General features: G+C 38.7%; 1 protein-coding gene across 1 annotated transcript; it reads left to right on the forward strand.

Moving 5' to 3' along the window:
• Positions 1–174,678: 174,678 nt before the first annotated feature.
• LOC145076128 (uncharacterized) lies at positions 174,679–175,089 on the forward strand. Its single transcript, XM_079022115.1, has one exon. It carries the CDS (start codon positions 174,679–174,681, stop codon positions 175,087–175,089), a length of 411 nt encoding a protein of 136 aa, XP_078878241.1.
• The last annotated feature ends 113,269 nt before the right edge of the window (positions 175,090–288,358 follow it).

Below are 288,358 nucleotides of genomic sequence, written 5' to 3' on the forward strand. Positions count from 1 at the left end.
GCAGCAGACAACAAAATCGATCGTCTGAAGCAAATTGTCGAAGATGTAGTCAAACAAATGGGTGAAGGAGAGCAACTTCCAAACGAAGCTCCTCAGCACGACACTTTAGTTGAGGGGGAGAATCTATTTTCTTCAAGTCAAATGAACACACACTTTTAGAGGGAGAATTCTATCCCGGTAGCACCCGAAAGTCCTGTTACACCCGAAAGTCCAGCCACACCCGAAAGTCTAGTAGCACCAGAAAGTCCAGCTACTCCTGAGAGTTCTGTTGCACCCGACGGTTCGAACCAACCTGAAAATCCAAATGATTCATCATCAGTCGAGGGGGAGAATTCCGGTATGTTCTATGATGACTATAGTCAATCTGAATTGGAAGAGATGGTCAACCCCGAATTGGATCCATCCTATGATCCAAACTATCCTCCCCTCATTCAATGGACTAGAGATCATCCTGTATCTCAGATAGTGGGTAATGTATCTGAAAAGGTCCCGACCCGATCCCAAGTGAAGGCAAAGCAATCCTCTCTATTCTCCAAAGTAGAGTTCTGCATGTATAATTCTTTCGTATCCAAAGTTGAGCCGAAGACAGTCAATACGGCTCTTGATCATTCTGATTGGGTTCAAGCTATGCAAGTTGAACTCAATGAGTTTGAAAGAAACAAGGGATGGCGCCTTATTCCAACACCTAAAGATGCCTCAGTCGTTGGTCTCAAATGGGTATTCAGAAACAAAATGGACAAGGAAGGTAATGTGATTCGAAATAAAGCTCGTCTCGTGGTGAAAGGATACTGCCAGGAAGAAGGAATTGATTACGAAGAAACCTTTGCTCCGGTAGCAAGGCTGGAATCTGTTCGAATATTTCTTGCCTACGCTGCACACAAGAACTTCGAGGTCTACCAAATGGATGTAAAATGCGCCTTTCTGAATGGAGAACTTGAAGAAACGGTTTACGTGGAGTAACCTCCTGGTTTTGTGAATGAAAAGCATCCAAATCACTGTTATATTCTGGACAAGGCAGTTTACGGTCTGAAACAAGCGCCTAGGGCATGGTATGAAACACTAACTAAGTTCTTAAAGATGTCTAAATTCAAACAAGGTTCGGTTGACTCAACCTTCTTTCGAAAGAAGGAAGGTAACCACCTTATGATAGTCCAAATCTATGTCGATGATATCATCTTTGGCTCAACGAATCGTAGCTTAACAGCTGAATTCAGAAAGCTGATGGAGACTAAATTTGAAATGAGCTCAATGGGTCCGATTACTTTTTCCTTTGTTTAAACATTAGACAGGGACCCGAAGGCATCTTTATCAACCAGGAAGCATATACCAAGACTCTTCTTGCTAAATTCGGCATGATGGGAGATTCAAAAGTCAAAGTTCCAATGGCGTTTGGCACCAAGCTCACACCATCCTTGGAAAAACCGGAAGTCGATATAACATTATACCGCCAGATGATTGGTTCCTTGATGTACCTCACAGCTAGCAGGCCCGATATAATGTTTTTTGTGTGTTATTATGCTAGGTTTCAAGTGAATCCTCGTGAACCACACATGCTAGCAGTGAAAAACATACTCCGGTATCTGAAACAAACCACCTCCCTTGGTCTCTAGTATCCATCAAACTCAGGTTTCTTTGTTCAAGCCTACTCAGATGCAGACCTTGGAGGATGTGGTTTAGACAGGAAAAGAACTATAGGAGGATGTCAATCCCTCGACGGAAAGTTGGTGAGCTGGCAATCTTAGAAACAAACAGGTGTTTCACTGTCTACAGCCGAAGCAGAATACATTGCAGCTGCTTCGTGCACATCTCAAGTGATTTGGATCCAAAGCCAACTCCGGGATTATGGACTCAATATGAATAAGATCCCACTATATTGTGACTCAGAAAGTGCAATTAGGATCTGTCATAACCTAGTGCAACATTCCAAAACCAAACACATTGCACTGAGGTGTCACTTCATTAAAGATCACGTTGAAGACGGAAACGTAGAGATTCATTTTGTTAGAACTACTGATCAACTGCCTGACATCTTCAGCAAAGCTCTTCCTAAAGCAAGTTTCAATAAAATTCTACAAGGGCTAGGTATGATGGAATTGGAGTCAGTACCAAAAACTACTTCTCAAAAGTAAAAGTTGGAAGCGAAATGAACCGAACGTTCGGGTTCGGTTCACGTGGGTGCCGAAATGAACCGAGCGCTCGGGTTCGGTCCTATTCTCTTGTCTTCGCTTATCACTTAAAGGTAGTTTCTTTGGTTGTAAACTTTTTGTACCCTTTCTTCTCAATTACATCTCTCTCATTTTCCAAGTCTTTTTCTTTTTCAAATTTATTTTTTTTCAACCGAAATGAACCGAGCGTTCGGTCTATTTCGGGTTCGGTTCCAATTTTTTTTTTTTTATTTTTCTCTTTAAATCAAAAACTCCAAAATATTTTATTTTTCTTTCTTTAACTCAAAAAACTCCAAAAATATTTCTTTTGTTTGTGTTCGTTAATTTTTATGTGTGGATATTTGTCGGGAAATTCTGGTTCTCACATTTTTATTAGTTAAGTGTCCTTAGAAGCATGCTGCTGTATGTGTCCAAAGCCTCACCTGATTCTGAATAATAGCCTTACTGACTTGGTATATACAAACCCTGTCTTCCCAATTAGGCTTTTATATTTATTCTAATCATGAGCTACCTTACTCTCTTCTCACATGAGATAAGAGTTATCTGCTTGGTCCTTATCTTAACAACAGAGGTACATTGGTTTCTTTACACCATCTCCAATACTTTTCTCCATCCTATTCGCCTCATACTCGTAACCCTTGAGACTCTCAGAAATTACCACTAAGGTTTATGGTTACACAATTTATGTGTTCACGATCTTAGCTTCGGGCCACTACGTGCTAAGTGAAACCCATAATTCAATACCTACTATGCATTGACGGTGAACAATTAAATTTGCTCTAGTTTTCACTAAAGAATTGACGAATTTACCCATGGGGCTGTACCGTGAAATCTCTGAATTTTGTTTTTTTGTGTGATTCCTATGAAATTGTTAAATCCCATCACATTTCTTCCCTTGGAATCCAGGTTTTTTTTTTTTTTTTTTTTTTTTTTTTTTTTTTTTGTTGTTGAGATTTCGCATAAAAGTATTTTCAAACTGCCACTTAAATTCCCTTCACACCTACTTGTTCAACAGACTACATTGGTCTCACAAGTACTTCAGTCGATTTCTGTCTTATGTCAAGATCAGGAATTATGCACTGAAACGAAAGCCACCCAAATTAGCCTACTTAAAAGATGCCTTTCAACACTTCTCAATAAGTGTCTGATCGTAATTCAATGGGAAACCAAACAAACACTTTAAGGTCTCTCTTGACTTTGAAGGAAGAGATTCGTGCCCGGGATCTATTGTTTCGTGTCTTTACTGACATCACAATTTCCCACATATGTGTTGCTTTATTTCCTTTTCTTTAACACACTATGCACGAGAATCTTTTTATTTTCCATAATTCTGGTTTCATTACTTACAATCTATTTTTCGCAATGGAATTTGAGGTTATAAAAGAGATGTGGCTCACAATGTTACACGTGGTTATTCTGCTTTATGATAACGCTCACTCTAAAGGGATAAGTTGTTGACTCAGCTAGAAGTCTAATCGCTTTGATATTTCAAACGGCGCTTGATGGAAAGGCGTGTGAAGTGGAACCGTTTTTGACATTTCAAACGGCGTCTGATGGGAAGGCGTGTGAAATGGGACAGTTTTTCTCTCTCCTGCGTAATCATTGGGGCTCCAAACTGTCACGCGCCAATCACCTAAGGAAACTCTTCGTATTTTCCTTGAAGATTTGGGATCAGATTTTTCTCTCTCTTCTCACCACGGTATAAAAGGTAACTTCTACCATTATTTACCTCTTTACTGCACCTAATATTCAGAGAGCTAGAAAAGCTTTTTTTCTTCTACTGTTCATCATCTCTCCCAAATTCTTCTCTTCAATGGTGGACTTCAGTTCATGCTACTTCTCACATTCTGCCAATCCGTCCTCAACAAAGCCTGATCATCGATCTCACTTCCACAACTGAGCCTCAACCCTCACCTCCAACCTCACCCTCTCCCTCATCTCCTGCTCACTCAGTAGATAATGCAGAACCTTTTCTTGGCGGAGAGGACATGACATTTGACTCGGTTTATTACAGTCTGTATCAAATGCAAAGTGATGATGACGATGATGCTCCTATCACCAAGAAGCATCTCAAGGAGCTTCATGAGGAACTTGATTCTCTCATTGCTTCCTCCTATTCTTCCTCACAGTCTACCATCTCAGAGGCTGCTATTCAGGGGATTGTTGATACGTTTACTAAGGCCCATGAAGCCTCTATCAACTCTGCCACTGCCGCTATTGACGCCTCTACCAAGGCGTGTGCTGCTGCGACCGAAAGAGTCGAAAAACTATTTTTTGACACCTCTTCTCTCTTGCAGTCTTTATAGGGCACTGCTAACTCCAATGCAGAGAGGCTTGACTCTCTTGTCAACCAGCTGGCTACCTCAGTTGCCTCAGAACTACAGTCATTTGCCAGTCTTCGTCAAGCTGCATGAAGACCTAGCTGCCGAGAACACATCTTTTAAAACGACTATTGAGGAGTGCCTATCTAAGCTGCATAAAGACCTAGCTGCCGAGAACTCAGTCATGGACGCTCTCGCTCATAAGACCACTGCTCTTAAGGTCAAGAGTCTTTAGCTTTTCCATTCTCAAAAGGAAATTGAATCTCTTCGATCTGAGCGAGAGGTTGTTTCTTCACGTGTTTCGGATGTCCACGCCGCCCTTTCCAACATCATTGAAGCACATGATCCGATCCTGAATTACTCAGTGAGGCGCACTCTCGCAGAGAAGCTTGCTCCTGCCCTTGCTCTCCTAAGCAAAATTGAAGGGCTCCTTGAGTTGGTATCCATTCCGAAACAAGGGGAGAAGATATATCTCAACCGCCTCCCACTTCTACAACAACTAAAGCAACCGAACCTCATTCAGCAGGTCAAGCCTCAGGTTCGGGTGTCAAAGACAAAGGGAATAAATTTGTTGAAGATAGTGATGACGATAAAGAGACGATTGCAGATCTCTTAAAGAAGCAAGGCCGTGATAAAGATGATGACATGAGCGCTCGTGTTGCCAGAGAGGCTGAGGCGACTGAAAGAAAAATGAAGGAGGCTCATGACCTTCTTGAGAGTAGGAAAACCCTTTTTCCTCCGTGACTCTTGAGAAGCTTTTGAAAGAAACGATTGAAACTCCCCGCATTCTGTGGCTTGAACCAGTGATTTCACTGGATTGTATCAACTCTGTCGATTCACGGTTCGACATGCCACTAACCCGAAAAGCCTTTATTTTCCATGCCTTTGATAACGTTGCTGATGTCCCTCATCCTCATCCAAAGGTTTATAGGGATCTCGTCGAATTCTATCTGAAGTCTGCTCAACCACAGTATCAAACTTGGAGCGCTCAGAAGATTGTCAACGTTCGGGTCCACAAGCCGTTTCGTGAGGGGAACTTCACGAACGTTCGGTTCAAGGTTCTGAGGGGTTCTGCTAAAACCGAACATGCCATATCGCTTGCTGATCTTCCCAATCTGAATCCACATGACTGGATTATTTTGCACAACATCCTCCTCAGAAATGAAGCTAAGTATGGTCCGATTATTGATCACCTCAAGAGGATGCTTGTATGCTACATTATGGAAGTTGCCAAGATGGATTAGGAGATCACTATCATATTCAAGAAAAAGCCCACTATTTCTCCTGTTGGCTCTGCTAGTGATTTGAACATGATGCAGATGGGAAAGATCGACCCGAAACGGAATTTTGTCATGTTTACAAGGAACGAACGCATAAAATGCCTGTTTGCTTTGGCTGACAAACACCTTTACACCACTGCATGCCTGGAACATGTTCTGGGAATCATTCATCGATGCAAGCAGAATTCAGCAGATAATAAGAAGTACTTCGATGACATGATCCAGTGATACATTCGCTTCAGACAGACAATCCTTGCTCTCATCCCACGTCTGTTTGAAACCACTAAGAAAGTTTTGTTGGGTTATGTGCATTCTAACACTTCCTAAGTGTACATGCAACCCTAAATACCTTGGATCTACGTTTTCTCTATTATACATGCAAATAAGAACATCCAAGGTATTATCCTAATCTAGCATACAAAAACTATGAATGTAACAAGATAGAATACATACCTCTTGATGTAGCTTGATGTCTTCAAGCTTTAAGAGCTTAGCCCCAATAGTGTGGAAGCCTCAAGTGGAATCACAAATCACCAAGACACCTTGGAATACTTTAGAGAATATGATTACTTGGTTCTCTCTAGTGAAATTGGCTAGCCCTTCTTTAGTGTATCCACACTAGTGCCAATTTCACCAACCAAAGACATCTTTATATAGTATGGAGGATTAGGGTTAAACCCTAATACCCATGACCTTTCATTTCCTAGGATCCATGGGTTAAACACTCCATGGACTATCCATGAAAGCTTAGCCCAACCTAAATGAACTTGGCCCATTCCATATATATAAGAGTCCATATTTAATTAGTTCCTTTTGATCACTTAATTAATTATAAATTAATTCTTGATCAATACTAATTAAATAATATGATTCCATATTAATATATTAGAACTTATAATATATTAATATTAATCATAAACATACTATTCTCAAAAGATTATCCATATAAATTGTGTCGGTGAAGTGCAACCCAAATGGACCATGCCGGGTCGGGTCAAGTACATACCAAATATAGTTATGGACTTAGACATTAATCCAACAGTCTCCCACTTGGATAAGTCTAAAACTATTATTGCGTATGACTTCAAACCTAACTGGCAATCGTAGCTCTTAAAGCTGCTGTCGAACTCTGATCTTGTCAACGAACTTGTCCATTAGATAAGGGATCATATATTCCTCCATTCTAGATATCATATGGACTGAGACATGGATTATAATCATTCTCTCTGTCCATTTGTTGTTTCCCGATTTCCGATTTATGACGACTGACTAATTGAACAAATCAAATCAGTCCTGGCCCGGCCGAGCACTTCCATTTGTCATCATCAAATCATCGAGGGGCCCACAGATATCGCTTTTATCCCGAAGGTAAAAGGAATGGATAAAGTTCGACTCATATGGCTTGTTCTACTACTTGTTGAATCATACACAAAGGCACGTTTTATAGCACCGAGTTACCAAATGCGTTTTCGTGCAATCAATGTACAACCAACTCATAGTAACAACTCATATCTCTAGGTTTGAAGAATATAAGATATTATTGTCTCATGATCACTCGTGATAAAATCCATGAAGTGATTCCAATGAGCGCGGGTTAAATCCAATACTCAGAACTTATGAGCACTCATGAGTGTTGTAGCCCTTTGTCCAACACCTTAGACCTCTACAAGCCAACCCATGACAGTCTTAATTCATATCTACTTCCAACATATGACCGACTGTGGATGTTTGAATAACTTAGTCATTCAGGAAGAATAACCCAGTTTATTCGGGAAGTCAAAACATGCAAAATAAAACACAATAATAATTGAATCCAATATGGTATCAACCCTTTGAACATAAATAAAACACCTTTTATTTATCACCATATGATTACACATTATTCATTGTATACTGTTTCAGCTATCAACTTTATTCTTGAATTTAAAACAATAGTTGTCCCTTGCTCCAAGCATGTACACTATGTTTTCTTAAACACTAGTCATGCCACACACCAACTATGCATACTATGTTTGTCTATGATCTTTATTTTGTGAACTAGATCAATTGAACATAACTTCAATGATTCTCTTTTCACACTCCCAAATCCTTACTGCAAATGCAAGAATTCCAAATTCATGCCATTTACAGAAATCTGTTAGATTCTAAACTTATATGCATTGATCCTCCTGTAACGATTATGCACAAAGTCACAAAGACTTGGCAACAATCATTACAGAGTATTCCAAAGGAGATCAACTCCTTGAAATATCCTTCTTGCATTAAGTTTCCTTAATCTTACACAGATTGAAAATTCTAACTTTGAAACATTTCCAGATTCCATTTTGACTATCACTTATGAACAAGAGTTGCCTCCTTACAGATTATGTCAATATGGTCCTTCCAGAATTATCACTATACTTCCAATTGTCCTTGAGTAACCAATCTTTGGTAAACCTTAGATTGTCCTCGACAATTGTTTAATCCTTTTAGTCATATCCAGTTCTAAACCTTTTCCCTTCTTAATGCCCCAGGCATTTTGGAAAATTTTAGAACGGATGAATATAGCACATGTAATCGATCCTATATCCGAAGCATATGGGACACGATTCATGATGTCTTACATAAAGACTAAACCAGTCTTTTGCTATAATATTTCCATTTCAATTTGCCAAGTTCTCATAATTCAGATTATGAAAAGGGATGCCGTAATCATAATCGAATTTTAGAACGCAAATAATGGACCCATATACAGAATTTCCTTATGTTGAGCCATTCCAACATGAAATTCATATATATCCTTGACTAAATGATTAAAACCTCACGATCTAAGCTTATAGATTTGAGATGAAGCATAATTTCCTCTCCCTTAATTATAGCAAAACAACTTTTTCCCAATTGAAACTTTTGTTTTCTATAATTAACATTGCTAACTTGCAATACTTATCATAATTATCATGCTCCCACTAACATGATGATTATTAGCATAACACTTATGCTCCCACTAGCTTTGACATGTACTCAGAAATCAGCTGGACAGTCTGAAATTTAGATTCACACACCCTTTCCGTAGATAGCTCACCTGTGTGTCTAAGCAATTTCAAGAACCATGAAAAGGGATACCGTAATCATGGTCTCAATTGCTTAGGCATTTTCCATTTCTCACAAGTCCATGTTAGTGTGCCGGTTAACCACACGCGCTCCACTAACGACTTTTGAAAATGCAAATAACACAATTGATATCTTCGTAAAATCTACTTAGTGAAAGCGTTTCCTCACCATCATTTTCATGAATCGGAGAGAAACCTTATGACACTTAGATTTATATGGTGTATGAGTTCCTACCCATATGAATTTGTCAAACCATAATCACAAGACAAAGATAATGACAAATCCAAAACCATATGGATTGAACTCAATCTTAACTTCTTGCCACCTGGCAGCTCAAGGGCCTGCCATTGCTTCCAAGTTGTTATGCAACAAACTGAGAACTCTAAGAACTCATATGCAAAGCCAACTTTAACTGGAATGGGCATAGATATGTCAACACGATAGGTTATAAACCTCAAGTCGTGTGCTAGTGAAGAACTTCAGGTTTTATTCTTGATTATTTCTTGAGACTTTCAAGACCTTTAAGACTCCCACTGTCCTCTTGACATATAAGACTCCCTTGTCAAACATCCAAGAGATAGTGCGGATTCTAATCAAGAAAAACACTTTACCCAATTGGCCTAAGTTGGTCTTTGTTTTATCCAAAACATCACAACTTACCAATTTCAAATGTACAAGAGTAGAAAATTTTTACTCTTACATTTGACAAGTGTTTTAAACCTTCTTTAAGACATGTCACTCAAATGACAATCTTGGAGTATGACTCTAAGACTTGTATTGGAACGAAGTATGACTCATCTTCTTGATTTAACCATTTCAACAATTCAAGTTCCTCTTCTTAGTCATAAGAATGCACTAAGATTTCCTTAGAGAACTAATTTTGATATGGTTTCTTAATCATTAAGATGATCACAAAAACTGATACTAAAGTACTCTCCCATCTTTTCAGATTTGAGAAACTTTTATCCTTCTGCCTAATTTGATTCTTCTTATTCGCTCTGCCTTACATTGGAACCTTTTCCAATGTCTCAGAGTTACACTTAAGCATGTAGTATAATCATATTTACTGAGCTTTAGTAAACTATGACGAATAATCTTATCGATCTTTTGTGGTGGACTTAATCAGTGCACAAGACTGTGTACTCGATCCTTTAGTCCTTCACTTGACTCACACATCCATGTGAACCAGTAATTAGTCTTAATTTTTCCAAAACTTGAAAGTTCTCATTCATCATGCTATATAACTTGCATGATTCCAAGTCCCGGTCCAAATGAAACTTGGGTGATGAGAATCTTTCCTTATTTGGTAAATATAGACATTACCACAAATGAAAGAATCAACTTCATATTTCCACTCTTTCTCTTAATGGAATCATATAAGCAACAATTTTTCCTCAAAAGCCATTGTAAGGATATTTTAAAATAAATAAAATCAAAAAAATTTTCTTTTATTTTAAAACTTTGCGGAAAAACTTATCCTTACAATCCATATGAAAACTTGTTGTTATCTATTCCTAAGCAATATCTCATAACTCCTAAGAAGTTGCTCAAGAATCCGATCTTCAAACTATGCGATAGAAATCCATCTACGCCATCAGATTCAGCATATTCTTTCTTTAAGTTTCTTCACTTTTCTTTGATTCTTAAAACATCACCATGTGACCCAGTCACATCATGTATCAGGAATCTCAGAATAGAAACTTAACAGAGTTAGATAGTGGTCTTTACCTGAAGTAGAGTCAAACTTATTGACTTTAACATCCTTAGGTAAATTTGGCAGCTTCGCAACCAATGCCCCTTCCCTTGGCAATATAAACGTATGGACCCTTTGATAATGGTACACGAGACTATCACAGACTTAGCTTTTCTCTTTACCATTTGGTCAACCGAGTTGACTATGGCCGATCCCTTTCCATTGGGAATAGAATGCTTTACTGGATATCCAATGTCATCATTGTCAATGTCCATAAAGTTTTAGGAAGTTGATCTTAGCAAATAGATAAGATCATTAAGGGTCTTGTCATAGTCTGTTTCATAGGTGTCCCAAAGGAACTCACTATGTGACTTAGAAAGTGATTGAACCACCAACTTTCTCAAGACTTTGACACCCAACTCTCCCGGCTTGTCAATATGTGACTACATCTCCAAGATGTGTTCACACCTAGACCTTGCCTTGCCAATAGGGCTTGAGTGACCTTAAACTTTTCAAGAACTTGTGGGTTGGGGAGAATAATTGGAGGAGGTGAAAGAAGTATGATTTCCAAAGGACATCATCTTCATTTAGGAAACCTTGTTTCACTAGATTTGGGAAGATCATAGGTCTCTATTACAGACATCTTTTGGGAGATATTCAAGATAGTTGATTTAAAGTCCTTAATTTGACACCCAATATGAAATATTAAGGCTAGGACCCAACAAACTATTTTATAACTTAGAAGAGGTATGCCGTAATCCAAGCTATAAAATATTTGAAGGTAGGTGAATGACGATTCACCAATTTCCACCAAGATAAACGAAATGAATTATTAGGTTTTAATTGGTTTTAAAACTCCTAGATCTTTGAGATTCATTGAACTTTTCAAAGGCATGTTTCAATCTCGAGTGTGCCCTTCAGGTTTTGTGACTGGGATGCCGAGGATCACAAAACAAGGTGTGAAGTAACCATGCAAATCACTTGGTACCCTTAATAAATTACCCCTCAATCGATGTGCCGGTTAACCACACACGCTCCATCGATACTATGATAAATATTAAGTCACCCTTTACCTACCTTGTTAAGTCCAAGTTAGTGTGCCGGTTAACCACACACGCTCCAGTAACGACTTAGACAAAGTGTAAAGTGTAATTTCATGGGTTAGCACCTTATTCACATTTTTCCTAAGTAACTAAGATTGGGTATTATTAAGAGTTTAGTTACTTAGTATTATCATTAATACTTTTAATGAAGGGAGAATTCTAGTCCTGTCAAACCCGTTCGGCTAATGACCCTCCACCAGTCAAGCAAGCGGTGGGTGAGAGTGGACACCCATTAAGTTGCCATTTTATAGGCAACAACCTTATACCCACCTTATAGACCGACTTCGTGAATGAGGCGTACTAGCGGTAAGACTGACTTTACTCTTATACATATATATATATATATATATATATATATATATATATATATATATATTATTAACTTATAATATTATAAAGTATAAGGGTTGAATTTTAACTTTTAAAATTCTAAGGGCTAACTTGGAATTAAAGTATTCATAAGAGAAAACTTTACAAATTCCAAAACTTGAGGGCAAGTTTTGAAACTATTCAAAACTAATTAATTCCATAACTTATGTGTTTAAAGTAGTTTTAATCCAAAAACTCTTCAAGTTCCATAACTTGAGGACAAGTTATGGAAGACTTTAAACTAATAAAAGAATTAACTTTTCTTTATTTTATAACTTATGGAATTAATTAAGGTTACACCTTTTTTTTTATTTTATTTTATTTTATTAAATGAAGAGACTCTTGGTCCTCCATAACTTGAGGACAAGTTATGGAGTCATAAAACCATTTAATTAGAACTAGACTCTTCATTTTTGTAACCTTTGCCAATTTTTATGAGTTTTATGATTCTTAAATGTGACTTTTCATATAACTTGAGGACAAGTTACAAAAACACATTTTAGAATCAATTCTTAGATTAATTTGGATTAAAACCAACTATCACATAATTTTATTCATTAATCTGAATTCACTCATAAAACAAGGTAACACAAAAAACTTTTGGTGATCCATAACTTATTCTTAAGTTATGGAATCCTTTAAAACATTAACACCAAATTTTGTAACTCCAAAAAAAAAAACTTTGAATCAATTTTTTTTTTTTAAACCTTTTCATATCCATAACTTATGGAGGTTTCAAAAAATAAAACTCTTTAGATCAAACTTTTAAAACTAATAAAATAATCATATTATTTTATCTTTTATTAAATTTGACCTAATTCAACTCATAAAGCAAATTATTCAAATTTTACAAATAATTAGTTTTTCACAAGAACAAGTAATTATCTTAAAATTTGACAAACTTCATGTTTTTTTTTTCAACTTTGAAAATAAAATATTTGCATCAATATAACAGAAAACAACCCGTGGCTCTGATACCACTGTTGGGTTATGTGCATTCTAACACTTCCTAAGTGTACATGCAACCCTAAATACCTTGGATCTATGTTTTCTCTATTATACATGCAAATAAGAACATCCAAGGTATTATCCTAATCTAGCATACAAAAACTATGAATGTAACAAGATAGAATACATACCTCTTGATGTAGCTTGATGTCTTCAAGCTTTAAGAGCTTAGCCCCAATAGTGTGGAAGCCTCAAGTGGAATCACAAATCACCAAGACACCTTGGAATACTTTAGAGAATATGATTACTTGGTTCTCTCTAGTGAAATTGGCTAGCCCTTCTTTAGTGTATCCACACTAGTGCCTATTTCACCAACCAAAGACATCTTTATATAGTATGGAGGATTAGGGTTAAACCCTAATACCCATGACCTTTCATTTCCTAGGATCCATGGGTTAAACACTCCATGGACTATCCATGAAAGCTTAGCCCAACCTAAATGAACTTGGCCCATTCCATATATATAAGAGTCCATATTTAATTAGTTCCTTTTGATCACTTAATTAATTATAAATTAATTCTTGATCAATACTAATTAAATAATATGATTCCATATTAATATATTAGAACTTATAATATATTAATATTAATCATAAACATACTATTCTCAAAAGATTATCCATATAAATTGTGTCGGTGAAGTGCAACCCAAATGGACCATGCCGGGTCGGGTCAAGTACATACCAAATATAGTTATGGACTTAGACATTAATCCAACAAGTTTCTACAGTTGGACCCAGCAAGCCGAAATAATAGTCTCGCTCCAATTGACGCAAAGGGGGAGATTGTTAGGTCCAAAAGGGTTGCCTCTTGGGCTCGATATTTAGTCCATTTAGTCTCCGGTATGGGCCTGTCCATCCGAGAGTTATTTTATAGGGTTTTGTATTTATAGGTGCTTGCATGCATCCTAGTACGTACGTCTTTAGAAGTTATTCTGTCAATCTTTGAGTTTTATCTTTTGTAACCCTAATATCCTCTACAGCGGAAGTTCTTTATCGAGCTCTGCTGAGGATTGAATCAATTGAATCATTCAACATATTCAGATTCATTCTTGTGTTTTATATTGTTGTTTTCGCTTTCATGATTTACCTGTTATAAGATCTAAACGATCAAAGAGTTTCATAAATGTGACAACCAGATATTTCAACTCTTTGTAATGTCCTAAAAAGTCAAGTATTGTAACCACTTTTGAGTTAATGAAATTAACTTTGATAATAAAATGTCCAAAAAGTTTCTATTTAATTACCTACTATGTTTAATGTCATTAAACCGTGATCGTACGTAAAAAGAATGCCCAAATCCAACTTCGTATATTGAAGTTTTGATTTTTCCAAGTTCGGCGTAGCAACAGACAGCTAAAAACTCGAATCGGAGATCGAGCGACTTTTGGCCGGAATGACCTAAACAAGAATTGAAGGTCTCTACAATGGTATTTCAGCGGTAAAATGTCTGGCAAAAACTGACGTCAGATAAAGAAGTTATGAATTTCTAACAAAATTTTCTTAAACGCGACATTTTAATAATAAATAATAAAAATAATTTCGAAATTAGTTGACGGAATCTAAACGAAAGTTGTAGAGCGTAGTCTCACCTACGCGTGGATATAAAGAACATCAAAAACGAAGTTCGTATGAAGAAGATATGAATTTTAGAAGTTTATTAAATAAATAAAATATAAATTTTATTATTAAAGCTTAGTATTATCCGAAGGAGGAGTCAGCAAACCTATCTGAATTACGCGCCGCGTACAGGCGTACACCCCGCGTACTCGAGGCCTAGGCTCTGGTTCGTCCACGTCGCCCCTATGCGAGGCTATGCCTGACCCGTCCCGTCCGAAGCCGAGGCAGTCGAGGACTCGGTCACACATGACGCATGAGTACGCCCCGCGTACCGAGGCCTCTCAGCCCCTATAAAAGGGATGTGAGGGTTCCCGGGAAACTTGCTCATTTTCTCTCATTTTTCTTGCGTTTTGCCTCATTTTCCGTGCCCGTGCTAACCCGAAGCACCGGTCATTTTGCTTATGTCCTGAAGGTCGTTTTTACTCCCGAGATTCCCGAGAATCCCGCGAAAAATCTGTTTCCCGAGAAGAAATTCTGCCCGGTTTCCATCTCGATTTCCGCAAACTTTCAAGTGAGTTCATACCCTTATAATCCACACTTTTAAATGTTTTATAAATACTTTTATATTCTTTTAAGGGGGGAATACAAGTAAAACACACGATTATTATCGTGTGTTATTTATACAAAGTTCCACTATACATTTTATCAACAGAATCACATGTGATTTATAACTATTATAGGGAAACTTTCATATCCAAAATATTTCGCGATAACATCATATTCTTGGAAATGAAAAATGTGGTTATATATGTGTATATGTTTATATTGGTACTATATAACTTATAACTTTTTCATAGCAAGTGAGCATTCTTACTAGAGATTACTATACAAACGAGACACACTTTTAGAAAACTATAATAGGTATAGTTTTATGATAACATTTCAAACTTTTACATACTAGAAACACTATTTCAAGAAGTTTACTATCACATACAAGAACAAATGAACATTTTCATACGTAAAGCAGTTTTATACTAAATTTTGTGAGACATTAACTTCACGTACGTTCGAGTACGCATTTCAAGTCCTGTATTATATACCAGAATCCCTTGGAGGGGGAGCATGGTGTTTGTGTATAGATCTATACGGGACTGACAACCCGCGCCCTGACTGTTAGCTACAGTCCACCATTTGGGCTGACAAACGTCAAAACATTCCAACGCCTGAAGAACATTGTGTATAGGCATTTCTAGTCAATAGCATGGTTATAAAACTCACATGGAGTATTGAAAACACATTGATTTATGGGGTTTTTTTTTTCAGAAGTATTGGAAATTTTATACTTACATACATTTTTAGAATCAAACATTGGTCTTGAGAGAAGGCTACTTTTATACTAGTTGAAAATATAGGAATTCTAGAAACAAACAAACAAGGACAAAACATTTCATTTCATACAAACATTGTCATTTAATACTTATGAAACTCACCATCTTAAATGCTGATCTACTTTTTCAAAATTACTTGTATGTGCTAGGGATTCAGTAATTACAGGTAATAATATGCTTTTGAAGAAGGGACGCTGTGACGCCAGTTTAATTTCATATTTTGGCATCATATTGTAATTGGTTTTGAACATGTAACTTTTGACGAATGTAAACTTTCAATTATATATATGATGGTTGTATTGCTTTCTTTACTATGTATTCATTTGTTACGTTACCACATGAAGTCATCCGCCCCCGAACGTTTCCGCCGTTCCGGTTTTGCGGTGTGACAGATTGGTATCAGAGCAATGTTTATAGTGAACTAAGTATATCGAACCACATAAGATATACAAACTATAAATGCTTAAGGGACTAATACTCTCTGACAAAACAATTTTCTTTTGTTTTACGCTTAAGCAGCATTATGTTTAACTTAAATTGTAGTTAATTTAAGTACAAATACATGCATACAACAAATTATTTTCATGATATCTAACTATACAACAAGTATTTAGACAAGTTGACACTACGATTAAGACTCGATATATGTGATCAGATTTGGGACAAATATAGCGTGATCAACTATATTTGCCCGAGATCGGACCAATGTATATCGAGGAATGCTCGTAGTAAGCAACAAGTCAAAACTTACCAAAAACATCACGAGGATCAAACACAAGAATTTAAATACTATAGGAGTATTTGCTACATAAACTAGTTTAACTTACATGTTTAACCCTGCATGTTTCAACTTTATTCAATTCTTATGACCCTATTTCTCATACAGTCAAATGGCTGGATTTCACCACCCCGGCAACCCCTACTTTCCCAACCAAGGCAACGGAGGATGGGTCGAAGATGATCCTAAGGAGGACGAGGAACCCATAGAAGTGGATGATGACTCCGGTACCGACTCAGAGCCGGAAGTGATCAACCCACCACCCGTACAACCTCCCGTCTGCGTAAGGAACTTTCAAGGACGGACTCCCGTCCGGGGAAGTCACCTCCACCATTGGAGCCAACAACAAAACCTACGGCATGTGCCGAGACTTCTACGATGTCCGCGGTGGAGGTTCGGCTGATCGGGCACTCTCAGTAATGGTGGGGAAACTAGCCAATCAGTCCTATCAATCTGGAGTTCAAGCTAGCCGGATTCGCGATGTCAACGTGGAAGTACAGGGTCACACTTCCGACATCCATAGATTGGACAAAATGCAAGACAATGCTCAACTCCAAACCGACGCATTCCAAGCGTAAATGATTGCAGCCCTCGCCGAATTGAGGGAACAACAAGCCGCCTTGGATAGGCGTCTAATGGAGTCAAAGCAATCGGATGCGGAGTCAAGCTCCAAGCATAACCTACATCGCAAGTAGTGCTTGTCAAAAACTCAAATTTTGTTATAAGTTAGGACCTCGGCTAAAAGTCTTTAAATTTCTTGAACATTGTAACCGGAGACCCTTATAGGGGTCAAATTTTCATGATCGTTGTATCAACTATTATCTTAATATAAATGGCACTATTATTACTACGTTGAGTATTTCGTTCAAACCTTGAAAAGTCATCGAGAAACCAAATGCGTGTTTCATATTTTCAGTCTTACAAATAACTTTCATTCTTCTATTTTAAGACTCATACTATCATCTGTTGTTGAACTATAGCAATTTAGTTCATGAGACACATACATTTTCTATTCTATGGAATTCTTATCTGTATCTTTTCAACCTATAGTTGAAGGATGCCTCCGCGTAGGAACCCGAGACGAAACAACGGTGAGGAAACTCCTATACCACCACCACCTCCACCTCCTCAATTTGATGCTGCCATGTTCCAAGCAGCAGTCACAACAGCCGTGGCGGCTGCCATGTCGCAAATCAATACCCCTATTTCTATAGGTTCGGGGATTGGCACGCCTCCTTCAAACCATGGAGAAAGTCATGGACAACCCCGGGTGTGCACCTATAAAGACTTTACGAATGCCAAACCCCGGATGTTTAATGGAACCAGTGGTGTGATGATATTGAGGTAGTGGATAGAAAGGATAGAGTCCGTCTTCGAAATCTTCTCCTGTCCTGAACACAACAAAGTTAAGTTTGCAACATTCACACTTACTGAAAGAGCTCTTACATGGTGGAATGGCCATGTTAAGGTACTTACTCTGATAGTGGCAAATTCCATAAGCTGGGAAAGCTTAAAAATCATGTTGATGAGAGAATACTGTCCACGAGGAGAGATTCAAAAACTTGAAAACGAACTCTGGACTCTTGGAATGGTTGGTACTGACATAGCAACTTACATCAACCGATTCTGCGATCTGGCAATCCTTTGCCCATATATGATTGCTCCCGAGAGTAAGAAAATAGAGAGGTACATCTGGGGACTGACGCCCCAAATACGGTCAAGCGTGTTAGCTTCCAAACCTGACACCTTTGAAAGTGCTAAGTAACTGGCACAATCTCTTGTTGACTACGGAGGTCATCAGAACTCAACAGTTTCTGCACCAGAACCACAGAAGGGAAACAACAATAACAACAACAACAACAACAACAAGAACAACAACAACAGGAAGAGAGTATGGAATAAAGGGAAGGGTGGGTCTTCCCAAGAATCCGTAAAGAAACAACTGGTTTCAGTAAATGCTGCCACTGTACCTACTACCGTTCCTACAAATACCTACCCAACAAAGACTTATGGGGGTAACCTCCCAAAGTGCACAAAATGTGCTTACCCTCACCATGGACCTTGTTGGGAAATGCAGTGTGCCAACTGCAACAGAAAGGGACACACTGTCAGTTTCTGCAAGGATCCCGCAAAGCCGATCACTCAAGTTCCCAATGCTGGTGTAGGCCAGACTTGCTACGGTTGTGGCGAGGCGGGCCACTACAAGAGGAACTGCCCAAAGGTAGCAGGCACCGGTGGTGTGGGACGAGTTTTGGCTATAGGCCACGATGAAGCTGTAGCTGATCCAATTGTAGTTGCTGGTACATTCCTTCTCGATAATTCATATGCATGCATACTATTCGATAGTGGATTGGAGAGAAGCTTCGTGAGTCAAAACTTTATTCACTTACTTAAACGTACACCTAGCAAGTTAGAAAAATCATTCACTATAGAAATGGAAAACGATTTAACGGAAAACACTAACTACATACACATGTGCTGTACATTAACTTTAGACGGTCATTCTTTCCCAATCAACCTCATGCCAGTCCAAATTAAAAGTTTCGACGTCATAGTCGGAATGGATTGGTTAAGTCTTCTTCGCGCGGACATCATGTGCTTTGAGAAAGCAGTTCGTCTTAATCTCCCTAATGATGAGACATTAGTGATTTACGGAGACAAATCAAGTACAAACCTTCGCATCATTTCGTGCATCCAAGCTCGAAAGTGTTTACGGAAGGAGTGTCAAGCATTCCTTGCTCACATCGTCGATACAAGTCAGGAACAGAAGGACATCAAGAACATTCCAGAAGTACGCGACTTTCCCGATATCTTTCCTAAAGAATTACCAGGATTACCACCACAATGCCAAGTCGAGTTCAGAATCGATTTAGTTCCAGGGGCTACCCCAGTAGCGAAATCGCCTTATCGTCTGGAACCGGAAGAGATGCAAGAACTTTCCAGTTATCTTAACTAACTCCATCAAAAAGGATTTATTAGACCAAGTTTCTCACCTTGGGGAGCATCGGTCTTGTTTGTAAAGAAGAAAGATGGATCGTTCTGTATGTGTATTGACTACAGAGAACTGAACAAACTTACTGTAAAAAATTGTTACCCTCTACCCCGCATTGACGACCTATTTGATCAACTTCAAGGAGCAAACTACTTCTCAAAGATAGACCTACGATCCGGATATCACCAATTACGAGTACTAGAGGAGGATATTCCCAAGACAGCTTTCCAAACCCATTACGGATACTATGAGTTTGTAGTAATGCCGTTCGGATTAACCAACGTTGCAGCAGTATTCATGGACCTAATGAATATAGTGTGCCGTCCTTACTTGGATCAGTTCGTCATCGTCTTCATCGATGATATACTTATCTACTCCCGAAGAAAGGAAGAGCATAGTCAGCACCTACGAAAAGTCTTAGAAACCTTACGATCGGAGAAGCTCTATGTGATGTTCTCTAAATGCGAATTTTGGATTCGAAGAGTCGAATTTTTGGGCCACGTTGTTAGCGAGAAGGGGATACACGTGGACCCCTCCAAAATTAAGGCCATCGAGAACTGGTCAGCACCAAAGACACCTACAAAGATTCATCAATTTCTAGGTCTCGCTGGCTACTATCGCAGATTCATAAAGAACTTCTCTAGCATTGCGAAACCTATTACTACATTAACCCAGAAAGGTGTGGCCTTTGACTGGGAAGCGAAACAAGAGAAGGCGTTCCAAACACTGAAATAGGCCTTGTGCACCGCACCGATACTATCCCTCCCCGAAGGGATAGAAGATTTCGTAGTGTATTGCGATGCATCAAACCAAGGACTTGGTTGTGTTCTTATGCAGAGAGGGAAAGTTATTGCTTATGCCTCCCGACAGCTTAAGACACACGAAGTGAACTATACGACAGACGATCTTGAGTTAGGGGCAGTGGTATTTGCTCAACTTGGAGGATTATGACCTTACTTCTGAAGACTATGCCATGATGGTGTCAAACCCCAAGAGGTTTACCAAGAAAAGATTTCCCACCAATAAGAACCAAAATTGGCAGGGAACTTAAAGTTCTGAAAAGGTCAAAGATGAACCGAAGGCAGAAGAGTTAAAGAAGGAACCGAAAGCGGAAGGAGATTCGGGAGTGAGCTGCTATTACTGTGGAGGAAAGAATCACTATGCAAAAGATTGTGTCCTCAAGAAAATGGCTGAAAAGGATGAAGAGAAAGATGAAGAAGCTTTATTGCAGAAAAAGCTGGATGAAATCAGGAAGAAGAAATCTACTGCTAACCCTTCTATGAATGCTTTAATTGTGCAGGGTTCGGTAGCTGATGATGAGTTCGGTGGCGTGGAGGTCTGGTCAACCGACTCTGAAGATGATGAAGTAAGGAAGCCTTCTCATGGAAAGGCTTATGTGGCAAAAGAAGAGAGCAGTGGGGGAAAATGCTTGATGGTGTCTGACGTATCTCAGATGAGGGGATACAACACAGATGGTGGGAATGAAGGCACGAAGGAGCAACAGAATTTGTGCTTTACAGCTAAACCGCTCAGCGTGCAGTTCAACGAGCTTGATGAACTGATCAAGAAGGTACAATCCGTTTTTGTTTCATTCAAAGTCCCACAATGCTCATACGAAAAAGAATTAAAAAATGTTAATTCAAGAATCTCTCATCTAGACAGTAGTTTAACTCGAACTCGAGTCACCAATTCTAACCTAACTGACCAATTAAGCAGGGTGTCTTCGAAGAGTGAGGAACGGCGGATGTGGATCGAACTGAAGGTGTCGGAGTTAATCAAAACAAAAGATGAAAACATTTATTTGCAAAGAGACAATTTAAAGCTTTTAAAACAGCGAAATGTTTTTTGTTTGATTGCTAAACGTCTTTACACTAATATTACTCAGCTTCATTTGGATTGTGAAATAGGACAAAAGATTCATCGCATGATTTTACCCTTCCTTGAGTTTAAGGAAGATGAAATTGATGCTGAAGCGTATAATTGTGAAAATGCTATTTCATCTGAGGATGTTAATCCGACGTATATGTATGGACTAGACAAAATCGAATCTTTCATAAAGTCCAAGGACCATAAGGACATGCTTAAAAACCTTCTGGATGAAAATGATAAACTAAAACTGAGGACTGAAACCATACAAAAATTCGACTCATTAAATGCCAACTTGAGCTCAGAAAATAAAATTGATGTTGAAAATGCATCTGAGCTTAATGAGGACGACAATATGAGTGAAATTTTTGTAGAGGACATAGTTGACTGTTCAGAATTTGTCAAGAGCGATCCCGAAAACCACAAGAATCTCATTTCAGAAAATTCAGTGGAGTTCGCTCGTTTGTCCCAACAAAAGTCCCTGATTCTTGCAGAGAAGGCAGTAGTATACCAAAAAGTAAGAACCACTCCAAATCAGGTGTATAAGGTCACAGGCGTAACCGAACATCAGACTGCTGAACTTACAGCAATTGTAAACGAAGACAATGCTGATGGCTGCGACGAGTTCTTCTGGTCCGCTCCCATCGACAACGCTGATGAAACGGTAGGCTTGTCTGAAAGGACTTCATGGAAAAGCAAAGGAAGATATGTGCCAGAACCTTTGAATAAACCTGATAGCTTTGATGTGCCAAGTACTAGTGGTACAAAAGATGTTCCTCAAGAAAAAGGAATTCCTGCAAAAGAAGTCACTCCTTCAAGTGAAACATCATCAATTCAGAGTGAACCAGCTAAAGAAAAACAGAAACCGAAAGCCAATATCCATCATCAACCAAAGCAGATGAGAAATCAAAAACAACAAAGGAATCAGAGATACAAGAAGAATCTCTCTGAAAGAAAATAGTTTTGGCAATCTCAAAATGCCTATTTCTCATATCGTGACAGGTACTTAAAGTCAGAGAAAAGTCCTGTGGAATCACAAGAGAGCAATAACAACCGAAAGCATAGGTTCGGTTCAGAGAAAAACATCAAACGAAAGCAAAGGTTCGGTTCAGAGCATGACTCCAACCGAAAGGAGAAGTTCGGTTCAGAGAACAATATCAACCGAAAGCAAAGGTTCGGTTCTGAGAACAAAAGAAATCAAAATTCTAGGGTCGGTCCCACTAATGATCAAAAGCAAAAGGGTCACCTAGAATCTCCAGCCAAGAAATCATCTCAGTCTAAGCTTTCTCATTCTAACTCTTCTAATTCTTCAAATTCTTCTAAACCCCATTCTAAATTCCATTCTGTTCATTCTCAAAAATCTGAATCATCAACTGAACAAAAAGGAAAACAGAAGGTTTCATCAATTAAACCAGAGTCCAGTCCAAAAGCAACGAATCCTAATAAAATTAAGGTTTTCACCATAAAAAAGAAAGATGAAACAACACTAATAAAAAGGACATACCTTTTTGACATCTCTCTTACTATTCCTGTTCCTGTGAAAGGCTCACGAGGACCCAAGAAACTTTGGGTTCCTAAATCTGCTTAACTTTTGCAGGTTATCAGTGACGAGCAGTTTGACGAAGAATGGTACATTGACAGTGGCTGCTCGCATCACATGACAGGAAGGAAGGAAGAGCTAAGGGAATACATGTCTCTTTCAAACGGTGGAAATGTCAAGTTCGGGAACAACTCCTTCGGCACCATAAAAGGATATGGAATGATTACAAACGGTGATTTCACGATAAGGAACGTTGCATACGTGGAAGGACTACAACACAACCTCATCAGTGTATCTCAGCTTGTTGGAGGTACCGGTCTCAAAGTCTCATTCGACGATGAGGGTTCTGAAATAATTGAGAAGAAGACGAAAAGAGTGATTCTCAAATCGGAGCGTAAAGGTGAAATGTTTCCCCTGAACCTCAAACCCATCAAAGGAAACCCAGCTATCTGCCTGTTATCCAAAGCACAATCTGACGAAAGCTGGTTGTGGCACAGAAGGCTCTCTCATCTTAACTTTAAGGATATCAACAAACTTGTCACTGGAGGTCATGTTCGAGGTCTTCCATTGCTTAAGTACGATAGAGATCATTTGTGTGCTGCATGTGAAATGGGGAAGCAGAGTCGTCAAAGTCATCCATCTATAATAAACACTAAAGTTGTTGAACCACTAGAATTACTTCATATTGATTTGTGTGGTCCATCATCTATCGAAAGTATCAGCGGTAGCAAGTATATTCTTGTTATTGTTGATGACTTTTCGCGTTTTACATGGGTGTTCTTTCTGAAGCTTAAATCTGAAGCGACTCACAAGCTAAAGGTGTTCATCAAGCAGATTGAAGTACAGCTGAAGAAAGTCGTTCGCAACATCAGGAGCGACAATGGACTGGAGTTCAAAAATAAAGAATTCGAAGAATTCCTGGCAGAAAAGGGAATTAGTCACAACTTCTCAGCTCCCTACACACCTCAACAGAACGGAATTGTCGAAAGACGAAACCGATCTTTGTGTGAAGTAGCCCGAACCATGCTAAGTTTCGCCTCCTTACCCTTATATTTTTGGGCTGATGCTATTTCTGCTGCTTGTTTTACACAGAACAGGTCATATCTCAACAAGCGCTTCACTCTCACTCCTTATGAGATCCTCAACAACAGGAAGCCAAATGTCAAGTTTTTACGTGTGTTCGGTTCACGGTGTTTCATCTTCAATTCTAAAGAACACCGTAACAAGTTCGATGTCAAAGCCGACGAAGGGATATTTCTGGGCTATTCTCTCACTTCAAAAGCATACAGAGTATTAAACAAGCGTTCGAGGAAAATAGAAGAAACTTATTACGTGACCTTTGACGATAGCTATGTCAAAAAGCTAAAGATCAAGGAAGACACAGCTCGAGAAATCTTTCCTCAAACTGGCCAAGTCACAGCCTCGATCGCTAATCTATTTGAGAAGTTCGTTGAGCTATTTGATGAACCAGAGAAGGCCATTCTCTCAGAAGGCAACGCAGCAGACAACAAGGTAGATCATATGAAGCAAATTGTCGAAGATGCTGCAAGGAAAATGAATGAAGGAGGATCAAGTTCTGATGAACCTCCACCACACAATGCTTCAGTCGAGGGGGAGGATCCGCCATCATCATCACAGCCAACCTCACATGTTGAGGGGGAGCTAAGGTCTCAAAATGCTCCTGAACGCACCTCACCAACCGAAAGTACCACACCAACCGAATATGCCTCTCCACCCGAAGGTGCATCAACGCCTGAAAGCTCAGCTCCACAAGAAACATCTGTAGCTCAAGATACTCAAGACATTCCTGAAAGCTTATCTGTCAAGGGGGAGCATGTCGATATGTCTTACGACCATGAAAGTCAATCCGAACCAGAAGAGATGATTAACGCTGAATTGGATCCAACCTTTGATCCAAACTACCCTCCTCTCGTTAAATGGACCAGAGATCATCCTGTCTCCCAAGTTGTTGGTGATGTATCTGAAAAGGTTCTGACTCGATCACAACTCAAGGCAAAATAGACTTCCTTGTTTTCAAAAGTAGAATTCTGCATGTTGAACTCCTTCATATCAAAAGTTGAACCAAAGACAGTTAACACTGCTCTTGATCACTCCGATTGGGTTCAAGCTATGCAAGACGAACTGAATGAATTCGAAAGGAACAAAGTTTGGCGACTCATTCCAACTCCTCCAGATGCCTCGGTTGTTGGTCTCAAATGGGTCTTCAGGAACAAAATAGACAAGAAGGGGACGTGATACGAAACAAAGCACGTCTGGTAGTGAAAGAATACTGTCAGGAGGAAGGAATTGACTATGATGAGACTTTTGCTCCTGTGGCTAGGCTGGAATCAGTTAGAATATTTCTCGCCTATGTTGCACACAAAAACTTTGAGGTCTACCAAATGGACGTCAAGTGTGCATTTCTTAATGGAGAACTCGAAGAAACTGTGTACGTGGATCAACCTCCTGGATTCGTGAATGAAAGGTATCCTAATCATTGTTACATTTTGGACAAAGCCGTGTATGGACTGAAACAAGCTCCGAGAGCCTGGTATGAAACGTTGACAAAGTTTTGAAAGATGTCTAAATTCAAACAAGGTTCGGTTGACCCAACCTTCTTTCGTAAGAAGGAAGGTAACCACCTTATGATTGTTCAAATTTACGTCGATGATATCTTCTTTGGCTCAACGAATCCTAGCTTAACAGCTGAATTCAAAAAGCTGATGGAGACTAAATTTGAAATGAGCTCAATGGCTCCTATTAACTTTTTCCTTGGTTTAAATATTAGACAGGGACCCGAAGGCATCTTTATTAATCAGGAAGCTTACACGAAGACTCTCCTTGCAAAATTTGGCATGATGGGAGATTCAAAAGTCAAACTCCCAATGGCGTTCGGCACCAAGCTCACTCCATCCTTGGATAAACCGGCAGTTGATATCACGCTTTATCGCCAGATGATCGGCTCTCTGATGTATCTTACTGCTAGCAGGCCTGACATAATGTTCTCTGTTTGTTACTGTGCTAGATTTCAGGCCAACCCACGCAAACCTTACATGCTTGCAGTGAAGAGCATTCTACGTTATCTCAAGCGAACTACCTCTTTAGGTCTATGGTATCCTTCCAACTCAGGCTTCTTCGTTCAAGCCTACTCAGATGCAGACCTTGGAGGTTGTGGACTAGACAGGAAAAGCACCACTGGAGGCTGCCAATTCCTTGACGGGAAGTTGGTTAGCTGGCAATCAAAGAAGCAAATGTGTGTGTCCTTGTCTACAGTTGAAGCAGAATACATTGCCGCTGCATCCTGTACCTCTCAAGTGATTTGGATCTAGAGTCAACTCCGAGATTATGGACACAATATGAAAAAGATCCCACTATATTGTGACTCTGAAAGTGCAATTAGGATCTGACATAACCCAGTGCAACACTCTAAGACAAAGCACATAGCACTGAGGTATCACTTCATCAAAGATCATGTGGAAGATGGAAACGTTGAAATTCACTTTGTTAGAACCACCGATCAACTGGCTGATGTCTTTACCAAAGCTCTTCCTGAAGCGTCGTTCAACAAAATTTTACAAGGGCTAGGTATGATGTAATCAGAGTCAGTACCTCAAACTACCTCTCAAACTCACAAGTAAGAAGCGAAATAGACCGAACGTTCGGGTTCGGTTTTTGTACTCATGTATCGAAATAAACCGAACGCTCGGGTTCGGCTGAATAATCTGCACTTCGCTTATCAATTAAAGGTGGTTTTCTTGGTTGTAAATTTCATGTATAATTGTTTCTATTTCATTTCTTTTATTGTCAAAAGTATTTCCTTTCTGAAAATCTAATTTCTTCGGTAACCGATATAGACCGAACGCTCGGGTTCGGTTTTTCAAAATTTTTCAAAACCGAAACCAACCGAAGGTTCGGGTTCGGTTTTCCAAAATTTTTCAAAACCGAAACCAACCGAACGCTCGGGTTCAGTTTTCCAAAATTTTTCAAAACCGAAACCAACCGAACGCTCGGGTTCGGTTTTCCAAAATTTTTCAAAACCGAAACCAACCGAACGCTCGGGTTCGGTTTTTCAAAATTTTTTAAAACCGCAACCAACCGAACGCTCAGGTTCGGTTTTTCAAAATTTTTCACAACCGAAATCAACCGAACGCTCGGGTTCGGTTCCAAAGTTTTTTTTCTTCCAACGTTTTTTTTCCCTTTTATTTTCTTTCTCAGTCTTATTCTTTTTATTTTTTTTTTAATATATCAAAAACTCCAAAAATATTTTGTTCTTTATTTGCTTTTTCTCTTTAATTTTATTTTATTCTATATGTGTGGTTGTTAATGGGGAAATTGTTGAATTAGTTAAGTGTCCCTAGAAGCATGCTGTTGTATGTGCCCAAAGCCTCATCAGATTCTGAATATTAGCCTTAATGACTTGGTATACACAAACCTTGTCTACCCAATTAGGCTATCACATTTATTATAATCGCGAGCTACCTAACTCTCTTCTCACATGAGATAAGAGTTTTCTGCTTGGTCCTATTTTTCACAGCAGAGGTACTTTGATTTCTTACACCATCTCTATTGCATTTCTCCATTAAATTCGTTTCAGAAACGTAACCCTTAAGACTCTCAGAAATTACCACTGAGGTTTATGGTTACTCAAAAACTGTGTTCATGATCTTAGTTTCGTGCCACTACAAGCTGAGTGAAACCCAAAATTCAATACCAAATCTGAATTGACGGTGAACAATTAATTTGCTCTAGTTTTCACTAATGAATTGACGGACGTATCTTCATGAAATCTCAAATTTTTATTTTGTCTGATTCCTATGAAATTGTTAAACACCATAACATTTCTTCCCTTGGGATCCAGTTTTTAATTTTTTTTGTTGAGATTTTATATTTTCCAAGCCACTTTAAACTTAATTCCTACCTACTTGTTCAACAGACTACACCGGTCTCACAAGTACTTTGTTCACTTTCTATCTTATTTCAAGATTAGGACTGTTGAATCAAGGCAATAGCCACCCTAAGAAGCCTAATTAAAAGAAGCCTTTCAACACTTCTTAATAAGTGTTTGATCGTTATTCAACGGGAAACCACACTCACACTTTAAGGTCTCTCTTGACTTTGAAGGAAGAGATTCGTGCCCGGGATCCTTTGTTTCGTGTCTTTGTTGACATCACAATTTTTCCTAAAAAGAATTGCTTTATTTCTTTTCTTTTACACCCTAAGCACGAAAATCTTTGATTTTCCAAAATTCTGGTTCTAATAATTATAGGCTTTTTCATTGGATTGGTGATTAATTATAAGCTGTGGTCAATTTTTATCCACGTGGGCGTATTATGCAAAAGATGCCGTTACACTTTAAAGGGATAAGATGAAGAGTTGATGACACAGGCGGGAGTTTCATTGATTTGATTTCAAACGGCGGAACAGGGAACGCGTGCGAATTTGAAATGTCTAATCTCTAACTGACGTCGCAGACGCGTGTGCAAATTTGAAATGGTTCTTCTCTGGCACAAAAAGGGCGCGTGTGAATTTGAAACGGTTTATCAGAAACGGCGCTTGATGGGAGGCGTGTTCTTCGGAATCTGACACTCTCTCTCGTGATCATCGGTTACCCTAACTGTCACGCATCAGTCACACTCTGGAAAACTCTTGGTATTTCGATAGAAGATTTGGGAAGATCTTTCTCTCTCCTTAAACCCCAGTATAAAAGGCGACATCATCTACCATTTACCTCTTTACTGCAATCAAATTTCCCAGAGCGCAAGAATTCCCTGAACCCAAACTGTTCATCATCTTCTTCCTTCTCTTCAACAATGGCAGATTCATCCTCTGTTCACGCCACTTCTCACATCCTGCCCATTCGCCCTCAACAATGCCTCATTATCGATTTAACCCCTCACGCCTATGATTCCTACATGTTCCCAATCATCGAGTGTTTGAAGTTTTTGCCAATTGCTCCTGCACTTTCAAGGGCGGAATCAGTACCAATGGAGTTCCTGTCGCAAATCTACGCGACTGCTCACTACAATAAAGTGGTTGACAGGATCTTCTTCGAGATTTCTCATCACAAAGCATCCATCTCCAAGCAACGATTTTGCTCACTGCTAGGGTTTGAAGCTGATCCAACGAGGGTTAATCCAGAGACAATTCCGATGGGGCACCTCTTCAACATGTTCTAAAATATGGGGTATACGGAGACGCTTACTTCCATCGCCAAGTTCAAGAAGTCGTGCTTGCCGCCACAGTGGAACGGGATGTTCACTGTGCTATTCAAAGGTCTCTCTGAAAGAAGCTCTGGTTCAGATGGCTCCAGTCGACTGTTCCTGTCCATCTTGTACGGTGTCTACAACAGCATCAACGTCGATTATGGGTTTGTTCTCTGGCAACAACTCATCCAGAGTTTATCTTCTTCTTCACGGCATTCAGAGGTGTCGTATGCTAGGTTTTGGACCCTAATTACGAAGTGGGTGATGGATAAGTACAATGTCCCCACTGTCGCCGGCGCACCGATGTCTTCGATTGGTACTTTTCATACCACGAAGATCATCGTCTCAGATGCTTCTAAATTTCCCTTCAATGGTTCCATTCCGGAATCTATGTATGCTGACGTTCCAGCTGAGAGCAGGATCATCCGAACCTACAAAGAGTTCAAGCATTCTGGTCCGAGGGAACTCACACCAGAGATGTTAAAGTCAATTCATGAAGCCGACAAGCCTGCTTCAAGAGGCAAGAAGGTTGACAAAGGGAAACAGGTGGCGAAAGGGGCTAAAGGCCCTTCTCCTAAGAAGAGGAAACCCACTAAAGCTGCTCCATCTCCGCAGCCTAAGAGGCGAAAAACACAACCCAGGAGAAACCTGATTATCGCTTCCTCCTCCAGTGAGTCAGAGGGTGAGAGTTCGGATTTTGACGACTCTCCAAGAGGCAACACTCCACCAAGATCTCCTACCCCTGAGATTTTCCAAACCCTCCTTCTCCAATTCCCTCTCCTCCCATAATTATTCCTACTTCCATTCCCACCATAAACCCTTTTACCCAAACTTCAATGCCTATGCCACCACCAATTTTCACAGAAGCAACCACAACATCCACTGTAGATGTTCGAGCCAACGTATCTGATACGGGGGTTCATACTAATGCAATCGAACCTCCACCCGCAACCGAAACTACTCAAGCACCCGAACCTACCCCTTCACCTACACACGAAACAACCCAACCCGAACCTACCCAAACAACTGAGCCACCAGCTTCACCACTACCACCATCTCCCGGTCACGCCTCTGAGGGAGAAGACACATTCCTTGGTGGGGAAGACATGACCTTTGATTCGGTCTATTTTAGTCTGTTTCAAGTGCAGAGCGACGATGATGATGACACTCCGGTCACAAAGAAGCATCTTAAGGAGCTACATGACAAGGTTGACTTGCTCATTGCTTCTTCTTCCACCTCTCAATCATCCCTCTTTGAAGCTGCTCTTCAGAAGATTGTTGATGCCTTCTCAAGGGCTCAGCAGGCTTCCGTCGCTTCCGCCACCGCCGCCATCGATGCCTCCACTAAAGCCTGTGAGGCTACGACCGAAAAAGTCGATAAACTATTCTCTGATGCCTCTACCCTGTTACAGTCTTTACAGGAGAGTGCAACTGCCACCAAGACTACGTTGGAACCAATTGTTCAACAGTTGGCCACGTTTGTCTACACGGAGTTGAAGTCCTTTGCCACACTTCGTCAATCGCTCACTGACGACAACTCAGCCCTCCGTGCTTCCATTGACGAGCGCCTCTCTAAACTTCAAGAGGATTTGGCTGTTGAGAACTCGTTAATGGATGTCTTGGAAAAGAAAACCACTGCCCTAAAGGTCAAGAGTGCTCAACTTTCTGACTCTCAACAACAGATTGACACTCTTCGGTCCGAATGGGAGGTTATTAAATCGTGTGTTTCGGATGTACACTCAGCCATCTCCAACATCCTCGAAGCGCACGATCCGATCCTTAACCACTCTGTGAGGCGTACCCTTGCAGAAAAGCTCGCTCGTGCCCTGGATCTCTTAAGTAAAATTGAAGGGCTACCCGATTTCGTGTCCAATCCGAAACAAGGGGGAGAAAAGGAGTCTGGATCTCAACCACCTCATTCCTCAAAGGCAACTCACACAACCGAACCTCCTCATGTAGGCCAAGCCTCTGGTTCGGGTGTGAAGGATAAAGGCAAGAAACTTGCTGATGAAGAAGAGGAAGAAGACCAAGAAACCATTGCCGACTTGTTGCAACGTAAAAGTCGACGCAATGTGTCTGATGATAGTGCTCGTGTTGCTAAAGAAGCTGAAGAAGCTGAGCGAAAGCAGAAAGAAGCACATGACCTTCTCGAGAGTAGGAAAACTCTTTTTCCTGCTTGGACTCTTGAGAGGATGATAAAGGAGGCGATCGACACTCCTAGCATCTTGTGGCTGGAACCAGTTATCTCGTTTGACTGTTCCAACACTGTCGACTCTCAGTTCGACATGCCACTGACCCGAAAGGCGTTCATCTTTCACGTCTTCTCCAATGTTTCCGAGTTCCCTCATCCTCATCCGGAGGTTGATCGGGACTTGATTGATTTTTATCTGAAGGCTGCTCATCCTCAATACCAAACCTGGAGCGCTCAGAAGATCATCAACGTTCGAGTCTTGAAGCCACATACAGAAGGAAAGTTTATCAACGTTCGGTTCAAGGTGCTCAGGGGATCTGCAAAAACCGAACATGCCATTTCATTAGCAGATCTACCGAACCTCAATCCCCATGACTGGATCATCTTGCACAACATCCTATTGACCAACGAAGCTGAATATGGTCCGATCATTGACCATCTCAAGAGGATGCTGGTGTGCTACATCATGGAGGTTGGTCTAATGGATCAGGAGATTGCAAGTGTCTTCAAGAAGAAACCAACAATCTCTCCTGTTGGCTCGGCCAGTGATCTGAACCAGATGCAGATGGGCAAAATCGACTCGAGGCGAAACTCAGTCATGTTCACAAGGAATGAAGGACAAAAATGTCTCTTTGCCTTAGCCGACAAACATCTGTATACCACTGCTTGCCTAGAGCATGTGCTGGGGATCATCCATAGATGCAAAGATAATACAGCGGATGATATCAAGTATTTTGACGATATGATACAATGGTACATTCGGTTCAGACAGACAATCCTAGGGCTTATCTCACGTCTGTTTGATACTGTAAAGAAGAAGGTTCCCGCTGCTGGCCCAAGCAAGAAGAAGAAGTGACCTCGCTCCAATTTGACGCAAAGGGGGAGATTGTTGGGTAGCGGATTTATTTTGTATTGCGTCCATTGGGCTCGACTATTAGTCCAAGTTTTGTTACTCCGGTTTGGGCCTGTCCAATCGAGAGCTGATAGGGTTTAATATACATTAATGTGTTTGCATGCATATCAGGTTAACGATTGATAGGAACGATAGACAGCGATTACGATAGATCACAGATTATTTCTTCATCGTTCTTGTAAACCCTAAATCCTCTACAGTAGAAGTTCTTTATCGAGCTCTGCTGAGGATTGTTGATTAATCATTCGACATCTTTGATCCACTCTTGTGTTCTTACTGTTTACTCGTTTATTATTTTACCTGCTTTAAAGATCTAAACGATCTTCAAGTTAGTTTTTAACTTATCAAGAATCACATGTGATTTATAACGATTATACGGAAACTTTAGTATGCAAAATATTTCGCGATAACATCATATTCTTGGAAATGAAAAATGTGGTTATATATGTGTATATGTTTATATTGGTACTATATAACTTATAACTTTTTCATAGCAAGTGAGCATTCTTACTAGAGATTACTATACAAACGAGACACACTTTTAGAAAACTATAATAGGTATACTTTTACGATAACATTTCAAACTTTTACATACTAGAAATACTATTTCAAGAAGTTTACTATCACATACAAGAAAAAATGAACATTTTTCATACGTAAATCAGTTTTATACTAAATTTTGTGAGACATTAACTTCACGTACGTTCGAGTATGCATTTCAAGTCCTGTATTATATACCAGAATCCTTTGGAGGGGGAGCATGGTGTTTGTGTAAAGATCTATACAGGCTTGACAACCCGCGCCCTGACTGTTAGCTACAGTCCACCATTTGGGCTGACAAACGTCAGAACATTCCAACGCCCGAAGAACGTTGTGTATAGGCATTTCTAGTCAATAGCATGGTTATAAAAATCACATGGAGTATTGAAAACACATTGATTTACGGGGTTTTTTTTTTCAGAAGTATTGGAAATTTTATAATTACATACATTTTTAGAATCAAACATTGGTCTTGAGAGAAGGCTACTTTTATACTAGTAGAAAATATAGGATTTTCTAGAAACAAACAAATAAGGACAAAACATTTTATTTCATACAAACATTGTCATTTAATACTTATGAAACTCACTAGCTTAAATGTTGATATACTCTTTCAAAATTACTTGTATGTCCCAAGGATTCAGTAATTACAGGTAACAATATGCTTTTGAAGAAGGGACGCTGCGGCACCAGTTTAATTTCATATTTTGGCATCATATTGTAATTGGTTTTGAACATGTAACTTTTGACGAATGTAAACTTTCAACTATATATATGATGGTTGTATTGCTTTCTGTCACACCCCCAAACCAGAACGGCGGAAACGTACGGCGGCGGAGGACGTCATATTCAGTATCATAACAGTTCATAGAAAGGAAAGTACACACCACCATACATATATAATGGTTTTAAATATGTTTACATCATTGTATTCATTACATGCTCAAAAGATAAATGCATAAACATCTTTCCAAAGAAGTAATTAACGCCAGCGCGTAAATCCCCAAAAGTAGATTTCCCAACCTGCTTAGCGGTTCCCTGAGAATACAAGTTATTTCAAAGAGAAAGTGTCAACAATTAAGTTGGTGAGTTCATAAGTGGTTTAGAAAAGTCGAATGCCATTCCTAATGAGTGTATGTTTTCCAAGAAAACCCCTTATTTTCTTATAAAAGTGTGGAATAAGTTGTAAATAGTTGCACCAGGAAAATCCCTTATTTTCCTATTAGTCGTTTGTTTTGTGTACAAGGAAAATCCCATACTTTCCTAAAGTAATAGTTAGCCTAATGTCCCAGACTAAAAACCGAAAGCAAAAGACATGCTTTAGAAGGTTGAAACATAGATTTATATAATAAAACCTATTTGAAGATTTCAGTTTGCTAGATGAAGAATAGTTTTAATAGCCACTCGTTCATAAAAGCATAATACTATACTAATTGTATATCCGGTGAGTTTTATAACCATACTAAACATAATATGCCTGTAGCGACGTTCTTTAGGCGTCGTAGCGTTATGACAATTTGTCACCCCAAAAGACGGACTGTAGCTAACAGTCAGGGCACGGGAATCATGACTTCCCGTATAGATCTATACACATTTGACATGTTATCCGAACGGGAGACTCTGGTTATAGACAGGAGTTGTAGCGATACTTTCTAACTAAAAGGCAGTATTTGAAGATGTACATGTCTCACGGATTCTCAACTAAGTCTGTATCAAAGTAATAGTTTTTAAAATGTATTAAAACGGTTTAGCAACGAAGGATACTTTGGAATTACTAAATACTTTGTATAAATCTAGTGCATGCAAAGTATGACAAGAGTTTTCATAGTAGTAAGGAATCTAAGTGAGTTATTCGATAAAAGCAAGTGAAGTGAAACTTTATAAAATACACGATAATAACCGTATGTTTACTTGTATTCCCCCCCCCCCTAAACGAGTATAAAAGCATTTAAAATGTATTTAAAGTGTGTTTGAAAGGGTATGAACTCACCTGAAAGTTTGAAGATAGCGAGATGGAAAACCGGGCAGAGTTTCGTCTAGGGAAACGGATTTTTCTCGGGATTCTCGGGTATCTCGGGAGTAGAATTGACCATCAGGACTTGAGCAAAAATGACCAGGGCTTCGGGGTAGTGTGGGCACGGAAAACGAGGCAAAACGCAAGAAACTAGAGAGAGAATGAGCAAAATTCCCGGGAACCCTCGCATCTCTATTTATAGGGATGCTGAACCGCCTCAGTACGCGGGGCGTACGCTCGTACGCAGCGCGTACGCGTACGTCACGCATGATCGAGTCCTCGACTGCCTCGGCTTCGGATGGGACAGGGAGGGGGTAGCTTCGCATAGGGGCGACGTGGACGGACCGAGACCAAGGCCCTCGCGTACGCGGGGCGTACGGGGTTACGCAGCACGTAACTCGGATGAGGATGCTGACTCCTCCTTTGGATATTACCGGGTTTTGAATTAAATTTATATATAATTTATTTAATAAACTTCAAAACTCAAATCTTCTTCATACGATCTCCATTTTCGATGGTCTTTATATCCACGCGTAGGTGAGACTACGGTCTACAACTTTCGTTTAGACTCCGTCGGCAAATTCTGAAATTATTTTTATTATTTATTTATTAAAATGACGTGATTAAGGAAATTCTTCTAAAATTCATAACTTCTTTATCTGATGTCGGATTTGGGCGTTTTTTTCGTGTAGGTTTGCTGTTTAATGATATCTATGACTTTCATTTAGACACCTCAGGTCAAAAAGTATTTTATCGAAACTTCGCGTTTTTACGTATATCCGTATTGCCGGTTTTGTCGGAAAACTTAAAATGGTCATAACTTCTTCGTTATAACTCGGATTTTAGTGTTCTTTATATATTTGGAAAACTTAAGACGATATCTACTACATAGTGTACTCCAAACAAAGCTTTTGAATAATTCATTTATTGATGATATTCCTATTACATTCCAAAGAGGTTACAAGACTCGACTTATAATGACCTGAAATAACGGGTTGTTACATCATCCCCCCGTTAGAGGGAATTTCGTCCCGAAATTCAATACAAGAGAAAAGTTTTAGGGGCTGAGGAAAAGATGCGGATACTTATGTTGCATCTGATCTTCTCGTTCCCACGTGAACTCAGGTCCCCTCTTAGCCTTCCAGCGGAACTTTACTATTGGTATACGACTCTGTTTAGTTCGTTTAACTTCCCTATCCATGATCTCAACGGGTTCTTCCACAAAGTTAAGATTTTCGTTAAGCTCGATTTCGTCGAGTGGAATCAGAAGTGTTTCATCGGACAAACACTTTTTCAGGTTCGATACGTGGAATACTGGATATACTTTGTTAAGCTCGATCGGAAGTTGGAGTTTGTAATCCACTGGACCAATTCTTGAAATGATTTCGAAGGGTCCAATGTACCGAGGATTTAGTTTCCCACGCTTTCCAAAGCGTATCATGCCCTTCCAGGGTGAGACCTTTAGCAGTACACGGTCACCAATTTGAAATTCCAAGGGTTTTCGTCTTTTGTCGGCATAGCTCTTTTGCCTATCCCTTGAGGCTTTCAGTCGTTCTCGTATTTGCACGATCTTTTCAGTCATTTCTCTGATGATCTCCAGACCAGTGACGGTGCTATCAGCGACTAGACCTTTTGCTAACTGCGTGTCGCCTATTTCCGTCCAGCATAGAGGTGATCTGCACTTACGACCGTAAAGGGCTTCAAATGGAGCAGTCTTGATGCTAGTATGATAACTATTGTTATAAGAGAACTCGACTAAAGGTAAGTGAACATCCCACGCTTTACCAAAGTCGATCACACATGCTTGCAACATGTCTTCCAAGGTTTGGATCGTTCTCTCACTCTGTCCGTCAGTCTGTGGGTGATAAGCTGTACTTATATCCAACCTTGTTCCCATGGATTTTTGCAATGATTGCCAGAATCTGGAAGTGAATCTGCTGTCTCTGTCCGAGATGATAGACATTGGCACTCCATGAAGTCGTACGATCTCTCGGATGTATATTCTCGATAGTTTTTCCATCTTATCAGTTTCCTTGATCGGTAAGAAATGAGCGGACTTGGTTAGCCTGTCGACGATCACCCAAATAGTATCTTGGCCACCCTGAGTTTTGGGCAGTTTCGTTATGAAGTCCATGGAAATATGTTCCCATTTCCACTAAGGTATTTCAGGTTGATGGAGTAGACCTGAGGGTTTTTGGTGTTCTATCTTTATCTTGGCGCAAGTCAAGCACTTGCTCACATAGGTAGCAATCTCTTCTTTCATGTTTGGCCACCAGTAGAGTTGCTTGAGATCTAGATACATCCTATCTGACCCTAGGTGCACGGAGTATGGAGTCTTGTGTGCTTCATTCATAACTACATCTCTGAACCCACCAAACTTGGGTGTCCAGATTCGGTTCATGAGGTAGCGTACTCCGTCACTCTTGATTTCTAGGTTCTTGTCCATCCCCCTAAGGGTCTCACCTGTCACGTTTTCGGGTTTCAAGGCCTCTATCTGAGCTTCCTTGACTTGTGATGACAGGCGCGAATGGATCGACATGGTTAATGACTTCACTCTTCGACCAGAGTACTCCTTCCGACTAAGGGCATCGGCAACGACGTTTGCCTTCCCTGGATGATAGCGAATCTCACATTCGTAGTCGTTGAGCAATTCGACCCAACGTCGTTGTCTCATGTTTAACTCCTTCTGGTCAAAGATGTGTTGAAGGCTCTTGTGGTCTGTAAAGATGGTGCACTTGATCCCGTATAGGTAGTGCCTCCAAATTTTCAGAGCGAAGACCACCGCTCCAAGTTCTAGGTCATGAGTGGTGTAGTTGACTTCATGCATTTTCAGTTGTCGTGAGGCATATGCAATAACCTTTCCTCTCTGCATTAGTACATAGCCTAGCCCTTGCTTCGAAGCGTCTCAATACACCATAAAATCTTCGGTCCCCTCCGGAAGAGAAAGGATAGGTGCACTGCAAAGGGCTTGTTTCAAAGTCTGAAATGCAGCATCATGCTTTTCTCCCCAGTTGTAGGTCACACCTTTCTGGGTTAAAGCGGTAAGAGGCTTTGCGATGCTGGAGAAATTCTGGATGAACCTTCGATAATAACCAGCAAGACCTAGAAATTGGCGAATTTCAGTTGGTGTAGTTGGTGCAGACCAGTTTTCGATAGCCTTGATTTTTGAGGGGTCCACGTGGATTCCTTCCTTGCTGACCACGTGACCGAGGAAGTCCACCTTTCTAATCCAAAACTCACATTTTGAGAATTTTGCATAAAGTCTCTCAGTCTGTAACGTCTCTAAGACTTGTCTCAGATGTTGACTATGTTCTTCTTTATTCTTTGAATAAATGAGTATGTCGTCTATGAATACTATCACAAATTTATCCAAGAATGGACGACATATCCGATTCATTAGATCCATGAATACGGCCGGCACATTGGTTAGTCCGAACGGCATCACTACGAACTCGTAATGCCCGTATCTCGTTCGGAAGACCATCTTGGGAACGTCACTCTCCAGGACTCGCAGCTGGTGATATCCCGATCTCAAATCGATCTTGGAGAAGTAGTTGGCTCCTTGGAGTTGGTCGAATAAGTCGTGGATTCGGGGTAGAGGGTATCGGTTCTTGATGGTAAGTTTGTTTAGTTCTCGGTAGTCGATGCACATCCTGAATGATCCATCCTTCTTTTTCACGAATAACACAGGTGCTCCCCAAGGCGAGAAGCTCGGCCTGATGAATCCTTTTCCGAGTAGCTCATTTAGTTGGGATGATAGCTCTTGCATCTCCGCCGGGGCTAACCAATAAGGCGTTTTGGCTACTGGGGTAGCTCCGGGAACCAGGTCGATTTTGAACTCGATTTGTCTCGCGGTTGGTATTCCTGGAAGGTCCTTGGGAAAAACGTCGGGAAAATCGCATACGTCAGGCACGTTCTTGACGTCCTGGACTTCGCATTTTACATCCACGACATGTGCCAAAAACGCGTGGTACTCCTTGCGTAGGCACTTCCGAGCTTGGATACTTGAGATGATACGAAGAGTGGTACTGGGTTTGTCGCCCAAGACAAGGAAAGTTTCGCCGGTTGGCAGATTAAGGCGAACGGCCTTATCGTAACATAAAATGTCAGCATGATGAGAACTCATGCAATCCATGCCAATGATGACATCGAAACTCTTAATCGAGACTGGCATGAGGTTGATTGGAAAGGGATTATCGTTTAGAGTTAGGGTACAGTTTAAGTATATCTCCTTAGTGTCTTCGGTTTTACCGTTGGCCATTTCTACTATAAACGGTTCACTTAATGGATGTGGTAATGGCTTTAGCAGGCCTTTAAAATCGTGACTCACAAAACTTCTCTCCGCTCCACTATCAAAAAAAATGCATGCATATGAGTTATCGAGAAGAAACGTACCCGTAACAATAGTAGGGTCCGCAACGGCTTCATCTTGTCCCATTGCAAAAACTCGGCCCCTTCCGCCGGTATTCCTATTGTTTGCCTTCGGACAGTCCCTGCGGTAGTGCCCCGTGTCTCCGCACTCAAAGCAAGCACGACTTACTCCGGTATTAGTAGTGGGGGTGGATTGTTGGGTTGGCTCTTTGCAGTAGCGGGCTGTATGTCCCTTCTTATTGCACCTGGTGCATTGAAGATCATGGCAAGGACCGTGGTGGTGGAAGCTGCATTGGTTGCACTTTGGAAGTTTCCCATTGTATGAGCTTGTGGGGCCAGAGTTGGTAGGTACAGTAATCGCGTGGGTCGCTACTACTTGTTGTTTCTTGGGGTTCTCCTGGAGGGTTTGTCCCCTCCTCTTGTTCCAAGGCCTACTCTGGCCCTGAACCTCCTTAGGTGGATTTGCGGTTGCTGCAATGGTACCCTGTTTTACTCCGTGGTCGATGAGTCGCTGAGCCAGGCGTTTAGCGCTGTTGTAGGTAATAGGGTTGGAAGCTAGGACATGCCCTTGAATCTGGGGTGACAACCCCCAAATGTACCTTTCAACCTTCTTTGATTCTGGGTTAACCATGGTAGGGCACAAAGCAGCGAGGTCGTTGAACCTAGCCGTGTAGGCGACTAGATCAGACCCAATCATTTTCGTTGAACCATGCTTTTGCACTTCGCCTCTTGGGCAGTATTCTTCTAGTAGTAGAACCTTCAGATCTTCCCAACTCATGGCGTTAGCGACAATGAGCGTCACTGAATTCACATGGCTTTTCCACCAAGTGAGGGCTCGATCTATGAAAGTGCAAGCAGCGAACTTAACCTTGCTTGTTTCTTGGCATGAGTAGATCTCGAAGACTGTTTCGGTCTTTTTGAACCATTGCATTAGTGCAATGACTCCCCCAATGCCATTAAAAGTCTTTGGCTTTGCGTTGGAGAACTCCTTGTAAGTACATTCCCTTACATGACCCTGGCCGGTGCCACGATTGGAATGATTCGTGCTGCTTCATGTACCTCCATTTGCATTGGAGTTTATTTGAGAGAGAGCTGCTGTTACTGCTGCCGTGATAGCAGCCTGGACCATGGCCGGATCATAAGTTAGTGGTGGAGGTGGTGGTGGGGTTGCGTTTGTACGTGCTGATCTACGAGGAGGCATCGCGCTGCCAAAAGAAAAGAATGAGAGATTATAAGTTTCAGTGGTTGCGAGTTGAATGATATTGAGTTAAATTCCTTTAATAGTTTAAGAATTTGGTTTGGCCAACACAGGGCTTTGAACTTGATTCATAAATAACGTTTGAATAGATGTACTTATGAATTGAACAGACTACACATAATTAAAGCAAGAAAGAGATATGCCCTATGTATATTAAACATATAGTTGTGTTACATCTGAGTCTTAGGCAAAAGTTTTCGACCTTTCTAAAGGTCTCCGATTACAGAAAAATTTAAAGGATATAATACTTTTATCCGAAGTCCTAATTTATAACAAAATTTGAGAGTCGGGCAGATACTACTTGCGGCGTGGTTTGCTCTTGGAGCTTGACTCCGTGTCGGACTGCTTTGACTCCATGAGGCGCCTATCAAACGCGGCTTGTTGTTCCCTTATCTCCGCTATTGCTGCGATCGCTGCATTCATCAGTTCTTGGAGGGCATTAGTGCGGTCTAGGCCATACCCTTGCAACTTGTCCAAACGGTGGATGTCGGAAGTGTGCACTTGCACTTCCACATTGACCTCGCGGATCCGGTTGGCTTGAACTCCGGATTGGTAGCACTGGTTGGCTAGTTTGCCAACCATGACTAGAAGTGCTCGGTCTGCTGATCCCCCGCCTCTGACATCATAGAAGTCTCGGCACATGCCGTAGGGAGGGCGTAAGCTTTGTTGTTGGCTCCAATGGTGGAAGTGACTTACCCACACAGGAGTGGGTCCTTGGAAGTTCCTCACATGGATGGGGGATTGTGGGATCGGTGGATTGATAACTTCTGGCTCTGAATCTATACCAGAGTCATCTCCCTCATCCAATTCTATCGGCTCTTCGTCTTCTTCGGGATCTTCTTCGATCCATCCTCCATTACCTTGGTTAGGGTAGTAGGGGTCATTGGGGTGATGAAATCCAACCATTGAGTCTGTACGAGAATAGGGTTAAGAATTTACTATAAGCTAGAGTACATGAAATTTATCCTTAAGTTTAATGGCTGATGACAACACAAAAACTCCTTTAGTATTATGTAATGATGTGCTTTTGGTAAGTTTTAAAATTGTTGTCCACTGCAGACACTCCTTGGCACATGTTAGTCGACTCTCGGACAAATATAGTTGATCAGGCTATATTCTTCCCAGTTCCGATTACATGTCCTAAGGCGTACTTTCACTGCACAACTTATTTATAATACTTCTAAAATTATTCGATATGAAACTGTTATTAGTATGAAATGAGTGCATGCCTACTTTAAAAACTAATTAAATTTAATTTCAAAAGTATGACTTTTCTCAGAGTGTTTTTGCCTAGTTGAGTTTATAGCTGTATACCAAAAAGAAATGGTTTTGATATACTTAATTCCCTATAAACAAAGCTCTAATACCAATCTGTCACACCCCCAAACCAGAACGGCAGAAACGTTCGGGGGCGGAGGACGTCATATTCAGTATCATAACAGTTCATAGAATGGAAAGTACACACCACCATACATATATAAAGGTTTTAAATATGTTTACATCATTGTATTCATTACATGCTCAAAAGATAAATGCATAAACATCTTTCCAAAGAAGTAATTAACGCCAACGCGTAAATCCCCAAAAGTAGATTTCCCAACCTGCTTAGCGGTTCCCTGAGAATACAAGTTATTTCAAAGAGAAAGTGTCAACAATTAAGTTGGTGAGTTCATAAGTGGTTTAGAAAAGTCGAATGCCATTCCTAATGAGTGTATGTTTTCCAAGAAAACCCCTTATTTTCTTATAAAAGTGTGGAATAAGTTGTAAATACTTGCACCAGGAAAATCCCTTATTTTCCTATTAGTCGTTTGTTTTGTGTACAAGGAAAATCCCATATTTTCCTAAAGTAATAGTAAGCCTAATGTCCCAGACTAAAAACCAAAAGCAAAAGACATGCTTTAGAAGGTTGAAACATAGATTTATATAATAAAATCTATTTAAAGATTTCAGTTTGTTAGATGAAGAATAGTTTTAATAGCCACTCGTTCATAAAAGCATAATACCATATTAATTATATATCCGGTGAGTTTTATAACCATACTAAACATAATATGCCTGTAGCGACGTTCTTCAGGCGTCGTAGCGTTATGACAATTTGTCACCCCAAAAGACGGACTGTAGCTAACAGTCAGGGCGCGGGAATCATGACTTCCCGTATAGATCTATACACATTTGACACGTTCTCCGAACGGGAGACTCTGGTTATAGACAGGAGTTGTAGCGATACTTTCTAACTAAAAGGCAGTATTTGAAGATGTACATGTCTCACGGATTCTCAACTAAGTCTGTATTAAAGTAATAGTTTTTAAAATGTATTAAAACGGTTTAGCAACGAAGGATACTTTGGAATTACTAAATACTTTGTATAAATCTAGTGCATGCAAAGTATGACAAGAGTTTTCATATTAGTAAGGAATTCTAAGTGAGTTATTCGATAAAAGCAAGTGAAGTGAAACTTTATAAAATACAAGATAATAACCGTATGTTTACTTGTATTCCCCCCCCCAAAAGAGTATAAAAGCATTTAAAATGTATTTAAAGTGTGTTTGAAGGGGTATGAACTCCCCTGAAAGTTTGAAGATAGCGAGATGGAAAACCAGGCAGAGTTTCGTCTCGGGAAACGGATTTTTCTCGGGATTCTCGGGAATCTCGGGAGTAGAATTGACCTTCGGGACTTGAACAAAAATGACCAGGGCTTCGGGGTAGTGTGGGCACGGAAAACGAGGCAAAACGCAAGAAACTAGAGAGAGAATGAGCAAAATTCCCGGGAACCCTCGCATCTCTATTCATAGGGATGCTGAACGGCCTCGGTACGCGGGGCGTACGCTCGTACGCAGCGCGTACGCGTACGTCACGCATGACCGAGTCCTCAACTGCCTCGGCTTCAGATGGGATGGGGAGGGGGTAGCTTCGCATAGGGGTGACGTGGACGGACCGAGACCAAGGCCCTCGCGTACGCGGGGCGTACGGGGTTACGCGGCGCTTAACTCGGATGAGGATGCTGACTCCTCCTTCGGATATTACCGGGTTTTGAATTAAATTTATATATAATTTATTTAATAAACTTAAAAAATCATATCTTCTTCATACGATCTCCGTTTTCGATGGTCTTTATATCCACGCGTAGGTGAGACTACGATCTACAACTTTCGTTTAGACTCCGTCGGCAAATTCCGAAATTATTTTTATTATTTATTTATTAAAATGACGTGATTAAGGAAATTCTTCTAAAATTCATAACTTCTTTATCTGATGTCAGATTTGGGCGTTCTTTTCGTGTAGGTTTGTTGTTTAATGATATCTATGACTTTCATTTAGACACCTCAGGTCAAAAAGTATTTTATCGAAACTTCACGTTTTTACGTATATCCGTATTGTCGGTTTTGTCGGAAAACTTAGAATGGTCATAACTTCTTCGTTATAACTCGGATTTTAGTGTTCTTTATATATTTGGAAACCTTAAGACGATATCTACTACATAGTGTACTCAAAATAGAGCTTTTGAATAATTCATTTATCGATGATATTCCTATTACATTCCAAAGAGGTTACAAGACTCGATTTATAATGACCTGAAATAACGGGTTGTTACACTTTCTTACTATGTATTCATTTGTTACGTTAGCACATGAAGTCATCCGCCCCCGAATGTTTCCGCCATTCCGGTTTTGGGATGTGACAATAAACTCATCATATCATCAATGAAAACAATCACAGACCCATCCAACATCGGTCTGCAAACCCGGTTCATGAGATCCATGAACGCTGCTGGAGCATTGGTGAGTCCAAATAGGATCACCATAAAATCATAATGACCATAACGAGTTTTGAACGCCGTCTTAGGTATGTCTTCATCCCTGATCCTCATCTGATGATACCCTGACCGAAGATCAATCTTGGAAAACCAAGATGCACCCTGAAGCTGATCGAACAAGTCATCAATCCTCGGAAGCAGATAAGGGTTCTTCACTGCTAGCTTGTTCAACTCCCAATAATCAAAACACATCCTATGTGACCCATCGTTCTTTTTCACGAACAAGATTGGTGCTCCCCAGGGGGAACTGATTAAATGAATGAATCCCTGGTCTAGCAGCTCTTGCAAGCTGCGTAGACAACTCCTACATCTCAGGCGGAGGTAGACAATACGACCCTTTTGTTATCGGAGCCGCACCGGGCAATAAATAAGATACAAAACTCCACTGGCCTCTTCGGAGGCAACCTAGACAACTCCTCTGGAAATACATCAAGAAAATCTCGCACAATTGGTACTCTGCTCATATCTGGCGTGACCTCTACCCTCGTATCCGAAACGTAAGCCAAAAACCGTCACACCCCAAAACCATGAACGACGGAAACGTTCTGGGGCGGAGGACGTCATGTACAGTATCACAACAATGAATAGTAGTAAACAAGCAACAACATCATCCATTGCATTAATAATATAATTTTTAATACAAGTGATCTGATATGTCTAATAGACTCTAAAGTATAAATCAAAATGAAAGATGAGCCTTGAACGAGCTCCATCTTCTCTAAACCTTGCATCGGTACCTGTTTACTGTTGACTTGAGGATACAAGTTATTTTGAAAGCGAGTATCAGCTTAAAGCTGGTGAGATCATAAGTATATTAGTGTTTGTGTTTGTATGAAAGCATTTATAAAATGTTTGTAAGATGTTTGTTACTCTCCTAGAAACCCTATGTTTCCTACTAATTGTAGCCTTCTACCAAGACATCTAGTGTCTGTGCATGTGTCTCTTGTACGAGTGTGTGTTTTCCCACTTCTGACTATCATTAACCAAAAATATAGTTTTTACATTACCGTGCATTGTGTGAATATTCACGAAGTGAATGTAATGGAAATATATCATAGTACTGTAGTATTTGTAATAAGTGACTACTTCTGTACTAACTACCTTAAAACAAATGATATTTAAAGTAACATATGATCGACCTATATCCTGCTACCGAATCTAGTAAAACGACGATGTAAGACGCCGTAAGAAATGACATTTGGCACCCGTAGAGTTGCAAGTCCCACTGTAGCGAGCATCAAGGTGTAGGATAGTCAATCCAGTATAGATCTATACGCAAACTCATACGCTCCCCAATTATGGAGATTCTGGATAGAAAAACAGTCATGGCAGGAAGTGCCATGACCCGTTTAATGGTTCACATAACTGCATGAATGTATATGTAATGAATGTGCTAACTGTAAAGTGTACTCTTTCTTTGTCTAGCCTGTATGTACTGTAATGTTCTGTGTGTGCAAGCTGTAATGTGTTTTATCTCTCTACCTAGCATGTATAGTAATCTATTGTGTGTAGTAGCTGTAATGTGTGTTCTCTCTATCTAGGAAGTATTGACTCATGAATGAACTGACTCATTGTATGATTTTTTGTTCTAGTAATAGTTTTAGTATCTTCCTAAACTACCCATATGGTAGCTTACTAGTAATGTATGATCATGTTTGTAAACCCTTGCTACCCAAAGGTATGGAACTGGTTGAAAGAACTTTTATGTCTATATATGTATACATAATATATAACTAATAGATAGACGACCTTCGGACGGATAACCGATGCCTTAAACCCACATCCCAACGAGGAAAATGAGATAAAGCGAGCTAGCCTTCCTAAGTCCTTTAAATATTACATATATAACTATACATATATAGGCATGAAATTGACAATATAAAAGCATAAAAGAAGTTTTGTAAAACCATTGACAAGTTTAGTATCTAAGAAAGGATGACTTGATGTCAAATTGTAAAATGATTTGAAAGCAGTTTGTTTGATAAGAACAGTGTAAAGTATAAGGAAAACATTTGTTTTGAATCACAACTGTAATAGGGTTTGAAAAGATACATTTAGTATGTAAGACAGTTTAACAAAGAGTTTTAAACGAGTAAAAATGTTTTGGAAAACCATTTGAAGTAATCTGTTTGGTAAAACAGCTAAAAGAGTAGTAAATCCATTTATATCCTACTTATTAATCACATGTGATGGATATAATAACTAGCATGATTCAACTTGTATACCCCCATAAAAGCATTTAAAAACATTTAAAATATTGATTAAGGGATATGAACTCACCTGTAGATGGTGGTTTGGATCTATTGACTGCCGTAGGATGCTAAGTGCAAAGTGAAGACTTGTACACACTCAAGGATCCTAGTTAACATATAGTAGTACATATATGTATCCAATTAGTCTCTAAAAAACTAATAAACAAAGTTAAGACACCCTAGGACATGCTAAACACCTTATATAAGTGTTATTAGTCCCAAAGATTGCATCTAAGTGTTGTAGGACAAGGCTATTGAGTTTAGGGTTCAAAAGAACCCCTTTCATGACTTTACTCCCTAAAGACCATAACCCATTGAGTTTACGGTCGTAAACCCTTGAGTTTACGGCCATAAGCTCATAACCTTTTGACCGTTTGATGATTTGAAGCCTTAAAAGTCCCTAGAAGCTTTTCTACTTGAAGTATGTGTCTATGGAAGGGATTTGGACACCATTTCACTCCTAAATGGAGTTTACGGTTCCTAAACCATTTTCCTTTGAATTTTCTACCGTAAACTTATATGATTTATGGTATTTTGGGGGTTTCAAGTCCTTTGCTCAACAAGGCAAGGAGTTAGACATTTTTCTAAGGCTTGTGAAGGACTAGATCACACTTTGGCACCTTTATTTGGGGTTTACGGTCCAAGAACTTCATGGATTGTAAACACCTTGATCTTGGTGTTCTTGGGACGATTTCTTGATGTAAGGGAATGTAACAAGCTTTATAAGACTCTAGGATAGAAGTACTTACTATATAGAAGCTTGAAATGAGCTAAAAGTGCAAGAACACTAGTGTATGTTCTTGGTGTAAATTGAAGAATCAACCTTTTGGAATGATTTTGCGGTTAGAAACACTTACTAGATCGAAGATCTTGAAAAACTTTTGGATGATACTTGAGAGAGAATTGGATTTGGATCTTGAAATTTGGAAAAAGTGTAAATAATGACTAATTGTCATATATATATACTCCCAAATTTAGGGTTTTTGGCTGTAAATATTTTATTCTGGCAGTAAACTCTAATTTCTTGGAGTTTTGGAATAACAGTGTTGCACAATAAATCCTAGGGCATCCTGTCTCCTGATATCACCCAAAGTGTAAATCCTAAATTACTCAAACTTGTTCCAAACAGTTTGAAACTTAGCAGCAACTTTTCTGACTTCTATTGAATTGAATGGTTGTATAGAATAGGAATTTCGGGTTGTCACATCATCCCCCCGTTAGAAGGAATTTCGTCCCGAAATTAGAATTTAGGTAAGGAAGTAGGCATGAATAATCGAGCCAAGAAGTGGGGATACTTCCTAATTGATTGATTCTCGCGCTCCCAAGTGAATTCGGGTCCTTGGTTGGCATCCCAGAGGACCTTCACTAAAGGGACACGACTATGAATCGTTCGCATGACCTCTCGGTCCATGGTCACTACGGTTCTTCCACGCAGGTGAGGCTCATGTGGGACTCGATCTCTTCGAGTGGGATTTCAAGAGTCTCGTCGGATCGATACTTTTTACAAGTTCGAGACATGAAGAGTAGAATGTATGTTTCTAAGCTCGCGGAGTAGATTGAGTTTATGAGTTACAGGGCTAATTCTGGTAAGAATCTCGGAGGTCCTAACTATCTTGATTTTAACTCTCCACGCTTTCCGAAGCGTATCAAGCCATTCTCAGAGTGAGACTCCCTAAAGAATTTGGTCTCTCACTTGGAATTTCAAGGTTTCTTTTTCTTGCTTATCTTCCCAGTCAAGGGCCACTCCCTGCTGGGTCAAAATCGTAAGGGTTTCGGTAATTCGCGAGGAGTTCTGAAGGGACTACGACGGTAGGTCTGCGAGACCTAGAGTTTGGCGAATTTCCATCGGCGTCTTCAGTGCTGAAAAATTCTCAACGGTTTTGATAAATTGAAAGAGTACTCAAGAATTTCCACATCACTAATAGTGTGTCTTAGGAATTTGACTCTTCAATTCCAAAACTTGTTTTTATAGACTTCGTGCAAAGCTTCTCTGATCGCCTTGTTTCCATGGCTTGTTGTAGATGCTCTTTATGATTTCCTTCTTACTACGAGAGTAGATAAGTAAGTCATTTACAAAGAGAAGGACGAACTAATCCAAGTAAGAATGGAGTACCATATTCATTAAGCTCATGAATACTACGGGCGTATTGGTCCCATCCGGGGGGTATCACTACAGACTCGAAGTGTCCGCATCGAGTTCAGAATGTAGTCTTTGGGACATCCTTCGCTAACCCTCGAACTGGTGATATTCGGATCTCAGGTCCATTTCTGAAAGGTAATTCGTTCCTCGCTTTTGCTTAGCCCACACGTTCATGCAAGGCAGAGATAGTGACTTCCAATTGAAATCTAGACGAGTCCCCGATAGTCGAGGTACATAAGATACAATCCGTCTATTTCTGGAAGAATAAGACCGGAGCTCTCCAGGGTGAGAAGCCTGGCCTTCCAATTCTATTGCTGAGTAGTTCGCTAAGTTGTCCGGACTGTTCTTGTCTCTCTGTAGATGTTTAAACAGTAGGGCAATCTGGTTACAGGAGTCGTATTAAGTTCTAAGTTTGTTCGCATGAAGATGCGATCACTCGTAGTCTTGGGTAGTCTCCGTCCTGAAGTTCATATTAGAAGTCATACATTGTTCATCAATCGCAGTCTCGTGTATACGAGTCGTATATAATTAAGATTGAAAAGGTAGTCGAATAACTGATTCCTCTTCAAGCTCACATCCCAACGAGGAAAAGAAGGTAAAGTGGAATTATCAATTCTAAACCTATAGAAACTTGATTATATACCATCCCTATGTATACATTCTTCAGCGATAGATCAACCGTATGGATCTTTGGATTGAACTTGACGTACTGTACGAGTGCTAATTCGGGGAGGTTTGCTAAGGTTTCTTCGTAAGGGATAAGAAACATGAGGTACTCTAAGTAGGAGTACTTCCGAGTTCTGAAATGACGGCTTCGTTAAAAAGACGTTTACGGAGAAAGAGATGTATGTGTGAAGCTGGTATTGTGCGGATCAAATTGAATCTAGTTGTATGATAATGTCGGAATCATATGGGAATTTAAGACATTATGTTTGAACATAAGGCGTTATAGACAAAACACAACAATGCAATCTTTAACGGAGTCACAATACTTTAGACTTACTACATGACTATTGCTGCGAACAACGTAAACTACAAAAGACAAGTATACGCAACACGAGGGTCCCTTTACTGTCGGGATCTCACAAAAGATAAGACTTTAGTTGCACTAGTTTTAAACAGTTTATAAGTCTATTACAATGAACGCCTTAGATACTCTAACGAGGGTCCGACGTAGTTTCTCCTGCAGCTGTGATCTTGAGAATCTTCCCGTCTATGCCCGAGTTCTTTGCTATTGGACAGTCCTTCTTGAGATGTCCCATCTCTCCACATAAATGACATATATGGCTAGTGTCAGCATCTGTGGTGGAAGTGAAGTGTCGAGTAGTAGTTATGGGGACACGGTTGCTTTCATTGATCTTCTCTTTTGGACAATTTCTATAATAGTGCCCTGCCTCACCATACTATAGCATACTAGGCTAGCTCCAGTGGTGGAGGTAGTTCTACAGAAACGAGCAATGTGCCCTATCTTGTTGCAATTGTTGCATTGCCATACTCGGCAAATTCCCTTATGGTGATAGTTGCACCGGTCACACTTCAGGAGTGTTCCCTCATATCGTTTAACCGGTGTTGTGGTGGCAGGGGTTGCCACTGGTTGCTATTGCATGGCAATCCTCTGAAATCGCTTGCGTTCCACTTGGGCTTGATGTTTTCATTTCTTGAACTCTGAGCTGTTGTTTTGGGTGTTGGCGACTGTTACTATTTGTTGATTTCTCGAATCGTTACCACGATCGGAATTGTCAACTCCTTTGTCAGTCTTGTTTGCATTGATAGTGCTGCGGTTTGCAAGGACAGCTGTCACAACAGCTGTAACTGCGACTTGGAAAGTAGCGGCGTCCATAGGAAAGGTAGAGGTTTAGTTGTTCGGCTGACTATTTACGAATGCCGACATGATTCTGTTACACGAAAAGAAAATGAGTTCGTGAGCTATAATGGTTGAACCTAGATAAATTTCGATTGATCAAGTAAAGAGTAGCAGTATGTTCTTGGGGGGTTTGACCTACATCCCTATGATGCAGTCCTAGTACAGAGTAGAAGTATGTTCGCGAAGGTTTGACCTGTTGGGTTTTGAGTAATCTAACACTTCCTAAGTGTGCATGCAAACCTAATAAACCTTGGATCTATGTTTGTCTAAATACATGAAAAATAATAATTTTCCAAGGTTCATAACCTATCTAACATGGCATGGGGTACTTTTAAACATAAAAGAATTAGATGAGATTACATACCTTTTTGATGAGTTTGATTCTTAAGGAGTTTGAGGGCCAAGCACCAATAGTGTGAATGCCTCAAATGGAATCACAAATCACCACAAACTCTTGGAAAACTTTGAGAGAGTGTATACACACATAAAAAAGTCGGCCAGACACAAGCACACACACTAGTGACACTAGTTGCTATTTCATGCAACATAAGCATGCTTATATAGTGTACATGATTAGGGTGAAACCCTAATAACCCATGTCTTTTCCTTTCCAAGGATCCATGGGTTAAAAGCTCCACGGATCATCCATGGACTTCCATACAAGCCTAACCCATTAACAAATGAGTGTTAGCCCACATCATATAAAACCAATAGCCCACAATCTTAATTCATAATTAATTTAAGACTAAAACTAATTAAATAACATGACTTCATATTAATATATTATAACTTATAATATATTAATAATCATATGTGTATAACTCTCATAAAATTATCCATAAATAGTTCGGGTGAAGTGCAACCCAAATGGACCATGTCGGGTTGGGTCAAGTATGTACCAAATAAGTTATGGACTTAGACACCTTATCCAACAGACTCCCACTTGGATAAGTCTAATAACTATATTTGCATATGTTACTTCAGGAACCAACCAGCAATCGTAGCTCTCGAAAACTCTGTTGAACTATGAAGCGCCATTTTAGATAAGTGATCATATAATCCTCTGTTCTCATGATATTAGCCGGACAAATACATGGAACAACGTCATACTTATTGTCGAGCAGTTTGTTTCCCGATTTTCGATTTGTTTGACAAAGAACTTAATCGAACACATCAATTTAGTTCTGACCGGCCGGTACATAGGTCACAACAAAATCATCGAGGGGCCCAGATATCGCTTTTATTTCTAGAAGGAACAGATAAACTTCGACTCATATGCTTGTTCTACTACTTGTTGAATTGTACACAAAGGCACGTTTTATAACATCAAGTTACTGATGCGTTTACGTGCAATCAATGCACAACCAACTCATAGGTAACAACTCTTATCTCTAGGTTTGAAGATTTATATGATATTACCGTCTCACGATCACTCGAGATAAATTCCATGAAGTGATACAAGTGAGCATGGGTTTATTCCAATACTCATAACTTATGAGCACTCATGAATGTTGTAGCAACCATTACTATGACTAAACCCATTTAGCCATCTACAAACTCGATTCATGACAGTGTTGATTCATACCTACTTCCAACATATGAACGACTGTGGAGTGTTTAAATAACTTAGTCATTCGGAAAGAATAACCTAGCTATCTTGGAAGTCAAAACATGCAAAGTGAAACACAATAATAATCAAATCCAATATGGTCTCAGAACCCTTTTGAATATAAATAAAACCACCTTTTATTTATCACCACATTGATTACACATTATTCATTGTATAATATTTCAAATAATCAACTTAATACTTGAATAAAACAATAGTCGTCCCATGCTCCTAGCATGTACACTTTGTTTTCTAAACAATAGTTATGCCATACTCCAAGTATGCACACTATGTTTGTCTATGATCCTTACATTGTGATGTAGATCAAATGAACATGATTCCAATGATACTCATTTCACAATCCCAAATCCTTATTGTAAATGTATGAATTCCCGATTCCTATCATTTACCAAAAAATTTGTTAGATTTTAAACTTTTATGCAATGTTCCTCCTGTAATGATTATGCACAAAGTCACCAAAACCTTGTCACCAGTCATTACAGAGTATTCCAAAGAAGGTCAACCTCTATGGAACGGAAGTCTCATATTCAAAGTACATTGCTTTGAACATCCTTCTTGCATTAAGGTTTTCTAATCTTACATAGATTGAATAACTTCCACCTATGGAGACATTTCTATAGTCCCATTTTGACTATCACTTCCGAACAAGAGTTGCCTCTTTTCAGAAAATGTCAATATGGTCCTGCCAAAGTTAACACTATACTTCCAAATGTCCCTGAGCAACCAATCTTTGGCAAACCTCAGATTGTCCTCAACAATTGCTTAATCACTTTAGTCATATCCAGTTCTAGACTTTTCCCTTCTCAATTCCTTAAGCATTTGGAAAATTTAGAAAAGCTGAATATTATAGCACATGCAATCGATCCTATATCCGAAGCATATGGGACATGATTCATGATGTTTGACATAAAGACATGATACTAGACAAGTCTTTTGCTACAATATTTTTTATTTGCCATGGTTTCAAATTTTAACTATGAAGAGGGATGCCGTAATCATAATCAAATTTTGAAAACGCAATATATATAGAATTTCCTTAAGTCGAACCATTCAGACATAAAATTCATATATATATTCTTGACTAAGATGATTAAAATCTCAATCTAAGCTTTATAATTGAAACGAAGTATAATTTCCTCTCCCTTAATTATAGCAAAATAACTTTTCAACCCTTGCAACTTCACGAATTGAAACTTTGTTTTCTATAATTAACATTGCTGGCTTGTAATACTAATCATAATTATCATGCTCCCACTAACATGATGATTATTAGCATAACACTTATGCTCCCACTAGCTCTGACATATTTCCAGAAATCTGCTGGACTTCTGAAATTTAGATTCATACACCCTTTCTTAGATAGCTCACATGTATGTCTAAACAATTTTTAGAACTATGAAAAGGGATGCCGTAATCATAGTCTCAATTGCTTAGGCATTTGCCATTTCTCACAAGTCCATGTTAGTGTGCCGGTTAACCACACACGCTCCACTAACGACTTTTGAAAATGCAAATAACACAATTGCTATCTACTTAAAATATACTTAGTGAAAGCGTTTCCTCACCATCATTTTCATGAATCGGAGAGAAACCTTATGACACTTAGATTTTATAGTGTATGAGTTCCTATCCATGTGAATTTGTCAAAACCATAATCACAAGATAAGGTTAGTGACAAATTCAGCCTTACATGGATTAAACTTGTTCAATCTTAGTTTCTTGTCACCTTGGTAGCACAAGGCCCACCAATGCTTCCAAGTTGAACTCTGATGACTTACATGCAAATTCAACTTATTTGAAGTAGGTACAGAAATAAGAATTATGTCAACACGATAGGTTGCAAACCTTAAGTCGTGTGCTAGTGATAAATTACAGGTTTTACTCTTGATTAAATCTTGAAACTCTTTCAGGATCTTTAAGGCTCCCACTGTCCCCTTGACATATAAGTTTCCCCAGTCAAGAACCTTTCCTTGACAAAACAAATATTCAAGGGATAGTGCAGATTCTTATCAAGACTAACACTTCACACAATTGGTCTTAGTTGGTCTTTGTCTCATCCAAGACATCACAACTTACCAATCTCAAATGTACAAGAGTAGAAAATATTTTACTCTTACATTTGACTAGTGTTAATAAATCTTCCTTTATGTCACTCAAGGTTACAATCTTGGAGTATGACTCTAAGAATTGTTTTGGAACGAAGTATGACTCATCTTCTTGATTTTAACCAATGCAACAATTCATGACCTCTTTTCTTAGCCATAACAATGCACTAAGACGTCCTTAGAGTATGAATTTGTTATATGGTTTCATAATCATTAAGATGATCATGAAATATGATACTAAAGTACTCTCCCATCCTTTCAGATTTGAGAAACTTTTATCTTTCTGCCTAATTTGATTCTTCTCATTTGTTTTGTCATACATTATAACCTTTCCAATGTTACAGAATTATACTTAACTTCATAAGTATAATCATATTTACTAATCTTTAGTAAATCATGACAAGTCAATCTTTGTGGTGGACCTTGACCAACGCACACCCAGTGTACCTAATTCCTTAGTCCTTCAATTGACTCACATATACATGTGATCAAAGAATTAGTCTCAATTTTCAAAGATGAAAATTCTCATTCATCATACAATACAACTTGTATGATTCCAAGTTTCTGTCCAATTGAAACTTGGGTGATGAGAAACTTTCTTCATTTGGTAAATTCAGACACTACCACAAATGAAGGAATCAAATCCACTTTCCAATATTGCTATTACTGGAAACATATAAGCAATAATTTTCCATAGATGCCATTGTAAGGATATTTTTTAAAATAAATAAAATTAAAACCCTTTTTTTTCTTTTAATTTAAAACTTTGAGGAAAAACTTATCCTTACAATCCACATGAAAACCTTGTTGTTATCTATTCATAAGCAATATATTATAACTCTTAAGCAACAGCTCAAAATTCTGATTACCGAACCATGCGATCGAAACCCACCTTCGCAATCAGAATCAACATATACTTACTTTAAGCTTCCTATCTTTTCTTTTGATTCTTAAAAACATCAACATGTGACCCATTCACATTATGTAATAAGAATCTCCAAATAGAAACTTAATAGAGTTAGTCAGTGGACTTTACCCGAAGTAGAGTCAAACCTCTTGACTTGATCAACCTTATGACCTTTCAGGTGAATAGGGCAGCTTCGCAACCAATGCCCCTTCCTTTGGCAACAAAACACATGGACCCTTTGGTAATGGCACATGAGACTATCTCAGGCTTAGCCTTTCTCTTTACCACTTGGTCAACCGAGTTGACTATGGCCGATCCCTTTCCATTGGGAAGAGAAATCTTTTTCTAGATATCCAATGCTACCATTGTCAATGTCCATTTAAGACTTGGGAAGTTGTTCTTTTAATCAAATTTGCTTTACTGGTGTTCCAAATCATTGCTGATTCCACAACACCAAGCAAATAGATAAGATCACTAAGGGTCATGTCATAGTCTGTCTCATAGTAGTCCCAAAGAGACTCACTATGTTACTAAGAAAGTGATTGAACATCCAACTTTCACCAGACTTTGACACCCAACTCTCTTGTCAATATGTGACTTTATCTCCAAGATGTGAGCACACATAGACTATGCTTGCCAATAGGGATTGAGTGACTTTAAACTTTTCAAGAATTTGTGGGTGAGGGAGAATAATTGGAGGAGGTGGAGGAAGTGAAGCATGATGTTGAGGGACACCATCTTCAAGAGATTTAGGAAGATCATAGTTGTCTGAACCAGACATCTATAATGGGAGAAAATCAAGTTAGTTGATTCAAAATCCTTAATATAACACCCAATATGAAATATTAAGGCTAGGACCCAACACAATATTTTATAATTTGGAAGAGGGATGCTGTAATCCAAGCTATAAAATATTTGAAGGTAGGCGAATGACAATTCACCAATTTCCACCATGAAAAACGAAATAATTTATTAGGTTTTAATTGGATATGAAATTCCTAGATCTTTTGAGATTCATTGAACTTTTCAGTGGCATGTTTCAATCTCAAGTGTGCCCTCTCAAATTTTGTGACAGGGATGCCGAGGATCACAAAACAAGGTGTGAATAACCATACCAATTCACTTGGTACCCTTAATATTATCACCCAATCAATGTGCCGGTTAACCACACATGCTCCATTGATCTATGACAAACATTAAGTCACCCTTTGTGATCCTTACTAGTCCAAGTTAGTGTGCCGGTTAACCACACACGCTCCACCAACGACTTGGTAAGGTACAAAGTGTTAATTCCATGGGCTAGCACCAAATTCACATTTTTCCTAAAGTAACTAAGATTGGGAATTAAATAAAAAATATTTAGTTACTTTATAATATTCATTATACTTTTAATGAGAATTTAAAGTCATTGTCCTACCCGTTCGGCTAACGACCCTCCACCAGTCAAGCAAGCGGTGGGTGAGAGTGGACACCCATTAAGTTGCCATTTTATAGGCAACAACCTTATACCCACCTTATAGACCGGCTTTGTGAATGAGGCCTACTAACGGTAAAACGACTTGTTCTTATACATATATATATATATATATATATATATATATATATATAATTAACCATTAATGTTATAAATAGTATAAGGGTAGAATTTTAACTTTTAAAACTTCTAGGGTATGGAATTAAAGTTTATTAAAGTGTGTGAAACTTTACAAATTCCAAAACTTGAGGACAAGTTTTGTAACTATCCAAGACTTTTCATTTCATAACTTATGAATTAAAGGTTCATAAAAATGAAGACTCTTCATTTTCATGTAACTTATGTGTTTAAGTGTGTGTTAAAGAAAAGTGACCTTTGGATATCCATAACTTGAGGACAAATTATGGACTCCATTAAAACACATAAATGATCAAGAATTAATTCTAAACAATTCAGCAAATAATTCCTATCATCTTCTAAATTCATAAGAACATGAACATGATCATCAAAATTTCAAGAATTATATGAACACATAAAAAACATGGAATTTTGATATATGCTATTGTAAATGGATTAGAACCATTACACCAACTAAAATAAGTTTTAAAACATCAAAACAGTTTAGGGTAAAGTTTCTAGTCCATTTCCAGCAGCAAAAGTCGAAATTCTGCACGAACCTACTCGGCAAGTAGGATGAATTTTGCCTTGTACTCGGCGAGTCCCCCCATGGACTCGGCGAGTACATCAGTCAGACAGCAACAATTTCAACTTTTTACTCTACTTTGCATCAAGTATTCAAGAAAACAAACCAGTCTCTGATACCACTGTTGGGTTTTGAGTAATCTAACACTTCCTAAGTGTGCATGCAACCCTAATAAACCTTGGATCTATGTTTGTCTAAATACATACAAAATAATAATTTTTCCAAGGTTCATAACCTATCTAACATTGCATGGGGTACTTTTAAACATAAAAGAATTAGATGATATTACATACCTTTTTGATGAGTTTGATTCTTAAGGAGTTTGAGGGCCAAGCACCAATAGTGTGAATGCCTCAAATGGAATCACAAATCACCACAAACTCTTGGAAAACTTTGAGAGAGTGTATACACACATAAAAAAGTCGGCCACACACAAGCACACACACTAGTGACACTAGTTGCTATTTCATGCAACATAAGCATGCTTATATAGTGTACATGATTAGGGTGAAACCCTAATAACCCATGTCTTTTCCTTTCCAAGGATCCATGGGTTAAAAGCTCCATGGATCATCCATGGACTTCTATACAAGCCTAACCCATTAACAAATGAGTGTTAGCCCACATCATATAAAACCAATAGCCCACAATCTAATTAGTCTTCCTTTTAATCTCTAAATTAATTCATAATTAATTTAAGATTAAAACTAATTAAATAACATGACTTCATATTAATATATTATAACTTATAATATATTAATAATCATATGTGTATAACTCTCATAAAATTATCCATAAATAGTTCCGGTGAAGTGCAACCCAAATGGACCATGCCAGGTCGGGTCAAGTATGTACCAAATAAGTTATGGACTTAGACACCTTATCCAACAATATCCCTATGATGCAGTCCTGGAATAGAATAGAAGTAAGTTCGTAGTATGGTCTTATGATGCTTGATGTCTAAAACAGGGTACCATTGGTTGGTAAATAACATGATCCAACCCTTAAAGAAGAAATGGGGAATTATCCCTAAGCTAGAATACCCTAGTTCAATAACTCGACTAGAGTAGGTTTCAGATAGACTCCCATGATAGCATAATGAAATTATTTGAATACAGAATGACACAAAAGTTAGCCGACTGCCAATATCTTTGATATTCATGATGCATAAGTTCAGGAAAAATTGACCTTGTAGAAGGTCTTATATCATATCCAGAGTAGAAAGGTTTTGGCCGTATAAGGGCCTAACTAAAAGTACTTACAGTTCAAGATAGTTACATAGAAAATGTCACATAGGACATAGACATGAACACGGTTCTTTAAAACAAACAAGGAAAGTAAAGCATCTCCTACTAGTGACGATCATCCCTGTGGTGAACTCTTAGTTCAGCCAGTTGGCGTTCCACATCAAGCAGGTGTCTTTCATACACCCTCTGGCGTACTCGGAGCTCTATGACTTCGGCTCGTGATTCATCCAGTGCTTGAAGCAGGGCTTCATGGTCTCTTTCAGATCTCTCACGAGCATCTTCCAGGCGAATGGTGCAAAGGGTATGCATTCTCGCATTGGTGACAACTTCTGTGATCTGATGTAGGGCTGTCCTTCCTTGAATCTCATTTCGAGCCACTCTGTGGACCAGGATTGGCAAGATTTTGTCTGCTGAGCCCCCATTGCTCAGGTCATAAAAGCTTCGGTCACCATTAAATGGCATGGGCTGATCTTGTCCTTGGCTCCATGTTTCCATGCATTCTACCCAACGAGGCGTTGAGCCATGAAAAGCCGGACGAGGGTTAGGATTTGGAAAGGGAGCTGCCTGGGGTAGGCTCTCAACCTCGGATTCGGAGTTAGCACCATCCAAAAGGTCTTCACCATGGTGATCATTCAAAGGGATCGAATGATCATTCTCTGGTTCTTCTCCAAATCATCCAACAATGACTTCGTTCGGAAGGTACGGGTTGCCGTGGGGATGGAGTCAACCCATGTTATCTACGCGAGAATTGGGGTAAGAAAATAATTATTAGACGAACTATCTAGATAATTATTAGAAAATCTTCATTAGTTACAACACTATTTGTGAAGTGCATACCAGTAATATGTAATCAAAACATGATAGGCCTTCGAATAAGTGACCTTAACTCCAAATTCACAAGGAATAGGGGTAAAGCTAAATTTTCACAGATTCTAAGTCTATAACATCCTAGTTACATATAGCCTTAGGGTATCCACTTAGCAACTATCAACTTAGTAATGAAGATCCTTTTTAGTTCTCAAGTAATTAATTATAGTAACACAAAACACCCCTATAGTATTTTAGGTTTATGTACTATTGTTCTCATTATGGTATTGTTGGTAAGATTTTAGACTTGTTGCAACCTCACAACTACACTTAGGCACATGCTAGTCAACCCTCGGATAATATAGTTGATCAGGCTATATCTTCCTAGTTTTGACTATATGTCTCTAAGTCCACTTGTGTTGTCCAACAATTGTAATTCTTTTGTATTGTCCTAGTGACACTGATTTTAGTATGAATGCAGGCACGTATACTTAATTAAATATTTTATTATTTAAAGTATAAACTCTTGGTCAGAGTATTTTAATCCCATTTTATTTATAGTCTGTATATCTTGTATGAGTTGATATACTCAATTCACTATAAATAATGCTCTGATACCAATCTGTCACACCCCAAAACCATGAACGACGGAAACGTTCTGGGGCAGAGGACGTCATGTACAGTATCACAACAATGAATAGTAGTAAACAAGCAACAACATCATCCATTGCATTAATAATATAATTTTTAATACAAGTAATCCGATATGTCTAATAGACACTAAAGTATAAATCAAAATGAAATATGAGCCTTGAACGAGCTCCATCTTCTCTAAACCTTGCATCGGTACCTATCTACTGTTGACCTGAGGATACAAGTTCTTTTGAAAGTGAGTATTAGCTTAAAGCTAGTGAGATCATAAGTATATTAGTGTCTGTGTTTGTATGAAAAATTTTAAAAAATGTTTGTAAGATGTTTGTTACTCTCCTAGAAACCCTATGTTTCCTACTAATTGTAGCCTTCTACCAAGACATCTAGTGTCTGTGCATGTGTCTCTTGTACGAGTGTGTGTTTTCCCACTTCTGACTATCATTAACCAAAAATATAGTTTTTACATTACCGTGCATTGTGTGAATATTCACGAAGTGAATGTAATGGAAATATATCATAGTACTGTAGTATTTGTAATAAGTGACTACTTCTGTACTAACTACCTTAAAACAAATGATATTTGAAGTAACATGTGATCGACCTGTATCCTGCTACCGACTCTAGTAAAACGACGATGTAAGACGCCGTAAAAAATGACATTTGGCACCCGTAGACTTGCAAGTCCCACTGTAGCGAGCAGCAAGGTATAGGATAGTCAATCCAGTATAGATCTATACACAAACTTATACGCTCCCCAATTATGGAGATTTTGGATACAAAAACGGTCATGGAAAGAAGTCCCATGACCCGTTTAATGGCTCACATAATTGCATGAATGTATATGTAATGAATGTGCTAACTGTAAAGTGTACTCTTTCTCTGTCTAGCCTGTATGTACCGTAATGTTCTGCCTGTGCTAGCTATAATGTGTGTTCTCTCTCTACCTAGCATGTATCGTAATGTACTGTGTGTACTAACTGTAATGTGTGTTCTCTCTCTATCTAGCAAGTATTGACTCATGAATGAACTGACTCATTGTATGATTCTTCGTTCTAGTAATAGTTTTAGTATCTTCCTAAACTACCCATTAAGTAGCTTACTAGTAATGAATGATCATGTTTATAAACCCTTGCTACCCAAAGGTATGGAACTGGTTTAAAGAACTTTTATGTCTATATATGTATACATAATAGATAGACAACCTTCGGATGGATAACCGATGCCTTAAAGCCACATCCCAACGAGGAAAAGGAGATAAAGTGAGCTAGCCTTCCTAAGTCCTTTAAACATTACATATATAACTATACATATATAGACATGCAATTGACAATATAAAAGCATAAAAGAAGTTTTGTAAAACCATTGAAAAGTTTAGTATCTAAGAAAGGATGACTTGATGTCAAATTGTAAAATGATTTGAAAGCAGTTTGTTTGATAAGAACAGTGTAAAGTATAAGGAAAACATTTGTTTTGAATCACAACTATAACAGGGTTTGAAAAGATACATTCAGTATGTAAGATAGTTTAACAAAGAGTTTTAAACGAGTAAAAATGTTTTGGAAAACCATTTGAAGTAATATGTTTGGTAAAACAGCTAAAAGAGTAGTAAATCCATATTTATGCTGCTTATTAACCACATGTGATTGATATAATAAGTAGCATGATTCAACTTGTATCCCGTCCCATAAAAGCATTTAAAAACATTTAAAATATTGATTAAGGGGTATGAACTCACCTGTGGATGGTGGTTTGGATGTATTGACTGCCGTAGGATGCTAAGTGCAAACTAAAGACTTGTACACACTCAAAGATCCTAGTTAACATATAGTAGTACATATATGTATCCAATTAGTCTCTAAACAACTAATAAACAAAGTTAAGAGACCCTAGGACATGCTAAACACCTTATATAAGTGTTATTAGTCCCAAATATTGCATCTAAGTGTTGTAGGACAAGGCTATTGAGTTTAGGGTTCAAAAGAACCCCTTTCATGAGTTTACTCCCTAAAGAGCATAATCCATTGAGTTTACGGTCGTAAACCCTTGAGTTTACGGCCGTAAGCTCATAACCTTTTGACCATTTGATGATTTGAAGCCTTAAAAGTCCCTAGAAGCTTTTCTACTTGAAGTATGTGTCTATGGAAGGGATTTGGACACCATTTCACTCCTAAATGGAGTTTACGGTTCCTAAACCATTTTCCTTTGAGTTTACTACTGTAAACTCATATGATTTATGGTATTTTGGGGTTCTCAAGTCCTTTGCTCAAAAAGGAAAGGATTTAGACATTTTTTTAAGGCTTGTGAAGGACTAGAGCATACTTTGGTACCTTTATTTGGGGTTTACGGTCCAAGAACTTCTTGGACCGTAAACACCTTGATCTTGGTGTTCTTGGGATGATTTCTTGATGTAAGGGAATGTAACAAGATTGATAAGACTCTAGGATAGAAGTACTTACTATATAGAAGCTTGAAATGAGCTAAAAGTCCAAGAACACTAGTGTGTGTTCTTGGTGTTCTTGTGTTAAATTGAAGAATCAACCTTTTGTAATGATTTCACGGTTAGAAGTGTGTTAAAACACTAGATTAAGTCATATAACAACTTAAGAAGGCTAGAAACACTTACTAGATTGAAGATCTTGAAAAACTTTTGGATGATACTTGAGAGAGAATTGGATTTGCATCTTGAGATTTTGAAAAAGTGTAAATAATGACTAATTTTCATATATATACTCCCAAATTTAGGGTTTTTGGCTGTAAATATTTTATTCTGGCAGTAAACTCTAATTTCTTGGAGTTTTGGAATAACAGTGTTGCACAATAAATCCTAGGGCATCCTGTCTCATGATATCACCCAAAGTGTGAATCCTAACTTACTCAAACTTGTTCCAAAAAGTTTGAAACTTAGCAGCAACTTTTCTGACTTCTATTGAATTGAAGGGTTTTACAGAATAGAAATTTCGGGTTGTCACAAAAACCAGAACAATCCTGCTGAAGGAGTCTCCTAGCCCTCATAGCAGAACAAAGAGCTGGTCCATGCTAGGCTCTCTCTCCATGAATAACCAGTTTTCCCCCACTTGGTGTTCGAACTATCATCAACTGACACTCGCAATCTATCATGGCCCCTTTGGGCCCCAACTAATCCATTCTTATGATCACCTTCCAACCACACAAAGTAATTGGAACCAAATCAATAGGGAACCTCTCCCCAAACATATTCAGAACACTCCTCTTAAATACCCTCGCATCACTCATGGTACGGTCATCCACAATCTCTACCTTGAGTGGGGAATCCAAAGTCCCCGGAGCATCTTAAAACTTCTTGTTGATTGACTAGAAAGGTCCATATATGAAATCATAAAATCATAAGCATAATAATAAGATACAGAAGACATACATAGATCACATGCCAGTCACGACGTCTGGCGCTGCACGGGCCTCTTCGCTAGTGAACTAAAATGTGCGACTCTTCACCGTAGGAGCTTCCGCCTTGATCGGGCGGCCATCAGTAATCCTCATCATGGCGGGTGCAGGAGCCGCCACCACCCCTGCTCCTCCATCTAACCCCAGACAATCGGCCTTTATATGATCGGTCTGGTTATAGTGGAAACAATTCAAGCCCTTCTTGGGAAAACCCTAGCTCATGTGACCTGGCTGACGACATGCATAACATGTCGAGCCTGCAGCTCGACAAGATCCACTGTGCGGCTTACCGAACTTGGCACATTGGCCACGACACTGCTAGAACTTGCTGGGAGGATCCGAGGACTTAGGCTTCTTAGATTGTCCCACAACTGCCTGAACCTGCTCTGAATTTTACTTCGTGCAAAGCTCTAACTTAATTTCCCGCTTCAGATCCTTCTCCACCATGTCATTGAAGGTCTTGCACCCCGAAAAGATCACAAACTACCGAATATTATACCTCAGCATGGAATGATACCTCTTCTTCTTCATCTCCTCATCCACAGCGTACTGCGGGACCAATAATGCCCTCTCCTGAAACTTGGTGGTGATCTCCATTACCGTCTCGGCAGTTTGCTGTAAATCGAGGAAGTCTCTCACCAAGCGTTGCACCTTAATGGACGGTGCAACTCCTGATCAAACCTCCTCACAAACTCCTCCCATGACATCTCAGCCACACCTACTGATCCCACCTTGCGGGTAACCTCCTCCCACCAATCTCGTGCTCTATCCCTCAACATACAAGATGTGAACCCCACCTTTACCGTATTGGGACAAAAACTCGTGCGTTGGGCGTTCTCCATGTCTACCACCCAACGTCGACTAGTGATGGGATCCTTGACCCCGGAGAACTCTGGCGCTCCACACGCCTGGAGCTTCATAAACGAGGGAGCTGGGGCCCCAATCTGGGCTGCAACCATCTCGACTCGGAAAGACCTGCGCCGATCCTCCATGATCTCCATGATGCCTTCCTTGACGGTACTAAAGATCACCGGGGTAGCGTCAAGGATTCCACAAGTAACCTCACATGCCATAAGATCGCACATCTCATTAATAGGCTCCGCACCAAAGACTGAACATGATCCTGATCCTAATCCTGAACCTCACGTGATCATCATCATCCTTGACTGAAAATATCATAAATAACAACGACGAAGAATTCGGAAGGGATTCCTCCTCACCGGACTCCTAAGAGCTATCAGATCTGTTGTTGATTCGGGTACAAGTCTTGTGCTTTTAATAGTATGGGCCCAATACTACCTTCCATAACTACCAGTACTTTCCCCAAGGCTATACCTGATATCCTTAAATTATCCAATCCACAAATCATCACCCAAAAAATACAACACTAACTCAAATCTTAAACTATTCTAGGATTCTCAATCCTCATCAATTAAAAAATCAAATCAATCATAGAAGGTTACCCTATGCATGCAAGTTATACACAAAGAGAATCACATGGACTGTCAAATAAAGCTTCTACCCTAAACCACAACCAAACAAGGAACAAGAATAAGGCAGATTCCCTCATTCTAGGGATATGCAATCCTAAGCATGTAAAACTTTGAAAGCATACACGTCGCAAATAATCCATTCAACATCAATTTCCATATATATATATATATATATATATATATATATATATATATATATATATATATATATATCATGGCTAAAACATTGGGAACACTTGGACTCGGCCGATTACGCGAATTGCACTCTCCCCTTTTTCTTACAAAAATCTTTTTTAGAAAATTTTTAACTTTTGGTTTCTTTTTAAAAACCAATTTTTACCATTTCCTCAGTTTGAGTTCTGACACATTCAGGAGTGTGCCTGAATCTCTCAAACCAAGGCTCTGATACCAACTTGTAACAACCCAAATTTTGCATAAAATTTTAACTTTTATACATATACAAATCATATACAATTGGTTCAAAATAATCCCATTACATAGACATAGTGTTTCAAAAGATCAGAGTATCAGAAACTAGATGCGGAAATATTGGAGAACGCATGTCGCGCCATCAAGCCGGGCCCTTGCGCTTAGAACCAGAAGTACCTGAAACATCCAATAAAACTGTAAGCACACACTCAGTGAGTTTCCAAAAACACGCAAACATAAAATCACATAATACCATGCACACATACATATATGTTTGCTATGGACTCCCTCCATGGTCTTCATTGGAATGCCATGGGGAACCCTCATGGTCTTATATTTGGTAAGACCATGGGCTCCTCCCATGGTCTTACCAAATGCAATGGGCTCCACCCATGGTCTATAGATAAGTCCACATATAGATCTAATAGCAAACAGTTACATACTCCAATACAAACCATCTCATAACCATTAATGGGTTGGCCTTGGTTCCTTCGAGCCATGAGTGTAGTGAGAAGACTCACCTTGAATACTGAATGATAGCTGATTAGGTCCCGGCTGCGAATATCAACTCTACTCAACCCCTAAATAGAAACAATTCCTTAAATACAACTCAAAATGCCCCAAAACCCTTTATAAGTCAAACATGGTCAAAGAAAGGTCAAAGTCAGTGGCCCGTGTTGACCCAACACATCGAGTTTTCCTTCAACTCGTCGTGTTTCTCCATTAAATGCACAGATCGGGAAAAGCTTATCAACTTGCCGAGTTCACTAATGAACTCACCGAGTTAGCCAGAAATCCAACAACTTAATGCATTAAGTTGTTTCCATCAAATCTAGGAACTCCAAATCTCATATCTCCTCTAAAATGATGTATATAATGGTAAAGTTTCCAACTTTACCCTTAGGAACCACCACAATGAACTAAAATCAAACCCTAGACTCATTAGGGTGATGCTTAACCCATTAAGCCCTTAAACTCCAAATTCATAGACCCAAAATGCAGATCTGACATCGTAAGGTTGGGAAATCACGTTAAGTTTCCAACTTTACGTCCATGCATGCTAGAAAGGAACTCTAGGGTTGAAGATGGTCTAATAAAGGACTTATTGCATGAATGGGACCTAGAACTTAGAAAAGCTTGCAACTTTAAGACAAATGAGTTCATAAAAGGGTAAGATCTAACATAACAAGCCCTGGAAACCTCAACTTCTTGGACAACCCAACCATGAGCCCAAAATCAAGATAAAACCCCAAACAAAGAGATCTAGATGATAACAAAGCAAGATATAAACTTGATACCTCCAAGAGACTTCAACAAGTTAGGAGATTCAGGATCTAAGTCTTCCCTCTAAGCTTTACACCTCCAACTTCGAAGCTTCTTCAAAAGAGAACAAAAGATCAACACTCAAGGCTCTCCACAAGCTCACACACTCACAAAAGAAGATGTTACCCTCTAATTAGGGTTTCTGGACAGAGGAGGCTGGTAAGGAGGCCAACGAAGGACCTTAAGGCCTTTAAATAGGGTGAAAAACCCAAAAAATTAAGGTTTCCTTCCCAATCACCAACTCGCCGAGTTCGTTTATTAATTTCTGCACCAAACCCCTCTCAACACGCTGAGTTAAAGCGTCTAACTCGTTGAGTCCCAAAGGAATTATAAACAATTGTAGAAATAAACTTATACTAGGACCAAGCGTTATAGAAGTGCGTGAATTATATTGGGAGGAGTTCCAGGTAGTTAACTATATGTGATAAATTGTTGTGTGGTAAACATTTACATTTAAATTTATTTTATATTGGTAATGTGTAGAAAAAATGTTGTTGGGGTGAAATAATAGACTCGCCGGTGAGGCAAGCTTGGGAAAATAAAGCATCACAAAGTTATGGCTAATATCTCTACAACAGGTGAAGCCAACAAAGAAACCCACATGCCTTTAGACCAGCTCATATTTCACAAGAAGTCTGGAACTCCTGGCAAGAAAAATGGAATACAGATGAATACAAGCTGAAATACGAGCAGAACAAGAAAAATAGGAATAACGGTGTGGCTGATGAAATAGCACAACCTATCCATAAAATTGGATCCATAAATCATTTGAAGACAACTTCTGATTTGGTAATTGTTTTAATGGTGCATCAATGTTTATGTTTATGTGCATGTTTTACATTTTATGGTGTTTATGCAGAAGAGGAAATTACGACATGATCCACCCGATAGTGAATTATTTCTGTATACACACACAAAGAATCACAATGGAGTCACATTTAGAAATGAAAAAGATAGAAAAATCCATTTAATATTCAATTTAGTGCAGTTAAATTTTTATATTTTAGGTAGTCCTTAATGTCATTCATAAGTTTGATATCTTTTAATTTAAATTATTATTATTTTGTAGGCGGTGTATACAGAAAAATGGGAAGAGCTGGAAGTTGAATGTGTTGAATTTGAGGATGAAGTTTTTTTTATGATGTTGGTGATCATGACAAAAAAGAAGGCTTTATGGATTAGGCTCTTTTGCAAAGGCGGTTCCCAATATTAATGGCAAAACGGATGTATCTTACATTCCCGAAAAATGATGAAATAGATTTATTGAGGGAGCTTGTTGCTAAACAAAATGAGTAAAAGGAAGAACTTAAAGAAATAATAAAGGCCTATGAAGACCAATACAACGCAAGAGTCGAGTAACTTGATAAACAACTTAAATCGGCAATGAATCTTATTAATGTTATTAGAGAACAACAAAAATAGTAGGTCATAAAGTGTCAATATGTTTATTGCAAAGTATTTATTTTAGACTAGCCACTTTCCATTTTCCATATAATTATTAATTATTGTATTATTTTATGATATAATGTTATTAATATACACCATATAAAATGCTAGCGATTCATGACCACATAAATTTCTTGGGAGTCATCACTATAGAAGTTGCTAGGGATTCATCACCACCAAATTTGCTAGGGATCCACAACCACTGAATTTGCTAGAGATTCATCACACAAAATCTGATATGGAATCACCACCACAAAATTTGCTAGGGATTCTGTTGGATTAATGTCTAAGTCCATAACTATAATTGGTAAGACTTGACCCGACCCGACATGGTCCATTTGGCTTGCATACCATCATGCACTTGGATGAGAGAAATAAGACACTTATGGTTATTAATATATTATAAGTTCTAGTATATTAATAATAAGAATAATAAGATTATTTAATTAGTATTGATCAAGAATTAATCTAGGATTAATTAAGTGATCAAAAGAAGACTAATTAAATATATGGGTTGATTGTGTAAATCATCCATACTTGTATAGTGGGCTAATGCTCCATGGATAATCAAGTTGGGCTAAAACCCATAGGATGGTCCATGGATGCTCCATGGTGTATTTGTACCCATGGATCCAAGGAAATGGAAAGTCATGACAATTAGGGTTTGCCCTAATTGTAACACTATATAAAGATATTATTCTTGACAAAATCGGCACTTAGTAGGGTTCTAGAGAGGGCTAGCCGATTTCATGAGTTGTAAGAATTCTCTCAAGTTATTCCAAGTGTTTTGATGATTGTGATTCCATTTGAGGTGTCACACTTGGGGCACTAGGTACTCAAGCTTCATGAAGACTTTCTACATCAAAGAGGTATGTATTCTATCTTGCTATAGTTATTGTTTTGTATGCTAGATTAGGATAATACCTTGGAAGTTCTTATTTGCATGTATAATAGAGAAAACATAGATCCAAGGTATTTAGGGTTGCATGTACACTTAGGAGTGTTAGAATGCTCAAAACCCAACAGTGGTATCAGAGCCTAGGCTTGCTTTCTCTTATACTTGATGCAAATTGCCGAAAAACTCGATTTTCTGGCTTTCTGGGCACTGTACTCGCCGAGTCCACTGATGAACTCGCCGAGTACATGAGTAAAATCATCCTACTCGCCGAGTAGGTTGATGCCACTCGCCGAGTAGGAGCCCCAGACAACATATATTCGAGGTTTTTGGCTAGAAATGGACTAGGAACATTACCCTAAGTTGTTTTTGATGTTATAAACTTGTTTTTGATGTGGTAATGTTCATGCTAATCCATTTTCAAAGATAATTGTCAATAGATTCATGTTTTGTATTAGTTTAAGGTTTAGACTAATTACATGAAAAAGTTTGATTTGAATTATCTTGTTCTTATGAGTTGCTTAGATTAATAGAAATGTTGAGTGAAATAGTTGTTTTCAATCCATTTTAATCTAAGAGTTGAGTATAAAATGTGTTTGTGTAACTTGTCCTCAAGTTACATGAAGAGTCACATTAAAGACTCATAAAATTCATAAGAGTTGGCAATGGTTACAAAATGAAGAGTCTTGTGTCATTGAATAACCTTTTATGACTCCATAACTTGTCCTCAAGTTATGGAAGTTCAAGAGTCACTTCATTAAAGGAAAAAAAATATGTAACCATAATTAAATCCATAAGTTATAAAATAAAGAAAAAGTTAGTTCTTTTATTAGTTTAAAGTCTTCCATAACTTGTTCTCAAGTTATGGAACTTGAAGAGTTTTTGGATTAAAACTACTTTAAACACATAAGTTATGGAATTAATTAGTTTTGAATAGTTTCAAAACTTGCCCTCAAGTTTTGGAATTTGAAAAGTTTTCAAGTATGAATACTTTAATTCCAAGTTAGCCCTTAGAATTTTAAAAGTTAAAATTCAACCCTTATACTTTATAATATTATAAGTTAATAATATATATATGTATAAGAGTAAAGTCAGTCTTACCGCTAGTAAGCCTCATTCATGAAGCCGGTCTATAAGGTGGGTATAAGGTTGTTGCCTATAAAATGGCAACTTAATGGGTGTCCACTCTCACCCACCGCTTGCTTGACTGGTGGAGGGTCGTTAGCTGAACGGGTTTGACAGGACTAGAATTCTCCCTTCATTAAAAGTATTAATGATAATACTAAGTAACTAAACTCTTAATAATACCCAATCTTAGTTACTTAGGAAAAATGTGAATAAGGTGCTAATCGATGAAATTACACTTTGCACTTTGTTTAAGTCGTTAGTGGAGCGTGTGTGGTTAACCGGCACACTAACTTGGACTTAACAAGGTAGGTAAAGGGTGACTTAATATTTATCATAGTATCGATGGAGCGTGTGTGGTTAACCGGCACATCGATTGAGGGGTAATTTATTAAGCGTACCAAGTGATTTGCATGGTTACTTCACACCTTGTTTTGTGATCCTCGGCATCCCAGTCACAAAACCTGAAGGGCACACTCGAGATTGAAACATGCCATTGAACAGTTCAATGAATCTCAAAGATCTAGGAGTTTCAAAACCAATTAAAACCGAATAATACATTTCGTTTATCTTGGTGGAAATTGGTGAATCGTCATTCACCTACCTTCAAATATTTTATACCTTGGATTACGGCATACCTCTTCTAAGTTATAAAATAGTTTGTTGGGTCCTAGCCTTAATATTTCATATTGGGTGTCATATTAAGGACTTAAGATCAACTATCTTGAATATCTCCCAAAACATGTCTGGTTTAGACATTTATGATCTTCCCAAATCTCTTGAAACAAGCTTTCCTAATGAATATGATGTCCCATGGATATCATAATTCTTTCTCCTCCTCCAATTATTCTCCCTAACCCACAAGTCAAGGTCACTCAAGCCCTATTGGCAAGGCAAGGTCTAGGTGTGGTCACATCTTGGAGATGTAGTCACATATTGACAAGCCGGGAGAGTTGGGTGTCAAAGTCTTGAGAAAGTTGGTGGTTCAATCACTTTCTAAGTCACATAGTGAGTTCCTTTGGGACACCTATGAAACAGACTATGACAAGACCCTTAATGATCTTATCTATTTGCTAAGATCAACTTCCTAAAACTTTATGGACATTGACAATGATGACATTGGATATCTAGTAAAGCTCTCTCTTCCCGATGGAAAGGGATCGGCCATAGTCAACTCGGTTGACCAAATGGTAAAGAGAAAAGCTAAGTCTGTGATAGTCTCGTGTACCATTATCAAAGGGTCCATATGTTTGTATTGCCAAAGAAAGGGGCATTGGTTGGGAAGCTGCCAAAATTTACCTAAGGATGTTAAAGTCAATAAGTTTGACTCTACTTCAGGTAAAGTCCACTATCTAACTCTGTTAAGTTTCTATCCTGAGATTCTTGATACATAATGTGACTGGGTCACATGGTGATGTTTAAGAATCAAAGAAAAGTGAAGAAACTTAAAGAAAGAATATGCTGAATCTGATCGCATAGATGGATTTCTATCGCATAGTTTGAAAAATCGGATTCTTAAGCTACTTCCTAGGAGTTATGATATATTGCTTAGGAATAGATAACAACAAGTTTTCATGTGCTTATGGATTGTAAGGATAAGTTCTTTCCGCAAAGTTTTAAAATAAAAGAAAAATTTTTGATTTTATTTATTTTAAAAATATCCTTACAATGGAATTTGAGGAAAAATTGTTGCTTATATAATTCCGTTAAGAGCAAGAGTGGAAATATGAAATTGATTCTTTCATTTGTGGTAATGTCTAAATTTACCAAATAAGGAAAGATTCTCATCACCCAAGTTTCAAGTGGACCGGAACTTGGAATCATGCAAGTTGTATAGCATGATGAATGAGAACTTTCAAGTTTTGGAAAAATTAAGACTAATTACTTGTTCACATGGATGTGTGAGTCAAGTAAAGGACTAAAGGATCGAGTACATAGTTTTGTGCACTGATTTAGTCCACCACAAAAGATTGGTAAGACTATTCGTCATAGTTTACTAAAGCTCAGTAAATATGATTATACTTACAAGCTTAAGTATAACTCTGAGACATTGGAAAAAGGTTCCAATGTATGGCAGAGCGAATAAAGAAGAATCAATTTAGGCAGAAGGATAAAAGTTTCTCAAATCTGAAAAGATGGGAGAGTACTTTAGTATTCGTTTTGTGATCATCTTAATGATTAAGAAACCATAGCACAATTAGTTCTCTAAGGAAATCTTAGTGCATTCTTATGACCAAGAAGAGGGATCTTGAATTGTTGAAATGGTTAAATCAAGAAGATGAGTCATACTTTGTTCCAATACAAGTCTTAGAGTCATACTCCAAGATTCTAACTTGAGTGACATGTCTCAAAAGAAGGTTTAAAACACTTGTCAAATGTAAGAGTAAAAGTTTTCTACTCTTGTACATTTGAAATTGGTAAGTTGTGATGTTTTGGATAAAACAAAGACCAACTTAGGCCAATTGTGTGAAGTGTTTGTCTTGATTAGAATCCACACTATCTCTTGGATATTTGACAAGGGAGTCTTATAGGTCAAGAGGACAGTGGGAGTCTTAAAGGTCTTGAAAGTCTCAAGAACTAATCAAGAATAAAACCTGAAGTTCTTCACTAGCACACGACTTGAGGTTTATAACCTATCGTGTTCACTTATTCTGTGCCCATTCCAGTTAAAGTTGGCTTTGCATATGAGTTCTTAGAGTTCTCAATTGGTTGCACAACAACTTGGAAGCAATGGTAGGCCCTTGAGCTGCCAGGTGGCAAGAAGTTAAGATTGAGTTCAGTCCATATGAGTTTGGGTTTGTCATTATCCTTGGCTTGTGACTATGATTTTGACCATTCACATGGATAAGAACACATACACCAGTAAATCTAAGTGTCATAAGGTTTCTCTCCGATTCATGAAAATGATGGTGAGGAAACACTTTCACTAAGTAGATTTTAGCTAGATAGCAATTGTGATATTTGCATTCTCAAAGTCGTTAGTGGAGCGCGTGTGGTTAACCGGCACACTAACCTGGACTTGTGAGAAGTGGCAAAAAGGTCTAACCATTATGATTACGGCATACCTCTTCATAATTGTTTAGACTCACAAGTGTGCTATCTAAGGGAAGGTGTATGATTTTGATACAGCTTTATCAAAACAATCTAGCATCAGAAATCTGAACTTTGGTAAGAAAGTCAATGAAGTATTGATTTCTAGAAGTCCAGCTGATTTCTGGGTACATGTCAAAGCTAGTGGGAGCATAAGTGTTATGCTGATAATCATCATGTTAGTGGGAGCATGATAATTATGTTAAGTATTGCAAGCTAGCAATGTTAATTATAGAAAACAAAAGTTTCAATTGGGAAAAAGTTGTTTTGCTATAATTAAGGGAGAGGAAATTATACTTCATCTCAAATATATAAGATTAGATCGTGAGGTTTTAATCATTTAGTCAAGGTTATATATATGAATTTCATGTTGGAATGGCTCAACATAAGGAAATTTGGTATATGGGTCCATTATTTGCGTTCTAAAATTCGATTATGATTACGGCATCCCTTTTCATAATCTGAATTATGAGAACTTGGCAAATTGAAATAGAAATGTTATAGCAAAAGACTGGTTTAGTCTTTATGTGAGACATCATGAATCGTGTCCCATATGCTTCGGATATAGGATCGATTACATGTGCTATAATCATCCGTTCTAAAATTTTCCAAATGCCTGGGGCATTAAGAAGGGAAAAGGTTTAGAACTGGATATGACTAAAAGGATTAAACAATTGTCGAGGACAATCTAAGGTTTACCAAAGATTGTTTACTCAAGGACAATTGGAAGTATAGTGATAATTCTGGAAGGACCATATTGACATAATCTGTAAGGAGGCAACTCTTGTTCAGAAGTGATAGTCAAAATGGAATCTGGAAATGTTTCAAAGTTAGAAATTATTCAATCTGTGTAAGATTAAGGAAACTTAATGCAAGAAGGATGTTTCCAAGGAGATGATCTCCTTTGGAATGCTCTGTAATGTTTGTTGTCAAGTCTTTATGACTTTGTGCATAATCATTACAAGAAGATCAATGCATATAAGTTTAGAATCTAACAGATTTCAGTAAATGGCATGAATTTGGAATTCTTGCATTTGCGGTAAGGATTTGGGAGTGTGAAAAGAGAATCATTGAAGTTATGTTCAATTGATCTAGTTCACAAAGTAAAGATCATAGACAAACATAGGATGCATACTTGGTGTGTGGCATGACTAGTGTTTAGAAAACATAGTGTACATGCTTGGAGCATGGGACAACTATTGTTTTAAATTCATGAATAAAGTTGATAGCTGAAACAGTATACAATGAATAATGTGTAATCATATGATGATAAATAAAAGGTGTTTTATTTATGTTCAAAGTGTTGATACCATATTGGATTCAATTATTATTGTGTTTCACTTTGCATGTTTTGACTTCCCGAATAAACTGGGTTATTCTTCCGGAATGACTAAGTTATTCAAACCATCCACAGTCGGTCATATTTTGGAAGTAGATATGAATTAAGACTGTCATGATGGGTTGTAGAGGTCTAAGGTGTTGGACAAGGCTACAGCAATCATGAGTGCTCATAAGTTCTGAGTATTGGATTCAACCCGCGCTCATTGGAATCACTTCATGGATTTTATCACGAGTGATCATGAGACGATAATATCTTATATTCTTCAAACCTAGAGATATGAGTTGTTACTATGAGTTGATAGTACATAGATTGCACGAAACCGCATTTGGTAACTCGGTGCTATAAAACGTGCTTTTGTGTATGATTCAACAAATAGTAGAACAAGCCATATGAGTCGAAGTTTATCCATTCCTTTTACCTTCGGGATAAAAGTGATATCTGTGGGCCCCTCGATGATTTGATGATGACAAATGGAAGTGCTCGGCCGGGCCAGGACTGATTTGATTTGTTCAATTAGTCAGTCGTCATAAATCGGAAATCGGGAAACAACAAATGGACAGAGAGAATGATTATAATCCATGTCTTAGTCCATATGACATCTAGAATGGAGGAATATATGATCCCTTATCTAATGGACAAGTCACTGACAAAGGTCAGAGTTCATCTACAAGGTCAGAGTTCGACAGAAGCTTTTTGAGAGCTACGATTGCCGGTCGGTTCTTGAAGTCATTCGCAATAATAGTTTTAGACTTATCCAAGTGGGAGACTATTGGATTAATGTCTAAGTCCATAACTATAATTGGTAAGACTTGACCCGACCCGGCATGGTCCATTTGGGTTGCATACCATCATGCACTTGGATGAGAGAAATAAGACACTTATGGTTATTAATATATTATAAGTTCTAGTATATTAATAATAAGAATAATAAGATTATTTAATTAGTATTGATCAAGAATTAATCTAGGATTAATTAAGTGATCAAAAGCAGACTAATTAAATATATGGGTTGATTGTGTAAATCATCCATACTTGTATAGTGGGCTAATGCTCCATGGATAATCAAGTTGGGCTAAAACCCATAGGATGGTCCATGGATGCTCCATGGTGTATTTGTACCCATGGATCCAAGGAAATGGAAAGTCATGACAATTAGGGTTTGCCCTAATTGTAACACTATATAAAGATATTATTCTTGACAAAATCGGCACTTAGTAGGGTTCTAGAGAGGGCTAGCCGATTTCATGAGTTGTAAGAATTCTCTCAAGTTATTCCAAGTGTTTTGATGATTGTGATTCCATTTGAGGTGTCACACTTGGGGCACTAGGTACTCAAGCTTCATGAAGACTTTCTACATCAAAGAGGTATGTATTCTATCTTGCTATAGTTATTGTTTTGTATGCTAGATTAGGATAATACCTTGGAAGTTCTTATTTGCATGTATAATAGAGAAAAAATAGATCCAAGGTATTTAGGGTTGGATGTACACTTAGGAGTGTTAGAATGCTCAAAACCCAACAGATTCGTCACCACGGAATTCGCTAGGGATTCACCACCGCATAATTTGCTAGGGATTCACCACCACAAAATTGCTAGGGATTCAACACCACAAAATTTGCTAGGAATTCATCACCACATAATTTGCTAGGGAATCACCACCACATAATTAGGGATTCACCACCACAGAGTTTGCTAGGGATTCACTACCACTAAATTTGTGATGGAACCCTACTATAGAATACACGATGAGATACCATCTACAACGGATTTCATTCCGTTGTCACATTTGCGACGAAATGATTGTTTCCTTAGCAAACCCTTGCTACGGGGGTTTTTGGGATGAAAATTGGTTGTCTTAAATTTCGTCGCTATTCGTCTTTTGCAATGGAATTTCAGATTTTCGCAATGGATTCCTTTCTGAGAAAAATTGTGTTTTTCTTGTAGTGGATACCTTTCCGACGCTGCCACTGCACCTTTACCAAGGTCACCACCGTATTACACAAGGCCTTCATCTTCCCATACAGAACGAATACTAGTCTTTCCATATAGTTCAGGTTCTCATCAACCTGAATATCGTCTAAAGGAACTATTTCTGAATCATCCATTAAACACTCCCGAAGCTGAGAAATGTGAAAAGTGTTATGAATCTAGCTAAAATCCTATGGTAAATCCAACCGGTAGGCCACCTTTCCTACCCTAGCTATAACTTGAAATCGTATGATAAATATGGGTCCCAACTTGCCCCACTTGCTAAAATGAATAACACCTTCCATGAGGATACCTTCAACAATACCGTATCCTCGACTTGAAATTCTAACTCAAATCGTCATATATCTATATAACTCTTCTGTCGGCTCTATGTTATCTGCAGCCCTTGTCTGATCTACTGAATGAGATTTGTCGTCCTAAGCACTACCTCAGTGCTCCCCATGATCCTATGACCTATCTCATCCAACAAATTGGGGCATAACACTTCCTCCTATAAAGAATATCGAAGGGAGATACACCAATACTGGAATGATAGCTATTTTTGTATGAAAATTCTGGGAAGGAAATATTGGTATCCCAACTTCGACTAAAATCAATAATATTGGCTCTTAACATGTCCTTAAGCGTCTGAATGGTACACTTACTCTGCCCATCTGACTGTGGATGCTATACTATGCAAAAACGAAATCGAGTACCAACTCCTCATGGAACATCTTTGAAAACCTAGAAGTAAACTGAACATCACATTCTGATACTATATAAATAGGCACACCGTGATGAGAAACTGCCTCTCGAACATATATGCCAGCTGATTTTTCGGCCAAAGAACTCTCCTGGAGAACGAGGAAATAAGAACTCTTTGTTAGACGGTCAACGATCACCAAAATATAATCAAACCCCTTAGCCATCCTTGGTAGCATCGTGATTAAGTCCATGGTGATTTGTTCCCGTTTCAATATGGGAATCTCTAAAGGATGCAACTTGTCATGTGACATCTGATGTTCAACCTTAACCTTTTGACAAGTCAAGAAAGATGGCAACAACAGAGGGGAATATAGGGGTCCCCAATCCCCATCCCCATCCCCGAATCCTTATTCTAATCCTCATACCAATCCCCATCCCTACTGGGGAATATAAATGAATCTGCATCCCCACCCCCAACGGGGACTGGGGATCCCCAATGGGGAATAGGGGTTTTTTTTCTCTTTTAATATGAAAACTTTTATGTAAAGAAAAAAATATAATTTCAATTATACCAAAGTAAGTTTAAAGATTAAAAAAATATAAATATATTCATAGATTGCATAAAACTTCAAACAAGTTTTCTACCAAATTTAAACACATACATGAAAAATCAAGTAAAACAAATTACGAGAGTGATGTTTAAGGTAAAATAGATAAACTAAGGAGGAAAAAATTATACACAAGGTTAAATTAGATAAAAAAGAAGGAAATGTATAATTTCAACCAAGTAATTAATAATGAGTTTGGTTACTTGGATAAACGTTTAGATATTGTAAATTATACTATAAATATTTAAATATATGATTTGTATTATATATATATATATATATATACATACATACATACCGGGGTCGGGGACTAGGGGTATCCGTATCCTTATCGCCATCACCACCTCGGTCAAATTGGGGATTCCCTAGTCAAAATAGATGTGGGTTTCTAGTTCCCCATCAAGTATGGGGTTTTTTGACACCCTTATAAGTCAAACACCTCTCTACATACCTAACTATATCTCTCTCTTCATAGAGGGCCACCAGTAACTAAATCTTATGTCCCTAAACATATTGGTGGCACCAGGATGGATCGAAAACCTAGACTTGTGCGCTTTATCCAACAATGTTTACCGAACCCACCAGTAACTGGAACCCAAACCATGCCGCACTGAGTCAACAATCCATGCCTGTCAGTGACAAAGGTAGCAATCTGACCCTTGATCTTATCTTTCTTTTGGGTTTCTTCGTTTATCCCATCGCATTGAGCCTCTTTGGTAAACTCCAGCAGTGATGAAGTGATGGTCAAGTTGTATTAGGTGTCTAAGATAATAACTAAATTGGTATACACTTGAATTAAAAGCAAAGTACTTTTGGGTTTCCCTCAAAACTATCAATTGAATATGATGACTTTTAGAGAGAGAGATTGATTTACTGATTTGTTATATGATTAATAAAAAATAATAAATAATTCAGTAATATATTATGAGAATAATATATTAATTAGAAATAGTATTATTTTATTAAGAATTAATTAGAATTAACTTTGGGATTAATTGGATTAATTAAAAGTATAAGGATCTAATCTGTAATTATTCAATAGTTTAACAAAAAGGGTTCTAGAACCTTCGCCAAGGGGGTGGACGATTTTAGAGGCATATTCTAGAGTTTCTAGAATATCCCTTGGAGATAATTAGGAAATTTGATAATTACCTAATTTGAAATAATAATTTTATATTCAAATTATGGTTTTTAGGCTTTTCTAGTGCAACTATAAATAGGGCCTTAACCCTTCATATTTTAGGTCACTCCTTGTACCAAGAGAATACCCGAAAATCATTATAACACCCTGTTTCGAGTCGTTTCCTAATTCGGGGCCATGACCCGAACATCAAGTATCATGAGGCTTCAGGCTTTGGAAATTGAGGTTTATACCCATTTGGATGTAGGTAATGTAGATTATGTGATCGAAGAGTTCAGTTTGTGCTTTGGAGTCAAAGGGCAAAATGGGAAAAATAGTGTTTTAGACTTATTTTATGAATTAAGGATTTAGTTCTATGTGTTTTAAGTCAAAAGTAATTATATAGGGTTGTAGAGCTCCTCAATACCATTTCGTGGATATAAAGATCATCGAAATTGGAGTTGCAACGAAGAAGTTATGACCATTTGAAGTTTGGACGGTTTTGGGTTAAGCCACATACGTTGGGTGTAAAGGGAAGTACGTCGGGCGTACTAGGGCATCCCTAAGTACATTGGGTGTACTTTGGAGTACGTTGGGCGTACACTATCACTTCCCAAACCATATTTTCGTGGTTTGATCCCTATTTAAGCTCCTTAACTTCTCCAAAACCATTTCATTCTCAGCCTCCACCTCTCCAACACCCTCCCTTGAAAACCCTAACCCTAGTTGATCCTTTTAAGCAAAATAAGGTGTGCTTGAATGATTTGGAGTGTGCTTGGTTCATATTGTAGAAGAGGAAATCTTTGGAGAAGTTTTGGTTGCATTGGAGCTTGTAGATCCAAACTTTGTTCACCTTGACCTTTCTTCTAGAGGTATAAAGTTTGAATCTTGATGATGCATTTGATAGATCTAGCTAGTGTTGGGTGTTATGAGCTTTTGGTCACTTTAGTGCATAACGTTTAGATCTTGAAAGTTTTTAACCTTGTTATGGATAAATTTGGGAACTTTATCCATCTAAACATCATATTGATTTAGATCTAAATGTTGGAGACTAGGACTTAATCGATTAAGTTGAAAAAGATGCTCTTTTGGTCCCTTTGAGACTTAAAAATTAGATCTTGGTAGTTTTGACCATTATAATGGATAAAGTTGGAAACTATATCCATTATGGAGCTATTAGAATCCATAAAAACTTGATGTTGGTCCTTTTATTACTTCCATGCAAGTGTCATGATGTCTTAATAAGTTCAGCTTTTAGCTTTTGGACCCTTTCTAGACATGGAAAGTCATAAAGGCAAAAACTTTATGATATACAATGATCTTGTAGGACTAGATTTGAGTGTTGAATGAATGGACTTAAAAGAATAAGCATTTAACGGAAAAGTGCCATCTCATCGAGTATGCTAGGGGTACCTTTAAGTATGTTGCACGTACTCGTATGTGTTCCCGATTATGGATGGTGAGTACGTTGGGCATACTTAGCTTGAAGTTTGACTTTCATTGACCATTACTTTTGACCAAGTTAGACCGTGGGCCAAACTTGAGGATTTTAAGCTATTAATTAAGATTTTATCTGGATATGGTGTTATTAGACTCACTGGTGCAAGCAGTAAAGAAAAGGGATTGTATCATAGTGTTTCAGAGTTCTTGGAGTCAGGTGAGTCTTCTCACTCTTCTCGTGGGTCGAAGGTACCAATGTCAGCCCACTAAACTTTTTATGTAGGATGTTTGTTGTCCTTATGACTCATATATGCTTGCATGTGTGGTAGTATATACGTGCTGACCAGCTGGGTCTTATTGTTGTTACTGTGATATGTGATACTATATGTGCTGAGACTTTGAGTAGTCTCTAGGGTTGCTGATAACCCACAGGGTGTTCTGTTTGCCCACTAAGACTTTGGATAGTCTCTAGGGTTGTTGATAACCCATAGTTGTTTATTTGTGATGTGATGTATGTGGTATTTTGGGGAACTTACTAAGCTTTGTGCTTATGATTTGCGGTTTAAATGTTTTCAGGTTTATATATAATAAAGGAGGGGCACAACTTGATTGCGTTGAATCCATGGGAGACTTGTACACGTGATAACTTTTGATGATACTCTTATTAATGTTTTAAGATTAAATGGTCCTATTTAAGATTTTGTAGGTGTAATTTGAATAAACACTTAAATTTTGAATTGAAAATTTTGGGGCATTACAAGTTGGTATCAAAGCGTTGGTTTGAGGGATTCAGGCATACTTTCGGGCGTGCCTGGACTCAAACTGAGGAATTGGTAAAATTTTCTAAAAGAAAATTATTTTCTAAAAAGGTTTTTAAACTAAAAGGGGGTGCAACAAGTGCAATCTGTCGATCTCAAGTAAGTATTTTCCGAAATACCCACATGTGCTTTATGATTAACGTTTGATATGAGTATATGAGAATTGCATTCAAGATTAGGGCTAAGGATCTGCTCTAGTGTTGCATGGTAGGATGTCTGATTAGGAAAGATGTCTTATGCCTATTGTGTGAGCTGGTAGTGATGCATGCTAATGATTAGCGATCTTCAGGAGTTTCTGAGGTAGGACTGCTTGTTTATGTACTGCTTTTAGTTCTAGATGATCGAATGCTGCTTGTTATGTGCTTTGTAGGACTCATATTGACTTAAGTTAACTATCACATGAATATTTTAATTGACATGCAATGAGGGTTAAATAATCTTAGAGTGGTTGACTCGGACTTATTGCATAGCTCTCGTTTGAGTCTAACTTGTCACACCCCGGCCGTCGGCGGAAACACCGGGCAGTGTAACGTCATTTCTCGTATCATAGTTATCAACTTCCTAAACACACATGCAATTTAAAATACGTCAACATAAAGTTGGTGAGTTCACAGGTTTTGACTGCATACAAAAATAACACTTTTTCTCAAGTTCATAAGTATAGTTTTGAAAGTATAATTTTGACTCTCCAACATTTACTATATATATCCTAGGTATAAAAGTTTACTTACCAAATAAGTGTATAGCTATAAGTCTCACATACTATGAATATAAGTGTTTGTAATTCCATACAAACGAAAGTTGCTACATATAAATCTTATTTCAGTTTTATACGAGTAAAACCACTACGTATAAATCTATTTCAGTTCTATGCGAGTAAAAACGCTACGTATAAATCTATTTCAATTCTATACGAGTAAAAATGCTACGTATAAATCTATTTCAATTCTATACGAGTAAAAACGCTACGTATAAATCTATTTCAATTTTATACGAGTATACGTGCTAGGTATAATTATCTACTTAATATAAGTAGTACCTAGGGTATAAGTAGGGGGAAACTTATACTTAACATTAATACTTGTATAACGACGAAGTATAATGTTTCTAACAAGTTGCTACCATGAGTCTGTAACCGTTGCTTGACAACAAAACCTCTGACAAAACACACTCATGATTTACCATGAGAAACAATACACTCATGATTTACCATGAGAAACCATATCGCACGCTTCATCGACGCCGGAATAACCAATAAAAGGAACGGATCGTCACTTGCTTGTCTTGGGGTTGTAATTAACAACTACGAGTGGGGTCGTCAACCCGTATCTTATTCATACACAACTTCCTTGCTCACACGGGATTAACGGTTACAGGTTAGAGGACTTCCACAGGATCCCCAATCTTAGTTGATGAATGAGGTAGCTCATGTAGACTTTGACGACGTTCTATAGTCCTAACAACAAAAGCATTTTCATGTCTAAAACCCTAAGTTACTAGATTATGCTTTTAAACAGTACTCCTAATTTCATAACATTTAGGTAGTATAACAACTATTACTTGAAGTAAAACCACGTTTTATCTTGACATAAAACCAATAACAACAACATACTTTATATATAGAACTTCCGAATACCACTTCGGAACTATATCGCACACGAAATATATATATAGAATCCTAAGTATAACTCAAGATCTACATTAGTATACTAATATAACAATAACATGCTAACAACTTTATGAAAGTTGTATACTTTCAGATACGAAATAACTATATCCCGGTTATTATAACTATCTACGTTGATACTAATATACTATCATATACACATAATAATAACGTATATATAATATTTAGCATGCGTTTGCAACCAAAATATTAGAAATTGGGGCCATGAAACTCACCCTAGTAGCGTGATCTATAGAATCTAAACGGTCAGAGGCTCGTCGTAGTCAAGCTCGGGAAGGGAAATGGCCTTCGGAAACAAGAGAGAAAGAAGATAAATGTTGTAAGGAATGAAAGAGTCAAGGCCTCTATTTATAGGCTGCTTTTGGCCCATTCACGTTGTGAACATGATAGGTTCACGTCGTAAGCATGGCAAGAGTCATCCTGTAGCCTTAATGCGTGTTTTCTAGCCTCGATCCGTGTCCTGCAGCGTCCTCACGTCGTGAGAAAACCTTGCTCACGTCGTGAGATTTTGGGTTATCGTTCTGTAGACTTCTAGCTTTGAAATGTGGCGTTTTTCCTCCTCACGTCGTGATTTTTGATTCTCACGTCGTGAGTCCAGTCAGATTAGGGTTTCTGACACATGTCGTACTCTCAGATAGCTGTAACTTCGAAGGTCGTAACTTTTACATACAAACTCCATTTTTGACGTTCTTTATATCCACGCGTAGGTAATTAGGAGTACTACAACTCTCCTTTAGACTCCAATAGCTAATTCTAAGTCTATTTTAAATTCCTATTATTATAGAGATTTGTAGTGTTAGGGTTTATCATAACTTCTTCACGCGAAGTCAGATTTAGACGTTCTCTATAACTTTGGAATCGTATGGATGTATACTTTGAGTTGTATCATAAAATATGTATGAAACTTCATAATTTAACATGAATTACATAGTAAGTTTATCACATTACTAGTTTAACAAAAATCACATTACATGATTGGCATAATCACATGTGATTGTTTTCGACCTATTTTGACTGGTGTTACATAACCGTTGTAGGGTTGGGCCTTTTAGTCGAAGGATTATCTAAGCTTTATTGCATGTAATGGTATTCATGAAGTAGTTAACTGACATTAGTAGAGGTCCTTTAGTAGCCAATGGCAACATGTGGTGAGAATCCTAAGAGTGCCTAGGAAATGATTTAGTGCGAGTGGTGTGTTTTTTAGCATATTTTGGATGCTATCATTACGAGGAAGTGACTTAGAGGATCCGGGATGATTATGGGGAAAGTAAGGGTAGGTGTAGAAGGTAGTATTGGGCGCGTACTATCGGAAGCACAGGATCCATACTCGAATAAAGTAAAGTCCCAAAAATTCTAAATATCTGGGTGATGTTAGGAACATCGTTTGGCACTACGAATCTGTTGCAACACTTTGGGTATTATCAACTTTTCAGGTTTGGCTGCCGGGACGAAGACGTGTCTGGTGATTGTTTGGGCCTTAGTGGCCATGTTAGTTGGGTTCGAATGGTGTAGACCTAGATGAGTAATTGATTTCGAGGTCTTAGGGGCACTACTTGATGTATTATCAGTCTGAGTCATGGGACTCTAGGAGGGAGCGGTAGGGATGACTAACTTGAGGATTTCAGTCTTGAGGGTGAGTGATCGGCCGATGGATTATGATGTCATTTTCTCTGAAGAGGATTATGTTCTTCCTGTTTTCTATGTTCGGGGAAAGAGAGAGAAAGAGCGTATGATTGTAGAGACCATAGGACGACCTTGTGGGGGAAACTGGATGGTTGCGGTATCCATGACGAAGGTAGAAATGCATGAAAGGGTCCTTGTGGTTTGATCACCTTGAGAAAATTTCATATATGGAAACAGAGTCGTATTCGTTGAGACTGTAGAAAATAAGGACCAGGCTTAGGCCTTCCTTGAGTTCAGTTAGAGCGTGTTCAGGCAGGTTGTTCCTCGTGATCAAGAGAGGTGAATGGGGAACGAAAACTTTCATTGTCTATGTTGTATCTCTACTATGAGGAGGAGGCCTCTTGTTTTTATGATTGCGTCTCGCGATGGAGTAAAGGTTAGGGATTCAGAGGCGAAGTGTGTGGTAGTCTAACTGTTATAGATAGAGAATCAGTGATATGAATGGGTTATTAGAGTTATTACTTGTGCATTTGCATGGAATTCTTGATGATAGATGTGGTTATGACCGGGATGTTTCTGAGGTATCCATCTGAGATTCAGAATATATTTGAGTTGTTGGGTCTTTACTTGGAAGATCATCTTGCATGAAATATTCCAAGAGTTAGAGATGGTATGGATTTGGCTGAGCTGATTTGAAGTGTAGTTGTCTGCAATATCAATTAGTGATAGTTTGAACCCAAGTGAGGGAGAATTGGTTATACCACTTGGAGGATCAATTGTCTCTTCGATTTGATGGTACCAGAGGAATGGGTTTCACGGATCGGCGGTTAAGGTATGCAAGACTCTGGTTCGAGACGAGGGTGCAAAGTAAGTTGCCATCAGATATATGTGCTCGGAAATACATGAGTTGTCTTCGTGATAGGAAGTTGTTGGTTAAGGAGCTCATTGTAGCCAGTTGTCCCTTTCGGGAAGGCCGATGAACTATTCAAGAGGTGATTAGGTTCTCAAGTGGAGCATCAATTTTTTAAGGATTTGTCAGTTCGATGTATAAATTGCTACCTATAGTCTAAGACAAGAAGTGCTTAATCTGCCAATCAACTTCAGGGTTGGGTATATGTAGTTCTTCATGGGTTTAGGTCAGTGGAAAACATTGGATTATCAGGTTGTCAGTGCATTCTCGATCGTTGGTTATTCTCGTTCATTATCTATAGTTGGTATGCTTCGAAGGTATCAAGTCACATAAGTTGGAGGTCAGTAGATATGACAACCAATTTTCATGTTTTGTTTTTGGTATATCTTGGCTTCCGGGTATGTTTTCCCTGAATTCCTGGATTGTGGAATTATGGTCTATAACAGACTCATGTTTGATTCGGTAGTAAGCAGAGCATTCAAGTAATTATCTATCTGATCGAATTGTGGGTATGCGGGTTCTTCGTCATCATTTTGGGAATGGACAAGGACGTGGAATTGTATCCACGGATGGTACTTTTGGGTATAGAAATGTTTCATCAATAATGGTAAAGTGTTTCATCTGGATTAGGGTGTAGGCACCCGATATTGTTTGTTCATGGGATCTTAGTTCATCAAGCTCAGTATGGTAGTGGTTGGATATGGAGAGTATGGGATGGCTCGATAACCCAATGATTACGAGATTATCATAATGCAGATGAATCCAAGTGAGGGATGGTTACATGGGACATCTAGGGATAGTTCCAAGTGCAAGCTATTTTAGAATTTGTATCAATGTCAGGGATTTCGATTGATATATCTGGAGGGAGCACCAGGGTTCCTTGAGATTGGAAAGAGGCCTAGAATAGGTCAGGCTGTGAGTCTGGGGAAATCTACCATTAGGCCAGCGGGGCTTTGATCGGCTAATAAGGTGGAGAAGATAAGATATTGTTTGATTAATGATTAATTGGGAAGGCCAGTGATCATAGCAGCCATAACATTCACCAGGTTAGTGTCTAGTTGTAGGAGTGATGTAATACCACGGAGCAACCATAACATTCACTAGGATAGGATGTGGTTGTGGAAGTATTCTAAGACACTAGGGTGGCTGTAGCATTCACTAGGTTGAAAGGTAATGATAAAAGTGTTGTAATACTGCGGGATGACCCCTAGCATTCACCTGATCCATGAGCAGTTGTGAGAGTGTGGTTGATCTACGATTTAGCTCATAGTTTCCTCTAGGTGGGATTAGACCATGGCAGGATGGGTAGTGAGACTGTAGAAGACTAGACCATTCATGGAATCAAGGAAGGTAGTGGGTTATATGGTGCCGGTTGAGATGTAAGACTACAACTAGGCGTGTAACATTCATTTAGTGAAAAGTACATTACGTTGCATCTGTAACAAATCACAATTTCAAACTTATGTAATAGTGTAGGTCCAATTGTACTTCTTTTTAATTAAATAAAGAGAAATTTTGGCATACTATGTATATTTACATAATTGACCCTCAAAAATAAATTATTAAATAATCTCAATTGGGTTGAACCAAGTGATACAGATTCTAACAAGGTTTCCAAAAATATAAAGAACACTAAAATCCGAGTTATAACGAAGAAGTTATGACCAATTGAAAACCAGCGACAAAACCGGCAAAACACTGTTCAGTGTAAAAAGCTGAATTTTTGATAAGAGGCATTCTAGCCTTAACAATCTAAATGAGAATTATAGTTTATGTTAAACTGAGAACTTTCATAAAAAGAACGCCAAAATCTGACTTCGTATAAGGAAGTTATGATTTTTCTAAGTTTCAGTATAGCAGTGTACAACTAAAAACTCGAAATAAAGATCGAGTGATTTTTAGCCGACACAACCTAAACGAGAATTGAAGGTCTCGTCATTAGTAGTTGATAAATTATAAACTAACTTGATGATCGTTTAGATCTTCTCAACAGGTAAGCGATAAATATAAAAATAGTAAATAACACGAGTATGAATCAAGATGTGTCGAATGATTAGATTACTCAATCCTCAGCAAAGCTCGACTAAGAACTTCCGATGTAGAGGATTCTAGGGTTACAAAACTAGAATGATAAATATGCTGAACAATAAAATCTCTAATCGTTACTGATCGTTCTCTTCTTCTAAGATGCATGCAAGCATCTATTTATACTAAACCCTACAAAACTCACGGATGGACAGGCCCATACCAGAGATACATATTGAACTAACCAACGAGCCCAATAGATGCAACAAAAAATACGACCCAACAATCTCCCCCTTTGCATCAAATTGGAGCGAGACTACTTCTAAGATGCATGCAAGCATCTATTTATACTAAACCCTACAAAACTCACGGATGGACAGGCCCATACCGGAGATACATATTGAACTAAATAACGAGCCCAATAGACGCAACAAAAAATACGACCCAACAATCTCCCCCTTTGCATCAAATTGGAGCGAGACTACTTCTTCTTCTTGCTTGGGCCAGCAGCGGGAACCTTCTTTGTTGTATCAAACAGATGTGAGATCAGTGCCAGGATAGTCTGTCTGAACCGAATGTACCATTGGATCATATCATCAAAGTACTTTACATCATCCGCTGTGTTCTACTTGCATCAATGGATGATCCCCAAAACGTGTTCCAAACAGGCAGTGGTGTAGAGATGTTTGTCTGCCAAGGCAAAAAGACATTTCTATCCTTCGTTCCTGGTAAACATGACAAAGTTTCTCTTTGGGTCAATCTTCCCCATCTGCATCAAGTTGAGATCACTGGAATAGCCAACAGGAGATATGGTAGGTTTCTTCTTGAACACGCTCGCAATCTCCTGATCCATCAAAGCAACTTCCATGATATAGCATACAAGCATCCTTTTAAAATGGTCGATGATCGGACCATATTCAGCTTCGTTTGTAAGAAGGATGTTGTGCAAGATAATCCAATCATGGGGATTAAGGTTGGGAAGATCTGCAAGTGATAGGGCATGTTCGGTCTTGGCAGATCCCCGAAGTACGTTGAACCGAACGTTGGAGAAGTTGCTCTCCCTGTACGGCTTCAGGACCCGAACATTGACAATTTTCTGAGCGCTCCAAGTTTGGTATTGGGGTTGAGCTGCCTTCAGATAAAATTCGATTAAGTCCCGATCAATCTTCGGATGAGGATGAGGGAACTCTGCAATGTTGGAAAAGGCATGAAAGATAAACGCCTTTCGGGTCAGTGGCATGTCGAACTGTGAGTCGACAGTGTTAGAACGATCTAAAGAGATCATAGGTTCTAGCCACAAGATACTTGGTGTGTCAATGGCTTCTTTAATCAGCCTCTCAAGTGTCCAAGAAGGAAAAAAGAGTTTTCCTGCTCTCAATAAGGTCGTGGGCTTCTTTCTGTTTCCTTTCGGCTTCTTTAGCCTCTTTAGCCACTCGAGAACTGATGTCAGCCTCTTTATCTCGACCTTGACGCTTCAGAAGGTCGGCGATTGTCTCCTTATCTTCTTCTTCGCTATCCTCAGCAATCTTTTTGCCCTTGTCTTTTACACCGGAACCGGAGGCTTGGCCTACTACAGGAGGTTCGGTTGTGTGTGTTGCTGTTGAAGTAGGAGGCGGTTGAGACATAGTTTCCTTTTCTCCCCCTTGTTTCGGAATGGACACGAAATCAAGGAGTCCTTCGATTTTTCTGAGTAGAGATAGGGCGGGAGCGAGCTTCTCTGCAAGGGAACGCCTCACAGAATAATTGAGAATAGGATCATGTTCTTCAAGGATGTTTGAGATAGTAGAGTGGACATCCGAAACACACGATTTGACCACCTCTCTTTCAGATCGAAGAGACTCAATCTCCTGTTGAGAGTTGGAGAGTTGAATACTCTTGACCTTCAGAGTGGTAGTTTTCCTTTGCAAGAGCATCCATTAGAGTGTTCTCGACAGCTAAGTCTTATTGAAGCTTGGAGAGACGCTCTTCAATGGTGGTTCTGAAAGATGATTTGTCGTCAGAAATAGATTGACAAAGTGAAGCAAACGACTTCAGCTAAGAAGCGACTAATGTAGCCAACTGATTGATAATGGGTTCCAGAGTAGTCATGGTGGCTTCGGCACTTTCCTGTAAAGATTTCAACAGGGAAGAGGCATCAGTAAATACTTTATCAACTTTTTCGGTCGCTGCTTGACAAGCTTTGGTTGAGGTGTCTGTAGCTGCAGTGGCGGAATCGATAGAAACTTGATGAGCGTTAGAAAAGGCCTCAACAATTTTCTGAATTGCAGCTTCAGATATGGAGGACTGAGAAGTGGAAGATAAGGCGATGAGCGAATCGATTTTGTCATGTAGCTCCTTCAGATGACTCTTTGTGATAGGAGTGTCGTCATCATCGTCACTTTGAACTTGAAACAGACTGAAATAGACTGAGTCAAAGGTCATGTCCTCCCCGCCAAGGAGTGGTTCTTCACCCTCTGATGCATGAGCAGGAGAGGATGGTGGTGGTGAAGCCAGAGGTTCGGTAGTAGAGGTAGGTTCGGGTTGGGAGGTATGTTCGGTTACTGGTGTGGGTTCGGGTGTTGAGCTGGACTTGGGTGCGTTAGTATGAACCCCCGTATCAGATACGTTGGTTCTAACTTCTGCAGTGGTGATGGTGGTTGCTTTGGTAAATATCGGTGGTGGTACTGGGATGGATGTGGATGAGATTTCAGTAGTGGAAGTTATGGGGGGAATAGAAATAGGAATTGTAACTTGTGGAGAGGGAATAGGAGAAGTGGAAATGGGAATTTCTGGTGTAGGCGAATGTGGTGGAGTGTTACCACGTTGAGATTCATCAGAATCAGAACCCGCTTCCTCAGATTCGCTTGAGGACGAAGCGATGATTAGCTTTCGCCTAGGTTGGGTTTTTCGCTTTTTCATTGGAGGAGATTGGGTGGCTCTGGTGGTTTTCCTCTTCCTGGGAGATGGGCCTTTAGCTCCCTTTGCAACCTGCTTTCCCTTATCAGCCTTCTTTCCTCTGAGGGCAGGCTTGTCAGCCTCATGGATTGATTGCAGCATCTCTGGAGTAAGCTCTCTCGGACCAGAGCGTTTGAACTCCTTGTACGTTCGAATAATTCGGCAATCAGCAGGTACATCACCATAGATGGTTTCAGGGATAGAACCTTTGAAGGGAAATTTTGAAGCATCTGATGCAATGATGTTCGTGGTATGGAAAGTACCAATCGAAGACATTGGAGCACCAGCAACAATGGGAATGTGGTACTTGTCCATTACCCATTTAGTGACAAGAGTCCAGAACCGGGCATAGGAGATCTCTGAGTGCCGGGAAGTGGAAGAAAGACTCTGAATGAGTTGTTGCCAGAGGACCGACCCGTAGTCCATGTTGATTCCGTTGTAGACCCCGTACATGATCGAGAGAAAGAGACGGCTTGACCCGTCTGATCCAGCACTTCTTTCAGACAAGCCCTTGAAAAGTACAATGAACATTCCATTCGATTGAGGGGGCAAGCACGATTTCTTGAATCTCGTGACTGTAGTGAGCACCTCAGTGTACCCCATGTTGTAGAACATGTTGAATAGATGACCCATCAGAATGGTTTCAGGGTTAACCCTCGAAGAATCAGGTTCAAACCCTAACAACGTACAAAACCTCAGCTTTGAAATCGACGCCTTGTGTTGAAAGACATCGAAGAAAATCCTGTCGACGACCTTGTCGTAGTGAGCTGTGGCAAAAATTTGGGACAGGAACTCCATGGGAACAGCTTCAGCTCTAGTAAGAGCAGGAGCGATTGGTGAGAACTTCAAGCATTCGATAATGGGGAACATGAATGCATCATATGAAGGAGGAGTAAGATCGATGATCAAACTCTGCTGTGGGCGAATAGGCAAGATGTGAGAAGTTGCGTGAACTGATGAAGAATCCGCCATTGCTGTGATGAAGATGGGAGAGACGATGAACAGTGAAGGTTGACAGATGTTCTTGCTCTCTGGAAATATAGGTGCAGTAAAGAGGTAAACGGTGGTTTACATTGCCTTTTATATTGGGGTTAAAGGAGAGAGAAAAATCTTTCCGAAAGCTTCGATTGAAAGACGAGGAGTTTTTCAGAGGCGATTGACGCGTGACAGTTGGCGTTGCCGATGATCAGGCATGAGAGAGAGTGTCAGTCCCTAATTACACGCCTTCCCATCAGGCGCCGTTTGGAGAGGAAACGGTTCCAATCCGCACGCTTGATCTTCTGGCGCCGTTTGAAATCAAATCGATTGGACTCCCGCCTGAGTCAGCATTTTATCATCTTATCCCTTTAGAGTGTAGCGACATTATTAAAATAAAATCTCCCACGTGGATGAATATTAACCACAATCTTGTATAACGACCAATCCAATTAAAACGCCTTGAAATTAAGGAAACCAGAATTTTGGAAAATCAAAAAGATTTTCGTGTTGAATGTGTAAAAGAAAAAGAAATAAAGCAACACTTTTTGAGGGATTATGTGATATCAATAAAGACACGAAACAATGGATCCCAGGCACAAATCTCTTCCTTCAAAGTCAAGAGAGACTTTAAAGTGTATGAGTGGTTTCTCGTTGAATAACGATCAGACACTTATTAAGAAGTGTTGAAAGGCTTCTTTTAATTAGGCTTATGAGGGTGGCTTTCGCTTCGATTCAGAATTCCTAATCTTGATATAAGACAGAAATCGAACGAAGTACTTGTGAGACCGGTGTAGTCTGTTGAACAAGTAGGTTGGTGATAATTTAATTAGCAAGGAAATTTGTAAAATCTCAAGAGAAGTTAAAACTGGATTCCAAGGGAAGAAACGTTATTGGTTTTAACAATTTCATAGGAATCACTAAAAAGGAAATTAGAGATTTCATAAAGGTAGGGCTGTCACTTCATTAGTGAAAACTAGAGCAAATTAATTGTTCATCGTCAATGCATATTGGGTATTGAATTTTGGGTTTCACTTAGCGCGTAGTGGCACGAAGCTAAGATCATAAACGCAGAAATTGTGTAACCATAAACCTCAGTGGTAATTTCTGAGAGTCTCAAGGGTTACGTTGGTGAAGCGAGTAAGATGGAGAAATGTAATGTAGATGGTGTAAAGAAACCAAAGTACCTCTGCTGTAAAGATAAGGACCAAGCAGAAAACTCTTATCTCATGTGAGAAGAGAGTTAGGTAGCTCATGATTAGAATAAATATGAGAGCCTAATTGGGAAGACAAGGTTTGTATGTACCAAGTCAGTAAGGTTATAATTCAGAATCAAGTGAGGCTTTGGACACATACAACAACATGCTTTTAGGGACACTTAGCTAGTGAAATGATTTACCCACAAATACACATAAAAGATAAGAGCCAAAAGAAAATAAAATAAAGAAAATAAAAAAAAATATTTTTGGAGTTTTTGAATTTACGAAAAAAAATATTTTTGGAATTTTTGGTAATAAATAAAAATAAAAAAATAAGACATAAAAAAATGAATACAAAAAAATGTTGGAACCGAACCCGAGCGTTCGGTCTATTTCGGTAGAGAAAAACTTTGGAACCGAACCCGAGCGTTTGGTCTATTTCGGGTGAGAAAAATTTTGGAACCGAACCCGAACGTTCGGTCTCTTTCGGTTTCCAAGAAAAACAGGTTTTAAAAAGAAAAGAACTTTGACAATAAGATAAATGAATTTGGAAAAATAATACAAAAGATATACAACCAAAGAAACTACCTTTGAGAGATAAGCGAAGATCAGATTATACAACCGAACCCGAGCGTTCGGTTCATTTCGGTACACCAGAACAAGACCCGAACCCGAGCGTTCGGTTCATTTCAGCATACATGAGACCCGAACCCGAACGTTTGGTATATTTCGCTTCTTACTATTAGTCTTGAGAGGTAATTTTTGGTACTGACTCCGATTCCATCATACCTAGCCCTTGTAGAATTTTGTTAAAGGATGCTTCAGGAAGAGCTTTGGTGAAGATGTCAGCCAGTTGATCAGTGGTTCAAACAAAGTGAATTTCGATGTTCCCATCTTCCACATGATCCTTAATGAAGTGATACCTTAGTGCTATGTGCTTAGTCTTGGAGTGTTGCACTGGGTTATGACAGATCCTAATTGCACTTTCAGAGTCGCAATATAGTGGGATCTTTTTCATATTGAGTCCATAGTCCCGGAGCTGGCTTTGGATCCAAATCACTTGAGATGTACAGGAGGCAGCTGCGATGTATTCTGCTTCAGCGGTAGACAAAGATACACAAGTCTGTTTCTTTGATTGCCAGCTAACCAACTTCCGGTCAAGGAATTGACAGCCTCCAGTGGTGCTTTTCCTGTCTAGTCCACAACCTCCAAGGTCTGCATCTGAGTAGGCTTGAATGAAGAAACCTGAGTTGGATGGATACCATAAGCCAAGAGAGGTAGTTCGTTTCAGATACCGTAGTATGTTCTTCACTGCAAGCATATGAGGTTCATGAGGATTCGCCTGAAATCTAGCACAGTAACAGACAGAAAACATTATATTAGGCCTGCTAGCAGTAAGGTACATTAGAGAGCCAATCATCTGGCAATATAGCATAATATCGACTGCTGGCTTATCCAAGGATAGAGTGAGCTTGGTGCCGAACGCCATTGGAACTTTAACCTTTGAGTCTCCCATCATGCCGAATTTAGCAAGGAGAGTCTTGGTGTAGGCTTCCTGGTTAATGAAGATGCCTTTGGGTCCCTGTCTAATATTTAAACCAAGGAGAAAGTTAATCGGACTCATTGAGCTCATTTCAAATTTAGTCTCCATCAGCTTTCTGAATTCAGCCGTTAAGCTAGGATTCGTTGAGCCAAAGATGATATCATTGACATAGATTTGAACAATCATAAAGTGGTTACCTTCCTTCTTACGAAAGAAGGATGGGTCAACCGAACCTTGTTTGAACTTGGACATCTTTAAAAACTTGGTTAGCGTTTCATACCAGGCCCTAGGTGCTTGTTTCAGGGCATAAACCGCTTTGTCCAGAATATAGCAGTGATTGGGGTACTTTTCATTTACAAATCCCGGAGGTTGCTCCACGTACACTGTTTCTTCAAGTTCTCCATTTAGAAATGCACATTTTACATCCATTTTGTAGACCTCAAAGTTCTTGTGTGCAGCATAGGCAAGAAATATTCGAACAGATTCCAGCCTAGCTACTAAAGCAAAAGTTTCCTCATAATCGATTCCTTCCTCCTGGCAGTATCCTTTCACCACTAGACGAGCTTTATTTCTTATCACATTGCCTTCCTTGTCTATTTTATTTATGAAGACCCATTTGAGACCAACAACCGAGGCATCTTGAGGAGTTGGAATGAGGCGCCAAACTTTATTTCTTTCGAACTCATTAAGTTCGTCTTGCATAGCTTGAACCCAATCTGAGTGATCAAGAGCAGTGTTTACCGTCTTTGGTTCAACTTTTGAGATGAAAGAGTTAAACATACAGAACTCTACTTTTGAAAATAAAGATGTTTGCTTTGCCTTCAGTTGAGATCGGGTCAGGACCTTTTCAGAGACATTACCGACAACCTGTGAAACAGGATGATCTCTGGTCCATTTGACAAGAGGGGGATAATTTGGATCATAGGAAGGATCCAATTCAGCGTTTACCATTTCTTCTAACTCAAATTGACTATCATCGTCGTAAAACATATCGGCATTCTCCCCCTCGACTAATAAGCTTTCAGGTGTATCTTGACTTTCCGGAGCTACAGGAGTTTCGGGTGGTGTCGAGCTTTCGGGTGTTGCAGTACCTTCGGGTTTTGTTGAGCTTTCGGGTACTACAGGACTTTCGGGTGCAGCTGGAGAAGATTTCTCCCCCTCAACTTGTGAGCTCGGCTGTTTTAAAGAAGATGGATCCTCCCCCTCAACTGAAGCACCGTGTTGTGGAGGTTCATTTGGAATGGATTCTCCTTCACTCATTTGCTTGGCGTCATCTTCGACGAGTTGCTTCAGATGATCTACTTTGTTGTCTGCTGCATTGGCTTCCGAGAGAGTAGCCTTCTTCGGTTCATCGAATAACTCTACAAACTGCTCAAACAAATTTGCAATCGAGGCTGTGACTTGGCCTGTTTGAGAGAAAATTTCTCCAACTATTTCTTCAGTGACCTTCAGCTTCTTGACATAGCTGCCATCGAAAGTCACATAATACGTTTCTTCAATCTTCCTCGAACGCTTGTTTAAAACCCGATAGGCTTTCGAAGTGAGAGAGTATCCCAGAAAAATCCCTTCATCGGCTTTGACGTCGAACTTGTTACGATGTTCTTTAGAGTTGAAGATGAAGCATCGTGAGCTGAATACATGGAAGAATTTAACGTTTGGCTTCCTGTTGTTGATGATCTCATAAGGAGTGAGAGTAAAACGCTTGTTGAGGGGTGTAGGGGGCTGAGAAGTTGTGACTGGTTCCTTTTTCTGCCAAAAAGTCTTCAAGTTCTTTATTTTTGAACTCCAGCCCATTGTCGCTTCTGATGTTGCGAACGCCTTTCCTCAGTTGCACTTCAACCTGCTTGATGAACATCTTCAGCTTGAGAGTTGCTTCAGATTTGTGCTTCAGAAAGAACACCCGTATAAAACGTGAAAAGTCATCAACAATGACAAGAATATACTTGCTACCGCCAATACTTTCGATAGATGATGGACCACACAAGTCAATGTGAATTAACTCTAGTGGTTCAATAACTTTAGTGTTTATAATCGATGGGTGACTTTGACGACTCTGCTTCCCCATTTCACACGCAGCACATAAATGATCGAACTTGAGCAATGGAAGACCTCGAACATGACCTCTGGTGACAAGTTTGTTGATATCCTTGAAGTTGAGATGGGAGAGCCTTCGGTGCCACAGCCAGCTTTCGTTAGAATGTGCTTTAGATAGTAGACAAATAGTTGGATTTCCTTTGATAGGTTTAAGATTGAGAGGAAACATTTCGCCTTTGCGCTCTGATTTAAGAATTACTTTTTTCGTTTTCTTTTCTATTATCTCCGAACCCTCATCGTCGAATGAAAATTTAAGACCAGTGGCTCCAACAAGCTGAGATACACTGATGAGATTGTGCTGTAGTCCTTCAACTTATGCAACCTTTCTAATCGTGAAGTCTCCATTTGTTATCATTCCATAACCTTTTATCGTGTCGAATGAGTTGTTCCCGAACTTGACATTTCCACCGTTTGAGAGAGATCGAAATTCCCTCAGCTCTTCCTTCCTTCCTGTCATGTGACGTGAGCAGCCACTATCAACATACCATTCTTCGTCAAACTGCTCATCACTGATGACCTGCAAAAATCAAGCAGATTTAGGAACCCAAAGTTTCTTGGGTCCACATGAGCCTTTCACAGGAACAGGAATAGTAAGAGATATGTCAACAAGATATGTTCTTTTTATTAAAGTTGTTTCATCTTTCTTCTTAATGGTGAAAACTTTAATTTTGGTAGGATTTGTTACAGACGGTTTGGATTCAGGTTTTGGCGTTTTGGCCTTAGAATGCTTTTGATTATTCTTTACTGAGGAAACCTTCGATTTTCCTTTCAAATCTGTTGAAGGTTTTGGATTTTGAGTTTGAACAGAATTGGATTTAGAATGGGATTAAGAAGAATTGCAACAAGAGAATTTGGAATGAGAAGTTTTCTTGATTTGAGGTTCTGAGTGACCCTTTTGTTTTTGGTCATTTGTGGGACCGAACCTTGAACTTTGGTCTCTTTTGCTCTTGGAACCGAACCTATGCTTTCGGTAGTTGGTGCTCTCTGAACCGAACCTTCCCTTTCAGTTGTTATTCCTTTCAGAACTGAACCTGTCCTTTTGGTTGTTATTACTTTCTTGCATCCTGACAGCACTTTTCTCCGACTTTAAATTTTTGTCATGATAAGAGAAATGGGCGTTTTGAGATCGCCAAAACTGTTTTCGTTCTGAGAGATTCTTCTTGTATCTCTGATTTCTTTGTTGTTTTTGATCCTTCACTTGCTTTGGCTGTCGGTGAATATTGGCTTTTTGCTTTTGCTTCCTGTCAGCCTGTTCACTTCTAACAGATGACGTTTCACTTAAAGGAGTGACTTCTTCTACAGGAACTTCTTTTGTACCACTAGTACTTGGCACATCGAAGTTGTCAGGCTTGTTTAGTGGCTCTGGCACATATCTGCCTTTTGTTTTCCAAGACGTCCGCTCTAACAGACCAACGGTTTCGTCAGCATTATCTATTGGAGCAGACCAGAAGAACTCATCACAACCATCTGCGTTATCTTCGTTTACAATGGCTGTGAGTTCGGCTGTCTGATGTTCGGTTACTCCTGTGACCTTATATACCTGATTTGGAGTCGTCCTTACCTTTTGGTATACAACAGCCTTTTCTTCAAGGATCGGGGACTTATTTTTGGACAAACGAGCAAACTCCACAGAATTTTCTGAAATAAGATTTTTGTGGTTTTCGGGTTCGCTCTTGACAAACTCAGAACAGTTAACTTCATCCTCTACAGAAATTTCGCTCATATCATCATCCTCATTAAGCTCAGACGCGTTTTCAACATCAATTTTTATTTTCTGAGCTCAAGTTGGCATTCAAAGAGTCAAATTTTTGTATGGTTTCGGTCCTTAGTTTCAGTTTATCATTTTCATCCAAAAGGTTTTTCAGCATGTCTTTATGGTCCTTGGACTTTATAAAAGATTCGATTTTCTCTAGACCATACATATAAGTCAGATTCACATCATCAGAAGAAACTACACTTTCGCAATTGTATGCTTCAGCGTCGATTTCATCCTCCTTAAACTCAAGGAAGGGCAAAATCATGCGATGAATTTTCTGCCCTATTTCACAGTTCAAATGAAGTTGAGTGATATTAGAATAAAGACGCTTAGCAATTAAACAAAAGACATTTCTTTGTTTCAAAAGTTTCAAATTGTCTCTTTGTAAATAAATGTTTTCGTCCTTAGATTTGATCAGCTCCGACTCCTTCAGCTCTATCCACATCCTCCGTTCCTCACTTTTTGATGACACCCTGCTTATTTGGTCAGTTAGGTTAGAATTGGTGACCCGTGTTTGAGTTAAACTGCTGTCTAGATATGAGATTCTTGAATTTACACTTTTTAATTCTTTTTCATATGAATTTTGTGGGACTTTGAATGAAACAAAAATGGATTGTACCTTCTTGATCAATTCATCAAGCTCATTGAACTGCACGCTGAGAGGTTTTGCTGTGAAGCATAAGTCCTCTCGCTCCTTCGTGTCTTCATTCCCACCGTCTGTATTGTATCCCCTCATTTGAGATACATCTGTCACCATCAAACACTTTCCACCGCTTTCTTCACCTTTCGCAACATACACCTTTCCATGAGATGGCTTCCTGACTTCATCATCCTCTGAGTCGGTTGACCAGACCTCCACGCTGCCGAACTCATCCTCCGCTGCCGAACCCTGCACAATTAAAGCGTTCATTGAAGGATTAGTGGCAGCTTTCTTTCTCTTGATCTCATCAAGCTCTTTCATCAACATAGCTTCTTCATCATTTCCCTCATCCTTCTCTGCCATTTTCTTTAGGACACAGTCTTTGGCATAGTGGTTCTTTCCTCCATAGTAGTAGCAGTTCACACCCGAATCTCCTTCAACTTTCGCCTCTTTCTTTGGTTCTTCTGCCTTCGGTTCCTCCCTAACCCTTTTCAGAACTATAGCTTCCTTGCCAATTTCGGTTTTTGTTGGTAGGGAACCTTTTCTTAATGAACCTCTTTGGATTCGACACCATCATTGCATAATCTTCAGAGGTAAGATCGTAGTCTTCTAAGTTAAGGTCTTCATCTTCTACCACACTTTTGCTTTTAGACAGAAGGGCCAAGGATCCCAAGCTTGAGACCACATTTTTCACTTGCAAGACAATCTTTTCTTGGGATTTCAAAATCCCCACCAGCTTTGCCAATGAATAAGATTTAAATTGCTCATGAGCTTTAACAGTGGACACAACTGCTCTCCACTCAGATCTAAGGCCATTCAAAAAGGTAACTTTTTGTTCAATCAGCTTCCTTTCTATATCGTGTTTGATCATCTTACTGAGAAGATGATTGAAGTGATCGAACGTCTGAGTAACAGATTCATTGGGATTCTGTTTAAATTCGCCAAACTCAGACAAAAGTAGGGTCTGAATCGAATGCTCCAGATCTTCATCTGTGGAATATAGCTCTCGCAGCCTATCCCATATTTCTTTAGCAGTGCTGCATGAACTTACCAGCCTGAATGTATCGGATTGAAGAGCGAATCGAATCAGTCTTAATGCTTTAATGTTGCACTGAAACTTATCCTTTTCGTCTTGAGTAATATCCTTTACGTCCTTTAACAGATCATTATACTCTTTCTGAGTTTTAATGATTTTTGACGTTGCTGAATGAGCAAATGGTCCAGATACGATTGCTTCCCAAATAAGATATCCATTGTCTTCAGATCCAATAACATAATCTTCGAAGTGATGTGCCCAAACTTCATAATCCTGGGTGTAAAGAATAGGAATCTTCGTCATTGATCCAATGTTGTTTGAGATTTTGATGGGATTTGATTGTAACTCGTCCATGCTTGATCGTTTAACCTGTTTGAAAGATCAAACTTGTAATGTATAGAATTAGGGAAAAACAAATAAATGCTGAGTTACATCAATTATGGAATGACGGCTCAATAAATATTAGTTAATGCGGAATAACCCTAATCGCAACCTCTTTCACAGAAAAGATGTGTATGAATTACACAGCCTCATGCTCTGATACCAATTGATAAGTTATAAACTAACTTGATGATCGTTTAGATCTTCTCAACAGGTAAGCGATAAATATAAAAACAGTAAATAACACGAGTATGAATCAAGATGTGTCGAATGATTAGATTACTCAATCCTCAGCAGAGCTCGACTACGAACTTCCGATGTAGAGGATTCTAGGGTTACAAAACTAGAACGATAAATATGCTGAACAATAAAATCTCTAATCGTTACTAAGCGTCCTCTTCTTCTAAGATGCATGCAAGCATCTATTTATACTAAACCCTACAAAACTCACGGATGGACAGGCCCATACCGGATATACATATTGAACTAACTAATGAGCCTAATAGGCGCAACACAAAATACAACCCATCAGTAGTACAACGGTAAAAAGACAGACAAAAACGGACGTCGTATGAACAAGTTATGAAATTATAACGGATTCACGTCTCGATCTGTTTAAAATAATAATATTAAAAATAAATTCAAAATTAACCGACAAAGTCTAAACGAAAGTCGTAGAGTATAATTTTAGCTGCGCGTGCATATAAAGAACGTCAAAAACGGAGTTTGTATACAAAAGTTATGAATTTTACAAGTTTTGGTAAAAAAATAAAGAAAAATAGAAAAACCAGGAAAATTCGCATGAACAGTGACTGCCACGTCACCCTCGCATGCGAGCCTCCACATGGCATATTCTGATTGGACCGCAGTCTCACGTGTCACCCTCTGATTCGTCCAGGTCCGAGGTCCACTTAGAACCGGACAGCCTCGCATGAGACACACCGGAGACACTCCTCGCACCATCCTCGGACACCCCTTTGCACGTGGCTTCTTTTCATTGGACCGAGGGCTAGACCAATCCGAGCCTACCACCTCCGAACCGAAGCTGCTTCCCTTCGCAGAATGTCAGCCTCGCATAGCCTCGCATAAGCTTCGGATCCGAGGCTTCGGCCTATATAAGGCATGCGAGGGTTCCGAAGAAATTACACTTTTTCACCCCAAATTTTACTCTCTTTCACCTTTTCAACTCCATTAAGCTTATATACAACCCTTAAAGCCCCGGTATCAAGATTCGAGCCCGAAGTAAGCCGTGAAGCCCCGAAATTCTCGAGAATTCATCCTCTCTCCTGTCAAAACTCTGCCCGATTTGAGCTGGTTTCTCGACAAACAAACTCCTTTTCATGAAACGAAACTCTGTCTAAATTACCACCTATCAAGTGAGTTCATACCCCCGTATTTTCATAATTTCTACTGTTTTAAAGGGGGGAAATACAAGTTTAACACAACAACTTTGTGTTATAAATAAATGATTTCAAATCACGATAAAATGATTTTAAAGCATCAAAAATACTTCAAATTTTGAACTCTTTTACAAACTTATATTTTTCCCAAATATACATATTTATATATATAATTTAATATAAATAAGATTTAAAACGCTTAGGACTAATAATTCATTCTAGGTCCTTTTCCTTGTTTTGGATGTGGACTAATAGTATCAGTTATTTGTCCGAAGGTCGTTCAAATTTTACTTATATATAAAATCGTATATGTATATAAAAATAAAAGTTATTTCATCAGTTTAATCACCCTTTGTAACATGTTGAGCAAAGGATTACATGCCAAAATAGTTATTTACCAATTCATAAAGTACATATAAATTATAATAGGTATAATTTATGATGCATAGAGCAATAATTCATATGAATACATTGTTTTACATGCAACAAGGGTTTTAATTCAAAACAAATCAAGGGTTTACACTTATCAAATACATGTTCGGGATACTAAGTCAAGAACTTACTGTCAATCATTTATTTCAGAATGATTGGGTTTTCATAACTAATATACATGTAACGTTTATATGCTTTTTATGAGTCATTCAATTCAGGTTGTTTAGATTCAGTTTAGACAACCAAGGTAAAGCCCTGACATTATAACCAGAATCTCCAGTTCGGGGATTGAAACAAGTTGTGTGTAGTTCTATATCAGGATTGACAAGCCCGCACTCAGGCTGCTAGCTACAGTAAGGCATACACGCTAATGAGTGGCAATTGTTATCAACAGTTTAAGCGCTCATCAGGCGTTTGTTTCAGGCGTTCATGTCTTAGTATGGTTATAATAACTCATTAAAAAGATATTAACAACACGTTAGTGTATAAACAACTAAACGTAAGTATATCTTCAAAGTACCAGTTTACAAAATGGAAAGTACAATGCTACACTATAGTTTTCAATAACGGCTAGTGAAGCGAGGCACACTCTCAAATACAAGTTTTACAAATACAATGGTTTACAAATAAGACGGTTTTATGGGAATAAAACTACTTTTCACATACCACATAAAATATGGGATTTTCTAGAAGTGTTTTCATATTCAAAATACAAATACACCCATTCAAACATAAAGACTTATGTACTCACTCAACATATTGTTGATACTCTCTTTTCAAATTACTTGCATTATCAGGGAAATAATAACAGGTACTCCCCGAGCTTTTTGAGAAGATGGAGCCAGTAGGAGTCGTATCTTCTTCTTTTTGTATTACTATTTTGGTTTCAATATACAATGATTGAACACATGTAAATATTATAGTTTTAAATACAATGGTTGTTTGTGATTTGATTACTATGATACATGTGTTGTGATACTACAAATGAAGTCCTCCACCCCCGGACGTTTCCGCCGTCTGGTTTGGGGGTGTGACAGATTGGTATCAGAGCATTGTTTATAGTGAACTCAATATATCAATCCATAAAAGATATACAAACTATAAATACATTGGGGCTGAGAGCTCTGAATACAAGTATACTTTTAAGAATTCTAAGTATTTTTAAAAGAAGTATACTAACCCTCATTCCTACAAATACATAGTCATAAGAACTTAAAAGTATTTGAATGTTCAACATTACAGTTAAACCCGGGCAGTTATGTAATCATATCTAGAATTAATATTCAACTATATTATTTTCAGATATGACCAACATGTGTTTGGGAGTAATAGTAGTGTTGTGACATGTCTAAAACTTACCAACTACCGAAGAAACACTAAGAACAGAACATAAAATACTATAAGAACATTATAAACATCGATATGCTTTAGTTTTCTTTTCAAGAATTTCTCATAACCTTATTCTCGTACAGACACAATGGCAGGACATCATCTACCAGGGGACCCTTATTTTCCAAATCATGGAAATCAAGGATGGATAGTGGAAGATCCGGAGGAGGATCCAGAAGAAGACACAGATGAAGAACCATTTGAGTACAACGAATCAAGCGGTACAGATACAGAGCCACAAGTCTGCAACCCGGGGATACGTCCCCCGAGACAAGAGGAAGCAATACCCATACCCGAGTGGGGCCAATACATAAACCATTGGAGTCGACAAGACGGCCAACGCCCTCCCTACGGAATGGCACAGGGTTTCTATAACGTCTCAGAAGGAGGAACAGCCGATAGAGCTCTTCCAGTTATAGTGAACCGAATTGCCCGACAATTCGATCAAGATGTCAATCAATCGTATCCTAGAAGTGAATGCGGCTGCACAGGCTAACACTGCCGATATCCTTCGTCTTGATGAGATGCAAGATGATACCCAACACCATACTGAGGCCCTTCAAAGGCAGCTTAATGCTGCCGAATCAGAGATCAGAGGACTGAGGGAGCATCAAGCTGCCCAAGAAAAGCGCTAGAAATCACAAGACGAAGTGGAACCCAGTAACTGTCGTAGCAACCGCCGCAGGTAGTGTTACACTACTTTCTAGTTTAATATACTGAATGTATAGACTAATTTCAGGAGATGTATAAATCAAGTATCAATAAAATAATAAGCACTTTACTTCAACAAGAGTTATTACAAGTTACATAAACATTCCATTTCCAAAGTTTTGGGATATTGGATATGTTTCAGTGTTATTTTTCATACTTTTCAAATACGACCGCGAAAATTTTTATTTTCGGTAGGCCGGTTTGATGTCGATACTTTTACAATATTGTGGTCTATTAAAGACCTACTTTAGGGTTAAGTATGCAAATTACATATACTTAATATACCAATACAAGCGACATGTACTTTCATACTCTTTGAAAAATAACCACTTCATTTTAATGTATCCAGTTGCAAGTTGTACTTGCAATGGACATCCATTTTCAATTCTTTACAATATTCTTGTTGAATTAAGTGTTTAAGTTCAGAGATATCAAATTCATATTCATTCTTGATATCTCACTATCTTTTTATCTATTGACTTTTATAGAAAAAGATGCCTCCTCGTAGGAATCCAAGACGTAACAATGAAACGGAAGCACCGACACCACCTCCACCACCACCCCCTCAATTCGATGCTGCCATGTTCCAAGCGACAGTCACGGCAGCTGTAGCGGCTGCCTTATCTCATATCAATGCTGCCGGTACTAGTGGGTCGGGAGCTGATCCACGTCCTTCTAACCTTATCGAGGGTCATGAGCACTCGAGGGAGTGCACTTATAAAGACGTCTCGAATGCCAAACCCAGGACCTTTAATGGAACTGGAGGAGTGATGGTTTTAAGGTAGTGGATTGAGAAGATAGAAGCAGCCTTTGAAATCTGCTCCTGTCCAGAGGGTAGCAAAGTTAAATTTGTTGCCTTTACTTTCTTAGATAGGGCCCTAACATGGTGGAATGGCCATGTTAAGTCACTAACTTTGGTAGTGGCTAATACTGTAAGTTGGGAGAACCTAAAAACCATGTTGATGCGTGAATACTGCCCGCGAGGGGAAATTCAGAAACTGGAACAAGAACTCTGGAGTATTACTATGGCCGGTGCCGACATAACGACTTACACGAATCGATTCTGTGACTTGGCGATTCTGTGTCCGGATATGGTTGCTCTAGAGAGCAAAAAGATTGAAAGGTATATTTGGGGACTGTCGCCCCAGATACAAGCAAGTGTCATTGCGTCTAAACCTGTCACCTTTGACAGTGCCAAGGAACTGGCACAGTCACTTATTGACCACGGAAACCGTCAAAACTCTGTGGTTACTGCCCCAGAACAACCTAGGGAGAACAACAACAGCAAGAAGAAGGGTTGGAACAAAAGGAAGGGAAAATCTCCTCTGGAACCTTCAAAGAAGCAACAAATAGTGGCAGTCCATGCTACTACTGTTCCTGCTACCATACCTACTACTGCACCTACTGTTGCCCCTAACTACTCACCACCAACTAAGCCCTATGTCGGTAGCCTCCCTAAATGCAACAAGTGCAATTTTCACCACACCAGAAATTGCCCTGAATTGTAGTGTCGTAACTGCAACAGGAAAGGGCATACTGCCCGATTCTGTAGAACACCACCTCAACCCCTTAACCAAGTACCTGCCGCTGGAGTAAGTCGAGCATGCTACCAATGCGGTGATGTGGGGCATTTCAAGAAAAATTGTCCAAAAGCTGGAAATGCCGGTAGGGTTGGGAGAATTCTAGCACTAGGTCACGAAGAAGCGGTGGCAGACCCTGCTGTAGTCACGGGTACGTTCCTTCTCAACAATACTTATGCATGCATTCTTTTTGATTGTGGTGCCGAGAGGAGCTTTGTGAGCCATAACTTTAAACATCTACTAAATCAGAACTCCCAACCACTAAATAAAACCTTCACAGTAGAAATGGCTAACGGGAAATCCGAATCCACCAATGATATATACATAGGATGTACCCTTACATTAAATGACTTGTCTTTCCCAATAGACCTTATGCCGGTCTCTATCAAAAGTTTTGACATCATAATAGGTATGGATTGGTTTTGCCCCAACCATGCCGACATCCTATGCTATGAAAGAGCTATTCGTTTGAACTTGCCAACTAACGAAACTCTTATTATCTATGGCGACAAACCCGGAACGAACCTTCAGATCATTTCATGCATCAAGGCACAGAAATACCTTCGCAAGGAGTATTGTGCATTCCTAGCTCATGTGGTAGATAAAAAGCAAGAAGTGAAAGACATCGCAATCATTCCTGAAGTCTGCAACTTTCCCGATGTATTTCCTGATGATCTTCCAGGAGTGCCTCCCGAGAGACAAGTCGAATTCCGAATCGACTTAATTCCTGGAGCTACCCCTCTAGCCAAATCCCCTTATCGTCTTGCACCTTCTGAAATGCAAGAATTATCCAGCCAACTTAACGAACTCCTAAGCAAAGGTTTCATAAGACCAATCTTCTCACCTTGGGGAGCACCGGTTTTGTTCGTAAAGAAGAAGGATGGATCATTCCGCATGTGTATAGACTACCGCGAGCTGAATAAACTTACCATCAAGAATCGATACCCTCTGCCTCGCATTGACGATCTGTTTGACCAACTTCAAGGGGCGAACTACTTCTCGAAGATAGACTTAAGATCTGGGTATCACCAGTTACGAATTTTGGAGAAAGACGTTCCCAAAACCGCGTTCAGAACTCGTTATGGTCATTACGAGTTTATAGTGATGCCATTCGGATTGACAAATGCACCAGCAGTGTTCATGGACCTAATGAATAGAGTATGTCGTCCATTCTTGGACAAATTCGTTATAGTCTTCATTGACGATATCCTTATCTACTCAAAGAGCAAAGAGGAACATGGCCAACATCTTCGTCAAATATTACAAACTCTTAGATCAGAGAAGCTCTATGCGAATTTTTCAAAGTGTGAATTTTGGATCAGGAAGGTAGATTTCCTAGGTCACGTGGTCAGTTTAGAAGGAATACACGTCGACCCTTCCAAAATAAAGGCAATTGAAAACTGGTCAGCACCTAAAACACCTACAGAAATCCATCAATTCTTAGGTCTTGCTGGCTATTATCGCAGATTCATTCAAAATTTCTCTCGAATAGCTAAGCCTCTTACTACTCTGACCCAAAAGGGTGTAACTTTTAGCTGGGGAGAAAAGCAAGAAACAACATTTCAAATGCTGAAGTGAGCCTTGTGTAGTGCACCGATCCTGTCTCTCCCTAAAGGGACAGAGGATTTCGTAGTGTACTGTGATGCTTCTAATCAAGGACTTGGATGTGTTCTTATGCAAAAAGGAAAGGTTATATCCTATGCCTCAAGACAGCTAAAGACACATGAAGTCAATTATACAACATATGACCTTGAACTAGGAGCAGTGGTGTTTGCTCTGAAGATTTGGAGACATTATTTATATGGCACGAAATGCACAATATTCACGGACCATAAAAGTCTCCAACACATCTTCGACCAGAAAGAGCTGAATATGAGACAACGACGATGGGTGGATCTACTGAACGATTACGAGTGTGAAATTCGTTATCACCCTGGTAAAGCAAACGTAGTAGCTGATGCCCTTAGTAGAAAAGAATACTCGGGACACCGGGTAAATTCATTGACCATGACAATCCATTCGCATCTGTCCACACAGATCAAGGAAGCTCAACTTGAAGCCTTGAAACCCGAAAACGTAGCAGGTGAAACTCTAAGAGGAATGGATAAGAACTTCGAATTATTTCATGAATCGGATCTGGACACCAAAGTTCGGTGGTTACAGAGATGTGGTTATGAATGAAGCACACAAAACCCGATACTCCATCCACCCAGGTTCAGAAAAGATGTATCTGAACCTTAAGAAGCTATATTGCTAGCCTAACATGAAGGCCGAAATCGCTACCTTTGTGGGCAAGTGCCTTACTTGCGCCAAAATTAAGGTAGAGTACCAGAAACCTTCAGGCTTATTACAACAACCTGAAATCCCCGAATGGAAGTGGGAGCGGATTACAATGGATTTCATAACCAAGTTACCCAAGACATCAAGTGGTTATGATACTATTTGGGTAATCGTCGATAGATTAACCAAATCCGCACACTTCTTACCAATCAAGGAGACCGACAAGATGGAAAAGCTAACCAGAACGTACCTCAAGGAGATTGTTAGACTACATGGTGTACCAATATCTATTATTTCAGACCGACAGTAGATTCACCTCTTGTTTTTGGCAGTCTTTACAAAACGCTCTGGGAACTAAGCTAGACATGAGCACAACCTACCATCCGCAAACCGATGGAAAAAGTGAAAGGACGATTCAAATGTTAGAAGATATGTCACGAGCTTGCGTGATAGAATTTGGGAAGGCATGGGATATTCATTTACCCCTTGCTGAGTTCTCTTATAACAACAGTTATCACACTAGCATAAAAGCTGCTCCATTCAAAGCCCTCTATGGCCGCAAGTGCAGATCCCGTCTGTGCTGGGCTGAAGTGGGTGACACGCAGCTAGCTAGAAGTCAAACTCCTGACAGTGCTCTCATTGGTCTAGAAATTATTCGAGAAACTACCGAAAAGATCGTACAAATTCGGGAACGACTTAAAGCTTCCAGAGATAGACAGAAAGGCTACGCATACAAAAGGAGAAAACCCTTGGAATTCCAGGTTGGCGACCGAGTTTTGCTAAAGGTCTCACCCTGGAAAGGCATGATACGCTTTGGAAAGCGTGACAAATTGAACCCAAGGTATATAGGACCATTCGAGATTCTTTCCCGAATCGGCCCTGTAGCTTACAAACTTCGATTACCCCAAGAACTAAGTAACATTCATCCTACCTTCCACGTTTCAAATTTGAAAAAGTGTCTTTCCGACGAGACTCTTGTGATACCACTCGAGGAAATCGAGTTAATTGAGAAACTCAATTTTGTGGAAGAACCCGTAGAGATACTAGACAGGGAAGTTAAGAAAACCAAATGAAGCCGCATCCCGATAGTGAAGGTTCGCTGGAATGCAAGACGGGGACCTAAATTCACTTGCGAGCGGGAGGATCAAATGCAACAAAAATACCCACATCTTTTTCCCTAGTCTATCTGTAAAGTAAATTTTGGGACGAAATTCTCTCTAACGGGAGGGATAATGTAACAAATCGCTATTTCAAACTTATGTAATAGTGTAGGTCAAATTGTACTTCTTTTTAATTAAATAAAGAGAAATTTTGGCATACTATGTATATTTACATAATTGACACTCAAAAATAAATTATTAAATAATCTCAATTGGGTTGAACCAAGTGATAAAGATTGTAACAAGGTTTCCACAAATATAAAGAACACTAAAATCCGAGTTATAACGAAGAAGTTATGACCAATCGAAAATCCGCGATAAAACCGGCAAAACACTGTTCAGTGTAAAAACTGGATTTTTGATAAAAGGCATTCTAGCCTTAACAATCTAAATGAGAGTTATATTTTATGTTAAACCGAGAACTTTCATAAAAAGAACGCCAAAATCTGACTTCGTATGAGGAAGTTATGATTTTTCTATGTTTCAGTATAGCAGTGTACAGCTAAAAACTCGAAATAAAGATCGAGTGGTTTTTAGCCGACACAATCTAAACGAGAATTGAAGGTCTCGTCATTAGTAGTACAACAGTAAAAAGACAGACAAAAACGGACGCCGTAAGAAGAAGTTATGAAATTATAACGGATTCACGTCCCGATCTGTTTAAAATAATAATATTAAAAATAAATCCAAAACTAGCCGACGAAGTCTAAACGAAAGTCGTAGAGTATTATTTTAGCTACGCGTGCATATAAAGAACGTCAAAAACGAAGTTCGTATGCAAAAGTTATGAATTCTACAAGTTTTGGCAAAAAAAATAAAGAAAATTTGAAAAACCGGGAAAATTCGCATGAACAGTGACTGCCACGTCACCCTCGCATGCGAGCCTCCACGTGGCATCTTCTGATTGGACCGCAGCCTCGCATGTCATCCTCTGATTCGTCCAGGTCCGAGGTCCACTTAGAACCGGACAACCTCGCATGAGACACACTGGAGACACTCCTCGCACGCCCCTCGCACCATCCTCGGACACCCTTTCGCATATGGCTTCTTTTCATTGGACCCAGGGCTAGACCAATCCGAGCCTACCACCTCCGAACCGAAGCTGCTTCCCTTCGCAGAATGTCAGCCTCGCATAGCCTCGCATAAGCTTCGGATCCGAGGCTTCGGCCTATATAAGGCATGCGAGGGTTCCGAAGAAATTACACTTTTTCACCCCAAATTTTACTCTCTTTCACCTTTTCAACTCCATTAAGCTTATATACAACCCTTAAAGCCCCGGTATCAAGATTCGAGCCCGAAGTAAGCCGTGAAGCCCCGAAATTCTCGAGAATTCATCCTCTCTCCTGTCAAAACTCTGCCCGATTTGAGCTGGTTTCTCGACAAACAAACTCCTTTTCGTGAAACGAAACTCTGTCCGAATTACCACCTATCAAGTGAGTTCATACCCCCGTATTTTCATAATTTCTACTGTTTTAAAGGGGGGAAATACAAGTATAACACAACAACTTTGTGTTATAAATAAATGATTTCAAATCACGATAAAATGATTTTAAAGCATCAAAAATACTTCAAATTTTGAACTCTTTTATAAACTTATATTTTTCCCAAATATACATATTTTTATATATAACTTAATATAAATAAGATTTAAAAGGCTTAGGACTAATAATTCATTCTAGGTCCTTTTCCTTATTTGGATGTGGACTTATGGTATCAGTTATTTGTCCGAAGGTCGTTCAAATTTTACTTATATAGAAAATCGTATATGTATATAAAATTAAAAGTTATTTCATCAGTTTAATCACCCTTTGTAACATGTTGAGCAAAGGATTACATGCACAAATAGTTATTTACCAATTCATAAAGTACATATAAATTATAATAGGTATAATTTATGATACATAGAGCAATAATTCATATGAATACATTGTTTTACATGCAACAAGGGTTTTAATTGAAAAGAAATCAAGGGTTTACACTTATCAAATACATGTTCGGGATACTAAGTCAAGAACATACTGTCAATCATTTATTTCAGAATGATTGGGTTTTCATAACTAATATACATGTAACGTTTATATGTTTTTTATGAGACATTCAATTCAGGTTGTTTAGATTCAGTTTAGACAACCAAGGTAAAGCCCTGACATTATAACCAGAATCTCCATTCCGGGGATCGAAACAAGTTGTGTGTAGATCTATATCGGGATTGACAACCCCGCACTCAGGCTGCTAGCTATAGTCAGGCATACACGCCACTGAGTGGCAATTGTTATCAATAGTTTTAGCGCTCATCAGGCGTTTGTTTCAGGTGTTCATGTCTTAGTATGGTTATAATAATTCATTAAAAAGATATTAACAACATGTTAGTGTATAAACAACTAAACGTAAGTATATCTTCAAAGTACCAGTTTACAAAATGCAAAGTACAATGCTATACTATAGTTTTCAATAACAGCTGGTGAAGCCAGGCACACTCTCAAATACAAGTTTTACAAGCACAATGGTTTACAAATAAGACGGTTTTATGGGAATAAAACTACTTTTCACATATCACAGAAAATATGGGATTTTCTAGAAGTGTTTTCATATTCAAAATACAAATACACCCATTGAAACATAAAGACTTATGTACTCACTCAACATATTGTTGATACTCTCTTTTCAAATTACTTGTATTATCAGGGAAATAATAACAGGTACTCCCCGAGCTTTTTGAGAAGATGGAGCTAGTAGGAGTCTTATCTTCTTCTTTTTGTATAACTATTTTGGTTTCAATATACGATGATTGAACACATGTAAATATTATACTTTTAAATACAATGGTTGTTTGTGCTTTGATTACTATGATACATGTGTTGTGATAGTACAAATGAAGTCCTCCACCCCCCGGACGTTTCCGCCGTCTGGTTTGGGGGTGTGACAGCATCGGTGTGATGGCTGGTTATGATATCCCTGGTTAGAACAGGGGGGCTATTGAAGCCTTATATACAAGTAGGCTAGGGTATATTTGCCAAACAGACTCTTGGATAGAGACTCATGGTGTAGTCGTTTGAATAGATGTCGATTTTAGTGATCGATTAAAAATTTGGCACTTCAGATAATTGGTATATTAGTTTGGAGCTCAAAAGATCTTGGATAGATCGAAAATATGAATGTTGGACAACAGGATAATTTAGGGTCGTAAGGATTTCATTCGGATTAGATGGCGAAGTGGAGGTATATTGGCTGTTATTCAGAATGGTTTTGTATGTCGGGAAGTCATATAAGGTATTGGATTCCTGGTTTGAGCTGAGTAGTGATGGATGCCCTTTATTAGTTAAGTTCAGTGGGAGCAAGGATTCATTCTTCGTCAATATGTAGCTTATTTTAAGGATGGTTTCGATTATTGGTAGGCCATCGTATGTCTGGGTCAACTTTTATAAGGGATCTAAAAGATATGGTCAGAGCGTCTAATTGCATGGAAAGTACCAACAAGTGATTTCGAGGACGAAAACTAATTTACATAAGGGAGAGTTGTAACACCCTATTTTGACTCAGTTCATAATTCGGGGCCGTGACCCGAAGATCAAGTATCATAATGCTTCGAGCTTTGGGAAAGAGAGGTTTATAGCCATTTGGATGTGGATAATGTTGATTATGTGATCCAGGAGTTCGGATTGTGCTTTGGAGTCAAAGGGTAAATTGGGAAACGTAGTGTTGCATACTTATTTTATGAATTAAGTATTTTAGTTCGATGTGTTTTAAGTCAAAAGTAATTAGATAGGGCTGTAGAGCTCCTCAATACCTTTCTGTGGATATAAAGATCGTCGAAATCAGAGTTAAAATGAAGAAGTTATGACCGTTTGAAGTTAGGACGGTTTTGGGTTAAGCCGCATACGTTGCGCGTACGGGGAAGTACTTTGGGCGTAATAGAGCATCCTTGAGTACGCTGTGCATATGCAATCAGTTCCCAAACCCTATTATTATGGTTTGAACCCTATTTAAGTTCCTTAACTTCCCCAAACCCATTCCATTCTTAGTGTCCACCTCTCCAACACCCTCCCTTGAAAACCTTAGTCCTAGTTGATCCTTTTGAGCAAAAAAAAGTGCGCTTGAGTGCTTTCAAGTGTTCTTGGTGAATCTTGTAGAAGAAGGAAATCTTTAAATAAGTTTTGTTTGTCTTGGAGCTTGTAGATCCAGACTTTGTTCACCTTGATCTTTCTTCTAGAGGTATAAAGTTTGAAGCTTGATAATGCATTTGATAGATCTAGCTAGTCTTGGGTGTTATGAGCTTTTGGACACTTTAGTGCATAAAGTTTAGATTTTGAAAGTTTGTGACCTTGTTATGGATAAAGTTGGAAACTTTATCCATCTAAACATCATATTGATTCAGATCTAAAGGTTGAAGGGTTGGACATAATGGATTAAGTTGAAAGAGATGCTCTTTTGCTCCCTTTGAGACTTAAAAACTAGATCTTGGTGGTTTGGACCATTCTAATGGATATAGTTGAAAACTTTATCCATTATGGAGCTATTAGGATCCATAAAAATGGGATGTTGGTTCTTCTATTCCTTCCATGCAAGTGTCATGATGTCTTAATGGATTAATAAGTTAAGGTTTTGCCTTTTGGACCTTTTCTAGACATGGAAAGTCATAAAGGTGGAAACTTTATGCAATATAATGATGTTGTGGGACTAGATCTGAGTGTTGAATGAAAGGACTTAAGAGAATGTTGAGCGTACCTTTTGTTGGATTAATGTCTAAGTCCATAACTATTTTGGTATGTACTTGACCCGATGGTGCATGGTCCTTTTGGGTTGCCTTCATCAAAGCAACTTGATAGGATGAATTATGGAGAGAAAGGATTAATTATGATTTATTAATATATTATGATAATAATATATTAAAGGAGAAATCATATTATTTAATTAATATTAGTCCAGAATTAATAAGAATTAAGTTTGTGGCTAAAAGAGATTAATTAAACTTAAGGGACTGGAGTTGTAATTATAAGATAATTGCAATTGGGCTATGGATCACCTTATAATATAAGGTTGGACGAATTCTATGGGGAAACCCATTAGAAATCGTCCAAGGCTTATTAAAGAAGGGTCTATGGGCTGCTTAGGGCTTAAGCAGTCAGTTTAGGGTTTCCTAGTTCAAAACCCTAATAGCCTACATGTATATAAAGTGCCCTTAAGACCCAAAAACGTGGAGAAGACTCCTTCTAGGGCTTGTACATGTTTTGGGAAGCCTACTCTCTCCTTATTCTTCATCCTATTGCTCTTGGTGTTTGTGAGCCATTAGAGGAGTGACATTTGTGACTCTAAGCTTTCTAAAGTCATTACAAGGAGGAATTGTGATTGTTATTGCTACATAACAATCAAGGTAATATCTTAAACCCATTATTATGTTAATGTTGATTATCATATGCTAGATTTAGGGTTTAAAGTCTTGGATGAATAGCATGTACAATAGAGAAACCTAGATCACACATTAGGGTTGCATGAGCACATAGGATGTTCTTATGGCCAAAACCCATTAGTGGTATCAGAGCCTAGATTGGTTTCTATTGTAGCCTTGATTATTTGTTCAAGCCTTAAAAAATCATTTTTTGGCCCCCTGTCTGATGAACTCGGCGAGTTCCATATGTAGACTCGACGAGTCCATAGAGGAACTCGGCGAGTCCATAGAGGAACTCGGCGAGTTCGAGCGTCTGAAAGACGGGATTTCGGGATTTCTTGCTGTTTTGCTCATGGATACTTGCCTTAACTGTTTTGGGTCATTAAAATCCGATTTTAAACATATTTTTGAGTATATCCTTGATTAAACAAAAGATAATTACCAATTGATTAGATAATAACTTCCTTAAATGATTAAAGTTTGATTATTTGTATTAATTGGGTAACTTATCTTGCAAGAAATTGATTTTAGGTCAAATCTAGATAATCTTTAAATTAATTGTTTAATTTAAATTATTTGCTATTTGATCCTTTGTGTTTTGAAAAGTTTCAAACTTGCCCTCAAGTCTTGGAATTTAAATTTTTGATTAACAGGTTGATATTGAAATATTTAAATTCTAAACCCTAATGTTTTGAAATGTTTCAAAACTTGTCCTCAAGTTTTGGAATTTAAAAGTTGATTAAAAGTTTATTTTAGAGATGTTAAATTCTAAAACCCTAGTATAATTTTGAAAAGTTCAAATTACACCCTTATGGTTTTATTAATTTATTAAAGTGTATAATTAAAAGAGATTTAGTAAATCCATAAAATTTTGGTTTACAATTTAATTAAATTAAAAGTATAATTATTAAATTAAAAAACCTAGTATTTTAAAAGTGTAAAATACACCCTATACTATATATAACCTTAAAAGTCTAACATTATATATGTATGAGTAAAAGTCAGGCTTACCGTTAGTAGGCCTTATTCACGAAGCTGGTCTATAAGGGGTGTTTAAGGAAATTGCCTATAAAATGGCGATTGAATGGGTATCCACTCTTACCCACCGCACTCTTGACTAGTGGAGGGTCGTTAGCCGAATGGGTAGGATAGGACAAAAACCTTCCATTATAAGTATAATGAAGTATAAAAGTAACTAAATGCTTTCATAAAATTCCCAATCTTAGTTACTTTAGGCAAAAGTGAATTGATGCAATTCCATGAAATTACACTTTGTGCCCTTGCGAAGATGTTAGTGGAGCGTGTGTGGTTAACCGGCACACTAAATGGTTCTAAGCAAAGGTAGCAAAGGGTGACTCAATGTTTGTCATAGTTCGGTGGAGCGTGTGTGGTTAACCGGCATATCGAATAGGTGACTGTAACATGTGGGGGAATCATGTAGATTTGCATGGTTATTTACACCTGCTTTGTGATCCTCGGCATCCCAGTCACAAACTAGAAGGGCATATCGAGATTTAAACATGCCATTGAAAAGTTAATCTGTTTTTCATTTTTCATGGTGGAAAATTAGTGAATCGTCATTCACTTACCTTCAAATATTCTGCAATTTGGGTTACGGCATCCCTCTCCCGAGTTGTGGAATATTGTGTTGGGTCCTAGCCTTAGTATATCATTTGGGTGATTTACTAAGGAATCAATAAATCAACTAACTTGAATTCGTTTTCTCCTATTTTGTAGATGTCAAAGTATAACAATCATGGTCTTCCCAAATTTCAAGGAAAATGTGTTCCTGCTGAAAATAAGATGTTCCGCTATTCAAGTGAAGAATCTAGGTGGAGTAGTTTGATTTCACTTCCTCCTCCTCCTCCCGTTGTTCTCCTTAACCCACAAGATTGAAGAATTGAAAGGTTCAATGTCACTAAAGCCCTATTGGCAATGAAACATGAAGATGGTAAGCCCGTCTGTGCCCACGTTCTAGGAATGAAATCACACATCGATAGGTTGATTATGTTGGGTGCGTCATTCCCTGATAAGTTGGCTGTAGACTGGGTTCTGCAGTCACTCCCTGAATCATATAATGAGTTCAAAAAAAAGTATTATATGATGGATCATGACGCAAACCTCATTGACCTAACTTACATGCTCATTGCTGTTGAATCAGAAATGATTTGGCAAAGCAATGGAGCATATTTGTTGGGAAAGTCAACCAACCATGCTTCCGAGGTTGTTCTAGGAGAACCGACCTGCGTTTGTTGCCAAGTGAAAGGGCGTTGGATACAAGTTTGCCCTAAGAGCCTGAAGAATCCAGAAGATGGGAGAGTCAAAGAGTATGGATGTGCTTCAGGTAAAATCCACTATCTAACTCCATTAAGTTCCTATTCATTAATTCTTAATACATGATGTGATAAGATTGCATTTGAATGTTTTGCAGGATCAGTGAAAAGAGAGGAAGCTTGATGAAAGAGCAAAATGAGTCTAATCACGAAGAAATGGATCTCGATCGCATGGATTCGAAGATTAGATTTTGAGCTTAGAAAGTTATGATAGAGTTGTTAGGAATATTTGATTACATAGTCTTTCAGTTGATTTTGCATTGTAAGGACAAATGTTTTCCGCTGTCTTTTATGAATAAAATAAATTTTGTTTGACGTATTTATTTATTTATTTATTTCCTTGAAATGAAATTGTTATGAAAAATTGATGTTTGCATATTTCTACAACGAATGGATGTGATTCTTAATTACGTTAATTGTGGAAATGTCAAGAATTTACCAAATAGGGAGACTTTCTCATCATCCAAGTTTCAGGTGGACAGAAACTTGGAATCATACAACAAGTATTGCATGATGAATGAGAAGTTTCATATTTGGAAATTGGACTAATTCGTTGACAAAGTGTCAAGTGAAGGACTAAGAGATCAAGTACATAAGGTTGTGTGTTGATCAAGTCCACCATAAGAGTGACAAAGATATTCGTCATGATTTACTAAAGGTTTAGTGGATATGATTATACTTATAAGAATAAGTGTAATTCCGAGTTGATTTGAAAGAGTTTAAATCAATAGCAGAACGAATAAGAAGAATCAAGTAGGCAGAAAGATAAAAGTTTCTGTATTCTAAGAAGAAGGGAGAGTACCTTTATTATGTTTTATGATAGGTCTTAATGATTAAGAACCATATCTCAATTGATCCTCTAAATGAGTCTTAGTACAATTGTATGTCTAAGAAGAGGAATCGAGAATTGATGAAATAGTTAAATCAAGAAGTCAATCATACTTCGTTCCAAAATCAAATCTTAGAGTTAAGATTGTGACATTGAGTGACAAGTCTTAAGAAGGTTTATAACATTCATCAAATGTGGAAAGTTGTGATGTCTTGGATAAGACAAAGACCAACCAGGACCAATTTTATGAAGTGTTTTGTCTTGATAAAAGCTACACTAACTCTTGAATATTCATTTGTCAAGAAATGTTCATTGACAAAAGAATCTTATATGTCAAGGAGTCAGTGGGAGTCTTAATGATCTCGAAAAGTTTCAAGAACTAATCAAGAATAAACCTTATCGATCATCACTAGCACACGACTTGAGGTTTACAACCTATCGTGTTGACATTATCTTGTTTCTGTTGAGTTAATTATGCATGAAAGTTCTATGAGTTCTCATTTGAACGCATAAAAGGCAAGCACCTTGATCAATGAAAAGTACATTGATAAGATACGGTGAGTTGCTTAACTACTTGGAAGACATGGTGGGCAGTCGTGTTTCCATAAGGCAAGAGATCAAGATTGAGAAAGTTCCGTCCATAAGAGTTTGGATTTGTCACAAACTTTGGTTTTGACAATTCGCATGGATAGGAACACATACACCATTAAAATCTAAGTGTCATAAGATATCCTCCTTCATTAAGATGGATGTGAGGAAATGCTTTCACTAAGAGAGATTTTACGAAGATAGCGATTGTGAAATTGTATTCTCGAATTCGATTATGGTTACGGTATCCCTTTCCATGATCCGAATTCTGAGATTTGGCAATTAGTCTGAATTGTTTAGACACACATATGAGCTATCTTAGACAAAGGTGTATGAGATTAAGAAGCTTAGATAAAGGATTATCAAAGCATTACGTATTAGAAATATGAACTTCAGAAATTCAATAAGTATTGTTTTATGGAAGTTCAGTTGTTTTCTAAAACATGTCAAAGCTAGTGGGAGCATAAGAGTTATGCTCATTTGATAATAATCATCATGATAGTGGGAGCATAAATGTTGTGCATGTATGATTATTAAAGCAAGTATTGCAAGTTAGCAATATTAATTATAGAAAACAAGAGTTATACATTGCAAACTCGTAAGGGTTGAATAGTTGTTTTGCTATAATTAAGGGAGAGAATATTATGCTTCATTTCAAATCTAAAGGCTTAGGTTGTGGAATGTTAATAATATTAGTCAAGGATACATAGTGCGTTCCCAAATTTCGATTATGATTACGACATTCCTCTTCATAGTTCGAATTGTGAGAACGTAGCACATAAAATATTATGGCAGAAGATTGATAAAGTATCAAATCTTTATGTAAGACATTATGCATTGTGTCCCATACGCTTTAGATATAGGATCGATTGCAAGTGCTATATTTGACCATTCTAAAATTTTCCGAATGTCTAGCGCATTAAAAAGGAAAAAGGACAAGAATCGATCTTGACTAAGATAATTAAACAACTATCAAAGGACGATCCAAAGCTCGATGAGGATAGGTCGCTTGTAAGAAGTTGAAAGTATGATATTGGATGGACCATATCGACATTATTATGAATAGATAAGATTCTATTGAGAATGAGTTGTCATATGGTAAGTATGGAAAGTTTTCCATATTGAGAGTTGGATATTGAGAATCAATGTCTAGACTAGAAACTTTTATGCAAAAGGATGTTCAAAGGAATGTACTTTGAGTGAGAGACATCACATCTAAGGAATTGTATTTTAACAATCTCCGATAGAGGACTTTGTAATTTCATTAGCAATAGTCATTGTGACTTTAGTGCGGCGACATTACGAAAGGATCATTGCATAAAATATTAGAATCTAGCATATTATATAAGTGGCAAGAATTGGATATTCTTTCACTTGTGAAAAGGATTAGGAGTTGTGAAATGAGTATGATTGGAAATGTGTTCATTTGATCTATTTCACAAAGTAAGGACCATAAGTAAACATTGTGTGCATGCTAAGAGCATGGGACAAGTATAGTTATAATTCAAGTAAGAAGTTGATTACCCAAAACAACAAATAATGAGTAATCGATATGGTGATAAATAAAAGGTGTTTTGTTTATAGTCAAAGGTTTAGGCCATATGGGATTAGTATTATTCTTGTGTTTCACTTTGCATGTTTTGACTTCATGAAAAATTTAGTTGGTTCAGAACAGTTAAATTATTCGAACGGACCATAGTCGTTCATATGTTGGAAGTAGGTATGAATGAAGACTGTCGTGAATTGGTGTGTGGATTGTCTAAAGTGTATTATACAAAAGCAATTTTTTGCTGCAATGTTCATGAGTGCTTATGAATATGATTTGAGCATTGGATCAAACCCACGCTCACTTGGATCACTTCATGGATTTCATCACGAGTGATTGGTGAGACGATAACATCTTATATTCTTGAAACCGAGATGTATGAGTTGTATCTTGTGAGTCGGTTGCACATTGATAATATGTAAATGCACCAGTAACTTGGTGTTATAAAACATATTGTTGTGTGTAATTCGGTAAGTAAGTGCAAGCGAGCATTGAGTCAAACTTTATCCGTTCCTTTTATCTAAAGTAGGATAAAAGTGATATCTTTGAGCCCCTCGATGATTTAGTGATGGCACCTAAGCGCTTGGCCAAGCCGAGACTAAATTGATGTGTTCAATTGTAGTCTGTTGTCAGTCATCATAAATCAGAAGTCGGGAATATATGATCCCGACTATACGATATCCAGAATGGAGGAATATATGATCCCTTATCTAAAGGACACGCGTATCTGATAAGATCAGAGTTGACAGCGACTTTGGAATGCTACGATTGCAGATGAGGATCTGAAGTCATACGTAGAATAGTTATTAGACTTATCCAAGTGGGAGACTGTTAGATTAATGTATAAGTTCATAACTATTTTGGTATGTACTTGACTCGATGGTGCATGGTCCTTTTGGGTTGCCTTCATCAAAGCAACTTGATAGGATGAATTATGGAGAGAAAGGATTAATTATGATTTATTAATATATTATGAGAATAATATATTAAAGGAGAAATCATATTGTTTAATTAATATTAGTCAAGAATTAATAAGAATTATGTTTGTGGCTAAAAGAGATTAATTAAACTTAAGGGACTAGAATTGTAATTATAAGATAATTGCAACTGGGCTATGGATCACCTTATAATATAAGGTTAGACGAATTCTATGGGGAAACTCATTAGAAATCGTCCAAGGCTTATTAAAGAAGGGTCCATGGGCTGCTTAGGGCTTAAGCAGTCAGTTTATGGTTTCCTAGTTCAAAACCCTAATAGCCTACATGTATATAAAGTGCCCTTAAGCCCCAAAAACGTGGAGAAGACTCCTTCTAGGGTTTGTACACGTTTTGGGCAGCCTACTCTCTCCTTATTCTTCATCCTCTTGCTCTTGGTGTTTGTGAGCCATTAGAGGAGTGACATTTGTGACTCTAAGCTTTTTAAAGTCATTACAAGGAGGAATTGTGATTGTTATTGCTACATAACAATCAAGGTAATATCTTAAACCCATTATTATGTTAATGTTGATTTTCATATGCTAGATTTAGGGTTTAAAGTCTTGGATGAATAGCATGTATAATAGAGAAACCTAGATCCAAGCATTAGGGTTGCATGAGCACATACGATGTTCTTATGGCCAAAACCCATCACTTTGAGTATCCTGCACGTACTCGTATGGGGTCCCGATCTGGATGGTGAGTACGTTAGGCGTACTCAGCCTAAAGTTTGACTTTCGTTGACTGTTGACTATTGACCAAGTTTGATCGGTCAAACTTGAGAATTTTGGGCTATTAATTAAGATTTTATCTGGATATGGTGTTAGTGGATTCGTGGATGCAAGTAGTGCAGAAAAGGTATCATATTTTAGTGTTTCATAGTTCTTCGATTCAGGTGAGTGTTCTCACTATGCTCTTCGGTCGAAGGCACTAATGTCGACCCACTAAATTGTGTATGTAGGATGCTTACTGTCCTTGTGACTATTTTATGCTTGCATGTGTGGTAGTATATATGTGCTTAACATCGGGGTCTTATTGTTGTTATTGTGAATAGCGATACTATATGTTGGAGATCCACCTTATGGAAATGATCATGTCCTTGAACCTTCTAAACTCCGGGGGAATCGTGTAACCAAGTTCCCGATTAGTAACCACTAACTCCTAGTTTTCATTCTAGGATTCTCTTAGCCACGCTCCCGTGACTCTAGAAACTTTCACTATCGTTGTTGGTCGCCTTACACATGCTTATCGACCATATTGTTGGATTTGATAGTCAATCAAATAAATGATTCTACCCTAATCCCACAACCAAATAAGGAACATGAAGTAGGCCAAATCAGGCATTCTAAGTCTATAAAACCCTAATTCTCTAAAACCCTAATTCATGGGCACTCTAGAAGTATCCACATAGCAAAATTAAACCACCAAAATATGCTAGTATACACTTGTATAAAGTTGTTCTTAAGCTTTTTAAACTTATGCCAAAAAGTTCTTAAATGAAAGAAACTGTAGAGCCTTCATTTCTAGCACCAAATGGAAGAAAGAAGAATAGAGGGATAAGCTTATAATTTCTGAAATTGGCAGCCAAAAAACAAGAGAGTTTCGTGTGAAAGAATAAACATTTCATGCTTACAATTCATTTCTTTTATATATCCAATTGTATGAAAAATTCAACACAATAAAGCAAAAGTAGAGAGGTTTTTTCTTTACATGTATGGATGATATCATAAAAAAATCAAAATGCATCATACCCACTACATTTATGAGGATATGATTTTAGACACAAGGCATCGGGTGCTTGAGTGTCTTTTACTTTATCACTTAACTAACTAGTTGGTATTCAAATAAACATACCCACATATATATATATATATATATATATATATATATATATATACACACACACACACTAAAATCATTACTAAATGTGACAAACTATATTTCACTATGTATAGTGATATGTCTGAACGGACCACATACATTTGAGTGGATGATGTCCAACAGATCTTGTAACATCCAGTTTCAGGATGTTTCTCATTTTAGGATAGCGGACCGTAATTTGATTGAATAAAGGTCTTGGACTTCAAGGAAATAGAATTTATAACCTATTAATAATTATAATGTTTTTTAAGTGATATATGCCCTCGAATTGTGTTGTAGAGCCAAAGGATAAAAATCAGAAAAATGATATTTTCAGCTTCTTACATGAATTAATGAATTTAATTCATATGTTTTAAGCAAAAGTAAGTGAATAGAATTGTATGTCTTGTCAATACCTTCACGTAAATATAAAGATCACTAAAAACAGAGTTAGAACAAAGAAATTGTGATCGTTTGATGTAGAATTTGAGCACAGAAAAATCATGAATTTATCGGAAAGCACGGAGCACCCGTTTAAAGCGTGGGGCGCCCCCGACCCAGGTTGTGTATTTTAAGGGTTTTGGGGTATCTAAAGCCCATTAACCCTAAGGAATCCATCATTTTCAGCCTCCACCTCCTCTAGAACACCTCTAATGTAACCCTAGCCTCCATTGAAATATTTACAACTCATCCTTTCTCTTAAATCCATTTCGGTACTCTCTTAATGTCCATTTGGTGCTTTCTATTAGTGGTATTATGATCGAAAAGGAATAAGAACAAGAGATACTTGTCCTTCAAAATATGCATTTGAAGTATTCAGCCTCCATTCACTTTCTAGACCCTTGTGAGTTGCAAAGTTCCTTGCTTTATTGTGTTTCTTCATCATATCTATTAGTATTTGGTGTTTTGGTCCACTTTTATGAATTTTGGTCCCTTTGTGACTTGTTCCATGGAGTTTGAAGAACTCCACAAGCTTTGGTTCTTATTTAAAGTTCAGATTTAGTGATTTGGTGGAGTAAAGAGTGTGTGCAAGAACTTTATTTACTCTATGAATGAAGAAACTAAGTGTTTGAACATTTCTAAACTTAGTATTTTAGATCTTGGAAGCTTGTGGCATTATTATGGATAAAGTTGGAAACTTTATCCATCTAAAAATCATGTTGATTTATATTTGAAGGTTGTAGACTTGGACTTGATGGATTAAGTTGAGAAAGATGCATTCTTGGGCCCTTTGAGACTTAAAGTTTAGATCTTGGTTGTATTGACCATTCTAATGGATACAGTTGGAACCTTTGTCCATTATGAAGCTATTAAGTACCAAATCTTATGTTATGAGCCTTCATCTTGATGAATTAAGCTCTTAATGAAGAAAAGTCTTTTAAACTAAAACCACGACATGGATAAGGAAGGCCTACAACGTGGTAACGAGATTCATCATGACTATTTTGTCGTTTGGCAGCCACGTCGTGATGACCTGTTGAGTTGACTTTGACCCTGACATTTGGCTAGGGAATTGTTTTAGTTTGGCATTAGATAGCTTGGGTTAGCTATTTTGTTTATGAGGTAGCTGTTGAGCTTCATTTGAGTGGTTCAGGTTAGTCTTCTCACTATAATACATATGATGCTAGTTTTCTTTGTGACTCATGTATGAAAGACCATGATCTGGCCCTTAGAAATTGTATGAAAACCCAGGCTCTGGCCCTAAGCACTTGTATGTAAGACAACGATTTGGCCCTTGGCATTGCATGGAAAGACCATGACAGTAAGTGATTGTAACAATATGATTTGACCCATTACATTCACTTGGGGTTGAAAAAGACCCATGATTTTATGTATGGTATGTGGTATATCAGGGAACTCTCTAATCTTTGTGATTACGATTTTATGTTTAAACTGTTTCGGGTTTTCATATATTAATGGAAGGATGTGGCTTGATTGCATTGCATCATTGGAGATTTTCGCACTTAATAACTCTTATTTCTATACTCTGATAAATGTTTTGAATCAAATGGTTTTATTTAGATCTTTGAAGTTGTAATTAGAACAAATGCTTTTAGTTTTAATTGAAAATTTTGGTTTGAAATTTGGGACCTTATAGATTTGTCCCTCTCTCAATGTTACATGTGAAAGGAGACTTGGTCATTTTCCCAAGTAAACACGATTCTCAATCTCCATTGAACTCAAGGTTAATTGGTTCCAAGATTCCATCTAATCGGATGTTGGCAATTCTTTTCTTATTTATGTGGCCAAGACGACAATGTCATAGACATGATTTATTCTAGTTTGGTTCCAAGATTCCATCTAATCGAAGCTTGGCAATTCTTTACATATTTATATGGCCAAGACGACAATGCCATAGACATGATTTATCCAAAGTAGACAAACTCATGTTTAAGATTAAGTTATCTATTTTAGTTATATTAATCATAGATTCATATATGACATTGCAAGGATTTGATTTAAAATAAAGAGTATTATCTTTTTTTTAAATACTAGCATTATTATTATCAAATCCAAAAGTAAAACCGTCACACCACAATGCATAAAATGAAATGATGATTTTTTCCATGTAAAGCGAATAGTAACAATGTAATAAATTAATTGAAAAACCAAAAGACACTAGAAGCTCGTAATATCCAATCTTGGTAATAGTTATCCTACTCTTGTTCCCCATGATCAAATCAAGCTCCCTATCCCTTAGCTTCCTACTTTGTTTTAGTCCCTGCACATCAGAACAAATGTGGGTTCCACCTCTTGTCAACATACTTGAAGAGCCAACACCCTTGGCTTTGTTCTTCTTAAGATTCTCCAGATATTTAGGGCAACTATGTTTCAATGTCCATTTTCTTGATAAGAGTATGATGCATGCTCTATGAAGAGAATAAAACTTATAAGATTGATTAGATTCGAATAGGTAATGAAATCAAACACTAAGAATGAAGAACAAAGTTGTGCTGAATGATTAATAATCTCAGCCTTAGAAGAACTCGATAATGAATTGCTACTGTAAAGGTAGAGTACGGTTACAAGAGGATCGATACTAAAACACGGTGCATGCATGCACTATAAATACCCTAACCCTAGCACAATAAATAAACCGGGTGGACAGGCTCAACCAGTTACTAATGGACTATAATAATACAATACAAAATTGACACAACTCAATATATTCCCAACAATCTCCCCCTTTGTGTCAATTAGGATGGAAAATTCTTCATTGTTGTTGACGTTTTTGCACTTTGAACAGTTTCGACATTATTCCTAGTAAGGACTTGCGAACCATGACATACCAATTGATCATGTCCGAATACCACTTCTTCTCCGAAACATTGTTTGGTTTATTATAACTTACGAAGTCCACAATGTATTCGAGATAGGAGGTGGAGTACAGATGTTTGTCTGGAAAGTAGAAGCAGGTTCTGTGAAAGTTCGCATCTAGCCTCTCTCTCTCTTATCTAAAATACGACACTCCATTCCTTCTTTCGTATCCTCCCCAACTTCATCGTATCAAGATCCTCCGGAGGTTCTTTGGAGAGAACAGTGGGTTTCTTGTGTAGAATAGTGACAATCTCCACTTCCATCTTCGCAATCTCGTGGATGTAGCAGACCAACATTCGTTGGGCGATGATATGCTCGAACTTCTGTGGATCCTTCATCAGAAGAAGTAACAGAGAAATCCAATCGAATGGGTTAAGGCAGAGCCGATCTGTGAGAGTAAATTCTTGAGTTGAACTCACTGCCCCATGAACAACCTTGAAACAAGCATTGATGAATCTCTCAGTTTCAGTTGGTCCATACACCTTCGCAGCTGTAATCTTCTTTGAGCTCCACGTTTAGTATTGTGGCCTCATGTGCTTCAGATAAAACGAACATAGAGTCAGATCAACACCTTTATCAGCTAGAGAAGCGTTCGTAATTAAGTCAAAGTTGCAAAAGAGAAAAGCCTTTGGAGTGATAGGCAAATCGAGCTATAAATCCAATGAATTCTCCAAATCAAAAGATCCAACAGGCTCTATGTGACAACCCTATATTTTTCCAAAGCAATGTAACACTCAATAGTCTAATACAACGAAACTTTTTGGAATTAACGAAATTAACCTCAAAAATAAAATTTTCAAAATCTAAAGTTGGGATGCATCAAATGATAGATATCGTGCCAAGGTTTCCAAAAACATAAAGAACATTCAAACCGAGTTCTAATGAAAAGATTTCGACTACTCAAATATTCACGACACACCCGGTAAGACATTATAAAACGTAAAATGAGAAATTTCAATAAAATGCATTTTAGCCTTAAGTATCTAAACAAAAGTCATAGATTACGTTAAACGGTGAACGTGCATAAAAAGATCGCCCAAATTGGACCTCGTATGAAGAAGTTATGAATTTTCAAAGTTTCGTAACGATAGTAGAGAGCTAAAAACTCGAATTGAAGATCGAAAAATATTTAGCTAACGCAACCTAAACGAGAGTTGAAGGTCTCCACATCAGGAGTAAGATGATAAAAAGATAAACAAAAACAGACGTCGGATAAAGAAATTATAAATTTTTAACGGACGGTAGCAGTCCCGGCCTATTAAAAACATAGTATTAAAAATAAATTTAAAACTAGCCGACGGAGTCTAAATGAAATTTGTAGAGCATAGTCTCACCTACGCTTGGATCTAAAGAACGCGAAAAACGGAGCCCGTACGCAAAAGTTACGAAATTTAGAAGATTGAAGTTGGGATTATGCCCAACTTATTTCAAGAGTACGCCCAGCGTACTCAGGTGCAGGGACGAGTCCCATCGGCTGCAAGATCTAAGCCTAGCTAGACCTAAGTCGTAAGCCATGACGCAAAGTTACGCCCAGCGTAATCAAAGTACGCCCAGCATAACGCGTACGCCCAGCGTACTCCGGTGGTACGCCCAGCATACTCGCGCCCTCAACCCTATAAATAGATAGCATGGACTCTGGATTTTGGACACTTTTTCTCAAACTCTCACTCACTCTCAGACACTTGTAAGCACCAAAGGCCATCCCGACAACCCCGATTCCACACCCGAGCCCCCCGACGAAGGTTTTACGCTACCGAGATCCCCAAGAAGCTCGAAGACGCAACTTTCCGCAGTTGAAGTTCTGCTCGACTCTAGTCCCTCTCTTTCCAAACCAAACAAGTGAGTTCATACCCCTACTTTTCAAGTCTTTTCATGTTTTAGGGGGGGGGGGAATACAAGTAGAATACAAGAAGACGTATCGTTATAAATACAACATCTATCCTGCGTTAGGTATAAAGTTTAGTATTTTACTAAGTTATTTTCACCAAATGGAACATACTTTCTGAAAAACTATAATGGGTATAGTTTGCAAGTTATTCATACATTCTTACGTATACATATTGAAAAACGAAATACTTTCACCTAAAGCAAAACAAAGACTTTCTTATCGTGAATCTGTTTATACTAAGTGATGTGAAATATTCAACTTCAACGTACTTTCTAGTATGCATTTCAAGTCCTGTATTATAGACCATAATCTCTTGGAGAGAGAGCATGATACTTGTGTATGGATCTATACGGGATTGACAACCCCGCACCTAAACTGTTAGCTACAGTTAGATCGGCAGGTCTGGGGTGACAAATGTCATAACACTACAACACCTGATGAATGTTGTTACAGGCAGTCTATGTCAATAGTATGGTTATAAAACTCACACAAAAGTATAAAAACAAGATTGATTTACGAGACTCATAAATGCATTCAGTATTTACTTTATTTTGAGCACAAAACTTATCTTTATCATTTAAGTACGAAAGATACTAACACCCTCCAACTTTGGGAACTTTTCAAACTATATGTGGAAAATATTGGATTTTTTGGAAACTACCTTCATCTACTTTCTTCCAAAATGACATACTTTTCAATACAAAAACACTTATCAACTCACCAACTTTATTGTTGACACTTTTTAGAAACCACTTGTATTTCTCAGGGAATCGGTAATACAGGTAACTACCGGCTTTTGAAGAAGGAACGCTATGGCATTTATTATCAAAAATTTTAAACCATCTTATTGTAATATTCTTTTGGAAACATGTATAACGCAACAATGTACGTTTTTATTATATATATAATGGTTGTGTTACTTTTTTTACGATATTCAATTGTTATGGTACTACGTGAAGTCACCCACCCCCGAATGTTTCCGCCATTCTGGTTTGGGGGTGTGACAGATTGGTATCAGAGCATTGTTTATAGTGAACTAAGTATATCGAACCACATAAGATATACAAACTATAAATGCAAAAGGGGACCAAAAACCCTCTCACAACACGTTTTCATAAACGACATATTTTCTTTTAAAATATAAATTTTTACACGCATGCATCAGTCTCTTATCATAACCAAGTTTTCTAAAAAGTATTAAGGCGAGTTGCAACGCTATGATTAGGCCTCGAGGTATGTAATCAAATCGAGAATAAATATAGCCTGATCAACTATATTTATCCTGGATTTGACCAACGTACGTCGAGGAATGGTCGTAGGGGACAACAAGTCAAAAACTTACCAAATAAAAAAATTTCTAAACTTGCAAATTCGAAATACTATATGAGTATTGTTATAAAATATAAGGACAACGAAAACTTGCACACCACAATATATAGCTAAACTTAGGATGTCGTTAAATAGAAATTACTTTTCTTATAAAATTCTTATATCTTTACCCTAGTACAGACAAAATGGTCGGATTCCATATACCGGGAGATCCCTACTACCCAAACCAAGGTAATGGTGGATGGATAGAAGAAGACCCAGAAGAAGACCCAGAGGAAATCGAAGAAGAAGTCGGAGAGGAATTCAAAGTCGAAGTCGGAGAGGAATACGAAGTCGTTGAGGAAATCGAAGAGGAAAAAGAGCCTATAGAGGAGGAAGAGGAAGTTATGGATGGAACAAAATCCGAGCCGGAAGTAATAAACCCTCCCGCTCCTCGTTCTCCCGAAGTTAGAATGGGTTACCAACCTCCCATTCCCATTTGGGGAAACCATCTCTACTATTGGAGCCGTCAGCAAGGTGTACGCCCTCCCTTCGGCATGTGTCGGGAGTTTTACAATGTCAGTGGGGGAGGCTCAGACGATCGAGCGCTTCCCATCCTTGTGGGACAAATAGCCACCCATACCTACCAGTCGGACATGCAAGCGGCCAGAATTAGTGAGTTCAATGCTGCTGCACAGGGTAACGCCGCAGACATCCGTCGTTTGGAGAAACTACACGAAGATACCCAACTCCACACAGGGACGCTTCAAATACAAATGGAGGCAGCACTTAAAGAAATAAGATAGATAAAGGAACAACAAGCGGTTCTTGAGAGGTGTTTAATGGGAGTCAAACAATCAGATGCAGAATGTAGCTCAAAATGCACAACACGCCGCAAGTAGGACTTGCCCAACTCCAACAATTTTGATATAGAATAGGACCTCGGATAAAGTTTTTCTTGTTTTCTTTGAACTTGTAATCAGAGACCTCTAGATAGGTGAAAATTTTCCTAAGCATGAAGCATAATGTAACGCACCGTATGTGCGACATATATATATATATATATATATATATATATATATATATATATATATATATATATATGAAGTATGTCTTTATATACCCATCGAAATTCATCGGATTATTTAAATTGTTATATCTACTTTGAAACCATTAACTAATGTCAAAACAAATTACAAGATATGACTAACCCTCTAGTGCACGATTGTAAATTCATTAGAAACTTATAGTCTTTATTATTATTTCTCTACCAGAACATACCTCCTCGTAGATCATCGCGCAGAAACTCAGCTCCAACACCACCTCCACCACCCCCTCCAACTATGGATATAGCGATGTTCCAAGCTGCTGTAACAGCCGCTGTAACCGCAGCGATGGCACAAATCAGTAATAACGGGTTAGGAGGAGGAATAAACAGTTCTACAAATGGCAAAAACCAGGGCCGTTTCGGGGAATGTACTTACAAAGACTTCACCAACAACAAACCTATTCCCTTTAGTGGAACTGAGGGAGTGTCACGACCGTTTCGGGGAATGTACTTACAAAGACTTCAACAACAAACCCACGACGTTCAACAGCGCCAAGGAACTGGCGCAATCTCTCATCGATCATGGTGTCTGTCAGAGTGTCACGACCGTCGTTGCCGAACCAACCAAAGGAAGCAACAACAACGACAACAATGCCAACAACAACAACAACAAGAAGAAGTTCTGGAACAAGAGGAAAGGTCAAACTTCACAAGAACCTTCAAAGAAACAAATGGTGGCGCTCCATGCCACTACTACCCCCACTACAACCCCTGCGCCAGCGAAGCAATATGCTGGGAACCTGCCCAAGTGCAACAAATGCAATTACCATCACCACGGTAACTGCCGCGAAATGCACTGTAAAAACTACGATAGGAAAGGGCACACTGCCCATTTCTGTAAGGCACCGGCCCGACCAATCACTCAAGTTCCTGGTACTGGAGTAAGCCAGGCATGTTATGGGTGTGGAGAAGTTGGGCACTTCAAGAGGGATCGCCCCAAGGCAAGGAATGCTGGCAGTGTTGGAAGAGTGCTGGCAATAGGACAAAATGAAGCAATAGCGGACCCCACAGTGGTTACGGGTACGTTTCTCCTCGACAACATTTATGCATGCATACTCTTTGACTGCGGTGCGGAGAGAAGTTTTGTGAGTCATAAATTCAAACACCTACTTACCACTCAATAAAATATTCACTGTAGAAATGGCAAATGGTAATACGGAAAGTGCAAGCGATATGTACGTAGGATGCACATTAAATTTAATCGAGCACTTGTTTCAAATCAACCTTATACCCATTTCAATAAGAAGTTTCGATGTCATCATTGGTATGGATTGGTTAAGCCTTCACCATGTCGATATACTTTGTCATGAAAGGGCCGTTCGCCTCAATCTGCCAAACGGCGAAACTCTTGTCATTTATGGTGACAAACCTAGTACAAATTTACAAATCATCTCCTGTGTTAAAGCACAAAAATATTTTCGCAAAGAATATCATGCCTTTCTAGCCCACGTAGTAGACAAGAAACGAGAATTGAAGAACATTAAAGACCTTCCGGAAGTCTGCAACTTCCCATACATCTTTCCAGAAGATCTTCCAGGGATCCCACCAGAACGCCAAGTCGAGTTCAGAATCGACTTAATTGTCGGAGCTACTTCAGTAGCAAAATCGCCATACCGTCCAGCCCCGACCGAGATGCAGGAACTGTCCAGCCAACTAAACAAGCTGCTGAGCAAAGGCTTCATCAGACCAAGCTTCTCACCATGGGGAGCACCGGTGCTATTCGTGAAACTAAGGACGGATCCTTTCACATGTGCATCGATTACCAAGAACTGAACAAACTCACGATCAAGAATCGATATCCCCTACCGCGCATAGACTACTTGTTCGATCAACTACAAGGAGAAAGCTACTTCTCAAAGATCGACCTAAGATTTGGTTATAACCAACTGCGAGTACTGGAAGGAGACATCCCCAAAACAACATTCTGAACACGCTATGGTCACTACGAGTTTGTAGTGATGCCCTTCGGATTGACAAATGCACCAGCGGTGTTCATGGACTTGATGAACCGAGTATGTCGTCCCTTCTTGGATAAATTCGTGATCGTGTTCATAGATGATATACTCATCTATTCAAGAAACAAGGAGGAACCCAGCCAACACCTCCGCCAAGTTTTGGAAACATTTAGGGCAGAGAAGCTATAAGCAAAATTTTCAAAATGCGAGTTTTGGATTTGGGAAGTAGATTTCCTAGGTCACATTGTAAGCAAAGAAGGGATACACGTGGATCCTTCCAAGATCAAAGCAATAGAGATTTGGACGACAACAAGAACCCCTACAGAAATTCGGCAATTTTTGGGACTTGCCGGATATTACTGAAGGTTCATACAAAACTTTTCGAAGATTGCCAAGCCACTTACCACCCTAAATCAGAAGAGTGTGACCTTCGACTGGGGAGAAAAACATGACATCGCGTTTCAGACACTAAAGCGAGCCTTATGTAGTGCGCCCATCCTAACCTTGCCAGAAGGAACATAGGAGTTCGTGGTCTATTGTGATGCGTCAAACCAAGGACTTGGGTGTGTCCTGATGCAACGAGGGAAGGTCATCGCCTACGCCTCAAGGAAACTAAAGACGCACGAAGTAAACTACACGACGCACAATCTTGAGCTAGGAGCAATCATTTTCGCTCTAAAGATATGGAGGCACTATCTCTACGGCACGAAATGTACAATCTTCACCGATCATAAAAGCCTCCAGCATATCCTCAACCAGAAAGAACTTAACATGAGACAGAGACAATGGGTAGAACTACTAAGTGATTACGAATGTGAAATTCGATATCATCCTGGAAAGGCTAATATAGTGGCTGATGCACTGAGTCGAAAGGAATACTCGGGCCGCTGAGTGAAGTCTCTAACTATGACAATCCATTCACACCTCTCCACGCAAATCAAGGAAGCCCAAATAGAAGCCTTGAAATCCGAAAATGTAACAAGAGAAGCCCTAAGGGGAATGGATAAGAATCTCGAAGTCAAGAGCGATGGAGTTCTTTACTTCATGGATCGAATCTGGACACCGAAGTTTGGTGGATTCAGAGAAATCGTCATGAACAAAGCCCATAAGATGCGATACTCCATACATCCCGGCTCTGATAAGATGTATTTGGACCTCAAGAAACTGTACTGGTGGCCGAACATGAAAGCCGAAATTGCTACCTATGTGAGCAAATGTCTGACGTGTGCTAAAGTCAAGGTGGAATACCAGAAGCCCTCGGGATTGTTACAACAACCAGAAATACCCAAATGGAAGTGGGAGCGGATAACTATGGATTTCATAACCAAATTACCCAAAACGGCAAGCGGAATCGACACCATTTCGGTGATCGTCGACAGGTTAACTAAATCCGCGCACTTCCTACCGATCAAAGAATCGGATAAATTGGAGAAGCTAACTAGAACATACCTCAAGGAGATTGTATGATTGCATGGTGTGCCAATATCCATTATCTCGGACCGAGACAGTAGATTCACCTCAAGGTTCTGGCAGTCGCTGCAAAGATCTCTAGGCACGAGACTTGACATGAGTACAACGTATCACCCACAAACCGACGACCAGAGCGAGAGGACCATACAAACCCCAGAAGATATGCTGAGAGATTGCGTAATCGATTTCGGCAAGGCATGGGACACCCATTTACCATTAGTCGAGTTTTCGTACAACAATGGCTACCACACTAGCATCAAGGTTGTCCCGTTCGAAGCCCTCTACGACCATAAGTGCAAATCACCTCTATGCCGGGCTAAAGTGGGTGACATACAGCTAGCAAGAGGACAAGCAACAGAAAACACTCTCACTGGGCCAGAAATCATAAGGGAAACCACGGAGAAGATTGTTCAGATCTAGGAACGACTGAAGGCATCAAGGGACAGACAAAAGAGTTATGCGGATAAAAGACGGAAACCCTTGGAATTCCACGTTAGAGATCGTTTCCTACTAAAAGTCTCGCCCTGGAAAGGATTAATACGTTTTGGAAAGCGTGGGAAACTGAACCCAAGGTACATCGGACCATTCAAGATCCTTACCAAGATCGGTCCGGTGGCTTACAAACTTCGATTACCTCAAGAACTCCACAACGTACACCCTACCTTCCACGTGTCAAACCTAAAGAAGTGCTTGTTCGATGAGTCCCTCGTCGTCCCTTTGGACGAAATTGCAATAAATGAGAATCTCCAATTCATAGAAGAACCAGTAGAGATCATGGATCGGTAAATTAAAAGAACAAAAAAAAGCCGCATACCTATTGTGAAGGTCCGCTGGAACGCCAAACAGGGACCTGAATACACCTGGGAACGTAAGGATTAGACGAAACAAAAGTACCCGCATCTTTTTCCTAACCCGTAAACTCTCTTAGATTAAATTTCGGGACGAAATTCCCTCTAACGGGGGAATGATGTGACAACCCTATATTTTTCCAAAGCAATGTAACACTCAAAAGTCTAATACAACGAAACTTTTTGGAATCAACGGAATTAACCTCAAAAATAAAATGTTCAAAATCTAAAGTTGGGATGCATCAAATGATAGATATCGTGCCAAGGTTTCCAAAAACATAAAGAACATTCAAAACCGAGTTATAATGAAAAGATTTCGACTACTCAAATATTCACGACACACCCGGTAAGACATTATAAAACGTAAAATGAGAAATTTCAATAAAATGCATTTTCGCCTTAAGTATCTAAACAAAAGTTGTAGATTACGTTAAACGGTGAATGCGCATAAAAAGATCACCCAAATTGGACCTCGTATGAAGAAGTTACGAATTTTCAAAGTTTCGTAACGGTAGTAGAGAGCAAAAAAATCGAATTGAAGATCGAACGATATTTAGCTAATGCAACCTAAACGAGAGTTGAAGGTCTCCACATCAGGAGTAAGATTATAAAAAGACAAACGAAAACAGACGTCGGATAAAGAAATTATAAATTTTTAACGGACCGTAGCAGTCCCGGCCTATTAAAAACATATTATTAAAAATAAATTTAAAACTAGCCAACGGAGTCTAAATGAAAGTTGTATAGCATAGTCTCACCTACACGTGGATATAAAGAACGTGAAAAACGTTCAAGAGTACGCCCAGCGTACTCAGGTGCATGGTCGAGTCCTATTGGCTGCAAGCTCTACGCCTAGCTAGACCCAAGTCGTAAGCCATGACGCAAAGTTACGCCCAGCGTAAAGCGTACGCCCAGCGTACTCCGGTGGTACATCCACCGTACTCGCGCCCTCAGCCCTATAAATAGAAAGCATGGACTCCGGATTTTGGACACTTTTTCTCAAACTCTCACTCACTCTCACACACTTGTAAGCACCAGAGGCCATCCCGACAACCCCGGTTGCACACCCGAGCCCCCCGATGAAGGTTTTACGCTACCGAGATCCCCGAGAAGCTCGAAGACGCAAATTTCCGCAGTTAAAGTTCTGCTCGACTCTAGTCTCTCGCTCTCCAAACCAAACAAGTGAGTTCATACACCTACTTTTCAAGTCTTCTCATGTTTTAGGGGGGGAATACAAGTACAATACAAGAAGACGTATCGTTAGAAATGCAACATCTATCCTGCTTTACGTATAAAGTTTAGTATTTTACCAAGTTATTTTCACCAAATGGAACATACTTTCTGAAAAACTATAATGGGTATAGTTTGTGAGTTATTCATACATTCTTATGTATACATATTGAAAAACGAAATACTTTCACCTAAAGTAAAAAAAATACTTTCTTATCGTGAATCTGTTTATACTAAGTGATGTGAGATATTCAACTTCAACGTACTTTCTAGTATGCATTTCAAGTACTGTATTATAAACCATAATCTCTTGGAGGGAGAGCATGATACTTGTGTATGGATCTATACAGGATTGACAACCCCGCACCTAAACTGTTAGCTACAGTCAGACCGGCAGGTCTGGGGTGACAAATGTCATAACAATACAACACCTAAAGAATGTTGTTACAGGTAGTCTGTGTCAATAGTATGGTTATAAAACTCACACGAAAGTATAAAAACAAGCTTGATTTATGAGACTCATAAATACATTCAGTATTTACTTTATTTTGAGCACAAAACTTATCTTTATCATTTAAGTACGAAAGATACTAACGCCCTCCAACTTTGGGAACTTTTCAAACTATATGTGGAAAATATTGGATTTTCTGGAAACTACGTTCATCTACTTTCTTCCAAAATGACATACTTTTCAATACAAAAACACTTATGAACTCACCAACTTTATTGTTGACACTTTTTCGAAGCCACTTGTATTTCTCAGGGAATCGGTAATATAGGTAACTACCCGCTTTTGAAGAAGGAACGCTATGGCATTTATTATCAAACATTTTAAACCATCTTATTGTAATATTCTTTTGGAAACATGTATAATGCAACAATGTACGTTTTTATTATATATATGATAGTTGTGTTACTTCCTTTACGATATTCAATTGTTATGGTACTACGTGAAGTCATCCACCCCCGAATGTTTCCGCCATTCTGGTTTGGGGGTGTGACACTCTAGCCAATAGATATTCAGATTTTCAACGGCTTCTTTCAGAATTTGCTTAAGTGTCAACAGAGGAAAGATGGTTTTCTAAGCTTTCAGTGTTTCCACTGCTTCATGATCATGCCTTGCTTTTTGTTCAACTTCTCTAACTATACGATTGCTTTCATCAATTTCAGCTTCACAAGCGTTACTTCGTTTCAAATCATGCTCATCAGGTTCATCCTCTTCACTATCATCAATAATCTTCTTTTTGCCTCTCGAACTCCAGGTTGCATTAACCTTCAGTTCATTAATTTTGGGATTTTGTTCTTGAAAATCATCACCCCCAATTGGTTTCTTGACAGTTTCGGTTGTTTCTTTTTGTGCCTCTTTCGTTGCTTCTCCCCCTTGTTTTGGAATGGAAGATTCTGAAACACCCTGAATCTGGTCTAACATAGAGAAGATATGTTGTTTCTCTACGAGATGTTGACCGACAAAAACAATAAGGAGATAGTTGCGAATCTCTATCAGATTGTGCAACTCATCATTCGCATCAGCAACACAACTGCGAACGACAACATTCTCTGACTTGAGACCATCAATTTGTTTGTTGGCAACATTTAAATTCACTGTAAGAACCTTTACATGCTCAGTCTTCATAGCAAGCTCATCCATAATCTTGTTTTCATGGGCTTGATCAACCTGAAGCTTGTCGATTTTTGAAGAGATGGAAGTCTGAAACGCTGCATTATCTGACTGTATGGCAACGAACCTTCTCAAGAGCATCCTTTTCAGTGTGAAGAGACGTTCCAAGAGTGGACATCACATTATTTGAATTTGCAATGTTGGACTCAAAGGATGTCTAGAATGTGCGCATAAAAGCTTGAGCATCAAAAAGTAGTTTTGCGACTTTTTCGGTCGTGTCCTTGCAAGTTTATGTAGAATCTGCAACGCCTTTATTGGTGAGAGAAAGGTTGGAAGCATGCTTCTTCGTAAGCATTTCCAAGAAGGCTTTGACAGATGCTTGGGAGTATTTATCACTTGAAGAGGCTTTAGAGGACTCAATTAAGGAATCCAATTTGGAGTTTAGTTCCTTAAACTGCCTCACAGTCATGGGAGCATCGTCTTCATCATTTCTATTTGGACATTGAAAGGACTAAAATGAAAAGCTTCAAATGCATCCCGATCATCACAAAAAACAACGTTAGGATCATCTAGATGTAATGGTGAGATGGGAGTGGATTCTGTGCCAATAGAAATACCAGAAGCCCTTACCCCCATATCAGATACATTGGTAGTGACTGGTTGTGATCTTGTTGATGTTGTTGTTGTTACTGTTATTGTTGTTGTTGTTATTGTTGTTGTTGTTGTTGTGGAGTCAATGAATAGCGGAGTCGATGATAGAATTGAAATAAGAGGTTGTGAAATACCCAGAGAAACATTTGGGCGGGGAGCAATGGAGATAAGTGTTGTTGTAGCAGTTGGTGATGGTGGAGAAAAGTCTTGAAAGAAATCATCAGAAATACGAATTGAAGTTGTCATTGTGAATGTTACCTCAGGATTCGTAGTTATAGCCTCCGAAACCATAGGATGCGAAGTTGCAGCTGTATCATCTTCGTGCTGTACTCGCTCAGGACTGTGAATATTTGAGACGATGTTGGACTCTGAATCCTCCTCAACACTTGGAGTAGGAGTCCTTGGCAAACGAGCGGTGTGACATCCCCATTTTTCTCGGATAGAAAAGACCGATTTAGTTTATGCTTTGAAAATAAAATCAGAGTAATTTTCCAAAAGATGTTGCGGAATTTGTTCCCAAAACAAATATAATGAAATTTTATCAAAGCATTTATTAAAGAAATACATTTTCATTATATAACAGAACCTTGGGATGTCATGTTCCGATACAGACCAACAGCATAAACAGTACATTATATGCCTTACAATAGATATTTACATCTAGTTGCCTATAATCCAAAAATCCCTCATCATCATCCAACTATTCTCTGGGTCCACTACCTATAATACAGAAAGCTGAGTGGGTCAGGATTAGGAGCCTGGTGAGCATATAGGGTTTTCAACCCTCAAATAATAAATTTACTAATTTTTTATCAACCAACAATAAATTTATTAATTTCATCAAACAACAATAACCTTGATTACCAGTTCCTGTTATCCTCACTTTACGTCTCTAAACACCTTTCATAAGGGACCTAGCCTAAGGATTTTCATCGGGGTGACAACACTGCTTTAGGGATTCCTCAACAATTTATGTCAAATAAGGCAACCATGTGGGGTATGGAGTATACCATTGAACACTAAGTTCACAAACACCTAAAAGTTGCGAGCCTGCTAGCGTTCCAGTGGACTGTCTAGAAAGGTCCCTGGTCGTCATCTATACACAACTAGATAACAAAAACAATAACAATATCGAGGCCTCTCATCATTTTAACACACATCAGTTGTTTCATCTACCCATGTTTTACCCAACATATTTGTAGATAAAAAAATACTTATACAATTTAAAACTTTTATAAAACATCTATTCAACACCCATCTCAAATAAACAAACAATATAATTACACATAGCACGTATTTTATAGAAAATACTTCATATCTATGTGTAAGAAGAAAGTGACTATACATTCACTTTATTTAATGATAATCGCACAACACTTTGTTTCTTAAAACGATTGTTTCCGATAAAACTATGATGTTTTCCCAAAAACTGGGCTTCACGCAGACAGAGTTTCGGCTCGAAAACACTTTTTTCTCGGGATCTTCGGGCTCTCCGGGGCTTGCTTATGATGCTAGGATGATAAAATAGGCTTGAGGGCAATTTTTTGCAATATAGAAGAAAGTATAGGGGGTGAGAGGAGTAAAAATTGTAACATCAATACGGCTGGCCTCGTTCACTATTTATAGGGGCTGAATAATCGAGTTACATTGGGCATAACTTTATGATACGTGGGGCGTACTCCCTCTTCACAAAGTATGTTGGGCATACAAAGGGATCAACGCGGCCATGTCAAGGCTATGAAACGTGTCCATCATGAGAAAGAGTAGGGCTATGTGGCCAATCTCGGACTGTGAACATGAGTACGCTGGCGTACTCTGAATTTCCAAACTTCAAAAATTCGTAACTTTCGCATACGAGCTCCATTTTTGAGGTTATTTATATCCACGCGTAGGTGAAACTATGCTCTGCAACTTTCGTTAATACTCCGTCAGCTAATTTTGAATTTATTTTTAAAGTTATATTTTTTAGAGGCCGGGACTAGAAAAGTCCGTTAAAATTTCAAAATTTCTTCATCCGACGTCCGTTTTTCGTATGTCTTTTTACTGTTGAACTACAATCAATAAGATCTTCGATCCTCATTTAGGTTGTTTCGGCTAAAAATCACTCGATCTAAAATTTGAGTTTCGGACTGCATAGAGCTAAGCTAAAACATAGAAAAATTATAACTTCCTCGTACGAAGTTAGATTTGGGCGTTCTTTTTATGCATGCTCTCGGTTGAACGTATACTACCACTTTCATTTAAATTACTAAGTCTAAAAATCACCTTATCGAAAAACTCACTTTTTACGTCACATAGCGTTGTGCCGGTTCTGTTGCGAAACTTCGACATGTCATAACTTCTTCGTTGTAACTCGGATTTCGGTATTCTTTATATCTCTGGAATCCTTATTTCAACCACTACAACTTTCTTCATAGATATAGGGTTCATCTAACATTTATTTTCGACGCTTATTTTTATCCGTAATTTACTAAATTATAATAATTAAGCATAAAACACATAATAATCAAATAATACATATTTATTATTTCAAAACAAATTACAAAGGTTGACCTTGACTATTACATCATCATTAATGCCTAGCTTTGAAACACGGGCGTTACAACTCTCTCCCCCTTAGGATAATTCTGTCCTTGGAATCACACATCAGCAAACAAATGCGGATAGCGACTCATCATGTCACTCTCTGTTTCCCAGGTGAGATTTGGCCCATTCGAACGTTTCCATCGCACAAGCACTAAATTGACCATCTTGCGTCACAACTTCTTAATCTTATGGTCAAAAATTGCCTCCGGTTCTTCATTTAACCTCTTACTTTCATCCAACCTTAATTTAGAAATTGGAATTATGTCGGGAACTTCTCCCGTGAACTTCCTCAAATAACAGACGTGGAAGGTGTTATCAATACCTTCTAGTTCTTCTGGTAGTTCTAGCTTGTAAGCTTGGTTCCCAATCCTATGAAGAACTTTAAATGGTCCAATAAACCTTGGACTTAACTTTCCTCTTTTACCAAATTTTATAAGTCCCTTCCACGGTGAGACTTTAAGTAAAACCGAATCACCAACTTCGAATGATATCAATATTCTTTTCTTGTCAGCGTAACTCTTTTGACGATCCTGAGCTGCTAACATCCTTTCCCTAATCACTTTCAACTTTTCGGAAGTCTGATGGACTATTTCAGGTCCCATAAACTGCTTTTCCCCAGCTTCCAGCCAACACGACGACGTTCGACACTTTTGTCCACATAAAGCTTGATAAGGTGTCATCTTGATGCTGGAGTGGAAACTATTATTGTAGGATATTCTACCATAGGTAAATGTTCATCCTAGTTACCTTGGAATTCTAGGGTACATGCTCTCAGCGTATCCTCCAATGTTTGAATTGTTCGTTAGCTCTGACCATCGGTTTGCGGATGGTAAGCTGTACTTAAACATAATTTTGTACCCAATTCCTCTTGTAGACTTCTCCAAAACGTTGACGTGAAACGGCTATCGCGATCTGACACAATCGTCAAGGGAACACCATGAGCTTTCACTATCTCTTTCACGTAAATCTTTGCAAGCTTTTACGTAGACCACTTCTCATTAGAGGCTATGAAATGTGCACTTTTTGTGAACCGATCAACAACAACCCAAATTATGTCATGACCGTTCTTTATTATGGGCAGATTAGTTACAAAATCTATAGTGATGTCTTCCCATTTACCCATAGGTACAAATAAAGGTTCTAAACTTCCATATGGTTGCTGATGTTGTGCCTTAACCCTCAGACATGTCACACACTCAGCCACATACTTTGCAATATCGAGCTTTATCGTCGGCCACCAGTAGTAGGGTTTCTGATCCCTATACATTTTCGTGGTACTGAGATGAATCGAGTACATGGTCTTGTGAGCTTCTTCCATCAGAAGATCTCTCATTCCTCCTGTCTTAGGTACCCAAATCTTGTCTTGGAATACCTATAACCCTTGGTTGTTTGTACCGAACACTAACGTTTTGCCCAAACGTTCTTCCTTTCGGTCATTTTTCTCTGAAGCTTCCTCCTGAGCTTTCTTTATACTTTCCACAATTGTCGAGACAAATTCAATTCTTAACACTCTTGGCCTTTTCTTTTCAAGGTTTACCTTCCGACTGAGAGCATCAACAATAACATTTTCTTTACCACGGTGGTAAAGTATCTCACAGTCGTAGTCCTTAAGTAACTCTAGTCAGCGTCGTTGCCTCATGTTTAATTCCTTCTGATTAAAGAGATACTGAAGACTCTTATGATCAATAAAAATTTTGCATTTTGTTCCATAGAGGTAATGCCTCCATATCTTTAGGGCAAATACTACCGATGCCAACTCCAGATCATGAGTGGGGTAGTTCTTTTCATGCCCTTTCAATTGTTAAGATGCATATGCTATCACCTTTTCTCTTTGAGTTAGAACACATCCCAACCTGACTCCCGACGCATCGCTATACACTGCGAAGTCTTCAACTCCATCGAGTAGAGAAAAAATCGGTGCTTCATAATTTCTTGTTTAGCTTCTCGAATGCTTCCTTATGCTTTTCACTCCAAGCATAATTAGCTCCCTTGTGGGTCAAAGTTGTCAATGGAGCAGCTATCGAAGAAAAGCCATGGATAAATCTTCGATAACATCTAGCTAATCCTAGAAAGCTTCGAATCTCCATAGGACTCTTTGGTTGTTCCCAGTTTGTTATAGCTTCAATCTTAGTTGGGTCAACCATAATCCCTTCTAACCACATGACCCAGAAATTGGACTTCTTGAATCCAAAAATCACATTTGGAGAACTTTTCATACAACTTCTCCTTTTTTAATACTTCTAACACTTCTCGCAAGTGTCTGCCATGCTCTTCCTGGCTTTTCGATTAAATCAGAATGTCATCTATGAACACTGTCACAGATTTATCTAGGAATGGTTTACAAACTCTGCTCATTAAATCCACGAAGGCTGCTGGGCATTGGTTAGTCCAAATGACATAACCAAAAACACGTAGTGTCCATATCTTGTTCTGAACGCAGTCTTTTCAATATCATGCTCTCTTACCATTAGCTGATGATATCCTGACCTAAGATCAATCTTCAAGAAATAGCTCCAACCTTGCAACTGATCAAACAGGTCATCAATTCTTGGAAACGGGTACTTGTTCTTTATTGTTGCCTTGTTCAGCTCCCTATAATCTATACACATTCTCATGCCCCCATATTTCTTCTTCACGAATAACACCGGAGCTCCCCAGGGTGATGAACTAGGTCTAATGAAACCATTGTCCAACAAGTCATGAAGTTGCGTCATAAGCTCCTTCATCTCTGTCGGTGCTAATCGATATGGGGCTTTTGCTATTTGTGTTGTTCCTGGTAACAAGACTATTCTAAACTCCACTTGTCTACTAGGGGGGAATCCCGGAAGATTTTCTTGAAAAACTTATGGATATTCACACACCACTGGTATACTTTGCATATCCTTTTTCTCCTTCTTAGCATCGATCACGAATGCGAAGATTGAGGTGCATCCTTTAGATAAACTTTTTTTGGATTTAATTAGAGAAATGATTCCAGAATTTACTCTGCGCTTATCTCCGTATACCATAAACGATTCCTTTCCAGGAGGGTTTATCCTTACTATCTTTTTCTTGCATAGTATTTCGGCATTATTGGCGCTAAGCCAATCCATCCCTAGAACAATGTCGAAACCATTTAACTCGATAGATAACAGCTTCTTTTGGAATTCTTTTCCATTCAGGTCGATAACAATGTTCTTAGTATAATCGCTAACAGGTATGAATTTGCCACTAGCAACTTCTACAATTAGGGCATCATCTAGCTTTTCTATAGGCAATGCTAGTCTTTCACCAAATTTATGTGATAGAAAGGAGTAATTGCTCCGGAATCAAACAATAAATTGGCAGGCAATCCATTTACTAGAAAGGTACCTGAAGCGACATCCGCTGCATCCTTTGCGGCTTCGGATGTTATTTGGAAATCTCTGGCTTTTGACTCTGGTGGGAGATTAGGCTTCGCTGCCTCTTTCTTCTTCAAGAAATCCTTCAAAATGTGCCCTTCTTCATGGCATCCATAGCACACCCTTATGTTGGTTGTGCACTCGCTGGCGTAGTGCCATGGCTTTCCACATTTAAAACAAGTGACCTCCTCACTACATTTCCCAACATGTTTCTTCTTACATTTATCACATCATTTTTCTTTGCCTCTTCTTCCTCTCGAATCAGACTTCGAGAATTTACTTTTCTTATCGGACCTCGATGATCCATCGAACTTTCTTTCCTCACCAACCTCTGCCCTCTCCTGACCCACTTCTTTTAATTGGGTTTCCACATTTTTAGCTACTCAGACTGCTGTCTTCAGAGTAGCTGCCATCTTGACCGTTGGGCCAAAGTCGACTGGCAATCCGTTTGCGAACCTCTCGATTTTTGAGAGTTCAGTTGGCACTAAATATGGAAATAATTTCATCTTTTCGGTAAACGCAGTAGCATAGTCGTCTATGTTCATTTTCCTTTTCCTCAAGTTCTGAAATTCATTGTTTAGATCTACCAGATCTATCTCTGAGTAGTACTGCATCTTTAACTGCTCCAAGAAAATTTCCCAAGACATTTTTAGGGCTTCTCCATATGGCATTGTGTCTGGCAATAATTTCCACCAGCTTAAAACTCCGGTATTCAGTTGTCTGACCGCAAAAACAGTTTTCTGACAAGAGTTGGCGGTTTGGCGCCCAAGAAATCCTTATACATACACCCATCTCTGTGGATTTGCCTCTCCAGTTTATTCCTCCTAACCACAATCGGTTCATCTTGACCAGCAGATCTACTGTAATTTCCTTCCTCCGGCTGATTGTCGTTTAGTTTAGGTTGTTCAACAGGTATTGAAGGTTCACTCTTGTTGTTCACAAACAATTGTTGCATTTCCTCCCTTTCATCAATCATCATTGTTTCAATCATGGCTCGTACTCCAACCATTGTGATGGGTTCTGGTGTAGCTTCTGCTATCGGCACCTATTCCACCACTTGGGGTTGAGGTTGTTTGTTTCTGTTTGCATTTCCAGCTCCACTTCTAGTTTTTTCCATCTTGATCTATACACCATATTAGGTGAATTTAGATCTTTATTCACGATAGATAATTAAATTCTCCTTATCACTCCGAAATGTTTATATGCTAGTTCTAATATCGTAGTCACGCTTAGAATCGTAAACACATAAGGTTTTCCAAATCCGGTCGGCAACAAACTATATATCAAAACAAATAATGGCATATATGGAAAACATATAGCATTTAGCACATAAAAGTATTTTAGGCATCTTTCCTAAAATATGCTAGTGCTCGTGCATAAAATTTGGTTGACACTCATCTCATGATCATCACTTATCATTCTAAGTTTAAGTCTATAAATCCTACAAATTCCTAGTTTGCTTAAACTAATGCTCTGATACAAACTGTGACATCCCCATTTTTCTTGGTCAGAAAAGACCGATTTAGTTTATGCTTTTAAAATAAAATCAGGGTAATTTTCCAAAACATGTTGTGGAATTTGTTCCCAAAACAAATATAATAAAAATTTATCAAAGCATTTCTTAAAGAAATGTATTTTCATCATATAACAAAACCTCGGGATGTTATGTTCCGATATAGACCAAAAGCATAAACAGTACATTATAAGCCTTATAACAGATATTTACATCTAGTGGCCTATAATCCAGAAATCCCTTATCATCATCCAACTATGCTCTGGGTCCACTACCTGTAATACAGAATGTTGAGTGGGTCAGGCTTGGGAGACTGGTGAGCATATAGGGTTTTCAACCCACAAATAATAAATTTATTAATTTTCATCAACCAACAATAAATTTATTAATTTCATCAAACAACAATAATCCTGATTACCCGTTCCCATTATCCTCACTTTATGTCCCTAAACACCTTTCATAAGGGACGTAGCCTAAGGATTTTCATCGAGGTGACAACACCACTTTAGGGATTCCTCAACAATTTATCTCAAATAAGGAAACCATGTGGGGATGGAGTATACCATTGAACACTAAGTTCACAAACACCTACAGGTTGCGAGTCTGCTAGCATTCCACTGGACTGTCTAGAAAGGTCCGTCGTCGTCATCTATACTCTGCCAGAGGACTGAAACAATAACAATAGCGAGGCCTTTCATCATTTTAACACACATCAACTATTTCATCTACCCATGTGTTATCCAACATATTTGTAGATAAAAAATACATATACAATTTAAAACTTGTAGAAAACATCTATTCAACACCCATCTCAAATAAAGAAACAATATAATTACACATAGCATGTATTTTATAGAAAATACTTCATATCTATCTGTAAGAAGAAAGTGACTATATACTCACTTCATTTAATGATAATCGGGCAGCACTTCGTTTCTTAAAACGATCGTTTCCGATAAAATCAAGATGTTTTCCCAAAAACCAGGCTTCATGCAGACATAGTTTCGGCTCGAAAACTCTTTTTCTTAGGATCTTCGGGCTCTCCGGGGCTTGCTTATGATGCTAGGATGATAAAATAGACTTGGGGGTAATTTTTTGCAATATAGAAGAAAGTATAGGGGTGAGAGGAGTAAAAATTTTAACATCAATACGGATGGCCTCGTTCACTATTTATAGGGGCTGAATAGTCGAGTTACGTTGGGGCGTAACTTTATGGTACGCGGGGCGTACTCCCTCTTCACAAAGTATGCCGGGGGTACATCAAGTACGCTGGGCGTACGAAGGGATTAGCTCGGACGCATCAAGGCTATGACATGTGTCTATCAAGCGAAGGATTAGGGCTACGTGGCCAATCTCGGACCGTGAACACGAGTACGCTGGGCGTACTCTGAATTTCCAAACTTCAAAACTTCGCAACTTTTGCATACGAGCTGGGTTTTTAATGTTCTTTACATCCACCCATAGGTGAGACTATGCTCTACAACTTTTAATTAGACTCCGTCGGATAATTTAGACTTTATTTTTAAAGTTCGTTAAAAATTCATAACTTCTTCATCTAACGTCCGTTTTTGTCTGTCTTTTTACCGTTGAACTACAATCAAAAAGATCTTGGATTATCGTTTAGGTTGTTTTGACTAAAAATCAATCGATCTAAAATTCGAGTTTCGGACTGCATAGAGCTAAGCTGATACTTAGAAAATTATAATTTCCTCATACGAAGTGAGATTTGGGTGTTCTTTTTATGCACGCTCTAGGTTTAACGTATACTACAACTTTCATTTAAATTACTAAGGATAAAAAGCACTTTATCGAAAACTCACCTTTTACGTCACATAGCGTTGTGCCGGTTCTATCGCGAAACTCTGACAGATAATAACTTCTTCGTTATAACTTGGGTTTCAGTATTCTTTATATCTTCAGAATCATTATTTCAACAAATACAACTTTCTTCATAAATATTGGGTTCATCTAACATTTATTTTCGACGCTTATTTTTATCCTTAATTTATAAAATTATAAAAATTAAGAATAAAACACATAATAATCAAATAATACATCTTTATTATTTCAAAACAAATTATAAAGGTTGACCTAGACTATTACATCATCATTAATGTTTAGCCTAGAAAGACGGGCGTTACATGTATCTTGCTTAACCTTCTTCTTCTTTGGAGCCGGAGCAATTTTAGAGGGTCCAACCTTCGCCTTTCGCTTGGCCACTTTCATAGGTTTATCAACATCCGCTAGAACCTGTCGCATTTCAGAGGTCATTGGACGGGGACCAGAAGCAGGTAGACTGCGATAGGCTTGGATAACATCACTCACAGTTGGGACATTGCGAAGCATTGTCTCTAGTATTGAACCGTTGAAGGAAAATCACAAAGTATCGGACAAGATGATGTTTGTGGTGTGGAAATTTTGATATTAGCCATACTCGAACCCTCTATCACTGAAATGCTGAGGCGATTGATGGCCCTTTGAACAATGATTGTCCAAAATCATGCACATGAAATCTCGTTGTGACGTGTTGAAGAAAGTGTACTCTGGACAATTTGAGCCCAAAGCACAGTCCCATAATCGAGATTAACTCCAGAGTAGACACTATACATGATCGTCATGAATAAATTACTAGCGCAGTCTGATCCTATTACCCTTTTAGAGAAGCTTTTAAAAATAAGGGCAAACAAACCATTCCACACTGGCGGTAAGTTTGGCTTTTTGAATTTGGAGACAACTGCAAGGCTTTCACGATATCCCATATTGTAGAATATCTCTAGAATGGCTGAGTTGGAGATGGATTTTGGATCAACTAGGTTATGACCTTGAGGGAGACCCAGCAATCTGCTGAACCTGGACTTAGAGATGTGGGTTTTCTGGTTACCGATTTGAAAGGTAATATTTTCTTCCTCCTTGAGATAGCTAGCAATCGAGTACACATTGGAAAATGAACAAAGGGTACGTTCTCAATCTTCATCAAAGCAATCACCAATGAAGAATAGCACAAACATTCAATTACCGGTTGGAGAAAGGTGTCATACTTGGATGGCTTAAGGTACAGAATGAGATTCTGGTTAGCCTTGATGTTGAGCAGTGTTGATTGTGCCATTTGTTCAGCGACTGAAAGGGTTTCAGATGAGGTGACCATTATTGCTTGGTTAAGAATAAGATGAACAATAGAGTGAGAAATCGCAGGAGAATTTTGAGTGCTTTTTGAAAGTGGTAGTGAAATAATGAAGCGTCAAAATCTTTATATAATGTTTGATAAGTGAGAGAAGTCTGTCTGTTGGTTAATCAATCATTGAAAAGTCGCCTAAAAAGACGTGAGTGACAACTGTGTGAGATGGCATGTGTCAGGCGGTGTGACAGCAGGCGTCTTTTCATTCTTCATGTACCTAAATTCAAATCTTATCCACAAATACCACCATAGTAGCTAACTTTCGTAAATTCATACTTTTGCTATCAATTACGAATTAGTGTACTTCGAACCTGACAGTAATCATTAGGACAACGAACCAAATTTTTGCAAATCATAAAGATCTCCAGGCAAAAGTGTGCCAAAGATAAAGAATTAAAACAAATTCTCTAAGGGATTCTTGTGATGTAATTAAAGACATAAAGCAGATGGATCCTAGTCAACAATCTCTTCCTTTGCAGTCAAGAGTAACTTTGAAGTGCTTGTGTGGTGCCTCGGTGAATTACGATCATTTGTTTGTGGAGAAATCGTGAAAGGCTTCTTTTAATAAGGTGAAAGGGGTGGTTTCTTCTTCAACTAAGTCCGAAACTCAGAATAAGTCCGAACGTTCGTATGACGTACCAGTGTAGTCATAAGAACAAGTATGCTTTGTAAAATATTTGAGTAGTTGGATAATATGGAAATTTCAAGAAAAATAAAAACTGGATCTTATTGGTATTTAGTCTTAGGTCAAGAACATTTCATTAAGATCTTGCAAAAATAAAAAGAGATTTTAAGGTACAAACCACAAAAGTGGAGTTTCTTAATTCCATGGTGATTAATCTAGAACATTTAAATTGTTCACCGTTAAGTCGTAAATAAGTGTTGGATTTTGTGTTTCACTCAATTTGTGGTCATAACGAATTTAAGATCGTAAACATAGTGATTTTGCAACCATAAACCTCAGTGGTGATTTTTGAGAGTCTCAAGGATTACGATTATGGAAACGAATGTGATGGAGTAAAATTGGAGATGGTTCCGAAGAGAAATGTACCTATGCTATACGAAAGTGACCAATCAGTCAACACTTAACTCAATGTGAGAAGAGTAAGGTAGATCAATGAATTATGTGAATATCAGCCTGATTGGGAAGAAATGGTTGGTATTATCAATTCATTAAGGCTTCAAACATAGAGTGTCAGAGGGACACATAAATACTGTGACATCCCCAATTTCACGGCCATAAAAGAACGATTTGTTTATGCTCTGTTTTTAAAATCAGAGTAATCGTTTAATGAAAATTGTTGCGGAATTTGTTCCCAAAACAAAATATAATAAGAATTCATCAAAACGTTTCTCAAAGAGAATGTATTTTCATTATATAACAAAATCTCGGGATGTCATGTTCCGATACAGACACATAAGCATAAACAGAACTTACATTTATTTACACTAATGATTTACATATTCTTTTATCTCTCAGTGAAATATGTCTTCATATTGATACCTGTGATACAAAGAAAACTGAGTGGGTCAGGTTTGGGAGCCTGGTGAGCATATAGGGTTTTCAACCCACAATAATACATTTATTATTCAATCATCAAATAATCAACCCAATTGCCTATCCCCATTATCTTCATTATTTCTTAAGGTTTTATCCTAAGGACCAACTATCCTTCATTCATTCGTTCATAAGAATTTACCTAAGGAATTGACACAACGTCCATTGCAGCCAAAACTTTATCCATCAGATACTAAATCCATAGCTATCCAGCGCTAACTCCATAGTTAGCAAGATTTACTCAATAGGCACAAAGTCACATCGTCACCAAGATTTATCAAATAGGCACGAAGTCACATCGTCACCAAACCTTACTCAATAGGCACGAAGTCACATCGTCATGAAGGCTTACTCAATAGGCACGAAGTCACATCGTCACCAAGGTTTACTCAATAGGCATGAAGTCGCATCGTCACCAAGGCTTACTCAATAGGCACGAAGTCACATCATCGCCAACTATTCCATCTACCCATGTTCTACCCAACATTTTGTAGATATAAATACACCCGTATAAAAACATCAACTCCAAGCCCATATCAAATAGAGAAATAATATATAACACATAGCACGTATTTCATAGCTAATACTTTATATTTATGTTTTAGAAGAAAGTAACTATACACTCACTTGATCAGAAGATGATCGGACAACACTACGGCTTGTAGAAGTAGTATTCTTCGGTGAAACTGGGAGATCTTCACAAAAAACCGGGTTTCTTGTGGGAAGAGCTTCGGCTCGGAAACTCTACTTCTACAGATCTTCGGGCTTTGGGACTTGCTTTGGGGCTCGGGAATGATACCGGGGCTTCGGATATTTTTTGCACGAAAATCGAGGCAAAACGGGAGAGAGAGAGAGAAGAGAAAATGAGCAAAGGAATCGGTTGCCCTCACATTCTATTTATAGGGTGCAGAATCTGGGATTACGCTAGGTGTAAATCTAGGTACATTGGGTGTACTCAGTATGCTGGGCGTACTAAGCCTTACGCTGGGCGTACGCGACGTCATTGCATGCTATGTACTTGAGTGACGTCATTGTATGCGTAGCTGAGGCGGTTCCAGGTACGCTAGGCCTACTCCAAAATTACGCTGGGCGTACTCGATTAAGAAGACTTCAAACTTGCGTAACTTTTGCATACGAGCTCCGTTTTTGACGTTCTTTATATCCACACGTAGGTGAGACTAAGCACTACAACTTTCCTTTAGACTCCATTGGCTAATTTTGATTTAATTTTTATTATATATTTTTAGTAGGCCGGGACAGGAATAAATTCATAACTTCTTTATCGGACGTCCGTTTTCGTCTGTCTTTTTACCATTGGAGTACTATCGACGAGATCTTCGATTCTCGTTTAGATTGTTTCGACCAACAATCACTTGATCTCGAATTCGAGTTTCGGGCTGCATACTGCTAAGCTGAAAATTAGAAAAATCATAACTTCCTCATACGAAGTCAGATTTGGGTATTCTTTTTATGCATGCTCTCGGTTTAACGAACTCTACGACTTTCATTTAGATCACTAGGCCTAATGTACAGGCATTACAATTATCTCCCCCTTAGGATGATTTTGTCCCAAAATCATCAACGAATTAGGACTTAAATAATGATTCCATACGTTATATCTTCATCCTAAGCACTAATCATAACTTCTATGTTTCCTTGAAAGAGTATTTAACTCTAGGGTTTCTTGACTGCAGATGATGCTCAATCTGATGGGTTTTGAGCATTCTAACGCTTCCCAAGTGTACATGCAACCCTAATAAACCTTGGATCTATGTTTGTCTAAGATTCATGCAAAATTGATTTCCAAGGTTCATGATCCTATCTAGCATACATGGGGAACATTTTAACTTAAATGAAAGATAGAATAACATACCTTGTTGTTAATTTTGATTCCTTGAAACCTTGTGAGCCTAACACCCCATCTGTGATTCCTCAAATGCTTCACACAACACCAAATGCTTTGGAGTAAACTTGAGGAGAAAGTATAACACTCAAAAATCGGCTCTAGCCCTCAAGTATGCATGTCTAGCCGATTTTGGGAGAAACATGAGCTTCATATAGTGTGTTGCATTAGGGTTACACTATGTAAACCCTAATGTAACATGGCTCTTCATTTCCATGATCCATGGATTAACTCCATGGAGCATCCATGGAGCATCCTATGGGTGGAACCCAACTTGATAATCCATGGAGCCTCTTAGCCCACTATATAAGTTATGGATGATTTACATAATCAACCCATATATTTAATTAGTTATCTTTTGATCACTTAATTAATTCTAAATTAATTCTTGATCAAACTAATTAAATAATACTATTAATATATTAGAACTTATAATATATTAAAAAACCATAAGTGTTATTTCTCTCATTTAATTTATCCAATGCATGGTGCCATGCAACCCAAATGGACCATGCCGGGTCGGGTCAAGTACATACCAGAAATAGTTATGGACTTAGATATCTTATCCAACAGTCTCCCACTTGGATAAGTCTAATAACTATAACTGCAAGTATGACTTCAGGAACCAATCGGCAGTTGTAGCTCTTTCAAGGCCCTTCAGAACTAAGAAAATGATGATACGCCATTTAAGATAAGTGATCATATATTCCTCTGTTCTAGATATCAGCTAGACAAATACATGGAACAATGTCTTTCTTATTATCCAGTAGTTTGTTTCCCGATTTCCGATTTGTTTGACAAAGAACTTAATTGAACACATCAACTTAGTTCTGACCGGGCCCGGTACATAGGTCAAAACAAAATCACCAAGGGGCCCAGATATCAACTTCTAATCCAAGAAGGAACAAATAAAATTCGACTCATATGTTTGCTCTACTAGTTGTTGAATTATAGACAAACGCACGTTTTATAACATCGAGTTACCAATGCGTTTTCGCACAATCAATGTATAACCAACTCTTAAGCAACAAATCATATCTCTAGGTTTGAAGACTTATATGATGTTACCGTCTCATGATCACTCAAGATAAATTCCATGAAGTGATACCAGTGAGCGTGGGTTGATTCCAATACTTAGAACTTATGAGTACTCATGAAGTGTCGTCCTAAACTTGACACCTGCAACCAACTTCATGACAATATTAGTTCATATCTACTTCTATCATATGACAGATTGTGGAAAATTTGAATAATATGTAAAACAAAACATAATATTCTGGAAGTCAAAACATGCAAAAGAAATTCTATTAAACGATTGACAAAAGATAGCAACACTTTACTCATAAATAAACACAACTTTTATTCATCATCAAATGTCAATTACACTTTACACATTTCCGAAGTTATCTAACTACTAAAACTAATATCATCCATTATCCCTATGCCCCGATCATGCTAAAAATGCTTAACCCGACTCAATCCCTTTGTGAGGGGATCTGCTGGGTTCTCATCTGATGACACCCTCTTTGCCACAAGGATTCCTTCTTTTATGCGATGTCTGATAAAGTGATATTTTCTGTCGATATGTCTGGATCTCCCGTGATCCCTTGGTTCTTTGGCTAAGGCAACAACACTTTCACTATCACATAAAATTTCCATAGGCTCCTTTATAGCTGGTACAACCCCAAGGTCTCCAATTAAGTTCTTCAGCCATATTTCCTCCTTTGCTGCCTCGCTCGAAGCTATATACTCTAATTCGCAAGTGGAATCGGCCACTGTCTCCTTGCTTGGAACTCTTTCAAGTGATTGCTCCTCCGTTTAGGGTAAAGATCCAGCCCGACTGAGAGCGGAAACTATCCCTATAAGTCTGGAAGCCATCATTACTATACCCTACAACCTTCAAGTCATCGCTCCCACCAAGGGTAAGGACCCAGTCCTTAGTCCTCCGTAGGTACTTGAGGATATTCTTTGCCGCAGTCCAGTGTGCCTTGCCAGGGTTCCCCTGATACCTGCTAACCATGCTCAAAGCAAAGGCTACATCAGGTCGAGTACACGTCATAGCATACATGATCGATCCTATAGTCGAAGCATAAGGTACTCGACTCATTTCTGCTATCTCAACATCAGTACTCGAGCTTTGAGTCTTACTCAATCTAGTGTTACACTGAATAGGTAACTCTCCTTTTTTTGGAGTCCTGCATGCTGAATCTCTTCAACACCTTATCCAAGTAGGTACTCTGACTAAGTCCAATTAGTCTTTTACTCCGGTCTCTCAAGATCCTTATCTCTAGAATATAGGCAGCTTCTCTTATGTCCTTCATAGAGAAACACTTCCCAAGCCAGGACTTAACTTCCTGCAGAGTTGGGATGTCATTTCCTATGAGTAGTATGTCATCCATATACAATACCAAAAAGCTAACTATACTCCCACTAGCCTTGACATATACACAAGATTCATCTTCACTCCTAGAAAACCCAAACTCTTTGACATTCTCATCAAAGCAAAGATTCCATCTGCGAGGTGCTTGCTTTAATCCATAAATGGATCTCTCATGCTTACACACTCTATTAGGGTACTCTGTATTGACAAAACCCTCTGGCTGACTCATGTAAACATCCTCAGCTAACTTTCCATTAAGGAAAGCGGTTTTGACATCCATTTGCCATATTTCATAGTCATGAAATGAAGTTATGGCTAACATAACCCTAATAGACTTAATCTTGGCTACTGGAGAAAAGATCTCATCATAATCAACTACCGGAGTTTGAGAGAAGCCCTTTGCAACCAGTCATGCCTTATAAGTGTGTACATTACCATCCATGTCGGTCTTCTTCTTGAAGATCCATTTGCACCCTATAGTCTTACGACCTAGTACATTCTCAACCAAGTTCCAAACTTGATTGTCATACATGGACAGTATCTCGCTGTCCATTGCCTCTTTCCACTTGGCTGACTCAGGTCCTGCCATGGCTTCCATGTAACTGTTAGGTTCATCCAGCCCTACTAGTGTCTCATCACTAATAAGTGTATTACCTTCCGCAGTAATATGGAATCCATAGTAATGCTCAGGTGCATTCCTGACTCTCGTGGAATGCCTCAGAGGTACAGACTCGTCAATCGGCTCAACAAGAGTTTCCTCCTCAAGTTGAGTGCTAGGGTTTGAAGTTCCTTCACCAATTGACTCTTGAATTTCTTCAAGGTCAACTTGCCTCCCACTGTTTCCTTGGCTTATGAACTCTCTTTCTCGAAAGACACCCCTCCTAGCTACAAAGACCACATTCTCACTAGGTCTGTAGAAGAGGTAACTAAAGGATTTCTATAGGTAGCCGATGAAAATACACCTCTCACTTCGAGGTTTGAGCTTCTCATGAGTCTCGCATCTCACAAAATCCTCATAACCCCAAATCTTGATGTGGTCTAGTTTGGGTACTTTACCAGTCCACATCTCATGAGGAGTTTTGGCAACTTTCTTTGTAGGGACTAGGTTAAGGATATGGGCGGCAGTCTCTAAGGCATACCCCCAAAATGAGATTGGTAGCGAAGCTCGACTCATCATGGAACGAACCATATCCAACAAGGTTCGATTACGCCTCTCAGCCACACCATTCCACTACGGTGTCCTGGGAAGTGTCAATTGTGAGACAATCCCACATTCCCTAAGACAGTCAAGGAACTCTGAACAAAGATACTCACCACCTCGATCAGATCGAAGCATCTCAATGTTCTTGCCTAATTGATTCTCGACTTCCTGTTTAAACTCTTTAAACCTTTCAAAAGTCTCTGACTTATGCTTGATTAAGTAAACATATCCATATCTACTGTAATCATCAGTAAAAGTCAAATAACAATGATTAGCATCCCTTGTGGCATGTTTGAAGGATCCACACACATCCGTGTGTACGAGATCCAACAAACCTTCAGCCCTCTCAAAAGTACCAGTGAAGGGAGACTTTTTCATTTTTCCATGTAAGCATGATTCGCAACTATCATCTGACTTTAGGTCAAATGATTACAAGACTCCATCCTTTTGGAGTTGGCCTATGTGTTTCTTGCTTATATGTCCAAGACGACAATGCCATAATGATGCTTTATCCAAGTTATTATCATTAACAGAATCAATACACAATACATTATTTCCTAAGTTATCTATAACAGATACAGTTTCATACACACCATCACATGGTAATGCTTTAAAATAAAGAACATTATTAAAGAAAACATTAATCTAACCAACTTCATTATCAAATGAAAAGGTAAAACCTTGTTTATACAATGCATGAAAGCAAATAATATTTCTTGCCATTTCTGGCTAGTAACAACATTTATTCAAATCTAAACTAAACCCACTACTTAGCGATAAAGTATAAACTCCGATCTTGGTGACAGGTAAAGCTTTCCTATTCCCCATGATCAAGTTTATTCTTCCATGCTCCACATTCTCACTTCTTCTTAGTCCCTCCAAATCAGAACATATATGAATACCGCAACTGGTATCTAGGACACAAGAGTTAGAATAGGGTGAATTATTAGATAAGATAGTGTAAATACTTGCATGGTTGGGTTTAACTTTCCCATCCTTCACATCTTGATGGAACTTTGCGCAGTTCCACTTCCAATATGCCTTTTCATGGCAATAGAAGCATTCAGCCTCTTTTGGGTCGGTAGAAGGAGTAACGAAACCTTTCTTGGTTCCATTTGAAGAGGAGCCTTCAAGGGTCTTACCCTTGGTACCCTTAGAGGGGCTTTTCCTCTTCTTACCCTTCCCTTTCCCAATTGCCAAGACAGGGGTGGAGTTGGTAGGAGTTGGAGTAACATTGGACTTAACCTTCAGACCACTTTCCAAGGTCTTTAGGAGTCCTTGAAGTCTGCTGAGTGTGACCTCTTCCTTATTTATGTGATATGTCATGCAGAACTGATCATAGCACGAGGGTATGGAGTGCAAAATATTATCTATTGCAAGCTCCTCGAGAAAGTTCACATTAAGCTTCAGTATATGGTCCACAAATCTTTGCATTTTCTGCATGTAGCCCGTGATGGGTTCACCGTCCTTCATTCGGGTTGTTATCATGGAGGAGATGATTTCATACCTCTCTTGTTGGGCACTCTGATGGTATCTTTCCATCAAGTCTTGGTGCATTTCAAAAGGGTAGAAGTCCTCATAGGAATTTTGGAGTTCTGCTGTCATGGTGGCCATCATGATGCATGCCACTTTAGTGGCATCCCTTTCATGTGCCCGAAAGTCAGCGATCTCTTGGGGAGTTGCAGCGGTCTCATTAATCTCTTTAAGTTCCTTATCAAGGAAATATTCCTTTTTCTCGTAGCGTGTAATCATCCTGATGTTTCTGATCCATTCATTGAAATTGGATCCATCAAAAGTGACTTTCCCACACAAGTTCATAAGGGTAAATGAGCCATTAGGATTAGAGCCAGAAGCAGCATTGGTTGAAGACATCTAAGAAGAAAGACAAGATTAGTTTAGATATTAATATAGTCCTTAATAATACACCCAAATGTAATATTAAGGCTAGGACCCAATCACAATATATTATACTTAGAAGAGGTATGTCGTAATCTAAGTAATAACATATTTGAAAGGTAGGTGAATGACGATTCACCAATTTCCACCAAAACGAAATATTAATATATTAAGTTTTTAATTTGGTTCTTAGAAATTCCTAGATTCTTTTCAGATTCAATGAACTTTTCAAAGGCATGTTCAATCTTGAGTGTGCCCTCCAAGTTTTGTGACTGGGATACCGAGGATCACAAAACGAGGTGTGAAGTAACCATGCAAATCACTTGGTACCCTCAATGTTTATTACTCAATCGATGTGCCGGTTAACCACACACACTCCACTGACCTATAATAAACTTTAAGTCACCCTTTACCTACTTTGTTAAGTTCAAGTTAGTGTGCCGGTTAACCACACACACTCCACTAATGACTTAAACAAAGTGCAAAGTGTAATTTCATGGATTAGCACCATATTCACATTTTTCCTAAAGTAACTAAGATTGGGAATTTAATAAAACATTTAGTTACTTTATAATATTCATTATACTTTTAATGAGAATTTATAAGTCCTTTTCGTACCCATTCGACTAACAACCCTCCACCAGTCAAGGAAGCGGTGGGTGAGAGTGGACACCCATTAAGTTGCCATAATATAGGCAACAACCTTATACCCCCTTATAGACCGGCTTCGTGAATGAGACATACTAGCGGTAAGACAACTTGATCTTATACATATATATATTATTAATTTATAATATTATAAAGTATAAGGGTTGAATTTTAACTTTTAAAATTCTAAGGGTTGGAACTAAAGTTTTAATCATGACTTTACTTGTTCCACAACTTGAGGGAAAGTTTTGTAAACTTTCAAAACTTTTCATTTCTTATAACTTATGAATTAATTGAGTATTAAATATGAAGACTCTTTATTTTTATAACAATTGTGTTCTTTTAATGGCTTTTGTTAAAGTGTGACCTTTGGTTTTTCCATAACTTGAGCATAATTTATGGACTCCATTAAAACACCAGATCATGAATTAAACTACCATGTAGGTTACCAACAATTCCTATGATCATCTAATCTTCATAAGTTCAAGAACATGAATATGAATATTCCAAGAATCATAAATTACTCTTAAAACTTGTAATTTTTTGATAATTGCCATTGTAAATGGATTAGCATAAACCTTACACCATCTAAAACAAAATTTAAAGCACCAAAACAGTTTAGGGTAATGTTTCTAGTCCATTTCCAGCAACAAAAGTCGAAAATCTGCTATCAAGGCCTCCTACTCGTCGAGTGCATGAACCTACTCGACGAGTAGGATGAATTTTCACTTGGAATCGTCGAGTTCCCCCATGGACTTAGCGAGTCCACTGTCCAGACAGCAAGCTGTTTTAATTTTTAACACATTTTTGCACAAATAACAAACAAACAAACAAGTCTCTGATACCACTGATGGGTTTTGAGCATTCTAACACTTCCTAAGTGTACATGCAACCCTAATAAACCTTGGATCTATGTTTGTCTAAGATTCATATAAAATTGATTTCCAAGGTTCATGATCCTATCCAGCATACATGGGGAACATTTTAACTTAAATGAAAGAAAGAATAACATACCTTGTTGTTAATTTTGATTCCTTGAAACCTTGTGAGCCTAGCACCCCAAGTGTGATGCCTTAAATGCTTCACACAACACCAAAAGCTAAGGAGTAAACTTGGAGAGAAATTATAACACTCAAAAATCGGCTCTAGCCCTCAAGTATGCATGTCTAACCGATTTTGGGAGAAACATAAGCTTTATATAGTGTGTTTCATTAGGGTTACACCATGTAAACCCTAATGTAACATGACTCTTCATTTCCATGATCCATCGACTAACTCCATGGATCATCCTATGGGTGGAACCCAACTTGATAATCCATGGAGCATCTTAGCCCACTATATAAGTTATGGATGATTTACATAATCAACCCATATATTTAATTAGTTATCTTTTGATCACTTAATTAATTCTTGATCAAACTAATTAAATAATATTAGTAATATATTAGAACTTATAATATATTAATAAACCATAAGTGTTATTTCTCTCATTTAGTTTATCCAATGCATGGTGCCATGCAACCTAAATGGACCATGTCGGGTCGAGTCAAGTACATACCAGAAATAGTTATGGACTTAGACACCTTATCCAACACAATCTTTCATCTGCTTTTCGTACTATGATGTACTTTCAATCATAACCTTCGAGTTACCAAATAAGTCCTTATTGTGGAATCCTTCTTCCTCTTAGGATAAATAGTTTCATTTATCTATTGCAACAGACCGATGGGTCGTGCTCTATTGACCTCTCATCGCATGATGCGACGCTTAGACTCAGTCTTTTTAAAGTTAAATTCCAGAATGGAGTATACCTTCCTTCATAATCTAATGTGATATAATCATATTTCAGCATGTAGCATTTCTACCTGCAAACTTCTTTTAACAACGAGCGTGATACTATCGATCGCATTATTTTCAACCTTCTGACTTAAGTCAGATTTTACATCTAACTTGGTCCTCTAGACCACGTAACATACTCATCGTAGTCGAACTCAAATTTATATGACCACTAGGGTCGTAATAAAAACCATCTCACTAGTCATTACCGAAACAAGGGTAATGACATACTCGAATAAAACGGAATCAATCACTAGTTTCCTGGTAACCTTGTGACTTTTCCTGATCCTAGTGTGAGTCTTGTGCTTCCGGTAGTATATGCATTTACTACCTTTCACACCTACTCATACTCCTCCCAAGTATTGTCTCGCAGTCCCCAAGTCCTAAAATCTCAAAATAATTTAACACATACGAATGTGTCCAAATAATCATAAACAACTTCCGTAGACTCTACTAGGACTTCTTCATTGCTCAATCTGCAATCATGAATTCTACTTCAACTTGATTGGTGATAGAAATACCAGGTGATGAGACAACCTTAAGAATTTACACCTAAAGTTCCATCATCCTACCAATCGAAGGCGTACCATATTCCTCTAAACATACTGTTATTTCATAAGACATATTCTAAAGGCAAGATACCACTCTTACAATATCTTTTGATAGGTGTCATCCACTATCATAATCCTTCTTCATTTCCTCCATTTACTTAATTCTCTATGAGTCTTCACCATTACCTTTTGCGCACGCAAGCAGACATTCGGTGTACCAAGCGAGAATTTAAGATAGGAAAGCTTTAATTACGATAAACGTATAAATCTCCTTATCACTCCAAAACATTTACATGCTAGTTCTAACATCGTAACCATACGCTTAGAATCCTACACACATAAGGTTTCCAGATCCGGTCAGCAACAGACCATAGATCCGAACAAATAATAGCATCAATATAGCTATCACACAAAACATTTAGCACATAAAAACATTTTAGGCATCATTCCTAAAATAAACTAGTGCTTGTGTCAATTTAGGTGTACTACCTAACATATTTTAGACACACTCCACATGATCATTACTTAGGATTCTAAGTTTAAGTCTACAAATACCAACTGTGACATCCCCAATTTCACGATCAGAAAAGACCGATTTGTTTATGCTTTGTTTTTAAAATCAGAGTAATTGTTTAAGGAAAATTGTTGCGAAATTTGTTCCCAAAACAAAATATGATAAGAATTTATCAAAACGTTTCTCAAAGAGAATGTATTATCATTATAGAACAAAATTTAGTATGTCGTGTTCCGATACAGACACATAAGCATAAATAAAACTTACTTTTATTTACACTAATGATTTACATCTTCTTTAATCTCTCAGTGAAATATGTCTTCGTATTGATAACTGTGATACAAAGAAAACTGAGTGGGTCAGGCTTGGGAGCCTGGTGAGCATATTGGGTTTTCAACCCACAATAATACATTTATTATTCAATCATCAAATAATCAACCTAATTACCCAACCCTATTATCTTCTTTATTTCTTAAGGTTTTACCCTAAGGACTAACTATCCTTCATTCATTCGTTCCTAAGGATTTACCTAAGGAATTGGCACGAAGTCCATTGCTGCCAAAAATTTATCCATTAGATACTAAATCCATAGCTATCCGGCGTTAACTTCATAGTCACCAAGGTTTACTCAACAGGCACGAAGTCACATTGTCACCAAGGTTTATCAAATACGCATGAAGTCGCATCTTCACCAAGGCTTACTCAATAGGCACGAAGTCACATCGTCACCAAGGCTTACTCAATAGGCACGAAGTCACATCGTCACCAAGGTTTACTCAATAGGCATGAAGTCGCATCGTCACCAAGGCTTACTCAATAGGAACGAAGTCACATCGTCACAAACTCTTCCATCTACCCATGTTCTACCCAACATTTTTGTAGATATAAATATAAACACAGTTTAAATAATTTAACACCCGTATAAAAACATCAACTCCAAGCCCATCTCAAATAGACAAATAATATATAACACATAGCACATATTTCATAGCTAATACTTTATATTTATGTGTTAGAAGAAAGTAACTATACACTCACTTGATCAGAAGATGATCGGACAGCACTCCGGCTTGTAGAAGTAGTATTCTTCGGTGAAACCGGGAGATCTTCACAAAAAACCGGGTTTCTCGTGGGAAGAGCTTCGGCTCGGAAACTCTACTTCTTGGGATCTTCGGGCTTTGGGACTTCCTTCGGGGCTTGGGAATGATACCGGGGCTTCAGGATATTTCTTGCACGAAAATCAAGGCAAAACAGGAGAGAGATAAGAGAAAATGAGCAAAGGAATCGGCTGCCCTCACATTTTATTTATAGGGTGCTGAATTTGGGATTACACTGGGCGTACTAAGGCTTACGTTGGGCGTACGCGACGTCATTGCATGCGTATGTACTTGAGTGACGTCATTGCATGCGTAGCTGAGGCGGTTCTAGGTATGTTGGGCGTACTCCAAAATTACGATGGGCGTACTCGATTAAGTAGACTTCAAACTTGCGTAAATTTTGCATACGAGCTTTGTGTTTGACGTTCTTTATATCCACACATAGGTGAGACTAAGCTTTACAACTTTCATTTAGACTCCGTCGGCTAGTTTTGATGTATTTTTTAATATATATTTTTAGTAGGCCGGGACAGGAAAACTCCGTTATAAATTCAAAACTTGTTCATCCGAAGTCCGTTTTTGTCTGTCTTTTTATCATTGGACTACTATCGATGAGATATTCGATTCTCGTTTAGATTGTTTCGACCAACAATCACTCGATCTAGAATTCGAGTTTCCGGCTACATACTGCTAAGCTGAAAATTAGAAAAATCATAACTTCCTCATACGAAGTCAGATTTGGGCATTCTTTTTATGCACGCTCTCGATTTTACGCACTCTACGACTTTTGTTTAGATCATTAGGGCTCAATATTGCTCTAACGTAATTTCACTATTTACGTCGCGCTGTGTCGTGCCGGTTCTGTCGCGAAACTTCGACATGTCATAACTTCTTCGTTATAACTCGGATTTCGGCCTTCCTTATATGCACGGAAACCTTGTGATATATAATACAACTTAGTTAAGATTATTCATTCTAAATAATCTTCTATCAAAAAGTCATTTTTAACGCTTATCGTCTCTAAATTATCTAGCCCTAATCTATGGGCGTTACAAATACTGCTTCTACGGACACATAACTACTGTAAAGATTAGAAATTCAATACCTACCCCATCATCCGTAATTGAGAGTATCAAGATATGATATGCCAGTCCTACTCAGTTATCTATTATTTTGATGTTATAAAAAATAAAAAAAATAGAAAATATTTTTGGAATTTTGATTTTTCTGAAAAAGAAATAAAAACAAAAAAAATAAAATATTTTTGGATTTTGAATTTTCTGAAAAAGAAATAAATATAGAAAAATTAAATAAGGAAACACACAAAATATACAAAAGTATACAAGGAGTTCCGACCCTTCGAATGAACAGTGGACTGCGAGCCACCACGAGCATTCGCGGATGAACAGTAAACTACGAATAACTGCGAGCTATCACGGATGAACAGTAGACTACGAATCAATATTAGTGTTCGCACCAATACGTAGTTAAACAAATACTTTCTTAGTGTGAAGGTGGTTTCAAAACTGATTCAGCTTCAATCATTCCTAGGCCTTGAAGAATGTGATTAAAGGTTTGTTCTGGTAGGGATTTTGTAAAGATGTTAGCCAGTAGATCAGTGGATTTAACAAAAAGAATCTTGAAATTTCTATCTTCCATATGATCTTTAATAAAGTGATACCTCAGTGCAATGTGTTTGGTCTGTGAGTGTTGCACTGGGTTGTGACAGATACGAATCACGCTTTCAGAATCACAGTATAAGGGGATTCTTTTCATGTTTATGCCACAGTCCCTTAACTGACTTTGAATCCATATCACCTGCGAGGTATAGGAGGCATCAACAATATATTCAGCTTCGACAGTCAATAGTGAGACGCGGGTCTGTTTCTTTGATTGCCAATTGACAAGTTTGTCGTCAAGAAATTGACATCCTCCAGTTGTACTTTTGTGATCAAGACCACAACCTCCAAGATCAGAATCAGAGAATACTTGCACATAGAACCCCGAACTAGATAGGTACCAAATTCTAAGTGAGGATGTTCGTTTTAGATACCTGAAGATGTTCTTCACATCGGTCAAGTGGGGTTCGCGTGGGTTCGCTTGAAACCTAGAAGAATAGCAGACAGAAAATATAATGTCTGGACAACTAGTAGTTAAATAAATTAATGACCTTCTCAAACTTCAAGAATGGTATCCCTCGCACATGATCACCAAGTACGAGTTTATTGATGTCTTTGAAGTTGAGATGTGAAAGCATTTGATGCCAAAGCCAACTATCATTCGGAGTTACTTTCGTAAGAAGGCATCTGGCTGGTTTTCCTTTTATGGGATTCAGATTAAGTGGATACATCTCGCCTTTTTGCTTTGACTTCAACAACATTGTTTTGGATTTCTTCTCGATTATCTCTGATCCTTCATCATCGAACGACACTTTCAAGCCTATGCCTATAACCAACTATGATACGCTTATTAAGTTGTGTTGCAGGCCTTCCACATAGGATACCTTTTGTATAGAAAATTATCCATTCGTAATCATTCCATTGCCCTTAATTTCCCCAAGAGAGTTATTTCCATATTTGACTCTCCCTTCATCCTTTAGAGATCCGAACTCTCTCAATTCATCCTTCCTTCCTGTCATGTGACACGAGCATCCATTATCAATATACCATTCAAAGTCAAACTGTTCGTCACACATCCCCTTCAAAAATCAAATAGATTTAGGAAACTAAAGTTGTTTGGGTGCACGTGAGGTTTTCACAAACACATGAAATGTTATTGCTTCATCAACTAAGTAAGATCGTTTAATCAAAGTGGAATTATCTTTCTTAGTGATTTTTAGAATAATGATCCTTTTGTATTTAGGATCCTTTTGAAAAGAGGTTTTCCTTTTATTATCTTTGATTCGTTGCTTGACAATTCTTTTCTTAACCATCTTTTCTCTTTTTAGGCTCGATTCAGAGTTTTTGAAATGAGTTTTTGACTCCGAAGCAACCTTTTCTTTTCCCTTTGTATCTTTCGATATTTTGGTAGATTGTGAAACCTTAGATTTATTTGTTCAAATGATTTTGCTTGTTTTCAAAAGTGAGGTTTTTGAGAAACTTTTGATTTTAAAGTCAAAAAAGAAGATGGCTAAGTTTTTGAAATACTTTTAGGATTTGGATTTGAAGATACTTTCACACTCAGATTTGCTGATTTTTCTTGATGAACAAAGTTAGGATTTTTAGATTGCTAGAAATGCTTTCTTTCTTTTAGATTTTATTATATCTAGCATTTATTTGACGTTTTTGAACAGAAAATTGCTCAGCAGATTTATGAAGATTAACCCTAGGTTTTGGCTTTCTAACAGGGATTTCAGACTTCTCAGATGACATATCACTTGGAACATTTTATGGTTCCACTCGGACTTCCTGTTTTGTAGCTAGAATTGACTTCATTCAAAGGTTTGGCCACATATCTTTCCTTTATCTTCCAAGAGGTCATTTCTGATAGAACTTTGGTTTCACCTGCATTGTCAATAGGGGCAGACTAGAAAAATTCATCGCACTCATCAGCGTTGTCTTTTTCTATGAGGGACGATAGTTCTTTGGTCTGATTTTTGTTAAGTCATGAAGTTGCAAAGACCTGGTTCGGAACAGTTTGAACCTTTGGGAAAACAGTAGCCTTTTCTTTTAAAATTTTTGTACCATTTTTAGACACGCGAATATTGTGACAACCGTCAATTCAGGTCATTCTCGGACTCATGCATCTTTGTAAAAACCATTCATGCACCACATGCCATGGCCTAGTAGTATAAATTAGGTCAAAATCTTGCATAAACTAGGATCCAACTAAGATCTAGGACTAATATACTTGACTCTTACGATTCTAGTAAGTTGCTTAACTACAATAGGAAATGCCAATGTTATAATTAGAATGAAACTTCAAACTTTGTTACAATAGAAAAAGGGTATAAAACCCTAAAAATAAATTAAAATGTTCTAATTACACACCAATATGATGGTGAATATCAAACAATGTTCCAAAACCCTAAAGAGCCAAAAATCCAAATTTATAAACCTTAAAGCTTAAAAACTTTATAAAATTGGCTATAAACTTCCTAATATCAAATTTTTATTAATCAAATTATGGATTATAATCAATGAAATAGAAATTTAAATTATCATACATTAATCATAATTTATTAGTTAAAAACAAGATTTTTAAATAAATCAAGAATTGTTTAAAGAAGAATTTTTATAAAAAAAATTGGGTTTTATAAAAATGAAGAGGGAATTTATTTAATTTGAATTTAGAAGAGAGGAGGCTTAAATGCTCTCAAAAATCCGGCCACTCTCCCCTCTCCCCATGCTCTCTCTTCCCAAAACTCAATCATTAAGTCTTATTCTCCACTCTTCCACTTCTCTCTTCAGTCTCTCTCACACTCCACCCTTCCAACACTCAAACCCTCTTTCTCTCTCTCTAATCCACGAAAATCATCAGCCAAGAACACCTCTCCACACTCAAATCTTCATCTTCTAAGTTTGTTCTTCAAGGTAATCACGGAAATCCCTCACCTTTCCTTACTTTTCCTTCTTGTTTTTAAAGGATTTTCTTGTATTTCTCTTCTTTCTACACCATTCTTTATGGACATTCATGAACATGTTCATGAATGTCGAGTTTGATGATGATGGTGGTAGGGTTTCACCCAAAACCAACATGCATGTTGTTTAATGGTGAAATCCAAGGACCAAAACATATATCAAACACTAAAGCTCGGATTTTTACAAGTTTTAAAGGTTGAAACACCTTATGCTTTCAAGTATTTCTTTTAAAAACATCACTATGACAAACATATGTCCATGCATGGTCTTCAAACCGTGATGCATGTGATGAACACCAAGCTAAAGAGCTTGATGATCAAAGTACATTCTTAATAGTGCATGTAAATGATTTTGTCCATAAAAATATTTAAAAGTTCTTTTCTGTTGAAATCGAAATATTTCCAGATTCCCATTAAGGTAATATGAACATCTGGAAAATCCCAAGAGTTTTTATCATACCCTTGATTTATTAAAATTGTTACACGAAAACAAGGGCATAAATCACATAAAATACTTCCAGAGGTCTATAAATCCGGAATAAATTAGAGAGTGTGAAAATTGTATCTAACATTTTTCTCAGCTCTTACCTATGGTGATAGACTCAGAAAAATAATCTCGTAATTTTTCATCATGCCTTCCTATTTTTCCCAATTTTTGGTAATTATAATGGCCTAAAAAATAAGAAAAATATTTCTGATTATCCAAAATTCATTACATTTTACCAGAACATCATTTTGTACAGTAGGAGGTTACATAAAAATTTTGCTGATTTTTCTCTACTGTAAACTATTTTTCTCCAATTTTCTAAGGTTAAATACACTTAAATACACTTAAATACCCAAAACCGGATTATACAATATTAAAACCATTTTTGGTATTTTTCCCAGATTAATTACACTGTAAATGATGTTACAAAAATTTTTGGTAATTTATTTTAACTGTTTAATATTTATTCTTCAATTAATAATTATTTAAAGGAATAAAACAAGGAAAAATAGAAATACCCACTGAAAAATATCTTTTATATTTTTTTCCAGCCTATTTATGTATAATAACAGTTAAATAAAAAGTTTGGGTAATTTTGGAAATTTTTTTCTATTTATTTCAATTTTTATTGGAATAAATGCTCAAAAATCATAAAATATAATTAAGCAGCTTGGAAATCCAATTTTATATTTTTCCCAGCTTAGTATTGTGTAATAACAGTTAAATAAAAAGTTTGAAAATTTTTATCCTTTGAATGCCATTTTTCGTGATTTTATGTTGTTATAAAGGCTTAAAAATTTGAAAAAGTGTAACCAATTAATATAAAATCCAATACTAAAACATAAATTGGAATTTCACTATATGTAGAGTTTAGTATATTAGCATTAGATTTCGACATGGAAACTCACTAGTGTGTGTTTGATGTCGTAGGATCCTGGTAGTAAGACGTTAGTACATCCCGAGGCACTACTTGTACCTACACGAAACATTGTGAGTATTCACGCACTCCCCTATTTTCCGTTTTATGTTTTGGGGTGGAAAAGCATGTCCAGAAAAACTATTGTTTTCATGTTGTATTTAAATTGATTATTATCAAACATGATTGCTATTGTATTGCTATGTCTCTCTATGTATGTCTATGCAACACGGAACATGAGAACTTATCGTACTAAGGCCCTTCCCTTATATCTAACGATTAACTCTTTGAGCCAATGGTCATTATGGATAGCGCTATTAGGAATTGACAACTCCTCACTCGCCCTATTGCTGGAGTGCATGATACCATATTCATCTATGGAACGATAAGCATAGATCTCGATAGGGCTTCAGTCATAGGTTTGGTTGACACTCATTGTTTGCTCATACACATACCAAATCGTTTCTCGTTATAGCAATAAACTTGTATTCATTAATAGCAATCAACTTGGTTTATCATTAAAGCAATGTACTTGTATTTACGAAAAACCTTATATCAAGCTCGATTTTATATACTTGTGAACTCACCAACTATTATCATAGTTGACGCTCGTTTTACATGCTTTTTTAGGAAATAATTAGTAAGTGGATGTAAAGATTCATCATCATAGAGCATGCTGCATCGTGTTGAAGCTATTATGAAGTTATATTTTGAACAATGTTGTTTTGGAAAAACTTGTACTTTGTTTCTTTTTAATCTATGGGTTGTAAACTTTTAAATATTGCTATGGTGATATATCTTTATCTTTTGCAATGAAACCGTTATCGCTGTCATACCTTGCGTTTCTGCTTTAGCGGGGTGTGACAGAAGTGGTATCAGAGCTAAAGTGATAGAGAACATCAGTTTTTCTTTAAGAAAACACAACCTATAACCAAAACTTATAAAGAAATTCTTTTTACATCAAACATATTACTAGTATAATTAGGTCGGGAGTTGTATCGTTGGACCTCAATTAAACATATCTTGATCACCTATGTTTAATTAAGGAAAGATTTATACAAAGCCTGAGCTAATTATAATGGGAATATGTTCAACAAAAATATTTGAGAAAACTTTATTTCAAAAATTCAAAAGGTTAATTTTGGTGTGTGTAAGCATTGCATATTATAGGCATGCATTGTCATTTATTTCATATCTCATTGAAACTATGTCTCAGTCCACTATGTCAACATCGTCATCTTCCCGCGCTACCGCCTCAGCCGATGAGTCCAGCTACGTCACTATTATCCCTCGACGTAATCCCCCCCACCTCGGTAGAAGAAGACCCATCGGAGGACACGGAAGATACAGGAAACTCGGTGGAGATCAGCAATGACAACGACGCGAGGCATCGCCTGCATCGGTGTTGCCACAGCCACCACTTTATGGACTTCGCATTCGGAGGACGGCGAGGAAGAGTGTTCCAATTCCAGGAAGGATAGCCACCAGCACAGCAGGTCTTGGCACGGCAGGATCTAGCAGGCTAGGACCCAACGTTGTAGGACCGAGAGCACCCCCACCACAGCGATTCATAGAGATACCTGTCAGGCAGCCAGGTATGACCCTGGAGAAGTCCCGGAGATTGCAGTCGATGGCAGCGGGCCTACGTCATAGTCTCATTGTGATAGCTGGGCATCGGTAAGTTTTGGATGAAGTCTTGACAAGGATGGAAATCTTGTTTCAGCACTCGATGGAGGCTGCTGACACTGCTAGTGCTGCTAGACGAGTGTCGGGTCGTGCGATGACTGCATATTATGTGCTTGGAGGGCTATTACTGATTGTGGTGTTGATGTTTCTTGTTGGGATGGCGATTAGTATCTGGTTCTGATTTCAGTATTTTATTTTATTTTGTCATGAAATGAAAACCCATGTTGGGTGTCTTTTGGGAAAAACATTTAAAACTTTATTTTGGGGATTGATATATTGTTTTGGTTTTAAGACTATTTGAAATGGTGATGAGAAGTTTATTTTTTGTTTGAAAACTTTTACAATGAGGTCAAGCCCTAGAATTTATTTAGTCAATGGTTAAATAAATAAAAGATTTTTCTTTTTCTTTCATTTCTAAAATCTATATGCCTAGTATTGAACCATTAAGTTGACAACACTTATGGTTTTCAAAATAGTAGTGAACTAAATATTATACATTATTTTGTGTATTTATACGTATTTCTACTCTTGTGTCTTAGAACCATGTCAGGAAGGCCTAATCGCGGGCGCCCACAGAACGAAACACCCGATGTTGCTCAAGTTGTAGCACAACAGCTCTTGGAAGCAATCCCAAACATTGTTACTCAAGTAACTGCAGGACTTAATGCTAACCAAGGAAGTAGTGGAGGAAACCAGGGAAACAATGAAAGAGAATGCAACTACAAGTCCTTTATGGCCTGTAAACCTAAGGAATTTCACGGAAAGGAAGGTGCGGTTGGGTTGCTGAAATGGATTGACAGCATGGAGTCAGTCCTTCAAGTTAGCAAATGCCTCGAGCGCAACAAAGTTGAGTATGCATCTTGCCTACTCCAAGATAGGGCATTGACCTAGTGGAATACTCTAGTGCAAACCCGAGGCCGTGCAGCAGCATATCAGCTAACTTGGGAAGACCTAAAGAAGTTGCTGATAGAGGAGTATTGTCCCAAGGATGAACTTCAGAAGCTTGAATCTGAATTCTGGAACCATTCTATGGTTGGAACACAAATAGAGAAGTACACAGTCCGATTTCATGAACTAGCAAAACTGGTACCTCACATGGTTACTCCTGAGGAGAAACGAATAGATCGTTACATATGGGGTCTGGCACCAGAGATTCGGGGAATGGTTACTTCAGCAAATCCAACTACTATTCAGAGTGCGGCAAGTCTAGCAAATCGATTAAACAATGATGTGATAAGGATAGGAGCATAGACAAAGGAAAACTCTAGTAGCAAGAGGAAGCCAACAGATCAGGGAGAGAAGAAGTATGGAGGCAAGTCAGGGAGGAAGCAGAAAGTCTCAAGAAACTTATGGTAAGAGCCCAGGAGCAAGAACCAGTGAAAACTCATGAACAGGAAGTCATGGAAGTGCAGGAGCGAAAGCAGTACTCAGGACCGCTTCCGAAGTGCAATAAGTGTAACTTCCATCACAAGGGAGCTTGTCCAGTGTGCCAAAACTGTAAACAAACAGGCCATTACTCGAAGTATTGTAAGATGAATAAGGATGGAAAAAGGGCATGTTACGAGTGCGGGAGAACTGATCATCTCCGTAGAGCATGTCCCAAACTAAACAAGGGGCCTGGTAACAATGGACAATGCCAAGCCAGGCAAAACTTCCAAGGAAATCAAGTTGGACGGCCAAGAGGTGTAGCCTTTGTGATTGGTGCAGAAGAAGCTCGTCAGAACCCTGAAGTGATAACAGGTACGTTTCTCCTGAACAACCATTTTGCATCAGTAATATTTGATACGGGAGCAGATAGGAGTTTTGTTTCTTTAGCATTTAGACCGTTAATTGGCTTGAAATTGAGAAAGATGAGGAATGCTTATGCTATTGAACTTGCTGATGCGTATGAAATTAGGGCTAATGATATAATTCCTTGTTGTACTCTGAATTTAGCTGATAAACTCTTTAGCATTGACCTAATTCCTATAGAGCTAGGTAGTTTTGATGTGATAGTAGGAATGGATTGGTTATCCAAAAATAGAGCGGACATTGGTTGTTACGAGAAAGTCATTAGAGTGCCTCTCCCTAATGGAGAAACCCTTATCATACACGGTGAGAAGCCAGGAAGAAGTTTAAACATAGTATCAAGTATGAAGATTCACAAGTACCTGAAGAAGAATTGTATTGCATTCATGGCCCACGTGCTAGAAAGAGAACCTGAAGTTAAGCAACTCAAGGAGATTCCAGTGGTTCAAAATTATCCCAAGGTGTTTCCGGAGGAATTACCCGGTCTACCCCCTCACAGACAGGTCGAATTTCGGATAGACTTAATTCCCGGAGCGGCACCGATAGCAAAAGCACCATATCGCCTTACACCATCCGAGATGCAAGAACATTCCAGACAACTTCAAGAACTTCTATAAAAAGGGTTTATTCGACCAAGTTCTTCACCTTGGGGATCCCCAGTGTTATTCGTCAAAAAGAAAGATGGTTCGTTCCGAATGTGCATTGATTACAGAGAACTGAACAAGTTGACAATCAAGAATCGATATCCCCTCCCTCGAATAGATGACTTGTTCGATCAGTTGCAGGGCACTTCCTACTTCTCAAAAATCGACCTTCGGTCAGGGTATCATCAACTAAGAATCCACGAAGGGGACATTCACAAAACAACATTTAGAACCCGTTATGGACATTATGAGTTCTTAGTCATGCCTTTTGGACTAACGAACGCACCCGCTGTTTTCATGGATTTGATGAATAGGGTCTGTAGACCATACCTAGACAAATTTGTAACTGTATTTATGGATGACATACTTGTTTACTCGCAAACCAAAGAAGATCACAATAGACATCTAAAGCTAGTGTTGGAGCTGTTGAAGGAGCAGAAATTGTATGACAAGTTCACTAAGTGTGAATTTTGGATTCGAGAAGTACATTTTCTTGGTCATGTGATCGGCGAAAGAGGAATTCATGTAGATCCAGCTAAGATCGAGGCAATCAAGAAATGGGAAGCCCCCAAAAACCCAACAGAAATACGATAGTTCCTAGGATTAGCTGGGTAATACAGACGCTTCATCGAGAATTTCTCTAGGATTGCTCAACCATTAACATCTTTGACCCAAAAGGACAGAAAATTTCTTTGGGAAGAGAAACACGAAGAGGCGTTCCAAATCCTGAAAAACAAGCTGTGCAATGCACCAATTCTGGCTTTACTAGAAGGATCAAAGAACTTTGTGGTGTATTGTGATGCGTCTCATCAAGGGTTAGGATGTGTGTTAATGCAAAAAGATAAGGTCATTGCATATGCTTCCAGACAACTCAAACCGCATGAAAAGAATTATACCACCCATGATCTAGAACTAGGAGCAATAGTTTTCGCTCTTAAGATATGGAGGCATTATTCGTACGTGACCAAGTGCACCATTCATACCGATCACAAAAGCCTTCAGCATATCCTAGATCAGAAAATGTTAAACATGCGGCAGAGGAGATGGGTAGAGTTGTTTAGTGATTATGATTGTGAGATACGATATCACCCAGGGAAGGCTAACGTAGTAGCCGACGCTCTTAGTAGGAAAGAAAGAGTGAAACCTTCACGTGTGAGAGCTTTGGGAATGGTAATTCAGACAAGCTTGAAATCTCAAATCATTGATGCCCAGGAGAAAGCGTTATTCAAGGAAAATCTTCCAGGCAAGACCTTACATGGTTTGGAAGAGAGATTTGAAACCAAACCTGATGGAGTTCATTATTTTAAGGACAGGTTCTGGATTCCAAGGGTTAACAATCTGAGAGACATGGTACTAGAGGAGTCTCATCGATCTAAATACTCAATCCACCCTGGAGCGGATAAGATGTACAAGGATCTTAAAGAGTACTATTGGTGGCCTGGAATGAAAAAGGATATTGCCTTATATGTCGGGAAGTGTTTGACATGCTCAATAGTCAAAGCTGAACATCAAAAACCATCCGGCTTGTTGCAACAGCCTGAAATTCCCCAATGGAAATGGGAGCAAATATCTATGTATTTTGTTACCAAGCTCCCTAGAACTGCTAAAGGTCACGACTCAATTTTGGTCATAGTGGATCGACTGACAAAATCTGCTCATTTTCTCCCCATTCGGGAAGATTTCAAGATGGAAAAATTGGCCCAAATCTACATCGACAAAATTGTTTCTCTGCATGGTGTACCCCTATCTATCATTTTTGATAGAGATAGTCGTTTTACATCTCGATTTTGGTGGATGTTACAGAAGGCACTAGGAACCAAGATAGATTTGAGCACAACTTACCACCCTCAGACAGATGGGCAAACAGAGAGAACAATACGAACAATGGAAGACATGCTACGAGCGTGTGTCATTGAGTTCAAAGGAAATTGGGATACTCATTTGCCTCTAATTGAGTTTTCCTACAATAACAGTTACCACACGAGTATCCAATGTGCTCCATATGAAGCATTATATGGATGCAAGTGTCATTCGCCCTTATGCTGGACAGAAATTGGAGACAGACAGTTGACTAGACTCGAACTTATCCAGGAAACATCTGACAAGATTGCGATCATCAAGGATAGGCTTAAAGCTGACAGAGATCGTCAGAAAAGTTATGCGGATAATCGTCGAAAACCATTAGAATTCCATGTAGGAGACAAGGTACTTTTAAAAATGTCGCCTTTGAAAGGGCTTGTACGTTTTGGTAAGAAAGGAAAACTAAGTCTGAGATATGTTGGGCCCTTCGAAATCATTGAAAGGATTGGTCCGGTAGCTTATAAACTCCAGTTGCCCCAAGAGTTAAGCGCCATTCATGACACATTCCACGTCTCCAATCTCAAGATATGTCTAGCCGATGAAGCATTGATAGTACCCCTGGAGGAAATTAAGATCAATGATAAGCTAAACTTCATTGAGGAACCGATAGAAATCCTGGATAGGGAGGTTAAACAACTTAAGCGGAGTAAGATCCCGATTGTGAAAGTTAGATGGAACTCAAAACACGGGCCGGAGTACACCTGGGAGCGTGAGGACTTCATGAAGGAAAAGTATCCACAACTTTTCCCTTGCGACGACAAACGATGACATAGAATGAATTTCGGGACGAAATTCTTTTTAAGTGGGGGATACTGTGACAAATGTCAATTCAGGTCATTCTCGGACTCATGCATCTTTGTAAAAACCATTCATGCACCACATGCCATGGCCTAGTAGTATAAATTAGGTCAAAATATTGCATAAACTAGGATGCAACTAAGATCTAGGACTAATATACGTGACTCTTACGATTCTAGTAAGTTGCTTAACTACAATAGGAAATGCCAATGCCATAATTAGAATGAAACTTCAAACTTTGTTACAATTGAAAAAAGGTATAAAACCCTAAAAATAAATTAAAATGTTGTAATTACATTCCAATATGATGGTGAATATCAAACAATGTTCCAAAACCCTAAAGAGCCAAAAATCCAAATTTATAAACCTTAAAGCTTAAAAACTTTATAAAATTGGCTATAAGCTTCCTAATATCAAATTTTTATTAATCAAATTATAATCAATGAAATAGAAATTTAAATTATCATACATTAATCATAATTTATTAGTTAAAAACAAGATTTTTAAATAAATCTAGAATTGTTTTAAAAAAAAATTTATAAAAAAAATTGGGTTTTATAAAAATGAAGATGGAATTTATTTAATTTGAATTTAGGAGAGGGGAGGATTAAATGCTCTCAAAAATCCGGCCACTCTCCCCTCTCCCCATGCTCTCTCTTCCCAAAACTCAATCATTAAGTCTTATTCTCCACTCTTCCACTTCTCTCTTCACTCTCTTTCACACTCCACCCTTCCAACACTCAAACCCTCTTTCTCTCTCTCTCTAATCCACGAAAATCATCAGCCAAGAACACCTCTCCACACTCAAATCTTCATCTTCTAAGTTTGTTCTTCAAGGTAATCACGAAAATCCCTCACCTTTCCTTACTTTTCCTTCTTGTTTTTAAAGGATTTTCTTGTATTTCTCTTCTTTCTACACCATTCTTTATGGACATTCATGAACATGTTCATGAATGTCGAGTTTGATGATGATGGTGGTAGGGTTTCACCCAAAAACAACATGCATGTTGTTTAATGGTGAAATCCAAGGACCAAAACATATATCAAACACTAAAGCTCGGATTTTTACAAGTTTTAAAGGTTGAAACACCTTATGCTTTCAAGTATTTCTTTTAAAAACATCACTATGACAAACATATGTCCATGCATGGTCTTCAAACCGTGATGCATGTGATGAACACCAAGCTAAAGAGCTTGATGATCAAAGTACATTGTTAATAGTGCATGTAAAGGATTTTGTCCATAAAAATATCTAAAAGTTATTTTCTGTTGAAATCGAAATATTTCCAGATTCCCATTAAGGTAATATGAACATCTGGAAAATCCCAAGAGTTTTTATCATTCCCTTGATTTATTAAAATTGTTACAAGAAAACAAGGGCATAAATCACATAAAATACTTCCAGAGGTCTATAAATCCAGAATAAATTCGTGGATGACCCCTATGGTGAATAAGGACCCCTTATTAAATTTCATTGATTTTTGTTTCTGTTTAATATGATTTTTGATTTTCTTTTTGTTTGGGTACAATAAATCACAAAACCACTTTAGAAAGTGTAAAAATTGTATCTAAAAATTTGCGCAGCTTTTAACTGTGATGATAGACTCAGAAAAATAATCTCGGAAGTTTTCATCATGCCTTCCTATTTTTCCCAATTTTTGGTAATTATAATGGCCTAAAAAAATAAGAAAACTATTTCTGATTATCCAAAATTCATTAAATTTTACCGGAACATCATTTTGTACAGTAGGAGGTTACATAACAGTTTTGATGATTTTTCTCTACTGTAAACTATTTTTCTCCTATTTTCTAAGGTTAAATACACTTAAATACACTTAAATACCATTTTTGGTATTTTCCCAGATTAATTACACTGTAAATGATGTTACAAAAATTTTTGGTAATTTATTTTAACTGTTTAATATTTATTCTTCAATTAATAATTTTTTAAAGCAATAAAACAAGGAAAAATAGAAATACCCACTGAAAAATATCTTTTATATTTTTTCCAGCCTATTAATGTATAATAACAGTTCAATAAAAAGTTTGGGTAATTTTGGAAACTTTTTTCTATTTATTTCAATTTTTATTGGAATAAATGCTCAAAAATCATAAAATATAATTAAGCAGCTTGGAAATCCATTTTTATATTTTTCCCAGCTTAGTATTGTGTAATAACAGTTAAATAAAAAGTTTGAAAATTTTTATCCTTTGAATGCCATTTTTCGTGAATTTATGTTGTTATAAAGACTTAAAAATTTGAAAAAGTGTAACCAATTAATATAAAATCCAATACTAAAACATAAATTGGCATTTCACTATATGTAGAGTTTAGTATATTAGCATTAGATTTCGACATGGAAACTCACTAGTGTGTGTTTGATGTCGTAGGATCCCGGTAGTAAGACGTTAGTACATCCCGAGGCACTACTTGTACCTACACGAAACATTGTGAGTATTCACGCACTCCCCTATTTTCCGTTTTATGTTTTGGGGTGGAAAAGCATGTCCAGAAAAACTATTGTTTGCATGTTGTATTTAAATTGATTATTATCAAACATGATTGCTATTGTATTGCTATGTCTCTCTATGTATGTCTATGCAACGCACAACATGAGAACTTATCGTACTAAGGCCCTTCCCTTATCTCTAACCATTAAATCTTTGAGCCAATGGTCATTATGGATAGCGCTATTAGGAATTGACAACTCCTCACTCGTCCTATTGCTGGAGTGCATGATACCATATTCATCTATGGAACGATAAGCATAGATCTCGATAGGGCTTCAGTCATAGGTTTGGTTGAGACTCATTGTTTGCTCATACAAATACCAACTCGTTTCTCGTTATAGCAATAAACTTGTATTCTCTAATAGCAATCAACTTGGTTTATCATTAAAGCAATGTACTTGTATTTACGAAAAGCCTTATTTCAAGCTCGATTTTATATACTTGTGAACTCACCAACTATTATCATAGTTGACGCTCGTTTTACATGCTTTTTCAGGAAATAATTAGTAAGTGGGTGTAAAGATTCATCATCATAGAGCATGCTGCATCGTGTTGAAGCTATTATGAAGTTATATTTTGAACAATGTTGTTTTGGAAAAACTTGTACTTTGTTTCTTTTTAAGCTATGGGTTGTAATCTTTTAAATACTGCTATGGTGATGTATCTTTATCTTTTGCAATGAAACCGTTATCGCTGTCATACCTTGCGTTTCTGCTTTAGCGGGGTGTGACAAATATACTCAACGAAATTTTCAAAAATTAAATTTTTTGTCGGTTTAGGTTCGTTTTTAACAAATTCTGAGCAATCAAGCTCATCCTCCACTGAGATCTCACTCGTGTCACTGCCATAATAAAACTCAGATACATTTTCAACGTCAAGTGTATTATCTGAACTTAATTTAGTCCATAAAGATTCAAATTTCTGTAAAGTATTAGATTTAATTTGTTCTTTGTCTTTTTCACTTAAAATCCGTTTTACCATATTCTTATACTCTTTGGATTGTATATAAGATTCAATTTTTTCAAGTCCTATTTTATAAGCATCAGAGAATTCGTCGAGATGACACGATGGATTCACATTTGAAAGAGTCTGCATCGATTTCGTCCTCTTTAATTTATTCACAATCAATATGAAACTGAGTGATATTAGAATAAAAGAATTTAGCAATAAAAAAAATATATTTTGTTGTTTCAAAAGCCCTAAGTTGTCTCTTTGGGAATAAATTAAATCATCCTTAGATCTAGATAACTCCAACTCTAACTTCTCAATCCACATACGCCTCTCCTCACTTAAACGGGTTCTCTTTAAACTATCACTTAAAGTAGATACTGTAAAGCTTATGCCTTTTAATTCAGTTTCATACTGAGAGACAGGAATATGTAAGGATTCGAGAATAGAATTTACCTTGTTTATCATCTTCTCGCAATCGTTGAACTGCTCTGTGATGGGTTTCGCAAAAAGAAACTGTCTGAAGTATCTCCCTTTTGCTCCGAACCAACATTTTTGAGCATGAAGCATTTTCCCTCGTACTCCGAAGCACCAACTTCCGTAATGAAGCACTTTCCATGAGTCGGTCTGCGAACCTTGTCATTGTCTCAGTTGACCAAATTTCAACTCTTCCAAACTCATCTTCATTTTCCAGCACAATAAAAGCAAGTTTATCGATATCAACATTCTTTTTTTTCTTGAGCTCCTCTATCTTGCGAAGGTAGTAAGCTTCATCCTTTTCTTCTCCTTCATCCTTCTTCTCATTTAGCCTTTTCAACATGCACTCTTTTGCTAAATCATTCTTTCCATGACAATAATTTCAGTCATATCTAGAATCTCCTACCAGCTTGCCATCTTTCTTCACTTCTTCCTTCTAAGGGTTGTTGACACTCTCACCCTTCTTCTTCTCTGAGCTGTAACTTCCTTGCCAGTTTCGGTTTTTGTTGCGTCCAAAGTTTGTTTTGGCGAACTTCCTTGGGTTTGACACCATCAATGCATAATCCTCCTTTGAGATTTCACAGTTTGAGAGGTCCATCTTCGAACCTTCTTCTTTTACAACCTGCTTGTTCTTTGCGACTAATGCGAAAGAGCCCATCCCCGAAACAATCTTCACTTCTTTTGTAACTTCGTCCTCGTGAGACCTAATAATTCCCACAAGTTTCGCTAAAGTGTATGTTTTGAACTGCTCATGCGCTTTAACCATTGAAACCACATCTTTCCATTCAGATTTCAAGTCGTTCATGAATGTGACCTTTTGTTCAATAAGTTCGCTTCCAACCTTATTTTTCACCATCCTGCTTAAGAGATGATTGTACCGATTGAATGCTTGGTCAAGATTCTCCTCAGGCTTCTGGACAAAAGCTCCAAACTCCGAGAGAAGCAATGTCTGAATGCAATGCTCAAGATCGAAATCACTAAAACAGATTTCTTTTAGCCTGTCCCATATCTCTTTTGCAGTTTCATAGGCACTCACTAGACGAAAGGTGTCTGGAGGTAAAGCGAATCTGATTATTCTCATCACTTTCACGTTACTGATTAGCTTGTCCTTCTCCTACCGTGGTACATCTTTCACATCAAGAAGAAGATTATTGCAATCAACTTGAGTTTTAACAACTTTTCTTATACCAATGTGTTAAAACGTCTACACCGTCATGGCTTCCAATATCAAGGAACCATGATCTTCAAGTCCTTGAATACAATCCTCGAAGTTTAGCGCCCACACATGATATTCAATCCTCTCTTAATTATATAGAAGAAGTTAGGTGATGTGTATGGCAAAGAATGTGTCGTGTGGTACATTCTCGGTCCGCGTGCAATGGGTCGACGAACATCGTCAGCTCATAGATTTTTTGAAATATTAGGTTCATCTCTACAATATTACAGTCTAAATTTTTTAAAAATATATTTGATGACGGTTGTTTCCCGGTTACGGTGATTCTACTGTTTTCATGAAAGTACCAAAACTTCATGAAACTCAAAACTCGGGAATAGAATGACATAATAGACCTATACTTGGTCTATAAAATGTAATCATGTTCGTCTAACGAGTTGCATAGTAACCTAACGAATCCTTTGAAGATTCGTTAAAGGAAAACGTGATGTTGCACTATGCAATCTTTAAGGTTTTTTAGGAAAAATCAGTTAAGTATAAAATTGAAAACTACATTGTAGTGCGATCGAGGTAAAATTGTTTGGAATGGAAAATTCGTCATTTAAGACACCTAACGGAGCGTTTTAAGTTTCGTTAATTGTGTCGTTGGATGGCTGACAAGTGCGTTTTCTTCAAAAGCTCGTAACTTTTTCATACAAACTCCGTTTTCAATGTTATTTATATACACAGAATCATACTAAAACATACTTTCTAATTAGGGTATTACTTGTACAAAATAATACTTAATAAATATATGTGTTTCAAATATGTGTATTAATTCACTTTTTATGTATTACGACAAGTGTTCGTTTATCCAAATCTTCACAACTTGATCACTTAATTGATATTTCTCATGTATTTCAAGGTATAATATTGTATTTACATCAAAAATGAGTAGAAATTATACATTAGGTCTATTACATCAGTATTTGACCGTTCGTGTTTACCAATCGTTGACCTAAAATTGATGGTTGTTACAACCATCATATAATCTTGAGATGTCAAAGGAAAAACGAATTGGACTTGTGGCTATGGCTTGTTGATCGAGCGTGTGGTTAACCAACACATCAATTTGAGAGTCATGACATAACCATGAGTTACACATTATTGCTTGGTTGATTTTCCATCATATTTATGAGGCCATGGTATCCTTAACACGAATATAGCATTGAGTGCGTCTGAACTAAAACTGAGGGCTGGGAAAATCCTTTTACAAAACATTTTTTTTTAAAATGGTTTTCTAAAAAGAAAAGGATGTGATATGTGTATTAGCCAGAACTCAAGTATGAAGTTTATAAGATCCTAAATTTTAAACCGAATTTTTTTTTATAAAAGTAATATCTCAATTGTTTTGATAACACAAACCAAATTCATAAAATCATATGAGGAATATCTCAAATCAAAAAATTCTGATGTCATGCAATCACGTCGTGCCCTTCCCTTTGTTACTAGAAGTACCTGAAACATTTAAACTTAGAGTCATAAGCACAAAGCTTAATGAGTTACCCAAGATACCACACACCATATAATAATGGGCCCATCCCAATAAATATAAAGTTGGCCTCGCCCAAAGGGTCCAATCCATCAAATGTGTAAGCGAGCCTAGTCCAATGAATATCGCCCAACAACATACAATACAACAAGAGTCATAAAGAAAACAAGAATATCAATGACACCTTATGCCCTACGATATAGAGAGAATGCTAATCTAATGTGACATCCTAGAATTTAGGTCTAAAACTGTAGATAGTCAATCCACCACAAACTTCTTTATAACCTGACCAATTGAGCTTTAATGCATATTTTGAAAAACAAATAGTGTCATTACAATTAAAATAAGATATCAGTTGGTATCTTACTTCCATATGTGGAAAACCTCAAATGCATGCAACACAAATTGTAACCCTAGTTAATATGTCTGAAAAATAAAATTTCGTATTAAGCAGTTGTGAGCGAATCAAACACTCTACTCTCGTAGTACTTGTTCACCTGAGTTTGGAAATATAATGAATGTCCAAAATGAAGCTCGTATGCAAAAAATATGACCGTTACAAAAAACAAACCAGTATAATACTAATTTTCTTTTAACTGCATAAACCATTTCGATTCGTTGAGGCACTTGCACACCTCAAATGGGAATTCTGAGAACTTTTTTTGGACTGAGGCTATGGTCTAATAATTAATTCCGCACTGGAAATATTTTTAGTAAAAATATTTGTAACAGTCAAAAAATCAAACGTTTCAGGCCATTTAGACAATAATCTTGTAATGCGATTTCCTAGAGTTCTACAACTTAGAAAATTAATATGTTCGGATTTTCGGAATCCTTGAACTCGGCTTTATCATTCTCCAGTTTCAAAAAAAATACTAAAAGTCGGGAACTTGACACACAAATCTAGGAAGGTTTTTAGGGCTTTTGTGATTAATGATATCACCATCACCACCTTGCTTGCGTGAGGATCAAAGAAATCAGCCATGCCTCTTCTTTTTCTTCCTTTCCACGTCCAAGACACCTCCGACACCTTAGCTCTTTGACTACACTCTTTTTCCTATTACCAAACATGGGGATTTGGAGTGTTAGACTAACCTAAAGAGTATGGGTTCTTTCATGGAATTACATGGAGTTTTAAGGTTATAATAGAAGCCTTGGACTCCTCCATTGAACACAGAAATCAGCCACAAAAAACTTTCAACCTCTCTCTTACTCCCTTGATGAATTTCTTGGTCAGGAACCACCCACCATAGGTTCCACCAGCCACCGAAAACCACCACAGCCCCACCAACCATTTACCCCATATTTTGTTGAACAATAACCACCAAACACCCCAACCACCTGTTGCCTCCCTTTGTCGTCGTTCGTTGTGTAACGATCGTGTTTCGAGGTTAAGCATTGATGCGATGATGTAATAGTTAGGGTCAACAAATGTAATTTATTTTGAAGTAATAAAAAAGGAATTATTTGAGTATTATGTGAATTATGTGAATTTATGTGCTTTAAACTTGTTGATAGAGATATAATAGATTCAGAATGAAAATAAGTGTCAAAAATAAAATAATAGATAAACCCAATATGTATGAAGAAAGCTGTAGTGGTCGTGACAAGGATTCCGGAGATATAAAGAACGCCAAAATTCGAGTTATAACACAAAAGTTATGGCACATCGAAGTTTTACGGCTAAATCGGCACGACACCGCGTAAAGTAAAAAGTGAATTTTTGATAAACTATTTTTCTTTTGCCTTAGATATCTAAATAAAAGTTTTAGTATACGTTAAACCAAAAGTGTGTATACAAAGAACTTCAAAATTTGACTTCGTATGAGGTAGTTATGATTTTTCTAAAATTTTGCGTAGCAGTATACAACCTGTAATTTGAATTTTTGATCGATCGATTTTTAGTCGACACGACCTAAATGAGAATTGAAGATCTCATTAATATGAGTTCAACGATAAAACGACAGTCGAAAACGGAGTCCATATGTAGAAGTTATGAATTCTACACGGTCGTTTAACAATGTAATCTTCTCATACTGTTTAATTTAAAATCGGTCAAAAATTAGCCATTGGAGTCAAAAGGAAAGTTGTAGATCATGTTGTTACCTATGATTGGATATAAAGAACGTCGAAAATGGAGCTCGTATGCAAAAGTAATGAAATTGTAAAGATTGGTTGTTTTACCTGCGTCCGGCACCACGTGTCAGCACCAGGCTCCGCCTTGGTGCCTACGCAAAGCTCACGATGTGAGATTCAAGTCTCACAACGTGAGAAGCCCCAGACAGCCTATAAATAGAGGCATATAACACCCCCAAAACTCACACCTTTCAACCTCTTTTTCTCCCATTATCCCCAAACTCTCTCCCTTTCCCTAGCAACTTCTATGTGCTAGAGGTGAATCGTATGCAAAAGTAATGAAATTGTAAAGATTGGTTGTTTTACCTGCGTCCGGCACCACGTGTCCGCACCAGGCTTCGCCTTGGTGCCTACGCAAAGCTCATGATGTGAGATTCAAGTCTCACAACGTGAGAAGCCCCAGACAGCCTATAAATAGAGGCATATAACACCCCCAAAACTCACACCTTTCAACCTCTTTTTCTCCCATTATCCCCAAACTCTCTCCCTTTCCCTAGCAACTTCTATGTGCTAGAGGTGAGTCCCGGAGCACCAGAAGACTCTGAGAAAAAGTGTTTTTCGGCTCGATACTCTGCCCACGTAGAACCCGGTTTTTAGCAAAACCGCTATTTCTTCATAGGAAATCATATTGTTAAGAAGCGGAGCGTTATCCAAGTTGGAATCATCACCTTATCAAGTGAGTGTATAGTCACTTTATTTTACACATAGATATGAAGTATTTTATATAAATTACATGCTTTGTGTACATATATTATCTATTTACTTGAGATCTATGATGGATGAAAGATCTAAACCGCTTTCTTTTCAAATCTAAACTTTTTCTTTCAGATGAAAACCTTTTCTTTTCAGATCTAAACTTTTTCCTTCAGATCTAAACTTTTTATTTCAGATCCAAACTTTTTCTTTTCAGATCTGAACTTTTTCCTTCAGATATAAATTACTTGCTATGTGTATATATATTATCTGTTTACTTGTGATCTAAGCTGGATGAATGATCTAAACCTCTTTCTTTTCAAATCTAAACTTTTTCTTTCAGATCAAAACTTTTTGTTTTCAGATCTGAACTTTTTCCTTCAGATCTAAACTTTTTCTTTCAGATCTAAACTTTTTCCTTCAGATCTAAACTTTTTCCTTCATATCTAAACTTTTTCTTTCAGATCTAGACTTTTTTCTTCAGATCTAGAGTTTCTCACTTCAAATCTAAACTTTTCAGATCTAAACTATATATATGTATTTTATACTTGAGATCTATGTTGTATGAAAGATTTAAACATCATTTTCATATCTGAACTGTATATATATGTGTTTTATATCTAGAAATATATTGGGTAAAACATGGGTAGATGTAATATATGGTGTGTAATGAAATAAAATGATGAGAGGACTCGATTTGACGATGATGTAGTCATCTTGCGGAGTATGGATAATGACCACATACTTTTCTAGGCAGTCCAATGGAACGCTAGCAGGCTCGCAACCTATAGGTGTTTATTTGTACTACGTGCTCACCAGTTGTACTCCATCGCCCTCATGGTTGCCATATTTGACCCCGATGAAATTCTTTAGGCTAGGTCCCTTTTATTAGATGCTTTAGGGACGTAAAGCAAGGATAACGGGAACGGGTAATTGGGTTTGTTTGGTTTGATGAAATTAATGGACTTATTTAATGTGGTTTGAAAACCCTATATTCTCACTAGGCACCCCAGTCTGAATCACTCAGTTTCTTGTATTAAACGTAGTGGCAAGAGCATAGTTGGATGAACTTACGAGAGATTATGGATTTTAGGTCAGTAGAAGATAAATAGAATGTCATAAGGCCTATGTTGTTTTTAGGCCAATTTTATTCTGTGGCCTAGGATGTCTTTTGGTTTATGCTTTTGATATGTATCGATGTTGACATCTCGAGTTTTGTAATACAATGAAAATACATTTCTTTAAGGAAAATGATTTGATAAATCATTATCATATTTTGTTTTGGGAACAAATTCCGCAACACATTTCTTTGAAAGATTACTCTGATTTTATTATAAAAGCATAAACAAAATGGGTCTTTCTGACCGTGAAATTAGGGATGTCACAGTTGGTATCAGAGCATTAGTTTAAGCGAACTAGGAATTTTTAGGATTTCTAGACTTCAACTTAGAATGCAAAGCGATGATTGCGAGATGAGTGTCTGCCATATTTTAGACACAAGCACTAGTTTATTTTAGGAAAGATGCCTAAAATGCTTTTATGTGCTAAATGCTTTATGTTTTCCTTATATGCTATTATTTTTTCGGATCTATGGTCTAATGCCGACCGGATTTGGAAACCTTATGTGTTTAGGATTCAAAGCGTTCGATTACGATATCAGAAGTAGCATGTAACGTTTCAGAGTGATAAGGAGGATTTAAACGTCCATTGTAAATAAAGATCTAAATTCACCTACTTTGGTGTATAGATCAACATGGTGGGAACTCAAAGAGAACTTGGAAACGCAAATGGGAATAGAAATCAACAGCCTCAACCCCAAGGGATTGAGCAGGTGCCGATAGTAGTAGTTGCACCTGAGCCAGTCACGATGGCTAAAGTACAAGCCATGATACAAGCCATGATTTGGGCTATGATGGTTGAAAAGAGGGAAGAAATGAGGCAACTGTTGCTGAATAACTGGGATGAAACTTCGATGCCTATTGAACAACCAAAACTAAATGACAGACAATCATAAAAAGGGGACGACAGTAGGACCGTTGGTCAAGCTGACCCGCCAGTGATTAGGAGGAACAACCATGATGAACGAGTCGAAAAGAATGAATGCGAGTATAAAGACTTCACAACTTGCAAGCCATCAACTTTCACTGGAAGGAAGATCCCATTGGAGTTATGGGCTGGATAGTGGAGATGGATTTGACCTTCAAAACATGTGGTTGCAAAGGCAATCTACAAACCACATTTGCAGTGTGTCAGTTCCAAGGTGGTGTTGTTTGCTGGTGGAACACTCTGGGGAAAACCATAAGCCCCAATGAGCCCCTGCAAGTGACTTGGGCATAGTTTTTGGTGCACTTCAAGCGTAACTACTGCTCGGCACAAAATCTGCTTGAGCTAGAGAACCAATTCCTAACATTGAAAAAGGGAAATATGTCCATTAATGAATACACGAATGCCTTCATTGACAAAATGGAGTTTGCTTTGCGCATCATTCCAGATGAGCTGATGAAAGTTGATAAGTATGCAAAGGGAATTCCATGGAAGTACGTTGTGCCAGTCCGCCAGGCACCTACTCTGGAGGTAGCAATCAAGGCTGCCATGTCTGTTAAGGAGACGATCAAGGGGAGAACCACCAACAAGGTTGAGGTTCGCGAAAAGAGGAAATTTGAAGGATCTGCAAGGTCCAACAAGAAGAAGAATTCTGGTTCAAGGAAATCTAGAGGAGGAGGAAACAGAGCAAAGTGGTGCGAGAAGTGTAAAAAGAAACACTTTGTGAAATGTATCAAGGAGGTGACCTGCTACAAGTGCGGGAAGACAGGATATTATGCCAACGAGTGCACCACCAACAAAAGGGTGTGATATGGGTGTGACAACGAAGGGTACATTTTGAAAGACTACCCTAAGAAGAAGGAGGTAATAAAGCCCAATGTCCCACCGAAGCCGAAGGCAAGAGCTTTCCAGATGACCCTAGAAGCCGCGAAGGATGCAGCAGACGTCGCTTCAGGTACCTTTCTTGTAAATGGATTGCCTGCCAATATATTATTTGATTCTTAAGCAAATTACTCCTTTATATCACATAAATTTGGTGGAAGACTAGCATTGCATATAGAAAAACTTGATAATGCTCTAGTTGTAGAAGTTGCCAGTGGCAAATCCATACCTGTTAGCGATTGCATTAAGAATATCGTCATCGACTTGAACGGAAACGAATTCCATGAGGAGCTGTTATCCATTGAGTTGAATGGTTTCGACATCGTATTTGGAATGGGTTGGTTTAGCGCTAATGATGCCAATATATAATGCAATAAAAAGATAGTAAGGGTGAACCCGCCTGGAAAAGAGTCATTCTTGGTACACGGGGACAAATGCATAATGAATTCTGGAATCATTTCCCTAATGAAAGCTAAAAAAAATGTTTGTCTAAAGGATGCACATCATACATGGCATTTGTGATTGATGCTAAGAAGGAGAAGAAGAGGATTCACAGAATACTAGTGGTGTGTGACTATCCGAAAGTCTTTCCCAAAGATCTTCCTGGATTACCCCCTGATAGACAAGTAGAGTTTCGAATAGACTTGCTGCCAGGATCGACACTAATAGCGAAAGCACCAACCGATTAGCACCGACAGAGATTAAGGAGCTTATGATGCAACTTCAGGTGTTGTTGGACAATAGTTTCATTAGACCTAGTTCGTCACCCTGGGGAGCTCCGGTGTTATTCGTAAAGAAGAAAGATAGAAACATGAGGATGTGCATAAACTACAAATAGATGAACAAGGCAACAGTGAAGAACAAGTAACCATTGCCAAGGATTAATGAAGTTGGGGGATGTTGTTTTTTGAGCATTCTAACACTTCCTAAGTGTACATGCAACCCTAATAACCTTGGATCTATGTTTGTCTAATTATCATGCAAAGTTGAATTCCAAGGTTATATTCCTATCTAGCATACATGGGAAACAATTTTTGACTTGAATGGAAGATAGAATAACTTACCTTGCTTATGATCCTTGAAACCTTGTGAGCCTAGCACCCCAAGTGTGATGCCTCAAATGCTTCACACAACACCAAATGCTTTTGGAATGACTTTAGAGAGAATACACACTTCTAAAATTGGCGTAGCCCTCTTGTTTCTTATGTGTGTCACCGATTTTGGTGGAGAATGGATTCTTTATATAGTGTTGACACATCTAGGGTTACACCATGTAAACCCTAATGTGTCATGACTCTTCATTTCCATGACCTATGGGTTTGTAATTCCCATGGAGCATCCTATGGTTGGAACCCAACTTGATAATCCATGGAGCCTCTTAGCCCACTATACAAGTTATGGATGATTTACATAATGAACCCATATATTTAATTAGTTATCTTTTGATCACTTAATTAATTCTAAATTAATTCTTGATCAAACTAATTAAATAATATTATTAATATATTAGAACTTATAATATATTAATAATCCACAAGTGTTATTTCTCTCATTTAGTCTATCCGATTGCATGATGCCATGCAACCCAAATGGACCATGCCGGGTCGGGTTAAGTACATACCAGAAATAGTTATGGACTTAGACACCTTATCCAACAGTCTTTCACTTGGATAAGTCTAATAACTATAACTGCAAGTATGACTTCAGGAACCGATCATCAATCGTAGCTCTTTCAAGGTTTCTCGGAACTGAGAAGGTGATGATACGCCATTTAAGATAAGTGATCATATAATCCTCTGTTCTAGATATCAGCCAGACAAATACATGGAACAATGTCTTACTTATTGTCCAGCAGTTTGTTTCCCGATTTCTGATTTGTTTGACAAAGAACTTAATTGAACACATCAACTTAGTTCTGATCGGGCCCGGTACATAGGTCAAAACAAAATCATCGAGGGGCCCAGATATCAGCTTCTAATCCAAGAAGGAACGGATAAACTTTGACTCACATGTTTGTTCTACCACTCATTGAATTATACACAAGAGCATGTTTTATAACATTGAGTTACCAATGCGTTTGGTACAATCAATGCATAACCAACTCCTAAGTAACAAATCATATATCTAGGTTTGAAGACTTATATGATAATACCGTCTCACGATAACTCGAGATAAATTCCATGAAGTGATTCTAGTGAGCGTGGGTTGAGTCCAATGCTCAGAACGTATGAGCACTCATGATTGTTGTAGCCATGTCCAACACCTTAGACCTCTGCAACCAATCATGACAGTCTTGATTCATACCTACTTCCGACATATGACCGACTATGGAGGTTCGAATAATATGATATACCAAACATAATTATTCTGGAAGTCAAAACATGCAAAAGAAATATAGTAAACGATCGACAATAGATAGCAACACTTTACTCATAAATAAAACACCTTTTATTCATCATCTAATGTCAATTACACTTTACAAATTTCGAGGTTATCTAACTACTAAATCTAATATCATCCTTCAGCCCTATGCTCCGAGCATGCTGTAGATGTTTAACCCGAGTCAGTCCCTTCGTGAGGGGATCTGCTGGATTCTCATCCAATGATACCCTCTTTACACGAGGAGTCCTTCATCTATTCAATGTCTGATGAAATGGTATTTTTTGTTGATGTGTCTGGATCTCCCATGATCCCTTGGTTCCTTGGCTAAGGCAACAACACTTTCACTATCACAGAAAATTTCCATTGGCTCCTTAATAGCTGGTACAACTCCAAGGTCTCCATTGAAGTTCTTCAGCCATGTCGCTTCCTTTGCTACTTCGCTAGCTGCTATATGCTCTGATTCGCAAGTTGAATCACCCACTGTCTCTTGCTTGGAACTTTTCCAAGAAATAGCTCCTCCATTTAGGGTAAAGACCCAGCCTGACAGAGAGCGGAAATTATCCCTATCAGTCTGAAAGCTAGCATCACTATACCCTACAACTCTCAAGTCATCCCTCCCACCGAGGGTAAGAACCCAGTCCTTAGTCCTCCGTAGGTACTTGAGGATATTCTTTATCACAGTCCAGTGTGCCTTGCCAGGGTTCCCCTGATACCTGCTGACCATGCTTAAGGCAAAGGCTACATCAGGTCGAGTACACGTCATAGCATACATGATCGATCCTACAGCCGAAGCATAAGGTATTCGACTCATTTCTGCTATCTCTGCCTCAGTACTAGGGCTTTGTGTCTTACTCAATCTGGCGTTACTTTGGATGGGCAACTCTCCTTTCTTGGAATCCTGCATGCTGAATCTCTTCAGCACCTTATCCAAGTAGGTACTCTGAATAAGTCCAATTAGTATTTTACTCCGGTCTCTCAAGATCCTTATCCCTAGAATATGGGCAGCTTCTCCTAGGTCCTTCATAGAGAAACACTTCCCAAGCCAGGACTTAACTTCCTGCAGAGTTGGGATGTCATTTCCTATGAGTAGTATGTCATCCATATACAATACCAAAAAGCTAACTATACTCCCACTAGCCTTGACATATACACAAGATTCATCTTCACTCCTAGAAAAGCCAAGTTCCTTGACATTCTCATCAAAGCAAATATTCCATCTGTGAGGTGCTTGCTTTAACCCATAAATGGATTTCTCAAGCTTACACACTCTATTAGGGTACTCTATGTTGACAAAACCCTCTGGCTGACTCATGTAAACATCCTCAGCCAACTTTCCATTAAGGAAAGCGGTTTTGACATTCATTTGCCATATTTCATAGTCATGAAATGCGGCTATGGCTAACAGAACCCTAATACACTTAATCTTGGCCACTGGAGAAAAGGTCTCATCATAATCGACTCCCGGAGTTTGTGAGAAACCCTTTGCAACCAATCATGACTTATAAGTGTGTACATTACCATCCATGTCGGTCTTCTTCTTGAAGATCCATTTGCACCCTACAGTCTTACGACCTGGTACATTCTCAACCAAGTTCCAAACTTGATTGTCATACATGGACTGTATCTCGTTGTCCATTGCCTCTTTCCACTTGGCTGACTCAGGGCCTGCCATGGATTCTGCGTAACTGTTATGTTCATCCAAACCTATCAGTGTGTCATCATTGATAAGCGTATCACCTTCTGCAGTAATATGGAATCCATAGTAATTCTCAGGTGCATTCCTAACCCTTATGGAATGCCTCAGAGGTACAGACTTGTCAATTGGCTCAACAGGAGTTTCCTCCTCAAGTTGAGTGCTAGGGTTTGAAGTTCCTTCACTACTTGACTCTTGAATTTCTTCAAGGTCAACTTGCCTCCCACTATTTCCTTGGCTTATGAACTCTCTCTCTCGAAAGAACGCCCCAACTCTCTGACTCGTCGAGTCGGTTTTTAAACCCACATGGTCAATCAGTCTCTACCTGATGAGTTGAGGCACCAACTCGCCGAGTTGCTCAATATATCTAAAAATCAGTAAATAAATATGTTACAGTGAATGAGACCTTGACCAAAACTGAACAAATAAAGATTTTGAAAATGACAGAGAATTCGACATCTGACTCACAACACAATTTTGCTGATATCGAAAATGATTCTGACAAGATCAGTGAAATTGAGGAGGAAGAAGTTGTTGATTGTTCCCAGTTATCTGTCATTATGTGTGACATCCCGAAATTTAGGGCTTAATCTGTAAAGGGTCAGATCACCGCGAAACTTTTCGTATCTCGAGGGATCGAATTTTAATTCATGTGATAGTAAAATATCTTTTCGGGTTTTTAGAATCCTAGAATTAAAATCTATGGATCGGAACCATCAGAAAAATTTGTTGACATCGAGAATTTGACATGTGAAATGATATCTGTTTTAAGACTTAATGGGATTTTATACTTTGGTAAAATAATAATAATAATAATAATAATAATAATAATAATAATAATAATAATAATAATAAGAAGAAGAATAATAAATAAATAAATATATGCATATTAGTATATATATGTCTAGGGGCAGATTTACAATTTTTAGAAACTATTTGGATATCAAATTATGAGTTTAGGGTAGAGTTTGTTCGAGTGCAAAATAGTAGGGACAATAGGTGTCAAACATCAAAAGTTGTGTCTTCTTCCTCAGCCCATCAACTGGTTTCCTTTCCTTCTTTTGCAACTGGTGTAAAATGAATCACATAAAGCAACTGGACTCAGTATCTTAGAGGGTGTTTGTATTGGCTTTTAAACTAACTTTTACTTTATCTTTTAGAAAAAGTCCAAAAAGATGTTTGGGTAAAATGAAAATGACTTTTTAATCAACTTTTGCTATAGAATAAATTCAAGCTTTTTGAAAAGTCACAGAATCGTGACTTTTCCTAACTTTTCCCCAGCTAAAACATTAAATTACATTTATAACCCCATCTAAAAGTTAAACCATGTCTTTTTTAATCATTTTACATGTAAAAGTTAAACCAAACACTTTAACTTTTGACTTTTTCCCTTCAAAAGCTAATCCAAACACATTTTAAAAAATAACTTTTACAAAAAGTTCTTTTACAAAAAAGACTTTTGCCCCACAAAAGCTAAGCAAAACACCCTCTTAAATATGATCCCTTTGACTAAATTGATAGGTCCCTTTTTACCCCTTGGGATGAAAACTCGGATCCTAGGTGATAAAGAGAGGATCTCGACTTTAAGTCCCACCATTAAACAACCATCTCCATTATTCTTCTCGTTTTATGCCAACAACTGCCTCTTACAGCCTACTGTCGCCCGTCCCCCTTGTCACCCACCTCCGTTTCTTACTTCTCCGGTGAAGAGGACCACCACAGTCAATGGTGGCAGCCCCTTCGCCTCCTCATGTCGTAACCCACCTCCATAGCGACATCATTGTTGCTTTCCCTTCTGTTTTTCCTTCCAACGTGTCTTTCCGAACAGAAGAGAGACGAGGCAGTTGGAGCCGATGAAGCAACCACCGCCACCTTCTTTCCATCGCCGATCCACCCCATTGCCGCCAACATTGTTGAAAGTCCGACACTACCACTGCCGCCTGCTGCTGTTGCGAATTCAGAAACCCACAACCACCACTCTTGCTGGTACTCTGCCTCCCTTCCTTTCCTTTGTTTCTTGCTGCCAAGAACCACCACCACCGTGAGGGTGGTGTTGCTATCGTGACCACTGAGAAACCCACCACCACCACCATTGTTATTGAGAAGAGCTTGACCAGATACCTTCACCTTATGCTGCCACTGTAGGTTCGATTCTCTACCATCATCACCTTCGGTTATGCATTCGTATGAATCGATTAGCAGACCTTGAAGTTGGTCTTGTTTCTCAAATTGGCGCCCTGTAAACGAGTTCTGACGGACAAGATGGGTCCGAAATTTGCATTTTAGGTTGTAAATGTACAGTTTAAGTCCCTTCCTTGGAAATATATTACCAGATTAGCCCTTTGTTGAATGGTTTTAACAAAATAAATCCCTAGAATTTATTTATTTTTATAAAGACCACTCCATACCTAATAATTAATATCAGAACTACCCTTTAGGTTATTTAAGTAATATAAATAAACCCGATGATTCATTTTAAGGAAACGGGACATCACGAAATGATTTTCATGACAAGTTTCACCCTCGAGCCTCGTTCACACTTCAAGGGTGAGTGTTTACGGCCCCTTTTTTATATTTTTACGCTTTGGGGAAGAATACATGTGCTATATATATTTATTGATCTTCAAAAACACTTACTGATTTCAAAAGTAGTTTATAAATATTATTTCGTTAAATAATATTTTATTTACAAATACAGTTGTTAGATTTATCCAATTGGGAGTCTGTTGGATAAGGTGTCTAAGTCCATAACCTATTTGGTATATACTTGACCCGACCCGTCATGGTCCATTTCGGTTGCACTTCACCCAAACTATTTATAGATAATTTTATGAGAATTGTATACTTACGATTTATTAATATATTATAAGTTATAATATATTAATACAAAGTAATGCTATTTAATTAGTTTTAATCTTGAATTAATTATGAATTAATTTAGTGATTAAAAGGAAGACTAATTAAATCATGGGCTATTATATTTATATGGTGTGGGCCAATACTCATTTGTTAATGGGCTAAGCTTATATGGAAGTCCATGGATGATCCATGGAGCTTTTAACCCATGGATCATTGGAACGGAAAAGACATGGATTATTAGGGTTTCACCCTAACCATGCACAATATATAAACAAGCTCATGTTGCATGAAATAGCACCCTAGTGTGTGTGTGTGTGTCTAAGGTGTGGCCGATTTCTGAGAGTGTGTATACTCTCTCATAAAGTTTTCAAGTTTGTGGTGATTTTTTATTTCCATTTGAGGCATTCACATTATTGGTGCTTGGCTCTCAAACTCCAAGGAATCAACACTCATCAAAAGGTATGTAATTCATATAGTTCCTTTTATGTTTATAAGTTCCCCATGCCATGCTAGATAAGTTATAAACCTTGGAAAACAAATTTTGCATGTATTTAGACAAACACAGATCCAAGGTTTATTAGGGTTGCATGAACAATTAGGAAGTGTTAGAATGCTCAAAGCCCATCAGTGGTGTCAAAGCCTAGGATTGTTTGTTTGATACTTGATTAAAAATAGTGAAAAAAAGTCGATTTTTTGATGTCTGCCTGCGGGACTCGCCGAGTTCATGTGTAAATTCATCCTACTTGCCGAGTAGGTTCGTGCACTCGACGAGTAGGAGCCTCGGAATGCAGATTTTCGACTTTTGTTGCTGGAAATGGACTAGAAACATTACCCTAAACTGTTTTGGTACTTGAAAACTAGTTTTAGTTGGTGTAATGGTTGTTCTAATCCATTTACAATAGCATATATCAAAATTTCATGGCTTGTACAAACAAGATTTTACCTTTTCGTTTGATAGTGAATGTGGTTGTATTAATGCTTTCTTTAATAATGTGTTTTATTTTAAAGCATTACTTTGTGATGGTGTGTATGAAGTTGTGTCGGTTGTAGACAACCTAGGATATAATGTATTGTATATTGATTCTTCTTCAAGCTTAGAGAAAGCATCATTGTGGCATTGTCTTCATGGACATGTAAACAAGAAACGCATAGGCCAACTCCAAAAGAATGGAGTCTTGCAATCATTCGACCTTAAATCAGATGATAGTTGTGAATCTTGTCTACTTGGAAAAATGACAAAATCACCCTTCACTGGTACTTGTGAAAGGTGTGAGGGTTTGTTAGACCTAATACATACTGATGTATGTGGACCATTCCAGACCACCACAAGGGATGCTAATCAGTATTATGTGACTTTTATTGATGATTTTAGTAGATATGGTTATGTCTACTTGGTCAAACATAATTTAGACACCGCTGAAAGGTTTTAAGAATTCAAACAGGAAGTAGAAAATCAATTGGGCAGGAACATTAAGATGCTTCGATCCGATCGAGGTGGTGAGTATCTTAGTACCGAGTTCCTTGACTATCTTAAGGAGTGTGGGATTATCTCACAATTGACTCCTCCCAGGATACCATAGCTAAATTGTGTAGCTGAGAGCCGTAATCGAACTTTGTTAGACATGTTTCCCTCTATGATGAGTCGAGCTTCGCTACCAATCTCTTTTTGGGGGTATGCCTTAGAGACTGCCACCCATATCCTTAATCTAGTCCGTACAAATAAGGTTACCAAAACACCTCATGAGATGTGGACTGGGAAGGTTCCCAATTTAGACCACATCAAGATTTGGGGTTGCGAGGCTTTCGTGAGGCGTGAGACTGATGATAGGCTCGAACCCGAAACTGAAAGGTGTATTTTCATCGGCTACCCACAGAAATCCTTCGGTTACCTCTTCTACGGACCTAGTGAGAATGTGGTCTTTGTAGCAAGAAGAAGGGTCTTTCGTGAGAGAGAGTTTATGAGCCAAAGAGATAGTGGGAGGCAAATTGATCTTGAAGAAATTCAAGAATCAATTCGTGAAGGAACCTCAGACACAAGCAATCAACCTGAGGAGGAAACTCCTGTTGAGCCAACTAACGAGTCTGTACCTCCGAGGCGTTCCACACGGGTTAGGAACACACCTGAGTTTTATTATGGTTTTCATATTACTACCGAAGGTGATACATTTATCAGCGACAGTACACTAGTAAATTTTGATGAACCTAGCAGTGTTAAGGAAGCCATGGTAGGCCCGAAGTCAGCTAAATGGAAAGAGGCTATGGACAGCGAGATAAGTCCATGTATGACAATCAAGTTTGGAACTTGGTTGGCAATGTACCAGGCCTTAAAATTGTCAGGTGCAAATGGATCTTCAAGAAGAAGACCGACATGGAAGGAAAAGTGCACACTTATAAGGCTCGACTAGTTGCGAAGGGTTTTACTCAAACTCAGGGTATTGATTACGATGAAACCTTCTCACCGGTATCAAATATTAAGTCTATTAGGGTTATGCTAGCCATTGTTGCATTTCATGATTATGAAATATGGCAAATGGATGTCAAAATTGCTTTTATTAATGGAAAGTTGGCTGAGGATGTGTACATGAATCAGCCAAAGGGTTTTGTCAGTGCAGAATACCCTAATAGAGTGTGCAATCTTTTTTTGATGAGAAGGTCAAAGAGTTTGGCTTCTCGAGAAGTGAAGATGAGTCTTGCATGTATGTCAGAGCTAGTGGGAGTATAGTTAGCTTCTTAGTACTGTATGTAGATGACATACTACTTATAGGAAATGACATCCCAACCTTGCAGGAGGTTAAGTGCTGGCTTGGGAAGTGTTTTGCTATGAAGGACCTAGGGGAAGCTGCCTATATCCTAGGGATAAGGATATTAAGAGAAAGGAGTTAAAGACTAATTGGGCTTAGTCAGAGTACCTACTTGGATAAGGTGTTGAAAAGGTTCAACATGCAGAATTCCAAGAATGGAGATTTACCGATCCAAAGCAATGCCAAAGTGAGTAAGACTCAGAGTCCGAGTACAGAGGCCGAGATAGCAGAGATGAGTCGATTACCGTGTGCTTCTGTTGTGGGCTCGATCATGTATGCTATGACTTGTACCCGCCCTGATGTGGCCTTCGCTTTGAGCATGGTCAGCAGATATCAGGGAAACCCTGGCAAGGCTCATTGGACCGCGGTAAAGAACATTCTCAAGTACTTGCGGAGGACTAAGGATTGGATCCTTACCCTTGGTGGGAGCGATGACTTGAGAGTATTAGGTTATAGTGATGCTAGTTTTCAGACTGGTAAGGATAACTTCCGCTCTCAGACGGGCTGGGTCCTTACCGTAAATGGAAGGGCAATCTCTTGGAAGAGTTCCAAGCAAGAGACGGTGGCTGATTCGACTTGTGAATCAGAGTATATAGCAGCGAGTGAAGCAACGAAGGAGGCGATATGGCTGAAGAACTTCATCGGAGACCTTGGAGTTGTACCAGCTATTAAGGAGCCTATGGAGATTTTTTGTGACATATATAGTGCGGTTGCCTTAGCCAAGGATCCGAGAGATCATGGCAGATCGCGACACATTGACAGAAAATATCACTTCATAAGACACAAAATAGAATAAGGACGCCTCGTGGCAAAAAGGGTATTGTCAGATGAGAACCCTGCAGATCCCTTACGAAGGGACTGACGAGGGTTAAGCATTTGCAGCATGCGAGGCGCATCGGGCTGAGGGGGGCCATTAGTTTTACAGATTAGATAGCCCTTTCTGAAACTTGTAAAATGTAATCGACGTTTGATGATGAATAAAATTTGTGATTTATTGATGAGTAAACTGTTACTATCATTGTCAATTATTTACTATTGTTTCAGTTTTGCATATTTTGACTTCCAGAATAATTAATTTATTCAAACCTCCACAATCGGTCATACGTCGGAAGTAGGTATGAATCAAAATTGTCATGAATTGGGTTTGTAGATGGCTAAAGGTGTTTAGACATAGAAACGGTTGCTACAATGTTCATGAGTGCTCATAAGTTAGGAGTCTTGGAATAAACCCACGCTCACTGGTATCACTTCATGGAATTTATCTCGAGTGATCGTGAGATGATAATATCATATAAGTCTTCAAACCTAGAGATATGCGTTGTTACATATGAGTTGGCTGTGCATTGATTGCACGTAAACGCATCAGTAACTTGATGTTATAAAATGTGGCTTTGTGTACAATTCAACAAGTAGTAGAACAAGCATATGAGTCGAAGTTTATCTGTTCCTTCTAGAAATCGAAGCGATATCTGGGCCCCTTGATGATTTTGTGTTGATCCATGTACCGGGCCCGGTCTGAACTAAATTGATGTGTTTAGTTAAGTTCTTTGTCAAACAAATCGGAAATCGAGAAACAACTGCCAGACAATAAGTAAGACATTGTTCCATGAATTTGTCCGACTGATATCATGAGAATAGAGGACTATATGATCACTTATCTAAAATGGCGCTTCATAGTTCAACAGAGTTTTCGAGAGCTACGATTGTCGGTTGGTTCTTGAATTAATATAGGCAAATACAGTTATTAGAATTATCCAAGTGAGAGTCTATTGGATAAGGTGTCTATGTCCATAACTTATTTCGTATATACTTGACCCGACCCGGCATGGTCCATTTGGGTTGCACTTCACCCAAACTATTTATGGATAATTTTATGAGAATTGTATACTTACGATTGATTAATATATTATAAGTTATAATATATTAATATAAAGTCATGTTATTTAATTAGTTTTAATCTAGAATTAATTATGAATTAATTTAGTGATTAAAAGGAAGACTAATTAAATCATGGGCTATTATATTTATATGGTGTGCGCTAATACTCATTTGTTAATGGGCTAAGCTTATATAGAAGTCTATGATCCATGGAGCTTTTAACCCATGGATCCTTGGAAAGGAAAAGACATGGGTTGTTAGGGTTTAACACTAACCATGCACACTATATAAACAAGCTCATGTTGCATGAAATAGCACCCTAGTGTGTGTGTAAGGTGTGGCCGATTTCTAAGAGTGTATACTCTCTCATAAAGTTTTCAATTTTGTGGTGATTTGTGATTTCCATTTGAGGCATTCAAATTATTGGTGCTTGGCTCCTCAAACTCCAAGGAATCAACACTCATCAAAAGGTATGTAATTCATCTAGTTCCTTTTATGTTTAAAAGTTCCCCATGCCATGGTAGATAAGTTATAAACCTTGGAAAACAAATTTTGCATGTATTTAGACAAACATAGATCCAAGGTTTATTAGGGTTGCATGTAAACTTAGGAAGTGTTAGACTGCTCAAAACCCATCAGTGGTATCAGAGCCTAGGCTTGTTTGTTTGATACTTGATGCAAAATAGTGAAAAAAAAGTCGATTTTTTGCTGTCTGCCTGCAGGACTCACTGAGTTCATGTGTAAACTCATCCTACTCGCCGAGTAGGTTCGTGCACTCGACGAGTAGGAGCCTCAAAATGCAGATTTTCAACTTTTGCTGCTGGAAATGGACTAGAAACATTACCCTAAACTGTTTTGGTACTTGAAAACTTGTTTTAGTTGGTGTAATGGTTGTTCTAATCCATTTACAATAGCATATATCAAAATTTCATGCTTTGTATGTGTTCATATAATCCTTGAAACTTTGATGATCATGTTCATGTTCTTATGAATTTAGAAGATGATAGGCATTATTTGCTGAATTGTTTAGGATTAATTCTTGATCGTTTATGTGTTTTAATGGAGACCATAATTTGTCCTCAAGTTATGGATATCCAAAGGTCACTTCTTTTAAACACACATTTAAACACATCAGTTGCATAAAAATGAAGAGTCTTCACTTTTATGAACCTTTAATTCATAAGTTATGAAATGAAAAGTTTTGGATAGTTACAAAACTTGCCCTCAAGTTTTGGAATTTGTAAAGTTTCACACACTTTAATAAACTTTGATTCCAACCCTTAGAGTTTTAATAGTTAAAATTCAACACTTATACTATTTATAACATTAATGGTTAATTATTATATATATGTATAAGAATAAGTCATTCTACTGTTAGTAGGCCTCATTCACGAAGCCGGTCTATAAGGGGGTATAAGGTTGTTGCCTATAAAATGGCAGCTTAATGGGTGTCCACTCTCACCCACCGCTTCCTTGATCAGTGGAGGGTCGTTAGCCGAACGGGTAGGACACTGACTTTAAATCCTCATTAAAAGTATAATGATTATTATAAAGTAACTAAATATTTTAATTCCTAATCTTAGTTACTATAGGAAAAACATGAACATGGTGCTAGTCCATGGAATTAACACTTTGTACCTTACCAAGTTGTTGGTGGAGCGTGTGTGGTTAACCGGCACACTAACTTGGACTAGTAAGGATCACGAAGGGTGACTTAATGTTTGTCATAGATCAATGGAGTGTGTGTGGTTAACCGGCACATTGATTAGGTGATAATATTAAGGGTACCAAGTGAATTAGTATGGTTATTCACACCTTGTTTTGTGATCCTCAACATCCCAGTCACAAAACTTGAAGTGCATAATCGAGGTTGAAACATGCCATTGAAAAGTTCAATGAATCTCAAAAGAATATAGGAATTTCAAATCCAATTAAAACCAAATAATTCATTTCGTTTTTCATGGTGGAAATTGGTGAATCGTCATTCACCTACCTTTAAAATATGTTATTACTTAGATTACAGCATCCCTCTTCTAAGTATAATATATTGTGATTGGATCCTAGCCTTAATATCACATTTGGGTGTCTTATTAAGGACTCTATATATCTAATCTAAACTTGCTTTCTTCTTTAAGATGTCTTCCAACACCAATGCTTCGGGCTCTAACCCGATTGGCTCTTTCTCTCTCATGAATCTTTGTGGGAGAGTCATCTTTGATGGTTCCAACTTCATGGGTTGGATCAGGAACATCAGGATGTTTACTCGTTATGAGGACAAGGAATATGTCCTCGATAAGGAGTTAAAGGAGCTTGATGAGCCCCCTGCAACTCCTGAATAGATCGCTGAATTCTGGACACATGAGAGAGATGCTACTAAGGTAGCATGCATCATGATGGCCACGATGACAGCCGAGCTCCAAAATTCCTATGAGGACTTCTACCTTTTTGAGATGCACCAAGACCTAATGGAAAGGTACCATCAGAGTGCTCGTCAGGAGCGGTATGAAATAATCTCCTCCATGATAACAACCCGCATGAAGGATGGTGAATCCATCACAGGCCACATGCAAAAGATGCAAAGGTATGTGGACCATTTGCTCAAGCTGAATGTGAACTTCCCTGAGGAGTTGGCAATTGACATCATTTTGCACTCCTTACCTTCTTGTTATGACCAATTTCGTATGACATATCATATGAACAAGGAGGAAGTTACTCTTAGCAAACTTCAAGGACTCTTGAATACCACTAAAACTGGTCTTAAGGGCAAGGCGGTTGTTACCTCTACTACTCCTACTCCAACATCTACCCCTGTTTTGGCTATCGGACAAGGCAAAGGGAAAAAGAGGAAGTCCCCTTCGAAGGGTACCAAGGGAAAGTCTCTTGAAGGCTCCTCATCAAGGACCAAGAGCGGTTCTTTCACTCCTTCTGCCATTCCCAAGGATGCTGATTGCTACTATTGCCAGGACAAAGGGCACTGGAAGCGAAAACGCCCTAAGTAGTTGCAGGATCTAAAGGATGGGAAAGTGAAACCCACCCACGCAGGTATTTACCCAATATTGTCTAATAACTCACCACATTCTAACTCTTGGGTGCTTGATACAGGATGTGGTATTCACATATGTTCAAATTTGCAGGGCCTAAGAAGAAGTGGGGATGTGGAGCACGGAAAGACAAACTTGATCATAGGGAATAGGAAGGCTTCACCTGTTTCCAAGATTGGAATTTATACTTTGTTGTTGAATAATGGGTTAAAATTAGATTTGAATAAATGTGTGTACTCATCTGAAATGGCAAGAAATATTATTTCTTTTCATGGCTTGTACAAACAAGGTTTTACCTTTTCGTTTGATAATGAATGTGGTGCTATTAATGCTTTGTTTAATAATGTGTTTTATTTTAAAGCATTACCTTGTGATGGTGTGTATGAAGCTGTGTCGGTTGTAGACAACTTAGGAAATAATGTATTGTATATTGATTCTTCGTCTAGCCTAGATAAAGCATGATTGTGGCATTGTCGTCTTGGACATCTAAACAAGAAACGCATAGGCCAACTCCAAAAGAATGGAGTCTTGGAATCATTCGACCTTAAATCGGATGATAATTGTGAATCTTGTCTACTTGGAAAGATGACAAAATCACCCTTCACTTGTACTTAAGAAAGGGGTGAGGGTTTGTTGGACCTAATACATACTGATGTATGTGGACCATTCCAGACTGCCACAAGGGATAATAATCGGTATTATGTGACTTTTATTGATGATTTTAGTAGATATGGTTATGTCTACTTGATCAAACATAAGTCAGAAACCTTTGAAAGGTTTAAATAACTCAAACAGAAAGTAGAAAATCAATTAGGCAGGAACATTAAGATGCTTCGATCCGATCGACGTGGTGAGTATCTTAGTACCGAGTTCCTTGAGTATCTTAAGGAGTGTGGGATTGTCTCACAATTGACTCCTCCCAGGACACCACAGCTAAATGGTGTAGCTGAGAGGCGTAATCGAACTTTGTTAGACATGGGTTGCTCTATGATGAGTCAAGCTTCGCTACCAATCTCTTTTTGGGGGTATGCCTTAGAGACTGCCGCCCATATCCTTAATCTAGTCCGTATAAATAAGGTTACCAAAACACCTCATGAGATGTGGACTGGGAAGGTTCCCAATTTAGACCACATCAAGATTGGGGTTGCGAGGCTTTCGTGAGGCGTGAGACTGATGATAGGCTCGAACCCCGAACTGAAAGGTGTATTTTCATCGGCTACCCACAGAAATCCTTCGGTTACCTCTTCTACGGACCTAGTGAGAATGTGTTCTTTGTAGCAAGAAGAAGGGTCTTTCGTGAGAGAGAGTTTATGAGCCAAGGAGACAGTGGGAGGCAAATTGATCTTGAAGAAATTCAAGAATCAATTCGTGAAGGAACCTCAGACACTAGAATTCAACCTGAGGAGGAAACTCCTGTTGAGCCCGCTAACGAGTTTGTACCTCCGAGGCGTTCCACACGGGTTAGGAACACACCTGAGTTTTATTATGGTTTTGATATTACTACCGAAGGTGATACATTTATCAGCGACAGTACACTAGTAAATTTCGATGAACCTAGCAGTGTTAAGGAAGCCATGGTAGGCCCGAAGTCAGCTAAATGGAAAGAGGCTATGGACAGCGAGATAAGTCCATGTATGACAATCAAGTTTGGAACTTGGTTGGCAATGTACCAGGCCTTAAAATTGTCAGGTGCAAATGGATCTTCAAGAAGAAGACCAACATGGAAGGAAAAGTGCACACTTATAAGGCTCGACTAGTTGCGAAGGGTTTTACTCAGACTCAGGGTATTGATTACGATGAAACCTTCTCACCGGTATCAAATATTAAGTCTATTAGGGTTATGCTAGCCATTGCTGCATTTCATGATTATGAAATATGGCAAATGGATGTCAAAACCGCTTTTATTAATGGAAAGTTGGCTGAGGATGTGTACATGAATCAGCTAGAGGGTTTTGTCAGTACATAATACCCTAATAGTGTGTGCAATCTTGAGAAATCCATTTATGGATTAAAACAAGCATCTCGTAGCTGGAAATCTTTGTTTCGATGAGAAGGTCAAAGAGTTTGGCTTCTTGAGAAGTGAAGATGAGTCTTGCGTGTATGTTAGAGCTAGTGGGAGTATAGTTAGCTTCTTGGTATTGTATGTAGATGACATACTACTTATAGGAAATGACATCCCAACCTTGCAGGAGGTTAAGTCCTGGCTTGGGAAGTGCTTTGCTATGAAGGACCTAGGGGAAGCTGCCTATATCCTAGGGATAAGGATATTAAGAGAAAGGAGTAAAAGACTAATTGGGCTTAGTCAGAGTACCTACTTGGATAAGGTGTTGAAAAGGTTCAACATGCAGAATTCCAAGAAAGGAGATTTACCGATCCAAAGCAATGCCAAAATGAGTAAGACTCAGAGTCTGAGTACAGAGGCCGAGATAGCATAGATGAGTTGACTACTGTATGCTATGACTTGTACTCGCCCTGATGTGGCCTTTGTTTTATGCATGGTTAGCAGATATCAGGGGAACCCTGGCAAGGCTCATTGGTCCGCGGGAAAGAACATTCTCAAGTACCTACGGAGGACTAAGGATTGGATCCTTACCCTTGGTTGTGACAACCCGTAAATTGTTTCGTCGCTGTAACCCATTCTGTCGGTAAAACCCGTTTGTCTTTCGATTTTTCTGTTAACATTTTGGACTTGGTCATTTAATTTAAGAATTTTATTATGACCTCGTGAGTATCCAAACCTATTAGAAACACATGAAAACATCCTAATTTATTGTTTAGAAAATTTTATTTTTATTCCGTCGGGTTATAAACAATTAAATCGGGTACGACCAAAAGCCTCGGTAAACGTCAGTATCGGGTAGAATTCCACCGGGCCATAAACTCAACCCCTATATAAGGGATTGAGTGACATCATTTTGAGGCTTTTTCTCTCTCTAAAAACACTTTCTCTCACTACTCTCTCTCTAAAACTCGACTTTGGTCCAAAATCATCCAATTCAAGCCTCAAATCATTAAGGTAACTATCCTAACTCATAGATTAGCATCTTTAGCCTTCAAATTCGGGTGTAAACCACCCAAATGCACCAAAGACATGTGTTTACGGTTGGGGACACCTCCCAAAACCGTGAACACCTCTAAAGAGGGTTTTGAAGCCCCAAAACCCCTCCAAATCACTTCTAGTGCTTAGTTAAGACCTTTGGACTTGCAGGAATGGACTTAGAGCACCAAAATCTTACCATTTAGAGGGTAAACTTGAATTTTACGGTCCAAGAACATGCTTGGACCGTAAACCCTCATTCATGGTCTATAAACATCATTTAAGGTGTTAGTTTGCCCCTAAACACCTCCAACAAGCTTCCATGAGAGTATAGAACCTTATAATCCTTCAAGAGATGCACCAAAACACACTTAAATGGGTCAAACTTGAGTTTACGGCCCAAGAACATTCTTGGACCGTAAAGACCTCTTCTTAGACCTTAAACTCCTCCAATGGGTGTTAAAGTACCCTTAACACCTTGTATGGCTTAGAAATGGGTCTAGAACTTAGCACGCTTAACCTTCAACCACCAAATTACATGAATCATGGAGAAACATGAGTTTACTGTCGTAAACTCATGTGTTTAAGGTAGTAAACTCCCCAAGAACATCTTCATAGACCGTACACTACTTTTCCAAGGTCAATTCAAGTCCCAATCACTTCCTAAGCCATGGAATCAACCCTAGAACCTTCCTTTATGCATTGTAGTGACCTATGACCACCAAAACACCTTAAGACATGTCACATAAGAGTTTACGGCTTTAAACTCATAGTTTACAGTCGTAAACTCCTCAATTGGTTCTTAGGATGTTCAAATCTCATTCAAATGCATTGAAACCAAGCCTAGCATCACCCCTCATGAGTTATAAGGCTATTTAGCAACCAAGAACACCCCACCATGAGTTTACGGCCGTAAAATCATGGGGAGTTGGTCATTTGGGCCGAAAAATCCATAAGGAGTTTACGCTTGAAGAGCAAACTCCATATCTATGTCCTACACATCTATAGATGCTACCCGGGTCACTCCAAACACTTGAATTGAAGTGTTTTCGCGCCTAGAAGTGTTTATTCTTATTTAATTAATAGACCAAGGTCTAATTATATACAAATTATGTATCTTTTCATATTACATAGGAACCACACGCGTTATCAAGCCCCGATCACTTAGCATCCTAGACGACACGTTCCTCGCCTGGTTAGTTATACCCCTACACCTTTTTCTGTGTTTTTCAATGTTTTCAGGGGGTGGGGGGAATACAAGCAAATTATAAATGTTTTTAAAACCTAAAACTGATGTATTTCTAGAAATATCTGGCTAACTTTTAGATATCTTTACCCCTTATGTATTATGCGGAGCATAAGGGATGTTTTATTGAATATAAATACATGGATTTCAATTACAGTAAAGGAAACAATCAAAACAATCAAATTATTATGGGAATAATTTGGGATCTTCAATTCTTGTTTTACGAGTACAGATTTATGTAAAGTTAATAGATAAATTATGTCTGATTCAGTTTATCTCTGTTTAATTTAGAGTATTATGCCAGATAAGTTCATTGTATTAAACTGTTTTACTATATGATGTTTGATAACTACCGAGTATACCGTGAATAATTTAATACTAGCTTGTGAGATGTATCTTCATTAAACCCTTCGGGTTATCAGTAAATCCTCCCCGGAAGTGTAACCAGAGTCTCCTGGAGGGAGAGCGTGGAATTTGTGAATAGATCTATTCGGGACTGACAATCCCACACCTAAATTGCTAGCTACAGTTAGGCGGGCACGCCTGGGGTGACAAATTCTGGATATCGTCCGATGCCTGAAGAACATCAAGGAGGTCTCGTGGTCGTATTAGCATAGTTACCCAACTCACAATACGTATTAATATAAGTTTATTCACGGGTTTTATTTTCATATCTATCTTTGATCTATAGAATTTATATCTAGTACGGGGTAGTATTCCCATGGTCTTTATATCTAGTACAGGATAGTATTCCCATGGTGTAACAACCGGGAATTTCAGGTATCTTTATTGTTTAATTATTTTGTGTTTTGAGAGGGGACTCGGCGAGTTGGAGCTCAAACTCGCCGAGTAGGGTTGCGATTCTGGACACGGGATTCGTTTGGACTCGGCGAGTCCAGGATATGGACTCGGCGAGTCTGCGCTGTTTAATGAAGCCCTAATTTCCCGGTCCTAAGCCCTATTTAAAGGACCTTATGGCCCTCATTTGCGGCCACCTTGAACCCTAAGAGCCCCCCCATACGACTGTGAGCCCTTGTGAGTGTATTTGGAGGCCATTTGTTCACCATTTTGTGTGATATTGCAAGAAAGGAGGGAGAGGATCAAACTTGAGGAGTTGGGGAGCTTGGATCTGTTGCTAATTCTTCAAGGGAGTCTTCTTGAGGTAACTTTCAGAGCCAAACTTTGTGTTTTGTGTTGATGTGTCAAATCTAGGGTTTCTTCTTGCATTTCTTGGCTTAAATTGGAAGTATGAAAGGTTCCATGGGGATATGGAACCTAGATCTGGGCCTTAGCAGGTCCAGGAGACCCCATATGACTAGCTTTATGTCCATCCTTTTTAGTTAGAAGCTAAGGTGGTCATATTAGAGGTTGTTTCCCCAAAATAAGCCTTGTACGCATTGCATGGCAACCAAGACTGAGACTTTACGTGACAAATAAGCTTGGGAAGGCCAGATCTATGAATGGATGGAACGGATCTGACCGCAAAAGCCAGTTTTAGCTGGTGCATGGCATGGACTCGTCGAGTCTGATGAACAGACTCGACGAGTCGCTTGAAGATTGTCCTTGAGGACACCCAGTGTGTAGTCCTGACCGAGTTATGGTTGACTCAGTGAGTCAGGACGAGTTAGAGAGGGTCGACAGGTGGCCTGAGTCGAGTTGGGACTCGCCGAGTTGTTCTTGAGACTCGGCGAGTTGAGTCGGGGTGGCCCCGCGACTCTCCCAGGTGGAACTAGTCGAGTCAGGGGAAGTACTCGACGAGTAAGAAGGGAATCCTATGGGGTTGGCAGATACGTCTAGACTCGCCGAGTTGCCCTTGTGCACTCGCCGAGTCCGGTCAAGTTGACCGTTGACCAGAGTTGACCTATGTTTGACTTCTTAGGGATAGTCAAACTTAGAAGATAAAAGTGTTAATAAGAGATGTATGATGTTATAGGGAGATTGTAGCTCGGCGGATCGAGCACGAGTGACTTCGGGATTTGCTAGCTTTCGATATTTACGAGGTGAGTCTTCTCACTATACTGTACCCGGAAGGGTTTGACTGTGTGACCGAAAGGTCGGATATGATATGTGATATATGTGCTATATGTGATAAGTTAATTGTTATACGTGCTATGTATGTTATGTGGGCCGGAAGGCATTATGTTATGGGCCGGAAGGCGTGTAGTTGTTACAAATTGGTATCAGAGCCTTGGTTTGAGGGATTCGGGTGCACCTTCGGGCGTAACTGAACTCAAACCGAGGATTTGAGGAAAACTTTTAAAATAAAGGCATAAACTTTTATAAATAATTTTGTGGTAAACAAGAAAGAAGCAATGTGTACGATCAGTCAGCGCCCGAACGGTAAAGATCCCCAAAATACCTTACAATGTTATGTTAAAAGATAAGATATGATATGAATTGTTATGCATGCTAGAAGACTAGGTATTCATGATAGGACTAGAGTGGCATGATTTGTGATGCCTTAGTCTAGGAAAGTTTGCCGATATGAGATGCTTTGATAGCGTGCGGGTAGATAGTGCATAACAAAAGTAGAGTACTCACTATCCGGGGTTTGGGGAGGAAGACTTGGGATGAATGCTGATGCGGTGTGGTCGGTAGTATTGGGCCCGTACTACCGAAGACACCGGGTCAGGGGGAAACCCATGTAAGAATCCCTAGATATCGGAGACTGAGTAGGGTTGCGTTATCGAGTGCGATTATACTCGATGGAGTCTCTGATAGTTTTATGTTGTAATTCAGAGACATCATGGTTGGACGACGCCATAGACCGAGTACGAGCGGTGTGAGTGACGAGGAGATTCGTCAGATGATTCATGAGGAGGTGGCTGCAGCGATCCGCACTGAGATTCCGGAGATGTTTGGGTCTATTAAGACCACCTTGATGGAGACTTTTGATGAGCGGTATGCCGCATTGACTGAGGCTGCAGCCGCTGTAGCTACCGCAGCTGTGGCCGCTGCCAGGCCGCAGTGGGGTGACTCGTTGCTGTTTCGGGAGTTCAGCAACACGAAGCCACCTGAGTTTGATGGGACGCAGGATCCGATTGCTGCGATGAGGTGGATCGCTGATATTGAGGGATGCTTCTACACTTGTTCATGGCCGGAGCATCTGAGGGTACGGTTCGCTTTGAACCAGCTCCGTCTGGGAGCGAAGGATTGGTGGAAGTTCGTGACGGCGAACTTCACTTTGGCAGAGATTTCAGCAGTGACATGGGAGAGGTTTACCTCTATGTTCAGAGACGAGTACGTTCCCCCGGTGGAGAGGGAACGATTGGTTCCGGAGTTCTTGACCCTCAAGCAGGGTACTGATTCGGTTACGGTGATCACGTGGAAGTTTCATGAGAGGGCGATGTTCTGCCCCGAGCTGGTGTCCACAGAGCAGGCTCGGATGAGCCGGTACTTGGGTGTTTTGAGGAGGGATATCCGGGAGTTTGTGTCAAACTCCACCTATCATACCTTTGCTGAGCTTCAGGCGAATGCAAGGAAGCGCGAGATCGAGTTGGAGACCCAGGCCAGGGAGGAGGCCGAGTCTCAGCGGGTGGACCGGCGGCCGGTTCAGTCTCAGCCGGCAGCCAAGCGGACTAAGTCCGCTGATTCGAGGACGGGGGGTCCGAAGGGCCGCACTTGCGGAAAGTGCGGCAAGGGTCACAAGGGGACATGTCGATCTAGTGCTTGCTACAAGTGTGGCAAGGAGGGGCACATCGCTAGGGATTTCCCCAAGGGGTTTACGGTTTGCTTTCATTGCAACCAGACCGGCCATCGGAAGGCCGAGTGCCCTCAGCTTCTTCAGGGATCTGCACCTGCTGCCAGGGTTTCTGAGACTCGACCGGTGAAGGTCGAGGCCCCGAGGGCTCGTGGGAGAGCCTTTCAGCTGACTGCGGAGGAGGTCCGCGCTGCGCCCGATGTCGTGGCAGGTATGCTTTATTTCATGTATTTATTTTGATGTTGAGATGTTATGCTTATGTTATGTTATGCGTAGGTACTTTCCTTGTGAACTCTGTGCATGCTTTAGTGCTATTTGACTCGGGTGCGAGTCGGTCTTTTGTATCTTTGGCCTTTAGTCAGCATATCAGCGTTGGTCGTGAGCTGTTGAGTCGAACTCTAAGAGTTTCTATAAATGACGAGAGGGTGATTTGTGCCTCGGAGGTTCTCCGGGGATGTGTGTTAGAGATTTTCGGGGTCGAGTTTCCGATTGATCTGATTCCTATTGCGATGGGTGATGTCTGTGTCATTGTGGGCATGGACTGGTTGAGCCGATTCGGCGCTGTCATCGACTGTGAGCGTCAGCTGGTGACTATACGAGACCCTAGTGGGGGAGTTCTTTCGGTGTACGGCGAGGGTACCCGTTCAGGATCAGCTTTTTGTTCGGCCGCTAGGGCGAGGAAGTGTTTACAGCAGGGCTGTAAGGGTTTTGTGGCGTATGTGATGGATACGCGGGAGGCTTCCGAGAGACCGAGATCAGTTGAGGAGGTTCCAGTGGTGCGTGAGTTTCCAGATGTTTTTCCCGAGGAGCTGCCGGGAGTACCTCCTGTGAGGCAAGTGGAGTTTGGTATTGATCTGGTTCCGGGGGCCGCGCCTATCGCTAAGGTGCCTTATCGTCTTGCACCTCCAGAGATGCAAGAGTTGTCCTTGCAGCTTCAAGAGTTGCTGGGGAAGGGATTCATTCGGCCGAGCAGCTCGTCGTGGGGAACACCTATTCTGTTCGTCAAGAAGAAGGATGGTTCACACTGTATGTGCATTGATTACCGGGAGTTGAACAAGTTGACGGTCAAGAACCGTTACCCGTTACCGAGGATCGACGATTTATTCGATCAGTTGCAGGGAGCATCTTGGTTTTCCAAGATCGATCTGAGGTCGGGGTATCATCAGGTGAGGGTACGGGATGAGGACGTCCAGAAGACAGCGTTTAGGACGCGATATGGGCATTATGAGTTTGTGGTGATGCCTTTTGGGCTCACCAATGCCCCGGCTGTGTTCATGGATCTCATGAACAGGGTATGCAGGCCGATGCTGGATCGGTCGGTGATTGTATTCATCGATGATATTCTGGTGTATTTGAGATCTAGAGAGCAGCATGAGGAGCATTTGAGGGAGGTCCTTGGGGTGTTGAGATCGGAGAAGCTTTATGCAAAGTTCTCCAAGTGTGATTTCTGGTTGCGGGAGGTCCAGTTCCTAGGACACCTCGTTAACCAGGAAGGGATTCTGGTCGATCCGGCCAAGGTTGAGGCGGTGATGAGTTGGGAAGTGCCGAAGTCACCATCTGAGATCAGGAGTTTCCTTGGGTTGGCAGGGTATTATCGGAGATTTATCAAGGATTTCTCCAAGATCGCAGTGCCGCTCACCAGATTGACCCGGAAGGGTGTTGCATTCTCATGGGGTCCCGAGCAGCAGACCTCCTTTGAGACACTTCGCCAAAGGTTGTGCGAAGCCCCGGTATTAGCTCTCCTGGAAGGGATGGAGGATTTTGTAGTATATTGTGATGCATCGATTTTGGGGCTGGGTGCGGTGTTGATGTAGAGGGGTCATGTGATAGCATATGCATCGAGGCAGCTGAAGCCTCATGAGACGAGATATCCCACTCATGATTTAGAGTTGGGGGCAGTAGTGTTCGCTCTCAAGATTTGGCGTCACTACTTGTATGGGGTTTGATGTACGATATACACGGACCATAAGAGTTTGAAGTACTTGATGGATCAGCCCAACCTAAATATGCGTCAGAGGAGGTGGTTGGATGTGGTCAAGGATTATGATTGTGAGATCCTGTACCACCCAGGCAAGGCTAATGTGGTAGCCGATGCGTTGAGCCACAGGGCGGAGAGTACTCCACCGCGAGATGTATGTTTGAGATTGACCGTGATAGCTCCAGTGTTGGATGCCATTCGTGGGGCACAAGCTGAGGCTGTGCGACCGGAGATGCAGAAGAGAGAGCAGGTCGTCGGTTTGGTTTCAGAGTTCGTTACGGATGGACGAGGGCTTATGACGTTTCAGGGTCGGATTTGGGTACCGTTCATGGGTGGTACGCGTATTACTTTGGTGGAAGAGGCTCATCGGTCGAAGTTTTCGATCCATTCGGGGGCTACGAAGATGTATTTGGATTTGAGGAAAGAGTATTGGTGGCCCTGTATGAAGAGGGACATCGCATGGTTCGTTGAGAGGTGCTTGACCTGCCGCAGGGTTAAGGCCGAGCACCAGAGACCGCATGGCAAGTTGCAGCCATTGGAGGTTCCCGAATGGAAGTGGGAACAGATCACTATGGATTTCATCACCAAATTGTCGAGGACTGCCAGAGGAGTTGATGCAATTTGGGTGATTGTGGATAGGTTGACGAAGAGCGCTCACTTCCTTACCATCAGTGAGAGTTCTTCAGCGGAGAAGTTGGCGGAGATATATGTGAGGGAAGTGGTATCTCGGCATGGGGTGCCGATCTCGATTGTTGCAGACCGTGATGTGCGCTTCACTTCCAGATTCTGGAAGAAATTTCATGAGGAGTTGGGTACTAGATTGCATTTTAGTACCGCATATCATCCCCAGACAGACGGTCAAAGTGAGCGGACGATTCAGACGCTTGAGGACATGCCTAGAGCATGTGTGTTGGATTTCGGGGGTAGCTGGGATGCGTATTTACCCTTGGCAGAGTTTTCCTACAACAACAGCCATCATTCAAGCATTGGTATGCCACCCTTTGAGCTGTTGTATGGTAGGAGGTGTCGGACCCCTATTTGCTGGGGAGAGGTTGGGCAGAGAGTGATGGGCAATATAGAGATCATGCTTCAGACGACATAGCAGATTCAGCAGGTCAGACAGAGGTTGTTGACCGCCTAGAGCCGACAGAAGAGTTATGCAGACAGACGCCGGTCCGAGCTTGAGTTTCAGGTCGGCGACTTCGTTCTCCTGAAGGTCTCTCCTTGGAAAGGAGTGATTCGATTCAGGAAGAGGGGCAAGTTGGGGCCCCGGTATGTTGGGCCATTTCGTGTGATTGCAAGGGTAGGCCGGGTAGCCTATCGTTTGGAGTTGCCAGCAGAGTTGGGGCAGATCCACGACACTTTTCACGTGTCGCAATTGAGGAAGTGTTTAGCCGATGAGTCGGCAGTGGTTCCATTAGAGGATATTCAGGTGGATGCGAGTCTGAATTATGCTGAGAGGCCTGTGGCCATCAGGGATTGGAAGATCAAGGTTCTGAGGAACAAGGAGGTACCTCTGGTGTTGGTTCAGTGGCAACACCGGAAGGGATCGGAGCTGACCTGGGAGCCGGAGCGCGAGATGTGCGAGCAGCATCCGGAGCTATTTTCAGAGCGAGACTTCGAGGGCGAAGTCTAGTTCTAGTGGGGGAGAATTGTAACAGCCCGGAATTTCAGGTATCTTTATTGTTTAATTATTTTGTGTTTTGAGAGGGGACTCGGTGAGTTGGAGCTCAGACTCGCCGAGTAGGGTCGCGATTCTGGACACGGGATTCGTTTGGCCTCGGCGCGTCCAGGATATGGACTCGGCGAGTCTGCGCTGTTTAATGAAGCCCTAATTTCCCGGTCCTAAGCCCTATTTAAAGGACCTTATGGCCCTCATTTGCGGCCACCTTGAACCCTAAGAGCCCCCCATACGACTGTGAGCCCTTGTGAGTGTATTTGGAGGCCATTTGTTCACCATTTTGTGTGATATTGCAAGAAAGGAGGGAGAGGATCAAACTTGAGGAGTTGGGGAGCTTGGATCTATTGCTAATTCTTCAAGGGAGTCTTCTTGAGGTAACTTTCAGAGCCAAACTTCGTGTTTTGTGTTGATGTGTCAAATCTAGGGTTTCTTCTTGCATTTCTTGGCTTAAATTGGAAGTATGAAAGGTTCCATGGAGATATGGAACCTAGATCTGGGCCTTAGCAGGTCCAGGAGACCCCATATGACTAGCTTTATGTCCATCCTTTTTAGTTAGAAGCTAAGGTGGTCATATTAGAGGTTGTTTCCCCAAAATAAGCCTTGTACGCATTGCATGGCAACCAAGACTGAGACTTTACGTGACAAATAAGCTTGGGAAGGCCAGATCTATGAATGGATGGAACGGATCTGACCGCAAAAGCCAGTTTTAGCTGGTGCATGGCATGGACTCGCCGAGTCTGATGAACAGACTCGACGAGTCGCTTGAAGATTGTCCTTGAGGACACCCAGTGTGTAGTCCTGACCGAGTTATGGTTGACTCAGTGAGTCAGGACGAGTTAGAGAGGGTCGACAGGTGGCCTGAGTCGAGTTGGGACTCGCCGAGTTGTTCTTGAGACTCGGCGAGTTGAGTCGGGGTGGCCCCGCGACTCTCCCAGGTGGAACTAGTCGAGTCAGGGGAAGTACTCGACGAGTAAGAAGGGAATCCTATGGGGTTGGCAGATACGTCTAGACTCGCCGAGTTGCCCTTGTGCACTCGCCGAGTCCGGTCAAGTTGACCGTTGACCAGAGTTGACCTATGTTTGACTTCTTAGGGATAGTCAAACTTAGAAGATAAAAGTGTTAATAAGAGATGTATGATGTTATAGGGAGATTGTAGCTCGGCGGATCGAGCACGAGTGACTTCGGGATTTGCTAGCTTTCGATATTTACGAGGTGAGTCTTCTCACTATACTGTACCCGGAAGGGTTTGACTGTGTGACCGGAAGGTCGGATATGATATGTGATATATGTGCTATATGTGATAAGTTAATTGTTATACGTGCTATGTATGTTATGTGGGCCGGAAGGCATTATGTTATGGGTCGGAAGGCGTGTAATGTGGACCGTAAGGTTGGCGTGGGTAGGACCGGAAGGTTTACCCAGCAGGGACGGAAGTCCCCTGAGACACATGGACCGGAAGGTCAGGGCCTGGAAAGGCGTATGTGCGTAAGTTGTATTTTGGGGAACTCACTAAGCAATTATGCTTACAGTTGTTGTGTATGTATTTCAGGTACTAGCGAGGACCGTGGGAAGGCGCCAGCGTGATCTGTACACACTGATAGATGTTTTGTGATCTTGGGATTCATACGATTTGTATTCTGTTATGACACATGGAATGTTTATGCCTTGTTTTGAATGAAAATACTTTATTTTGAAATGAAAAATTTGTTTGAAAAATTACGTTGTTACACATGGGTTTATATCTAGTACGGCACGGTAATCCCATGGCTTTCAATCTATAGTCTTTGTGTATTAAAACTATCTTATATCTAGTGCGAGATGGTATTCCCATGGTTTTATATCTAGTACGGGACGGTAATCCCATGGATTTCAATCTATAGTCTTTGTGTATTAAAACTATCTTATATCTAGTGCGGGATGGTATTCCCATGGTTTTTATATCTAGTACGGGACGGTAATCCCATGGCTTTCAATCTAGAGTTTTTGTGTATTAAAACTATCTTATATCTAGTATGGGATGGTATTCCCATGGTTTTCAATCAATATTTTTATGTATTAAAAATATCTACTGTTGTACTGGATGGTATTCCCAGTGGTTTTCAATATATAGTTTTATGTATTAAACTACACACTGTTCTATTTAACGGAAATTCGGATCATTAAACTGTCTTTATAAGAAAATATGGGATTTTCTTGGATAACAACTTTTCAGAAAACTAAAGGAAACATGTTCATTTTCAGAAAACAAAACACTTATGAACTCACCAACTTTATGCTAATTTTTAAACTGCTTGTATTCTCAGGTTCTCCTTAGACAGGTATCTAGTGTTCTTTTGCAGAAGACGTAGCATATAGAAGTTACGTCTTACTTTTGTTTAATGTTATGTATCTACAAAACTTGTATTACTGTACTTTCAAAAAAATGTAATGAATCTATGTAATGTAATGTTTTGTGTTTACTATGCTTACTATGTACATTGGTTGCGATACTTCATGACGTCCTCCGCCTCGGAACGTTTCCGCCTTCGGTTTTGGGGTGTGACAGATTGGTATCAGAGCCCTTGTTTATAGTGAACTAGTATACCAAACCTTACATGGTATAAGACTATAAACACTAAAGGGCCTAAGTGCTCTGAAGTAAAAGTATACTTTAAAATATAAGTATTTTCAAAAGTATACCTAACCGTCAAAATCCGTAACTACAAGTAGAACAAAACATAAGTAAATGGGTCTGGTACGCTGCGGTTAAACCTGGGCAGTTATGTAGTTATGTCTAGGATCAATATATAGCCTGGCCAACTATACTCATTTGAGACACGGCCAACATGTGCTTGGGAGTGACTGTGGTATGCGGCATGCCTAAAACTTACCCAATACCTAAACAACGAACCGTCGTCACAGCGAAACATAACATACTATGGGAGTATTTTAGCCAAAGCCAAATATGTTTTAGAAATTCATTCCGCGTATTGCTACTCGTTCCTTCTTTAGCAATAGTTTATCTGCTTTGATAACTCTTTCCTGCTTATCGCTTATGAAATCCTATATCTGTCATAATGAGATAGCCCTTGTTTCATATCTCATATTTCAATTTAGAGGACTTACCATCCTCTCTTTCCTAATCATTTTAGATCATCATGCCTCCAAAGAAAGGACCCAACTCTAGGAACGACAACCCTCTGCCACCACCACCTCCTCCTTAATTTGATTCTGTGATGTTTCAGATAGCTGTTACTGCCGTAATGACGGCTACAATGACGCTATTGTACCCTAGCAGGTTCAGTGGACCAGGAAGTAACACCTACCCCCAAAACCACGAAGATAATCAGGAGCGACAAAATGAGCGTAAGGAAAGTAAAAAGGTTATCTGGAAAAAGCAAAAGGGTCAGAGTACACAAGGACCCTCCAAGAGGCATGAATCTGCGGCAGTTCAAGCTGCCACTACTCCTGTTGCTGTGTCTACAGCTCAAGCACCTACCACTAGGTATGCGGGTAACCTCCCTTGGTGCAATAAGTGCAGTTATCATCATCTCGCTTCCAACCCATCCAAAGAGAAGTTTTGCAAAAACTGTGGCCAAGAGGGTCACCTCGCGCGAAGTTGCAGAACACCAACCCAATCGACTAGTCAAGCTTTCGGAACAGGTATCATTCAGGCCTGCTTTGGTTGCGGCAAAGTCGGGCATTATAAGAAAAATTGCCCCAAAGCAGCAACAACTAGCAATGCTGAAATAGCTCTGGCTAAAAAGCCGGAGGAGGCAGTCGCCAATCCCTTACGTCGTCGCGGGTACGTTTCTTCTTGACAATTCTTGTACTCGTAATCTTTTCAAATCTAGTATTAAAGAAGTTCTTAGTATACAATCATTCAAACGTCTTCTTAAACACAGTCCTCATCCAGTAACCGAACCATTTACCATCGAGATAGCTAACGGTGAGAAAGAATACGTCGACGATAGATTCATAGGCTGTACCCTTACCCTGAATGATAACTCCTTTCCATCGACCTAATGCCAATTTCCATAGAGAGCTTTCATGTTATCATAGGCATAGATTGGTTGAGTTACAATCATGAAGATTTCCTTTGTTACGAAAAAAGCCATCCGTTTTAATCTTCCCTCTGGTCAGACTCTCATAAATCTACGGCAATAAACTTAGTTTCAGCCTTTGTATCATTTCGTACATCAAAGCTCAAAAGGCTTCCCCAAAAGGAGTGCCATAAATTCCAAGCCTATGTGACCATCTAGAAACAGGAAGCTGCATCCCCGAAGTCTGCAACATTCCTAGTGTCTTTTCCGAAGAGCTTCCAGGAATTCCTCCCGAGCGTCGAGTCGAGTATCGCATCGACCTAATCCATGGAGCTACCCTTGTAGCCTAGCTCCCATATCGATTAGCGCCAGCAGTAATGCAAGAGTTATCTAATCAGTTCAATGAGCTACTCAGCAAATGATTCATCAGACCAAGTTCCTCACCCTGGGGAGCCTTGGTATTGTTGTGAAGTAGAAAGATGAATCCTTTCGGATGTATATAGACTACTACGAGTTGAACGAGTTGACCGTAAAAAACCGATATCCTCTTCCTCGAATAGATTACCTTTTCAACCAAATTTCAGGGAGCCAATTATTTCTCGAAGATAGACCTCAGATCAGGGTACCATCAGCTTCGAGTTCGCGAGAATGATGTTTCCAAGACAACATTCAGGACTCGATATGGACACTACGAGTTCGTAGTAATACCCTTCGACCTAATCATTTTCCTTGGTCATGTGATAAGCAAGGAAGGCATACATGTGGACCCATCCAAAATTTAAGACGATAGAGAATTGGTCAGCACCGAAGACACCCACAGAAATCTGTCAATTCTTGGGTCTAGCTGGCTACTATCGCAGGTTCATCCAGAATTCTTCCAGAATCACCAAACCCCAACCACTTTGACACAGAAAGACTTAAACATGAGGCAACGGTGCTGGGTAGAGATGCTCAGTGCTATGAGTGTGAAATCCGCTACCATCCCGGCAAGGCCAATGTAGTAGCAGATACCCTGAGACGAAAAGAAGAGTTCAAGCCACAAGATGGAAAGACTCACACGAACCTACATTCAAGAGATAGTCCGACTGCATGGTGTACCTGCATCCATTATCTCCGAACGAGATAGCCGGTTTACCTTAAGTTTTGACAATCCGTTCAGAAAGCTCTCAGAACTAAGTTGGACTTGGGAACGACATATCATCTTCAGACTATCGGACAGAGTAAGAGAATTACCCAGACCCAAGAAGACATACTAAGGACATGTGTCATTGATTTTGGAAAATCGTGGAACAACCATTTAACCTTGATTGAATCATCATAGACCTGCATTAAGACTACCTTGTACGAAGCCCTCTATGGTCGCAAGTACAAGATCCCTTCTGTGCTGGACCGAGATAGAGGACGCGCAGCTAGTCAAGAGACCATTTCCCTGACAGTGCCTTCTCTGGTACTTAAAAATCACCCGTGAAACCGCCAAGAAAATCATCCAGATCCGAGATCGACTGAGAAGCTTCACGAGACAGGCAGAAGTGTACTTCATCTATGTTATCTTCATTTTCACCATCAATACAAGACCCATGTTCATCAACATCATTATCATCATCATCAAGCCACCCATCAACACCAACCCCAATATGATCCACATAAACCGAAATTATACCATCTGTTCCATAAACATCAAAAATAAAAGCAACATATTCCACATCATTTGAAATGGGATTAAGCCCTTCTATTAAGGAATTGCCTGGTTCACAGTAGTAAAACTTTTTACACTCTTCATGCATGAAACGTTCGAAGAAGTTAACAAACTCATAATAAGTCATAATTTAATGGATTATACTTTTAATTTAATTAAATGTAAACCATATCACTAAGGATTTATTTACTCTCTTTAATTATACACTTAATTAATTTAATAAAACCATAAGGGTACAATTTGCACTTTTTCAAAAATTGGGGTTTTAGAATGGGATAATGTCACTATAGCACATGAAACTTTCTTCAATTGGCTTATTTGGTCCTTAAAGTTTTTTTTTTGTGTACATTAGGCAAGAAAACTCGTAAGTGACCTTTTAATTATACAATTTTATCAAGTTTTAGAATGTTTCCCGGTTGACCTTTAATATATGTGAATTAATATATATATATATATATATATATATATATATATATTGTCTAATCCAAAGCCACATGAGATATGCCACATCAATTAATGATATAAGAAGCTTAAATCCTATCATCTTCAACTATCGAACTTCAGTTGTCTTCATTAATCAACTGTAAAAGAAGCTGAGTTAGGGTTTGTGAAGCATTCCTGTGATTGAGCTGAAGAAACAAAGTAGTCACAGCAATGGCACAATCGGAGCCTAATCGATTGTTTGTGATGGTGGAACTAAACTACCAATGCGTATTTAATCGAAATCCTTTCTCTTACACTGGTGGTGTGAAAACCATCTTCACTGATGTTGACTTTTCTTCTATGACTTATTATGAGTTTGTTAACTTCTTCGAACATTTCATGCATGAAGAGTGTAAAAAGTTTTACTATTGTAAACCAAGCAATTCCCTGATAGAAGGGCTTAATCCCATTTCAAATGATGTCGAATATGTTGCTTTTATTTTTGATGTTTATGGAACAGATGGTGTAATTTCGGTTTATGTGGATCATATTGGGGTTGGTGTTGATGGGTGGCTTGATGATGATGATAATGATGTTGATGAACATGAGTCTTGTATTGATGGTGAAAATGAAGATAACATAAATGAAGTTAGGAATGTTGCATTTGAGTTTAATGAGGTTGTTGTGCGTATGAATAGAACATCAAATGATCCTTTCTTGAGTAAGTTATGTGTTGATGATGAGGATGAAAACAACATTGTTGATGATAACAATGGGAGAGATGTTGAAGTTAACATACAAACTCATTCCATATTTAATGAGCTATTACACTGGAAAAAACAAAAACCAATTCTAGGGATGAGATTTAAGGGTCCAGGGAAAGTAAAATCAATGTTGTGTAACTATGTTGTAGCTAATGGATATCAATTGTGTTTTGAAAAAAATGATAGGACAAGACTTTTGGTGTGGTGTAGCAAGGGTGCTTGAACATTTAGATTATGGGCTTCCTAGATGAGTGATGAAGAGAGTTTCCAAATCAAGTCACTAAAAGCTGATCATAATTGTGCTAGCAACTTCAAGTTTGGATCATTGGTGACATATGCATGGATTGGGAGTCATTATACCAAAGAGATTATACAAAGTTAGAAAATAAGTGTAAGGAAACTTAGGTTGAAGGTAATGGCAAAGTTTGGTATCCAAGTTAGTATTGGGAAATGTTGAAAAGCAAAGAAGTATGCACTGAAACTTGTTGAAGGTAGCCTTGTTGAGCATTATGGTAAGCTATGGTCATATGGTCATGAGATTTTAAGGACAAATCCTGGGTCAACTGTGAAACTAGATATGGAGGATGGTCCAGATGGAAAGAAATATTTTAGCAAGTTCTATTGTTGTTTTCAAGGAGTTAAACAAGGTTGGATTGAAGGGTGTAGAAGGATAATTGGTCTTGATGGATGTTTTCTTAAAGGTGTTGGTAAGGGAGAATTGCTTTGTGCTATTGGGAGGGATACAAATAACAAGATATATCCTATTGCTTGGGCAGTGGTTAATGTGGAGAACATGCAGAATTAGAAGTGGTTTTTAGAGCTTCTCATTGATGATCCAAAACGTGAATTTAGGCAATGGTTTCAGTTTAATGTCTGACCGAAATAAGGTTAGTATTTTACATAATAAGGCATTTATATTTATTTTACACTACCTGAATTAAACCTTTGTACTACTAGAGGGTGTGATAGAGGCTGTTAAAGAGTTGTTGCCATATATAGAGCACAGGCAGTGTGCTAGACATGTTTGCTAGAATATGCAGAAGAGATTTAATAGTGCCATATATCATACCTTGTTTTGGAGAGCATCTAAAGCCACAACTGATCATGCTTTTAAAGTTGTGATGAAAGAAATTAAGACGTTGAACCTATATGCCCATCAATATCTCATGGAAAAAGATCTTAAAACATGTTCAAGAGCTTTCTTTCAAACTGGAAGGTGTTGTGATGCGGTTGAAAATGGGTTCTCAGAAAGTTTTAATGATGTAATAGTAGATGCCAGGAAGAATCCCATAATAACCATGTTAGAGGAGATAAGATTATACATAATGGACAGAATCTACAATATGAAATTAAAGGGACAATAATGGGGAAATCATACTCGTCCAGAGATAAGGGACAAGGTGAATTTGCTTAAAAATGCTCAAAGGCATTATCAGGTACTACCAAGTGGATTAAACCAGTTTGAGGTAAGGGGATCAATAGATGCATATGAGGTGGACTTAGAAAGGAAAACATGCCCATGTAGGTTGTGGCAATTGAATGGATATGGATGTGCTCATTCTGTAGCTAGCATATCCTTTCTTAACAGGGATGTAGAAGCCTATGTAGACAACATGTTTAGCACAACCACATTTAGGAAGGCATACAATTACAGAATTGCTCCCATGAATAGCAGTGACATGTGGCCAGAGACAAACTATACTCCACCAGTGCCTCCTATTAATAAAAGGATGCTTGGTAGGCCAACTACTAAGAGGAAGAAATCCACTATAGAGAATACAGGAACACACAGGGTTTCTAAGGCTGGAAAGAAAATCAGATGTAGTATTTGCAAGGAGATTGGTCACAACAAGGCCACTTGTCCACAGAGAAGGCCCTAAAAGTTAAATGTGAAGAAACAGAAGAAACAAAAAGTTTGTGTGAAGCAAAATGCAGGACAGGTAAAACAATTTAAAACTTAAATTGATTTACATATGATTTGTTACTAACATAATTATATCATGCCATATAGGGTAGTACAAGTGAACCACAACAACATGAAGAGGTTGAAATGACTCCAACTGAGATGGATACTACTCTAAATGATATGCAAGTTACTCCTACTGATGTTGAATCTAGTAGTGCTGGGGATTTTAGTCATTATATGCAATTTACTCCACCTAGATGTTATGAAGGTGATGAGGGTGTTGTGGGTGAGGAAGATGATGTGGTTGAGGAAGTTGTTCAAGATGAGGAGGTTGAGGAGGTTGATCCTGTTATCCAAGTTGATAATGTTAATGTTCAGGAGGTTGATGAGGTTAATCCTAATGCCCAAGTTGATAATGTTAATGTTCAGGAGGTTGCTCCTATTATCCAAGTTCAGTAGGTAAGTGTTAGGCCAATTTCAGAGATTTTGAAGAGGATAAGGAGAAGAAGTCAGAGAGAATATTGAAGCTGAAATTAGGCAAAACAATTGGTGGTGTTGATGATCCAGGAAATTTGAAGGGAAAAGCTCTTGTAATTGATTAGTGTTTATTGTAATTCGTATTTAAAGTTTATGTAATAGGATGATGGTAAATTGGATTTAAAGTTTTTGTAATAGGATGATGGTAATTTATATTTAAAGTTTATGTAATAGGATGATGGTAATTTATATTTAAGTATGTATGAAAGAAAAGGGTATTTTGGTCATTTTTAAGTATGTATGAAAGAAAAGGGTATTTTGGTCATTTAAGTATGTCTGACAAAAAAGGGTATTTTGGTCATTTATTTATGTATGACAGAAAAGGGTATGTTGGTCATTTATTTGTGTATGACAGAAAAGGGTATTTTGGTCATTTAAGTATGTATGAAAGAAAAGGGTATTTTGGTCATTTAAGTATGTATGAAAGAAAAGGGTATTTTGGTCATTTAAGTATGTATGACAAAAAAAGGTATGTTGGTCATTTATTTATGTATGACAGAAAAGGGTATGTTGGTCATTTATTTATGTATGACATGAAGTATGAAAGTATGTTGCCTTTTTAAGTAAAATCATGACATTTGGCTTTGAATATTTATGCATGGAAAAAAATGGAATAATGTGCATGCATGGGGATGTTTTATATGGTCCTGGATATGCTTCTATAATGGCTTCACAGGTCCCATTTTTTCATTATTAAAACACCCATTGACTACAAATGGTCCCCATACACATAGTGTAGTTCCACATGGACCACTTCCTCATTTGTTCCCAAATTTAAAACATGGACAACAACCAATCTAATTAAATATATTTGTTGGGAATACAAGCCATGCATATGTTTGATTAACATCAACATCTGATTATACAAAATGCCCTACAATTGGGACTTTGAATATTTTTTTACATTACTTATGATATGCCCTTTCATTAGGGACTTACCACCTTACAACATCAAGACATCATCGTTGATAAACCCCAACTTATAACTAAAACCAGCTTCAATACATACAAAATGCCCATTATTACTGACTTTCTTGCCTGCCTTTACAAAAAAATACAAGGGATCCCAAAAAAACAAAAGCTTACACTAATTAACCTAACTAACTACAATCACCCCCTAACTTCAAAACACATAGGGCCAAGCAAGCAAACAATAGGACAACTATCATCCCGTACCTATCTATTTCCTTCCTTGCATCATGAACTTCTTTCTCACTCTTTGCCACCTTATACTGCTCATGTGACAGCAGAAACTCCACTTGAGCAATCCTTCTCCTCAAATTGTTCATCTCAGACAGTTCCTCTTTGGTATCTAGTTTCTGCTTCAGAGAATATAGCAGGTTTTTGTAGTACCCGTCTGCTTGTTCTTCATCTTTCCATTCAAAGAAGCTACATTTCCTCAACCTAGTCTATAAAAAGCCAATAAAATTACTAAATTAGGGTTTGATTGACAATCACAAATCAGCTACCTTTAATGTACCAACGAAATGGGTTTTATTCACAGTGATCATCAAGAAGCAAATTAAATTAGGGTTTTTAACATATGAAACAAAATACAAATACACCATTGTTGTCTTTACAGAAAGAAACAACACATCAAACCATAAAATACTAACTTATCAAAATCAAGAGAATCGGGACCTACCATACTGTTTTGACAATTCCAGAATCGCCTCCCAGGGTTTGTTATCTTCCAACAGGTTCATTCTTTAGCTAGAGCGACACAATCACAAACCTTTACCCCTTCTTGCGACTGAACATGAGTGACTTGTAGCTGATTCCTTGACGTCGATGAGCTCAAAGACATTCTTCTTCGGGACGGAAATAGTCGGGGAGGGGGAAGTCTTTGACTTTTCAGAGAAGGGTAAGTAAAGATTTAATGGAGGTCCAAATGAGGGTTTGAATCAATAAGCCTATATCGACAACTGAAATTCTAAAACTTGATAAAATGGTATAATTAAAGGGTCACTTACGAGTTTACTGGCCTAATGTACCAAAAAAAAAACTTTAAGGACCAAATTGGCCAATTGATGAAAGTTCCATGTGCTACAGTGACATTATCCCTTTTAGAATTTAACATTTTAAAATTAAACTTTTAATCAAAAATTTTAAATTCCAAAACTTGAGGGAAAGTCTTGAAACTTTTTAAAACATTATCAAGAATATTCTAGATCAACAATTCAAATAAGGCAACTAACAATTAATTATGGTTATCTAATTTTGACCTATTCCAATTACTTGCAAGATAATTCACCAAATAACTTAAATAATTAAACATTATCTAATAAGGCAACAAATATTTGATTAATTGGCAATTATCTACTATTTTGGCAAGGATAATCACCCAATATCATAAAATTCCAAATCTTATCAATAAAAATCGTTTTGGTAATTATCCTACAGGAAAAAGAGCACAAAATCCCGATTTTCCCTCTGTCTGACCCCGAGACTCGCTGAGTCAGGGACTGGACTTGTCAAGTCGACCTAACTCGCCGAGTTCATCCACTGATTTGTTGAGTCAGTCAGGCAGAGAGAAAAAAATTCAATTTTCAGGCAATAAACGATCAAATATGCATCAAATTCATCACCAAACAGCCCTAGGCTCTGATACCACTGATGCGTTTTGAGCACTACATCAATCCTATGGTGCACACACAAAACCTTAACACTTTGGATCTAGGTTTATCTAATTGTACATGCAAGTTATGCAAAGCTCATAAACCCTAGATCTAATATACTATAATCGAAATTAGGGTTTAGATATTACCTTTGATTGTTATGTAGCCATAACAATCTATTCCGTCTTGTAATTGGCTTCAGAAAGCCTAGTGCCTCAAGTGTTGCACCTCTAATGGAGTCACAAACGCCATAAGCAATAAGGTTGAAGAAGGAGGAGAAGGAGAGGCACAAAAACGTATAGAAACCCTAAGGGATTCATTCACCACGTTTTTGGGGCCTTAGGGGGTCCTTATATAGTTAGGCCATTAGGGTTTTCAACTAGAAAACCCTAATCTGACTGCTTAAGCACTAAGCAGCCCATGGACTCCTTTTAGTGATGGGTTTTATGCATAAGAAACATTCCTATGTGCTCATACAAACCCTAATGCTTGGATCTAGGTTTCTCTATTGAACATGATTTGATTCCAAGACTTACAAACCCTAATCTAGCATACAAATAACAAAAAAAACATATAGAATCAGATCTAGATGTTTACCTCTTCAAATATTGGCTTAGATCTTCTTCTCTTCTTCTCTTCTTCTCTTGAGCTTAGAGTCACAAATGCAACTCCTCTAATGGTTCACAAACCCCACAAGCAAGAAGGCAATATGAGAGAGGTTAAGAGAAGCTAGAAATTGGCCTAGGGTTCTCTTAAAATCAAGTGGTAGCCGATTTCAATGCCCTAGGGGTCATATTTATACTTACAGGCTATTAGGGTTTCAGTCTAAACCCTAATGGACAGCTTAGCCACCAAGCAGCCCAAGGAACCTTTTGGAATAAGGCCTTGGACAAAAATATCATGGATACCCATCATAATTTCGTTCCCCCTTAAGCGCATTAGGTTTCCTTAACCCAAAACTCAACTATCATACATTTGACAGTTTATACCCCTTTATTCAATTAATCTCTTTTGGTCACCAAATTAATTCCTAATTAATTTATGACCAATACTAACTACATAAATATGATTTCTCCTTTAATATATTATTCCTATAATATATTAATAAACCATAATATTCTCTCTTTCTCCTTAAATTACCTTGTCAAGTTGCTTTGGAGAAGGTAACCCAAAAGGACCATGCACAACCGGGTCAAGTACATACCAAATATAGTTACGGCCTTAGACACTATTCCAACAGTCTCCCACTTGGATAAGTCTAGTAACTATATCTCACATACGACTTCAGAATCCGATTAGCAATCGTAGCTCTTATACTTTGCTGTCAACTCTGATCAACTTGTCCTTTAGATAAGGGATCGTATAATCCTCTGTTCTGGATATCATGCTGACAATGGTTATTGTCCAGCAGGTGTTCCTTGATTTCCTATTTGTTTGACATAAAATTTAGTTGAACACATCAACTTCATTCTGAACAGGACTGGCACATAAGTCAAAACAAATCATCAAGTGGCCAAGATATCACTTTTATTCTCATAGAAAAAAAAGGAACAAATCAACTTCAACTCATATGCATATATTATTCACTAACTGAATCACACTAAATAATGCATTTTATAACATCAAGTTACTGATGCGTTTACACATTATCAATGCATAACCAACCAGCAAACAACAACCATATCTCTAAGTTTTAAGACTATATGATGTTATCGCTTTGCGATCACTTAAGGTAAAACACCACGAAGTGATACAGCAAACTCGGTTTTATTCCAATGCTCAAATCATATTCATAAGCACTCATGAACTTTGCAGCAAACCTTTCCTATGTCCAAAACCTTTTAGACAATCTACAAACAATTCATGACAATCTTCATTCATATCTACTTCCAAAATATGACCGACTATGGACCTTTTTGAATAATCCTATCATTCAGGAAGTCAAAACATGCAAAATGGAAACAGTAGATAAATAACCAACACAAGATAGTATCTTTACTTATAAATAACACAATTTTATTTATTCATCAAATGTCAAGTACAAACTATCTATTACACGTTTCCTATCTAATCCAAACTCTTATCATCCTTCAGCCTAATGCTCCTAGCGTGCTGCAAGTGTTTGACCTTACTCAGTCCCTTCGTAAGGGGATATGCTGGGTTTTCTTCTGATGATATCCTCTTCACAACGAAGAGTCCCTCTTTTACCCGATGTTTGATAAATTGGTATTTTCTGTCAATATGTCAAGATCTTGAAGGGTTTTGAGCATTCTAACACTTCCTAAGTGTACATGCAACCCTAATAACCTTGGATCTATGTTTGTCTAATTATCATGCAAAGTTGAATTCCAAGGTTATATTCCTATCTAGCATACATGGGGAACAATTTTAACTTGAATCATAGATAGAATAACTTACCTTGTTGTTGCTTGTGTTCCTTGAAACCTTGGGAGCCTAGCACCCCAAGTGTGATGCCTCAAATGCTTCACACAACACCAAATGCTCTTGGAAAGACTCTTGAGATAACACACACTTCTCAAAATCGGCCAAGCCCTCTAGTTTCTTAGTGTTCAACTTGTGTCGCCAATTTTGTGGAGAATGGGACTCTTATATAGTGTTGGCACATCTAGGGTTACACCATGTAAACCCTAATGTGTCCTGACTCTTCATTTCCATGACCCATGGGTTTGTAACTCCCATGGAGCATCCTATGGGTAGAACCCAACTTGATAATCCATGGAGCCTCTTAGCCCACTATACAAGATATGGATGATTTACATAACCAACCCATATATTTAATTAGTTATCCTTTGATCACTCAATTAATTCCAAATTAATTCTTTGATCAACTAATTAAATAATATTATTAATATATTAGAACTTATAATATATTAATAATCTCCAAGTGTTATTTCTCTCATTTAGTCTATCCAATTGCATGGTTCCATGCAACCTAAATGGACCATGCCGGGTCGGGTCAAGTACAAGCCCGAAATAGTTATGGACTTAGACACCTTATCCAACAGTCTCCCACTTGGATAAGTCTAATAAATATATCTCTAGTACTTCAGGAACCGACCGGCAATCGTAGCTCTTTCAAGGTCTCTCGGAACTGAGAAGATGATGATACGCCATTTAAGATAAGTGATCATATAATCCTCTGTTCTAGATATCATTCGGACAAATACATGGAACATTGTCTTGCTTATTGTCCAGCATTTGTTTCCCGATTTCCGATTTGTTTGACATAGAACTTAATTGAACACATCAACTTAGTTCTGACCGGGCCCGGTACATGGGTCAAAACAAAATCATCGAGGGGCCCAGATATCAGCTTCTAATCCAAGAAGGAACAGATAAACTTCGACTCATATGTTTGTTCTACCACTCATTGAATTACACACAAAAGTACGTTTTATAACATCGAGTTACCAATGCGGTTTCGTACAGTCAATGCATAACCAACTTGTAAGTAACAAATCATATCTCTAGGTTTGAAGACTTATATGATATTACCGTCTCACGATCACTCGAGATAGAATTCCATGAAGCGATTCCAGTGAGCGTGGGTTGAGTCCAATACTCAGAACTTATGAGCACTCATGATTGTTGTAGCCTTGTCCAAGACCTCTACAACCAAACATGACAGTCTTGGTTCATATCTACTTCCAACATATGACCGACTGTGGAGGTTTGAATAATATGTTATACCAAACAAAATTATTCTGGAAGTCAAAAACATGCAAAAGAAATATAGTAAACGATCGACAAGAGATAGCAACACTTTTACTCATAAATAAAACATCTTTTATTCATCATCTAATGTCAATTACACTTTACAAATTTCGAGGTTATCTAACTACTAAATCTAATATCATCCTTCAGCCCTATGCTCCAAGCATGCTGAAGATGCTTAACCCGAGTCAGTCCCTTTGTGAAGGGATCTGCCGGATTCTCATCTGATGATACCCTCTTTGCCACGAGGTGTCCTTCTTCGATCCGATGTCTAATGAAATGGTATTTTCTGTCGATGTGTCTGGATCTCCCATGATCCCTTGGTTCGTTGGCTAAGGCAACAGCACTTTCACTATCACAAAAAATTTCCATTGGCTCTTTAATAGCTGGTACAACTCCAAGGTCTCCAATGAAGTTCTTCAGCCATATCGCCTCCTTTGCCACTTCGCTAGCTGCAATATACTCTGATTCACAAGTAGAATCTGCCACTGTCTCTTGCTTGGAACTCTTCCAAGAAATTGCTCCTCCGTTTAGGGTAAAGACCCAGCCCGACTGAGAGCGGAAATTATCCCTATCAGTCTGGAAGCTAGCATCACTATACCCTACAACTCTCAAGTCATCACTCCCACCGAGGGTAAGAACCCAGTCCTTAGTCCTCCGTAGGTACTTGAGGATATTCTTTACCGCAGTCCAGTGTGCCTTGCCAGGGTTCGCCTGATACCTGCTAACCATGCTCAAGGCAAAAGCTACATCGGGTCGAGTACACGTCATAGCATACATGATCGATCCTACGGCCGAAGCATAAGGTGTTCGACTCATTTCTGCTATCTCAGCCTCAGTGCTAGGGCTTTGTGTCTTACTCAATCTGGTGTTACTCTGGATGGGTAACTCTCCTTTCTTGGAATCCTGCATGCTGAATCTCTTCAGCACCTTATCCAAGTAGGTACTCTGACTAAGTCCAATTAGTCTTTTACTCCGATCTCTCAAGATCCTTATCCCTAAAATATAGGCAGCTTCACCAAGGTCCTTCATAGCGAAACACTTCCCAAGCCTGGACTTTACTTCCTGCAGGGTTGGAATGTCGTTTCCTATGAGTAGTATGTCATCCACATACAATACCAAAAAGCTAACTATACTCCCACTAGCCTTGACATACACACAAGATTCATCCTCACTTCTAGAAAAGCCAAATTCCTTGACCTTTTCATCAAAGCAAAGATTCCATCTGCGAGGTGCTTGCTTCAATCCATAAATGGATTTCTCAAGCTTACACACTCTATTAGGGTACTCGTTGCTGACAAAACCCTCTGGCTGACTCATGTAAACATCTTCAGCCAACTTTCCATTAAGGAAAGCGGTTTTGACATCCATCTGCCATATTTCATAGTCATGAAATGCAGCTATGGCTAACAGAACCCGAATAGACTTAATCTTGGCTACCGGAGAAAAGGTCTCATCATAATCCACTCCCGGAATTTGAGAGAAGCCCTTCGCAACCAGTCTAGCCTTATAAGTGTGTACTTTACCATCCATGTCGGTCTTCTTCTTGAAGACCCATTTGCACCCTACTGTCTTACGACCTGGTACATTTTCAACCAAGTTCCAAACTTGATTATCATACATGGATTGTATCTCGCTATCCATAGCCTCTTTCCATTTAGCAGACTCGGGGCCTGCCATGGCTTCCTCGTAGCTGTTAGGGTCATCTTGACTTACTAGTGTTTCATCACTAATAAGTGTCTCACCTTCTGCAGTAATATGGAATCCATAGTAATGCTCAGGCGTACTCCTAACTCTCGTGGAACGTCTCAGAGGTACAGATTTGTCAATTGACTCAACAGGAGTTTCCTCCTCGAGTTGAGGGCTAGAGTTTGAAGTTCCTTCACCGCTTGATTCTTGAATTTCTTCAAGATCAATTTGCCTCCCACTGTCTCCTTGGCTTATAAACTCTCTTTCTCGAAAGACTCCTCTTCTTGCTACAAAGACCACATTGTCACTAGGTCTGTAGAAGAGGTAACCAAAGGATCGTTGTGGGTAACCGATGAAAATACACCTCTCGCTTCGAGGTTCGAGCTTATCATGAGTCTCGCGTCTCACGAAAGCCTCGCAACCCCAAATCTTGATGTGGTCTAGTTTAGGTACTTTACCAGTCCACATCTCGTGAGGAGTTTTCGCAACTTTCTTTGTAGGGACTAGATTAAGAATATGGGCGGCAGTCTCTAAGGCATACCCCCAGAATGAGATTGGTAGCGAAGCTCGACTCATCATGGAACGAACCATATCTAACAAGGTTCGATTACGCCTCTCAGCCACACCATTCAACTGTGGTGTCCTGGGAGGTGTCAATTGTGAGACAATCCCACATTCCCTAAGATAGTCGAGGAACTCTGAACTAAGATACTCACCTCCTCGATCGGATCGAAGCATCTTAATGTTCCTGCCCAATTGATTCTCGACTTCCTGTTTAAATTCCTTAAACCTTTCGAAAGTCTCTGACTTATGCTTGATCAAGTAGACATATCCATATCTACTATAATCATCAGTAAAAGTCAAATAATAACGATTAGCATCCCTTGTGGCATGTTTGAATGGTCCACACACATCTGTGTGTATAAGGTCCAACAAACCTTCACCCCTCTCACACGAACCTGTGAAGGGTGACTTTGTCATTTTTCCAAGTAAGCATGATTCGCAACTATCATCTGACTTTAGGTCAAACGACTCCAAGACTCCATCCTTTTGGAGTTGGCCTATGCGTTTCTTGCTTATATGTCCAAGACGACAATGCCATAAAGATGCTTTATCCAAGTTATTATTAGTAGAATCAATACACAAAACATTATTTCCTAAGTTATCTACAACAGATACAGCTTCATACACACCATCACAAGGTAATGCTTTAAAATAAAGAACATTATTAAAGAAAGCATCAATAGAACCAACTTCATTATTAAATGAAAAGGTAAACCCTTGTTTGTACAAAGCATGAAAGGAAATAATATTTCTTGCCATTCCTGGCGAATAACAACACTTATTCAAATCTAAACTAAACCCACTACTTAGCGATAAAGTATAAACTCCAATCTTGGTAACAGGTAAAGCTTTCCTATTCCCCATGATCAAGTTTATTCTTCCTTGCTCCACATTCTCACTTCTTCTTAGTCCCTGCAAGTCACAACAAATATGAATACCACAACCGGTATCAAGGACCCAAGAATTAGAATGGGGTGAGTTATTAGAAATGATAGTGTAAATACCTGCATGGTTGGGTTTAACTTTCCCATCCTTCACATCTTGCTGGTATTTTGGGCATTTCCGCTTCTAATGAGATTTTCATGGCAATAGAAGCATTCAGCCTCTTTTGGGTCAGAAGGAGTAATGAAACCTTTCTTGGTTCCACTTGAAGAAGAGCCATCAAGGGTCCGAACCTTGGTACCCTTAGAAGAGCTCTTTCTCTTCCACCCTCGACTTTTCCCGATTGCCAAAACCGGAGTAGAGTTTTGAGTAGGAGTGATAGCAACCGACTTCCCCTTAAGACCTGATTCTGCGGTCTTGAGAAGTCCCTGAAGTTTGCTGAGGGTGACTTCTTCCTTGTTCATGTGATATGTCATGCGGAATTGATCATAGCACGATGGTAAGGAATGCAAAATAATATCTATTGCAAGATCCTCCGGGAAGTTCACATTAAGCTTCAGCAAACGATCCACATACCTTTGCATTTTCTGCATGTGGCTCGTGACGGATTCCCCGTCCTTCATCATGGTTGTTATCATGGAGCAGATGATTTCATACCTCTCTTGTCTTGCACTTTGATGGTATCTTTCCATCAAATCTTGGTGCATGTCATAAGGGTAGAAATCCTCATAAGACTTTTGGAGTTCCGCTGTCATCGTGGCCATCATGATGCAAGCCACTTTCGTAGCATCCCTTTCATGTGCCCGAAATTCAGCGATCTCCTGAGGAGTTGCAGTGGACTCATCAATCTCCTTAAGCTCCTTGTCAAGGACATATTCTTTGTCCTTGTAGCGGGTAATCATCCTGATGTTTCTGATCCACTCATTGAAGTTGGATCCATCAAAGGTGACTTTCCCACACAAGTTCATAAGGGTAAAGGAGCCATTAGGATTAGAGCCAGAAGCATTGTTGAAAGACATCTGAAGGAAAGAGGACAAGATTAGTTTAGATATAAGAGAGTCCTTAATAAAACACCCAAATGTAATATTAAGGCTAGGATCCAATCACAATATAATATAACTTAGAAGAGGTATGCCGTAATCTAAGCTATATCATATTTGAAAGGTAGGTGAATGACGATTCACCAATTTCCACCACGAAAACCGCAATATTTTAGTATTAGGTTTTGAATGGTTCTTAGAAATTCCTAGATTCTTTGAGATTCAATGAACTTTTCAAAGGCATGTTTCAATCTCGAGTGTGCCCTCCAAGTTTTGTGACTGGGATACCGAGGATCACAAAACGAGGTGTGAAGTAACCATGCAAATCACTTGGTACCCTTAAAGTTTATCACTCAATCGATGTGCCGGTTAACCACACATGCTCCATCGATACTATAATAAACCCTAATTCACCCTTTACCTACCTTGTTAAGTCCAAGTTAGTGTGCCAGTTAACCACACACGCTCCACCAACGACTTAATCAAAGTGTAAAGTGTAATTTCATGGAATAGCACCTTATTCACATTTTTCCTAAAGTAACTAAGATTGGGAATTTAATAAAACATTTAGTTACTTTATAATATTCATCATACTTTGAATGAGAATTAATAAGTCCTTGTCTTACCCTTTCGGCTAACGACCCTCCACCGATCAAGCAAGCGGTGGGTGAGAGTGGACACCCATTAAGTCACCATTTTATAGGCAACAACCTTATACCCACCTTATAGACCGGCTTCTTGAATGAGGCGTACTAGCGGTAAGACGACTTTGTTCTTATACATATATATATAATTATTAAATCATAATAATATAAGTATAAGGGTTGAATTTTAACTTTTAAAATTCTAGGGGTTGGAACTAAAGTTTTAACTTAACTTTACTTGTTCCAAAACTTGAGGGCAAGTTTTGTAAACTTTCAAAACTTTTCATTTCTTGTAACTTATGAGTTTAATAGAGTAATAAAATGAGGACTTTTCATTTTTCCTAACTCTTGTGTTCTTTTAATGGTTTTTAATCCAAGAGACTTTTGGTTTTCCATAACTTGAGGACAAGTTATGGACTCCATTAAAACACATTATGATCATGAATTAATCTACCACATAGGTTACAAATAATTCCTATGATCATCTAAACATCATAAGAACAAGAATATGAATATCAACATTTTCAAGAATCAAAATCACATTTAATCTTTGTAATTTTGATTACTAGTTGTTGTAAATGAGTTAGAAAAGACATTACACCTTCTAAAACAAGTTTTCAAGTACCAAAACATTTTAGGGTAATGATTCTAATTCATTTCCAGCAACTCAAGTCGAAATTCTGCACTCTGTCGACCCTACTCGCCGAGTGCATAAACCTACTCGCCGAGTAGGTTGAAGATACACATGAACTCGACGAGTCCTCCCCATGGACTCGCCGAGTCCATCAGTCAGACAGCAGAATTTCCGACTTTCTTCAACTTTTAAGCACAAATAACAAACAAACAAGCCTAGGCTCTGATACCACTGAAGGGTTTTGAGCATTCTAACACTTCCTAAGTGTACATGCAACCCTAATAACCTTGGATCTATGTTTGTCTAATTATCATGCAAAGTTGAATTCCAAGGTTATATTCCTATCTAGCATACATGGGGAACAATTTTAACTTGAATCATAGATAGAATAACTTACCTTGTTGTTGCTTGTGTTCCTTGAAACCTTGTGAGCCTAGCACCCCAAGTGTGATGCCTCAAATGCTTCACACAACACCAAATGCTCTTGGAAAGACTCTTGAGATAACACACACTTCTCAAAATCGGCCAAGCCCTCTAGTTTCTTAGTGTTCAACTTGTGTCGCCAATTTTGTGGAGAATGGGACTCTTATATAGTGTTGGCACATCTAGGGTTACACCATGTAAACCCTAATGTGTCATGACTCTTCATTTCCATGACCCATGGGTTTGTAACTCCCATGGAGCATCCATGGAGCATCCTATGGGTAGAACCCAACTTGATAATCCATGGAGCCTCTTAGCCCACTATACAAGATATGGATGATTTACATAACCAACCCATATATTTAATTAGTTATCCTTTGATCACTCAATTAATTCCAAATTAATTCTTTGATCAACTAATTAAATAATATTATTAATATATTAGAACTTATAATATATTAATAATCTCCAAGTGTTATTTCTCTCATTTAGTCTATCCAATTGCATGGTGCCATGCAACCCAAATGGACCATGCCGGGTCGGGTCAAGTACAAGCCCGAAATAGTTATGGACTTAGACACCTTATCCAACAGATCTACCATGATCTCTCGGTTCCTTGGTCAAGGCAACCGCTCCTTCATTATCACAGAAAATTTCCATCGGCTGCTTTATGGATGGCACAACTCCAGGGTCTCCAATGAAGTTCTTCAACCATAAAGCCTCCTTTGACGCTTTGCTTGCCGCAATATACTCTGATTCGCACGTTGAATCAGCTACGGTCTCTTACTTGGAACTTTTCCAAGTCACTGCTCCTCCATTTAGGGTAAAGACCCAGCCCGACTGCGATCGGAAATTATCCCGATCCATCTGAAAACTAGTGTCACTGTACCCTCGTACCCTTAATTCATCACTCCCACCGAGGACTAAAAACCATTCCTTGGTCCTCCGAAGGTACTTAAGAATATTCTTAACTGCAATCCAATGAGCTCTACCAGGGTTCCCTAGATATCTGCTGACCATGCTCAAAGCGAAAGCCACATCAGGGGGAGTACAAGTCATAGCGTACATGATAGAGCCTACTGTGGAAGCGTAAGGTATTCGGCTCATTATAGCTATCTCTGCCTCTGTACTCGGGCTCTGAGTCTTACTCAGCTTGGTATTGCTTTGGATTGGCAACTCCCCTTTCTTGGAATTTTCCATACTAAAACGCTTTAGTACCTTATCCAAGTGTGTATCCTGACTAAGTCCTATCAGTCTCTTTTCCCTGTTTCTTACTATTCTTATTCCCAGAATATTAGCAGCCTCTCTGAGGTCCCTCATAGCGAAACATTTCCCAAGCCAAGACTTGACCTCCTGCAAGGTTGGGACATCGTTTCCTATGAGTAGTATGTCGTCGACATACAATACGAGGAAGCTCACTATACTCTCACTGGCTTTGAAATACACACAACATTCATCTTCGCTTCGCAAAAAGACAAACTCTTTAACCTTCTCGTCAAAATAAAGATTCCATCTGCGAGACGCTTGTTTCAATCCATAAATAGACTTCTCAAGATTGCATACTCTATTTGGATGCTTCACATCGACAAAACCCTCTGGATGATTCATGTAAACATTCTCAGCCAACTTTCCATTAAGAAAAGCAGTTTTCACGTCCATCTACCATATTTCATAATCATGAAACGCAGCTATTGCAAGCATCACCCTAATAGACTTTATCTTCGCAACTGGTGAAAAGGTCTCATCATAGTCAACTCCGGGAGTTTGAGTAAAGCCCTTCGCAACCAATCGCGCTTTATAAGTATGCACTATCCCATCCATGCCCGTCTTCTTCTTGAAGATCCACTTGCACCCGACTGTCTTACGACCCGATACATTATCAACCAAATTCCAAACTTGGTTGTCGTACATGGACTGAATCTCACTGTCCATCACCTCTTTCCATTTAGCAGACTCCGGGCCTGCCATGGCTTCCTTATAGCTACTAGGTTCATCTAAATTTACTAGTGTACTATCACTAATAAATGTATCCCCTTCAGTAGTAATATAAAAACCATAAAACTGGGGTGGCACACTAGCCCTAGTGGAACGCTGATGTGGTAAGGACTCGTCAACAGGTTCAACAGGAGTTTCCTCCTCAGGTTGAGTGCCAGCATTAGAGGTTCCTTCATCGCTTTGATCTTAAATCTCTTCAGGTTCAATTTCCCTCCTACTGTCTTCTTGGCTTAACAATTCCCTTTCTCGGAAAACTCCTTTTCTAGCAACGAAGACAACATTGTCACTCGGTCTATAGAAAAGGTAGCCAAAAGACATCTGCGGATAGCCGATGAAATAACACTTCTCACTACGAGGTTCTAGCTTGTTGTGAGTCTCTCGTCTTACGAAAGCCTCGCAACCCCAAACCTAGATATGTGCCAACGAGGGAGCCTTCCCTGTCCACATTTCATGAGGAGTCTTGGAAACCTTCTTGGTGGGAACTAAGTTAAGGATATGGGTGGTAGTTTCTAAGGCATACCCCCAGAAAGCTATTGGTAACGAAGTCCGAATCATCATAGAAAGAACCATGTCCAACAAGGTCCGATTATGTCTCTCAGCCACACCATTCAATTGTGGCGTCCTCGGAGGCGTCAATTGCGAAACAATTCTGTATTCTTTTAGATAGTCGTGAAACTCAAGACTTAGGTACTCTCCTCCTCGGTCTGACCAAAGCATCTTGATTTTCCTGCCCAGCTGATTCTCTACTTCATTCTTAAACTCTTTGAACTTTTCAAAGGTTTCCGACTTTTGCTTGATTAGGTAGATATATCCATATCTGCTCTAATCATCTGTAAAAAGTCACGTAGAAGTGGCAAGCATCCCTTGTGGTGGATCTAAAGGGCCCACACACATCGGTGTGTATGAGATCCAATACACCCTCACCCCTTTCACAAGTGCCAGTGAAGGGTGACTTAGTCATCTTCCCAAGTAAACAAGATTCACATGTGTCATTGTCCGTAAGGTCGAATGACTCCAACACTCCATCCTTTTTGATTTGGGCTATGTGTTTCTTGTTGACATGGCCAAGGCGGCAATGCCACAAGCATGCTTTGTCTAGACTAGTAGACGAATCAATAATCAAAACATTATTCCCTAAATTATCAACAATCATCACTTATTCATATATAAATCCCATTACAAGGTAATGCATTGAAATAAAAGACACCATTCAAATAAACGTTAACAAAACCATTACTATTATCAAAAGAATATCTGAAACCTTGTCTAAACAACCCGTGAAATGAAATAATGTTTCTTGCCATATCTGGCGAATAACAACAATTGTCTAAATCTATCCCTAACCCATTACTCAACACTAAAGAATAAACACCGACTTTGGTCACAGGCGACGATCTTCTGTTTCCCATAATCAGGTTCATCTTTCCATGTTCCACCTCCCTACTTCTTTTTAGGCCCTGCATATCAGAACATATGTGGTAACCACACCCTGTATCAAGAACCCATGAAGTAGCAAATGATGAGTTATTAGATTTAATAGAATACATACCTGCAAAGGTGGGCTTAATCTTCCCATCTCTTATGTCCTGCGGATATTGTGGGCAGCTTTGCTTCCAGTGGCCCTTTTGGTGGCAATAGAATCACTCTGCTTCTTTAGGATCGGAAGAGGGTTTAGCAGGGCCTGCTTTGGTCCCACTTGAGGACGAACCATCACGGGGTTTCCCTTTATGGTGGCTCTTACATGGATACTTCCTCCTTTTACCCTTTCCTTGACCTATTGCCATCACAGGAGCGGCCACAGCAGGGGACGGTGCAACGAATTTGTCTTTGAGGTTGCTCTCAGCAGTTCTCAAGAGTCCTTGGAGCTTACTCAAGGAGACCTCCTCTTTGTTCATGTGGTAGGTCATCCTGAACTGGTTGTAGCAGGAGGGCAAGGAGTGGAGGATTATGTCGATAGCGAAATCCTCATCAAACTTAACATTAAGTTTGAGAAGACAATCAACATACCTCTTCATTTTCTGCAAATGAGAGGTTAGGGATTCTCCACTCCCCATCTTAGCGGTGATCATGTTAGTAATGATCTCATAGTGCTCTTGCCTCGTGCTCTGGTGATACCTGTCCAGCAAATCCTAATGCATTTCATACGGATACATGTCCTCATAGGACTTTTGGAGTTCGAGGTTCATGGTGGCCGGCATGATGCAGTGAACTTTCGTTGCACCACGCTCATGGGCCTCAAAGGCGTCCAACTCTTCAGGAGTAGCAACATCTGGGATGATCTTCTCAAGCTTTTCATCGAGGACATATTCTTTGTCCTCGTAGTGTGTGATCATGCGAATATACCTCATCCACTCATTGAAGTTTGAACCATCAAATGTCACTTTCTGACACAAGTTCATCAACAAGAATGAACCAGAAGTCTTGTTGTTGTTGTTGTTTGCAGACATCTGAAAAGGAAAGGAACAAAGTTTGATTAGAAATGAATCCCTAATTAAACACCCAAATGAGAAATTAGGGCTAGGATCCAACAACATTATTTACAACCTAGAAAGGGATGCCGTCCTCTAAAAGTAAATAATTTGAAGGTAAGTGAATGACGATTCACTAATTCTCACCATGAAAACAAAAAGGCAATTTAGGTTTTAAATGTATTGAAAACTCCTAGATCTTTGAGATTCATTGAACTTTTCAATGGCATGTTTAAATCTCAAGATGCATTTCAAATTTGCAACTGGGATACCGAGGATCGCAAATAAATTGTGAATAACCATGCGAATCAACATGGTGCACTCAATGTCTCTATCACCTAATCAATGTGCCGGTAAACCACACACGCTCCATTCATCTATGAAAAACATCGAGTCACCCTTCGCTACCAATGTCATCCCCAAATTGATGTGCCGGTTAACCACACACACTCCATCAACGTTTGACAAGGGTACGAAGTGTAATTCCATGGACTAGCATTATTTTCACATTTTATCCTAAAGTAACTAAGATTGGGAATTTGAAAAACATGTAGTTACTTTGTATCTTACATTATACTTTTAATGGGAAAAGGGTTGCCCTATCCTACCTGTTCGGCTAACGACCCTCCACCAGTCAAGCAAGCGGTAGGTGTGAGTGTACACCCATTAAGCACCATTTTATAGGCAGCAACCTTATACCCACCTTATAGGCTGGCTTCGTGAATGAGGCCTACTAACGGTAAGACTAGCATTTTAAGTTATACATATATATATATATATATATATATATATATATATATATATATATATATATATATATTAATTAAACTTGTAATAATATATAATAGCATAGGGTTGAATTTTAAACTTGTAAAATTCTAAGGGTTTGAAATTTAAATTATTCAAAATCAAACTTTTAATCACAAATTCAAATTTCAAAACTTGAGGGCAAGTTTTGAACTTTTCAAAACATAAGGTATCAAATAACAAATAATTCAAATTAAACAATTAATTTCATAATTATCTATATTTGACCTAATCTTATTTTAGTCATTAGATAATTACCAAATAACTTTAAATAATCCATATTAATCACATAAACAACCAATATTTAAAAGATTTGAAATTATCTATTGTTTTGGCAAGGATAATCATTTAATTAAGTTAAATTTCGGATTTTAACTTCATAAAACAATTTAAGCATCAAATCCAAGTCAAAACAACAGCCAAATCCCGAAATACCATCTGTCTGGCCCACAAACTCGCCGAGTCAGACCTGGACTCACCGAGTAGGGCCAACTCGCCGAGTCCAGATACTGACTCGCCGAGTTGTGTCGGGAAGAGGCAAAAAACTCGATTTTTAGCAAACAAAACAGTTAAGCATCACATACAATTGAAACCAGTCAAGCTCTGATACCACTGATGGGTTTTATGCATAAGAAACATTCCTATGTGCTCATACAAACCCTAATGCTTGGATCTAGGTTTCTCTATTGAACATGATTTGATTCCAAGACTTACAAACCCTAATCTAGCATACAAATAACAAAAAAAAAACATATAGAATCAGATCTAGATGCTTACCTCTTCAAATATTGGCTTAGATCTTCTTCTCTTCTTCTCTTGAGCTTAGAGTCACAAATGCAACTCCTCTAATGGTTCACAAACCCCACAAGCAAGAAGGCAATATGAGAGAGGGTAAGAGATGCTAGAAATCGGCCTAGGGTTCTCTTAAAATCAAGTAGTAGCCGATTTCAATGCCCTAGGGGTCATATTTATACTTACAGGCTATTAGGGTTTCAGTCTAAACCCTAATGGACAGCTTAGCCACCAAGCAGCCCAAGGAACCTTTTGGAATAAGGCCTTGGACGAAAATATCATGGATACCCATCATAATTTCGTTCCCCCTTAAGCGCATTAGGTTTCCTTAACCCAAAACTCAACTATCATACATTTGACAGTTTATACCCCTTTATTCAATTAATCTCTTTTGGTCACCAAATTAAGTCCTAATTAATTTATGACCAATACTAACTACATAAATATGATTTCTCCTTTAATATATTATTCCTATAATATATTAATAAACCATAATATTCTCTCTTTCTCCTTAAATTACCTTGTCAAGTTGCTTTGGAGAAGGCAACCCAAAAGGACCATGCACAACCGGGTCAAGTACATACAAAATATAGTTACGGGCTTAGACACTATTCCAACATTTAGAACATCCCTTGGAAGAATTCCTTATGGGCTTCCCATAGAATTCATCCAACCAATATGCCAAGGTGACCGATAGCCCAAATACAATTATCTTATAATTACAATTCCAATCCCCTAAGTTTAATCAATCTCTTTTGATCACACAATTAATTCTTGTCCAATATTAATTAAACAATATGATTTCTCCTTTAATATATTATTCTCATATTATATTAATAAATCATAATTAATCCTATCTCTCCATAATTCATCCTATAAGTTGTTATGGTGAAGGCAACCCAAAAGGACCATGCTCATAATCGGGTCAAGTACATACCAAAATAGTTATGGACTTAGACACTAATCCAACACATTTATGTTTAAAAGTTCCCCATGATATGCTAGATAGGTTAAGAACCTTGGAAAATCAATTTTGCATGTATCATAGTAAAACGTACATCCAAGGTTTCTAGGGTTGCACGTACACCTTAGGAGTGTTATAATGCTCAAAACCCTACAGTGGTATCAGAGCCTACGCTTGTTTGCTTGATATTTGATGAAAAATTGTAAAAAAAATGAAAATCTTGCTGTCTGGACAGTGGACTCGCCGAGTCCATGGGGGGACTCGACGAGTCCAAGCACAAACTCATCCTACTCATCGAGTAGGTTCATACACTCGACGAGTAGGAGTCCCAAAATTTAGATTTTTGAGTTTTGTTGCTGGAAATGGACTAGAAACATTACCCTAAACTTTTTTGGTCTAATAAAACTTGTTTTAGATGGTGTAATGGTTATGCTAATCCAATTTCAATAGCTATTATCAAAATTTCAAGTTTTATATGGTTAATTTTATGATTCTTGAAATTGTTGATATGCATGTTCATGAACTTATGAGTTTCGAAGATCATAGGAATTATTTGTAACTTACTGGTTAGTTTAATTCTTGATCATTATGTGTTTTAATGGAATCCATAATTTGTCCTCAAGTTATGGATTACCAAAACTCACTCTTTTAAAGTCCATTATTAAACACAGGTTACATAAAATGAAAAGTCTCTCGTTTTATTAAACCATTTAACTCATAAGTTATGAAAGATGACAAGTTTTGAAAGTTACAAAGCTTACCCTCAAGTTTTGGAACATGTAAAGTCACTTTAGAAACTTTAGTTCCAACCCTTAGAATTTTAAAAGTTAAAATTCAACCCTTATACTTTATAGTATTATAAGTTTAATAATAATTGTATATGTATAAGAAAAAGTCGGTTTACCATTAGTAGGCATCATTCACGAAATCAGTCTATAAGGGGGTATAAGGTTGCTGCCTATAAAATGGCAGCTTAATGGGTGTCCACTCTCACCCACCACTTCCTTGGTCGGTGGAGGGTCGCTAGCCGAACGGGTAAGACAAGGACTTTAAATCTTCATTAAAAGTATGATGAATATAAAGTAACTAAATGTTTTCATAAATTCCCAATCTTAGTTACTTTAGGAAAATGTGAATAAGGTGCTAACCCATTAAATTACACTTTGCACTTTGCTTAAGTTGGTTAGTGGAGCGCGTGTGGTTAACTGGCACACTAGCTGCACTTAACAAGGTAGGCAAAGGGTAACTTAATGTTTATCATAGTATCGATGGAGCGCGTGTGGTTAACCGGCACATCAATTGAGGGGTAAACATTAAGGGTACCAAGTAATTTTCATGGTTACTTCATACCTTGTTTTGTAATCCTCGGCAACCTAGTCACTAAACCTGAAGGGCACACTCGAGATTGAAACATGCCATTGAAAGTTCAATGAATCTCAAAAGATCTAGGAGTTTCAAATCCAATTAAAACCTACTAATTTATTTCATTTTTATGGTGGAAATTGGTGAATCGTCATTCACCTACCTTCAAATATTTTATAGCTTGGATTACGGCATCCCTCTTCCAAGTTATAAAATATTGTGTTGGGTCCTAGCCTTAATATTTCATATTGGGTGTTATATTAAGGACTTTAAATCAACTATCTTGAATATATCCCAAAAGATGTCTGGTTCAGACAATTATGATCTTCCCAAAACTCTTGGAATAAGCTTTCCTAATGAAGATGATGTCCTGTGACTGGATAATGGAAATCATACTTCAATTCCTCCACCTCCTCCAATTATTCTCCCTAACCCACAAGTTCAAGGTCACTCAAGCCCTATTGGCAAGAAAGGTCTATGTGTGATCACATCTTGGAGATGAAGTCACATATTGACAAGCCGAGAGAGTTGGGTGTCAAAGTCTTGAGAAATTTGGTTGTTTAATAACTTTCTAAGTCACATAGTGAGTGTCCTTTGGTACTACTATGTAAAAGACTATGACATGACCCTTAATGATCTTATCTATTTGCTTGGTGTTGCTGAATCAGAAATAATTTGGAGCTCTGGTAAAACAAATTTGATTAGTATATCAACTTCCCTAACTACCATGGACATTAACAAATTGGTGACATTGGAAATCCCAAAAGCTTTCTTGTGACAACCCAAAATTTCCATTCTATACAAACAATATCACTTCCATAGAAGTTATAGCAGTCACAGTTAATTTTCAGACTTTTTCGTGTAAGTTTGAGAAATTCAGGGTTTACACTTCAGGAGATATCAGGAGAGTGGATGCACTAGGGTTTAGTGCAACTCTATTATTCCATCACTCTATTATAATAGAGATCATTTCGGGAATAAAAATATTTTCTGCCAAAAATATCTCAAGACTATAAATAGAATTCTGAACCAAATTCATTCATTATTCGCATTTTCAACTAGAGAAAAGCCATTTTCTCTCTCACAGATCTTCGGGTTTTTATCCCAAATCGTGAGTACCTCTCTCTAGTAGTGTTATATAGCTTAAAATGTGTTCATAACATAGATTACATAGATAAATAACTAGATTTAGGAGTTTACTCCCCAAGGTGTTCTTGGGCGGTAAACTCCCGAAACAAAGCCTAGCCTTTCCCCTGTGATATGCTACTACCTTGGACTCGTATATGGGTGTATTTGGGACATGAAAACAACAAATAATCACCAAGTTTTGGGTGTTCACGGCCCAAGAAGATCTTGGACCGTGAACTCCAAAATCTGGACCAAAGTATGTTTTTAAGATACCTAAAGCCTTAGACATTTACTAGGAATTGTTTCCACTTAAATGAAGGACCAAAACACATCAAAAACACCCCTCAAAGTGAGTTCACTACCCTAATGAGGTTCTTGGGCCGTGAACAACAAACAAAGGCACCAAAGTGTGCCTAAGGCCTTCATATGCTTGGGATGAAAGTCTAAGACCTATACCACATGTGCAAGAGACTTGAAAGCATCAATAACACCGTTCCAAGGGAGTTTACGGCAGTAAACTCCAAAGGATATGGCCTTAGGGCCGTAAACTCCTCAAAGGAGTGTTTCTATGCCCTAAACCCTTCCAAGAATTAAACCACCAAGTTGGGATACTTCTAGGGATCATTTAACACCTCAAAACAACCAAAGACATTAAGTCTTGGAGTTTACGGCCGTAAACTCAAGAGTTTACAACCGTAAACTCCATGTGTGAGGTTATATGGAGAGTAAACTCAAGTATAGGGTCCTTTGGAACCCTAAACCCAAGTGCCTTGTCCCACAATAGCTTAGATGCAATCCTTAGGGCTTATAACACTTATATAAAGTTTTTATTATGTTCTAGGATGTCTTAACATTATCAATTAGTAATTTAAGACTAATTGAGTGCATATATGTGTGATTATATGTTCGTTAGGATCGTAGTGTGTGTACAAGTCTCCACTTGACACCTAACAATCCTACACCGTCCAGTTCATCCAAACCACCATCTACAGGTGAGTTCATACCCCTAATCAATGATTTAAATGATTTTAAATGCTTTAATGGGGGGATACAAGTAGAAAACAACATGTTATTAAATCATCTATATGTATTTATTAACTGTGTTTTCATTCAACATATTTCACATACTACAGAATGTGATGCATGAAATGGTTTTCTATCTTTAAAATACTTTGTTATCAAAAGTATTAATTTTGAAATGTTTATTAAAATGACATCAAGTCACTTTTATATTTGTTCAAAACCCTTAGATGTCTTACAAAACCATTTTTCATTCTTGAACTAAACTATGCTTATACACTTATATTCTTATATATGTATTGATGTTATAGTTTACATCTTTCATTTAGTTTCCTACACCCTTGAGTAGTAAGAGTGTATAAACCTACTTGAACAACCAATTACCTTTCAGCAAATTATCATAGGGATAATTTGAAGATATCAAACATTATTCCTATTACAAGGAATCACACAAGAGTCAGTTCATTCATGAGTCTACACCAATACATTACCTGATACATGAGTACATATACATATGCTTACCTGATACATGAACATGTTTACATATACTTACCTGATACATGAACACACTTACATGAATACCATACATGAACATTGTTACATAGATGCATTATCATGTATTCACTTACCTGGATACTCGTATCTTGACTTGTGAGGATGATTTATTAGTACTTTCTGTGTAGAATTATCTTTCCTATCCCGGTTCAATGGGATATCTAGGCAGGACTAACTATTCCGAATCCCACTGACTAGCACTAGTGGTCGATGACCATCTACGGAGGTCTAAGGTTACTACTTATACTAGGTAGATCGATATCAGAACTAACCATTCCTCCATCCTTCTGTTGCAACAGAGGTTGAGATGAAAATCTTCGGATGATCATTAGGTTACCATTTATATTAGGTAGATCGATAACGGGACTAACCCTTCCACCCACCTACTACTGCTACAGAGGACAAGTGGATAATCTTCGGATGTTCATGAGGCTATACTTTTTGCTTATTGCGATGTTGTTGTATTCCTAGTACCCAGTGATAACACTTACATTAATACTTTTTCTGGACAATCTTTGGATGTTCATTAGGTTATCTATTTCACTTATTGGGATGTTGTGTTAGTCCTAGTACCTAGTGACAACACTTACATTAGTACATTTTTCCTGTTTACTTTATTTTGTGATTCTTTCACATAAATTATGAGTTAGACTAAGTACTTTAGTACTAGTCAATAGAAGGAAAAACTATCATTTTACTTACAAAACATTTGGGTCTTGTTTGAAGACTACATTTCGTAATAATAAAAAATAAGGGATTTTCTAGGGCTTTTCATACTTATATCAACATTTTCATTTAAAGGTTTACATGACTTTTAAAACAGCTTTTCAAAGCAAGACAATGACACTTAAATACTTATGAATTCACCAGCTTTAAAGCTGATACTCTCTTTCAAAATAACTTGTATTATCAGGTCATCAGTAGACAGGTACGGTGGCCAGGTTTTGAGAAGACGGAGCAGACAAGTCTTGTCTTTTATTTTGATTATATATATTTTTGGTGCCTTATACAATGAAAGAACACACATGTATTAAAACTTTACTTATAATGCAATGGATGATGTTGTTGCTTGTTTACTATTTTACACTGTTGTGATACTCTACATGACGTCCTCCACCCCTGAACGTTTCCACCGTTCGTGGTTTTGGGGTGTGACAGATTGGTATCAGAGCATTGTTTAGAGTGAATATAGTATATCAACCCATAAAAGATATACTAACTATAAATACATTGGGATTAAAACACTCTGTCTAAGAGTTATACTTTAAAATAATAAAATATTTAACTAAGTATACGTGCCTGCATTCATACTAAAACTAGTGTCACAATGACTAGAACAAAAGTATTACGATTATTGAATATCACAAGTAAGCCTGGGGATATATAGTTAGTCTTGGGAATGGCATAGCCTGATCAACTATGCTGGTCTGAGGAGTGATTAGCATATACCCAAGAATGTTTGTGATGTGGCAACAAGTCTAAAAACTTACCAACACAACCATAAAGAAATACCATAGGGGTATTTGGTCTTACTGAAATTATCTTAGTCGGTTCGTCTACTTAGCTATATCTTATATCCCTTTTCTCGCGTAGATTAAAATGGCTGGATTTCACCATGGCGATCTGTACTTCCCGAACCAAGGCAATGCTGGTTGGCTAGAGGCAGAACTAGAAGTTGATCACCCAATCCCTTTGGATGATCACCATGCTGAGGGTTTTTCCGATAGTTCTGACTCGGAGCCTGAAGTCAATAGTCTACCCCCAGCTGCTCAAAACCCAAACCTGAACCCCCGTCCCGCAATTCAAGGACCCACACCTCTGTGGGCCACTAACTTGAATACATGGAGTCATGAACAGGGTCAACCCATTCCCTACAACGGAGACCGAAGTTTCTACAACCTCACAGAAGGAGGTTCTGCTGACAGAGTCCTACTCATCATGGTTCGTAGGATTTCTTGGAACACGATACTAGGTCAATCAACTATCAATCGAGTCTTGGAGATTGATGCCAACTCTAGCATCAACACAGTCCGCATTCGCCAACTAGAGTCTGCTCATGAAAGAACTCTGGTCAGCAATGCAGCTTTGCAAAGAGAACTTGCTGAAACTCAAGCTGAAGTTGGGGAACTTCGAGCTCAGCAAGTGAGAGCTGACAGGCGTATGAGGGACATGGAACGTCTACTATCAGGATCAAGAACTCATGCTGGCAGTTCTCGTCGCCAATAGAATCTCGTCGACTCATCTTTTGGATATAACCTAGTTTATGTAAAACTTTGGTCTAATTTCCTATCTTTATAAATCTTAGACCTGTTAGGTCTTGATCTAGTCTTAATTCTGTCAAAATTTTCCATCTTGGTTGATGTAAGGCCTACTTCTAGGACATTTTTCCCGAACTTGTTACGTCGGTAATTCTAGTATTATTGACAAATATCTAATCTTATGGAAATTAATATCCAAATGTTGTCATCTTCCTTTAGTCATTCTATTCATTCTGTTGTTGGACTATGGGGAGTTAGTCCATGAGACACATTCATTAATCATTTATTCTTATCCATGTCGTCATCTTTTAAACGTATAGTTAAAGATGCTGCCACGCAGAAATCCCAGACGTAACCCAAACAACGAAACACCGATACCACCACCTCAACCTCCTCAACCACCTAACCCCTTCGATGCCAACATGTTCCAGGAAGCTTTCACAGCAGCAGTTGCAGTTGTTGTGTCAACAATCAACGCCCCTGTCCCTAGTGGATCTGGAACAGGTGCACCTCCCTCGAACCACGGCGAAAGCCATGAACGCCCTCGGGAATGCAGCTATAAAGACTTCACAAACGCCAAACCCCGCAGCTTCAATGGTACTGATGGGGTTATGGTGTTAAGGCAATGGATTGAAAAGATGGAATCTGTCTTTGAAATCCGCGGATGCCAAGAAGGCAACAAGGTCAAGTTTGCATCTTGTACATTCTCTGAGAGAGCACTAACATGGTGGAACGGCCATGTTAAGTATCTGACTCTGGTGGTGGCGTATTCCATCAGCTGGGAAAAGTTGAAAGACATGCTGATGAAAGAGTACTGTCCTCGAGGTGAAGTACAAAAACTTGAGCAGGAATTCTGGGGTCTTCAAATGGTTGGATCCGACATCACGACCTACACAAATAGGTTCTGTGATTTGGCAAACCTATGCCCTGATATGGTTGCTCTCGAGAGCAAGAAGATAGAGAGATATATATGGGGACTGTCGCCCCAGATCCAGTCGAGTGTGTTAGCTTCCAGGCCTATTACTTTAAATAGCGCCAAAGAACTGGCAAAATCTCTCATGGATCACCAGAAACCTCAGAACCGAACAATCCCTGCATCTGTACCACCAAAGGCCAACAACAACAAGAAAGGGTGGTCTAAGAGGAAAGGAGGGGCTTCGCAAGAATCCTCCAAGAGACAACAACTTGTGGCAATCAATGCTGCCACAGTAACTCCTGTTGTCCCTGCGAACCCCTTACCAGCAAAAACTTATGTTGGGTCCCTCCCGAAGTGCAACAAATGCAACTTCCACCACCGCGAACCTTGCAGGGAGATGCAATGCTCTAACTGCAACAGGAAGGGGCACACAGCCCGTTTCTGCCAGACTCCAACAGCTCAGGCCGCCCAGGTTCCTAACGCCGGTATGGGCCAAACTTGCTACGGTTGTGGCAAAGTGGGCCACTACAAGAGGAACTGCCCTAAAGCGAGGATGGCTGGAGGAGTAGGAAGAGTTATGGCCCTAGGCCACGAGGAAGCAGTAGCTGATCCTACGATAGTTACTGGTACGTTTCACCTTGATAACTCATATGCTTGCATACTTTTCGATAGTGGAGCAGAGAAAAGTTTCGTAAGCCACAAATTTGCACACATGCTTAAACAAAAACCTTGTGCCTTAGATAATTCATTCACGGTAGAAATGGCTAACGGGAAAACGGAGAGTACTAACTGCATATACGTAGGTTGTACTTTAACTTTATATGGCCATACTTTCAAGATAGATCTCATGCCAGTCCAAATTAAATGTTTCGATGTTATCATCGGCATGGATTGGTTGAGTCTTCTTCGCGCCGACATCATGTGATTTGAAAAAGCAGTTCGTCTTAACCTTCCTAACAATGAAACCTTAGTTATCTATGGAGACAAACCTAGTACAAGCCTTCGCATCATTTCGTGCATTCAAGCCCAGAAGTTCTTGCGAAAGGAATATCATGCATTCCTCGCACACATCGTTGATACAAGTCAAGAAATGAAAGACATTCAGAACATCCCATAGGTATGCGACTTTCCCGACATCTTCCCAGAAGAACTTCCCGTTTTACCACCGCAACGCCAAGTCGAGTTCAAAATCGACTTAGTGCCAAGAGCTACCCCCGTAGCCAAATCTCCTTATCGTCTGGCACCGGCCGAGATGCAGGAACTTTCCAGTCAACTTAACGAACTTCTCAAGAAGGGATTTATTCGACCAAGCTTCTCACCATGGGGAGCACCGGTCTTGTTCGTCAAGAAGAAAGATGGATCGTTTCGCATGTGCATCGACTATAGAGAACTCAATAAGCTTACAATTAAAAATCGTTATCCTTTGCCCCGCATTGACGATTTATTTGATCAACTTCAAGGAGCCAACTACTTCTTGAAGATAGATCTATGATCCGGATATCACCAACTACGAGTGTTAGAGGAGGATGTTCCCAAGATAGCCTTCCAAACTCGTTATGGACACTACGAGTTTGTAGTGATGCCGTTCAGATTAACTAACGCGCCCGCAGTATTCATGGATCTGATGAATAGGGTGTGTCGTCCTTACTTGGATGAGTTCGTCATCGTCTTCATTGATGACATACTCATCTACTCTCGAAGTAAGGAGGAACATAGCCGACATCTCCGTAAAATCTTAGAAACATTACGATCGGAGAAGCTCTATGCGAAGTTCTCCAAGTGTGAATTTTGGATTCGGCGAGTCAAATTTTTGGGCCATGTTGTTAGCGAAGAAGGAATACACGTGGACCCTTCCAAAATTAAGGCCATTGAGAACTGGTCAGCACCGAAGACACCTACAGAAATTCGTCAATTTCTAGGTCTGGCGGGCTACTATCGCAGGTTCATTCAGAACGTCTCAAGCATAGCGAAACCTCTGACAACCCTGACCCAGAAAGGCGTGGCCTTTCACTGGGAAGAGAAACAGGAAAGAGCGTTCCAAACACTCAAAAGAGCCTTGTGCACCGCACCGATACTATCCCTCCCCGAAGGGATAGAAGACTTCGTAGTCTATTGCGACGCATCAAATCAAGGGCTCGGATGTGTTCTGATGCAGCGAGATAAAGTCAAAGCCTATGCCTCAAGACAGCTGAAGACACATGAGGTTAACTACACCACCCACGATCTTGAGCTAGGAGCAGTTGTGTTTGCTCTAAAGATCTGGTGACATTACCTGTATGGTACAAAAAGCACGATCTTTACAGACCATAAGAGTCTACAACACATTTTCGACTAGAAGGAGCTCAACATGAGACAATGACGGTGGGTCGAGCTACTCAGTGATTACAAGTGCAAAATTCATTATCATCCGGGTAAAGCCAATGTAGTAGCCGACGCCCTAAGTCAGAAAGAATATTCTGGTCGTAGGGTCAAATTTTTGACTCTAACTATCCACTCACACTTGTCCACGCAAATTAAAGAGGCTCAGCTCGACGCTTTGAAACCTGAAAACGTGGCTGGTGAATCCCTTAGAGGAACGGATAAAAACTTGGAAGTCAAGGGTGGCGGAGCCTTGTACCTCATGGATCGGATCTAGACACCGGAACACGGTGGCTTCAGAGACTTGGTCATGAAGGAAGCTCACAACACTCGTTATTCCGTCCACCCGGGTTCAGATAAGATGTATCTGGATCTTAAAAAGTTATACTCGTGGCCTAACATGAAAGCAGATATTGCTACCTTCGTGAGTAAATGCCTTACTTGCGCAAAGGTCAAGGTCGAATACCAGAAACCCTCCGGTCTCCTGCAGTAACCGGAGATACCAGAATGGAAGTGGGAGCGGATCACTATGGACTTCATAACCAAGTTGCCCAAGACGACGGTGGACTTGATTCCATATGGGTTATCGTCGATAGACTGACCAAGTCTGCACACTTCCTGCCGATCAAAGAAACAGACAAGATGGAGAAACTTACCAGAACTTACATTAAGGAGACTGTATGGCTGCACGGTGTTCCTTTATCCATCATCTCGGATAGAGATAGTAGATTCACTTCGATGTTTTGGCAGTCATTACAAAGTTCCCTAGGAACTAGGTTGGACATGAGTACGACCTACCATCCACAGACCGACGGGAAAAGTGAGAGAACTATCCAAACCTTAGAAGATATGTTGCGTGCCTGTGTGATTGACTTTGGAAAAGCTTGGGATACCCATTTACCCCTCGTCGAATTTTCCTACAACAACAATTATCACATGAGCATAAAGGCAGCTCCATTCGAGGCCCTTTATGGCCGAAAGTACAGATCCCCCCTGTGCTGGGCTGAGGTGGGTGATACCCAGTTAGCTAAGGGGCGAGTTCCCGAAAGCACTCTCACGGGTCCGGAGATCATTCGGGAAACGACAGAGAAGATCGTTCAAATTCATGAACGATTGAAAGCCTCTAGAGACCGACAGAAAAGCTACGCTAACAAGCGGAGGAAACCATTGGAATTCCAGGTGGGCGACCGAGTCCTACTGAAGGTCTCACGCTAGAAGGGCTTGATACGCATTGGAAAGCGTGGGAAGCTCAATCCAAGATACATAGGGCCTTTCGAGATTCTCGCCAGAATCTGCCCTGTAGCTTACGAACTCAATCTACTACAAGAACTCAGTAACGTACATCCTACCTTCCACGTCTCGAACTTGAAAAAGTGTCTATCCGACGAAACTCTTGTTATTCCACTCGACGAGATCGAGATCAATGAGAGCCGCAACTTCGTGGAGGAACCAGTAGAGAACATGGACCGAGAGGTCAAGCAAACAAAGCAGAGCCATATCCCGATAGTGAAGGTGCGCTGGAACGCAAAGCGTAGACCTAAATTCACTTGGGAACGAGAGGATCAGATGAAACTTAAATACCCTCATCTTTTCGCTTAGTCATGTGTAATTTCTTATTTGCTTAAATTCTAATTTCGGGACGAAATTCCTTCTAACGGGGAGATGATGTGACAACCCGAAATTTCCATTATATACAAACAATATCACTTCAATAGAAGTTATAGCAGTCACAGTTAATTTTCAGACTTTTTCGTGTAAGTTTGAGAAATTCAGGGTTTACACTTCAGGAGATATCAGGAGAGTGGATGCACTAGGGTTTAGTGCAACTCTATTATTCCATCACTCTATTATAATAGAGATCATTTCGGGAATGTAAATATTTTCTGCCAAAAATATCTCAAGACTATAAATAGAATTCTGAACCAAATTCATTCATTATTCGCATTTTCAACTAGAGAAAATCCATTTTCTCTCTCACGGATCTTCGGGTTTTTATCCCAAATCATGAGTTCCTCTCTCTAGTAGTGTTATATAACCTAAAATGTGTTCATAACATAGATTACATAGCTAAATAACTAGATTTAGGAGTTTACTCCCCAAGGTGTTCTTGGGCGGTAAACTCCCGAAACAAAGCCTAGCCATTCCCCCGTGATATGCTACTACCTTGGACTCGTATATGGGTGTGTTTGGGACATCAAAACAACAAAGAATCACCAAGTTTTGGGTGTTCATGGCCCAAGAAGATCTTGGACCGTGAACTCCAAAATCTGGAGCAAAGTATGTTATTTAGATACCTAAAGCCTTAGACATTTACTAGGAATTGTTTCCACTTAAATGAAGGACCAAAACACATCAAAAATAACCCCTCAAAGTGATTTCACGACCCTAATGAGGTTCTTGGGCCGTGAACATCTAACAAAGGCACCAAAGTGTGCTTAAGGCCTTCATATGCTTGGGATGAAAGTCTAACACCTATACCACATGTGCAAGAGACTTGAAAGCATCAAAAACACCATTCCAATGGAGTTTACACCAGTAAACTCCAAAGGAAATGGCCTTAGGGCCGTAAACTCCTCAAAGGAGTGTTTCTATGCCCTAAACCCTTCCAAGAATTAAACCACCAAGTTGGGATACTTCTAGGGATCATTTAACACCTCAAAACAACCAAAGACATTAAGTCTTGGAGTTTACGGCCGTAAACTCAAGAGTTTACAACCATAAACTCCATGTCTGAGGTTATATAGAGAGTAAACTCAAGTATAGGGTCCTTTGGAACCCTAAACCCAAGTGCCTTGTCCCACAATAGCTTAGATGCAATCCTTAGGGCTTATAACACTTATATAAAGTTTTTATTATGTTCTAGGATGTCTTAACATTATCAATTAGTAATTTAAGACTAATTGAGTGCATACATGTGTGATTATATGTTCATTAAGATCGTAGTGTGTGTACAAGTCCTCACTTGACACCTAACAATCCTACACCATCCAGTTCATCCAAACCACCATCTACAGGTGAGTTCATACCCCTAATCAATGATTTAAATGATTTTAAATGCTTTAATGGGGTGGGGGGGAATACAAGTAGAAAACAACATGTTATTAAATCATCTATATGTATTTATTAACTGTGTTTTCATTCAACAGATTTCACATACTAGAAAATGTGGTGCATGAAATGGTTTTCTATCTTTAAAATACTTTGTTATCAAAAGTATTACTTTTGAAATGTTTATTAAAATGACATCAAGTCACTTTTATATTTGTTCAAAACCTTTAGATGTCTTACAAAACCATTTTTCATTCTTGAACTAAACTATGCATATACACTTATATTCTTATATATGTATTGATGTTATAGTTTACATCTTTCATTTAGTTTCCCACACCCTTGAGTAGTAAGAGTGTATAAACCTACTTGAACAACCAATTACCTTTCAGCAAATTATCATAGGGATAATTTGAAGATATCAAACATTATTCCTATTACAAGGAATCACACAAGAGTCAGTTCATTCATGAGTCTACACCAATACATTACCTGATAGATGAGTACATATACATATGCTTACCTGATACATGAACATGTTTACATATACTTACCTGATACATGAACACACTTACATGAATACCATACATGAACATTGTTACATAGATGCATTATCATGTATTCACTTACCTGGATACTCGTATCTTGACTTGCGAGGATGATTTATTAGTACTTTCTGTGTAAAATTATCTTTCCTATCCCGGTTCAATGGGATATCTAGGCGGGACTAACTATTCCAAATCCCACTGACTAGCACCAGTGGTCGATGACCATCTACGGAGGTCTAAGGTTATTACTTATACTAGGTAGATCGATATCGGAACTAACCATTCCTCCATCCTGCTGTTGCAACAGAGGATGAGATGAAAATCTTCGGATGATCATTAGGTTACCATTTATATTAGGTAGATCGATAACGGGACTAACCCTTCCACCCACCTGCTGCTGCTATAGAGGACAAGTGGAAAATCTTCGGATGTTCATGAGGTTATACTTTTTGTTTATTGCGATGTTGTGTGACTCCTAGTACCCAGTGATAACTCATTGTTTACATTAATACTTTTTCTGGAAAATCTTCGGATGCTCATTAGGTTATCTATTTCGCTTATTGCGATGTTGTGTTAGTCCTAGTACCCAGTGACAACACTTACATTAGTACATTTTTCTTGTTTACTTTATTTTGTGATACTTTCACATAAACAATGAGTTATACTAAGTACTTTAGTACTAGTCAATAGAAGGAAAAACTATCATTTTACTTACAAAACATTTGGGTCTTGTTTGAAGACTACATTTCGTAATAATAGAAAATAAGGGATTTTCTAGGGCTTTTCATACTTATATCAACATTTTCATTTAAAGGTTTACATGACTTTTAAAACAGCTTTTCAAAGCAAGACAATGACACTTAAATACTTATGAATTCACCAGCTTTAAAGCTGATACTCTCTTTCAAAATAACTTGTATTCTCAGGTCATCAGTAGACAGGTACGGTGGCAAGGTTTTGAGAAGACGGAGCAGACAAGTCTCGTCTTTTATTTTGATTATATATATTTTTGGTGTCTTATACAATGAAAGAACAAACATGTATTTAAACGTTACTTATAATGCAATGGATGATGTTGTTGCTTGTTTACTATTTTACATTGTTGTGATACTGTACATGACGTCCTCCACCCATAAACGTTTCCGCCGTTCGTGGTTTTGGGGTGTGACATTTCTCTTCCTAATGAAATGGGATCGGTTATAGTCAACTCGGTTGACCAGATGGTAAAGAGAAAGGCTAAGTCTGAGATAGTCTTGTGTACCATTCCTAATGGGTCCATTTGGTTCTATTGCCAAAAAGGAAGGGGCATTTGTTGCAAAGCTGTCCTAACTACTTGAAAGATCTGAGAGAAGGTCTAGTCAGAAAGTTTGATTATGCTTCAGGTAAGTCCACTATCTAACTCTATTAAGTTACTTATTGATGATTCTTAATACAAAATGTGACTCGGTTACATTTTGGTGTTTGGTAGAAGCAAGCAAAGGGAAGGACACTTAAAGAAAGAGTATGCTGAATGTGATCACAAAGATGTATTTCAATAGCATGGTTGGAAGATCGGATTCCTGAGCTACTACTTAGCAGTTATGATAGATTGCTAGGAAATATGTAACAACATAGTTTTCATTTAAAGCTGCATTATAAGGAAAAAAAATTTGCATCTTATAAATAAATAAAATTTTGATTTTATTTTAGTTTATATCTCCTTGCAACGGCTTTTATGGGAAATTGATGTTTATATGTTTCTAGCAATAATGGAAATGTGAATTTGATTCTTTCATTTGTGGTAGTGTCTAAATTTACCAAATAAGGAAAGATTCTCATCACCCAAGGTTTCAATTGGACTGAAACTTGGAATCATGCAAGTTGTATAGTATGATGAATGAGAACTTTCTGCTTTGGGAAATTAAGACTAATTCCTTGTTTACATTTATATGTGAATCAAGTGAAGAACTAAGGGATCGAGTACACATTCTTTTGCACTGGTTAAGTCCACCACAAAAGATCGATAAGATTATTCATCATGATTTACTAAAGTTTAGTAAATATGGTTATACTTACCAGTTTAAGTATAATTATGAAACATTGGAAAATTTTCAATGTTTTGCAGGACGAATGAGAAGAATCAAATTAGGAAGAAGGATAAAAGTTTCTCAAATCTAAAAAGATGGGAGAGTACTTTAGTATCATGTTTAGTGATCATCTTAATGATTGAGAAACCATATCACAATTGGTTCTCTAAGGACATCTTAGTGCATTCCTATGGCTAAGAAGAGGAATCAAGAATTGCTGAAATGGTTAAATCAAAAGGTGAGTCATACTTCATTCCAAAACAATTCTTCAAGTCATACTCCAAGATTGTAACTTGAGTGACATATCTTAAAGAAAGGTTTATAACACTAGTTAAATGTAAGAGTAAAGTGTGTCCTACTCTTGTACATTTGAAATTGGTATGTTGTGATGTTTTGGATAAAACAGAGACCAACTTAAGGCCAATTATGTGAAGTGTTTGTCTTCATAAAGAATCCGCACTATCTCCTGAATATTTGGCAAGTGAGTCTTATATGTCAAGAGGACAGTGGGAGTCTTAAAGATCTTTAAAAAGCTTCAAGATCTAAGCAAGAGTAAAAAAAAACCCTGTAGTTTATCACTAGCACACGACTTGAGGTTTATAACCTATCGTGTCGACATATTCCTATTCCTGTGCCCATTCCAGTTCAAGTTGGCTTTGCATATGAGTTCTGAGAGTTCTTAATTGGTTGCATAACAACTTGGAAGTAATGACAGGCCCTTGAGCTGCCAGGTGGCAAGAAGTTAAGACTGCACAAGTTCAATCCATAAGAGTTTGGATTTGTCACTAAGCTTGTCTTGTGGTTATGGTTTTTACAAATTTACATGGATAGGAACACATACACCAGAAAATATAAGTGTCATAAGGTTTCTCTCTGATTCATGAAAATGTTGCTGGGGAAACACCTTCACTAAGTAGATTTTAAATAGATAGCAATTGTGATATTTGCATTCTCAAAGTCGTTAGTGGAGCGTGTGTGGTTAACCAGCACACTAACATTAACTTGTGAGAAATGGAAAAGGTCTAAACAATTGAAACTATGATTATGACATCCCTTTTCATAGTTCTGAAATTGTTTAGACACACATGTGTGCTATCTAAGGAAAAGTGTATGATTTTGATAAAGTTATATAAAAGCATCTCGTATCATAAATATGAACTTTGGTACGAAGGTCAATAAAGTATTGATTTCTAGAAGTCCAGCTGATTTCTGAGTACATGTCAAAGCCATTGGGAGCATAAGTATTAGCTAATAATCATCATGCAAGTGGGAGCATGATAATTATAATAAGTGTTGCAAGTTATCAATATTAATTATAGAAAACAAAAGCTTTCAATTGGGAAAAAGTTGTTTTGCTATAATTAAGGGAGAGGAAATTATACCTCGCTTCAATTCTAAAAGCTTAGATTGAGGTTTTAATCATATTTAGTCAAGGATATATATATATATATATATATATATATATATATATATATATATATATATATATATATATATATATATATGAATTTCATGTTGGAATGGCTCAACATACGGAAATTCTATGTATATGTCCATTATTGGAGTTCTAAAATTTGATTATTATTAGGGCATCCCTTTTCATAATCTAAATTATGAGAACTTGGCAAATAGAAATAGAAATATTATAGCAAAAGACTGGTCTAGTATCATGTCTTTATGAATCTTGTCCAATATGCTTCGGATATAGGATCGATTGTATGTGCTATAATATTCATATGTTCTAAATTTTTCCAAATTCGCAGATCATTAAGAGGGAAAATGTACTAGAACTAGATATGACTAATTTTGATTAAGAAATTGTAGAGGACAATCTAAGGTTTACTAAAGATTGGTTGCTCAGGGACAACTGGAAGTATAGTGTTAATTTCGGAAGGACCATATTGACATATTCTGAAAAGAGACAATTCTTGCTCAAGAGTAATAGTCAAAAGGTGAATATGGAAATGTTCCCATACGTGCAAGTTATTCATTAAATTTTTGTAAGAATAGGAAACTTAATGCAAGAAGAATTTTTAAAGGCAATGAACCTTGAATATGAGACTTCGGTTCTATGGAGTTGATCTCCATTGGAATACTCTATAATGTCTGTTGACAAGTCTTTATGACTTTGTGCATAATCATTACAAGAGGACCAATACATATAAGTCTAGAATCTAACAGATTTAGGTAAATGGCAGGAATTTTGAATTCATCCATTTACGGTAAAGGATTTGGGATTGTGAAATTAGTATCGTTGGAATTATGTTCAATTGATCTATTTCACAGAGTAAAGATCATAGACAAACTTAGTGTGCATACTTGGTGTATGGCATAACTAATGTTTGGAAAAACATAGTATGCATACTTGGTGTATGGCATGACTAATGTTTAGAAAAACCATAGTGTACATGCTTGGAGCATGGGACAACTATTGTTTTTAATTCTAGTATAAAGTTGATAGTTTGAAACAGTATGCAATGAATGATGGGTAATCAATATAGTGATAAATAAAAGATGTTTTATTTATATTCATAATGTCTGAGACCATATTGGATTCGACTATTCTTGTGTTTCATTTTGCATGTTTTGACTTCCAGAATAACTAAGTCGCTCTTCCTGAATGACTAAGTTATTCAAACAATCCACAGTCGGTCATATGTTGGAAGTAGATATGAATCAATACTGCCTTGAAGCTGGATTGTAGATGTCCAAGGTATGGGACATAGCAAGGATTGTTGCAACATTCATGAGTGCTCATAAGTTCAGAGTATTGGATTCAACCCACGCTCACTGGTATCACTTCATGGAATTTATCTCGAGTGATCATGAGACGGTAATATCATATAAGTCTTCAAACCTAGAGATATGACTTGTTGCCTATGAGTTGCTTATACATTGATTGTACATAAACGCATTGGTAACTCGATGTTATAAAACGTGCCTTTATGTATGATTCAACAAGTAGTAGAATAAAAATATGAGTCGAAGTTAATCTGTTCCTTCTTGGATTAGAAGCGATATTTGGGTCGCTCGATGATTTTGTGTTGATCCATCTATATGGCCCGGTCAGAACTAAGTTGATGTGTTCAAATAAGTTCTATGTCAAACAAATCGGAAATCGGGAAACAATTGTTGGACAATAAGTAAGACATTGTTCCATGTATTTGTCCGACTGATGTCTAGCACATAGGATTATATGATCACTTATCTTAAATCGCGTATCATCATCATCTCAGTTCCGTAAGACCTTAAAAGAGCTACGATTGTTGATCGGCTCCTGAAGTTATTCTTAGATATATAAATACTATACTTATCCAAGTGGGAGACTATTGGATTAGGTGTCTAAGTTCATAACTATTTCTGGAATATACTTGACCTGATTAGCATGGTCCATTTGGGTTGCATGGCATCATGCATTTGGATAGACCAAAATGAGAGAAATAACACTTAAGGTTTATTTATATATTACAAGTTCTAATATATTAATAATATTATTTAATTAGTAGTGATCAAGAATTAATTTGGAATTAATTAAGTGATCAAAAGAAGGGTTGACTGTGTAAATCACCCATACTTGTATAATGGGCTAATGCTCCATGGATTATCAAGTTGGGCTAAAACCCAGAGGATGCTCCATGGATGCTCCATGGTATCTTTGAACCCATGGATCATGGAAATGAAGAGCCATTTCTAGTTAGGGTTTACATGGTGTAACCCTACTTGGACACACTATAAAAGGAATATGTGAGCAACCAAAATCGGCACTAGTGTGAGAAAAAGAAGGCATAGCCGATTTTATAAGTTTTCTATTTCTCTCAAGGTTATTCCAAGCGTGTTTGGTGTTGTTTGAGACATTTGAGGCATCACACTTGAGGTGCTAGGCTCATAAGGTTCTCAAGGAATCCAAGCAACTAAAGGTATGCATTTCTTACTATCATTTCTGTTTAAAAGTTCCCCATGGTATGCTAGATAGATTAAGAACCATGGAAAATCAATTTTGCATGTATCATAGTAAAACATAGATCTAAGGTTTCTAGGGTTGCATGTACACCTTAGGAGTGTTAGAATGCTGAAAACCCTACAGTTATGACAGGGCCTTCCTTGACGCGCATTTGCGCGTCGTCTGAGCGTTTTACGACATGCATTGTGCGTCGTAAAAGGCTAATTTTCTAGTAGTAGCTAGTGGTGGAACCAAGTGGTGTCAGAAGTGCAAGAAGAATCACTTCATAGGATGCGATGGAGAAGTGACTTGCTATAAGTGTTGTAGGACCGGTCACTATTCTAGAGATTGTACATTTGACAACAGGAAGTGTTACGAATGTGGAGATGGTGGGCATATTTCAAAGAATTGCCTAAAGAAAAACAAATCTGGAAGGCAAAATGTGGCACCAAAGCCAAAAGCAAGAGAATTCCAGATGATCCTTGATAAAGTAGGTGTCAATGCAAGGGATAAGTAGGGGTCTATAAAGTAGCCATATAGATAGCATCATGTGGTGTAGCCTATTATAAGAGGCATAGTATAGGGTAAACTTGAATATTTATGTAATCGTTTCAAGAAATAATATAAACCTTGGTTATATTATCTGATGTGTTAAGTTTCTATATGATTTTTCTTGTATGGTGACTTGGAAAATTACGATAATACTTGGGACAAGTATGAGTAGGTGTGAAACGTAGTAGAGGCCTATACTACCGGAAGCACATGACTCACACTTGGGTCAGGGAAAGTCACAAGGTTACCAAGGCGCTAGTAATTAATTGTGTTTGATTCATGTGTGTCGTTACCATCATTTTGGTAATGACTAAGAAGATGATTATTATTCTGAACCTAGTGTTTATATCAAATCGATTCTAACTAAGATGAGTATGTTACGTGGTTTAGAGAACCAAGTTCGATGTAGCATCTGAGTTAAGCCAGAAGATTGAAGTGAAAGATAAATCGAAGCGACCAGTAGAAGTACCGCGATCGTTGTCAAAGTAAGAAGCTTTTAGCTAGAAGTGCTACATGCTAGAATGTGATTATATCACATTAGAACATGAAGGAAGGTATATTCCATTCTGGAATTTGACTCTAAAAAACCTGAGTCTAAGCATTGCATCATACGATGAGAGGTCATTAGAACGTGACCCATCGATCTGTTATGATAATCGAAGTAATGACCTTATATTAAGTTAAGTCTGTTTAAGTAGAAGCAGCAGTCTCCAATAAGGATTGATTTTGTAACTCGAAGGTTACAATGGAAAGTCCAACATAGGATAAAGAGCGAGTGCAAGAGTGCGTACCGCCAGTAGTCAAGAGGTCCAAGATTTAGATACTCACTTGATGGGACAAAGGAGTTACGATTGTTACCTAGGATGAAAAGAAAACATATGGAGTCATTATAAAAGCCCTATTTTGTTGATGATTTCGGGATGTAAGCATCCTAAGGGGGAGATAATTCTAACACCCGTATATTCGGGCTAGTCAATTTAGAGACAATGAACTTACAAAATGACTTTTTGATAGAAGATTATTTAGAATTAATAATCCTAACCAAATTATATTATATGTCACAAGGATTCTGTATATACAAAATAGCGCTAAAATCCAACTTATAACGAAGAAGTTATGACCCGTCGAAGTTTTGCAACAAAACCGTCACGGCTCAACGTATCGTAAAAAGTGAATTTTTGACGAAATATTATTTAGCCTTAGGGATCTAAACGAAATTCATAGTATATGTTAAACCGAAAGCGTACATAAAAAAAATGTCCAAATCTGACTTCGTATGAGGAAGTTATGATCTTTCTAAGATTTAGCATAACAGTGCACAGCCCAGAAATCGAATTTTAGATCGATCAATTTTTTGCCAAAAAAAACTAAACGAGAATTTAAGATCTCATTGATAGGAGCTCAATGATATAAAGACAGTAAAAAAAACAGACGTCGGTTGACAAAGTAATGAATTTTTAACATACTTTATCTGTCTAAGCCTGTTAAAATATAACTTTCAAAATAAAGTTGAAATTAGTTGACGGAGTTTAAACGAAAGTTGTAGATCATGTCAGTACCTGCGCGTGGATATAAATAATGTCGAAAATGGAGTCCGTATGCGAAAGTTACGGAACTTAGAAGTTTATTAAATTATGGTTGCTGCAAGGCTGACACTTGGCTAGATCTGAACCCTCCCTTCCTCTCCAGGGCTTCGCATGCGATGGCTACACTTTCCCCCTCGTACATACAACGAAGGTCTTCAAACGCCCCGCGTACTCCGAAGTACGCCCCATGTATGCTCAGCCTCGCAGCCTATAAATAGAAGTGTTTTTCTTCATTCTTCTTCACACCTTTCCCATTCTTTCTCTCTCAAACATTATTCTTAGCCCCTCCAATTCCCTAGTACTTCCCAAGTGCTAGAGGCGAGTCCCATAGTGCCAAAAGGCTCCGAGAAAAATAGCTTTTGGCTCAGAAGTTTTGCCAGCACAGAGCCCCGTTGTTCGCTAAACTCCACTATAAGTGAGTTATGCTTACTGTGACAACCTGAAATTTCTATTCTATACAACTCTTCAATACAATAGAAGCTAGAAAAGTTGCTACTAAGTTTCAAACTTTTTGGATCAAGTTTGTGTATTTTAGGATTTACACTTTGGGTGATATCAGGAGAGAGGATGTCCTAGGGTTATTGAGCAACACTGTTATTCCAAAACTCTAAGAAATTAGAGTTTACTGCCTGAATAAAATATTTTCTGCCAAAATCCTAAATTTGGGAGTATATATATGAGGATTTGTCATTATTTACACTTTTTCCAAATCTCAAGATCCAAATCCCATTTCTCTCTCAAGTATCATCCAAAAGTTTTTCGAGATCTTCGATCTAGTAAGTGTTTCTAGCCTTCTTAAGTTTTTATATGACTTAATCTAGTGTTTTAACACATTTCTAACCGTGAAATCATTCCAAAAGGTTGATTCTTCCATTTTCACCAAGAACATACACTTGTGTTCTTGGCCTTTTGGACCTTTTCGAGCTTCTAACTTGTAAGTGCTTCTATCCTAGAGTCTTACAAGCTTTGTTACACTTCTACACCTCATGAAATCATCCAAGAACACCAAGATCAAAGGTGTTTACGGTCCAAGAACACCTTGGACCGTAAACCCTATTTAGGGTACCAATGTGTGCCCTAGCTTATCCTAAGCCTTGGTAACTAGTTTAGACCCCTTCCTTGATGTGTTTAGCACATAAAAACCACCAAAATGACTCATTTATATGTGTTTATGGTTTGGGGATCTCCCGAAACCATAAACACCCCAAAATGTGTTATAAATGACCCATATTCCTTCCTTATGCCTAGAATAAAGCCTAGACCTTTACCTTGAAGTGTTTGGGGCTTGAAAACATCAAAATACCTTAGTCCATAAGAGTTTACGGCAGCAAACTCATGGAGAAATGGTCCATGGACCCTAAAACTCCATTTAGGAGTGTATTGATGCCACAAAACATTTCCTAAGGATTAATCATGAAGTAGGAATACTTGGAATGACTTAGAAGACTTCAAATCACAAAATGGTCAAAGAAGTATGAGTTTATGGCCGTAAAATCAAAAGTTTACGACCGTAAACCCAATGAGTTATGGTCTCCAAACCGTAAACTCACAAAGAGGGTTCCCTTGAACCCTAAGCTCAATAGCTTTGTCCTATAACACTTAGATGCAATCTTGAGCACTTATAACACTTATATAAAGTGTTTAACATGTATTAGGATATCTTAACATTGTTATTTAGTTGTTTAAAGGGCAATTGGTTACATATATGTGATATTATATGCTAACTAGGATCATAGAGTGTGTGCAAGTCTTCACTTGACACTTAGCATCCTATACAGTCCGTTCATCCCAACCACTTGCTACAGGTGAGTTCATACCCCTTAATCAATGATTTAAATGTTTTTTAAATGATTTCATGGGGGGATACAAGTTGAATGATGCTATTAATTATATTAATCACATGTGGTTAATAAGTAGCATACAAAAGGATTTACTACTCTTTTAGCTGTGTTACCACACAGTTTACTTCAAATGGCTTTCCAAAACGTTTTTACTCAGTTAAAACTCTTTGTTAAATTGTCTTGCATATTGATTGTATCTTTTCAAACCTTGTTACAGGTGAGATTCAAAACAAATGTTTTCCTTATACTTTACACTGTTCTTATCAATCAAACTGCTTTCAAATCGTTTTACAATTTGACATCAAGTCATCCTTTCTTAGATACTAAACTTTTCAATGGTTTTACAAAACTTCTTTTATGCTTTTATATTCTCAATTCCATGCCTATATATGTATAGTTACATAAGTAATGTTTAAAGGACTTAGGAAGGTTAGCCCGCTTTATTTCCTTTTCCCCGTTGGGATGTGGTCTGGTAAGGTATCGGGTATCCGTCCGAATGTCGTTTAAATATTAGTTATATATCATGTGTACATATATAGTCATAAAGGTTCTTACAGTCAATTCAATACCCTTGGGTAGCAAGGGTATACTTCCATGTCCATACGTACTAGTTACATTACTAGTAAGCTACCATATGGGTAGTTTAGGAAGATACTAGAACTATTGCTAGAACGCGAAATCATACAATGAGTCGGTTCATTCATGAGTTAATACTTGCTAGATAGAGAGGGAACACACATTACAGCTAGTACACACAGTACATTACTATACATGCTAGATAGAGAGAGAACACACATTACAGCTAGCACACGCAGAACATTACAGTACATTACTCTAAATGCTAGACAGAGAGAGAACACACATTACAGCTAGCACACGCAGAACATTTCAGTACATATAGGCTAGACAGAGAAAGAGTACACTTTACAGTAGCACATTCATTACATGTACATTCATGCAGTTATGTAAACCATTAAACGGGTCATGGCACTTCCTACCATGACCGTTTTTATATCCCGAATCTCCTTAATTGGGGAGCGTATGAGTTTGCGTATAGATCTATACTGGATTGACTATCCTACACCTTGTTGCTCATTACAGTGGGACTTGCAAGTCTACAGGTGCCAAATGTCATTCCTTACGGCGTCTTACATCGTCGTTTTACTAGAGTCGGTAGCAGGATACAGGTCGATCACATGTTACTTTAAATTACAATAGATTTAAGGTAGTTAGTACGGTTGTAGTTATTTGATACTACACCATAGTACTATTTCATTTTCCCATTACATTCACTTCGTGAACATTCACACGATGCACGGTAATGTAGAAACTATATTTTTGGTTAATGATAGTCAGATTTGGGAAAATACACCCTCTTTCAAGAGACACACACAGATACTAGATGCCTTGCTAGAAGGCTACTTTCAGTAGGAAGCATAGGGCTTTCTAGGATGCTCAAAACGTTTCAAAATTACTTTTCATATACGTACAAATACTTACACTTCATATACGTACAAATACATTCTTACAAATTAAGACACTAAAATACTTATGATCTCACCAGCTTTAAAGCTGATACTCTCTTTCAAAATAACTTGTATCCTTAGGTCAACAGTAGACAGGTACCGATGCAAGGTTTACAGAAGATGGAGCTCGTTCAAGACTCATCTTTCATTTTGATTTATACTTTAGTGTCTATTAGACATATCAGAACACTTGTATTATAATTATATTATTAATGCAATAGATGATGTTGTTGCTTGTTTACTACTATTCATTGTTGTGATATTGTACATGACGTCCTCTGCCCTATAACGTTTCCACCGTTCATGGTTTTGGGGTGCGACACTTACCCTTTTTTAAGTATAACTTATATTTAAGTTCCCTATCGTTATTATGAACCTATAGACAATATATGAGCTAAGTATTATATATTATACAAGTGTTATTATAATACTTTTAGCTGCTCACGGTACGGGGAATCTGGTTTGAATGGCCATATAGGGTTGTTGGATTTCAGAACAGGTTAAATGCCAAAATGGTCCCGCCCTCTGGTGTTTCATGTATGGCCCTTGTCTGTACACAGTAGTCGAAAATTATTGTTTAACGTTTATAAAACAATATAGCTCGTAGACCTTGAGTTAATAATTCGTCATAATAAATATTAGACTAAAATCTAGTGATAATGATAATAGGTTTCGTCGAAGGAAAATAGATTTATTAGAAGTGAAGGGCTTCCCCGAGTTTGGAATCATCAGTTTAACAAGTGAGTGCATAGTTACTTTCATCTTACACATAGATATGAAGTATTTAATATAAATTGCGTGCTATGTGTGCATATTATCTGTGTTCTTGATATCTATGTTGGATGAACGAAATATACACGTTTTACTTGATTTAAACTGTATATGTATTTTTATACTTATAAATATGTATTGGGTAGTGACGGGTGATGATAGAAAGGTGATGATAACTAGGTGATGATAGATATGAAATGATAAATAGGTGATGCAAGATAAGAGATGATTAGGTGATGCCATAACTTAAACATGCGATGTTGAGATGTAGCCATCTACCAGAACATAGATGGCAACCACTAACTAATCTAAACAAGTCATGTGGAAACACCGACAGACTCATAAACTGTAGGTGATGAATTACAAGTTCAGGCGATGTAGTAACTACGTATTCAAGCAATGATACTCTAATCCTTACTAGACACGTTTAGGGGAGTAATCCCCGAATAAGTACTGTCTATGCGATGTAGGTGATGATCTTTAGGAAAAGTCCTTAGGAACCAATACATAAGGAAATGTGATGTAAGGAGATGAGAGGTAAATACGATGTAGGAGATGACCCTTACGATAAATCTTTAAGGAAGATTAAATGAAGAAAATGGGGATGGGTAATCGGGTTAATTATTTGACATGATATAAGTGAAGAAACAAATTAACTATATTACTGTGGGTTGAAAACCCTATGTACTCAGTTATTTGTATCACAGGTATCGATACAAATACGCATTACACTGAGAGATTAAAGGAGATGTAAATCATTAGTGTAAATGAATGTAAGATCCGTTTATGCTTATGTTTCTATATTGGCAATGACATCCCAAAGTTTTAATATAAACAAAATACATTTCTTCGGAAATGCTTTGATAATATGTTTATCATGTTTTTTGGGAACAAATTCCACAATATTATTATTTAAAATGGATACTCCAATTTTCAAATAAGCATAAATAAAATTTTTAAAATGACCATGAATTTGGGGATGTCACGTTTGTAATCATCTCTGCGGCTAATTGATCGAAATCTACATTTCTTCATTACGTTTGAGCACTAACTTTGGCGATATTGGTTGTCACTCATCTAAAATTTGTTTTTATTTAATTTACTATTGTCATGATCATCGTTTCTTGTTCTCTGATCATCTTCATATATATTATCATCTTTAATTACAACTACATTGGTTTTGCTTTCATAATCTATGATTGTCGCACTTTAATTATATGTTAACAAAGTAGGGAATCATTTAAAAGTTGTATCCAATAGCAAGCATGCGTACTAATGCCTTCATCTATAATTTATTTTTATTGTATGATTGTTCTCTGCTCATCAATAATTTATTATCTTTAATAAATGGGTATTGACTATAGTTTTTTTGTTTATTTTTAAGCAAGAAAGATGTTAAAATTGAAACAAAAAAGAGCATTAGGTGTTGTGACAACCCGAAATTTCCATTAGGTCAAACCCTAAAAGTCAACCAATTCGTATCATAAGTCAATGTCATTATTTCTTATTCTTAAGAAATATAAAGTTGGTTTGATTATTTTAATATTATTTTTAAACGAACGGGTGAAAGAAAGTGTCGTCTCGGATTTTGAATTTTAAAAACTGCAAACACCTCGCGTCTTAGAAATTCCCGACCAAACTTTTAGGTTTGGGTTGAAAAATCACCCAAAAACCGTGAACTCATACCTATGTATGAGTTTACTCCCCAAAAACTAGTCATTTGTGTTTACTCCCCATTTTCCAAAAGAGTAAACTCCAAACTCTCTCAAGTATCATCCTTGATTTTGTTCTAGATCTTCAAACTAGTAAGTGTTCTAACCCTTTCAAGTTAGTATATCACTTAATCTAGTGATTGTACATCCTTTAATCCATTCATTTATGTGTTTTGACTAGTTTTTCTAAAACACCAAGAACACACACTAGTGTTCTTGGACTTAAGGTTCATTTCAAGCTTCCACAATGTAAGTACTTCTATCCTAGAGTCAGTTTAAGCTAGATATACATGTTTATACCAAGGAAAAGTCCCAATAACACCAAGAACAAGGTGTTCATGGTTTTGGGAGACTCCCAAAACCGTAAACACCAAATATAGAGCCTTAAGGTGCTTTAGGGTGTCTAGATGCTTCACAATGCCTTAGGGACTTGTCTAGCTCCATCCTTGACGGGTGTATCACACAAAAAGCACCAAAATCATATATTTTTATGTGTTTACGGTTTGGGGATCTCCCAAAACCGTAAACACCTCAAATGTTGTGTAAATGTCCCATAAATGGCCCATGGTTGTTCCTTATGGCTAGAATCTAACCTAGACTAGTGCCATGTTTGAGCTAAGGACTTGAAAACCGCCAAATACCAAACTTAGGATCTTAAGGTAGTAAAATCATGAGTTTAAGGTAGTAAACTCATGGAGAAAAGGTCCTTAGACCGTAAACTCCATTTAGGAGTGTTTTGATGCCACACAACACTTCCTAAGGCTAAATCATGAAGTAGGAATGCTTGGAATAGCTTAGAAGACTTCAAACCAACAAATGGTCATAAAGTGTAGAGTTTATGACCGTAAACCCTTGAGTGTACTGCCGTAAACTCCTTGGGTAATGGTCATGAAAACCGTAAACTCCAAGGGAGTTTACCCTTGAACCCCAAACACACTAGCCTTTCCCTACAACACTTAGATGCAACCCTTGAGACTTATAACACTATATAAAGTGTTTAGCATGTCCTAGAGTGTCTTAACTTTGTGTATTAGTTGTTTAAAGACTAATTTTGTATATACATATATCCTTATATGTTATTAGGATCTTTGTGCGTGTCTAAGTCATCACTTGACACCAAGCACTTATCTGACACTTCCTTCCGATCCACTTACTACAGGTGAGTTCATACCCTTTAATCAATGTTTTAAACTGTTTTTAAATGTTTTATGGGGGGGATACAAGTAGAATCATGCTACTTATTATATCAATCACATGTGATTAATAAGCAGCATTCAAATGATTTACTACTCATTAGCCGTTTTGCCAAACAGTTTCCTTCAAATATTTTTCATAAACACTTTCTATGTTTAAAACTCCTTATTAAACTATACATTTTACTCTATATGTTTCATTTCAAACTTATTTACAACTGTGTTTCAAACAAATGTTTATTTATACTTAAATTGTTTTATCAAACCCATGCTTCAAACCGTTTTATAGATTGACATCAAGTCGATCTTTTCTTAGAAAATATTTATGTTCAACAGTTTTACAAAACTTATTTTATGCTTTTACATTATAAATTGCATGCCTATATATGTATAATTATATAAGAAATGTTTAAAGGACTTAGGAAGGCTATCCACCCTATTTCCTTTTCCTCGATTTGGATGTGGTCTGGTGGGATATCGGGTACCGTCCGAAGGTCATTTAAACATTAGTTATATATCATGTATACATATATGGACATAATAGTTTCCTTTCAGTCAGTTCAATACCTTTGGGTAGCAAAGGCATACGTTCATATACTTTTACATGATTACGCTTACATGAGTACATATACATAAATACGTTGACAAAATTGTGATCCACTGTATCGGAGCATGCCTTAAATGAGATGGCCCGAGTTGTAGCCAGAGTCTCTTAGAGGGAGAGCGTGAGTTTGCGTATAGATCTATACTGGATTGACTATCCTACACCTTGCTGCTAGCTACAGCCGAACCTGCAGGTCTGCAGGTGCCAAACGTCATTTCTTTTAGCGCTACATTTTAGTACTACATTAATTTTCCCTGTACATATATTTAGTGATCTTTTCACTTAATCTTTAAATGTAAAAACTATATTTTTGTTAATGAAAGTTACACTTGGGAAAATTACACACTTTTAGAAGAAACGAACCTTTAGAACAGTTATGTCTTGGTAGAAGACTACATTGAGAACAGTTAGGTCTTGGTAGAAGACACCCTTATATAATAGTAGGAATCATAGGGATTTCTAGGGTTTTTCAAACGTTTACAGTTGTTTTACGAACATTTTCATACTTACAGTTCATATACATACAAATTCTTAGATACAAATTAAAGACACTAAATACTTATGATCTCACCAGCTTCAAAGCTGATACTTGCTTTCAAAATTACTTGTATCCTCAGGTCATCATAGACAGGTACCGATGCAAGGATTAAGGAAGATGGAGCTCGTTCAAGACTCATCTTTCATTTTGATTTATGCTTTAGTGTTTATCAAAATTTGACAGAACATACTTGTATAATAATTATATTATTAATTCAATGGATGATGTTGTTGCTTGTTTACTACTTTTCACTGTTGTGATACTGTACATGACGTCCTCCGCCCCAGAACGTTTCCGCCGTTCTTGGTTTTAGGGTGTGACAGGTGTGAAGTCAACTCAATTCAATGCCCCTTAGGTTTTGAACTGCAACAGGACTTCAACTGTAAAATTCTTAAGTAGACAATTACAACATGAAGAAGTCAACTTCTCAAAATCATCAACCACATCCAATGCACCTATAACATCTAGCACCAAAATCCCTAAACCTAAATCATTAACTCCAACGATCACTAGCATTTCCTTAACACCACTTACAACATCCACACCATCCTCAACAAATACATCTAAAACTTCAAAAATTGGACCATCGATACCATCTTCAACACCTACAACTACAACCAAAACTTCAGCACCTACATTATCGAAACCATCCTCAACATTGACATCGACTGCCACATCATCAACACATATATCTACTACCACAACCTCAACACCTTCATCGACACTACCATCCTCAACAACTACAATAACTACCACATCCTCCTTACCTAAAGGAACTACCACATCCTCAACATATACATCTATCCCAACACCTACACCATAATCTACCCCATCACTAACATAACAAACTGTGAATAGATTTATTGTCGAAAATGTAGAAGGTGGAAACATTTCCTTGGAAGATTGTGGACCAGAAGGACGTTTAGTTGTTCATGTTTGGGAAAAAATGAGAGTTACCAATCATATCTTAGAACTTTTTATGTTTAACCTTTTGGTATACACATACATATTAATTCAAAACTAAAACTATCACATGATTATTTACAGGCCCATGGCACTAGGACCTTGTGCACACATTATTAGTCGGTCCTTTTTACAAAGAGTAGATCCAGAAAGCTACACTTAGGGAAAAGTAATCAAAGAAATACGCAAATTATATTTGGAGGAGTTCCATGTAGTTAACTATATGTGATAAATTGTTGTTTTGTAAACATTTACATTTAAACTCCTGTTTATATTATTAATATGTAGAAAAAATGTTGTTGGGGGTGAAAGAATAGACTCGCTGGTGAGACAAGCTTGGCTAAGTAAAGCGGCACAAGGTTATGGCAATATCTCTACAACATGCGGAACCCACAAAGAAGCCACGTGCCTTTAAACCAGCTCATATTTCAAAAGAAGTCTGGAACTACTGGCAAGCAAAAATGGAATACGGATGAATACAAGCTGAAATCCAAGAAAAATAAGATAAATATGTGTAACGGTGTGGCTGATGGAATAGCACAACCTACCCATAACGTCGGATCCACAAATCATTTGAAGATAGCTTCTAATTTGGTAATTTTTTTAATGGTACATCAATGTTAATGTTTATGTGTATGTTTTACATTTTATGGTATTTATACAGAAGAGGAAATTAGGATGTGATCCACCCCATAGTGAATTGTTCCTGTATACACACACGAAGAATCACAATGGAGTCACATTTACAAATGAAAAAGATAGACAAATTCATGTAATATTCATTTCAGTTCAATTAAACTTTTATATTGTAGCTAGTCCTTAATGTCATTCATAACTTTGATACCTTTTAATTTAAATTATTATTATTTTGTAGGCGGCCTATAGAGAGAAACAGGAAGAGCTGGAAGTTGAAGGTGCTGAATTTGAGGATGACAAATTATTTTATGATGTTGTTAGTGGGTATGACAAAAAAATGACTTTATGGATTAGACTCTTTTGTAAAGGCGGTTCCCAAGACTAATGGTAAAATGGATATATCTTAATTTCGGAAAAAATGATGATGTCTAACAATTGAGGGAGCTTGTTGCTAAACAAAGAGCAAAACGAAGATCTTAAAGAAATCATGAATGCACAAGAAGACCAATACAACACAAGAGTTGAGCAACTTGATAAACAACTTAAATCTGCAATGAATCTTTTTAATATTATTACAGAACAACAAAACTAGTAGGGATTTTCCATGTAATAAATAATTATTGTATTATTTTATGATATAATGTTATTTGATATTTTTGTTATTTTGATTTTTCATATATTACTACAAAATAATTTGGATTTCTAATTAATAAATCGATTATCCATCTGTCCCTATGAAATCTTTGCTATGAAATCTGCTATATAATATACACCACAAAAATTACTAGGGATTCATGACAACGTAATTTTCTAGAGAGTCATCACTGCGGAAGTTGCTAGGCGTAACATCCTGATTCCCAGGTATATTATTTTGTTTAATTATTTTGGAGTTTGTGGAGGAACTCGGCGAATTGGAGCCAAGACTCGCCGAGTAGAGTCACGGATATTCATTCGGGTTCGCGTCCAGACTCGGCGAGTCCACGCTGTTTAATGAAACCCTAATTCCCCGGGTTTGGAGCCTATTTAAGGGCACTTATAGCCTCCTATTGCGGCTACCAGTCCCTTGAGAGAACCCTAAGAGAGCTAAAACGATGTGACAGAGAAGAAGTCACTTTTTGATCCTTGTATCCTTGGTTTAGCAAGAAGAAGGTGACAAGAGCAAAGAGGAGGTGTGATTCAAGCAGATCCAGAGTTCAGAGACTTCATTTTGAGGTAATAGTTCAGACCTCCTTCAGTTTTAGTGTTGATCTTTAGAGTTAGGGTTTTCTAACCCCCTTTGGAGAGTGATTATGTGGGGCAAATGGTCCCTCTTCGAGTTTGTGCCTTGGGGTTATTGGACTTAGGTTGCCATTTTTGGGACCAAATCTCCTTTTGATGCCTTGTTGTGGTTATACAAGCATCAAGTTTCGAACTTTACGTGACATTCATGCTTGGGGAGGCCAGATCTATGGTTTGGGGAAACGGATCTGACCTCAGGAGGTCAATAGAGTTTGTGCATGGCATGAACTCGCCAAGTTGTTCTTGAGACTCGGCGAGTAGGGTTAGGGTTTCACGTAAATTGTTCAGCGAGTAGACTCGCCGGGTTGGGGGATGACTCAGTGAGTGAGGAGGGAGTTAGAGGACTGGAGTTCAAGGCGATACTCGCCAAGTTGTTCTTGAGACTCGGCGAGTTGAGTCAGGGTGGCCCCGCGATTCATGACTGGTATAACTCGTCGAGCATAGGGAGAGACTCGGCGTGTCAAGCGGGACAAGAGTTAGACGACGTGTGGGAACTCGTCGAGTCACCAGGGTGCACTCGGCGAGTAGGGTCAAGGTATGATTATTGACTTTTGTTGACTTTTAGGGTTTGGTCAGCGATGTGGCCTTTGGGCCAAGAGATGGGTAAAATGGTCTTTTACCCTTAAGAGGGTGTCAAGAGACGGTTGATTCTAGTCTCGAGAGTTATATTCATGAGAGTATTTGCCTTATGTGTTAGGCGGTGGTGAGTTCGAGATTCAAGTGTGAGGATATGTGGTATTTTTAGTATTATGTTCCAGTGTACTTGTATGCTATTTATGTGTTATAGCGTCGAGTGGCTAATATGTGCTATATGTGGTATTTTTAGTATTATGTTCTAGTGTACTTGTATGCTATTTATGTGTTGATATTTATTGTGATATGTGATATGCATGATTCAGAGTTACCAGAGTTAGGACCTTTGGGTCCATAGAGTTAGGGCCAGAGGGCCCACAGAGAGCTGGGACTGGAAGGTCCCACTGAGACACACTGACCGAAGGGTCAACAGAGATTATGGCCTCGAGTGGCTAATATGTGTTAGAGTGGTATTTTGGGGAACTCACTAAGCTTCATGCTTACAGTGTTTTGTGTTATGTGTTTCAGGTTTCCTCAGGATCACGGGACGGCACCGGCTCGATTGTACACACCAGAGGAAGCGCTTGTTTGAGGATCCTAGTTTATCAATTGATTGAACAAAAGAGTCATGTATTGTAATTTAAACCAAATGGGATTTCTATCAAAAGTATTAAACAGATAAGTAATTTTAAATGAAAATTTTGTTTTGAAAATTTTCGGTGTTACAAGTTGGTATCAGAGCCTTGGTTTGAGGGATTCGGATGCACCTTCGGGTAAATCTGAACTCAAACTGAGGAAGTAAGAAAAGTTTTCAAAGAAATGAAATTCTAAAAGTAAATGAGAGTTCAAAGAGAAATCGAGAAAGAGTAGTGTGTACAATCAGCCAGAGCCCGAACGGTGATTTTCCCAAAATACCCTTACTTTTGTGTTATGAGATATTATGATACATTTTATGAGATATTATGCATGCTAGAAGCAGGCTAGGTATTTCATATCTTAGGACTAGAGTGGCCTGATTTGTGATGCCTTAGCCTAGGAGTTGCTGTTATATGTGTTGTGCTTTTGAGTATGAGGGAGAGTATTCAGTTGGAATCCTTTTAGGGGATTTGAGTAGAGGAGTAACCTAGGAGAGACGCCTAGATGAGTATTGTGGTGCTTATCGATAGAATAGTTATAACCCGTGAGGGGTATAGTTGCAGAGTTCAGTGGTGCTTTTGAGAATGAGCAGAGCAAGCGAAGTTATCACCCAGGGTGAGTTCTATGTATTCTTCGATGCCCGAATGCTGCTTGCTTCGTGCTTTGTGGAACTCTCGATGATGGGAGTCATCTACCAAGTGAATATGACGATATTCAGGAGGTAGATGACTAGCATCATTAGGACCTCTTCAGTAGCTGATGGCGGGGAAGTGGGAGTGACCTTATCCAGATGAGTACATTGGCGGAGTAGAGCATTTCGCTAACGAGTAAGCACGCGTGGCAGAATTAGTGAACGAGAAGGTTGAGCAGCTACTTAGGGACTCTGGAATGGTCCGTTTGGAAAGTATAGGTAGATGTGGCAGGTAGTATGGGCCCGTACTACCGAAAGCAGAGGACCCATACTCGATACAGGGAGTATTTTGAAGGTTCTAAGTAGCAGATTGAGGAGTGATGTTATGGTTCGAGTACCATACATCGTAGAAGATTGAGGAGTGATGTTATGGTATTAGTACCATGCATCATAGCAGATTGAGGAGTGATGTTATGGTTTGGGTACCATACGTCGGAGCAGATTGAGGAGAGATGTCAGGGGCTGTGTACCATGGTTCTTCGCAATTGATGCTTGTGATTCTCCGGATATCCGATCAGGATTGATTGGTGGAGTATGGACGCGGTGGGGTTTTAGGCCTGAGGGCCATGATTGAGTTCGAAAAGGCATCCCTTGAGAGGGAGGTCGAGAGCTTTTCAGAGTACCTTGGTAAGATGTCAGAGGTAGTCGCAAGACTCCGGGATTAGTAGGGAAGACATTTATGGAGGATTGCGGTCTGAGTGACCAATCAGCTGATGGAGGAGATGTCACATTCTGTGACTTGTTGGGTGCTATTTACGTTTCCTTTGGGAAGTAGGAGAAGTATGGGATTTCAGTTTTGGGGTTTAGGAGTAAAACCCTGCGGAATGACATTTATGTCGATGTTCCACCAGAGTATCAAGCGGCATGTTCGCCGCAAGGTAAGGATATATCATGAGCATGTAGTCGGTTGGGACTGAGGTGGTCAAGGACCATGTTGCACCATATCTGAGTATAGTGGGGCGTGTGGTAGCAGTATCAGTGGGCAATCCAGATGAGTATATCAGGGCGGCATCTCTTCTATCTATGATGGGTTTTAAGTATGGGAGTGAAGTCCCTATTCTTGTGATGATTCAGGTGATGGAACTTGAGTTGAGAAATCGAGGTTGAGGAGTACGCTGATTTATTGTTTCATTCTAAGAGTCAGTAATATTACTGGACAGTTGAGGTATTCGGTATTGGGATGGTATGAGGCTTCGAATGGCTAGAGACAGTCGCGATGAGAAGTCCCTGAGGATTTCTTTGGAGATTTAGGGTATTTGAAGTTTCTTGATCTCTAAGTGGGGGAGATCATTGGACGACATGTGGCACCTTCCGAGGGCAGGTGCGATATTGCTAGTGGAAACAGTCTGTGGGATGGTTGTGCGTCAATTGGTGTTGGTTCAAACCCTAAGTGGGGAGAACCGGGTATTTTATTGAGGGAACCAGAGATTGTGCAAGAGAGATCAGGGGTTGGATACAGGAATCTGGTGGTGACCATGGCCATTTCAAGGGGAAGACTCGTAATGGTGGTTCGGGCAGTTAAGAACTTCTAGGTCAAAGTATGGATTGCATATGTCCCTTTTTGGATGGATAGGGGATTATCGAGCAGCCAAATTCTGGGCCGGTGTGTGTATTTCTTGCGTGGATTTTGAGCAGTAGGGGAAAAGGGTTTCGGAGGATCACCAGCGTATTCTGAAGCGTTAGCGCTTTCTTTGTTTCCAATTGAGTGTTTGGGTGCACTGAGTTTGCACAATGGGTAACGGAGAATTATTTATGGAGTTAAGAGGAAATGAATTGTTGTATCTGTATGGTGCTGGGAGTAGGAGAGCAGTGTTTGAGGCAGGATATTGTGATGTCCGTAATGGTGATCCGTGGTGACCGAGAATAATGTCCCGATTTCGGAGTTATTTAAAGCCTTGAGTTTGAGACGACCAGTGGTATATCATGTATCTACGGTTCCCGTGGGAGCCCTTCGAGTATTGACAGCAAGAGGGATTGTTTTAGAAGATGGATCTCCCCAGAGGTAAGTAATTTTGTTATAGTGGTTGCCGCCAGAGTCTGTGATGCATATGTGGGACAAGTGTGTTGCTATCTATGATAGTCTACGGGCATGAGTGAGTAGACATAGTGTGGCGTTGGGATGATTTGAGAGTGTGGGGTGAAGCTACGGGGAGCCGTATTGTTCACTTAACAGAGGGTGTTGAGATGCTACGGGGAGCTGTAGCATTCACAAGTCAGAGAGAGGGAGTCGTGGTACTATGGGGAGCCATAGTACCCACTTGATAGTTGGTGTTGTGGTGCTACGGGGAGCCGTAGTACTCACTAGTCAGAGGTCATCGTGTTATTGCGGGGAGCCATAATACTCACTAGACGGCAAGAGAGTGTGATGTTGGGGTGTTCCCTATCAGTGTTTGATGTAGAAGAGTTTTAGGCTTAAGCAGCCTTAGTATAGAGTTTTGGAGCCCGGTGGTTGAACCAAGGGCGGAACTGGGGTTCAGAGTTGATTCGATCCTCGGTTGGATTGTATTTTTTGTATAACGAAAAGAGAACTTTGTGACTTGTGAGTCACTAGGCCGGGATTGTGGTCATGGGGAGGAAGCTAGTGAGATATTTTGGATCACGTTATAGGTGATCTTTGGGGATTCAGCTGTGGAGTCAAAAGCTGAACTGGTGCTCAGTATCGAAGTGGGATATGAGAAATGAGCTAGAGTTTGTCATGGTGATATCTGACAACACTTCAGAGCGAGCGGACGATTCAGACGCTCGAGGACATGCTTAGGGCATGTGTAATAAATTCCGGGGAGTTGGGACACGTATTTACTCTTGGCTGTTATATAGGAGAAGGTGTTGGACCCCCCCCCCCCCCCTATTTGCTAGGGAGAGGTAGCGCATGGACCCGAGAGTTCTTGCGAGCAGATCCAGAACATGTGCGATACATGGAGTAGTGGCAAGGTTGACAAGTGGAATTCCTTGGGTAAGGAAAGAGAAAGGTATGTAACTCCAGGAGGAAGTGTTGGTTCACGCACTACTAGAAAAACAGCCTTTTACAACGCTCATTGCGCGTCGTAAAAGGCTCAGACGACGCGCAAATGCGCGTCAAGGAAGGCCCTGTCATAAAGAGAGACGACGCGCATTTACGACGCTCGTTTACGACGCGCGTTTACGACACACAATGTGTATCAAGGAAGGCCCTATCATAAAGGAAGACGACACGCATTCGCGTGTCGTTACCTTATGACGCGCGTGTTAATGACACGTAATGCGTATCAAGAAAGCCCCTGTCAAGAAAGGCCATGTCATAAATGAAGATGACACACATTTTTGCGTATCATAATTTTAAATGTTTTAAAAAAATATTATTTATAGATTTAATAATTTTCAAATTAAATAATACATTAAAAATCTCATAATACAAAATAAAATACCATAAATAACAAAGATAATTCATTTCACTAATATGTTAAATACAAATAATTATTCCAAAAGTGAGTAAATGTTATAAAAAATGAACTCATTTATATACAATTGCATCATCTAGCTTACTATGTGCCAACAACTCTTTGTGTGTTTACTTTTGCTTGAGTCTTGTTTCCTCCAAAGCTTCTAGCCATGCCAAAATATGATATCTTGAGTCTCGTTAAGATCATATGAGAGGAATGACAATTGTCCAAATGTCATCCGACTGTTAACTGTATACACCTCTGACTTGCAGTACTTGAGGGCAATTTCGGAAATTAATAAATCATATCAGTAAATAACCTTAAAAAGATAAAATGAATGATTTTAATTGCTTGCAGCCATGATGTCAACAACGGCGTATGCTTCTGTGAGGCCATCTCTCGCTCTTTCAACCCCTTATGTTGTATACTGACTCACCTGCACCACAACACATAATTACATTATATGCATATGCACAATGACTCACCTGCACCAAAAACCAAAAACAAGTAGGAAAAGAGAGAGAGAGAGAGAGAGAGAGAGAGAGAAAGATGGTTCACAAGTCACGAGGGAAGTTACTGATTTGCCCTTCCTCCAACATATCTTTTTTGTTCAACTTGTAGCTTATTCATATGTGCATCACAACTGATTTCTGCTCAAAACAACATTCATGAGTCAGTTGGGTGATAAAACAAGAGAGTAGTATTCTATATTGAATATTAAAAATAAATAAATAAATAAATACCTTGCCATGTTGATTTTTGGTGACTCGTAATTTCTGTGTTATAGAACCACTGGCCTTTCCAGGAAGAGTATTACTGCTAGCAGGCTCTAAATGCAGTTGTAGGAACTGTGTCTTTGTGTGTGGATTGTAAATGAGACAATAAGTTAGAAAATAAAATTTCAATTTGGGACCTTAGCTGAATTTTGCAATTTTGGTCCCAAAAGCCATTCTACTTGGACAAAGGAACAAAAACGTTATAAAAAGTCTAAAATAAGGACAAAATTTGCAAGAAACCAAACCAGATGTATGTATATATATATATATATATATATATATATATTATATAGATATAGGGTGGGAGGGAGTAGATATAGTTTTTACCTTGGGTACTGCTGCATGGAAGATGAAATCTATATAGACCTGGGAAGACGTGTTTGTGAATTTTGCTTTGTGATCAAAGTACAAACATGACAAAATGATGAAGCACAATTGAACTGTTAAAAGGGCAAGAAAGACAGAACAAGCCAGATATAATAAACAATTTTGACCTAGATGCTAAAACATAATGAAGGGATTGTCACCCTTTGTAACAACCCGAAATTTCATATCACTTATTGTAATCCAATTTGATCAACCAAACGTCGTTTCCAATTTTGTTTCCGATTTCACCATTTTAATTAAGTCATTAACTTGTACGTATCTAAAATGACTTAATGGGTGTCTTAATACATTTAGAAATCATTTTAACACCCCACTTTAGTGGTCGGAATAATTCTAGAATTTACCATATCGGGTTACGGCAACCTAATCGGGTACGACCAAAAGCCTCGCCTAACGCCGGTATCGGGTAGAATTCCACCGTGTCCAAAACTTAGACACTATATAAAGTGTTTTAAGATTCCATTTGAAGCCTTTGGCCATTTTCTCATAAAACTCTCCCAACCTCTCTCCTCATCCATAATCAAAGGTCCAAAAACAAAGATTTAAGGCTTCAAATCAAAGAGGTATCATCCCTAGCTTGTTATCCAACCTCTTTAGCCTCCAAATTGATGTTTAAATTAAGTTTTGGGACCAAGAACATGAGTTTACGGCCAAGGAGCAAGCTTGGGCCGTAAACTCCTCAAAATGGGGTTTTTAAGCCAAATTTACCCTTCCAAATCATAGTTGGGACTTAGATATGACCTTGAGGCTTGCAAATCTAGACTTGGAACACATTAAACATGAATTATAGGAGAAAAAATAGAGTTTACGGCCAAGGCTCCTTCTTGGGCCGTAAACTCCTCTAAAATGGGGATTAAGTGCCTTTAAACATGTCCAAATGCCTTGTAACTTAACCAATAGCCTTGTGGTAAATCCTAGAATCATCTAAAAATGGTTTGGAGACCTTAAACACATCAAATGTCATACATATTGGAGTTTACGGCCTAAGCACATAGCCTTTGGCCATAAACTCATAAAATGATGCCAAAAATGCTCCAAATTCACCCTTAAGGCTTAGAAAAATTCCTAGAATTACATATGAGTGTTTTAAACATCAAAATCAAATTTTCTTGGCCATGGGTGAGTTTACGGCCGTAAACTCCAAGGTTGTGGCCGTAAACTCCCTTCCAAGTGGTATAAAATCATGTAATCCATTCCAAGGCATTTTAGAAATCCATTCTAGCAATCCCCATGTCCAATCAAGCCATTAAACACCCAAATTCACACCAACATGAGTTTACGGCCGTAAACTCATGTATGGGTGTGTTTTGTGGTTGTAAAATCATTTAAATGTTTACTCTTGGGGAGTAAACTCAAGTCCCAAGTCCCTAGTGCCATTACATGTCCGTAGATGTCACCCGGGTCGCTCCAAACGCTCGTTTTGAAGTGTTTAACCTCGTTGGAGTGTAATGTGTCATATAATTAGTGAGTATAAATCTAATTAGTATTATATGGACATTATTACATTTTACATAGGGACATCGCAAGTAATCAAGCCCCGAACCCACGCTTAGTATCCGAATCAGTTGCGATTCCTGAGTCTGGTGAGTTCATACCCCTACCCTTTTTCACTGTTTTCACTGTTTTCAGGGGGAACACAAGCAAAGTACAAGGGTTCTTGTACTCAAAACTTATTTTGTGTGTGTGTGTTTCACAATTCATATGCTTTTAATACTGATATACACAACTGATAACCAGTAGAACATGCAGATCATACAAACAATTATTTGTGAAATGGGTTTTATAAACTGTTATGCTTATATATTTCACAAATGGTTTTCCACATTTTTATCAGTTGAAAGCATGACATTAGAACACATGAATAATATGAATTGTACACTGTCTTGTCCTCGGTAACATTCCACATAGATACGCGAATGGAGGATCATCATATTATTACTAGTAAATTTGTTATTCTTGTATGATTGGAGACACATCCTCGGCGAACACTCCACATAGATACGCGAGTGGAGGACTACACCCGTAACTAGAATCTCTGGGATTTAGAGAGAGTGACTTGAGTGTATAGATCTATACGGGGCTGACTACCCCACACCTGGCTGCTAGCTACATCCGAACCGAAATGGTTCAAGGGTGACGAAAGTCATAAGTATGTGGACTACTTATTGCCACATGTGGACTACTTATTGCCACAAGTTCAGTCTCTAGTATGGTTATGGAACTCGCAATTAGGATAACAGAGATTTACTTATAGTAATAATGAACCACTTATTACATTTTACAGATAACCAGTTTTTGGTTTACATCTCTTACATAAGGTAACCAACATTCAAGAAAGTATGGGACTTTCCTGGGGGAAAAACAATGAACATAACACGAATACATATTTTACAATGATAACCAACATTCAGGAAGGTATGGGATCTTCCTGGGAAACCTTGTACATAACCAGGTCTAGCAGAATACATCTTTCACATTGAGAATCAACATACAGGAAAGCATGGGGCATTCCTGGGTAACATATACATAATCAGAAAAGTGTATCAAGCTGAATAACATTACATCTTTTACAATAACTGACATTCAGAAAAGTATGGGACTTTCCTGGGAATACACTGGTACGTAAACAGAATAGTTTAACGAATTGGGTAACCAAACTATACTTTACTTTTGTGAAACAACAACCAACTTTTAAGAAAATGTGGGATTTTCTTAGTGTATAACCTTTTCAGAAACAGAAAGGAAACATGTACATTTTCACAAAACGAAACTATTTATGAACTCACCAGCGTTATGCTGATTTTCAAACCGCTTGTGTTCTCAGGTCAGCGATAGTACAGGTACCCAAAGACTTACTTAATCCAAGATGGTATGCGTGCAAAGCTCGTTCGTTTTGTTTATATCTATACTATGTATCACCTCTGTATAAACTGTGTCTTTTGGAACAAATTGTAAAACTTTTAATATGTAATTTAATGTTTGTTTCACTTTACTTACTATGTACATTGGATTTGATACTCAACTTGGAGTCAACCCCGGAAATGTTTCCGCCTTCGGTTTTCGAGGTGTGACAGATTGGTATCAGAGCCCTTGTTTATAGTGAATAAAGTATACCAAACTTTACATGGTATAAAACTATAAACACTAAAGGGCCTAAGTACTCTGAAATAAAAGTATCTTCAGAATATAATTATTTTCAAAAGTATATAAGTATACCAAATCGTCGAGATCCGTAACTATAAGTAGAACAAAACATAAGTAAATGGGTGTTGTGTATTGTGGTTAAACCTGGGCAGTTATGTAGTCGTGTCTAGGATCAATATAGCCTGGCCAACTATATTTATTCGAGACACGGCCAACATGTGCTTGGGAGTGACTGTGATATGCGGCATGCCTAAAACTTACCCTAATATCTCAAACATCGAACCATTGTCATAAACAATTCATGAAATACTATGGAAGTATTTCTCGATCCCAATCCCCTGTAGAAATCCTTATTCGAGTAGCTATCTTTTATCATTCTTAACGATAAGTTATCTGTTTCGATAACTCTTTCCTGTTTTATCGCTTAATTGGAATAAATATCTGTTATATCTCTCGATTCAATTCAGAGGACTTATCATCCTCTCTTTCTTGATCATTATTAGATTAAGATGCCTCCCAAAAAGAGACCCAGCTCAAACCCTCCGCCACCACCTCCTCCTGAAATTGATCCCGTGTTATTTCAAACAGCTGTTACCGCCGCGGTGGCAGCTGCCATGTCCCAATTGAACACCGGTGGTTCCGGTGGTTCAGGAGGTGGTACTCAAGATCAAGAAGGAAATCAGGGACATCGAAGTTCCTATAAGGACTTCATGAATGCAAAACCAACATACTTTGATGGCACTGGAGGTGTCATTTCCTTATCCCGATGGTTCGAGAAAATCGAATCCATTTTCGAAATATGTGCTTGTGCTGAATCTGATAAGGTCAAATTTGCAGCCTGTACCTTTAGTAATAAAGCCTTGACTTGGTGGAATAGCCGAGTCAAATCCTTAACCCTACCTGTAGCTAATGCCATGGGCTGGAACACCATGAAAGAACTCCTCCTTGCTGAATACTGTCCCCGTGGTTAAATGCAGAAGCTAGAGCACGAGCTCTGGAACCTGAAGATGAAAGGTTCCGACATTGCTGCATACACCTCCCGATTCGATGATCTTGCTCTTCTCTGTCCTGGTTTAGTCACTCCTGAAAGCAAAAAGATCGAGAGATTTATTTGGGGGTTAACCAATCCAACAAAGGGTCACGTCTTAGCTGCTCGCCCAGACACATATGATAGTGCTAAGACTTTAGCCCAGGCCATAATTGACCATAGTGATTGTGTCGAGGAAGCCACCACTGCCCCTGATTCGACTAAAAGCAGTGGTGAGAAAAGGAAATTCTGGAAGAAGAAGAAGGTTCAATCTTCTCAAGGGTCCTCCAAAAGACAGCAAACAGTAGCAGTCCATGCTGCTACTACTCCTGTTGCAGTTGTTTCTATTGCGGGATCCACAGCTCCAACTCCTACCAACCGGTATGTTGGAAGTCTCCCTCTCTGTGAAAAGTGCAAGTATCACCACAACCCTGGTCCCTGTCGAGAACTATCATGTACCAACTATGGTAAGAAGGGGCATACGGTCCAATTCTGCAAAGCTCCGGCTCAATTGGCCAACCAATCATCTGGAGCAGGTGTTAGTCAAGCCTACTACAACTGTGGAGAAGTTGGGCACTTTAAAAGGAACTGTCCCAAGAATTTGACTGCTGATAACACTGGAAGGATTCTAACCATGGGACGGGAGGAAGCAGTCGCTGATCCCACTGTTGTCTCGGGTACGTTCCTTCTCGACAACTCATATGCTAATATTCTTTTCGATTCGGGTGCTGAGAGAAGCTTTATTAGTCATGCATTCAAACATAACCTAAAACGTAATTCCCAACCTTTAACTGAAACATTTACCGTCGAGATGGCTAATGGTGAGAAAGAAAGCGCTAACGATGTATTCATAGGTTGTACGCTTACCTTGAATGACCACTCATTTCCTATAGATCTCATACTCGTTTCTATTAAGAGCTTTGATGTTATCATTGGCATGGATTGGTTGAGTTCCAATCATGCTGATATCCTGCCATCCGTCTCAACCTTCCCTCGGACCAAACTCTCGTAATCTATGGCGATAAACCCAGTTCCAATCTTCGTATCATTTCCTGCATCAAAGCTCGAAAGCTCCTTCGAAAGGAGTGCATTGCATTCTTAGCCCATGTGATCAACGAGAAACAAGAAGTTAGAGACCTCGCGAGCATCCCTGAAGTCTGTAACTTTCCTGATGTGTTTCCCGAAGAGCTTCCAGGAATCCCTCCCGAGCGTCAGGTCGAGTTTCGTATTGACCTAATTCCTGGAGCTACTCCCGTAGCGAAGTCTCCGTATCGCTTAGCTCCAGCAGAGATGCAGGAGTTATCCAGTCAACTCAACGAGTTGCTTAGTAAAGGATTCATTAGACCGAGTTCCTCGCCCTGGGGAGCTCCGATTCTATTTGTCAAGAAGAAAGATGGATCCTTTCGTATGTGCATCGATTATCGCGAACTGAACAAGTTGACTGTCAAAAATCGATATCCTCTTCCACGAATAGATGACCTCTTCGATCAACTTCAGGGAGCCAGTTACTTCTCCAAGATAGACCTTCGATCAGGGTACCATCAGCTACGAGTTCATGAAAGTGATGTGTCCAAAACAACTTTCAGGACTCGATATGGACACTACGAGTTCGTAGTGATGCCCTTTGGTCTAACCAACGCACCGGTAGTGTTCATGGACCTGATGAACCGGGTGTGTCGTCTCTATCTAGATAAGTTTGTCATTGTGTTCATCGATGACATACACGTGTATTCCCGAAGCGAAGAAGACCACAAACAACACTTGAGACTAGTGTTGGAGACCCTGCGATCGGAGAAGTTGTTCGCGAAATTTTCCAAGTGCGAGTTTTGGATTCGGAAGGTAACCTTCCTCGGTCATGTGGTAAGCGAGGATGGTATTCACATAGATCCTTCCAAGATAAAGGCGATAGAGAATTGGTCAGCACCGAAGACACCCACAGAAATCCGGCAATTTTTGGGTCTCGCTGGCTATTATCGAAGATTCATCCAGAACTTTTCCAAAATCGCCAAACCTTTAACCACTCTAACACAGAAAGGTGTACCCTTTTGTTGGAGTGATAAACAAGAAACTTGATTTCAGACACTGAAGAGAGCCTTGTGCAGCGCGCCTGTTCTGTCCCTACCCTAAGGGACAGAGGATTTCGTTGTCTACTGCGATGCGTCTAATCAAGGCCTAGGATGTGTGCTTATGCAAAGAGGAAAAGTAATTGCCTATGCTTCTAGACAATTGAAAGCACGTGAGGTCAACTATACCACACATGACTTGGAGCTAGGAGCAGTGGTCTTTGCATTGAAGATTTGGAGACATTATCTCTACGGAACCAAGTGCACGATCTTCACTGATCACAAGAGCCTGCAACATATCTTTGATCAGAAAGACTTAAACATGAGGCAACGACAATGGGTAGAATTACTCAGTGATTATGAGTGTGAAATCCGCTACCATCCCGGCAAGGTCAATGTGGTAGCAGATGCCCTTAGCCGAAAGGAGAATGCAGGCCGCAAGGTGAAGAACCAGACGATGACCATCCATTCCAATTTACCCATGCAAATCCGAGAAGCTCAGTTAGAAGCTCTCAAACCCGAGAACATATCGACCGAAGCTTTGAGAGGAATGGAAAAGAAACTTGAGATCGGAGGTGACGGAGTCCACTGTTTCATGGATCGGATCTGGATCCCCAAGTTCGGAGGATTCAGGGAGATAGTCATGGAGGAAGCACACAAAACCAGATACTCTGTTCACCCGGGCTCTGATAAGATGTACATAGATCTCAAGAAACAATATTAGTGGCCAAACATGAAGGCTGAGATAGCTACGTTTGTGGGCAAGTGTCTGACTTGCGCCAAGGTAAAAGTTGAGCACCAGAAACCCTCAGGTCTGCTCCAACAACCTG

The sequence above is a fragment of the Lactuca serriola genome, chromosome 9, assembly GCF_051521515.1.
Source record: "Lactuca serriola cultivar US96UC23 chromosome 9, Lser_US96UC23_V15, whole genome shotgun sequence".
In the NCBI taxonomy this organism is placed as follows: domain Eukaryota; kingdom Viridiplantae; phylum Streptophyta; class Magnoliopsida; order Asterales; family Asteraceae; genus Lactuca; species Lactuca serriola.

Excerpts from the sequence above, each read along its gene's own strand:
- LOC145076128 (XM_079022115.1), top strand. The coding sequence starts at position 174,679 with ATGTCGCCTTTGAAAGGGCTTGTACGTTTTGGTAAGAAAGGAAAACTA.